General features: G+C 34.3%; 3 protein-coding genes across 7 annotated transcripts; 1 reads left to right on the top strand and 2 right to left on the bottom strand.

The window, feature by feature from the left end:
• Positions 1 to 54,314: 54,314 nt before the first annotated feature.
• Zcwpw2 (zinc finger CW-type and PWWP domain containing 2) lies at positions 54,315 to 179,596 on the bottom strand. Its single transcript, XM_026405334.2, has 9 exons — positions 179,366 to 179,596; positions 137,742 to 138,088; positions 122,903 to 123,062; positions 102,607 to 102,721; positions 83,096 to 83,142; positions 65,678 to 65,736; positions 64,576 to 64,643; positions 58,225 to 58,349; positions 54,315 to 54,917 (listed from the first exon to the last, which is right to left on the bottom strand). The coding sequence occupies exons 1-9, from the start codon at positions 179,594 to 179,596 to the stop codon at positions 54,756 to 54,758; spliced, it is 1,314 nt and encodes a 437-aa protein (XP_026261119.1). The 3' UTR covers positions 54,315 to 54,755.
• Azi2 (5-azacytidine induced 2) lies at positions 179,464 to 206,986 on the top strand. Of its 4 annotated transcripts, none has more exons than XM_026405302.2 (8): positions 179,464 to 179,545; positions 188,044 to 188,264; positions 189,831 to 189,956; positions 190,391 to 190,490; positions 191,520 to 191,668; positions 196,024 to 196,082; positions 201,630 to 201,748; positions 203,795 to 206,986. In XM_026405302.2, the coding sequence occupies exons 2-8, from the start codon at positions 188,049 to 188,051 to the stop codon at positions 204,205 to 204,207; spliced, it is 1,182 nt and encodes a 393-aa protein (XP_026261087.1). In that variant the 5' UTR covers positions 179,464 to 179,545; positions 188,044 to 188,048; the 3' UTR covers positions 204,208 to 206,986. The 4 variants fall into 4 exon arrangements, with proteins under 4 accessions (XP_026261087.1, XP_026261079.1, XP_026261106.1 ...); XM_026405294.2 differs by lacking the exon at positions 179,464 to 179,545 and adding an exon at positions 179,616 to 180,024; XM_026405321.2 differs by lacking the exons at positions 179,464 to 179,545; positions 201,630 to 201,748; positions 203,795 to 206,986 and adding exons at positions 179,616 to 180,024; positions 198,922 to 199,084.
• Positions 206,987 to 207,738: 752 nt separating this feature from the next.
• Cmc1 (C-X9-C motif containing 1) lies at positions 207,739 to 274,145 on the bottom strand. Of its 2 annotated transcripts, none has more exons than XM_026406021.2 (4): positions 273,994 to 274,145; positions 257,818 to 257,902; positions 211,760 to 211,850; positions 207,739 to 208,643 (listed from the first exon to the last, which is right to left on the bottom strand). In XM_026406021.2, exons 2-4 carry the CDS (start codon positions 257,858 to 257,860, stop codon positions 208,523 to 208,525), a joined length of 255 nt encoding a protein of 84 aa, XP_026261806.1. In that variant the 5' UTR covers positions 257,861 to 257,902; positions 273,994 to 274,145; the 3' UTR covers positions 207,739 to 208,522. The 2 variants fall into 2 exon arrangements, with proteins under 2 accessions (XP_026261806.1, XP_026261796.1); XM_026406011.2 differs by having other exon boundaries at positions 257,818 to 257,907; positions 273,994 to 274,143.
• Positions 274,146 to 288,358: the final 14,213 nt, after the last annotated feature.

The following is a 288,358-nucleotide window of genomic DNA, read 5'->3' as shown; positions in this document are numbered from 1 at the left end:
GACAAAGAATCAATTATATTACTCATCTGGGATCAGAGGAAAAATTTACACATTTGTGCAAATAACTTGGAACAGAGGGCATAAGACAGTGTACTGGTACTAAGAAATTTAACTCTTCCAAAAAAAAGTTTCAGGAACAACCATCAAAGAGTTATTTGGTACAAAGCATCTCAGCAGAGTTTTAAAAGTCATGAAAGAATATGTGGGACCTGCAGAAAACTAAGTAAACTTTGAGGGTGGTCAAATCCAAAATCAAGAACACTTCCAAGGATATGAAGGTCTCTTGTGACTATTTTTAACCTTCATGTCCAAGATTAGAAGATATTTGACCAGTTTTGAATCTCTTTTCAGATATGAACCTCTTTTCAGAAGGTCTTATAATAGGGGGATAAATCTCACTAGGTCACCAAAGGTGATTATCACTTTGTCTTTATAGAAGTTTAATGTAAAAGCACAGAGGAACATAGGATTTATTTAGGGTCCTTCCAACTCACAAAAATCAAAGCATATATGATATGTAACTGCTGTAACATTTCTTTGAAGAACCAAAGAGGCATCAAGCATCCCTATTACAGAACAGAAAGTACCAGTCACATCATGAAACTCTGGTGTAAAAAAACATCCCTCAACTGATCCAGTTTTCTAACCTTTTCCTATTTCAGAAACTTTGAGGACATATGACCATGAACCTGCAACTTAGAAGATAAGCTGATGTGGCATTAAGCTCCGATTTCTTTTCTAATAAGACAACTGTGGTCCCCTCAGGAGAATAAACCATGGCCCCCAGCCAAAAATCCAAGAAAAATACCATTGCTCCCACATCACTATTTCCCATTCTATTTATAGGACCCTTATGTGAGAGAAGATTTAAATTCAGTTTTCAAAATTCTTATTCTCATGAGAAAGAAGAAAACACAATTGTCTGATATATGTTTGCACATTACTGTTTTTAAACTCTGATAACCTTCCCAACCTCACCCCAGACAGCTTGAAAAAAACTACATTACATTTTATTCTAGTTTGTCTTCCATTTATATTTTGGTAGAATAATTTGATCAGACACCTAAAGATCTTCCCACTAATGAAACCAGGATTGCTAAGGAAAAAAAAATTACCATGTCTGAGTGTCCATCAAAAACAAAAACAGTTATTCAAAACTGAAACATAGCAACCATCCTTAAACTCTAGGAACCAGTAAGAGTACCAGAGACAGGCAAGGGTTAACACTGACAATTTCTAACTTAAGAGAAGGAGGCATCATAATTTTTTAAGGCAAACACCTGGAGAGAAAAAAAAGTAGTATTTTGTTTCCATCTGAAGAAATTGCAGACAAACATGAAGCAAATCACATCACAGGAATAGTCAATTATCTGAACATGCTAATTAACTAAATGTAATCAACCCGCTTTCAGTCCTCTCTTCACCTGCTGTAATATTTCTAGCGCATTGCCTTTCTTATTCCTTACAACCAGTACAACATTAGACAGTCTGCATGGTGCAGCAAAGAGAAACAAATAAGCACAGATTTTTGCTGATGGCAGGAATTTCTCTTGCTCAGGGCATATGAACGAACAATATGGAAATGGCAGCACCGCCTTTATATTTTAATTATTCTCCACACCTATTTTACAAAAGAGACTTAAAGTTCAATTAGGTAAGGTGAGGCTCTGTTATGGTTATTTCATAAAAACTGAGCAGTCATTTAAAGTAGTAAATATGCAGTCATGACAGAATTAAATATTCATGAAATCAAGAGTGACTGGGAAGCTGAGGATATCAGAATATTAAAATTCATCATAGTTCTCACAATGTAAATCTTGTATGCATTTGTAAGACACCCGGTCCAGTCTAGAGTGTGTTCAAATTCCAGTTTCTTGGTAGAGTGCCATTTAAATAACAATATTGATTTTGGTAGATAAACAACAATCTTGATTCTTAACTCACTTTCAAAATGCAAAACAATTTTGAACATCCGCAAATCCAAAACTTGTTAAGTGAGCTGTCTCCAAACATAGAACAGCAACATTCAATGTGATCCCGACAGGTTTCAGTTATTTGTTTAATCTACTAGTATCTTAGGAAAGGTCCCACAGAAACCAAGGGAAATCTCCAAGGAGGAGGACTTTACCAGATGCAATTTGCTTCCAGCCAGCAGAAGCACCTATTTTCCTGTACATTTCCTTACTGAGCAAAGGGGGACAAGTAGATTGACCGACTCTGCTTCGGTTCCAATATTCTCGTTTGTTGAACCAACTTTTCCCCAATATTAGCAGCCAGTTTCAAAATGTACTAACAAACACAAGTGCACTTTATACAGACAACTGAACAACACTAGCTTACACACAACTAAACTCCAAGTGTGTACAGAGACAGAAGACTGCCCAGAGACAAAGCTGTAATAAATATGCTCTACTAATATTACTGAGGCATTATTTCTATGCTATTTCCTCTACTTTACAATTTTCTCTCAGTAGAGGAAACATCAGCATCAGAGAATGGCATTTGAACATTTCTTACTGGAATTCAATTACCTGAAAAACTCCTCACTGCACAGTAAGTAGCAGCTATCCCCTAGTCTACAATGACACAGCAGGGCTGCAAAAGATTTGCAGGGTTCATCTGCTGCCAGGCACTTCATTCCTACCCTCCTAGGCAAGAGAATGTCAGGTGTGGAGAAACACATACAGCTTGGAGCTGGGTTAAGCAATGCTCTCCATTCTGCGAAGGAGCCAAACTTTGCTCCCATTGTTATCATCTTTAGGTTGATGTCACCTCCCTCCAAGGAGTCTCAGAAGATACTAAGCAGCTCCAGAAGGCATATTTCCCCTAGATCAATATCATCCGAATGAGCCTCTGTTAGACTGGGAGGGCAAGCAAAGGTCTCAACACCGCTCCCCCAGGTGCTGTGTTCTGCCCTAAGCATCACATCGCATGTACCAGAAGACTTTTCTCTGCACACATCACTGAACACCAAAATCAGGACAGACTTCAGCACACGCTTTCCAGTTCGGAAAGTCACTATCGCCAGTGGATTCCCTTGAATCCCACGCCTTCTCCACATCTGCCACCCCCACCCCCACACAAACGAGGTAAGGGGGTGGGGGAGCGGAGGGGTTAAAGTGACAGCCACTACTAGAGCTCCTCGGTTTTGTTCAAAAGATGTCACAGCGGCAACACTGTGGACCTACCTTGCTCTCTCCTTTCTCGCCGTTGGGTCTCGTCTCTGGATCGTCGCTGTCCTCAGCGCCTGCACTCTCGCCGGGCAGTTCATCCTGAGCCAGCTGCTGCTGCTGCTGCGGCTGGGGCTGGGGCGGCTGTGGCGGCGCCTGGCAGGCTCCGCCAGCCCCCTGGGAGCGGGGGATGGGCTCCGGGCGCGGAGAAACTCCCTCAACATCCATCTCCATCTTCCCATTCACTGGAGGGCAAGACAAAAGCGGAGCGGAGACTTGGCAGCGGCGCCCGGCGGCTCCTCAGCTGCCGGTGGCACGCATGGCTCGCCGAGGAGGGGCCGCCTCCCGCGCGCCCTCCCTCCTGCCACCCTTCGCCTGCGCTCCCCGCAGCTCCGTTCGCCCGCTCGGCTCCGGTACTGGCGGCGTCTGGACCCGAGAGCGCGAGAAGCGAGTGGCCGCGTGTCCTTGGAGCGGTGGCCTTCAGGCGCCCCCGGCAGTCCCGCTAAGCAGAGCGCATCCCGGCGGCGGCGGCGCCTCCCAACCCGCGCGCCCAGCCCCGTGGCCGCCCGGGGACTTGCTCTCCAGCCGGGTCTCCCGATCTTCGCTGCTCTCCAGCGTCTCCAGGGGCCCCGCGGCGTTTCCCCTCCCTTCCAACCTTCGGAACAAAGTTGCTGGAAGAACAAACCAGATCGCCGGGATTTGCCCGGGTAACTGGCAGGAATAGGGAATATCAGGTGTAAGTGAAATCTACCATGCCCACCCGCTGACCAAGAGCCAACCCTCACTCTTGCCCCCTCCCCAACGCCGAGGGGCCAAGAAAAGGAGGGTGTTCCGACCTGTGAGAGGTGGTAGCGGCGAGGACTAGGAGAGGAGCATGCGGAGGGCTCTTGGCTGGTGAGCCCACCCGGAACCCCAGCGACCCCCTCATCCACGCTGACCCTTGGTCCCCCTCTCCTCCGTGGCGAAGTGCGCCTCCGGGGTCAGTCCCTCCCGGGAGTGTGTGTTGCCCGAAGCTCCATTCCTAGATCTGCTCCGCCGCGGCGGCTTCGCGCGACACAGCCCTGCACTACAGAACTGGAGTGGAGAAGGGGAAGCCAGTGGCAAATTCCGGGCAGGAAATCGACCTAACCTTGCTTCAGCTGGGATCTGGGGTTAAAATTGGGAAGGGGTGGGGCCCCACGAGGATCGTGAGGACGCGAGTCTGGTGGCGCGCCGGAGTTTAGCATAAAGGTCGACAGCTGAGGATCGGTGGGAAAGAAGGAGGAAGAAATGAGATGGGTGCCTAGCTTTTACAGCAACGTGCCCCGAGGTGGGCTCCAGCTGGGCGCTGTCTCTCCTAACTAGCGAGTCCACCTGTGCTAGAAGGGCGACTCCAGGAGGCTTGGGTGATTACCCCAGGAGCTGGCAGTGAGTTCTGTCTGTAATATAGAGAGATGGCAAGCGAAGACTTGGAAATTTTGTTAATTCGGGGCTCACCATCAGGTGATAGGGATGACTTCTAAATTTCACAACTGCACTTGGTCCTAGGGAGTAGCTTACAACTTCTTAGAAACTGTGACAGAAACTCTACCCGTCTAGAAGGGACCCTGGAGCAACTATGGAGAGAAATAGCGGGTTATTAAGAACCTGCTTAATATTAAATAGAAGCCATTGTTCTGGGCTTTGAGTTCCATAATGCCCTCAAATGGATCAGCAGATAAATGAACTATTCATACACTTCTTCAGAGAGTAGCTTTTTCTCTTGACATATAATGTGAAACAGCACTGGTCTAATGAAACTGGAAAATTGCATTGTTTAGCTCACTGTTTGGCACTGACTTAGCACAACTTTCACATAACAAGACCCACTGTCCCAATAAATGCAATCACACATCATTGGATTCTATCCCCCACTACAATCTCTTAATCTCTGATTCTGTCAGAAATCTCCACTTTAATCAGTGTAGACAGTCCATTAGGATAATGGAACTATGAACATGCTTTTGAAAAGGAAAAAATTAGGGACAGAATTACCCCCACCCAATCTCTTTTTCTTCAATATTTCTAAAAATTAAATTTAAATTCATTTTCTGGGTTGGGAATGTGTTAAAAATGATTTTGCTTTAATTGAAGATTCACTATACTTGTAAATGACATTATGACCCTATATGTAGTAATGTACCCGCAAGAAAATAGATAAATGCCTTTTAAAGATGTTATTTACTCTCCATTTCCTATCCAGCGCATGGTAATAAACCAACAATTCTTACAGGATTTTTATTATGGTAAATTAGATTATCTGTATAATGTGCTTAGCAAATTACATAGAATATCCTGAGCACAGAACAAACATTGTCTGTTATATTGAAAAGAGTAAGATAGGACACATTCACCTTGAGCATTTATCTGAAGATCTTGATTTAGGAAGAAGCTACCATTGTAATTAATCTTTACTTAAATTTTCTAAAATAAGATATCTGCCATCTTCAGAGAACGAAGCCCCTTCTGAAGACAGAAAGTCAGTGTTGTTTTGTGCAATGAAGTTTTGAATTTGACAGATTTTCCTTCTACAATGTAGAAATAAAAATCACATGTCAGTTCAGACAGGAGTTGGAATAGCTGACTGGTAAGTTATTATTCTTCCATGCTTGTTACTTCCAAAATGTGTTTGTGAACTTCTTTCAAGGCTTAAATGAAGATTAAATTTAAAAAAAAGATAAAATACTTTCAACTAAGTTTGTTCTAAATTTAGGCATATGCTTTTAAAGATTCCTATTGTTAAATGCAAATATTGTTCTTTCTTCTGCCCCTCTATTTTCTTGGGGACACAGATTTTTTTTAGCATCTGTCATAAGTAAATATGGACTCAGAAAATATATTACATTTCAAAACTGTTGATTGCACCTAATTATGCATGTAAATTGCTACTTCAGGCATACAGACAGCTTGCAACATTTTGAAAATTTTGCCCTACTAGTCATCTGAGGTATTTGTGTTACTATTTTGTAGTTGCCTTAAATGACTTCATATCCCCATTAACTTTCCATTAATGATGGGTCTAGAATAATTTTGACTTTTTGCTTTCTCTTTTTCAAATGATTCAAATTAAAAAAAATAAGCAGATTTTAACAAATTCACCCTTCTTTTTATTTATACCAGGGTACTTGATTTTTTGAGTCACCAAGAAGACATTATACAATGAAGCAGCCTGGGAGTGTAGTCAGTCTAATTCCTTGCTACTCAAAGTATGGTCCCTGGACTCCAAGTGTCCCAACACCTAGGAATTTGTTGGAAATGCAGCTTTAATCCCCAGCACAGATCTACTGAATCAGATCCTGTGTTTCACCAAATCTCCCAGTGATTCCTACCTCCTTCAGTTTAAGAAATACACAGGATTGGTCTTTCTACATTGTAATTATCTTTGGCTCTCACTATTACCCTAAATACTACCCAGAAAACACAAAGTAGCAACTTCTTTCCCTCAAGACATTATATTCCCCACCCAACTCCTCCATCCTGCAGGGTCTTACTGATGCTTAATGAAAAGTTTCACAAGTAAACAAATATCTATGTTGTACATATCTGGCACTGAATGAGAAGTGTACAGTTGTCTACAATCAAAATGCATTAACCTAGGAAGCATTTTGTCTCAAATAATAAATTTAATGCAAACATGTGGGAAACTTACTCTTGGCCTTCTACTTGAAACTTGAAAGCCCACAGTTTCCTGTGCTGGGATAAGCAATGTCTTCTGTAAAAGTGTAAGCAGAAATCAACAAATTTGTGTCTGTGCAATGATATATATATATATATAAAACTTTAATAGTTTGGGGTAAGTTTGGACTAAGTTATTTGCTCCCCAAAGCTTTAGGAAATATCAGGATTCTTTCTTTAAAGAAATTCTCTTCACAACAAGCCATAAACTGTTACTGTAAAAGTCTATCTGGTACAGTAATTCTTATCTGGCATGTACCTGAAATCACCTGGAGAAAGTCATCAAAATGCAGATTAGGATTCAGCAGGTCTGGGGTTGGGTCTGAGACTTCATTTCTAACAAACATCCATGTGAATCTGGTGCTTTTGGTCTTTGGAACTAAAAGATTTGCTTTATTTCCATCAGTGGTTCTCAATTTTCAATCACGTGTTGAACTTTTAACAATCTGCAGTACCGTCTAAACACTAAATAAATTACATCTGAATCTCTGAAGGTGGGATGTAAGCATCAGAAGTTTTTAAACCTCTCTAGGTAATTACAAAGTGTAGCCAAGACTGAGAATCAGGCTGATTCTCCATTTGTGTTCAACAGCAGCACTTGGGAACTTGTTAGAAATGTAAACTCTAGGGCTGGGGATATAGCTCCGTTGGTAGAGTGCTTGACTTGTATGTACAAGGCCCTGGGTTTAATCCCCAGCATACACATACACCCCCAAGAAGAGAGAAACATAAACTCTAGTGTTCCACCCAAGACCTACTTGCCAATCAGAAACTCTAGGGATGGAGTCTAGCAATCTGTGCTATAATCCAGTGTTATGGTTATGGGTGCTTAGGTTTAACAACCTCTGCTGTGATCAAAGTTTTTCTATGACTGACTGTATGTTAAAAGTCGCAGGGGAGTGGTCAAAAAATACTGATGTCCCCCTCCCCCATAAATTAAATAAAAATCTTAGATGGTGAAAGCTAACTTGATTGGAAAGTTCCCCTACGTGGTTCCAGTTGTGCAGACAGGGTTTGAAAATTTTCTATAGACTGTAGTTTTATGTATGCAAATTTGTTTCCATGGAACAGGAGTTTCTTCTATACTAGTTAAAAAAAAATCCTTCCTTAATCTTTAAAAATGGAGTGCCTGGAAAGGTAAACTAGAGTACCAGCCCAATTATCACAGATTCAAATTAGTGTACTCAATATTTTCAGATGTGCCACCTTTATTTTTTTCTTCTTGGTAACATGATAGCAGCTTCTGTTCTCTGTAGCCTGAATCTGATGTGAAACTGAATCTCAGTTTGTGTTGGCTATGAAATGTGCCCTGGTACCAGCCTGCAATGACAAAAGTTTCCTTCATGAGTTAGGCAACTCAGGGGACATCCCTATAAAACAGGGAACAGCTACTAAGGGCTTTAGCATCTTATTGCCCAAAGTGTAGTTCACAGTCCAGTAGCATCTGCATCAGTTACGCACTGATTATGAACACTAACTCTCAGGCTCCACTCCAGCCCCATTTAACAGTATCAGCCTTTTAAATCCCAGGTGAGATGTGTGCATCTTTAAAGTTTGAGAAACACAGCTCAAGTGTATTTCTGGCAGAGATGACACTAGCAACCTGATCCTAACTCTGATACCTCTCCATTCTTTATGGACCTATTCCCATTCTGAGAACCTTGTAGAACCTTCATAGCTAAAGTTCCAGTTCATAAGAAAAACCTACAAACATTCCTCATTCTATTTTAACCTTTCTATCTTTAGCACCACTGTCCAATGGAACTTCCTGCAATGTGCTCTGCAGCAAGGAGTCACCAGCCACATGTGGCTTTGAATACATGAATTATGGCTAATATAACTGAGAAACTATATTTTACTTTTATTTCATTTTGATTGACTTAACTTTAAATAGCTTCATGTGGTTAGTGGCTCAAGTATTAAACACACAGGTCCAAAGGAATCATTCTTCCTCTTGCTTAGCACTTATTCATGTTCCCAGGTTGAACGCTGGCCCCTCCTACTCAGCTTTGTATGCATTAATCCCTACTGACTACACCAGGATGCAAAACATCTGCCTTGCCACCTCATTTACATAATAAGTAACATTATGCTTATTATTTTGAATGAGAGGAGTTTAACTTGAATTAAGTGCCACCAAAAGTTGTCAAAACCTCTTTCATAGTATTCATAATTACGTAGCTTTAATTTTACTGCCTTTTCAAACGTCAGCAGACATGAGTACATTTGGAAACTGCCTTAAGAAAAAGAGACAAAGAACTGCAAATGGATTCAGGGTAGAAGACACATAGAGACATTCCCACACCCAACATCTTGTTGGTGCAAAACGGAAAGTTGCATATATTAAGAATTTATCTATATTGAAAGTAAACATCAAAACTTGAAGATTACTCTCAAAATGGAAGATGAAACATAAAACAAAGAAGAGATCATGAAGTTAACAATGCCAGAAGATAGAAAATAAAATTTAATATAGAAATGTACTCAGCAGTTAGTCTGAATGCATCTAGTCTGGGGAGCCAATGAAATGGGAGAAGATAGCATGGGATGGGAGATAAGGGAAGGGGATGAAACAAAAACACTCATAATTTGAAGACAAATACCAGCCCCCTCAAGTCTTCTCTTCTACAGGCTAATAATAAGAGCAAACAATTCTAATAACACTGACTCCAATCTATTAAGTGTGCCCCTGGAGTCCCCTCAACATCCCTGTGAGGCAGATAATACAATCAGGAAAGAGATTACTCAGGCCATTCTGATTATTTTAACTGACACTCCTTAGAAAAGCTTAATATACATAAGCAAATTCCTACCTGAAAGAGAAGAGGCCAGTGGTAAAGTCAGACCTTCTCCTTTGATTACTTCTAAGCAGCAAAAGCCACAACTTATTATAAAAGGAGGTTAGCCCTGGGAAAATATGTAATCAGGGTCTGTGCCTTGCCCAGCTGCTGATTTGTGTGATTCACAATTATTCCCACAAAGAAACATGTAGCTAAGGGTAACAGCCTCACTTCTGCAGTATGGTCATTTCATAGCAACTGAAACCAATAAATAGACCATAGTGGTTGTCCTCGGGAAAGAGACTCCAAGGGATTTCAGATAGTATGACTTTAGGAGACTGGCTGGGAGTTCAGACACCATTCCAAACATCCTGACTTCAGTGCATCATCTTCAGATGAAGGACCTCTTTCTTCTCAGACACTGAGGGCATCTTTCTTCATATTCCACATCAGTCCACTTCAAAAGAGAAGCAGCAGAGTGAAGATGAGAGAAGATGTGACTAAGTTCCTTTCAGTGATGAGCTACAAAAGCCAAACTTAGTTCTAGGTTTCTACAGCTTTGCTGATACCACACACCTAAGAATACAAGTTATTCAAATTCAACCAGGAACCCTTATATTTGTTCTAGGCAATGTTTGGGGTAGATATCTACCACTCTTCACTTTTTCAAACATACATGTTTCTTGAAGAGATGACCGAAATTATAGGTGTTCTTTATAAACACAAAAGTTCCTAAGGATTCTGAACTTTAATTTCTGGTTCATGTAAAAAAACTTCCAGGATATTTCAGTTTTAAAGTGCAGTCACATTCTGCCCAGGCAATATTGGAGAAATTCTGCCTTAGTGAGATGATGACTCATTTGACTTCCTGAATTTTGTACAGATTGTGAGCTTTGCTGAGCTGGTTCTAAGACTTGATTAGTGCTTCTGAAAGTTCAGGTGGAGGGATGCACTTCCTGTACTCTATTTTGATCACCCCTGTGCCTTCTACTTTGATTTGGGTCTCCCAGTTTGGGTTCCTAGCTGCCTTCCTAGGCCTCTTTGCTTCATGTTTATTTACTAGGATCCTTGAGCTACAAAGATAAAACATACCATGGCCTCTGCCTTGCAAACCACAGCAATAAAAGTACATAAGCTTGTTACAAAATATGATGAGAGCCCTGGAAATAGCAAAGGCAATACAAAGTACTCACACTAGGGTTCCAGCAGCCAGAGGACTTTCCCTGTGTATCCTATAGGGCAACTAATAAATAACTCATCCAAGTTCTTAAAGTGAGAAATAAGGTCAAAGAATATGCAGGACCAAAATATCCCTTATATTAACAAAGTCTGGGTTACCTCTATAGTCTGTATCTGAAAGCCAATGGTCTTCCTATTTCTGAATACTGGCATCAAGCACACCAATCCATTCCATCAGAGCAGGGTGGGAATGTGCCCTGCAGACAGTCAGCTGCCCCTACCCCCACCGCCCGAGGGTAAAAGAAAGAAATATTTTAGTCTTAGCTTCCTCTAACTGCCTTCAGACCATCCAGAAACCCCCTGGTGAACATCTTTAAAAATAAAACACACACACTTGAATTTAAATCGAGAAGAAGGAGGAGAAGGAGGAAGGGGAGGAGGAGGAGGAGTTGTTTGTTTCCCCAGGTGAATTTTGCATCCATCTCAGCCCTTTACACCATATCCCAGGTCCCAGTCCCCATGACTCCCTGTGGAGGGGAGAATTCTGAGGGGCAACCATGGACAGCTCCTTCCCCTGCCTCTATGAGCTCACTAGGGTCACCATCCATTCACCAGCCATGCTCAGCTCAACTTCAGAACTCTCTCTCAGGTCCTAGATATGGCTGGTCAGAATTAACATTCGTGGTACGAAGCTGTCAAGGGGTAAACTCCTGACTCACTAGCAGCAGCCCTGTTTCTGCTGAGCAAACCAGAGATTTCAGGGAGGTGTGGAGCTTGCAGAGGAGGTGCGTTGGTGAGTACCTTTTATCTTACAAGTGCTGAATAAATATTACATTTTCATAATTTGGCTTTTTAAACCAGAAATTATTTTTCATTCCCTCATATAGCATATTTTAGAAGACCCACCTAATGCAGTGTCTTGTACATGATGGGAACTAAATAAATGTTTGAGAATGAATATTAAAAACCTTTTATGTGAAGGCTTAGAAATGACTTTGCATCTCATCTTGGAAAATTTAGTCTTCAAAAAGTAAAATAAGAATAGTTTATTTGGAAACTAGGTTTTCAAAAAGGACTTAGTATGATGAAATATGTGTGTAGATCTCACTGACCTATTATGGAAAGGTGAATAACTTTAACTTTGCACAACGACCTTTTCTGAGTCTCATTTTATAAATGAGAGACTTAGAATTACATTCAGCTCAAAGGTAACAGTGGACATCTTCTGACTACTTATATGTATGCTAAAAGTGTCAGATAAGCAAATGAAGGTGGGAAACTCTCTATATTTTTATAAGATATGCTTTCAACTTCATCTATTAAATGGTAGATCTCATGTTTCTAGATATGGCCACTAGTCTTCTAATCATTTTGTCCTTTATATTTTGCTTATCATTTTGGAACCAGGATATTAGAAATATTTGGAACTACAGTAAATAATTATATATGAGACTTTTTTGTGAAATTGGGAATTTAAATGTAAATATAAAACACAAAAGAACAAATATTCATAGAAACCTAATAAATGAACTTGTAGGGAAAACCAGTAGGGTGTGGGTGATGAGTCTACCTGGAGAGGGCGCTATTGCATGGGAAACTAAAATTGCAATCAGGGATAATATATCATTTTAACATAACAGTACTCTCTTATTCTTTAAGAATACCACATGTGCCCAGACTCATTGCTGCTTTTCACCTCTCCTTCAGCATCCAGGCTTCCAGCTTCCTGCCCTGTTGATACTATATCATTATGTGTCATTAGTCACTTCTCCACTGCAGAAATCAGTGTCTTTCTGTATCCTTGATCTTCATCAACCTCTGTCCCTTATCTCACTCAAATCTTCTCAATAGGCCTTTGATTCTTCCTCCTTTCCTGACTGTTCCCTCACCAACTTTTTTCCCAAGTCATCTTTTCCTATTCACATCTAAGTGGCTAATCGTCTGTTCTTCTCCATATTTATTCTTTCTTTAGAGAATTCACAAAGCTACAACTTCCTCATCTTTGGAAAATACCAATCAATATTAATCACCAGAGAAATTAAACACAACATTAGACATTGTATATACAATATCCCTTTTAATTATTGTAACAGCACTTTCAGTGAACATTGATAGCCCCATTTTACATACAAGAAAACTGAAGTTTCAACAATTAAGCTAGAATTCCCAAAGCCATAATCAAGATGATAGCAGAACCAGGAATTTGACTTCAGCTCTGTCTGATACAAATTTCATGATAGCTTCATCCATCAATTTGTATATTAATGGTCTATTGCAGTGCAACAAATTATCCCCTGAGTATAATTCCTCAAAACCATAATAATCATTTCTTTTTAGATTTTTTTGTTTAATTAGTTATACATGACAGTAGAATGAATTTATGCACTTTGATATGTCATACATAGATGGGATATAATTTCTCATTTTTCTGAGTATAATCATACTGGTCATGCAGTCACATATATATATACAGTAATAATGTCTGTTTCATTCTACTATCTTTCCTATCCCCACATCCCCTTCTTACCTCCCTTCACTTCCCTCTATCTAATTTAAGGTAACGCTATTCTTCCCTAGTGCCCCCCGCCACCTTATTGTGAATCAGCATCTGCATATTAGAGAAAATATTCTGCCTTTAGTTTTGTGGGATTGGCTTATTTCTCTTAGCATGATATTCTCCAACTCCAACCATTACTGGCAGATGCCATAATTTCACTCTTCTTTAAAGCTGAGTAATATTCCATTGAGTACATACATCACCTTTTCTTTATCCACTAATCTATTGAGGGACACCTAGGTTGGTTCCATAGTCTAGCTATTGTGAATTGAACTGCTGTAAATATTGATGTGGCTGCGTCACCATAGTATGATGATTTTAAGTCCTTTAGGTATAAACCAAGGAGTCAAATGGTGGTTCCATTTCTAGTTTTCTGAGAAATCTCCATACTGCTTTCCATAGTGGTTGCACCAATTTTCAGTCCCACCAGCAATGTATGAGTGTACCTTTTTCACCACATCCTTGCCAACATTTATTATTGCCTATATTCTTGATGATTGCCTTTCTGACAGGAATGAGATAAAATCTTAGAGTAGTTTTGACTTGCATTTCTCTAATTGCTAGAGATATTAAGCACTTTTTCATATATTTGTTCAATCAATTGTATTTCTTCTTCTGTGAAGTGTTTGTTTTGTTCAGTTCCTTAGCCCATTTATTGATTGGGTGATTTGTTTTTTTGGTGTTTAGTTTTTTGAGTTCCTTTTATTTCCTAGAGATTAATGGCTTTATCGGAGGTGCATGTGGTAAAGATTTTCTCCCAATCTGTAGGCTCTCATTTCATGTAATTAATTGTTTCGTTTGCTTGGAAGAGGCTTTTTAATTCAAATCCATCCCATTAATTGATTCTTGATTTTGCTTCTTGTGCTTTAGGAGTCTTGTTAAGGAAGTGAGATCCTATGCCAACATGGTCAAGATTTGGGCCTATTTTTTCTTCTATTAGGCACAGGGTCTCTGTTCTAGTGCCTAAATCTTTGATCACTTTGAGACAAACCCACATAAATATAGTTATCTCATACTAGACAAGGGTGACAATAACATTCACTGGAGAAAAGATAGCCTATTCAACAAATGGTGCTGGCAAAACTGGAAATCCATATGTAGCAAAATGAAATTAAACCTCTTATCTCTCACCCTGAATAAAAAAAGTGAATCAAAGTCTTAGACACCAGAACAGAGACCCTGCACATAATAATCATTTCTGTTGGTTACACATCTGCAGTTCAGTCAGAACTTGATGGATATGACAAATTTCCACTTCATGCAGCATCAGCTGGAACATTGTAAGTAGAGGTTGGAGGCTCCACATTAAAGATGGATCAGTCATGTGGCTGACAAGTATATACAGGCTATCAGCTGGGTGCTCAGGGGCTGGGAGCCCAGGGCCTCAGAGGTTCACCATGAGCTCCCATGAGCTCAGTGTGGTTTTGCTTGGGATTCCTCACAGCATGGTGGCTGGGTTCCAAAAGCAAAGCACTTAACAATGCAATATCTTTTTATGACTTAGTCCCACAGTGTCATCTTTGCTATGCGCTCTTGGCCAAGGCAAACACAAAGACCCACCCAGATTCAATGGTAGGACATAGACTCCACCTCTGGGAAGAAGACTAAAGTAGCAAAAGAGCATGAAGAATAGGAGGAAATACTTTTATAGCCTTCTGCAGAAAATGTAAGCTGCCACATCATAACTCCTCTATAAACCACATACATACAAATGACTTCTAATTTTTAACTACAAACTCTGATTCCAAAACCAGATTCACAAAGTTCTTTTCTAAAACCAAGTCTTACCCTATCATTTGTTATTAACATTATCAGCACCATTTTTTTCTGATTAACAAGTATAAATAACTTAAATACAGCCTTGACTCCTCTTGTTCCCATCTCCCCACATCCAAACAGTTGCTGAAACCTGTTAATTCCATTTCATTAAATAACATGTTCATTTATTAATTCTTTTAAAATCATTGAGTACCTATTATGTATATGACCCTGAATTGGTTATTGCCAGTTATCAGTGATAGAAATGCAATAGTGTACACACACATACACATACATACACATAAATATACCTGTGTGTATACATATATACTAGCTTTGCTCTCAAGTAGCTTAATATACCTGTGTGCATACATATATACTAGCTTTGCTCTCAAGTAGCTTAATGAAATAATTGATAAATAAAAAAATGTTAAAAACTTTTAAAAGTATTATACTTCAAATACACTAAAGATAATGATGTAAAGACAAGGAACATTAACCTAGATTTAGGGTGAATGGAAAGTAAGAAGAAAGGACCAGAAAAGAAGGAAGTGAACTCTAATAGGTGATTGAAGGGTAGGACGAAAGGACCAGAAAATAATGAACTCTCCTAGTTTAAGAATAGTAGGAATTTTTTGTTTTGTTTGTTTGTTGGTACTGGAGATTGAACCCAGGGGCACTTAACCACTGAGCTATATCCCCAGCACTATTTATTTATCTATTTATTTATTTTGAGACAGGGTCTCACTAACTTGCTCAGGGCCTAGCTAAGTTGCTGAGGTGAGCTTTGAAGTTGCAATCCTCCCACCACTAGATTATAGGTGAGTGTCACCTCGCCCAGCAAGGAATGTTAGGAGTTTTCTTTCATTTGAGCTTACCTTTTACAAATAGAAATCAAACCAAATTAAACAGTATACCATTTTGTTCAGGATGACCTTTGGTTGGTCTGCCAAGAGGGAGTTTCTGAAGTTTCTGTTCAAATATATTTCTCTATAGACTTTATTGACCAAAACCTATAGAAAATAAATTACTGTAATTGAGAATAATCAGTGTCATTGAGCACAGTAGTGATTGAAACTCAATAGAGAGGGATTCTTTTAAATTTGCCTTTCTAAATAAAATTTATTGTGAATATTTAAGATAGCAACTTCATGTTATAAAAGTGAATTTAGAAGATTTTTTTTTTTAAATGAGAGGGAAAGAAACCTTTCACAGCTTCATGTTCTGGCATGTTGCCGGCTTGCTCTCAGATCTATTCCTTGTCTGTTGTATCCCCTGCTCTGCTTGGTGTCACAGGAGAATATATTTCCAGACTCCCTTGATAACTTGTCTTTGTGGAATTTCAACCATGGGAAGCAGCAGTAGAACACTGCAAGATGCAAGGAGGCAAGAAGCTGGGTCATTTCTCCCCCTCACCCCCAAACTTTCCCTCTGCCTCACTGTATCTGTAGCAGCTGCATCTCTTCTGTGGCTTAAGCTCTTGCCAGACAGACCCTGACTCAGTGGCCCCAGGTCTTGCAGGACAGCAGCCCTCACTATGGCTGTAGATTCTGAGATCAAGTAACACATCTGCTCTCTGTGGACTCCAGCCCTCGGGGTTGGAAGAGCCTCCTGATCCTGTTAACCTCTGGGCAGCCTCGCCATCCCTGGAAGCCACCCCTTGTGTAAGTGTAACCAGTTCTATCACAATCTCTTCTGTTTGAAAGACCATAGTGGTTTATGTTCACTGCCTGGTCCCTGACCAATATACCTAGCTAGCTCATTTTTTAAGATAGTTTTTTAATTTCTAAAATTTATATAAAATATAATATCTCAATCATTTTAGGTGTACCATTCAATGACATTAAATGAATTCACATTGTTGTGCAAACATGACCATCATCCACCTCTAAATCTCTTCTCATTTGCAGAAGCTGACACTCTGTATCCATTAACAACAACCTTAACCCTGGCAACTACCATTCTATGTTCTTCTCAATACATTTGACTTTTCTAACTGCCTCAAATGAATGGAATCATATAGTATTTGTCCATTGGTAGCTGGTTTATTTCACTTAACACAATATATTCAAGGCTCATCTATGTTTTGGCACATATCAGAATTTTATTCCTTTTTAAGGATGAATAATATTCCATTTTGTATATACACTGTAGTTCATCCATTCATTCATCAATGAACACTTGGATTGTTTCCACAATTTTTGCTATTGGGATTAATGCTGCTATGAACATGAGTATACAAATGTCTTTTTGAGTCCTTACTTTCAAATTCTTTGGGTATACAAACATCCAGAAGAGAAATAGCTAAATGGCATGATAACTTCTATTTTTAATTTTTTTGAGGACCTATCATACTGTTTCCCAAGTGACTACACTGTTGGCTATTCCTACCAATGATGTATAGGGGTTCCAGTTTCTCCACATTTTGGTCAACATTATTTTTTGCCTGTTTAATGATAGTCACTGTAATGAGTGCAAGGTGGTTGTTTTTGTGTGGCAAAAACTGTTCCCTCAACCATGATTTCTAGTCATACTGCTGCCCTATATTTCCATGACAAGTTTAAATAATAGCCTTACCAGATCCAGCAAATAAGGCCCAGTGAGGCTTTCAGAGAAGAGAGACCTCCTTCAAATTCCACCCCAGCCCTCAACCTATGACCTTGGATTCTTTACCCATCCCTCTCTGTTCTTGTTTTTTTTTTTTTTTCATCTTCTACATTGTCAGTAATAACCCCTGCCTGGCACAGCTAGGAAAATAATATTTTCCCTACATATTTATTTATATTCCAGATTCTTGGTTTTAAATATTTGATGCTTCACATCTTGCTAGCTTGTTTATATAGTTAAAACTTCATATGCTTTTGTTGACACAGTATCAATAAAAAGAACTGAAAATGTGCACATGTTGCTTTCCCTGGTGGATGAGCTTCAGAGGTGGTTAATTAAGAGGGCAAGTCCCTGATGTCTGACAAATATAACTCCAAATTCTAACTCTACTACCAGTAAATGTGTGACTTTGAAAAGTTACTGACTTTATTTAATTCCTCTGAACCTCAATTTATCTCTCTATAAAATGGGGATTATAAAATTTCCAACACCCTTGGGCTGTCATGGGGATTAGAAGATAAAATTACATAATTTTTTTTTTACTTCTCATAGTTGTAAACATATGTTAGGGTATTATTAGACCCGATTTGAATTGCATATTTTAAAATGTTCAACTTTAAATGGTAAAACCTTTTATACCATGTTGGGGATTCTGATTTGGGTTTATTTAATAAAACATTGATAAAGAATGTTTCTAACCAATTTGCAGGCTTCACCAGCCTGTCCCAAACTCTAGGTATATGAATGATAACTGTGTATTTAGTTATGTAACCTGTGGATGTGGGATGGACAAGCCCTAAGGGCCAGGTCTTTTCTTGGTATGCTTGAATATTGGAACTTCATGGCATAGGGCTTTTTGTGTAGTAAAAATCATAAGTCTAGCTTTTGATTAACAGCAATAAATAGAGATAACGATAATTTTATTACAAAGGAAGAACTTTTGCTCAACCAAAGTCCAGACCCCTCATGAGGGAATGGGTCTAACTCATTCATTTTTCCTTCCCTAAAAGAGCAAATAACACATAACCGTTACCTCATTCATTCATTTTACAAACCTTCCTTGAGCACTTGTCACTAGGATATATGCCAGCAATGTAGATATGTAAGACATAGCTCCAACCCCCTAGGAGTTCAGGGAACTGACAGCACCAAGGGCTATGGGAACCCACAAGGGCTATGGGAACTCAGCCCTGAGGGGCCAGGGAGGGGGGATATGTGGGCTGAAGCTGAAAAGATGTCAACAAAGAGGAGTAAAAGGGAGGGAACATATTGTTCTAGGCAATAGAGGAGCAGTACAAAGGCACAATAAGTGAAAGTAGCATGATGCATTGCAAAACCCCAAGCATGTGAGAAAGGAGAGAGATGGGCAGAAAGGTGGCCTGGATCCAGATTGCAAAGGCACTACTACATGGTAAAGAGTTCAGACGTCAGACATGTATGATGTGGAAGAATCATGGTGGTGTTTTAAGCAAGGAATAAGAAGAGGTGGGAGATTTCATGACAACTCTGTGGAGAAGAGTGGGACTATAAGGTAAGGAGACCAACTAGGGTACCATAGCAGTAACAAAAACAAGAAATAAGGGTTCAAACAAGCCAATGGTCACAAAAAGGAAGAGAAGGTACTGGATTCTAGAGAGGAACCATAGGCAAAACCCAATGGGACCAAGCAAATCATTCAGTATGCCTGTTACTTCTAAATGAAAGCGTTCCAAGATCACTTAGCAGATTATAAATACTTTCTGACACATGTGAGCCCACCAAGGGAGACTTCAAAGATAGTCAAGGGGAGGGCAACATGTGTGTGCCATGTAGTCCGACTCTCACCAAGGCTGACCTACTTTGCTATCAACTATGCCTTGGAATGTCAGAGGCCAACAAATTCTATGGAATTATTATTAAGGAGGAAATAGAAGGAAGCCATGCCTTCATGGGGTAGAAATGTTTGCTTGTATGCTTATAGTGCAAGTCACTCTGAAATCTCTTGTATTTTATCAAGAATCTAAGTATATGCCTTCCTGTGTCCATTCTCAGGCTTCCAAAGACTCTCTTTTCCATTGCCCTTTAAGCAAATCTTCATCTAGACTATGTCTGACCCATGAGAATTCACCTTATTTTTAAAGATCTCCAAATAAATATATTTCCAAACTTCCCCGAGTCACCCACTTCAGTTCTTAATCACTGTCCACATTTTTTAAAAAAAGGCCTGTCACACCTACTCTAACTTTTCTCTTGGCCAGGTCAGTCTTTCTTCTCATGCTATTTGGAGGATGATAAAGAATAGCCATTATATGAAAGGCATAGATCTGCACTTGACTGAATCTTGTGAATGAAAATGACTGTTCCCTTAGAGATCAATGCAAGGTGAATGACACTAAATGTAATTTGCTGTAAGTTATACTTCCCAGGTTCCACAGCTAGTGATTTATAAATAAAAGAATTTGGGGTTGCAGTGGGATAACTATCCACCCTGAACACCAGTTCCAGAACTAAGCTTATTCTTGAACATTTTCTTGCCTTCTAGTTTTTTATGTAATTTAGAACGTGGCACCATTTTTGGAGTTTATATTTGAAAGATGCTATTTGGGGGCATGGTTATAAGATGTCTTATAGTAATAATTCCCTATGTCTAAGAAGGGTGTAGTAAGCTGGATGACTGGATCTTTCCATGGTCAATTATTGATGATATTTTGGGGAGATAATGGCAGGCTGAGCCATGGGTGTTAGATAATTGCACCAAGTGTTGGAAGCCAAGGAAATAATAGGGGAATTAAGAGTGAAATGTAGAATCAGTTCAAGGCTAGAGGAAGAAAAAGAGCAGAAGATTTTTTTTTTCATGAAAGATGTTTTGGGCTGCAAGTGATAAAGCAAATTCAAACTGTCTCAATAACAAAGGGAATTTATGGGTCCATAGAACTAAAATGTGTAAAAATAACATAGTTTCTGTAATAGTTTGAAGTGGGGTCTGACTTTACTTCCCTACCCTTCTCTTGGATCTATTTTTCTCTATTGGGTCATCTTTTCCCCAAAGCTGGCTCCACACTCATTGGATGACATTAATCACATATCCTCCCAGGAAATGATTACCAAGGACAGGAAAATGTCATTATCTGATTGACACAAGCCAATCTTGTTCTCTCCCTGGATAAAGGGTGGTATTTCATCCTACTAAGCCACATGCCTGCCAAAAGAGAAAACGTGTACAATAGATGGTAAAGAGACCCAATGCCCACTGCAGCACCCACTTAATCAGTGGTCACCAGAGAATAGAGTCAGAAAAGAGGAATTCAAAAAGTATGAAAGCGACCATGGCAACAGCAGAAGACCCAATCCACTAGGCACAAGAAAGCCTCCACCTGGAGAAAATCTAGGTTCAGATGCCAGAATGACTACTTATATTTTTTTTCTGCCACACAGGCACCTAAGAACATAACTCCGTAGGGAAGTTGAAGCCAACGCCTACATTCAGACAGCCACTTCCTGATTTTAATTATTAAAAGAACAATATGGTTATATTGTAAGATAGCTCATGGCAGTAAATCACCACTCTAGAATAAGAAAAAGAGACATCCATTTTTCAAGCAACTAATGGACTATTTAGTCAATGTGTGCTCTTAAGGACAAAGTAGAACTCTGAAACACGAAACATTTCATTAAATAAAACAGCTTGTTTCCTAAGGACTGCACTATGTGTAGAGACAGGATGTTCCAGTACTGATTCCTTTGATAGGAACAAGAAGTTACACACCAGTATTGAATAGGGAGGGTAAAAGGATCACAGCCATTGGGAAAGTGTATTTTTTAATTTATCAAGATCTGACTACAAAAACCACAGGCTTTGTTGTTATTTATATTAAGAAAGTCCCTCTGAGAATAAATCACTTAGTAAATATCTTGTATAGTACTTGGCAAGTAGTAGTTACTCAATAAATGTTCACTGAATTAAAGTATTCATTGAGCACCTTGTAAGTACTGTGACAGGCACTGATAGTGATTTAGCAGATACTACACTTATTACTCTGCATTCACCATGCCCAAGAACATGAATGGCTCTTATAGCAAGCATCTGAGCACACATGGGGCAGCCTACAGGTGCTAGGGAGTAATATCCCTGGAAAAGCTCTCAACCAATGATAGACGAAATGGGTGGTTAAATATCCCAGCTTCTGGAATGGGGATATAGCTCAGTGGTAAGTGCTTGACTGGCATGTGCAAGACCCTGGGTTCAATTTCAAGCACCAAAATAAATAAGTCAACAAATACTCCAGATTTTTTGCCCCATAGGCAACAAAGTTCTTCTAATCATGTCCTATGATGTCACAGAGGTCCTGAGTAGGACACAGCCCCAGTTGCCCACAGCACTAACCTGCTTGTTAACATATACTGCAATCGCTTCCTACCCTTCCTTTCCCTGCTTTATTACCCTCTTGCCAATGCTTCCTGAGATTGCCTCCTAAGGAGACTCCTTTTGCTTGTAAAATTGTCTCATGACCAGCTTCGGAAGGACAAGAGACCTCCTTAGTAGTATTCACCTTCTCTTCCTGGCTACCAGACCTCAAGTACTGTGGAGAGAAGCAGCAAGCCTAGTCCCAGGATGTGGATGATGACTGGGGGATGCCAAACATGACAATCTCATTTTTAGCTGCTCCAGTCAGTCTTTCAGCTACAAGGGAGTGATGGACGCTGAGTCAATGCAGGGTAAGCACAAAGCTGATACAAATATTCTGAGGAAGCTGTTCTTTTCCTGATAAAAGGTGATAGGTGTGACTGTTTTCTTTCTGCCTTGAAGATGATTATGATGCCTGGAGACTTATTGAAGATATCCATAGCAAAGATTTTACTGGGGCCAATATCACTGAGCCAACAAGAACAATGATCCAGCTCTGAGATTTCTCATTATGGGAGAAGATAAAACCCTGTTTGTTTAAGTCAACTTCATTCCAATTTCGGTTACGTGCAGTTCAAAATCAATTCTAACTAATAGAAATACCTCGCACTGTTAGGGATTAAAAGAAATTAAAATGGAACAACATATGAGTGTTTTACTGGAGAATAAAAACTAAGTTCTAAGATAATAGAACCATTTTTTAAAATTCTAAAGTAATGGGTATAATGTAATAGTTTGTTCAAGCACAGGTTGAACAACAGACTGGTCTGTATTGAAGTACTGCAAAGTGTTTGGGATTAGAGGACCCATTAGGTCCCCTTAAGCCTGAAGTTTCTATTACTGTCTTACTAGAGAAGGAAAAAGTCAAAGTAGTAGTTTCGGCAGTAGTTCCAACAGATTCGGTGAAGAATAGCAGAAAGAAATGGGCCTTGGAGGGTTATATAGGATATGAACAAAGTGAAATTTAAAAAAACATTGTCATCAGAACAGGGGTTGGAAATACACGCTGCGGAAATATTGCCTACAATGTGGAAGTCTCATAGGTGAACTCTCTCAACTTCAACCCTCCTTGCCCCCTCCCCAAATGAAGGGAGAATGCAGCTGTAGATGATAATTTCAATATAGATGTAGAAACAGACATAAAAGCCATTTCAAAAGAGCCTGTTTCCACTGGAATATCTGCTGTGACTGGATCCAGCTGATCTTGCTTTTAAACCCTTTTAGGAATCTCAAAATAAGCTCAATGGATAATGACAAAAGTGTTAACTTCTGTGACACCACTCTCTGCAGATGAGACTGGGATGTCACCAGGTGTGGTGTTAAATGCCAAGCTGAACTGAAAGTGGAAGAGACTGATGTGGTGGGTACTGGACCCCTGAGAGCAGCCTCTTGTCATTTGTAAATGTGTAATTCATTAGCTGTTCCTTAGCAAAACCCTGTGAACTAGATTCCCTTTTTTTTATGAAGAAATAGAGGATCATGGGATGAATTTGAGGTAACAAAAATATTTTTAGTAATGAGATAAATAAATATTGAAAATCTGAGTGCTAGAATCATACAGTAAGGAAAAATACAGGGATCTCTGCTAATTCTAACCCGGACTGTTGACTGTGTAGTTATAATGATTAGAACTACTGGTGTCTTTATTTTACAAAGTGCTATTGACTGTGCTACCCATTTGACCCTCACTAAAATCTCAGGAGGTAGATAAGTCAAGAATTGAATTCTCAACTTACAAAGGAGGAAACTGAGGCTCACAAAGGTTAAGCAATCAGCTGAATAACTGACCACATCACCCAGCTGGTACAGGACTAGAATCCAAGCAAACATCCATTCTCCACTGCTCTAATCTGCCCTGTAGCTTTCAGCAACAAGAAACCAACTTGATGAGGTGTGTGATAATCACCAAGGCTGGTTATGCCAAAGGGGCATGCAGTTTTTGCATTACTGAGGACAGGAACTGGGGACCAGATGTGACATGCAAGCAGAACTATTGCATTTCATTTGGGATGATGCCCTCTATTTCTCATTGCCCTCATTTCCTCCCCCCACACAAACCACATGCAAGATTGAGTGGAACGAGCTAATCTTGAGGTTCTGGAATATTAGGTAACTGCAGATCTCACCTTTCTGGGGAATCACATTTGAATGTAGTTTGTCATTGGATTTTCAGGGAACAAAGGATAAAGAAACACTCTGGCCAGGCTCTCATTCTCTCGTTCTCTCATGTGCTCTCTTCTGGCACCCTAAAACTCTATTTCAATAAAAAAGAATTCCCTATGATTTTTCAAAGTCTTGTGTCTTTGGCCATGGCCATGATAGTGTAGTTAGATGTGGAAACAGTCAGAGGTGCAGGAAGGACACCCCTAGTTTTATGAACTGTGCAGTTGTCAACAGGTGCCTGTCCCATGGGTTCATGGGAAACCCTGATAGGTGAGCGGTGCCCAGGAATGGGGAAAAGGAGAGCAAGATAATCATGCAGTCAAGTGGAGAAATTTATCAGCATGGCCAGAGTCCTGACTCCCTTGCCCACTGATGTATGCACGATAGTGAGTGAGGAATCTCTGGGGGGTGGGGGCGGGCGTTTATGGGCTTAGAACTGCTTCCTTCTGCAGTAGTGTGATTCCTATACATTTGATTGATGTGCAAATATAATTTCCTATATGTTTTAGTTTTCTAACAATGAGATCCTCATTTGATTTCAGAGACTGCACAATGCCAGCTCAGTTTTGCACTGGGTAACTTGGAAGAATACACATTTGGCACAATTGGCTGAATCATTTTCATCCTTGTACCAGCAGGTTCCAATCATGGCATCCTAATCAATCTTCTGACCATCTACATTAATCCCCAAAATGACCCAGATAATCCGATTGGCTGCAGTGCAGCCCAGTCACAATTCACATCAGACCATCTGGTGGCTCTATGTCTTCCAAGGGTAGCCCAGAAAGACCATCTGCTTTAATGCTCCGTATGTCCTGCCGAAAGAGGCAAAGGTGGAGGCCAACCACGCACCAGCAAGCCATTCTCCTCCGGCTTTTGCATGAACCAAAGAAATTCTGAAATGCACTGTAATTTAGCTGCTCAAACCTGCAGAGCCTGCTTTGCATTCTCAGTGAACACATCGGAATATTCAGAATGCAAATTAAACTTTATGGGTGCCATAACCTTGGCCATTTATTGCAGCAGATCCCGTAATTGCCTGATGCTGCTAATACAGCCAAGACTACTTTGGCTTTTTTTTTTTTTTTTCCTTTTTGCAGCTCGAGCTGCCATGTTGATTAAGCAATGCTGTGTTTCTTTGCACTATTTCTTTGGCTAATGTATTAGTTAGGGCTATTAGTTAGGGTCCTTTTATGTACAAGTACCTAGAGTAGGTCTCAGGTAGAGATGAACAAAAAAAATTGAAAATAAAATATATTAGTTTATGGAAGTTCAGATAGTACTTGAGAAATAAATAGAGTTAACATTCTGAGGGAAAATAGGCTTGCATTAAAATATAAGGAGAATTAGGAAAAATAGGTCAGTTTGAGAAAATTGGTGAACATAAGATATATTAGAAAGTAAAAGCTGTCCTTTGAATAACTGATCCTCAAAGGTATCCATGGTTATACTAATTTGAAAAAAATCACCAGCATTAGAATTATCACCAAGAAGAACTAGGAAAGCTGGGGCAGTAATTGACCTACATAACATCTGTATATAAGTTACAAAATGATGCCCATTCCTCTGCACAGATAAAGCTGGCTCTGACCAGGCATGTTCAACTGTCATCTTCAGCTTAAAGAAACAACCACCAAATAAAATATACCAGGGCAGCAACTCTCTTTTATTTTATTGTTGTAGTGATATAAGAGTTGGATGAACATTCCTAATTGGGGGGGGGGGCAGGCAAGGTAGGCAGACCCCTGGAACTTGGGTAATGTTAACGGAAGAGCTTTAGGATTTGAGTGAAAAATAAACTCCAAATATGATTTGAGGTATACAGTCTTACAGGAGAGCTACTGTTCTTCCTACTGCCCCAGCAACTCACACCATTGCTTTTAGGAGTTGTAGACGAGTGCCTTCAGCTCTCTGGGCTGACCATGCATGCCAGTGGCCCACCTGGCCTGGGATCATGGGGGCACCCTGCCCCCATTCTGCTAAACAGCATTTTCCTAGTTGGGGCTGTATGGGGCTTCTCTACCTCCAAGCTCAATTAGTCATGGTTCTACTGGGGATTCTCTGCAGTGGTACTACTTTTGTGACAGTTTTCTTTCTGGGCCTCGAGGCTCTCTGAGTTATTCTTTGCAATCTAGCAGGAGGTAGCCATGCCTCTGCAACTCTTGCACTTTGCACAGCTGCAGACTTAATGCCATGTGAATGCTAAATGGGGGTATGGCCTATACCTTCTGGAGTGGTAGACCAAACCATACCTGGGTTCACTTGAGTCATAACTGAGTTGGCCAAAGAGAGTGGGGGAAGTACAGGGCAGTAAATGCTAAGATCCTACAGCCACCCAAGGCTTCTCTTTTGACACATATTTGTCTCCCAGGCTTTGGTACTCTGGGGCTATAATGGAAGATAATGTAGCAATAATTTCTGAAATGCTTTTGGTGTCATTCCTACATTGTCTTGATGAAATGCATGATGGGCATCTTATTTCCACCTATCCAAACTAATGTCCTTATCAAGTGGCACTTTGACCACACCTTTAATATTCTCTTCCAAACATGCTTTTTATTTTTCATAATCTGACTGAGCTGAAAATGTGACAAGTCTTTAAGTTCTATTTCCCTTTTCATTATAAACTCTATAATTTCTTTCTTCTTACATTTTATACAAGCAGTTAAGAAAAATCATGCTGTACCCTGAACACTTTGGATAGAGATGTCTTCTGCCAAGTATCCTAGTTCATTGCCTTTAAATTCTGCCTTCCATAAAGTACTAGGACATGGACTTAATTCAGTCAAGTTCTTTACTCCTTTGCAAAAAGAATGGACTTTTTTCCAGTTTCCATAAGATATTCCTCACTACTTTCTAAGACCTCATTAGAATGGTCTTTGCTGTCCATATTTCTTTTTAGTCTCTTTTTTTTCTTTTAAAAAGAGAGAGAGAGAGAGAGAGAGAGAGAGAGAGAGAGAGAGAGAGAGAGAGTTTTTAATATTTATTTTTTAGTTTTCGGCGGACACAACATCTTTGTTTGTATGTGGTGCTGAGGATCAAACCCGGGCCACACGCATGCGAGGCAAGCGCGCTACCACTTGAGCCACATCCCCAGCCCTGTCCATATTTCTAAACTACACTTTGACTGTAACCACTTAGATAATCTCTAAGAAGGCTAAGGCTTTCTATAGGTCTTCTCTTCTAAGCTTCTACTAAAATCACCTATTATGCTGAATTCATGGCAATCTAGCCTTTTTCTAGAATGAGGAAATGCAAGAGAGAAGTGCAGACACATGATGCAAGATTTCTCGAAGCTTTGGCTTGGGGTGTGCATGTGATCATTTCTATTTGGCTAATACAAGTTATATTCCTGAGCATAATGTAACTATTCCAGCCTCTACCCATTATCCAGTCCCCAAACCACTTCCACATTATTAGATATTTGTTACAGCAAAAACCTACTTCTCTTATACCAGTTTCTCAGTTGGTTTGTGCTGTTATAACCAGTTACCAAAGACCAGGTAATTTTAGCACAGAAATTTATTTTTTCACAGTTCTGGACACTGGAAAGTCCAAAATCAAGACCCTGATGTATTTGGTGTCACTGTGAGACTTGGTCTCTCCTTCTAAAATGTGTCTTGTTGCTTCATTCTGCAAAGGGGACAAATGTTGTATCCTTACTTGGTGGAAGGGATCGAAAGACACAAAAGGGCCTAAGGTAGTTTCCTTCAGTCCTTTGGTAAGGCACTAGTCCAAGACCCCACTTCTTAAGCCCATCACAATGGGAAGTAGGTTAGAACATGAATTCTGGAGGGCACATAAACATTCCAATCCTTGCATGCACCTTTGCATTTGTATTCAGCAATGTAACTTATTTTTGTCAAACAGAATGAAAATGACAGTGTGCCAAATCCAAGCTGAGGCTTCAAGAAACCTTTCATGTTTCTGCTTGCTCTCTTGCACTTCTGGCACCACCATGAGAAACACTTGCCTGATAGGAGACCCATAGAAAAGGATAGACCCATAGAATCAAGCTGCCCCAGGCAAACTGAAACTGCATTAGAGGACCCAGACAACCCCAAAATGCAAGAGTGAATCCAATAAAGGTCAGACATCACACAAATGTGTGCATTATAGTAATAAATGATTGTTTTCTTTAGGCACTGAGTTTGGGGCTGATTCATTACAGAATGACAGCTAATAGATACAACAGGAAATAAGGCAAATCCTCAGCATTCAAGTTTATGGATATTTCCACAAACAGCTGTCTTTGACCTGTAAAAACTCCCAATTTCTGCTTCTCTGTACACAGTTCCAAATCCCTGAGGGAGACAAATAGCTGGGGAGGATACAATGGAATCTCAGAGAACATAAATCCTCTGTGTGCAGGGGCTAGAAAGCCTCCCCAAAGATGGCTGCCACAGCTGGACCATCTGCCCAGACAATACAGAGAGTGTGATTCCTCTTACAACCTGCATTTCCTTGTACTGCTGATTATTAAACATCCCACTCCAGTCCCAGTACGACACCAGCAATCAAGAGAAGTAAATGATAATAACAGCAACATGCTGTCATCATCTTTGCTTCCTCTTTACCCAGTCCTGAAACCTTTTCACGATGCATTTCCCCCTCAGCATAGATGTTTAACCTCAATGGCAAAATGTGACTACGGGGCACTTATGTACTTTTATAAAAGGTTGTTTCCTTAGACAAGCTCAGGTTTGATCCTTTCTACTCGGAAGACTGCTGCTCTGTGACCTCAGGATCCTACACCTGACTAGTGAGGATGTGAGCCTTGTCCTGTGGGCTCTGTGGCCTCCTCCACAAGGTTTATTTGGAAGCCCAGGCCTGACCTTTAAAAATCCAGGTAAATTACTTTCACCAAGTCCTATTTACTCTTTCTAAGAATCTAATAGCTAGAATGATTTCCCCTTCCAGAAAAGGATTTGTTTGTGCTTACCTCTATTCTTTCCTTACATTGTACTATGTGAGGTTTTGAAATGATCTGAAAACAGCTTTCCTGGAGCTTGAGTAAAACCCACTACTGTATCATTTTTGGGGAACACTTTCTTCTTTTTTGAAGATAGAACTAACTTGGCCTTTTTCCCATTTTAAGAAAAAGCACTATCTTTTTCTTTTTCTTTTTTTTTTAATAAGAGCAAATGAATATTTCCAACTCTGTCTTTAGAGTTTAACTCAATTTGTTTCTAACACTACATTTAACATCAAAAGAGGCTTTGACAATTAAGTTTTTAAAAATATAAAGACAGATTTTTTAGAAAAATCTCAAAAGTGCAAAAATTGTAAATGAAGTTTTCCTATGTCTGGTTTTTATTTATCTTAAATTTAAAAAAATACATAGACTAACTTAAGTAATTCAATTAATAACTTTTAAAACTTATGCTACTTTTCTTACAATGGCTTCTCCCTGACCAACTCCCTATTTTGGAATCATACTACAACTTTTCTTCTAAAAACACATAAATAAATATGTTAGAAGAAATGTATTTAAATCTTACCATTTTAGACTAGAACATGCTAACCAATTAACTAATCAAATAATTGTAGTACATAAAATACTACACAAAATAAATTTAAATTGTATACTATGTGTAGAAGAACCCAAAATGTTTTGCAATTCATTCATATACTTAAAGATAGAAAAAGGTATTCTCTTTTACAACTTTTCAAGCTATTGCAAATGTGTGCAATTTCTGCCCATTTCAAAGCATTTACATACTTAGCCTTTATTTGGCCCCAAAGTTGTTTTTCTGTTCCACAACTTTAAGTTAAGTTTGATTTAAGATAACTACAAGTCCCCACAGGGTTAAAAACTTGGTCACAGTATAGGTGAAAAGAATAAAGATGAATGTCCTAAAAAGTAACTTTTTAATATCAGTCTTCCACCAAGAGGGCTAAGAAAATATACATTAGAAGTCATGGTTCTTTACCTGGTGGAGACACCCAACCCTTGAAAGATCTTTCCCATTAGTAATACTGCCTGTATTGGACTGCTGTAGTTTTCCATTGAACTCAACCATCTGGCATGGTGATACTTGGAATCCGTTAAGGGATTCAGACGTACTCTTCCTTACCTTCATTGTGGATTAGTAGTCCAATTTCCCCATGGAGGTCAGAGTCCATCACCCCAACCATCGCAGTAACTCTCTTCTTCATCTACTAACTTAAAAGTGTAAGGGAGCCCAAAGTGGCCAGATGGCCATCTTAACTTCAGTTCAGTGGAATGCTGTTTTGTCTCTGTGTAGAAGCATCACTCCCTTTGGGATTAAGTGTTCCAGGCCAGCAGTGCAGAAATTTGAAGAAACAGACAGCAAAAAATGTTGCTAGTGGGTTACTAGGATTAATAATGAGTGGTATCATTCCTGTTCTCACTCCTTGATTCTTGGACCTTGAATCCAGGCCATAGAAGAACTATCATCACATATTGGAAAGTGATTTGCAACATAAACAGTCTTCTACAGAACCATGCCATCACCCTAAAAGATAATGCCAACCACTTGGTTCTGTAACTAAGTCTTCAAAGGCCATATCACCATTCTTTCAAACCAGTTGCTACAAGATGGTGGGGAACATGGCAAGACCAGTAAATTCCACGAGGAACCAACCCAGGTGAGTTCCTTGATTATAAAAAATACAATTGTTGTTGGACTATCATGACAGTGGATAGACATTCAAAAGCCCATGGATGAAAGAAGCATGATATTCATGGAAGTGAAATCTCTACTCAAAGTGTCTATGCCAATATGAACAAAATGCTTTCCATGATGGGAGCAGTCCAATGGTATCAACCAAGAAGCTGGCTGTTGCCTCAAGGGAATGGCACCATATTGAGGACTCAGTGTTATTCTCTGCTGCTGGCAAGATTGCACACCAAGCAGTGACTGTAGCCAGTTTGATCTTGGTGAGTAGAAGTCCATATTAATGAGCTGAATGAAGCATAGCTTCTATTCCTGCCTCCATAGGCAATTGGTTTAATAGCCCAACAGACAATGACATGGGTGGCTGGCAAAAGAGACTGACTGGTAGCTACAGAAAGGATCAGTATAACCACTGGAATATTAAAGCCCTCCTCTGTTGGTGTTACCTTTTGGAGAATATTCACATTAGACATATTTTCCTGTTTCTTGACCATTGAGAGAACTCTGTCCACATACTTCTTAAAATTTCCTTGTCACCAATTTTCTAATCATGTTCCCTCCAGGCCCTTGTCTATCCAGCTAACCACTTAGCCATACAGCACATAAACCGATGTAGAGTTACATATCCCATTTCTTTTTACAAACAAAGTGAGCCAACAGATAGACTTTTTGAAGTTATGTCCACTAAGAGGCTTGTGTTTTTCAAACCTCTGTCCTTCACAGATGTCCCAGGATGGGGCTGTAATGTTGCAGTTGTTCACATTCTGGTAGTTCCTGAATATGATGCAGAAATATCAGTAAACAAGCCCTGATTCTTTTCTTCTTTTGTCAATTAAGCATAGAAAACTCTCTGTGAGGCCATAGGTGAAGACTGGGAAAGAGAATAACCCCATTTTTGAATCACTTGGTGAATGAGCATGAGTAACAGACCTCAATCAGGAATTAATTGCTTCCAAAAATCCAAAGAAACCCAATGAGCATGGTGGTTGTGTTTTGCTTACAGATGCAAACATTTATCTTTCATCTTAGAAGGGATATCTTGACATGCTCCACACCACTCAATCCCTAGAAATTTCATTGAGATGGGATATCCTTGAATTTTCGTGGCACTTATTTTCCATCCTCTGGAAGTCAGATGTCCAATAGCTGCTACTTCTTCCTCATTTAATTAAATCTGCATAATGTTATCAAAGTAATGAACCGATGTGATGTTTTGTGGAAAGGAAAGGCAATAAAAAGCCTTGAAAACTAAAATTATGACATAGGAATTGAGAGTAAAAATACCCCTGTGGGATATGGAAAAAATGTTCAACATCACTAGCAATTAGAGAAATGCAAATTAAAACTACATTGAGATTTCATCTCACTCCAGTCAGAATGAGAATTATCAAGAACACAAATAACTATAGATGTTGGCAAGGATATAGGGAAAATGGTACACGCAAACGTTGCTAGTGGGACTGCAAATTGGTGCAAACTCTCTGGAAAGCAGTATGGAGATTCCTCAGAAAACCTGAAATAGAACCATTTGGAACAGTTATCCCACTCCTCAACATATACACAAAAGACTTAAAATCAGCATACTATAGTGACTCGGCCACAATAATGTTCATAGCAGCACAATGCAACAATTCACAATAGCTAAGCTATGAACAAATCTAGGTGCCCTTCCTTAGATGACTGGATAAAGAAAATGTAGTATATATACAAAGGAATATTACTCAGCCATGAAGAAGAATGAAATTGTGGCATTTGCCAGCAAATGGATGAAACTGGAGACTCATAGTAAGTGAAATAAGCCAATCCCAAAAAAACAAAGGCAAAATGTTCTCTCTGATATGCAGATGCTGACTCACAATAGGGGCAGGGAGGTTGTAGTTTCACTGGATTGACAGGCAGGAATGGGCGGAAGGGAGTGGGGTGATAGGAATAGGAAAAACAGTAGAATGAATCAGATATAACTTTCCTATGTTCATATATTGTTAGGGTGTGTAAACAAATCAAGATGGCGCCTGGCATTTTGCCAGAGGGAGTGGTTTGTGAAGTAACGCCAGCAAGCCATTAAGTGTGGAGATTCCTTATTGGTTTACTGATGTATCTAGTTTATGTTAATTAAGATAAGCTTTGTGGAATGTATATATACTCCTCCTGTGCTACAATAAATGGCTCCCACTCCTGCTGTATCAATGTACACAAGTTGCTGTCACCCCCCTGTTATTTTGCTGCAGCTGGACTGTGGCAATATATGAACACACAACCATTGTAACTCACATCATGTACAACCATAAGAATGGGAAATATGCATGTAAGATATGTCTAATGTACGTATGATATGTCAAAATGCATTCTACTGTTATGTATAACTAAAAAGAACACATAAAAAACACCCCTGTGGTAGAACACTGAAGGCATTTTAGTGGCCTTTCCAGATGAACAAAAACAGCTTTTGTGATGAGCCTTATTGATAATAATAATAAAATGGCACTTACCAGATTAATAACTATATACCGTGTGCCAAAAATAATGTTAATTTACACAAACAGTGAAGCCACATCTGTACAGCAGCTATGCAGTGGTTTGAGTGTATCTCCTCCAAAATTCGGGTATTGCAATGTGATAGTAGTAAGAAGTGGGGCCTGAAAGAGGTAATTAGGCCATGAGAGCTCCTCCCTCAGAATAAGGCCCTTACAGAAGAGGCATCATGCGATGTTCCCTTGGCCTTGTTGACTATGTGAGGACACAGCATTCCTCCCTTTATGAGAATGCAACTATGAGGCACCATCTTGGAAGAAAGAAAAGCCCTCACCAGATAACTAAAATTGCTGGTAACTTGATCTTGGACTTCCCAGCTTCCTCAACCATGAGAAATACACTTCTGTTCTTTATAAATTACCTAGTCTGTGGTATTATAACACAAAAAAAGACTAAGGAATGTGGCAATTGTAGCCACCACCTAGCTAATTTTAGGATAATCTACCACCATTCTTCAAAATCCATTTGTTTTCTGCACAGACCATATAAAAGAATTGGAAGGGAATGTTGTGGAATCACCCTCTCCATATTTTTCAAGTCCTGTTGGTAGCATTCATCCTTTAAATCATGCAATCATGGAGGCTGAGAAGCCCGAAGTTTTGACTCAGGAAAATCAGTGGTATAAACTAGTCCAAGTCAAAAGATCTGAGAACAAAGAGAACTCATAGTAACTTAGTCCAAGGACAGGAAAAGATGTCACAACTTGAACAGGCAGGCAGGAAGCAAAATGGAATGAATCCTTCCTTCTTCTACATTCATGTTCTATTCAGCCCCTCAAGGAATTCCTTGATGACCATGCACATTGGAAAAGGCAATTTATTTTATTGAGTCTATCATTTCGAATGCTAACACGTTTACAGCCACACCCAGACATAATGTTTAGTCTGGGTACCTTGTTGGCACAATTTGACACATAGAATAATATCCCACCACAAACACTAGATTATCCAGTTAAGCAATGTATGTAGTATTTAAGACCATGGTGCAAGAGGACAGTTCCTGGATGGCCTTGACCAACTCAAATCTTTCTTTTATGCAGAATGTACTGAGAATACAACATCCTGAGATGAGGAATTTTCCAGAAACACCTGTGTCATGTCTTAATTACTCCTAGAACAGAATGATTTGTAACATCTGCACTCACAGATGCTAAGAATATGAAACCCAGTGCAGAGTGCTTTCGGGGTCCTTCAGCTACAGTGTGAGGTGGGTCATGAACAAAGACTCCATCCACACTGGGCAGCTTCCCTGGGCCTTGGGGAAGGCCCTTACTGTGGATCCTAGGCCTCTGTCTATCCTTTCTGATTATCCATGAGAAATAAATTTTCCTTGCCTGATGGGCTATGTGTGTTTTCTGTCTGACAAGACTTATACTCTGGCAGTTTGATTTGTGCACAACTTCCTACCAGAGAGAGGAAACTTTGCACATGGTTCTGAAACGAGCCAAATTATTTTAATTCCTGCTTTGCTACCAGGTCCTGGGTAAGTTACAAAACCTTTTTGTGTGTTGATTTTCTCATCTGTGAAACACAGGTAATAGTAGTGCCTACCTCACTGGGTAGCTGTGAGGACTAAACGCTTTATTACCAGCAGAAACACTTAGCACTGTGCCAGGCATAAAACAGAGCTTAATAAGTGTTAACTATTATTCATGTAGAGGAAAATGGAGTGCCAAGGCAAATACACATTGGGTTTGGTTTTAAATTCTGAGTAACTAAGGTCCTCAAATTGTCATTTACATCAATCACAATTTTTTTTACTTGAAAACTTGCTTTATGAAACTCACTTGACTTAAAACTTTAATATGCACTAAAGAAAGACTTAAAAATACCTTTTCTTGTGTATTATTAGACTAATAAAAGAAATTCTGAAAGAGATTTAAACTCATTGTTTTCATAACCTATGCTATATAGCAGAAGCATTTACAGCAGAGGAGAATTATACATGACGCTACACTATAGATGGCCCTCATACATTTTAATTTGTTTTGATAAAAATGTACAGTGGTAGGTTTCCAGGTAAACTATTTGTTAAGTGCATTTCCTTTCAGTTATTCTAACCATTTTGCTTACTATAATTTGACCTCATTTTTACTCAAGAAAAGAAATCATTTATGGTAATTAGTTTTTCTAGTATTAAATTTATTTTTTAAATAATGCACTCTTCATCCTTCTGACAAATTCTAGTCTTTAAGTGTTGTCCTTTTTTCCTCCTTTTTGGTTGTATCTTGTGACAATTTCCTTACTCTCTGTAGTCCACACACACATATACTTGCACATATGCACACACATGCACACTCAAACAGGATGCAGGATTTTTTAATTTTTGTTTTTGCAGATATTTCTTGTGTCTCTCTTTCTTGCTTCCTCCTTTGATTATCTTTTATTCTGCTCTATCCTATCCCAGTCTTCTATTCTCCTCTGTGTCCTCCTCTATGAATTAAATCATGAATAAAATAAATTCATTAACTTGCCAAGATCATGTTTAAGAACAAAAATCATTTGTGGCTAAAGAGAGAATACCAGCTGCTGTCATAGCAGAACAATGCAAGAACTTTTGTTTACATGGTTAAATGTGAGTTTTAATTTCTGCATTATCCTTAGAAGGATGCTCATTTATTAAAGTAAGGATACATATGTGTATCTAAGATGAAATACAAAATTTAAAAATTCAGATAGATGTCTATGAAATACAAACACAATTTCATTTATTTATGATCATTAACATGCTGTAATCAAGGGAGAATTCATTATTCATTGATCATTCGATTCACTGTGACATGTGTTTCTTGCAGCAAGAGAGGAAAAACGGGTAAAGTCCACAGCATGGAATGACAGAACAGTTAGGAAACAGAATTTTATTTGCTCTTCTGCTGGGAAAGCTAATTACTTGTCCATTTGAGACCTTATGTCTTAATAAACAAATAAACATATATTGAGTGAGATGTCAGTAACATCTGTGTGCTATTATAAAAGTCCTATAAATTTATCATTGGGCACCAGCAGCTTTAATAAAGTCAGAAAACTTGAAGCAGCAGAAATAAAAGAAAGATTATAATCAGTAAAATTTTGAATTACTCATTCTATCTACAAATATTAGCCTATTTTGATGTATTAGCCATGTTTATATCTTTAAAAATGATGTATTTTCATGAATAGATCTTTTTAAAGGAGAACAGCATTTGGTGCCTTGTTCAAATTCAGGAAAGGGAAATGGAATAGATCTCTTGCAGCCACTAAGTGGGGTTCATGTGTGAAGCTACAGTGATGAGAAATTTGAAACTGTGAACTTAGTCTTAACCACATTGACCTTCTTGAATATGTCATGCTTTTCCAGGGTCATGGCTTTTGCACTTGTGATTCCTGCTGCCTAGATGCCCTTCCCCAGATACATGCATAGCTCTCTGCTCAAATGTATTAATGGAGAAGGCTTTCCTGACACTCGACATAAATATATGGATCCCTCATCTTCATTTTTCTTCTTACCTTCATATCCTCATTGAGCAGTTCCACACCTATTTTGTTTAAAGCTGTTTTTTTCCTCCACTAGAATTTACTTTGTCCCTTTTGGTTTACTACATTCACTAACCCCTAGAAGACTATCTGGTAGGCATTAAGTAAATATTTCTTGTCAAGAAAGTAATTATGAAGCATTAATATTATTTATTTACCAAGACTAATATTATCTCAATGCTGTGGAAGGTCAGTGTGAGAAATGAAAGATACAGTTCTTTTCTTCAAGATGCTTATAATCTATTTGGTGAGACAGGCCCATCACACATTGTGTTATCTATCTATTGATGTATAACAAATTATCCCAAAACATTAGTGGCTTAGGACAATAAACATTTATCATCTCACAGTTTCTGTGGGTCAAGAATCTAGGAGCAGCATAGCCTGGTGGTTCTGGCTCAGGCTATTTCATGAGATCGCAGTCAAAACACGGGCCTAGCTTATGGTCATCTGAAAGCTTGGCTGAGTCTGGTAGATGACTTCTAGAGAGCCCTCCCACATGGCTGTAAAATTAGTGCTGATTGTCAGCAGGATGCCTCAGTTTCATCCACAGAGACCTTTCAATAGTGTCGCTTGAGTTTCCTCATTATATGCCAGCTGAGACACCCAAAGGAGAACACAGTGTCTTTTATGACAGCCTTGGAGGTCAACAATGTTCATGTTTGCAATGGCTACACAGGACAGTTTTGTTCACTGTGTAAGGGGACTGAATATGTAAGAATACAAATACCAGCATGTGAGAACCATCTTGGATACTGGCTAGCCCACACATGAAATACAAAGCATATATAACCACGTGTAGGTGCTAAGATATGAAAACATTCAAAATTCAACTCGTTTTGAGAACTTGAACTTATAAAATTGGAAAGGTTAACTTGGATGGAAAAATTAATCCTTATTTGGGCAAGGATATTTGCTCCAGGAATTTTAATAACATAAACTCAATGTGTGCATTTATGCAACAATTATTTAATAAGAACTTGCTTGCTGTGCTAGGTCCAAGGATTATAAAATCCATCAAGTCCTGACCCCTCATGTGGTAGTATTCATAATCTATTGTGTGTAAGGTTAAAATCATGGAGCAACAATGGTTTTGAATAAATTTAAATAGTTTGTGAAGGTGGTGGGTGGGTATTGGGGCTCGGAAAACAGTACCCAAAGTGATGGCCTCAGAAATAGCCTTAGAAACAAAATTTTTCTCTGATATTCTTTGGATCTTCTGTCTCTTGTCTCTATTCTCCTGATGTAAGTCACAGAAATTAGAATTTCTCTTCCCAAAGGTGGATCATGAGAACCAGAACATTTTCCCCATAAATCCTAAAGATATTCCTTTAACATTCCTCCTCTCTGTGTAAGAGTTTGCCATAAAGAAATCCTCTGATTTACTGTGTTCTATAGTAGATTATGAGACCTGCTACTCTAGAAAGGTCCCACGTTTCCCCACCTAAGACTGCTCCAGATCACAAGCAGCTTCTGGGAGGGAGGAGTGCTACACAGAGATGGATAACAATCTGGACAGGCCTTGGTGGGTTCCCCTGCTCAGTCAGGGCAATACATTTTTCATCTAATCTAAGTATAAAAATAGACAGTTTTCCTAGGTTATTTTAGTTCTTCATTTAAAAGGCTCTGTGTCATGAAAAACTATGACTGAATAAGATTGGTGTGCTTTTCTCTTATTAACTTGCCTTTGTTATAGGATGTTGGCCAAGATTCTTAAAATGGATAAAAAGGTATCAAAACTTTCCTGATTAGTGGCAAGAACCATCATCCAAAGTCAAACATTATAAACAGAAACCATGAATACACAAACTAAGTACATCTGTGGATTAAAAAAATTAGTTTTTATACTCTCATTTTATAACATTTTAATCTTTCCAATAAAGGCAGATTTTAGAAATTATCAACAGAGTATCTAATATAAAAAATTCACTGATCATGATTACAAGCCATGACTATAATAAAAAGAAACTTTAGAAAATTTTTTCTGTTGCACCACCACTTCCCAATGCATGCACAAACTGAAATATAGCCTAGATTTTCAAATTCCAACAGTCCATCAGAATGTTTATCAGACTAATGACTCTCCACTTGTGTTTTCACAATGATTTACCAAAAGTCCATATAGCATCTGAATCAAGTGCCTATTATGTTTTTTAACACTACATTTTCTTCCTGTTAATGTCCTGATTTATTATTATAAGGGTCACTTTAAGATCCAAGTCTATGGCTTATACTAATGCCAATTTTCATCCCTCTTTACAGAATTAAGGAAAAAGCTACCCATCTTGTAGTCATTTATCCAGTGTCCTTTAAGGCCAAACTTAATCTAATATACTGTTATAAGAAAAGTAAAATTCAAAGCAGAGAAACCAAGAAAGGCAAATTTTAGAAATTATCTATTCTAGTTTTTAGAAACCAAAGACTAGCCTTGCAGAGAAAGACATACTCATATGCATCTGCTGGAAAATAAAAAGAATGGTAGACATAAAAAAGCCTTAAAATCGTGTACATACTCTGACCAATCAATTCCTCTTCTAGGAATGACTGGGAAAAAATTTATAAGTGCATGCAAAGGCTGAATAACAAGAATTTTTGTGGCAAAGTGGTTTATAATTGTGAAAACAAATTAAATGTCCATCAACAGGGTGTTTCATTGTGTGGATAGAAATACAATAAAATTTTAGGGAATCAGTACAATCATGCCGTAGAACAATATTTTATGTCACATAAATATGTTCACAATATGTAGTTGAGTGAAAAAACACAATGGGATCATAGTTTATTGGATATAAGTTTGTAGTCATTTTAAAATTATCAGCAATGGTGTATCTCTTGTTCATTAGACTGCAGGTGATTTGCATTTTCTTATTGGTACTTCCTTCTTTGTTAATGAATAGGTGTAGTAGTCAGATTGCCCTTGCCCATATCCATGTCCTTTGGCAGTAACTCCCTCCCCATCTGACTCTGGATTTGATTTGGCTAAAGGGATTTTAGCAACTGTGAAGCAAGCAGAGGCTTGGAAAGCACTTACATGGTGGGTCTTAATCTAACTCTTGTCCTTCAGTCATCTTCATGAGAACATGACTGGGCTAGCCTGCTAGAAGTGAAAGGTGGTATATGAAGCACTTTTAAATTGCCCATGTTTCCCCACCTGAGACTGCTCTAGATAACAAGCAGCTTCTGGTCCCCACACACCTGGGTGAGCCAGACCAGATCCACAGAGCCATGCCCGAGTAGATCTGACTATAGACACAGTGAAACCTGCTGAAAGTGGCCAAACTGGGGAGTCTGCAGCGTTTGACACTAGCATTTTGAAGTTGCTTGCATTAGTGTAGTGTGTATTTGCTATAGGATGTTGGAAGGACTTAGAATAAAAAATCACCACCACCTTAGATTCAAATCAAAGGTGTTTGGGTATATAACTTCTCAGAAAATATTTTTAGTACGCTAGACTGACAGGAATTTAAAGTAAGTATTAAAACAGAAGTGATGTTCTAACATATGCAAGACACTAGTCTAAGCAGGTTACGAAGTGGAAGAACACAAAGTCCCTGCCTTCAGGACCTCACATTGCGAGTCAGAGACTGAGAGTTTCTTTGGAAACTCAAAGCAGTCTCAGAGAGTGACCAACAATTGTATGAATCCACTTCAGCACCAGAGCTATAAACTGCTGAAGTTGGTTAAAAATACATTAACTCTTTGCTAACATGATTCTGAGAGCCTGTTAAAATAAAAATGGCTGCTCTAGCCACCCGATGAACTTGAAGTAATGAGGTCTATAAGTGGACTTGAACAGAAGAAAATGACAGTAAGCTTTCATGGAGGACAAATGAAAGTATATACCTGTAACCCTCTGACAGCCAGGGACTCTTTGCCATTTAAAAGTCTGCAGCTGTGGTGCATTATTACCAGGCGGCAGAGTTTAATAAGACTTTGCAGAGAACCTAACCTTCCAGTACCTGGCTGCCTACTGGCAACCCTAAGGCATTCACTGTGGAAGCTGACAATCTGAGCTCACATCACGGTGTGGATTTCTTCAGACACAAGGGCGCAGGTTGGCACAATAATGTCAGCCAGCTGCCCTCTGATGCATGCCAATTGTAGAATGGTCTGATTCCAAGTCAGTCCCAGCACCCAGCATTCTTGACTGTTCAATTATAGACATTCTGGTAGTCTCTGCTCATCTCTATTGCAAAATCTTTTGGTGTGATATACAAGATCCTCCCTGGTATTCTCTCCTGCCTAGTCCAATCATAACTCGTGACATTCCTCCTCTCACACCCTGTACCCCTGCTCTCTAGTTACTTAGGTTAGTTACTTGCTGTTCCTACTTTTCTCATCTCTCTGCGTTCATCTGTGATTTGATCTTCTTCAGCCAGCACACTATTCTGTCTTCAAAATCTGGTCTTGTTTCAAGGGTTTCTCTCCCTAAGTAGACTGTAAAAATACAATGATAGAAACATAGCATGCAACTTACAAGCCACCTTGCTGTGTGCTTTCCATGTCTTATCTCATTTTATTCTGTTCAGTTACTTTAAGAGATTGGTATTATTGTTAGTACCATTGTCATTATTATCACTTTCATGCTAATTTTCAGACACTTGAGGTACAAAGAGGCTAATGCAACTTGTCCAAAGTCAGAGTTAATTCCTTGAAATTGAAGGTCACATCTATTTTGTTCACAATTATATTATCAGTGTCAAGCACAAATATGGCTGACAGCATTGAATAAAATGAATGAATGAAATGTTTCAATGAAGCTATAACTTCAGGCAGGATTAATAAGATTCTCCTTTGCTTCTATATCTCTGCCCTACTACTTATACATTCTACCACATGAGTTTGGGTCCTATCTCCAAATAATCTTCACCTTCACACACTGCTGTGGATTGACACTCAATCCTCCTTTACTTGAAAAAAGTCAGGCTTTCAGAGATCAGGTGACTTAATGGTGCTTTCCAGTTCTGGCACTGCCTGACAGCAGCTGTTATAAAGACAGAGACAGGCATCCATGTGAGAGGTAAAATGGACTGACAGGAGCTGAAGCCTGATTGGCCAGCTCCTTACCCTGAAGAAGCACAGCCTTGCCCACGTCCTCACTGTCTTCCTCTTCTCCCTGTTGTGATGGGGGTTCTAAGAGCTCACTGGCTCGACAAAATCACTGTTTGAGTGTCCTTTGCCAATCCACCCTCTGTGCCTCCCACATCTTGGCTTTATCCACAGTAGTTGGGGAGAAAGGTTACTGGAGGAACAAGGGTCAGTGATTGTGAGCAGGTAAACACAGTGAAGTCATATGGGATACCTGCAGTCTGATTCAATGGTGTTTGTAAAAGCCGGAAGTTTTTTTAGGCCAAGACCTAGTGATATAAAAACCAGGCATCATTATCATTGGCCCTTTCTTTTCTTTTTTTTCTGTTTCTTTTTTCTTAAAGAGAGTGGAGAGAGAGAGAGAGAGAGAGAGAGAGAGAGAGAGAGAGAGAGAGAGAGAGAGAGAGAGAGAAGAGAGGGAATTTCTTAATATTATTTTTTAGTTTTCGGTGGACACAACATCTTTATTTTTTAAAATTTTTATGTGGTGCTGAGGATCAAATCCAGCGTCCCGCGCATGCCAGGGGAGCGTGCTACTGCTTGAGCCACATCCCCAGCCCGATCATTGGCCCTTTCTGAAATTCACGAGGAACCAAGGAAGGGGCTTGAAATGGGAGGCCTAGCCCTGGCTTAACTTCTTCTATGGGCAATTCCTGGCTGCCAGGGTCATCTGATGACCTTAGACTCTGTGAGGTGATTTCTCACCTCTAGGAGGAGATAACTGAGCCTGAAGGAATTTATTAATGGGTTTTGTAATGACAGCTATCTGGGAAGTGACCTCTTCCTCCTGTTAGACATTCTATTTTTAATTGTACTTTTTCTTTAGAGGGACACCTGTGTATGCTCACATTCTTCCATAGACTATATACTACAGAAGAGATGGTCACAGGCACATTTACATTTCTTTTCTGCCTCATTGGTCCCTTTGCAAATTGCAAGATGTTCGTTTTTTAAAATTTTAAATGTATGCAATTTATTTGAATGTCAAGATAAGGAAGTGTCAACAATAAAAGTCATGAATGCTGCTCAAATATTTTAGTGAGTTTCCTAATTTTCAAAGATACTATGAGCCTGGGCCTAAATTCCAACTTTTGGAGGAGAGCACCCTTCACATAGATTCCCTGCAAAGGACTTTACTGGAACTCATTCAAAATAACAGAGAACCTTGCAACTGTAAAAGCAGAAAGTTATTTTAGGCAAGATCTAGTGAAAGCAGTAAGACTTTCTCCCCACCCCTCACTTTTCCCTTTAAACTGAATGTTTGTGAAGAGAACAAGATTTAAAGCTACTTCTAAAACTCGACAATCAGATGCACCTTAAGGACAGGCATTGTTAACATACCCATCAAAGGGAAGATCATAATACTACTGCTGATGGCTTCCAAATATTAATTTTATAAGAGAAAAAAGAAACTCTGAAATTTATGATTAGTAGATCAAATTATATAAGAATAATAGTATAGTTATGTTTTTAATCTCAGTAATTTGTTAATTACAACATACTAAAACATACTTGGATTTCTTCAGAAGGAGTAAATAAAAGATCAAGTTGATTTACAAGCCACTTTCACATAAAATAATCTCACTTATTCCTCACAATACTTTGCTTTAGACAGTTCCATCACCATTTTACATATGAGAAAACTAGATGATCATTTTGTCACCCAGATAGTAAACAGCATATCAAGACAATATAGATAGTAGCCAAGGGCAAGAGATATCGAAACAGAAATGTACCCAAATTCTAGCCCTTCTATTTATTGGTTATATGACTTACACAGATTAGATAAAAACTGGACCCAAAAATAGGTTTTCTAATTCAACATACTGATACAATACCAAAATGCTAAAGAAGGCATGGGAAAAAGGTATGAAAATACATGTATAGATTTTTTTTAATCACACAAGGAGATATTCTACTACTATTGGCATATCTCTACTGCACATTCTATGTGATTATCATAGAGTCCAGATGTGACCCACTCAATAAACCCTTATTGATATGTTGGTTGGGCTGGTGTTCTATTTATATTAGATTATATATTCTATCTCCTTAATAAAGCAATATGATGCACTTTATAATGAAACTACCACTCAGGGCTAGGCAGAGAATGGGCTGAGGCCCAGTAGTTGAGAGGCCAGTATGGGATCCAGATAGTTGGGAAGGTCATTGTGCAAAGGCCTCAAGCTAGCACTTTAGGTGCAACTCAGAAGGCAAAACTATTTTGATTCTAGTACTACCCTAGGTAGAAAACATCCCATATGACCAGTACAAATGAAAAATGGCCATGAGAGTTGCTGGGATCCTGCTAAAGTTGTAAAATATTTGGGGTGCAGAGGTCTTTTTTTTCTTCTCATACATTTTCAGTACTTTTAACAATGTTGCTCTCTTTAACTTAGTGGATTTTCTATGTATTTCATTACAGACCATTCCATGTGTCAAAAATCACACTTTTTTTAAGGTTACATTTTTCTTTCCAAATGTAAGTATTGGTACTTGGGGCATATCAGGTGGCTGCGGTATTATGTCTCGAAGATTTATAGCCAGTTTTATCCAGGTGACTAAAAGTCACTTTGCAATATTTTGTAATGTATAGCTAATCCCATTCTGACTAGAGAACTCAATAAAATCTTAGTGTAGTTTTGACTTCATTTCCCTGATTGCTAGAGAAGCTGAACAGTTTTTCATATATTCGTTGGTCATTTGTGTTTCTTCATTTGAGAAATGTCTGTTTAGATTTTTTGCACATTTATTGATTGGATTGTTTATTTGTTAAGTTTTTTGAGTTCTGAATATATTCTGGATATAGAAAATCTGGCAAAGATTTTCTTCCATTCTGTAGGCTTTCTCTTTACGCTTTTATATCCTTTGCTGTGCAGAGAATTTTCAATTTAATGGCATCCCAATTATTAATTCTTGGTTTTCTTTCTTTTTTAAAGACTTTCTGCATAAATATTTTTTATTGACTTTTTAATATATGAAAGTGGAATGCATTACAATTCACATTACACATATAGAGCACAATTTTTCATATCTCTGGTTATATATAAAGTATGTTCCACCAATTTGTGTCTTCATACATGTACTTTGGATAATGATGTCCATTACATTCCACCATCCATTCTAACCCCTTGCCCTCTCCCTTCACCTCCCACCCCTCTGCCCTATCTAGAGTTTGTCTGTTCCTCCCATGCTCCCCCTCCCTACCCCACTGTAATTCAGTCTCCTTATATCAGAGAAAACATTCGTCATTTGTTTTTCTGGAATTGGCTAGCTTAGCATTATCTTCTCTAATGCCATCCACTTACCTGCAAATGCCATAATTTTATTCTCTTTTATTGCTAAGTAATATTCCATTGTGTACATATGCCATATTTTTTATCCATTCATCTAGGTTGGTTCTAGAGTTTAGCTATTGTGAATTATGCTGCTATAAATATTGATGCAGCTGTGTCCCTGTTTTTAAGTTCTTGGGGTAGAGATAGAGGAGAGGGACAGCTGGGTCAAATGGTAGTTCCATTCCAAATTTTCCAAGGAATCTCCATACTGCTTTCCATATTGGCTGCACCAATTTGCAGTTCCACCAGCAGTGTATGAGTGTACCTTTTCCCCATTTCCTCACCAGCTTTATTGTTATCTTTGTAATAACTGCCATTCTGATTGAAGTGAGATAAAAACTTAAAATAGCTTTGATTTGCATTTCTCTAATTGCTAGAGACGATGGACATTTTTTTCATATATTTATTGATTGATTGTATATCCCCTTCTGAGAAGTGTTTGTTTAGGTCCTTGGATCAATAAATGGGTTTTATTTCTTGAGCTTTAGGGGTCTTGTTAAGGAACTCAGTTTCAGCTGCAATAAGATAGAGAGTTGACCCTATGCTGCTTCTAGCAATTGCATGGTTTCTGATTTCCTAAATCTTTAATCCAGTTTGACTTGACTTTTGTGAAGGGTGAGATATGGGGACCTAGTTTCATTCTTCTACATATGGCATCCAGTTTTCCCAGCATCATTTGTTAAAAAGACTCTTTTCTCCAACATATATTTTTGGCACCTTTGTCAAGTAGCAGATGGTTGTATGTGGGTTTCTCTGTGCTTTCTATTCTGTTCCAATGGTCTTCCAGCCTATTTTGATGTCAATGCCACGTTGTTTTTGTTACTACAGCTCTGAAGTATTCTTTCAGATTAGGTATTGTGACAAGGAAAGCATTGCTTTTCTTGCTTAGTATTTCTTTGGCTTTTCTGAGTCTCTTATTCTTCCAGATGAAGGTATGGATTGTTTTTTCTAATTCTGTGTACATTGAAATCTGTATATTGCTTCTGGTAGTATAAAAGTTCCAATATTTAGATCTTTAGGTACCGAATGTCCCATTGGGAACTTGAGTCCTAATTTATATTTCCCAAACAACTTTTCTACAAATCTGAGAGGTAAGTAGAGTTGGCTTAGTCCTAAAGAAGTATTTAGCATTTTAAAACTGCACTATGCCTGGATTTCCTTTGGGGCCCCACATAAATAATAGAGCAAGATTTAGATATGTCTAGAATTTTCAAAATTTCACTCTTGGAGAAATGAGAGAATTCCAGTCTCTTGGAAGGACCATGGATATAAATCCTAATAGTCTATAAGTATCTTAAGCAGGACTCTACCATTTGCTAGTCTCAAAAATGGTGGGGTCATGGATTACTAGCCATTTGGAAGAAGTATTAGATGATGGAATGCTCTGGTTCCATCAAAAGCACTACACAATAACTGCAGGCTCATGAATGAAAGCTTCCTACAGAAATGGCTGACTACCAAATATTTTCAATAGATTTTAGACCAATTACAATATTTGCAATTGTGCCTAGGTCTATTAGTGGATAGATTTAACTGACTATGACCCAATACCCTCCATTATAGAATCAGCAAATTCAAGGCTGCAGACAATACAGACTTAAAAGTACATGGGTGTACTTTCTTACTTATGCCACTATTGTTGGTGATAATAAAAAGCTAAGCCATCAAAAGTATATACCCTGTCTTTAATAAAGATAGAGCTAAGTAAGCCTCTTACCACTTGAAATACCTGCATAAATTCAGTTCCCAGCATGGGGCAAATGGGCCAAGACTTTTTGGAATATGGGTTTAATAGAGCTGGCTTTGGTGATCAACCCTCAAAGTTTGCAAATCTAACTGGGGACTCAGTCCTTCAATAGACCCAGACCTCTCATAAGTTAACTCATAGCCTCAAGATCAGAAGAACTTGATCCAACTCATTCCAAAGAGGATCGATCAGCCATTCCTTAACCTAAGCAAACAGGAGCTCTCATTCCAACCAAAATACTTGTGCATATGTCCTGGCATATTGCCTTCTACCTTACATTATTGAACTTGGTATAATTAGTGCACTTAGAATTTAACCTCCCTTGGTGGGCAGATGTAATTTCCTTATGATAGTTTCCTTTGGGCCAAGCAGAAGATCTAGTTATAAAATAGGGAATTGCCCAACTCTAGAGTCAGCTAATCACACACAGTACTCAGCCCCAGTCCCCCAGAAGCAGGTGTGTAACCTGCTGAAATAAACATTTTATTCCATTAGGTATAGGAGAGTCATGGCAGGGGTGGTTAGTAGATAAATGATCTGGAGCCAACAATTATCAGAGTCATAACTGGAATAATTTTCCATGTGATAGGACCTTATATACATTTTATGTATGTTGATTATTTTCATGGAATTCTCCACTTTATAGATGAAAGAAAGCCTAGACTTTGAGAAGTTAAGTAATTTGCCTTGGGTCAGCCAGCTAGTAGGTGACAGAACCAACATCTGAAAGCAGGTATTCTGAATCAACAGCACCACCTGTATGCCCTGCCTATGTTATATAGCTTGCCTCTGACCAAGGGATATTTACAAATAGGGAGCTGCCAGTCAGGCATGATTATCAGCCCTGAAGACAGAGATGTTAGTCTACAGCTCCCTTATTCTTTTTCCTGGGCATATTCTACTTTGAAATTAATGAAGACAGAGATGTTAGTCTACAGCTCCCTTATTCTTTTTCCTGGGCATATTCTACTTTGAAATTTGAAAGCTTGTAATTTCACATGGATAGAGATTCCACAGCCATGGAAATAGACTGCAGTTTCCTTTACAGAGAAAATCAATCCAAATGTTTTTTCTCAGAATCATTTTGAACTGGAAAAGAGCACAAAGACATCATTGGAAATCTCAGACTTCTACAACTCAAATCATGGCAGAGATGAAATTAAGTGTGCAAATTTCAGTCTCTTGCCTATGAAAGCTGATGTTGATGAACACTGGTTGTTCCACCAGGAGGAATTTTTTTTTTAATCTGCATTTTAGCTAACTGGTCTACTAGCTGTGGCTTTAAATCAAACACTTGAATTATAGACAAAATCTTTTAAATATAATTGTAATAATTTTTATAGTTGAATCTAAGTAGTAACAAAAAATGCCATCAATAACTTCGTGAGACAGCTTGTAAGATATGATTATAAAGTCATACTGCCAAGAAAAAAGGGAAGGATTTTCAGAAATGCTGTATAATAAGTTCAGCTATAAGAAAAAGCATAGGCCTTGGCCTTTCCTGTTTTTTTTTTAACCACTTAGAATTTAAATATGGAATGTTGTGAAACTATTCTTAGTCACTGTGGGTCTCAGAGTAGTATGGAAATGCAAGCTTTGTAAAAGAATGAATGTCTTATAATCTCTTCTGAACTCACACAGTTAGCTCAAATTTGCTATTTGTTCCATGTTTCTAATCTGCATGTATTCCTACCTTGGCAAATAGCTTTATGAATATCAGAATCCTAGAGTTGTCCTGATTCCTGCCCTCTGTCTCATCCCTATATTCAATCTCCAAATCATAATAGCCCACTGATGTTAGTTTAGCTTGAATCTATCCACTTCTCACACAGATGGGTCTGTGCTGTGAATCTATCCACAGCAGAACCACCACAATTCAGGTTCTCAAAATTTAACAAGAAAATTTCAGAAGTAGTCTACTCAATGCTCATCTGTCCACTCCTATCCACACTGTTGCTGATGTAATCATTCCCAAAGGGTTTCTACTGTCTAAAACTCTTCAATTAGTCCCTGCAGTTTCCAGGAACATTGTAAGTTCCTTTTCCTTCCTGATCTGCTCAAGTGTTGGTTTCAGTTTTTACATGCTTAGTACGTGCTTTCTCCAATTCACTACCCCCAGAAATAGAGAAACCCACAGCAGGAATTAGAGTTAGCTGTTCATACATACACATTTTGAAATGCATAGACAAGATCCAAAATGACATCCACTAAAACTGTTTTTTGGGATTCCTTAAAAATTATGTTATTTTTCCCTTTGGATATTTACCCAAGCAATTATTTTACTGTCATACAAGTTTACAGTTGTCAATAAAGAATATTATAAAATATTATCCATAGTGTAATTAGAGTAAATAAATAATAAAAAAGCAAAACAAATATAAATAAAAAAAGGAGGACTGGGGATGTGGCTCAAGCGGTAGCGCGTTCGCCTGGCATGCGTGTGGCCCAGGTTCGATCCTCAGCACCATATACAAACAAAGATGTTGTGTCCGCTGAAGACTAAAAAAATAAATATTAAAATTCTCTGTCTCTCTCTCTTTAAAAAAAAAAGAAAAAAAAGGAAAGAAAATGGATGCCAGCCAAGAATACTAAAATAAGCTTCAGAATTGATGGTCAAATAAAACATTACATGATGAACAAAAGTTAAAAGAATTCACAAGTAGAAAGTCTGCACTACAAAACATAAAAAAGAAGAAATGAAAAATAAGAGTGAAAACCAGCAGAGGGAGCAAGAACACTAAAGAACAGTGAATCAATGGAGAAACTAATTCAAATTAAAAACCAGAAATAAATAAAAATGCCTGGGATTACAAATCATATCTCAATAACATTAATTGTAAAGGACATAAACTCATCAATCAAAAGACACAGACTGGTAGCCTGGATTAAAAAACAAGACCAAAAACAATATGCTATTTCCAAGAGACCCACTTCATAGGCAAAAATATCCACATGCCAAAGGATGGGAAAAATGTATCACTTACATGGACCATGTAAACAAGCAAGGATTTCCATCTTCATACCAAATAAAGTGAACCTCATGCCAAAGTTAATCAGAAAGGACAAAGAAGGATATTTCATACTGCTTAAGGGGATTATACATCAACAAGACATAGCAATTGCAAATATTTAGGCCCCAAACAAAAGAGCATCTATGTATATCAAACAAATTATTTTCCATTTCAAGAATCAAGTAGACTGCAACACAATAATACTGGGTGACTTTAACACACCAATCTCACTACTGGACAGATCTTCCAAACAAAAACTAAACAAAGAAGCTATAGAACTAAATAATACAATCAATAATTTAGACTTAATGACATATATAGAATATTTCATTCATCTTTGACCAAATATACTTTCTTCTCAGCAGTACATGGATCCTTCTCTAAAGTAGACAATATCTTATGCCATAAAGCAACTCTTAGCAAATATAAAAAAAAACAGAGATAATAACCCTGCATTCTATCAGATCATAATGGAATGAAATTAGAAATCAATGATATATAAAAAATAGAAACTACTCTAACACCTGGAGATTAAATAATAAATAATTGAACAATGAATGAATAGCAGAAGAAATCAGGGATGAAATACAAAATACTTAGCAGTAATTGAGAATAGTGATATAATATATCAAATCTCTGAGCCACTATGAAGATAGTGCTAAGAAGAAAGTTCATTGCATTGAGCTCACTCATTAAGAGAAAAGAAAGTCAATGAATAAGTGACCTAATATTACATCTCAAAGTTCTAGAAAAAGGACAAATCAACACCAAAAGTAGAAGATAGGAAATAATTAAAATTAATGAAATTGAAACAAAAGAATCTCCCCAAATCAAATAAACAAAAAGTTGGCTCTTTGGGGAAAAATCAATAAAATTGATAAACCCTTAGCCAAGCTAGCAAAGAGAAAGAGAGAAAAAACTCCAATTACTAAAATTCAGAAAGAAAAAAAGAAAATATCACAATGGACACTAGTGAAATACAGATGATAACCAGAAGCTATTTTGAAAATTCATATTCTAAAAAAATAGAAAATCTTGGACACTGGCAAATTTCTAGAGACATACAACCTACTCAAATTGAATTAAGAGGACACAGGAAACTTAAACAGATCAATTTCAAACAATGAAACTGAAGATGCCCTCAATCTTACCAACCAAGAAAAGCCCAGGACCAGACAAATTCTCAGGGGCATTCTACCAACCTTCAATCCATGATATAGAAAAGAAAGGAACACTTTAAAACACACTCTATGAAGCTAATATCACCCTGATACCAAAAGCAGACAAAGACACATCAAGGAAAAAAACTTCAGACCAATATCATACCCCTCATGAACATACATGCACAAATTTTAAATAAAATACAGACAAATCACATACAAAAACATATTAAAAAGATAGACTTAAAGAAAAGAATAACATGATTATTTTAATAGATCAGAAAAAGCATCTGACAAAATATAGCACAACTTCATTTTCAAAACACTAGAAAAACTAAGGATAGTAGGAACATAGATCTACATGTAACAGCTAACTATGACAATCCAAAGCCAACATCATTCTAAAGGAGAAAAATGTAAAGCATTCCCTCTACAAAATGGTACAAGACAGGGATGCCCTCTTTTACCATTTCTATTCAACACAGTTCTGGAAATTTTAGAAAGATCAATTAGACAAAAGAAAGAATTTAAAGGGATACAAATAAGAAAAGAAGAACAACTATTCCTATTTGCTGATGACATGATTCTACATTTAGAAAATCCAAAAACTCCACCAGAAAATTTCTTAAACTCATAAATGAATTAAGCAAAGTGGCAGGATATAAAATTAACACCCCAAAATAAACTTCATTCCTATACGTCAGTGATAAATCCACTGAAAGAAAAAGAAAATTACTGCATTCACAATAGCTCAAAAAAATTAAAATATTTGGGAACCAATCTAAAGAGGTGAATGACCTCTACAATGAAAACTATAGAATACCAAATAAAGAATTTAAAGAAGACCTTAGAAGGTAGACAGATCTCCCATATTCTTGGATAGGAAGAATTAATATTGTCAAAATGGCCATACTACCAAGTATTACACAGATTCAATGCAACTCCTATTAAGGTTCTGATGACATTCTTCATAGAAATAGAAAAAGCAGTCATGAAATTCATTTGGAAAAATAAGAGGCTCAGAATAGCCAACACAATTCTCAGCATAAAAGTGAAGCTAGGAGGGACCACAGTACCAGACCTTAATTTAAACCAAAGCTACAGTAATAAAAAATGGCATAGTATTGGCACCATAGCAGCCATGAAGGCCAATGGTACAGAATAGAAGACACTGAGATGAACCCACACAATTATAGTTATTTCATACTAGACAAAGGTGCCATAAACAGACATTGGATAAAAGATAGTCTCTTCAACAAATGGTGGTGGGGAAACAAGAAATCCATATGTAATAAAATAAAATTAGACCCCTGTCTCTCAACCTGTACAAAATCCAAATCAAAATGGATTAAGGACCTAGGCATTAGTTCAGAGATCCTGTACCTACTAGAAGAAAAACTAGGCCCAAATCTCCATCATGTTGGCTTAAGAACTGAATTCCTCAACAAGACTCTGAAAGCACAAGAATTAAAATCAAAAATCAATAAATGGGATTTTATCAAACTAAAAAGCTTCTTCACAGCAAAGGAAACAATCAAGAACATGAAAAGAGAGTCTACAGAATGGGAGAATATCTTTGCCACCTGCACCTCAGAGCATTAATCTCCAAGATATATAAAGAACTCAAAAAACTTAATACAAAAAACGAAAACAAAAATAAACAAGCAAAAAACAAATAACCACTTCACAGAAAAAGAAATGCGAATAGGCAACAAATATATGAAAAAATGTTCAAAATCAATAGCAATTAGAGAAATGCAAACTAAAAGTGAACAGAGATTTCATCTTATTCCAGTAAGAATGGCAATTATCAAGAATACAAGTATAAATGTTGGTGAGGATGTGGGGTAAAAAGGCACACTCTGACATTGCTGGTGGGACTGCAAATTAGTGCAACCAATATGGAAAGCAGTATGAAGTTTCCTCAGAAAACATGGAGTGGAACCACCATTTGACATAGTTATCCCACTCCTCAGCATATACCCAAAAAACTTAAAATCAGCATACCATAGTAATGTGGCCACAACAATGTTCACAGCAGTTCAATTCACAATAGCTAAGCTATGGAACCAACCTAGGTACCCTTCAATAAGTGAAAGGATAAAGAAAATGTGGTATATATACATAAAGGAATATTTTCATCCATAAAGAAGAATGAAATTATAATATTTGCCAGAAAATGAAGGAAACTGGAGACTCCCATGCTAAGGGAAATAAGCCAATCCCCCCAAACCAAAGGCTGAATATTTTCTCTAATATGCAGATGCTGACTCAAAATAGTCTGTAGAGCAGCAGAGGGAGGATTGAAGGTTCAGAAGATTGGACAGGGGGGGAATTTCAGGTATGGGAAAGACAGTAGAGTGAATCAGATATAACCTTCCTATGTTTGTATATGAATACACAACTTGTGTAACTTCACATAATATACAACCACAAGAATGGGAAGTTATACTCCATACATGGTATGATATGTCAAAATACATTTGTTTGGCTCTCAAAACCATGGATATTTTCTAATATCATATATAACTAAAAAGAACAAATTAAAAAATTAAAAATCTAATTAAGTGTTTAAAAACTGGGAAATATGTAAGATATTACATGGCAGATATTATTCATTTATGCTGTTATGGGCTATATTCCTAAGTCCCAGTGTATGAGAACGTGACAGTATTGGGATATAGGGCCTTAAAGAGGTAACTTTTTTTTTTTTTTAACAATGATGTACTTTTAACTTTTATATTTTTGGATTTTTTTTAATAGTGCATTTTTAATTTCTCTTGGTACATTTTCCCATGCTCACCTTCAGAGATACTGATTCAACAGGGAAAGTTCCAGGATTCTGTTGCTTCCAAGTTTTCTAAAGACTGTTAAATAAGCAGTCTGAGAAACCATGATGGAAATAATTGTTTCTAATATAATGAGGCTACTGACATTTTTGTCTTTTAAGAAGTCTCCAACTTTATTACACTACTATATTTTTATTATGTCCTTTTATTTTATACTAGTTTAATTATAATACAAATACAAATTTTATAAATATATTAATTAGCTTTGAATTATTTCTAAGAATTGTAATAGCATGGTCAGCCGTTTTAGTACTTTGCCATACTTGAATAAATGACCTAAATAAGCATTGTAAAGTGTGTATTTATGAAGTAAGTTCCATAAACCATTTTGTAAATAAGGCAAACAAAATATCTACAAATAAGAAAATAAGGCTTTTCTTTAATTTAAAAATTCTAACTCTTAACTTCAATACAATTTGTTTGGCTCTCAAAACTATGGATATTTTCAAAATTTAAAGTACAAAGTTGTTATAAATATTAACTTTCATATATAATGTATACCTATTTTACCAAACATTTTAAAATTTCTGGCTTCAGAAAAATACCAATGTTTTCCCAATTAACTTCTGAAAATATGCGTAACACCCTAAAATTCAGACATCAAGGCATCTATTTCTTTAAACTTATTAGTTATATTCTCAATACATTCTCCAGCTCTTAATTTCATTCCATCAATTACAAGATAGTCCTCTTCATGTTGATTTTGAAATGGGCTGCCTGCAGGAGCTTCAGGGATGCCTTTAGATAACTGTGAAAACAACCATATAAATCATCAGAACTATATCACATTTACTTGATTACTTGAACAAAATATAAAGTAGTGGTAATTCCTCAAGTCACAGCAGTGTATAAAGTTTTCTTTATTGGAGGTCAAATAATGATTCTTATATACAGTATAATGTATAATAAATGTGTTTCCGTAGAAGTAAATTATTATTTAGGTTCTGTCTCTGTTTCTCAACATTATCCATTTTTACTTTTAATTTTATTATTTGGAAAAAAATCATTTTATTTTGTCTAAGTTTTCTATATTAGCTTATTTTAAAATCATTATAGAGAATACAGATTAAAACTGTTTTAGACAAATTTTCTGCCACTATTTTCTCATAAGCTATGTGTACTCTAGTGTGGAAGGGGACTGACTTGTGAAAACAATTTATTTGTGCACATGCACATACACATATGAAGTCCATAACTTCAATGCTCATTGAGGATATAGCCAATTTCTCCTTCAATTCAAAGTTGAAAAAAGCACATGTAGTTCATAAGAGTATTTTAATATTTAAAAATGTACCATTTATTCCAAATTATTATGTAGTAAATGATCTTATTTGTATATGGATTATCCAATTTGTGAATTATTCTAATAGATATATAAAAACCTGCAGTTAATTTCTTCCCATTGCTTACCAAGTCAGGGCATGTCAACCAGTGTTAATATTAGCTAAAGAAAAACATAATTAGGAAGGTGACTCTACTGAGGAAAATAATCTCATAAAGCATTTCAATGACAAATAGAAAAGTGTTTTGATTATCCATGTGTGTATGCTTTTTTCCACATTGTGACTCTCATCTGTTGGTGTAAATGCTTGAGAGTAATCAAATTGAAATCTCAAAGGTGAAATGAATGATGAAAATATCATTAAAGTTACAACTTTGAAAATAGCTCATATAATATCTTCTAAGAGAATCAACAGGCTCAGGACTTTAAAATTATCAGGTGGCTCTTCTTGGCATTTTTAGCTTGAGAGTCTACTTTCTTCTTAAAACCAAAATAAAATCCTGTTTTAAGTGAAATTCCCTTTGGAAGGCATATTAATTCTTTGTAATAACCAAAAAGAAAAAAAATGAAATCCTAGAAGTGATCATTTCTTTAATTTTACACTGGAACCTGTTTCAGTTTTGATATTCAGATTCATTGCTATTCTCCTCATTTAAAAGTGAACAAGGCCCTAAATATTCTGAACCTGGCATGAATGTCAGACTTAGGAAGCTCAGTGTGCACAGTGACTTTAAACTAGTCAGCAGGAGGCACTCACCTGCCTGCCAGCAAATTAAAATAATTAATTTTTATAATTCCTAAATGCCTTTTGAAAGAGTAAAATAATACAAGAATCTAAAACAAAAAGTAAGCTCCTACCTAGTGGTGAATTAAAACTATGTATTTTACCTTAAGAAATAGAATCAGAAGTAATTTTCTGTTCTATCAAGTTACCAGTTATAATGCCAAAATAGAAGCCATTTCTATGACTGTAAAAGCTCCAGGACATCACTATAAAAATTGAACAAGCTGTATTTTTGAAAATACAAGTTGCCTAGAATGGACAAACACACACACACACACACACACAAACCTACACAAAACCATATGGTATTAAAACAAGGCATATAACTGCTAAAAAAGAATAATTTGTATATTAATTATATGTATATAAAATGAATGTCACCAATCTATAGATATTTTTCCACAAAGGGTAAGATCCATCTACAGAAAACAATATTTTTTTTTAATGAAAGGAACCCTTCATTGGAAAAATGGCATTTATAACCTATGCAGATTCAGGCAAAAGTTGCCATTGCTGGTGCTGATTAAGAAAACTTACCATGATTTACAACTCAGTAGGAGTTGATACTAATTTTCTTCTTTTAATACATTTATCTTATTAACAAATTCTATAAATTTTGTAAATTTCTAACTCAGTAAAGGAGGTGCTAAAGATTCATCCTTACACATATTGACAATCTAAATGAAATCATGCAACTGAATAGTCTGCAGAAGTATGTAAATCATTTAGAAATGGTCCTAAATCCAACTTTTTCTGCATCTGAAAACAATAAGATTTCAGAGTAGGTAGTTGCTCAAAGCAAGAATGTGGAAAAATAAAAGTGATGTAAGAAAATTTTAGGGGCTGAGGATGTGGCTCAAGTGGTAGCGTGCTTGCCTGGCATGCGTGCAGTCCGGGTTCGATCCTCAGCACCACATACAAACAAAGATGTTGTGTCTGCCAAAAACTAAAAAATAAATATTAAAAAAATTCTCTCTTTCAAAAAAAGAAAATTTTAGCATTTATTCTCTTTAGAAATTGCTATTACCAATTCTCATCTATAATAGTTAACCTGAGGTATCTGATGTTATGTCAATCACTTTTCCCAGTTTACCTTATTTAATCCCTAAAACAATCCTGAGGCAGATGGCAAACAACTTTGCTAAATTTCAAGTCATTAATGATAAAACCAGGACCAGGAAACAGGCATTATATACCAGAGTGAGGCTCAATATGTTCTCTTAACTGCAGATACACCATATATCTGAAAGAATGAATGAATTTTAAGATACAAAACTCTGTACTGTCATTTTTCTTTCTTACTATTTAGGGTACAACTGTATGCATGGTGGAAGTCTACCATATGGCTTTTTTTTTTTCTCATTGCTACTTTGTATTAATAGCCTGGGTCTTATATCACAAGTCCTCATTTTAGTTGTAGGCATTAAATAAAGTAAGCACATGTGGCCTAAGCCCAACATAAGTGTCCAAAATGTAAGGGGTTATGGAGCATAAACCAAGATATAAAAGGTGAAACTTATTCCAATGAAAGATTCTACCGCCACTGTTACTAATGAGGTTTTTCTGTTATAGAGGTCATCTTGATGCCTGATCTGGACAGGGCAGATTTCCCAGTAAGTTGCTACCCTTTTCTAGTGAGCTGCTGTTATCCTGGCCCCTTCCAATTGAAAAGATCAGAAGCAGGGGAGAGGTCTTTCTGAGTGAACTACAGCTATAGCAAACCTCTTCCATCTTTCTTCATTACAACCACAAAGATCTCAAATTAAAAGAACTTCTCTACTTAAACATAGATATCTTTCCCAAAACTGATAGATGTATTCTGATTTCTCAACAGGCAACTACTTTACAATTCACTTCATGATAACCAAGAGCTCAAATTTCAGATATGAAATAGGCATTTTGTATAATCAAAATGTACAATCAGAAACAATTCTGCCATTTAAAAAACTTGAAGTTGCTATTTAGGCCCGATAATAACTTCAATACTACCTTTGCTCTTGCATTAATTTCTTCTCCACATTCTTCTTCAGACTCATCAGGTATTGCTGTGGGCTCTAGGGCTTGCTGTAGCATTTGCTCCAGCTCTTTTAGTAAAACTTCTGTCTCAGAAACAACTAAAGGAATATCATTAACATATCAAATATGCTGCACCTCTTAATTAATTTGATATAATTGATAATCTTAGCCACCAGGAAAAAAGAAATCTTCTAAATGGTACAAGATTTAAAAAACTAAATATTTCATGTAATTTGTACATATGATTTTGCTTGATCCAAAATTATTATTATTATTATGGATTTGCAAACTTTTATAATTGTTCTTTGAAAAACACAGGCAATATTCTTGCTATGTATATACCACAAAATATCTCTGAAGTATAAAATGCTCACCCGAGTTGTGTTTTTTTTTTTTTTAAATTAGGAAATCAGGGCACCAAACTAAATTACTTTTATTATAGAGAATAAGTAGCAAAATTTTTCTGTAAGAGCCAGAGAACAAACATTTCAAACTTTTTGGTTAGACTGATCTCTATGACAACTACACAACTGTGTTGTAGGACAAACTGTAGACATGCACTAAGGAAATTAGAATGGCTATATTCCAATAAAATTTTATTAACAAAAACAGTTAGCAACTGGTTGCCAATCTATTTAAACTATTATTCAAAATGAGAACCCTGTGTTTAAATAGCTAGGCTGAACATAGATTTGTCTGTTTTTAACCCAAATAGCAACATATCTTAATTTCCTAAATGATTTAATAAATAAAATACTGCATTTACAAGAAGCACTTTTTTCATTATTGTGACATAAAAATTTAAGTAGGCAAAATTCAATTAGATTCTTCATTGACCTTGCTGAGATAAAACAACATCCTCACCAAAGATAAAGAAACCTAGTATAACTCTATATAATCAAGTTCTGATCAACAATATGCATTTGAATTCTTGATTTAAACAATATAATTATTTGTTTTTGATATAGGATCTTATTGAAGCAAAGATCAAAAAAAGTAAGCCATGTGTGGCCTGCTGTCCTACATCACAGACAGATGGAGAATCTGAGAAGCTCTTCCATAGACAATATAATTTGGAGGGAAAGGCCATGAGTATGTGCCCCTTCTTCACTCTGATTATTAAAAGCTGACATATAACATATAACCTCCTCTTATTTTGGTAGGTCACCAAAAATCACACCAGGTACAGCAGCTGAAAGTTCATGGAACATGAAAATGTACCCAGGCAGGACATAATAAACTTTCAAAAGTGCTAAAACAGTTATTAAAAATAGTGTTAAATGAAATTATGGAAAGTTATCAAATTGCAAGTTTCCAAAAAAAGAGAATGAACAGCAAATGTGAGAGGCAGAAGACAAAATAAATGCTCTCAGTTGTCATTATAGTACTGGAAAAACAATTTCAGTTTACACTTTTTGCACTATAGGTTCTGTCTACAAAAGTGATTTTTCGGAGGCCAGACACAGTGGCACATGCCTGTAATCCCAGCGGCTCAGGAGCCTGAGTCAGGAGGATCGTGAGTTCGAAGCCAGTCTCAGCAAAAGTAAGGTGCTAAGCAACTCAGTGAGACCCTGTCTCTAAATAAAATATAAAATAGGGCTGGGGATGTGGCTCAATGGTTTAGTGCCCCTGAGTTCAATCCCCAGTACCCCCCCCCCAAAAAAAAAAAGATTTTTTTTGGTCAATATTTAATTTACTGCTTATCCTAAGCACTTTATATTTATATTCAATCAACAAATATTTACTATGTACCTACTAGGGACCAGGAGCTCCACAGGTTTAGAATTCCTGACCATACTCTCTTCCCAGGTAATCTTTGGTTTTCTCAAGGGAAAGCTCACTTAGGGAAGCTTTCTTAATGTAGAATGATAAACTATTCCACACTATGGAATATATTCTCATATTTAAAAAACAAAACAAACAAAAATTGCAATTAAAATGTTAGTTGTATCCAAATAGATGTGTTACGCAGCTATTGCTAAAGACTAAGAACACAGATAATAGAATGCTCCATTCTAGAACAGTGGAATTAAAATTCAAAATGTATAAGAGTCAGTTGGAGAATATATTAAAGAAAAAGGATACAATTCTATGTCTATTGAATTAGAATTTTCTAGAGAAATATATGTTTTTGTTGAAGCACTTTTAATGAAATCAACCCTCATATTTTGATAGATTTCTTATTAGTAACCTCTTAACAGATAACTACTGTGGCTATCTTATCTTCACACCAATTTCCCAGTACTACTCACAAATGCTGTGTTTTCCTACTTTAGATTCTGAGTCTATGGAAACTGACACTGAAATTTAAAGAACTGTTGAGATGAATTTGAGCTATGCTGTAAAGGAAAAAATGGCAAACAAACATCTTTATATTTCTCACATTAGGCTAAAATACATCAATTTATGATAATTAATGTCATCGCCAAATGGCATTGTAATCTCTCTGTTTTCAAGTGATCTGGAAAAATACACTGCCTTTTGATCAGAGGGTAGACAAATAATAAAGGATTTCATAAATCAACCAGTGTTTATAACATTAACTCGACTGATGTCAAATTCTGTTTCCAGAGGAATGGGAGGCTTGCTTTACTAAACACTTATTCTTACATTGTAAGCTAAAGTTCAAAACTAATTCTCAAAAAATAGCAGTTGCTGTAATCTACAAACTAGGTTATCAAAACTGGTCAATGATACCCTCCAAAAGGTAGAGACAAAATAAATGCCTTTGCTGATTGCATGACCAATCATCTCCTATCAATACTGATTATACTGTAGTTTCACTGACTTGCTTTTATTTGTTGTTGAGAGTAAAGTGGTAACATTATAGCTACTCTATCACTCAAAGAAAGAAGGAGTGGGGGGTTGGGTAGAGAGACCAAAGGAGATATCTCTAATTCTAAAGCTGACATCTGGCTTTTAAAAATCAGTGTGTGTAAAATAAATCCACTCTTGATAAGAAATAAATCACTGTCTCAAAAATCAGTCAGTATTTAAAAAACTTTCAAGGGTATACTTAGGGAGTTTTTTAAAAAAAATCTCTATTTCTTTAATAAATGTTTACAGAAAATATCTTTCCTTATTTATAAACTATGGGTTGAGTTACCCCAAAGTTTGTATTTTAAAAAAATTAATTTGCAGAGTTATTTCATTGTTTAAATTATGTAAGCACCTAATAAAGGAAGCAGGTGAGGAGTAGTATTTTGAAGTAGCCACAAATATTCATACACACACACACACACACACACGAACGAATAAAATACAGACTGAGTTGGGTTTGATTCTCAGTACCACATAAAAATAAAATAAAGATATTGTGTCCACTGAAAACTAAAAAATAAATATAAAAAAATTCTCTCTCTCTCTCTCTCTCTCTCTCTCTCTCTCTCTCTCTCCACACACACACACACACACACACCCCTCTCTCTCTCTTAAAAAAAAAAAAGAAGAGATCACTATACAAACTGAAATAGGAGGCATGGTACAATTTGGGAAAGCAGGATGAGGGGAATAGGGCCAACACCACTTTTGGCTTAGAAGTTAAAAATGTTAAACCAAGAGTTGGTAGGCAAACTGTATCATGAGTAGCAAAATAACCTTTTTCCTTGTCACTCTGTCTAAATCCTGAACTTAGGCCACAAAGCTTTTCATGCTCTTTCTAGTTTATCCTATAAGCCAAACCTTTCCTATATTAGCCATCCTCTTCCAAGATTATTTATATCAAGTGACTAATTAAACAATTAATGTTAATAGGTTATTAGTTGGCTCTTAATAATATATTTACTCAAACGTTCAAAATGAAAATTTGCCAATAGAAAAAATGAAATAACAAACAACAATAAATAAAAAGCTAAAATAAATAAAATCAAATAAGGAAAACATGAAAGGCAATAATGAAAAAAACATGCTCAGACCAACTATAATTGCTGCACCAAAACCTCCATGAATTTAGTTTTAAAATTTCTCATAATCATCAGGTGAGGTGATATACACAATCTCAGCAGCTTAGGAGACTAAGGCAGTCAAATTCAAAGCCAGCCTCAGCATTTTGGCAAGGCCCTAAACAAATTAGCACAATAAAATATAAAATTGTCTCAAAATAAAATATAAAAAGGGCTGGGGATATTGCCCAGTGGTTAAGCACCCTGGGTTCAATCCCTGGTACTACTACTACTACTAATAATAACAACAACAACAATAATTCCTTATAATCTAAGCAACCAAGGAAATAGCTACACACTTTCATTTATTTATTTTACTAAGCTAGGTGTCTTTGGAAAAGTCATATGACCTATTAAGTGCCTTACTTTCCCAATCAATAAAATGGAAGGTAATGTAATATCCACTTTACCTAATATAAATCTTGCATTGATTAAATATACAAAAGTATATGAAATATTTAGAACTGTAAGGAGATACAGTAATTTTTATAGGTGCTGGTCATCATCATTATTATTGCTAGAACCATATCTTCATGATAGATGGTTTTTCTTATTCCTAAAAACTGAAAAAAAAATGAGTTATAGGGAACAATGAAAATGTAATAGGAAATTACATTGATGTTACCATAATTATTCCTGGCAGGAATTGTCCCCAAAATGCAGACATGCTTCACTAATAGTATTTCTTAGATAAATCTATATAGACATGGGCATATAGTTTAAATTATTTAATGATCTCTCAGCTTTTTCTATTAATTTCCAAAAAGCAGATCTTATCTTCATTGGATAAGAGAGCTCTTGCTGCATCTCTTTTTCACAGATGAGGAAACTGATACCTGGAGAGATAAAGTAGCTGTACTTAATTAGCCCTTGTCCTAATCCCTAACTCAGGGCGGTACAGAGAGAAAGAGAAAGAAGGAGAGAGGAAGAAAGACAGGGAGAATGGAGAGAGGGAAAGAGAAACCGCCTGTGGAGCAGAAAGCTCACCCAGGAAGAGCAAATCTGGTGTAGGAAATAAATGGGAAACTTTAACATCTGGTTATATAAGGAAATTGGTTTAAAGAAGTAGGGCAGTGATTCAAGAACAAAGCACATTTTTTTTTCTGTCATTTGATGCAGGACTGACACTATCTTAAACTTCAAAGAAATAAGAGATATCAGGTTTGAATTGAGGGAATCCACAGAAATTGGGTAGGATTTTTTTTTAAAAATGAGGAATTTTAAACTTGAAAAATATTTCACTTTTTTTTCTGGGAGTCAGCTCTTAGAAAGAATACAGTACACCAGATATTCCTGCTCTCTATAGTTCATGATGGGATGAAGAAATAAAACACGGATTAGGTTAGTTGATTTAACAAATAACCACATAGAATATGAGATTCCTGGAGGGGTTTCCCTCTACCTGGATAACTAGTCGGAAATATTCATCCATTATTTCTAGTCAATGGCCTCCTGGCTAGAAATGACTTCTTTAGTATCCTATAGTATCTGAGCTGGAGGGGAGAAGGATGCTGGTTTTGGAGCCCTCAGCCATAGTGCCTAGATCTCCAACTGGGAAATCAGCTCAGAGATAAGCAAACTTTTGCTTTTCTACAGGAATATATGAACTGATCATGTGAGGCAAAGGGAGGAAAGAGCTAAGAAAAGTCATCTCAATTCGTGTGATGACAGTAGCAGGTTAAGTTGGAAAAGAAAAAACAGAATTTTGTGTGATTTAGAAGAGGAACAAAAGGATTTTAAAAATCCTTCTGCCCATGTTATGCTCTTCTAATGAGAAATAAGTGGCTTATTTAGCCAACTGAAATGCAAGGCCATAGGATATTGGGGTAGCTTTAAGGAGAGAGGGCCTATAGCATCTGTAACTCCTCTGGGTTTAATGGGCTTTGAACATGCCTGCCAAAGTTCCATCTTGTAAATAAGCATTTGCCTGCTTCTCAAGACTAATGAAAATGTAGGGAGAATAAATGATACTTTCTCCCCGAATTTCACATTTACCCTACTGTGTTATAATACCAATGACAATTAATTCAGTTGGAAGCCCCAGACACTTACTTTATTTCTTCTCTCCCTTTGGACTATTCTAAGTTTGGAATGGAGAAGTCTGGATTGGAATACAGTTGCTGGTATTTCCTCCCACAATTGTGTTAGTGCTTTATTTTAAAAAATAAATACAGCACAAAGCCAGAAAAAAATTAATTAAAAAAACCCAGAAACCTAGAGACAACTGAGAAGCCCCTGTATATAAATCAATACTGAAAATGACCTATTAATGTTTCTCTCCTATAAATATACAACAGTTCTTTTTTCTTTCAAAGGAAACAACTACATCTTGTAGAATTAGACATATGCAAAAGAACTAAAAGTAGAACAGGACTTCACATACCCATGCTTTCCTTTGATAAGGCATCATCTGAACAAACATTTTCAAAAGAGCATTTTAGAATAGCTTTCCTAGAAAAAGAATTGGACAGATTTAATTTCAAATGTTCAATTGTATACATGTAAATGACCATTCATGAGTATTCATTGATAACTGTAGATTATTAGTATTTATTTAACTAAGGTACTTTTTCTTGGTTGTGTTATATAGTAAGATACAATTATAAAAAGAGAGGACTAATATTGATTTAAGCTGTCATTAGGCACAATACACTGGTGATCTACTTAACAGTATACCCAGTTTTATTCATGTAATTCTCCTTTAAAAATCTATTAAGTATTTGCTCCTCTCATTATATGAAGAAACTGAGCTATCTGACAATAAAGGTAAATGGCTGAACATTATAGAACTAAATTCTGTTAAGACTGCAAATTCATGCTTTTTTCCATTATACTATGTTGATGATTTAAAGCAGAATTTTGTTCAAATCCATTTTCTCTAAACATAAGTTATTATGAAAGTCACTTCACTTCTATATGCCTCAAATTGTTCATATTTTAAATGAAGATAATTATGATACACTTTATAATTTACTTGATGGGATTACTGTGAAGTATTACTGGTATAAGGCAATGAAAGTCCATTTTAAAAATTAGCTGTCTTCTGGAAAGGTAAAAAGAAGAAGAGAAAGACTATTAGTGCCAGTTTTTATTTTTGAGTAGAATTCCTTTTAACAAACACAACACTGATTATATTCTTTAACAAGTATGGCCGATTCAATGATAAATACTAAAATTTGTCATTAGTGGCTTATTAGTTTATTATGAAGCCCTGTTTCTGGTTTGTATTACCAATTTTAAGCTAGGATCCTTTCCATCTAGTTAGTAAAATAATATTAATCTTTAAAGTTCCAATTACAAAACTACATATTTATATGATTATGAAACTTTCTCCATATTTCTAAGATTACTACTAATAATTTTATAAATTCTTTTAGAAAACTTTAAACATAATGTTTCCCTAATAAAATGGAATCGAGAATTATGGGAAATGTCATATAATAATTAAAAAAACATATATACATATTTACATACTACTAGCATACCTTTTTCTTTTTCTAAGTTTGGGCTTTTTCTTTTCAATATTAGTTTTGGAAACTTGCATCTATAAAACAACAACAAAAAAAGAACTGAGTTAGTTCATATGGAACTGGATGTACTCACTATAATAATGGGATCTACATGGTTCAAGTATTTTAGCTGAAGAAAAACTCCAGTCCATATTACTAAACAATTAAAATACATACTATCACATCAAACAAGGTCAGGTCTCTAATTCACTTATGATTTATAGAAGAATTCTAAAATAACCAAAAAGCACTTCTAGAAGAGAAGAATCATTGATTTAATCAGGGAATGATTTTAAAAACTCTTTAAATACACTGAAGAGAGAATAAGTATATGGAAATATATTGAAGAGATTACCAAATCTATAAGAGAAAGAAAGAGAATTTTTGGAAGAGCAGTTAAGAGTATGGCGAAATATTAAAAATGTTAAATGGTGGGGCTGGGGATGTGGCTCAAGTGGTAGCGCGCTCGCCTGGCGTTTGTGCGGCCCGGGTTCGATCCTCAGCACCACATACCAACAAAGATGTTGTGTCCGCCGAGAACTAAAAAATAAATATTAAAAATTCTCTCTCTCTCTCTCTCTCTCTCTCTCTCTCTCTTTAAAAAAATGTTAAATGGAAAATTATAGAAATAAGGATTTTAAAATTTTAAATAAATTTTACTACCTTATTTTGTTATAACTTTTCTATATTACAATTAGATATTGTTCTTATTTTTTCTGTGCCTAATTTATAAATTAAACTTTATCATAAGTGTGCTTGTATAGGAAAAAGCATAGTTATACATAGGATCCTGTATTATATGAAGTTTGAGGTCTTGGGATGTATTCCCTATAGTTAAAGGGAGACTTTAACTTATACTTACTGTATATCCATACAACAGAACATTATTTAGCCATAAAAGTAATGAATTACTAACAATTGGGTATATCTCAAGACCATTACTCTAAATGCAAAGTGAAAAGCCAGACCATAACTTTCCTATGTGCCTACATGAATATACAGTGAATCTCACTATCATGTACATCCATAAGACTAGGATTCTAATTAGAATAAGATATACTCTGTTTGTAAAATATGTCAAAATAGGCTCCACTGTCATGTATATCTAAAAAAAAAATCTAAAGTGTTCAGAAAAGGGAAATCCATAGAGACAGAAAATAGATTAGTGGTTGCTAGGGACTGAGAAGAGGTGGAAAATGGACAGTGATTGCTCCATTCGGAGTGATGAAAAACCATTATAAAATTGGATACTGGTATTGGTTGTACAACTTTAAATATGCTAGAAATCACTATATGATATATTTTAAAGAGTGACATGTATGATATATAAAATATATAATACAATATATAATAATACACAATTTAAAACATTTAATGGCATAGAAACATTGAAAGTAAGGAGCTGAAATAATAAATCTATAATTATTAACAAAAGTATCTAATGTAGCAATAATAATGATAGAAAAAGTAGATATAAAGTAAAAAACAGAATAAAAAAGGTTTACTACTCAATGCTAAAAGAAATAATTCACCCCCAAAATATAATTGTCCTGAGCTGTATATTCCTAAAATCTTTGCTTTAAATATACAAAGCAAAATCAGAATTATAAGTAGAATTTGATGCAACTATACTTTATCTCCCTTAAAATTTTTGTAGAATTTATCTCTTTATAGAAGATATAAAAATCAACAGAGTTCAACAACACAAATAGAATCCTTGATCAAATAAATATATATTGGCTCTGACACTGAATATTAAAGAATACACATTCTTCAAGCCTGACATATTTACAAATTTGACCACTTACTAAGTCACAAAGGAAGTCTTAAAAATATTAAAATAATCTCTGTTTTTACCTCTTTCACTGAATAAAATTCAATAACATAGGAAATCAAATTCCAAAAGATAGCAGACTAAAATTTGTAACAGAGTGATAGGAATAGAAGTCATACTCTCCATAAACCTTTACAGAAGAACAGTATGACCTATGTCATTTGGAAAAAGAGAATTTGTCTCATATTTCCATGATGAATATATGAGATTTACCACCGGATAACAGCCTTTGTTTCTATGCCATGTCTTGTAAGCTGCAGGTACACATAAAGAATTTGTGGGATTAATTTTGGGAGAAAAATAACATGGTGGGGTAAAAATAGACATCAATACAAGGGGGAAAAAGGTGTGTTACTGTCCATTTTTCAGAAGTATTCTCTTGGATTTAGACATTTAATGACATTATGAAATTTATCCTGAACTTCTAAGCCAGAACTTCAAAGCAATTCTCTTTTCAAAATGTTAGCTTCTTTTATTTCTTGTCTATTCACTTCAACCTGTCAGGTGTGAGAAGTTTCATAGCCCATTTTGTCTAGGCCCTTCACTGTTTTACTGATCTTGATTTTGCTGTTTTTGAATCAACCACAAGTATAGAAGCAATTTTTTAAAACTTACTTAATGTTTGGGAGCCAGAAGTACCATTTATAATGTATATTTAAAAGCTTTAACTATAATAAGTGAGGCTTGAATTTAATAACTCTCAAAATATTATTAAACAGCTTAAAATACATTAAACATCATTCAAGGGAGGTTTGTATGAAATACTCTGGGAATTCATCCTATGATGCTAAAGACTAATGAGCTTCTTTTCGTGACCTTTTTACCTCAAAGTAATGTTTCTTCCAGGACTCAGTTCTCAGTTTCTCTCTGTGTCTGTCTGTGTGTCTGTCTCTCTCTCTCTCTCTCTTTCTGTCTCTCTCTCTCTCTCTCTCCATGCATAGTAAAAAAGGATATAGAAATATTGGCAAAATCATTGATCTACATCTCCAAACACAATGTAGAGCTATTATTACCTTGCTGTTATAAGTATCAGCCTAAATTATCTGTAAATTAAGTGTGAAGTAAAAGGGTTACTATAAAAGGAAATAATATTAATGTAACAAAATGAAAATAACTATAGAATTAATAGAAAATCCCATACTAACCAAATAAACTAGTCAAAATTTGCCTCCTACTCCAAGCCTTTGATAAAGTCTGATGTGATTGAGATAAGCACAGATTGTGACATGGAAGGATCCCAATTTGAATTCTAACTCTGGCACTTACTGGCTGTATCACTTTTGGTAATCACTTGGCTTTTTCAAAATCTAGCTAAAGTCTGGTATAAATACTTAAATATCTACTACCTAAAAGACCATTTTGCATTTTAAAGTACTCTGCTAAATTGTGGTAAAACATAACTACCTCAAAATATTTAGGGGAAGATAAAATCAAATAACATGTCAGAAAGTATTCAATTGTACTTATCAATTAATTGTCCCAATCATTATCTATTACTGGACAGGGGTCCAAATTTTATCTGTTTTCTTTATAGCATAAACCTAGGCAACTTGTCATCTTAGGATGATTAGTCTTTGAGTAATATACTAGTTTCTTTAGGCTGCTATAACCAATCATCACAAAGTTGGTAAGGCAACAGAAATTTATTATCTTACAGTTTTACACAATATAAGTTTATCGCTTACAAGTCCACTCTTCATTAAATTAGAGCCTATCTAATCTTGGGTCATTTATCTCAATATCCTCACAGTAATTAGATTCACAAAGACTCTTATTCCAAATGAGGTCACATACTGGGATTCTAGAAGTCTCTTTTGGGGGACACTATTCCACCCACTGTAAGAAGATACAATCTTCACCCATCTTTTCCACTTCTTTTCCCATTGTTGTATAATGATTTCCCTATTTATCTAGCTCAGTTCTATTCAGAGGAAGGACCACAATGTGACTTGATCAGAAACACTTAAGAACAAGTTAGAAGTGCAAATTCTCATGCCTACCAAACAAGAAACAGTAGGGATGGGGCCCAGGAATCTGTACTTAAATATGCTAATTAGTTGACTCTTATGGTCTCAGTCCACAGATGACCAGCTCCATTGCTGTAGAGACCATTGTGGTAGATAAGAGTGGTAAAGAAAAGCAGCTCAGAACATGAATCAGAGAGAGAGAGAGAGAGATAGCCACCAGGAAGCAGAGAAAGCTTCCCTCACCAAGAACAAAATATACACCCAGAATAGGCCCCCCAATGACCCACCTCCTCCAGCCATACCCTACCTGCCTACAGTTCCACTCAGCTAATCGCTATTGGGGGATTAATGCAGTGTTTAGGCCAAAACTCTCAAAACCCAATCATTTCACCTATAAACTTTCTTGCATTGACTCACTCATGAGCTTTTGGAGGACACCTCATATCTAAACCATAACACTAACGTTCATGAGGCAGTGGTCTAGTCTTTCCCAATATCTACACAAATATACTATATACATGTCAGTGATTTTAAAGAAACCAATATAATTATTAATTTTTTCTCTTTCTGGATGTAAAAAATAAGCCATTTACTGAAAAAGAAATATATATAATTAATGATAATTTGAATTGTGGACTGGAATGGCAAATGATAGAATTGCCTTTAATTACAAAAGACAGAAAAATCCTTAAAAATTGTATTTACATCAAATTTATATATTCTGACTTGACACTGCCCATTTCCTTAAGTCACTACTCATCTGAACAATTAAAAAAATTTTTTTAAGTAAAAGGTATAAGTTTGTTAGCTTTGTCAAATCTGAATGTGTAAAATATACCTCCAGCATTCTGTGCTCATAGAAGACATAAATATGTTTTGTAACTTTGACAACTGTCAGTCGATAATCACAAAAGAGCTATGTACTTTGAACTGCCAAAAGTGAATTTGTGTGCTTTGAAAAATGTAGACAAACTCCTTGTTAAAAGTGATCATAGTCAGGCACAGTAGCGCACGCCTGTAATCCCAGTGGTTCCGGAAGCTGAGACAGAAGGATGGGGAGTTCAAAGCCAGTCTGAGCAACAGCAAGGCGCTAAGCAACCCAGTGAGACCCTGTCTCTAAATAAAATACAAAAAAATAGGGCTGGGGATGTAGCTCAGTGGTTGAGTGCCTCTGAGTTCAATCTCTGGTACCAAAACAAAAAGTAATCATATAGAAGTTTTAAAAAGGCTTATTTTCCTTCAGAAAATCTGCTGGAGAAATCTGCTTGGAAAAAGGATAAAAACTAGTTTCATGTAGCATTATACATCATGATAATTACTTAATCTGAGTATCTGGAGAGTACAGATAATACAGTTAAGTCTTCAGGCCTAGACAAAGATTGCTTGCAGAACTTCATTTAAAATAGGGGGAGGATTGAAATGATTTTTTAATTTTACATACTATTTCAACAGAAAGAACACAAATCTAGTGTTTCTGACATAAATGTTAATCATCAATTGCCACATGCTCTTGTCTAGTTGATTCAGGTTCAGTAGTTCCTGTGAGCTCTGGACAGTATCACAGCCCAGTCCCTGGCAGCAGGACTTGTGTCTTGCTATCCCTCTGCATTCTCTCTACATCCATGTGTAAGTTCACAATAAAGCACTATGGATTTCTCTGCTTTGACTGTCTTACCAGAAAAAACACTACAGTGTGTATTTCAAGCAGTGAGCTGAGGCACAGGAGAGTATTTTCTCTAAAAATAGAAGTTGGCTACTAGGCCCATCTTAAACAAAAGGCGTGAAAGATTTTTTTTATTAACACCTCCAATTGTGGCTGAGGATAAGAGTAATAGGAAACTTCAAGGAGCTCCATGATTTGGTGCTTCACTGTTAATTTGGTTTTTTTTTTTTTCAGTCTGGGAATGGAACTCAGGGCCTCACATATGCTAGTCAATTGCTGTATCACTGAGCTACATCCCTAGCCACTCACTGTTAGCATTTAAAGATTTAAGGTCCTGGATTAAAAAAAAAAATATATATATATATATATATATATATGTGTGTGTGTGTGTGTGTGTGTGTGTGTGTGTGTGTTTATTTATTTATTTAATGGAGTTTGACTATATCAGGATTAGAATATAGAAATTCAGCATTTTCATTTTTTTTTAAAGTAGGACAGATTTTATTTATGTCTATAGAGTTTAGGAATACTAAGTATTAATCCAAAAAGGATATCTAAGGAGGGAAGAACCATATGAGAAGCAGAACTTAAGGGCATATTTGCTTAACTGATTAAATGTTGATCATAAATTAGCTGTAAATGTAGAGTCTCTAAAAATCTGAATAGGTGATAACAATTCCTATGTCTTTATAGTTCTTTTAAAAGGCATTAGCTATTTCAACCAGGGGAATATTAGGAGAAGATATTATTTCCAGGGGAGATTTTTTGGAATCTACATATTTCAATTATATTTTTAAAAGCTGATATATAGAAAACATTCAATGGTCATAGTACCAACATTTCAATATTTTTCTGGACAAAAGAATGAATGTTGTGAACTTTATTCTCTGTTTTATAATTTTCCCCCACCAACTTGATTCTTCAACCCATAGATCATTAACAAATATTTAAGTGTTTATAAACCTCAGCATAATACTTAAAAAATCTCTCCCCTCCATAGGAATAGACTTTCACAACAGCATACTAAGAAAAATATTATTCTTTAAAAAATGTTGTCCTCACCAAACATTTTACATCAACTTCTTGAAGACCCCAGAGGCTGTATAGGTTCATGGAAGAACATGGAGGATATAGCTCCCTTTGATCTGGGTAACTGTTCCCCAGTAAGCTGTGGAGTACAGATTTAAGATGTGTATCTAACATTAGCATTTCATGATACAGCAAATTATTTTTTTGAATACAATAAAGATATTAAATATAAAAACAAAAGGAAAAATAAACAGCACCTCTAAGTATAATTTTAAAGAATTTAAAAAGTAATGATTCATAGATTTTCAAAGAAAGAAAATAGGTTTAATTATGAAGTCACTAAAAAGTACTTTTTTAAAAATATCACTCTTTTGGAAGCCTTTTTTTAACATTGTTTCTGCAGATTTTCAGAGTAAGATAACTGAAATCAGAGTGAAAGGAACATCCTATGTTAAAGTTTCCACTGCTGATTTTAAGTGATTGATAGATAATTTTCAATACTGACATATTTATTTTATACATTTTAAAAATAAAATGTACATCAAAAGAGTGTACTTATAAGAGGGGAGTGCTAGGAAATGATACTGGCCAAATTGTATTATTATATTGTGTGCATATGTGAATATATAACAATATGTCCCATCATTATTTACAACTATAATGCACCACTAAAAAAAGTGCACTTATATTTAAAAACTTATATTAGGAAACTTTCTGAAATGAGGAAAATACTCTTTTGTTTAGGGGTGATAGTTACAAGAATGTGTGCATTTAAAAAAAGTTCATCAAACTATATGCTTAATAGTTGTGCATTTCACTGTATTTAAATTTTAACTCAATAAAAATTAAGAAAAAAGTCAATAGAATATGTTAAATAAAATTTGAAATAATAAAATTTGTTAAATAATTTTTTTGTGGACTGAGTTCATGCATAAGACCCCAACAGAACAGACCAAACTAGAACGGAGTCACATTACCAAACTGAACTTAGAGTAGGCCAATTGTCAAAAAAAAAAAAAAAAAAAAGATTGACAGCAACCAATCATAAGAGGCCCAGTTAACCTCAGTGAGCATAATGAAACCCTTTCTGCTTTACCACATAGTATGAAAAGTAACCTTAAGTAATCTGATGCTGTCCAGTTTGCTTTTTGTTCTATACTGTCCCCTTGTACCTGCTAGAGCTATCTTAAGAAAGTTGATCTGTGTTTCTATAAACATTGATGTGGCTGTGTCATTATAGTATGACAATTTTAGATCTTCTGGGGAAATACCCACCAACGGAATAGCAGGGTCATATGGTGGTTCCATCCCTAGTTTTTTGAGGAAACTGTATACTGCTTTCCAGAATGGTTATAGTCTGTAGTCCTACCAACACTATACAACACTATTCCTGTCTCCCCACAACCTTGCCAGCATTTATTGTTCATATTCTTGATCATTGCCCTTCTGACTGGAGTGAGATGAAATCTTAGTATATTTTTATTTGTATTTACCTGATTGCTAGAACATTTTTTCATATATTTATTGGTCTTTTGTTTACCAGCACAATTCACAATAGCTATATTACAGAATCAACCCAGATGCCTGTCAATAGATGAATGGATGAGGAAACTGTGGTATGAATAGATATATAGATATGAATAGATACAGAAGAAGGAGAATGGGAGAGGTGAGGAAGAAAGGGAGATGGGGGATCATGAAGCAAAACTGATTTTCAGTATTATAAGTTTGTTGGTATAAACCCAACTACTATATATAACCACAAAACTCTAATAATAATGATATAAAAAGAAAACCGATAGATCTATCTATCTATCTATCTATCTATCTATCTATCTACCTGCCTACCTATGTAGGTCTCTCTTACACACACAATAATAAAGGTTATACTCAGCCATTAAAAACAATGAAATTATGGCATTTGCTGGTAAATGAATAAAATATCATTTCTCGATATCATAAATGAAATTATCCAAACTCAGAAACTCAAAGGTTGAATGTTTTATTTCATATGAGGAAGCTAGATTAAAATAAAGAAAGAGGGAAGAAAAATATTACATAAAAACAAACGCAAATTAATAGACAAGTGAAAGGAAGTCTAGTAGAGAATGGATAATGGGAAATAAGAGGGAGAAAAGGAGAAAGGGAATCATGAAGCAAAACTGATTTCCATGCATGTATAAGTTTGTTGGGATGAACCCAACTACTATGTATATCCACAAAGATCTAATAATAATGATAAAAAAGAAAGCTGATCTGATCATTCTGTCATACCAAGATGATGGGATGCTGACTGATTCATGAATTACTAATAAAAGTCAATTACATTTTAAACTTGTTGAAATTTTGTTCTTTGAAAACAAAAAAAGTATGTCTGTGTGTGTGTGTGTGTGTGTGTGTGTGTATGAACCAGGGATTGAATCCAGGGGTGCTACAGTACAGAAAATTACAAAATGGTAACAGAAAACCTGAATGATTCAAGGTTGGAAAACACTGCCCTATGGAAAAGTGAATGATGCTCACAGAGTTGAATCCAAAAAGAAAACTAAATGAGTTTTGAAGCTTGAACATGACTCTTCCCAAGAGATTAACTGTTTCCTATTCTTTTCTTGAGATTTCTCTCTGCCTAGGGCTAGAAGTCAGGAGTGAGGATGTTACAATATTTATCTTTGGGGAAAGATGCATATAAAGCTAAGTAAATTAAGTAAGTTGTAGTACATTAATTCCATATTAATAATGAGTGTATTAGCAATTAACACAAATATCCAAATATTTAGTCACAAAATATAAGTAACTTATCCTAATAAATAGGCTAATGAAAATTTTCTGCTTGCTATGGAGAATTTTTGTAGTAACTTTGGGGACAGATTTTTTTCATGAGGAAACATAATAGTCTAAATTCTTTTCTTTCCTTCCTTCCTTCCTCCCTTCCTTCCTTCCTTCCTTTCTTCTTCTTTTTTTTTCAGTACTAAAGATTTAAGCCAGGGGTACTCTACCACACAGCTACACATCCAACTTTTTTCTATTTTTATACTATTATGCACCAGCACAATAGTAGAAATTCTCTATACATAAATTTATAAATTAAGAGAGTGGTCATTAATTTTTTTAATTTCAAAATGCATAAATTAAAGTCATGTTATTAAGTGTTAGGGAAAAAGATACATACACACACACGTGCACACGCACACACACACAACTTCTATGGGTAAACCAGAAAAAAGAAAAAAAGAAAGAAGATTTTTCCCCATTAGTTTACTGCTTGGTATAAAACTAATTAGAAATATGTAAAACTCTTCACTGAAAAAGACTGAAGAAAAATGAATACAGAGACAAGTTATACTTATACATGAATGTATTTGATTATTATAAAAATTGATTTTCTCCCTAAATTAGCACATAGATCTTTTATAATACCAATCAGTCCCTTAACAGAATTCTTCTTAGGACCTAACCAAATAAGTCTAAGATTCATGAGGAAAAAGTCAAAAGGTAAGAATGATCAAAATAATTTTTTAAAAATTGGAGTAATGAAGGATCACTAACCATGCAGTAAAGAAAATAGAGAGGCCAGATGCTGTGGCACATGCAAGTTATCCCAGCTACTCAGGAGACAAGGCAGAAGATTACAAGTTTAAGGCCGGAATGGGCAACTAAGACCCTCTCTCAAAGCAAAAAGGGTTGGGGAAGTATGGCAGTGGTAGAGCACCCCTGGGTTCAATCCCAGTATCTCTCTCTCTCTCTCTCACTCACACACACAAAGTTGAGAACATTCATCTTTTTACTTAAAAGAAACATTTTAAGCTTCTTTTTGGCATGTTCAAATTGCCAGCATCAGTGCTCTTGTGCTTTGAGACCATTATTAAATACAGTGAGGGTTATCAGAATATAGGCAATGCAATATCTCAAAAATCTGTTAATGCAAATAGCTATGAAGTAACTAATGGGGGTAGGAAACAGAGTGTCGATATGCTAAACAAAGAGATAATTCACATTCTCAGAAGGTTATAACAAGACTTCATGCTAGTATTGCACACAATTTAAAGCTTATAAACTGTATAAATTTTACTATCTACATATTAACGATGTTATATTTTGTTTACTAATAAGTATTTGTACATAAGACATGTTTAGACATGCATATACATGTGCATATATATTTTTAGCAGTTATTCTCTTTTAGGACTGAAATTACAGCTTGGAGAAAACATATCTGTATTTTTTTTTCACACAATGCTCCTTTTCTAATTGAGGGGAAAATGCTAATCTTAAAGTAATTCTTCTGGCTTTGATCTAGAACCCCCTCCCCCAAAGTTCATATATTAAAAGCTTGATACCTATTATAGCATTTCTGAGAAATGGGGCTTTTGAAAAATGATTAGATCATGAAGGCTCTAAGTATCTGTGAATTAATCCAGTTGATGAATTAATAATTTGAAAGGACAAATAATGGGAGGTGTTGGAATCTGTTAAGAGGTGGAGCCTAGATGAAGGGACTAAATTCTTGGGAGAGTGCCACTGGGGACTACATCTTGTCCAATGCCCCTTCCATCTCCCTTCACCTCTTTTCTCTCTGCTTCCTGGCAGCTCTACCATGCTCTTCCACCATGATATTCTGCTTCACCTTAGGTGCAAGGGACTGGAGTCAGTGACCATGAACTGAAACCTCTGAAACCATGAGCCCCAAATAAACTTTTCCTCCTCATAGTTGTTTCCTCAGTTATTTTGTTCCAGTGACAAAAAGCTTACTAACACAGTATTAAAATCCATAAAACAACATGAAAAGTTTTGTGATATAATAAATAAAAACATTAAAAATATTGTAATCAACAATTAAAATTATGAAAATAAACATAGAAATATACAGAAAAATATAGAAATGACTGTGCATAAATACATTAAGTTAAATTGGTTTAATTCAGACGGTGATTTTTGGAAAAATGAAATTATGTCACTTACAGGAAAATGGATGTAACTTGAGAATATTATATTAAGAGAAATAAGCCAAATTCAGAAGATCAATAGTCATATACTTTGTCTCCTATGTGGAAGCTAGAGAGGAAATGGGAAAGAAAGGTGGTGGTGGTGGTAGTAGCTCATTAAAATTGAGGGGAAATCAGTACAAGAGAGATACCAGTGGGAGGGCAGACGGAAGGGCAAGGGTAAATACTTGGAATGATATTGGTCAAATTGTATTGCTATAATCTGTGTGCATATACTAATATGTAACAATAAATCTTACCATTGTATAAGACTATAACTCACCAATAAAATATGGGAAGAAAAGATTGTGGCTTTTAAATGATTCTAAAATTCTGGACTTCAAATATTATGTTATCGTATTAGAAAAAATATTAAAATTGGGACCTACTTACAAAAAAGGCTTTTACCCAATCCTATTAGAACTATGATACTATTATATTTAGTTTTGGTTTTGTTTGTTTATTTTTTACAAGTCAAACAGACAGCTTTATTTGATTGTTATTATTTTTGTGGTGTTGGGGATTAAACTCAGGGCCTTAGGCATGCTAGGCAAAGCACTCTACCACTGAGCTATCTCCAGCCCCTATGATATTATCATAAATCTGAAAATGTTTAATTTTCTTAAAACCATACATTCTAATTTTTCCTCAGTGGAAATTAGATAGTACTAGCATTTATTAAATAAGCACCTATTATTATAATATAGAAACTACATGTTACTATAATTGCTTTGTATATTAGATTTTTATTTTTTTAATTTTTATATTTTTTATTATTAGTTATTAAAAACATTACAAAGCTCTTGACATATCATATTTCATACATTTGATTCAAGCAGATTATGAACTCCCATTTTTACCCCATATACAAATTGCAGATTCACATCGGTTCCACATCCACTTTTTTACATACTGCCATACTAGTGTCTGTTGTATTCTGCTGCCCTTCCTATCCTCTACTATCCCCCCTCGCCTCCCCTCCCCTCCCATCTTCTCTCTCTACCCCATCTACTGTAATTCATTTCTCTCTCTTGTTTTTTTCCCCTTTCCCCTCACTTCCTCTTATATGTAATTTTGTATAACAATGAGGGTCTCCTTCCTTTACCATGCAATTTCCCTTCTCTCTCTCTTTCCCTCCCCACTCTTGACCCTGTTTAATGGTGATCTTCTCACGCTCTTCCTCCCTATTCTATTCTTAGTTGCTCTCCTTATATCAAAGATGACATTTGGCATTTGTTTTTTAGGGATTGGCTAGCTTCACTTGGCATAATCTGCTCTAGTGCCATCCATTTCCCTGCAAATTATAAATACACATATATGTAATGTGTGTATGTACTCAACCATATTCCAAAATTTAAAACAGGTAGCACCATCACCTACCCTATCTTTGTTGTTGCAGCACTACTGGTTTATTCTTTAGTTCTAGGCCCAGTTATCTCATATATTTATTGTGAATATTAACCTTGGTGTGCACAGGTCCCTTGACACTCTTAAAGTACTTGCTGAGCTGTTATACTTTATAGTTTATGGGGTATTGGAGTAGGGAAGGACTTGGAGGTGATCTAGATCTACCCCTTGTACTTAATCAAGTGGAACTCGAGAAATTAGTCTGGCTCACTCAGACTCTTTTTCTTTCAGACTACTGCCATTGGGGCAGAATTGATCAGTGAGGTGCACTTACACTATTTAGCTCATCATATGTTCTAAGTGAGATGAACTAGAGGAATGGCAAGTGGCTTGTTGCCAGATGTAGAAGCACCCTTCCTAGTGGGCACTTAGTAATGATATCTTGATGGCAATATTCTTATGTCTTGGTTCCAATAAGTTGCTGCAAATACTACTAAAACTTAACATAGGCCAATACATAGCATAACATATCTCTCAAGGTCCTCTCAAGGGAGGCAGGATGACATGGAGATTGGCTTTGATCTAGCCATCCCTCTTTGGGAATTATCCTGCAGAAATAATAGCATGCACATGCACATATGTTTATTAAAGCATTACTTGTGGCAGAAACATTCCACAATACCAATTTGAAAATACCATGTTCATCAACATAGGACTTGTTGACTAAAAACCTGGGTATATCTGCTGTAGTATGTTATACAGAAGGCTAAAACCAGGTCTATATCTGTTAGTTTAAGTATAGTCATGTGCTACATAATCAAGGAAAACTAATAAAGTTAAATAATAGTATCTGAAGAATAATATATAGGACAAATTCCTTAATTTCTTTTACTGTAATTGACCCTTCATATGAAGATGATAATAATGTCTGCTCTTCCTTTCTCCAAGGGTCTAAATTGAAAGACATGTTTGGAATGCTTTGTTATCTGAAAATGCTATACAGATGAAGACATATTTTTAACTAGGACTGTGTCCATTTGTAAGTTCAAAGTTAGACTCCCAAAGAAGGGTACTACAGTGATTTAGAAAACAAAGAACAGTTAAAGCATGCTGTGTTATGGAATCTTCAAAACTAGATCCTATTCTGGCTCTGACACTTCTCTGTTAGCCACCTTAAATACCCTTATGGCAACTTAAATACCCTAAAAACAACTGATAAAATCTATTTCCCTTTAATATTATAAGGGTAAATTCAATAGTATGTTAGTATTTTTAACCCTATAATGTCCCTTTTAATAACAAATACTCTGAAATACTCCATTTCTTATCTTGAAATGAAACTCATAGCTCTCTAATGGCAACTCAGTATCTAGGCTTCTCTTCTTCCTGTTAGCAACAGAATCTCTCCCTCAAGCTGGCCCACTGGAAGCTCTATTCTCCTTCTTCCCCTTGCTATTGGATATGACCATATATTACTAAATGTAGGCCAACAGGAAGTGAGTAAAGTGACATGTGCAGCATCAAGTTCATGTTTTCTTCTTTAGCTAATTGTTCGTACTTCTCTTCCAGTTTATTTTTCTTCCATGAGTAAGAATGTAAATGTGATGTGACAGTATATTCAACCTTTGACCATATAAAACCACACCCTAGGAAACTTGCCAGTCTGAATGGTTTTATAGGGCAAGATCTCCTCTCAAAGTGGACCAGCAGCCTATCTTTGGTCAGATACATGATAAAGAAATAAACTTTTATTTTGCATGACTCACTGTGAATTGGAGTTTCCTTATTGCAGAATTATAGTCTGTACCCTACTTAATATAGTTGGTGACATAAATTATTTCAAAAAATTATAATTAATTTAAAAGTAACATACTTATGATGAACTATATTTCCATATGTATATGCTTTAGAACAACTATATTTGAAGACATAAGCAATAAAAAATACTAGTTATCCCTATCATTAATAAGTTTGGATATAATGAAATAATATTAACAAAGCCATTCTGTGTAAGATCTATAGAAAAATGTACTAACAGAAGTAATCATAGCTATAAGAATAGAAACCACTATTAAGTAATAGCAGATTAAGTATTTGTATATGACAGAGGAGAAAAGAAAGTAGTATTAATGGAATAGAAATAGCTTCCAAAATAAATTGCATATTATCCAACTATCAAAATAAGAAAATGTGATAATCTTCCAAATGAACTGAGCAACAGAATTCCTTATGGGGAAAATAATTTTCTGGACAATGACATGGGATGACCTACTAACAAAATATCACAGAAAATAAATCTTTTTTGAAAATTCTACAACATGTAAGGGCACACATTATCTCCAGTACTTGAAATAACTTGACCATAACTTTCAAAGGGGAGGGAAGAATATCTTAATGATAATTTGGAACAAGAAGATGTAACAAAGAATTGTAAGGTAGATCTTTGTGGATAATATCAAAGTAAGAGTGAAAAACAACAGGCTATCCAAAAGCAATCTTAGTGTATAATTTTTATACCATATATTTCTTATCATTATGCTAAAGCAGTTAGAAGAGTTATAAAGCCTAGCAATACTATATTTCCAAATATTTATCTTTTCAGATTCAATGAAATCAATGTATTTTATCAATTCTGTCAACTTACTAATAATATTTGTTTTTAGAATATTAAAAAGCATCTTGCATTTGTAAATGCTTTCCATGGTTTCTCAGTAACTGCATTCCTGTCTTTTAAAGCTAAATATATATTCAGAAATGATACAATATGCTGAGTAGAAATTAAGTAATTATTCAGTAAGTTCAAGAGCAACAAGTTTATTTCATATCAGCTTCCCTCTCCATAAAAAGTCTTCTGAAAAACTCCTTGAATTTTTGCTTAATATATCATGTTTCAGTATTATTTTGTATTAAATCATTATATTATTTTGTAGTTGGTTTAGTACAGCTGAACATTCAAAAGAAACTTCAAATGTTGTATAGTTGTTACAGTTCTCTTCTGTTGCATTTTAGTTTATCTAGTGTCCCTAGCCCTTGCCCAATAAAATTCTTTGCATTCCCTGTATTTCCTAAAATTAAAATAACCCAAAGCATTGCTACAAATTCCTGAAATGTCTCATAGGCAGTATCTCTTAAACTACCAGTGTAAAGAACCAGTTTTTAAACCTTGTCTGAGATCTATACTTTTATAAAATGAAAAAGTTTATTTTATAAAATGAAAGTGAGTTTCTGGGGAAAATGTAAAATAAAAACAATGATATATAAACATTACCTCCATTTTATTATTAGATTCGATAGACAAAAAGTAATCGGACAAGTTACAAAATAAATCCCTAAATGTCTCACTTTCTGTACTTAACTGCATACCACACTTTGAATGACACTTTCCTAGGAACAGTAGTGTACTGTTTGAGAAGAATTGGTAAAAATAAAGCAATATACAAAAATATTTTAAAAAGTTTGTTGTTACAATCACTATATTTTTTATGCTAAATATCCTTTAGCAGAGATTGAAATAAATAGTTCTATCCATGGTAACACTGCAACACTACCTCACTACCTCTGCCAAATCTCCAGATATACATAAAAGTTCTATTCTCTCTTTTATTCATAAAGGGTAATTGTGTCTTTTGTGAGAATGAATTCTTTCCTGTAAAGGAGTATCAACATTATTTAGCCAGTTAAATGTCCAGATTCCTTTTACAAACCAAAAAGCAAAATAATAATAAGATATGATTTCTAAAAGGACTACTAAAAAGTATTATCATACTATAAAAAGGATATTCATCCCATTGCCCAGGCATCTCTAAATTCATGCCTAATAATCTTCTCTGTTACTTCATGTTACATTTGACCGTCCCTGGGTCTGTCATGCCTGAACCTCACCACTCAACATAGTGTCCAGCACAATTCCTTTTCTTGTGATTCTAATATATGTTCAGAAGAATTAGTTTAAGGCATCAACTCCTTTTTTCCCCCCAGAAGTGTCTTGTAAGAGCATAGTCACTGGAGAAGAATGTCAAGGTTTTGCTATCCTAATCATATTTTTGAAAGTGGAATTAGACATTTTTCTAATGTTTAGAAAAATATGTTAAATTTTAAAAAACTCTTTAAAAATTCCATCAATTTTATAACTTTTCATTAAAAAGTTTTTGTGTCCTAAAGATTTGTTCAAATACCTAATGTTCTACTCCAGTTACATTTAAAGTAAAATCCATATTAAGATGAGAACTTTAATTTCCCCATGAGATTCCTTGCACACTTTATAGTAACATGATAAGCAAGAAAAATATTTTAGTTTATATGAGTATGTATATAAAATGCAATTTAAACAAAAGTAATTGTTTACTTGTTTACTTATAAGTCTAATTTCTAATTCTTTAATGCTAATTTAAGCAACCACAAATATTAATTTAATAGTGTCAGCCTAAGAAAAATATATACTCAACAAATATTTACAAGAAAAAATAGAATATATATATAATTATTTTTTAAATCATTTAATATTTTTAAAATAGTATTAGTCAAACAGAATTTAAAGCTTTTTTATTTTATACTAATAAAACATGATCTTACCCTTTTCTTGGCCACCACAGAAACTTTGGCATCTGCTTTGGATTTATCTGTAAGATAATAAAACGTGGCTGCTTCAAAAAAGTACCTATGCTCCTGTTCTGATAAACACAGTGTTACACAGAATTTTCTACTTTCTAATACTGTAACAACAATACTTTGTTTTCAGTCCTTTAAACTAAAATGCTAATAAATTCACTAAGTAACTCACATGTAATAATACTAGAGATTCATACACTTATTTGAAAAACCCTTTCCCTTTAATTTTATTGGTTAATTGGACTTTCTCATATTAGCATTAAGTATAGCTGATTTCTAAGTTCTGGTCTGCCTCTGTGCAGTATATAGGATATATAGGATCTAGAATTAAATCCCAGCTACCTCCACTTGTAGATCTACTATATGCTGGACATAGGGTAAGAACTTCATATAAATGGTACTTTATGTAATCCACATGAGAACGTTGTAAAGCATGCAGTCATCCTTACTTTACATCTAAAGGAACTGATCAGTTTGATGCGAAGCTACATTAAATAATCTGCCTAAGGTATTGCAGCTGGACCAGACCTATTCTGACTACAAACCCCTAATCATCCCGGGATGTCTTCTGCCTTCATTTGGGGCCAAAGAGGTGCCAATAGTGCCTCAGAAAAGAGTCAAAAACAATGGGGAGTACGGAGCCTGTGCGGGACAGACACCCACCAGAACCTAGCCTCTGTGGCAGGACTGCCCCTTCTACCAGCAGACTATAGCGGGGGGGTCAAGCCCAGTGGCCCAGATCTACCCACACTGGACTGTGTGGGACCCAGGCTCACAAAAGGCCTGGTCCACCCCTCAAAGTGAGGCAGACACCAGCCAGAGCCCAGGCTCTGGTACAGGACTGCCCCTCCAACCAGCAGACTACCAGAAGAGTTTTCAAGCCCAGAGGTCCAGATCCACTCAGGCCAACTTGTTCATGACCCAGGTCCAGGATACAGTAGCATACATTGAGGGACACCAGCAGGGTCTGGAAGCTCAACATCAAGGTGAGGTAAAGACAGTCTGCATGGGTACTGCAAAAATATAGGGAAGAAACTGTAATATCTAGATCCACACTGCAAGAAAGGAAGACACATGGACCAGACAACATGAAAAAACAAGAGAGGAAAATGCCCCAAACAAACAGGACACTATAATAACAGAATCCATGGACAGCAAAGTTGGTGAAATGTCAGAGAAGGAGTTCAGAAGGTTCATAATTAAAGATTTGTGAATTTAAAAATGACCTAAATGAGCAAATACAGGCAAAAATTGATCACTCCAACAATGAGATAAGACAGCAAATACAGGTAGCAAAAGATTACTTCAAAAGAGAGAGAGAGAGAGAGAGACTCTGAAAAAAATACTCAGAAATCTTTGAAATGGAGGATACAATAAATCAAATAAAAAACTCAATACAAAGCATAACCAACACACTAGACCAGGAAGAAAGAATGTCAGATAATGAAGACAAAGTATACAATCTGGAAAATAAAGTTGATCACACAGTGAAGATAGTAAAAAAACATGAACAGAACATTCGAGAATTATGGGACAACATCAAAAGACCAAATCTAGGAGTTATTGGGATGGAGGAAGGCACAGAGTGTTGGGAGTCGCCCTGGCTCCAAAGACTAACTTTTCCACCCCCCAAGAAGAGCCGTCCAATGGTAAGCCCTGCTGGCTCATATGATCCTTACCCACCAATCAGACCAGCCCTGCTGGCTCACATAATCCTTACCCACCAATCAGAAAGCACCCCATGCTAACTGTCAAACCATTCTGTCATAACTGTCAAACCGCCCCGGTTCTATAAATATGTAGAGCTGTTCCTCAATAAACGGGCATTTTCTCCGATGGCAAGCCTTGATAGTTCTTTCACAGAGTTTCAAACCAAAGGAATGCACAATCTCTTCAATGAGATAATATCAGAAAATTTCCCAAACATGCAGAACAGACTGGAAAACCAAATACAAAGGGCTTACAGAACACCAAATGTACAGAATTACAACAGATCTACACCAAGTCACATTATGATGAAAATTCTTAGCATACAGAATAAGGATAGAATCTTAAAAGCCACAAGAAAGGAATCAGACTACATATTGTATATCAGCAGATTTTTTCTCCTCAAAGCCAGGAGATCATGGAACAACATATACCTAAGCTCTTAAAGAAAATGGATGCCAATCAAGAATCTTATATCTGGCAAAATTGATGATGATGAAATAACAACCTTCCATGATAAATAAAAGTTAAAAGAATTTACAATTAAAAGGCTGCACACTACAGAACATCCTCAGAAAAATATTCCAAGAAAAGGAAATAAAAAACAATGTTGAAAATCAGCAGAGGCAGGTATTACACAAAAGAAAAATCTAACCAGAAGAGAAAACAAGTCAAATTAAATACCAAAAATAAACAAAAATGGCTGGGAATCCAAATCATGTCTCAATAATAACCCTGAATGCTAATGGACTAAATTCACCAATCAAAAGACATAGACTAGCCGATTGGATAAAAAAAAAAAAAAAGACCCAACAATCTGCTGCCTCCAAGAGACTCATCACATAAAAAAAATATATCCATAGACTTAAGGTGAATGGGTGGGAAAAATCATACCACTCACCACATGGACTGTGGAAGCAAGCAGGGGGTTCCATTCTCATATCAAATACAGTAGACTTCAAACTAAAGTCAATCAAAAAGGATAAAAAAGGACACTACATACTGTTCAAGGGAACCATACTCCAACAAGACTTAAAATTATAAATATATATGCCCCAAACAATGGAGCATCTATATTCATCAAACAAAATCTTCTCAAGTTCAAGAGTCAAATAGACCACAACACAGTAATTTTGGGCAACTTTAACACACCTCTTTCGTCACTAGATAGATCTTCCAAACAAAAGCTGAACAAAGAAATTCTAGAACGAAATAATACAATCAATAACTTAGACTTAACTGACATATATAGAATATTTCATCCTTCAATGAGAGAATACACTTTCTTTTCAGCATCACATCGATCCTTCTCTAAAATAGACCATATACAATGCCACAAAGCAACTCTTAGGAAATATACAAAGTAGAGAAACTACCCTGCATTCTATCAGATCATAATGACATAAAATTTGAAATCAATGATAAAGTAAGAAATAAAATCCACTCCAACACCTGGAGACTAAATAATATGCTACTGAATGAACAATGGGCTGCAGAAGACATCAAGGGCGAGATTAAAAAAATTTTAGAGGTGAATGAGAACATAGATACAACATATCAAAATCTCTGGGACACTATGAAAACAGTTCTAAGAGGAAAGTTCATTGTATAGAGTTCATGCCTTAAAAGAAAAAAAAGTCAACAAATAAATGACTTAATATCACATCTCAAAGCCCAAGAAAAAAGCAGCAGAACACAGGAACTAATTAAAATCAGAGCTGAAATCAACGAAATTGAAACAAAAGAAACAATTGAAAAATCTGACAGAACAAAAGTTGGTTCTTTGAAAAAATAAATAAAATTGGCGGGCCCTTAGCCATGCTCATGAAGAGAAGGAAACAGAAAATCACAAACATACGTAATAGAAAAGGAAATATTACAACAAACACTACAGAAATACAGAAGATAATTAGAAATTATTTTAAAAACTTGTACTCCAATAAAATAGAACATATCAAAGGCATTGACAAATTTCGAGAGTCATATAATTTGCCCAAATTGAATCAGGATGATATACACAATTTAAACAGATCAATTTCAAGTGATGAAATAGCAGATGCCATCAAAAGTGTACCAACCAAGAAAAACCCAGGTCCGGATGAATACACAGCCAAGTTCTACAAGATCTTTAAAGAAGACCTACTACCAATACTCTTCAATTTATTTCAGGAAATAGAAAAAGGGAGGCAGCACTTCCAAACTCATGCTATGAGGCCAATATTACCCTGATTCCAAAACCAGGAAACAACACATCAAAAAAAGAAAACATCAGACCAATATCTCTAATGAACATAGATGTAAAAATTCTCAATAAAATTCTAGCAAATCTAATACAAAAAATATATCAAAAAGATTGTGCACCAAGATCAAGTAGGATTCATCCCAGGGATGCAAGTTTGGTTCAACATAAAGAAATCAATAAATATAATTCATCACATCAATAGACTTAAAAATAAGAAACATATGATCATCTCAATAGATGCAGAAAAAGCATTTGACAAAATACAGCATCCCTTTATGTTCAAAACACCAGAAAAATAAGGCATAACAGGAACATATCTCAACATCATAAAGACTCTCTATGCTAAGCCCCAGGCCAACATCATTCTAAATGGAGAGAAATTGAAGACATTCCCTCTAAAAACTGTTAAAAAAAAAAAAACAGGGATACCCTCTTTCACCACTTCTATTTAACATAGTTCTTGAAACACTGGCTAGAGAAATTAGACAGATGAAAGAAATTAAGACATACGTATAGAAAAGAACTCAAATTGGCACTATTTGCTGATGATATGATTCTATACCTAGAAGACCCTAAAAGTTCGACCATAAAACTTCTAGAACTAGTAAATGAATTCAGCAAAGTAGCAGGATATAAAGTCAACAACCCCAAAATCAAAAGAATTTCTGTATATTAGGGACAAATCCTCAGAAAGGGAAACGAAGAAAATTACCCCATTTACAATAGCCTCAAAAAAGATAAAATTCTTGGGAATCAACTTAATGAAAATGAAAGATTTACATAATGAAAATTACAGAACGTTAAATAAAGAAGTCAAAGAAGACCTTAGAAGATAGAAAGAGCCAACTTGCCCTTGGATAGGCAGAATTAATATTATCAAAATGACCATACTTTCAAAAGCACTATACAGATTTAATGCAATTCTGATCAAAATCTCAATGGCATTCCTCATAGAAATAGAAAAAGCAACCATGAAATTCATCTGGAAAAATAAGAGATCCAAAATAGCTAAAGTAAACCTTAGCAGGAAGAATGAAGCAGGTGGCATCACTGTACCAGACTTTAAACTGTATTACAGAGCAGTAGTAACAAAAACAGCATGTTATTGGCACCAAAACAGACTAGTAGACCACTGGTACAGAATAGAGTACACAGAGACTAACCCAAAAAATTACAATTATCTTATATTAGACAAAGGTGCCAAAAACGTGCATTGCAGAAAAGATAGCCTCTTCAACAAATGGTGCTGGGAAAACTGGAAATCCATATGCAACAAATTGAAATTATACTCCTATCTCTCACCATGCACAAAGCTCAACTCAAAATGGATCAAGGATTAGGAATAAAACCAGAGACCTTGTGTCTAATAGAAAAAAAAAGTAGGCCCTAATCTCCATCATGTGGGATTAGGCCCCAACTTCCTTAATAAGACTCCTATAGTGCAAGAATTAAAATAACAAATCAATAAATGGGATGGATTCAAACTAAAAAGTTTCTTCTCAGAAAAACAATCTGTGAGGTGAATAGAGAGCCCACATCTTGGGAGCAAATCTTTACACCTTACACAACAGAGCACTAATCTCTAGGGTATATAAAGAATTCAAAAAGCTAAGCACCAAAAACGAATAACCCAATCAATAATTGGGTCAAGGACTTGAACAAACACTTCTCAGAAGCGGATATACAATCAATCAACAAATATATTAAAAAATGTTCATATCACTAGCAGTTAGAGAAATGCAAATCAAAACCACTCTAAAATTTTACCTCACTCCAGTCACAATGGCAGCCACCATTTGACCCAGCTATCCCTCTCCTCGGTCTATACACAAAGGACTTAAAAACAGCACACTACAGGGACACAGCTGCAATTATAGCAGCACAATTCACAATAGCTAAACTATGAAACCAACCTATATGCCCTTCAAAAGATGAGTGGATAAAAAAAAATGTGGCATACGTACACAATAGAATATTACTAAGCAATAAAAGAGAATAAAATTATGGCATTTGAAGGTAAATGGATGGCATTAGAGAAGATAATGCTAAGTGAAGTTAGCCAATTCCAGAAAAACAAATGACGAATGTTCTCTCTGATACAAAAAGATTGATTCATATGGGGTAGGGAGGGGGAGCAAGGGAGGAACAGATGAACTCTAGATAGGGCAGAGGGATGGGAGGGGAAGGGAGAGGGCAAGGGGTTAGAAAGGATGGTGAAATGTGATGGACATCATTATCCAAAGTACATGTATAAAAGACACGAATTGGTGTGAATATACTTTGCATACAATCAGAGACATGAAAAATTGTGCTCCATATGTGTAATAAGAATTGTAATGCATTACACTATCATATATAAATAAATCGATAAAAAAGAATGGGGACTACCAATCCTTTTTTTTTAATGCTACTATTACTAAAACCAGAATAATTAGTAATGAAATTGATTATAGAAAATTATTCCAGGATATTATTTTGGTATGTTCAATATATGTGTGCTCATATTTTGACAAAAACTATTTGGTATCAAACATGAAAATCCACCTAAGCTGTTAATCATATTCATAGTTACAACTGTTATACATAAACACTCCTTCTACATATATAAATATATGCTTGAGATGATCTTTCCTCCTGAAATACCTGTTCTCCCCACTGATGAAAGTACAAGACCATCCACCATTAGAGATGATTCCTCCAACTAAGAAACATCTCCACTTGTTTTGCAAATTCATAGTCCTCTTAAGCTATGGAAATTTCTTCCTCATATTATTGTTACTTTTGCATATGTCTAAGAATTCTGCAAGACTAGATTATTTCTCAAAAGTAGGGACAAAATTTTACATGCAGTGGGTACTTGATATAATTTATAACAAGTATACATGCATTTTATCCAAAATCTTACATCAATCTGAAATATACATTTTACACAACAAGTTAATGAAATTTATTAACATAAACTAAGCATTTACTTAGTATAAGCTACAAGATATAAGACAACATATATATATTCTTAGACCCTCAGTTTATTGATAAACTAGAGGTATAACTATTACCTCATTGATATATTGGGAGATTTAAATAATAAAATTCATGTTAAAAAAGTTCCCAAAATAATTTCTGAAAAATAATAGACAATCAACTGTTTACTTCCATTTTAAATAAGATACTATGGATACGTAGGTGTGTATGTATGAAGGTAGATTTTAATGTTTGGAATAGTAGGAAAAATAGTATAATATATTTCACTGTTGAATCATCTTTTTTAGGTTAATCCACTATCCTTTTATTTAATTATTTCAGTCTTTTAAACATAACTGGATAGATTAATGAGTAATAATAAAATAGAAAAATATTTTAAGATATAAGAAAAAATTAGGCAAAATCCCACAATATATTCTAGTTTTATAAAAGGGATCCGTGACGCCAGGTGAAGTAGTGCATGCCTATAATCCCAGTGACTTGCGAATCACAGTTTTAACACAGCCTAAGAAACTTACTGAGACCCTTTCTCAGAACAAAAAAATAAAAGACTGTGGTTGTAGCTCAGTACTAAAGCACACTTGGGTTCAATTCCCACTACCAATAAAGAAAAAAAAAACAGTGGATCTTATTATAATTAAAGATAGAAATATCAATCCTGACAAATAATTAAAACTGAGAAAAGCAACTCAAAAAATAAAATGGGATTCAATCAACTCTGTTAGCATACAGAGAGTTAATAAAAACATAATAGACATTTGCTATATTTCCTCTCAAAATATTTCCTCTCAAAATATTCTTAGGGAAATTTTCCAATACAGAGATAGAGAAGATTAAGAAGAGAAATATCCAGAATGTTGTTCAAGTAACTTTTTATGTTCAATAGCTGTAGAATCGTCTCCCAATAATAGGAGAACATCTTGGGAAGCATCAATCACAGTGATTTTCAAACACCAAAGGGAAATTCTTAAATAATACTTGAAACATTATGACCATTAGTGATTTCTCTACTAATAACAGGAGGTCAATGTTCAACTTCAGCAATATTAACCACTTTCTAAGTGCCAAATTTTCTCTAGTGTGAAAGCTTTTCTTCAGAAATCTCTGTATGTAAGGACTCTCACAATAAAGATAAAAAACAGTTGACATGCAATGTAGATTTGGATAATGAAGAGTATCTATTCCTCTTCTGATTTGTATCCAAGTCATATTTTTGAAGTACAAAAGAGGAGCAGCAGGTAGTAAATGAAAATGTTCTAAATGAGTAGAGGAAATTATGCTTTGGGTCCCAAAATTGATGGTAATTAAAAAAATTACAACCATATTAAAGAGGAATATAAATGGAAACATAATTCAATGGCTTCTCCCCCATCCCCATATATATATTTTTTAAAATATGTCCATTGATAGCCTCTGAAAAACTATTAGTTTGTGCTTTAAATGTGACAGCTTCGATTACTTTCTTAAGTAGGTAGAAGACAGTCCAGCTGCTGGTATGTCTTAACAACTTTAACATGCTGGGAAGAAGTAGAAGTTGCTACTTCATCCCAACATGTTAAAAGCTGAACATACTGAAAAATTAACAATTCTTAGATCCCTCTGAGAAGTAAAATGACTTTACTTCATATGGCACACCTGTCCTACAAAATTTGGAGAAATACACAAATACAGAGAATCATTACTTACTTGAGATCTCCATGGAAACTGTACATGGATAGGAAAACTTGAACTTGAACTGATATATTGCTGGAAGCTCAGTATGGACAAACCTGAATGATAAAAACTCCAGTCATGAAAAATAGGTGGAGAGTTTGGAACACTTTTGTGAGTTTTTCCTCCAGGAGGTCCACCACATTCTCACTGTGTAGCACAGAGAAAATTCTCCCAGGAGTTTAGCAGGATGAGGAGGAAATGTGCCAGAGCACATTTGGGTTAAAGCACACTTGGGTTCAATCCCCACTACCAATAAAGAAAATTTAAAAAAAAACAGTGGATCTTATTATAATTAAAAGATAGAAATATCAATCCTGACAAATAATTAAAACTGAACAAGGCCTATCCTCAAATGAAACTCTCTAACATACTGTTTTTTTTTTTTTTTTTCACAGCCTAACTAACCTGAGGGAAGCAAATGCCCAATCCCAGCCCCTTCGGGTTGTTCTTTATCACCTAAACAGGTGAAGAAAAAGAATGAAAAAAAAAAGAAAAAAGAAAAGAGAGAGACAGAAGAGAATTAAGAAAAAAAGAAACATAAAGTTCATAGCCTAGAAATGAGACCTAATCATGGGACTATAGAATGTTTCCCCTCCCCTCATGCCTTAGCATTGTACTAGTACAGGATTATGATTATAGTTCCTATTACTCAAAGACATCATGCTCATCTTTCAATAAAAATTATAAGGCATATTAAGAGGCAAAATGAACAAATTGAAGAGACAGAGAAGCATCAGAACTGGATCAGATTTGGTAGGAATAGTGTAATCATCAGATTGTGAATTTAAGCCAATTATAGTTAATATATAAAAAGCAGATGACATGCAAGAACTGGTGGGTAATACAAGCAAAGAGATGGCAATTCTAAGAAAGAATAAAAAAATGCTGGAGGATCAAAAGAAATGGAAGAACGCTTCTGATGAGCTAATGAACAAACTAGACACAGCTGAAGAAAGAAACTCTGAACTTGAGGATATATTAATAGAAACTACAAACACTGAAAATCAAAAATAAAAGAGGCAAAAAAAGAGAGAGGAAAGAATATTGAAGTATGAGACAACTAGAAACGTGCAAAAGTGTAATTTGTACATAACAGGAGTACTAGAAGAAAAATGAGAGGCAGGAAAGAAATGATTTGAAAAACAATTTCACAGAATTTCCCCTAAAATAATATCTGGCACCAAATACAGATCCAAAAACTCAGAGAAATTCTGAGCAAGATAAGTGCTAACAAATCTACACTTAGTGTTATTTATGTTAAAATACAGGAAATTAAAGAAGAAAAAATTCTTGAGTGATTCAGAAGAGAAAAAAACCCACCTTACCCATAAAGAAGCAAAGGTGAAAATTATAACTAACTTCTCCTCAGAAACCACATAAGCAATAAGAGAGTGAATAAAGTGTTGGTGGAAAAAATCAGCCTAAAATTCAATATCATATTGAAAAATCCTTTAAAAGCAAAGAAATAAAGACTTCTGTGAATGAACAAAAATTAAGGTATTTCTTTTTCTGGTAGACCTGCCATATGAGAAATATTAAAAGAACTCAGATCTATGTTTAAAAAAAACAGAGAATGAATGGTGGAGGTCAAATAAAAAAACTTTTATTTTTCTTAATTTATCTAATAACAACGTATTCAAAATATTAAAAATAATAATACATTTGGCTATTTATACTCACGTACATATCTTCTGTGTATGTTTATATACGAATATACATATGATTCCATATGCTTATATGTAAGCAAAATGAATGCCAGTAATGATTCATGGCCCGAGAGGGAAGAATTAGGAATATTTTGTTACTATAAGGTGTTTTCACTAGTCATATAGGAGTACAGTGACTTGTAAGTGAACTTGACCTAGTTATAAATGCATACTGCAAACTCTAAAGCAACTACTACAAGTTTTCAAAAAAGTATAATTGTTGAATGTAAAGGGAACAAAATCATACAAAATGCATAATTAAAACCACAAAAAGGCAAAAAGAATGGAAGACAAAAATAGCAACAAAGAATAAAGGCAACAAATAGAAAATAGCAACAAATATGGTAGATGGTAGTTCCACTATATATTAATATGTTTAATCATATTAAGCATCAATGGCCTACATGCACAGTTAAAAGAAAGATATATCATACTAACACAATGAAAAAAAAGTAGGAGTAGCAATATTAATTTCAGATAGAGTAAATTTCTAATCAAGGAAAGTTGTTAGTAATAAACAGAGCATTATAGAAGAGGTCAGCACTCCAAAAAGACATAACAACACTTCATGTGTATGCACTGAACAAAAGACAAATCTCATAAAGCTGAAAGGATAAAAAATTATCCCAGTATTATACCTTGAGACTTCAATTCCCCTCTATCAGAAACGGGCAAATCTAGAAGGCATAGCACCCTCAGTCAACTGTATATATTTTACATTGATAGATACTTCATACAACAACTGTATAAGATACATTCTTATGTTCATATGGAATGTTCACTAAAACAAATCACATTCTGGACCACAAACAAATCTTAAAAATTTTAAAGAAATAAAATGATGTCTGTTCCTAGACCACAATGGAATTAAACTAGAAGTCAATGGCAAAAAGACAGCTTACACATCCCAAAATACTTGAAGATTAAACAACATACTTCTAAATAGCACATGGATCAAAGAAAAAATCTCAAGAGAAAAACTAAAAAAAAAGAATTTTTTTTTGTACCAGTGATTTTGAACACAGGGGCATTATAGTTCTGAGACACATCCCTAGCCCTTTATAGTTTTTGAAACAGCGCTTTGCTAAGTTGCTTAGGACCTCACTAAGTTGCTGAAGCTGGCTTTTAATGTGAGATCCTCCTGCCTTAGCCTCCTGAGCCACTGGATTACAGGTGAGTGCCACTGCACCTGACTTAAAAGACATTTTGAACTAAATGAAAATTAAATGTAAGTTATCAAAATTTCTGGTATGCAAAATAGAGTTGTAGACCAATAGTACAAAATAGAGGACACTGAGATAAACCCACATAGATACACTTATCTCATACTAGTAAAGGGTACCAAAAACATACATTGGAGAAAAGATAGCCTCTCAACAAATGGTGCTAGGAAAACTGGAAATCCATATATACCAAAATGAAATTAAACCCCTATTTTTCACTGTGTACAAAACTCAACTCAAAGTGGATCAGTGACCTAGGAATTAGACCAGAGACACTACACCTAATAGAAGATAAAGTAGGCCCAAATCTTCATCATGTTGGATTAGGTCCCAAGTTCCTTAACTAGACTCCTAAATCACAATTAATAAATGAGATAGTTTTAAACTGAAAAGCTTTTTCTCTGCAAAAGAAACAATCAGTAAGGAAAATAGAGAGCCTACAGAATGGGAGCAATTTTTTTTTTTTTAGAGAGAGAGAGAATTTTTTAATATTTATTTTTTAGTTTTTGGTGGACACAACATCTTTTTTATTTTATTTTTATGTGATGCTGAGGATAGAACCCAGAGCCCCGTGCATGCCAGGTGAGCACGTTACTGCTTGAGCCACATCCCCAGCCCCGGGAGCAAATTTTTACCACATGCAAATCAGAGAACTAATTTCCAGGATATGTAAAAAACTCAAAAACCTTAACACTAAAAAAACAAATAACCCAATCAATAACCAGGTAAGGAATTGAACAGATACTTCTCTGAGGAAGATATACAATAGAGCAATGAATATATGAAAAAATGTTCAACATCTCTAGCAATTACAGAAATACAAATCAAAATTACTCTAAGAGTTCATCTAACTCCAGTCAGAATGGCAGTTATTAAGAATAGAAGTAACAATTAAGTGTTGGTGAGGATGTGGGGCAAAAGGCACACTCATACATTGCTGGTGGGACTGCAAATTGGTGCAACCAATCTGGAAAGCAGTATGGAGATTCCTTAGAAAACTGGGAATGGACCTACCATTTGACCAGCTATCCAACTCCTTGGTTTATACCCAAAGGACTTAAAAACAGCACACTAAAGTGACATGGCCACATCAATGTTTACAGCAGCACAATTCACAATAGCTAAATTGTGGAACCGACCTAGATGTCCTCCAATAGATAAATGGATAAAGAAACTATGTAAATATACACAATGGCATATTACTTAGCATTAAAAGAGAACAAAACCATGGCAATTGCAGGTAAATGGATGGAGCTGGAGAATATCATTCTAAGTAAAGTAAACTAATTCCCAAAAACCAAAGGCCAAATGTTTTCTCTGATAAGTGGATGCTGATCCATAATGGGGTGGTGGGGGAGCATGGGAGGAATGGAGGAATTTTGGATAGGGCAAAGGGGAGGGAGGGGAAGGAGGAGGCATGTGGGTAAGAAAGATAGTGGAATGAGATGGACATCATTACCCTAGGTACATGTATGAAGACACGAATGGTGTGATTCTACTTTGTGTACAACAAGAGAAATGAAAAAATTCGGTTCATTTTTGTATAATGAATTGAAATGCATTTGGTGTTATGAATAACAAATTAGGACAAATAGATTAATTAATCAATTTTAAAAAGTTCTGGGATGCAGCAAAACCAGTTCTCGGAAGGAAATTTACAGTAATGAATGCATACGTAGCAGAGAGGAAGAAAGTTCTAAAACCAATAACTAAGCATCTCATTTAGGAAACTGGAAAAAGAAAAGCAGATTAAATCTAAATTAAGCAAAAAATAATAAATGAAGAAATAGCATAAATCAAGTAGTTTAAAAACAGGAAGTAAATAGAAAAAGTCAACAGAGCCAAGAGATAGTTCTTTGAAAGATCAATATAATCAATAAGACTCCACTGAGGCTAACTACAAACAAACAACAAAAGGAAAAGAAAAAGACACAAATTATAACACTGGAAATGAAAGAAGGTGACATCTTTTCAGTTACCATTGACATTAAAAGGATAATAAAGAAATTTTATAAACACAGATTCTATGTCCATAAATTTGATAACATATTTAAATGAATCACTTTCATGAAAGATGCACTTGGCGAAAACTCTCACAAGAAAAATCAGCAAATTTTAATGGATCCACATATATTAAAGAAACTGAATAAATATAATAACACTCCAAAATAAAAAGCACAAAGCTCAAATGGTTTCATTGGTAATTTTACCAAATATTTGAGAAAGAAATTATGTATACGAACTCAGGAGACAGATGTAGAGGAAATATTTCTTACCTCATTCAATGAGGCCAGTTCTTTACTAATACCAAAAAACAGATAAATATCCTGGAAGGATAGAAAACTATAGACCAATATTGCTTATGAACATAGATACAAAAATACTTAATGAAACAAAATATTAGCAAATCAAATTCAATAATGTAAAAGAAATAATACATCATGATCAAGTGAGACTTATCCCAAGGATGCAATTTGAAATTAAATTAATATAATCCAACACAAAGAAAAACCATCACATGATCTTATCAGTAGATGGGAGGAAAGCAACTGACAAAAATCCAACACCATTCAGTATAAAAATCTTAGCAAACTAAGAGAGGATCTTACTCAACTTGATCAAGAACATATTTTAAAACATCTAAGGCTAATATCTCATTTAATAATTACAAACTAGAAGATTTCCTGTGAAGATCAAGGACAATCAAAAAATGTTCCCTCAAACCACTTTTTAAAAACATTGTGATGGAGTTTCTAGCTAATGAAATAAGACAAAGGCAATAAAACAAAGTTTTCAAATAAAAAATAAAATTGTGTTTGTACATACATGTTTGATTGTCTATAAAACATACAAAAGAATTAAAACAAAACCTCCTGGAACTAATAAATGATCATAGCCAAGTTATAGGATAATCTCATGTAAAAGTAAGTCCCTTTTGTATACACCTACAACAAATAAGTGGAATTTGAAATTAAAAGACATTATCATTTACATAAATATTCCCAAAATGAAATGCTTTGGCAAAAATCCAATGAACTATGTACAATATCTAAAGGAAAACTACAAAACTCTGAAGAAATAATAATAATTATAATAATGATAATGATGATGAAGAAATACGGACTGGGGATGCAGCTCAATTGGTAGAGAACTTGCTTGGCAGGCAAGAAACCCTGGTTTTGATCCCCAGCACCATAAAATCATCATCATCATCATCATCATCATGACATTATATGTTCATGATTAGAAAAACAACATTGTTATGATGTTAATTGTTCTTAACTTGATTTATGGATGATACAATTCCAAACAAAAGTGTCAGCAATTTATTTTGTGGATATCAGTTAACTGATTATAAGGTTAAATGGAGAGAAAAAAAGACCAAAATAACCAACATATTTTTGAAGATAAAAAAAGTTGGAGAACTGGTATTACCCAACTTCAAGACTTACTATAAAGCTAAAGGAATCAAAATAGTTTGATACTGATAAAAGATTACATAAATAAATGAAACAGAAGGGAGTCCAGTAGCAGACCTACATAAAGATAGCAGATACTTGACAAAAGAGCAAAGGCAATACAATATAGCAAAAACATAGTCTTTTCAAGAAATAGTATCAGAATAACTGGACATTTACATGCAAAAAAATATTAATATAGACATGGATCTTATACCCTTCACAAAAATTAATCTCAAATAGGTTCTAAAACTTAATATAAAATGCAAACTATAAAATTCCTAGTACACAGCCAATACATTTTGATCTGAATGTCCCCCAAAGGCCCATGTGTTGAAGGGTAATGCTTTAGGAGATGTGGCCTTGTGGAAAGTCTTTACATTACTGGAGATGCCCTCAAAGAAGTTTGTGGGACCTTGGCCATTTCCTTTTTCCATTTCTTTTGCTTCCAGGCCATAAGGCAAGTACTTTACTCTAGAACATGTTCCCTGTCATTGTTCCTTCGGGTGCTAATGATATGTCAATGTGGATTAATCAATTACAACAAATGAACTATGTGTTGTGAGAATTTGAGTGAGGAGGCTGTGTGTGGTAACTTCAGAAAATATATGGGAGCTGTATGTACCTTCTACTCACTTTTCTGTGGACCCAGACTGTCTATTTTTTTAAAGTGGATAATACTAGCAAAAAAAAAAAAAAAAAAAAAAACAACTAGAGATAAGCACATCCACTCAAAAAGGTATCTCATGAAAGACCTAAAGCGATTGGGTCCACTTGATATCTATTGGAACCTCTAAAACTGTAAGCCAAAATTAAAAAAAAAAAAAAAAAAAAAACTTTACTCCGTATAAGTTAACTATGTCAGGTATTTTGTTACAGTGACAGAAAGCTAACTAATACAATAAGAAGAAAATCTAGATGATCTTGGACATGGCAATGACATTTTAAATACAATATAAAAGGCATGGTCCATGAAAGAAATGATAAACTCAACTTCAAAATTAAAAACATCTGCTCTGGAAAATACTCGAAATAAAAGAGAATAAAATCATGGCATTTGCAGGTAAATGGATGGCACTGGAGAAGATAATGCTAAGTGAAGTTAGCCAATCCCCCCCAAAACAAATGTCAAATGTTTTCTCTGATATAAGGAGGCTGACTAATAGTAGGGTAGGGAGGGAGAGCATGGGAGGAATTAATGAATTCTAGATAGGGCAGAGGGGTGGGAGGCAAAGGGAGTGGGCAGGGGATTAGCAAGGATGGTGGAATGTGATAGACATCATCATCCAAAGTACATGTATGAAAACATGAATTGGTGTCAACATACTTTATATACAACCAGAGATATGAAAAATTGTGCTGTATACATGTAATAAGAATTGTAATGCATTCTGCTGTCATTTATGTTTTTTAAATTAATAAAAAAAGATAATGAAAAGACCTTCTGTAGAATGGAGAAAATGTTTACAAAATGCATACCTGATAAAGGGCTAGTATTCAAAATATGCTAAGAACTATTTATTTATTTATTTATTTATTTAGGTACCAGGTATTTGACTCACGGGCACTTATTTATTTATTTTTATTTTGAAAGAGGGTCTTATTAAGTTGCTGAAGGATTCCCTACATTGCTGAAGCTGACCTTAAACTCGAGCTATTCGTGTCCTAGCTTCTCAAACTGCTGAGATTATAGGTTTGCACCAGCATCCTCAGCTAAAAGTACTCTTAAAACTCTAAGAAAATGAACAATTTATTAAAAATTGTGCAAAAGATCTGAATAGATTCCTCACCAAAGAAAATATAAAGATGGCAAATAAACATATGAAGGGATATTCAACACTATATGTAATTGTAAATTAAACAGTAAGAAAATGCTACATACCTATAAGAATGGCTAAAACCCCCAAAAAACTGACAACACGAAATTATGGTGAAGATGTGAAACAATAAGATCTCTCATTTATTGCTGATGGAAATGCAATGTGGTACAGCCACTTTAGAAAGCAGTATAATGATTTCTTATAAAACTAAGCATATTCTCATCATTTGATCAGGAATCATGCTTCTTGGCATTTTCCAAAAGGGACTGAAAACTTATGCTGACACAAAAACTTGTGCTTTAATGTTTACAGTATATTTATTCATATCTGACAAAACTTGGACGCAATTAAGATGTTCTTAAGAGGTTGAATGATAAACTATAGTACATATAAGCAATGGAATATTAGTCAGTACTAAAATTAAGTGAGCTATAAAAACCATGTAAAGACATGGAGGAAACATAAATGCATGTTACTATGTGAAAGAAGCCATATGAAAAGGCTACATACTTAAGTCTAACTATATGACATTTTGGAAAAGGCAAAACTATGGAGATAGTAACAAAAGTATCAGTGATTGTTGAGAGTTAGTGGGATTAAAATACTATTATAAAAATACTATTATATTTTTAAAAATACTATTTTTTAAAAATACTATTATAATGAATGTTCCTATAAAAAGTTTTCAAGCCCCACTAAAAGAATTACCAAGTTGGAGCAATAGTTAATTCAAGAACAACAACAAAAAAGAGCAACTAAATCATGTAGACAGAACTTTGAAATTTGTTATAGTCTGATTGAATCTTATTTACATATTATTTAATGATCCTGCATATTTCAACAAGGAAAGACTTGTATCAGACATCAGAGTGTGCCAATTTCTGTAGAGTACAAAGAATACGAGCTAAATATTAGTAGAATTATTTCTGTGTTAGAACAAGCAATTGTTAGGTGAAGAAATCCTCAAATTTGCTGGAATGAAAAAAATGAGTTGTCTCTAAGGTACTCATCTTTTGTGAAATATCTTATTAATGGCTAATTATCTCTCAAAAGTAACTTTTGAACACATAAGAAGTCAAATACTGTACCAGAATCCACACTGTATGCTAAGTAGACCAAAGGATTAAATTGATTATTTTAGAGATAGTGACTCTGAGTGAGCTTGCTATAGTAAAGATGGAACTCCTAGATATCTGTTCATGTTCCCCAACTCTAGCCACCCAGAGGACAAAAATGAAAGTATTTCAGCTTATGGCTCCCAAGAATCATACTAAATTTTACAAATTCTGCATGCAGAAATCATCAAACTTTCATCAAGAAAATGAGCTACTACTAAAAAAATCAAACAAAAAATATGCCTCCTCAGGATCTTGGAATAGAAAAATGCCAAAGGACATAAGGCAGAAGTAGCCTGGCACACACCTTGGCCAAGATATATTTCCAAAACTTATTGTGAGAGCAAGTGTATTGTGAGTGGGAGATAGATGTAATATAACTTTAAAGTAAATGACTATATTACTTAAAGGTATTAATGGTTAAAAATATTTCAAGACCTATTGTAGTTAAACAAGATAACTGTATATAGTCTGTGCAAGACACAAAATTGTATTTGTGACAATAGAGTAAGTTCAACTTTTATTGCTAATAAACACAGACATTATATTTTCAGCACAAGGAATAAAATTGCATTTGTAGCAATAAATGTCTCTTCTCCTGGTTTCAGAATAAACCTGTGTGGTGTGCTTATCATTCTTTTTCCATTCTTTTCAAATCTACTTATTGTCTTTAAAACCTAAATTTAAGTGGATGGGTTATATTTAAACTTTTTCTCAAGTAAAATATTTTCATATAAATTAATTGAAAATATACATAAAACTTTTCCAAAGGAGAAAATAATCACTATTTCTTTGAAATTTAGTCATCACTGAAGGCCAGATCCTCCCACAGAGCAATCTTTTTTAGAAATAAAGGTAATAAAGAAAGAAGGGGCCTTGTGAAACATAAAAATTATGATCACTAAGTTAAAAAAAATTACAACATATTTAAGTTTATTGAAAATTATCATTTTTATGTGACAATCATAATCTTTTAGACTTAATATGTGTTATATCTATTATAATCTTTCTAATGAATTAGGTTAAGAAATAAACCATGACATTTATGATTCAAGAGAATTTTCTTTGAAATAGATTTTTGCTTAATTATAATAGTTCATCTTTTATTCCTGGCTTGAATTTACTTAAAAATAAAACATTTTCAAAATACTATGTTCTGAAAAAATATACACATCCAAGTAAAATTATCATATCAGAAGTAAGTTTTAAAGCTATGGTTTCTAATTTTGAATTATTTATATTGGTTTTGAAATATATAAGAGGACCTACATAGATAAAAAGATAACCAGAAGCATTAATTACAATCCCAGTATTTAATAGAATATATTTTTGTCATCAAAAGTAGCTTCCAAGGACAAAATACATGCTATTAATTAATGCAAAATTATTTTCCAATGGACACAGACATAGTATCTCCCTATAAAGATACAGAGACTTTAAAATGTGTAAATATTTTAAATAAATAAATAAATCCTTCTTTGGGGTGGTAAAAACAAAAAACTCATATACCCTGCTTTGATAGGCAGCACATTTCCAGTCTTTGCTCATGAGAATATCCATAGAATAGGTATGCTTCTTGAAGTGCACTTTTATACCACTTCTTTTTATTTGTACATTTTCCTGGCTAGAAAATACAAAAAAAAAATAAGATATATTTTTAAATATGTAATTTCATTTTAAAATCCAAACTTACCTATTGAGCTGGAAGTAAATCTACTTTGAGCATTGTATAATATATTACTCAGACTTTGGTCTGTGATTGTTGCTTTATGACTTAACAGTTTAGTGCAGTTGTAGGAATTTTGCAAGCTAATAGTCAAAAGGGTCAGATGCTTAGCTCACTGAGCTTATATTATGATTCATCTTATATTTAGAACGTTTCTTAAACTTTTTGTGCCTGGTTATCTGGAAAATGTGAATATTAATAATATGTGCACCATAAACTTCCATGAAACTTATGTAATAGGTAATAGTTTTTTAGGATATAAGAACCAAAAAAGGATTGCAATGAAGGTATAGCACATTTTCTACATGCTTACTTAGTTCTTTAGAAAATGAAGAATCCATGGGTTAAAGCTGACTATAAATATTATCTAATCAAATAATTTTTCCACACTTTAAAGGTTTCCATGTTTTTTGTTACAATTTATAAAATGCATGCCACCTTTTTTTTTTGGAAAATTTTACCATCATAAAAACATGGATATTCATTCATATTTGCCACCTATGTATAAAGATCATAACTTTATCTCAGACATAGAACATAATTCACCCTTTACATAGAAATATAAATTCCTATAGCATCCATATTCAATTTATAGAATGAAACTAAATATAAAGCTCTTCTCAAATGCCACCAATATTCTTGGAATCCCCAAATTAATATTAACTATCTACTCCTATTGCAGTTATTATTTCATTTAATAGTGTTTTACATTATGATTTGTATTATAGCTATTTGTGCTCATGACTGTCACCATCATACAATGAACAACCTACAAAGATAAAGGAAATAAATAATATTTCATCTTTGTAACTTCTACAGTACTCATTTGCTTAACACCTCATTGCATAATATAAAAGCATTCAGAAAGTGATTGCTACTTTTGTTTTGGATGTTGATTAATTTTATATAATTAATTAATTTTATATACAGTAAAACAATATTATCAAATAAAAGTACACCTTTGTACACAGGATCTACAAATTTCATTCATTAAGGTATTTCTTAGTAAAAAGATATAGGCAGATTCAATTTATTGAAACTGGAAATTTTAAATTACTTTTAAGAATATCTAGCCAGGTACAGTGGCACACACCTGTAATCCTAGTAGCTCAGGAGGCTGAGGCAGGAGGATTGAGAGTTCAAAGCTAGCCTCAGTAACTTATTGAGGCACTAAGCAACTCAATGAGACTCTGTCTCTAAAGGGCTGGGTGGGGATGTGGCTCAGTTGTTATGTGCCCCTAAGATCAATCTCTGGTACCCCCCCTCCCCTCCAAAAAAGAAAAAAAAAGATTATCTAAGCTAGCTTTTGCATATTTGAGGTACTTCTACAATTCCAATGTTTTCATGATTTTAAGTAAGAAATTATAGTGAAAAATCACCTAAAGCTTACATGGCACTAAACAGTTGCTACTAGGTGGGTATGGTTCACATCTGTAATCCTAGACTTAGGAGGCTGAGGTAAAAGGATTGCTGCCGCAGTCTGGCTGGGCACAAAATCACGAGCCACTCAAGCAGGAACAAACTTTGTTTCCAAAACTCCCGTGAATGCCATGCATGTGGCCTTCTCCTGGGACACACTACCAACAGGAAATCCCTCCTCTGGAATTCCCTCCTACCGCATTTCCCCAACCATTGGGAACTCTCCAGGAGTCCCAGAGCTCCAAAGTGGCAGTCCCAAAGTAGCAGTCCAAGGGGACAGCAGGGGTCTAATCTCCAATTGAATGCACATCTTAACATAATCATTATCATCTCAATGGCTTGCTAGAGTCACCTTTCAACCAAAAATGCCATATGTCATTCCTACTTGGCTATGGCTCTCAGCAGATTGCAAGTTTAAGGCCAGCCTAGGCAAAGTAGGGAGACCCTCAACAACTCAAGGAGACCCTGTCTGTAAATTAAAAAAATAAGGAAGGAAGGAAGGAAGGAAGGAAGGAAGGAAGGAAGGAAGGCGGGCTTGGGATGTAAGCTCAGTTGGGTAAAGTGCTCCTTGGTGAGAAGTGGTGGGAGAGATGCTATACCTATGGGTATAGTATTAAAAAGTGGTTTTTTCCCCCTAAGAAAAATCAATGTGATATAGCCCAAATAAATTTGAGTGAGTTAAGGGAACTGAAAGCTTTGTTTAAAACTTCCCTGGGAACCTTTAAGAACATATTGGTTGATATGTGCCACCTAGTGGTAATACAAATGAACACTTTCAGGGAACTCAAAAAGTTCTATTTTATAAAGAATTTCGAATACCAGATTAGGCTCAACTGTGCATTTTAAATTTTTGAAGTAGGTTTTTTTTTTTTTTTAAATTCAAGAAGTCACTGGTTCAAATTCTAATAGTATGTAATGTGCCTGCCTTCCCATCCTGGATACTGTTTATCACAAAGGCAAACATAATTAACAGTTTCCTTTGTATTCTTCCAGAGATACTGTATGTATTTACAATCATTTAAATAATTTGTATGAACATACATTTTAGAAGGACATGAATATTTATATTTTTTAAAAAATTTCTTACAGATTGCTTATTGATTCAATATATGTTGTATATTCAAGGTCTATCATTGAAAAAATGCATAAAACTTACATTCTAGCGTGTAAGGACAAACAACCTACTACAAGCATAACAAATGAGTAAAAGCTATAAGAGGTGTTAAGTACTATGTAATAAAGACAAGACAAAACAAGAGTGATCACAAATGCTGAGGGATAAGCAATAGAGTGGTCAGGATAAATCACTGAAAAGGTAATATTTTAGTGAAGACCTGAAGGGGACTGGGGAGTTAGCTATTTAGCTATGCAAGGAAAGAGCATTTCAGGCAAAAAAAAAAAAAATCCCCTATCGTTAATGCACATAAATCCAGTTTGAGTGGATGAATTACATAGAGGGAGAGTAATAGGGAATGATGTCAGAAAATTAGTAAGGGCCAGATCATGGAGGTCCTTGTAGGCTGCTATTACTACTATTACTTTGAGCAAAGGAGATGTTATTGTAGTGTTATAATCAGAATAATAACATTTGATTTTGTCTAATGTTTTAAAATAATTATTTTCGTTGCATTGATGAGGATAGAGTGTACAGGTAAAAGTGGAGAAGCAGGACAGGTAGTTAGAAGTCACTGCAATAATCCAGGCAAGAAATGATGATGATGTGGATTAATGAAGTAGCAACTCCTGTGGTGAAAAGTTTTAGGATTCTGGATGTAATTTGACCAAAAGTAATTACTGGACCAACCAAAATCTAGTATGAAAGAAAGTGAGGAAGATTCGAGGGCTTTTAGGCTGACTGAGTAAAAGGTTGAAAACTGCTATACATTCAGATGGGGTAGGCTCAAAAAAGTGAGAAAGACGAGGAGTTTCGGCATGCCAAGTACAAGATGTCTCATAGTCATGTCCATAAGAAGGATAACTATGACATCCAAATGGAGATATCAAATATCAATTGGATAAGGAAATTCATGAGAGAGAATTAATATAAAATTTGGTAATCTCTTTCTCTACACATACATGGAGAAAGGGAGAGGGGAGAAAGAGACAGAGGGAGAGAGAAATTGTCAGTACTTAAAGAATGACAACCAAAGGAATGAGGAAACAGATGTACACATACATGTACCCGCATACAAGATACATAGGTACACTATTTGACAAATATCCTAGTTTTTTGTTTGTTTGTTTTGATAACAGAGATTAAACCCAGGGATGCTTAACAACTGAGCCATGTCTCCAGCCCTTTTAATTTTTTTTTTTTTTTGAGACAGGGTCTTGCTAAGTTACTTAGGGTCTCACCAAGTTGCTGAGACTGGCTTTGAACTTGCAATCCTTCTGCCTCAGTCTCCCAAATCACTGGGATTACAGATATGTCTCCACTGTGCCTGGAAACAATGCCCTAGTGATGAACATTTAGGTTGTTTCTAACATTAGGCAATTTGAAACAATGCTTCAATGAAAATTTTATCCATATGATATTTTGCCCATTTGAGAGTCTATTAAAGGATACATTTTTAGACATTAAATAGCCAGATTTAATGTATGCATATTTTAAATTTTAGAAGCTACTGTGAAATTACTCTTGAATGAGGAGGTTGCAATCTATGATGCCACATACAATATATTTCCTTACATCCTGGAGAATACTTCTGTTTCAAGTTTTTAGATATGTGATACACTTTTTAAGGAAAAATAATAATTTCTTTCTATGATCATTTTCATTTCTTTAATTTGGACAATGTTTCATTATTTTTAAAAGCAACTTATATTTTCCTTTCTAAGGAATGACTGTTCAAGTACTCCGTTAAGATCTATAATGGTATTTTTCTTATTGATTTGTAAAAGATTTTTACACATTAAAGGGATTGGCCCTTTGCTTTAAATGTTACAATTATTTTCCTGTTTATAGTTTATCTTTTAGTACTTCTGATTTTTCTTTTTGTACATTGAAACCTTTCATTTTTCTAGAACTAAATATGGATATATGTATGATTTATAATTCCAAATTCATTTTTCTCAAGAAAGCTATTTGTACCCACACCATTTACAAACAAAACCATTTTACTTTTTTCTTATTTACTTATTTATTTAAGTATTTAAAGATGGGGTCTAGCTACATAGCCCAATCTGATGTCAAATTCCTGGGCTCAAGTAATCCTCCTACCTCAACCTCCTGAGTAGTTAGAACAATAGGCCCAAAATACTGGGCCCAGCTTTTACTAAATATGACCTCGCCCATAACTGTTCTTCCAAATACTTTTATTTGTAGACTCCATTGTTCTATCAATCTGTCAAATCACTGTTAGTAAAAAAAATTTTTTTTAACTATTGAAGCTTTAAATCCAAGTCCTTGTCCATGCTAGGCAAGCACTCTACCACTGAATTCCAACCCTGGCACTTTTTAAATTTTTTGTTGTGATAGGGTCTTCTAAGTTGCTGACATTGGCCTTGAACTTGTGAACTTCCTGCCTCAGCTTCCCACATAGCTGGGATTACAGATGTGGAACACACTGATAACTTCTTAACAGTTTTTCTATTATTTATAACAACTTTGTTTAAAACAGTTTTTCATTTGAGTTCCATGGGTTTCCCAGGTATATAATCATCTGCTAATAATGTAATCTTTTTCTTCCTTTCCTATCTATGCATGTTTGCTTCTTTCTTTGGATAATTATATTAGCAAGTAGGACAATTTTAAATAGTCATATTAATTCAACTTATTTTTAAAAATCCTATATTTCCCCCTAAACAGCAAATTTTCCTCTATATAAAATATTCAGTCAAATGAGTTCATGTAGTCCTTTAAGACATATTGAACTGATTCACATTTATTTGAGTCATTCCACAGAAGCTACCAAAAAAAGTTTGCAATCATCTTCATAAACGTAGCTCTTTATGGCATTTGCTGATAAATGGATGGAGTTGGAGAATATCTTGCTAAGTGAAATAAGTCAATCCCAAAAACAAAGTTTTCTCTAATATGCAGATGCTAATTCACAATAAGGCAGGGAGCCCTAAGGAAGAACAGAGTTACTTTAGATTAGTTAGAGAAGAGTGAAGGGAAGGGAGGGGAGAGGCTGTGGGGATAGGATAGCAGAATGAACGACATTATTACTTTATGTATATATATATATATATACATATATGACTGCATCACCAATGTGATTCTGCAACATGTAAATCAGAAAAATTAGAAATTATATCCCATCTATGTATGACATATCAAAGTGCATGAATGCATTCTACTGTCATGTATAACTAAATAAAGCAAATAAAAAAATTTTAAAAAGCATAGCTCTTTAAAACATTACAATAACCTTTCAATTGAAATATGCCAAGGAATTACCTCTGGGATGACGAGAAATAAGCAGAGTCAGTATCTCACTAAGCATAATAGATTCATTCCCTATACTAATTACTAGGATAAAGTTTTTCATGAATGAATATCATGCATAAATGATTTACAGTGTTAAATGATTAACACTGAAAAACAGTACAATTTTAAAATACTATAGTATTTAATGAAATAAATGTTCAACTTGAAAATTTATATTCTGAAAACAAAGTAAGCAAACAATGATATTTTATAAATAAATCCAAACTAAGGCAAAAACTACCTTTAAAAAATTCGAAAACATTTACATTTACCTTTCCAGCCAGAAGTTAATTAGATAATTCAGTTCAGATTTGAAAAAGAATTGTTTAAAGTCAAATACTATTCAAAATAGGAATGTAAAAAATATATTTCTACTCAATTTTTCAAATAGAATCTAGATGTTTTTTAATCTTTTGCTAATATTTTCAACAGGCTGTATGACTTTTCCGCTAATATCCAAGTAATGAAACACCCTCTGGTTATTTTTAGTCCCCCAAAATTAAAAAAAGAAAATGTCCACTGCATGTAAGAGACAGAATTCCAAATTTCCACTCAAGTTAAAGCTCCTGTGCTCCAAAAACTAGAGGTAAACTTTAGGCTGCAAAGTGGTTCTCCTTGTCCTTGTGCTTTTCCTTCTCCCATCACATTTTCTGTGTTCTCTGGGGTTGAAAGATATGTATAGAACAGAAAACAAATTTTTAAAAAACATTTGTTTGTCTGCTGTTAGGGCAAGGTGGAGTTAGTTGGTGCTTTCAGGGCTATAAAGTATTTTTTATTGTAGGGTGCTTTGTGGATTTTCTGAGAATTCTGTCTCCCAACCAGATACATTTGACTGAAGCTCCCTTGAGAGGGCAATGCCTTTCTTTCAGGTGGTTGATTTCAGTGCATATTGCATTACCAGTTTTCTGCATCTTTCTGCTTAGCCTGCATGGGGACAGGAAGCTCTCTTAAGTGTACACCCTTTTAAGATGACCTCTGACTATTCCCAGGTATGCATCATTGCCTCTGAAAACAGTGGAAATGTTTGCCATTCTCAGTGGCCCCCATGCTTCTTTAGTTGTAATGAACAGAAACTCTCACCTTGTAAATTTCTCAAGGGGTAAATGAATACAAGTATGCTGTATTGTTTAAGCTCCAGGATACATGATTCACTAAGCATTCAAAATTAAAAGCAAGAACTAAAACAAAAACAAAAATACAACAACTCTTGTATTACACATGAAATGAAGGAAAATTACCATCATTCCTTTCCCTAACGTGGGGAAGGAAGAGATGTAGAAAAATTCCACAGCACACTGACATTTTCCTTTAAGAAATTCCTGTACGTTCACATCTGACTTTTATATCTTTATGTAAATTGCCAGGCACGTTTTTGGCACCTCCTCTGTAAGTCCTGCGTACACAATTTTGTGCCTCACTTTGCAAATTATTTTTGTCATCAGCTTGGGGTTCTAAAAGACTTAGATCTTTTACTAAAACCAAGGTGTATATATATATATATATATATATATATATATATATATATATATATATATATATATTAATTTCAGAACTTTTAAGTGAGCTGATCTCCCACCCCAAAATAGGACACAAAAAGTTTGGAAATACACTATTAAGAAGGAAATTTTAAGGGCTGGGGTTGTGGCTCAGTGGTAGAGCGCTCGCCCGACATGTGTGAGGCATTGGGTTCAATCCTCAGCACCACATAAAAATGAACAAATAAAATAAAGTTTGTTTTTTTTTAAAGGAAATTTTGAAGGCAAAATTTAGGAAACTTTAGGAACTAAAAGCTTATAAAATTAAGGATTAAGACCAGTGACTTCATATGAGACCGCAGGAAGGAGTGGGCACCCTTAGCTTCAAATTCCAGTAAATCCTGTGTACGTGAGAGGACATCACATGCTTTATTATATTTATATTACTTTGACAACTTGAGTTGTCTCTATCAGTTTTATTAAACTTGGGGGGGATTAATAAAATAAATATAATTAGTCTAAAAATTGGTGTAAGCTTATGAGCATAAATAAGATTGTTCTTGACGGATGAATAAGCCTGGAAATGTTTGGAATAAGGATGAGGTTTGAGACTAAACAGATGGCTAGACAGGGAAAGATAACACCCTATGTCTGAGAAAATTCCTAGCTGTGTCCAAAATTGAAAAGTTTTAAAACCACTGTCGTGTGTGATCTTGTGTCAATCAGGTGTTATTGTACAACTGAGGGCTTTAATATCATTTTTCCATTTCCCAGGGTTTGAAGTTGACTGTCCCTTTTCAGTAACTTTTAACTCCCTGAATAAAGTTTGTACGTGGTAATAACCACGTACTAATATGAAGGTGTAAATTCAAGAAAAGGATTGCTTATTTGTCCACCCAGTAAGTCCAGTGGAGAGAATTCTTCAATAGGCCAGAAATTCAGGTCTCTGTTGCTTTGCATTTCAAGATTTTTTCTCCATATAAGAATTAATAATTAATTAATAAAGACATAATAAACTGGGGTTGTAGCAAGACAAATATTATTCTTCAAACCTGAATGTTTAAATATTACCTTATTTTTGCTAAATTAAACTGAAGTTGACAAATTTCATTCAACCAGGATGAGAAATTTGGTCTTGGTCATTTTGGGGCCACCAAAGAAAAGTTAATAAAAATTGGAAAGATATACATTGTTTGAAAAGTGAGATAAAATGATTACTCTTCAATACATAATGGTAACATGAATAGGGAGCCCAACAGCTTCTTTGCCACACCTTCACAAAGTAATTTTTTCAAATGCTAAGTACCTTAATAGCATGGGAACAACCTTCCAAAGTACATTACAGTAGTACTATTTTCCAGGCACTGCAACTTGCCTTTAGTACCAACAGAACATATTTTGTCCTCCTCTAAGTCTGAAAATATAATCTATGCTTGCTGTTCCTGCCTCTCCTTCTCAAAAACACAGGACTCTCTTCTCAGTTTACTCTGCCAACTTTCAAGGAACTCAGATCAGGAAAACAGACAAGCCCTACAAAAGGCCTGATTACTGTTTGGAATAAAAGAGAGGGGAAAATACAATCAAAAGAATTATTATTATCAAACACTGATGTTTTGTTAGTTCCAAGGAAGACTGTCCTACCTGTGGACTTTAAAAATGAGAAGAGATTGGGAGTAAGAGTATTCACTTTCCATCCACTGGATCCCTATACCTTTAATCCTATCTATTGCTCTCCCCTAATTTTTCTGTAAAGCATTCATAATCAACTAACAAACTATGTCTTTTTCTTATTTATGTGTTTACTACATGTCTTATTCTACGGTTTTAAGTCTAATGAAGGTACTAAATTTTGTCTGTTTTGTTCACTTCAGAGCCTAGAAGAGTCTCAAATGAGAGGAGCTCAGTAAATACCGAGTACTATAAAATATATATATATATATATATATATATATATATGTATATATATATATAATATATATTATAGATGGACATATACCTTTATTTTATTTATGTATGTGGTGCTGAGGATTGAACCCAGTGCCTCATGCATGAGAGGCAAGCACTCTATCACTGAGCTACAACCCCAGCCCAATAAACATATTTTGATCAAGGTGGCATGAGTAAAACTTAGTCAGGAAACTAAATACAGAAATAAAAGGCTGCTACATTTTATTCCCTTAAAAGGTCAAAAAAATTTTTACACAGATGTTGAACATCTGGTATAATGGTAATATTACTCGTAATATAGAACTTTTTTGTACAGAATTAAGATCTGCCAAGTATTTTATAGATCACTATTTTATCTTATGATCTATGATACTAGTAGCATTTTTTTTTTGAAAAAGCAGTGTGGCTAATTTTAAGTGCTAATGTAATATAAAATATAGTTCCTAATTTTAAAACTATACTAACTTAAATGCTTTTTAATATGATCTATGTGGGGGACAGTGGAACTTCACTAGAATTCATCAGATAAAATGATAACACCTTAAATCTCAAATTATCAATTCAAAGTTTGATTATGTCAATATCAAAGTTAAGTGCAAAGACAGGTACTTACAATTTAGAAATTTATTTTTTAGGCACACTGTTGAACATATATTAAAAATTCAGAAAACTGAATGATAACTACTTGGAAGCTGCTTTACTGAAATTCATAAATTCATTGAAATGACTTAAAATATTGACCATTACTTTGTTTTACATAATAAGTCTTTAAAAAGTCGTGTCTTTAAAATATAAGTCTTAGATTTCTTAATGTAAAGAAACACAAAATTATTATTTTGGAAGGCATCTCTAATAAATATTTGAGGACCAATATTATCACATATTATAAAGAACTTTATCTGGAAATTAATGTTAATTGCTGCTATTCATACATTGAAAGTTGCCATGTAGCTCACCAACTATAACTATGTATTGCACTGATGCATCATTCTATTTACTATTGTGTCAAAGCTATTGCTCTTTTCCTCTGTTGGGCAGATAGTTTTCACTTAAAGCAATTCAGCAGAAAGTTAATCACAAAGATATCTTGTCTTTCTTAAATTGGATTTCTGCAACAACAACCAGTAATCTGGACAGTAAGAACATTCTTGTTCCTTTGATACATACTGGAAGACAGTCACTTCATGCCCATGTGCACCACAGAAATTATAGCTTTTAGTCTTCTTACCTTCCTATTAATCACAGCCTTCATCAAACCATCATCTTTAATATAGATTTATATAATCAACTCTGGATTATTTATAAAGCTTTAAGTATTAAATACTTGAAGCAAATATTGCCTTTAAAATCTAATTTAATTGTTGCTTACTCTAGACATAAATAGGAATTTTGCTTACTCTAACCCAGCAGGATTTTAAGATCAAAACACCTCATGTCACCTACTATCCATAGCACTGGAAAATGGGAATCAGTAAAATTGATTAAAAAAAGAAGTCTAGCTCCATTTAGTACGATCTTTTACATCAGATTGAGAAATAATACCAAGAATGCAATGAACACCAGAGGAAAAATTAGGCAGAAAAAAAAAGAATAAGGAAATTTGAAAGTCAAATCTTCACAATGTGATTCCATGACTTAGCTTGAAATACTGGAAATTAAAGAAACTGGAGACCTAGTTCCTAACTGGATATTGCCTAAAATATTGGGGATTTGTGAGTAGGAAACATAGTAGTTTAAGATAAAATGATCCTATGGACAAATCAGGAAAGAAGTCACAGGATTCTAGATAAGCTTTTAAAAGCATCTATACGGATTTTGAATATTTTAAGTTTTTTCTATAAAGATAGAATAGACAATGCTATATGCTATGATTTTTTAAATAAATCCCATCTGATATCTTAGACTGTTTCATTACTGGAGTGACATCATCTAGAAATTAATTTTTTTATAATTTTATGTTATTTATTTATTTTTATGTGGTGCTGAAGTTCAAACCCAGAGCCTTAAACATGCTAGGCAAACAGTATATCACTGAACTACAATCCTAGACCCTAGAAAATAATTTTTATACCCATTAATACACCAGCCATTTAGTATAATGCATCTGAAATCATATTTTGAGAGGAGAGAAAAATTGAACTCCAGCTGTGCACTGGGAGAAAGTCAGGTAACACCAAAGAGAGAAACATGTTTCAAAGGACAGGGGAGTCTAATGTTACAATTCTGTCTAAGACTTACCTGGTTTCTTTAGTACCATATACTCAAAAACATATTCATATGTTCTACAAAATAAATACAATAAACTTAATACACATTTATAAATATGTTCTTTAGCTGGTTCCAGTAAACATAGAGAATACAGTATTTAAGGAGATATTACCTGCTATACAATGGTTCTTGAGATTCACCAAGAAAATTATAGTCAATCTTGTTGAAAATTTAAGACTCCCCAAATACTCGCCAGTACAAAGGTTCAGAAATATATGCTTTTGGGGGGGGTTTCAGCAGAGTGTGAGGAATAGCAAATTTGGCAACCAATAGCAGAGTAAGGCAAAAAAACAACAAACACTACCATCAGGATCCCAACATGTGTATTAATACAAGCCATTTACTCCCAGTGTTACAAAGGATGAATCCTAAGTTTTAATGACAGCATGGAGAACCCCCAAATCCATGGCAAGAAATCAATGTGCTCAATGTGAAGAAGAGAACTCTGACATCTTTGTCCAACTTTTAAAAACGTTGATTAAAGCTTAATTAATCAAGTTGGTTGAACTAAAAATAGTACATCAATGAGAAGGTCTTTGTGTAGTTTATAGATAATCTTATTACAAACTTGATATGTTTATCAAGAATACAAGCAGATGGTCTAGTGTAAATTTCAATTAGACATACAATATGAAAACGTGGACTGTGTAGTCATGATATTTAGTTTTGAGTCCCAGTTCTATAGCTGTGCGACCTCAGTCAGGTTACTAAACATGAGCCTCCCACTTTCCTAACAATGAATGAAGATCACATAAGATTATAATTTGGTCTCTACAGTTCAAGAAAATGAGGCAGGAGCTCTATTAACAATAGGAAGGAGTTGACTAAGTACATATTTCATTTCTATAGGAGTTCTATTATTTAAAAAGACTACTGCTGGTTCAACGGTAATCCTAGCCAACTGGGTGGCTGAGCCAGGGGGATTATAAATTCAGAGCCAGCCTCAGCAACTTAGCAAGTTCCTAAGCAACTTAATGAAACCCTATCTCAAAATAAAAAATACAAAAGGGCTGAGGATGTAGCTTAGTGGTTAAGCACCGAAGGTTCAATTCCTGGTACCAAATTTTTTTTAAAAAGAGACTATTTTTATTTTTTAACTTACTAATTTATGCAGTGCTTATACAGTACTGGCAAACACAAACCTAAACACTTATAATTCATTTTTTGAATGAATAAGTCATTTTAACTTCCTAAAAAGCTTATGAGGTAGGTACTGTTACATTTACTTTATAGATAAGACTGATGTTAGAAATTTCCCAACTCTGCATAGCTGGTAAGAGAGAACTGGAAATTTATACACAGACAACCTAGTTCCCGAGTTTGTATGCCACTACAAAATTATACCATTTCACTACAAGATAATTTTGTTGCACAAATCTCAAAGTATTATGAAGAGCTCCTAACCCATATCATAAAAAAATAAATTGAGTTGAAAATGTCAGGAAACTATCATATGGCATTTTCTATATCAGGCCACTTTTATATTGCTTAGAATATTTTTTAGGATTATTAATCAATAGTTAAAAATTTAAATCACCACTGAACTATACATTTAAATATGGCTACATTATTTTATTTTGTTTATATTTTCACATAATTTAAAAAAATCTACTATTATGTACATTTTAAAGTACTTTATGTATTCGGTTTTGAGATGTAGAATTTTTATTTTGTGAATTGAATACATCATATTAAGTCTGTAGCAAGAAAACAGTGTAAACACTGCCATGCAAAATGGTAGTGAAGTATTAGTAATATATTGATGAATAAAGCACAGGGAGCAAATAAGCATTGAGTCAATACATAATTTTTAAGGCCAGTGCTTATCTAAAGTGCCACTATCTCCCACTTCCATAGCTGGGCTGACTGTTAAGCAACACGGGAGAAATGTACAGGTTTAAATCTGTCATGAAAATAAGCATGTGCTTAATTTCTCTGAGTCTTAAAAACATCAAGATTGTTCTAAATTACTTTTAAAAAATATTTTTAGTTGTAGATGGACACTTATCTTTATTATGTTTTTTTACATGGTGCTGAGAATCGAGCCCAGTGTCCCTCACACACACATACCAGGCAAGCACTCTACCATGGATCCACAACCCCAACCCCAAGTATTTTAAGCAACAGTATTAATGGATATCAAAATATGCACCTAAAAAAATTACACACTTGGCTGCTATTTTCTAATTCATGTTTGTTTGCTGTGATAGTTTAGATGTGGTGGCCCCCAGAAGCTCATGTGTGACAATGCAGACGGTATGAAGGAGAAATGACTGAATTACAGCTATAACATAATCAGTGTATTAATCCCTGATGGTATTAACTAGGTGGGGGCTGAAAGCAGGTGGGGTGTGGCTGATTTCGTGGTCCATTGAGGGCATAGTTATAGGGTATATATTTTATATCCGGTGACTGTAGTGCCTCTCTGCCTTTCTGATCACCAACTTGAGCCGCCACCTCTTCGACCATGATGTTCTGCCTCACCTGGAGCCCCTGGGGAATGGAACCTGCTGTCTATGGATTGAGACCTCTGAAACCATGGGCCTCCAAATAAACTTTTCCTCTTCTATAATTATTCTAGTTGTCCTTCAGTCACAGCAGTGAGAAAGATGACTAAAACTCTTGCTTTTATCAACTATGTATTTATGGGAAAACATTGATTGTATTTACTACAGGCAGATGCTCAGATTCTAATGTTTAATGATAGAATCACAAGAGTAGGTAAGAATTTAGGTGAAGAGAATGGTTAAATATGTCACACAGAATCAGTATGGTAACTAAATACTACTTATGAAATTTGTTTTCAAAATTAGTTTAATCAGCATTGTTCAGAGTTTAAAATAATGGGTTTTACTTAATTCATGAAATGACTTTGTAAGCCAATAAAATCTTTTGCTATAAGATACCTCAATAGAAAAAAAAAAGTAGAAAGAGAATTAAAGAAAAGATAAGGAAAAAGATGTCAATATATTTCATTGCTGACTTTCTAACATAAAAGTTTTGGACTTCACCATTCCCTTTGAAAGAATGTATTAAGAAGTTAATTTACAACTATTTAGTAATCTAAAAACCCCAACACAGAAGACTCATTGTACGACAGTCTTAACTTTATTCATAAGGAGTATGACTGAGAGGAATTTAGTTAGCCTTGTAGACTGGCTTAAAAACAATATTTTTAACAGAAAATACATATCTCTAGAAAACCTAGAAAGTTATATATTGGAATGTCTTAGAAAAGAATATTACTATCCCACTGAAGAGTCAGTATGACAAACCTAGTTAATACTTAGCACATTTTTCTTTTGATGAGAAAGGTAGCTACCTATTCTGTCTTTTATAGACTGAGTGAATTTGGTCATATTATTTGGACTTGGACTTTAAACTTTCATACAAGTTCACAGTGATGACGAAGAGAGATGACAGAGGTGAATTTAAGAATTTATGTAGCAGCAAAGTCAGCATATATAAATGTAAGTCAGAAAAGCAGAATAGAGATAGGAAAAGAAACTGGTTTCATTCAATTCCAAAAATGTGACAGAATTTCTTGTTCTCCTTCCAAATTCCATCAAACAAGTCCAAAGTACTCTTGAGGCATTGCTGATACTGGGGCCTATTCATTCACAAAGCAATCAGATTAATAAAACTCTAACTTATCTCCTATTTTCAATAGTTCTTACACTTCTGTTTACACTAAACTAGAAAGGCATTGTAGTAATAGCCTCATTTCAGTTATGTACTGAAAATCAAAGAATAAGATGACCAACTAACTCTATTTTCCTCAATTTCTAATACAGGATCTACCCCACCTGATTCTCTTCTTGACTGCCCTTGGTATCCCTTTAAATATATTATAGACATAGAGGTTCTATAAAAACAAAATACATGATTTACCTTTCATTTAACCTTTTACTTTCAATGAATAACTAATATTTATTGGGGGTTTATTATAGGACCAAATGTTACACTAAGTGCTTTACAAGTATTATCTCAGTTAACTCTCACAATAATTTTATGAGGTAGATACTGTCATAGTGTCTATTTTATAGTTGAAACACCTGGGATTTGTAAATGTTAAGTGACTTGTCTGAGGTCATTCATTAATAAGCAAAAAGAGCCAGCATTTAAACTCAAAGAGCTTGCCTGACTCTAGAGTCTGCCTCTTTAGCTACTTTGTCAAACCACTTCATAACTTTACTCCTTTCCTGAGGTTTCTGGCAGATTATTCACAAATAAGTTACAATTAAAGGAACATGTTCTAATTCTATTAACCACTTTCCAGGCCAAAATCTAAACAATGCTTAGAAAACAAACAAAAAGTTGTAATCCAATAATTCTTTTTTTTTGCAGTGATGGAGAATATTTCATCAGTGCTTAATTTTTATTTGTAATACAATAATTCTAAAATTATGGCAAATTGAATACAAGTATGGAATTAGTATGATAACATTTTACTGAGAATTTGGCAACTATGTTAGACTATTTGCTAGTAGGAATGATACAACAGTTTCTTGGTTTTTGGTTTTTGTTTTCAAATATATTTTCCAATCAGTTGGCTCAACAGATATGTATCCAGTTTCACTCCATTACTCTGAGAGCAACACTGCCTAATGATCTAGTTATAAAATCATTTGCTAATCTTCATCATAGACTGCATGCTTATAACTTGGATCCTCATGAATCACCGAAAAAACACTTGCACAAATATATGTTAATCCAGATGCACTGGTCAAATGATTATTGCATATGCAATATCAAAATATCAAGAATTCTGCTTGTTCTTTGTGGTTTCTAGCCACCCAAAGGGAAAACCAAAAACAAAAATATGTAAAGAACACATCTACCAAAGATTGCCATCATTCAACATGTGCATTAGAATTAAAGGATGAAAATTTTCATTATTGAGAAAATACTCAACAATAAATTAAAGCACTTGGCATGCATATGTAAATTGGCAGACTGTACAAAGAGAAAAGCATTTGACTTGAGATTTAGATATCTTGAGTCTAATCGTTGCCTTATTATTTATCAATTGATTCAGCATGTAGATGTGTAGTCTGAATCTCACTTTCTTTCATGTGTCAAACAATGATAATACCTATGTTCATGGGGTTGCTTTAATATAATGGGTAAATACTCAAATGACATCTGGTACCCAAATAAATGGCTGCATATCTATACAGGAATGTCCTACATACAATGGTAAACACCCTGCTGAAATAAGTCAAAAGCATCTATTAACACTATGGACAAAAGAAAAAAAAGCTAAATATGACAACAGGTACATCCTACTACCAGGGAGTCTGTTGTGTTTGCTATATCAAAATATGTGACACTGGGAAATTTATAAAGAAAACAGTTGTGGTTTTTTTTTTGGGGGGGGGGGGCTCATGCTTCTTTCTGGTGACTAGAGGATTCAAAAAGTACGGAACCAGCATACTCAGAACGGTACCCTTGCTATACCACAATATGATGTATTTGTCAGTTTTTTCATCACTATAAACAAAATACTATTGTAGCTAACTTTGTAAAGAGAAAAAAATTATCTAGCTTTCAGTATTTAGAGGTTCACAGTACAAGATCTGGAGGCTCCAGGTGTTTTACCTCTGGTGAGGAGAGCAGATGGCAGCACCTCATGAAAGCACCTATGTAGAAGAGCTCACATTGCCAGAAAGTCAGATGGAGATTGGTGTTCCCCAATCAACTCGCAGGGCATGCCCTCAATAACCTAAGGATGTCCCCACAAGGTTCTACCTCCCAAATGTTCCACCACCTTCCATTAATGCCACCCTAAATACCAAGCCTTCAATAACAATGAATACATAGGGGACATTCAAACCACACCCATACCAAAGCAATGACAGAGAAGTGAAAAGAGAACTGGCTGAGTTCACAAGGGGCCAAGCTCAGTCTTTTATAACTATACACTCCCTCAAGAAGTAGTTCAGCTCTGTTGAGAACTAGTCATGTTTTCTAAAGGTGGTGCTCTTAAGATCTAATTATCTCCCTTACAGTCTCCACCACCTCAATACAATTACACTGGGGAATTAAACCTCAACATGGGTTTTGGTGGAGGCAAACCACATTCAAACCATAGCAGAGGGTAAATCGCCTACTTTTCCTTGGCAATATATGAAACTAGAAAGGCAGCAGTCAAGCAATCGTTGTAGTATACTGCTAGTAGTATTGTTATTTATGCCCAAGGCAAATTATAATGATTTTATACAATAGCTGATCAACTTAAACATGTTATAAATATTAAGTTCAAATCCTGAATCAGTTTTATTAATGCTATATACAAATTATGCATAATGTTGAATGACAAGAACAACCTAAAGCTGTGTTCAATTAAAGTGATTAGTATTCAGTTAGACATGTTAACCTATGAACCCATAATTTCCAGGCAAATGAAAGTGCAATACTAACAAATTAGTACACAGAAGACAGAAAGGCAGTAGAAAATAGTAAGCCATAGCCAAAGCTAGATTAATATATTAATGGTAGGGATAAAACCAACAAAACTGATGTCTCAAGGCTGAGAAAAACTAAATCAGTATTTCTTCCTCAACTTCCCATTGAAGTCACTTGTGGAACTTAAAAATGCTGATGAATTCTTCTTATCTTTTCCTCTTCTGCTATGTGGGGACATAGTGGAAAGAAGACCATCTGTGAACCAGGAAACAGGTCTGCACCAGACACTGAATCTGTCCTTGACTTGACTGGAATTCCCAGACTCCAGAATGATGAAAAATAAATGTTTATTACTTACAAGCTTTAAAAAAAAAAAGCTGATGAATTCTACCTAACTGTAATTTTGTACCTGTTGACCAATCTCTCTCTATTCTTCTCTGCCCTTCTTACTCTTCTAAGCCTTTGGGAACCAATATTCTATGCTCTTCATGTATGAGATCAACTTTTTTAACTTCTATATACGAGTGAGAACATATGGTCTTTGTCTTTCTGTGTTTTGGTTTATTTCACTTAATATATGTTGCTGCAAATGACAGGATTAGCCAGGCACAGTAGCATATATCTGTAATCCCAGCAGTTGGGGAGGCTGAGGTAGGTGGATTGCAAGTTCAAAGCCAGCCTCAGCAAAAGCAAGGCACTAAGCAACTCAGTGAGCCTCTGTCTCCTAAATAAAATACAAAATTGGCCTGGGGATGTGGCTCAGTGGTCCATTACTCCTGAGTTCAATCCTGGGTACCCCCAAGAAAAAAACAGATTTCACTCTTTTTGAAACCTGAATAATATTCAATTGTATACACACACACACACACACACACACACACACACACACTACATTTTCTTCATTCATCTGTTGATGCGCAATTAGGTTGAGACCTTACTTTGGCTTTTGTTAAGAGTGCTGCAATAAACTTGGGCCTATAGGCATCTCTTCAACATATTAGAATCAGACTATGTAAATTACTCCTGACAAATTTCAAATTCTGAGAATACTTGTTCAGATAATTTAAAAATACACTTTGATTTTTATACTTATATTTAAATATAATTTCTTAGAAATGTTCTGTTCTTTATTTACCACATTATTACAAATCTAAGATTCTGAAGTCAGTTTTATGAGCAGCTAGGTTTCTCATCCACTAGAAAGGTAGAGAGAGCACAGAATATATACTCTTTCCTGTCTCCCATGGTTGCCAGTGAATGTGTCTAGAACATACCCAAAACATGAGAGCAAAGAAGGGACTTCACATTAAGATGACTGGTTCACAAGTAATTTCTTTCTAGTTGTTTCAAACTGAATTATATAAAAGTGCTATTTATGCAAAAGATAAAGTAAGTCCCATTTTATAGTATCTCAAATTTTCACAGATTTTATTGAAGATAAAACTGCATGCTTATATGTATATTTCTCACTATCCAAATTGAGTCAAATGTATTCACATTTATGACATCTACCTTTTATCAGATTTTTAATGAAGAGTGATTTGCAGATGGAAAGTTTCAATATTAGAAAATAGATGAAGAGAATTGAATTTATATATGTATATATGACAACAATCCTCAGAAATAAATCTATTTCACTTATTTTCATCAATTTGAGAATCTAATCTATTAATTGTAGCAAAGAATTTTACATTTAAAAAGAGTCAAAAGGATGCTGAAGAAGTTAGCATGATGAAATATTCTTTTTGAAATTTGAAAAGCTGATTGTACTCCATAATTAATTTTCCCTGTGACTATGGCTACAACTGAGTCTTCCCATGAGAATTTTAAAACTGCCAAATGACAGTCTTAAACTGTTTTAAAAGGCAATGACATAAAATCTTCAGTTTATTTTTATTATATTGCCATTGGAAAAATAAAATCGAGAATTCCACTGCTATTTTATACCCATAATTTCTTTGGAAAAAAGCTTTAAAATACAAATGTTTGAATTTAAGCAAGCAGTATGCATTATTTTGTTTATATAAACAATTATTTACATAAATAAATAACTATATAATTGTATATATTCTGGGATCTGAAATGAAAACAAATGCAAAAAGAATACTGATTTTATGTTACTGCACCTACCTTTAATGTGATACTATAATGTCCAACAAATGTTGCATTTATCCATGATCTTGAATGTGGATCACCCAAGAATTCTATGTGATACTGTTCAACATTTCCATCCAGGTCGTAAGTCACATATTTACCTTTAAACGGATCAGGGCAAAGTATTCCTGGCCAACTTTCAAAAGAAAATATTTTAAATTATTTTGATGCTTTAAAAAAATACAGACATGAACACATCTCTCAAAATCATTTATTAGACTTCTTCCTTTGAATTTTAATGACTTTTGAACAAAACACAAATATATTTCTACTTACATCTTTTAAAGATAGGTTATTCATTTGAGACAAGTAGTAAGTTGTATCTACTCTGTAGCTACAGAAATCTTTGAAATAGTCACTAATTTAAGATATAGATAAGATATAAAAGAATTATAAAACAAAAGAATGATCTCCAGTGTCAATAAGTGACATTTAGGCCCTACTGACTGGAAAGATAGGATAAAAAATTCATCAAATTCATGGCAATACTGAATTAATTCTAACCGATCAGAATGATTAATTACCAAAATATTAATACCCTGGCATGGCTGCTGACAGAAGGGGACACAATTTTCTGAACAAGGATTGCCAAAAAAATACTACCAGCTCAGGCTGTAACAATACTATGCAGTAAAACTATTGTGGGAAAAGCAGAGACAGAGCACCACAGTTCTATACTGTCACTTTTAGGTATATCTGCTTTGTTGGCAGCAAACCACCTTGTTGAATGTCCTGGAAAAAAATTTACTCTTATTAAAAATAAACATTTAGAAAAAATACATTCTTTCGTGGAATAAATCTCTAGAAACTTCTCGATACGTTTCAGGTTTATCTCTGGCTATTCACTTCCACTTTTGTCCCTTTCAATTCTTCCATTTTTCTATTCTAGTTTAGGAACCTTAGGTCTTTCAACTAAATTAACATCTATTTTTAAAGCAACCAAACTGTAATTGTTACATCTTACTGTTTAAACTCTGTAAAATTTAAGGGGTTCATGTTTATTACTTGGAGCTTTACACCTCACAGCAATTTTAAAAAGGATTGATTATGCCAAGTAATTTCAAATTATAGGTAGTACTTATTCCATTTAGCATAAACCTCTCAAGATTTCTAACACTTAAGTCACAAAAGAGAGAAATATTTTGCAGACAAGTTGCTATTTTGATGATAAAAATTATGATATATCCAGTATCGATTGGGCCCAAGACTATTCACTTTAAATTATCACTCTAGGAAATATAAATAAAAGAATAAACTCTTAAAAAGAATTAGATGTTAATAAAAGTTTCCATTCATTAATTAAGGCACATTAAACCATAGACAATACCACATGCTGATTTAAAGATGAATTATGTAAACTATTGTCATGTGTCCAAATACTGGGACACTTTAGCATTTCTTCAAGCCACAGAGAGGAATTTTCTGACTCCTAGTCTGTATATCTCAGCTAATAAAGAGTGTACCAAACTAAAGGAAAAGCTAAGCAGAGGGAAGAGATGAAGAAAACATGATTACTTCTCCCCTACTGCTATATCCATCAGCTGACTTGCTATGATTGAAGAAAGCTGATGTCCATTTCTGCCCTCACACTGACCTCAGTTTCAGTTCAAACACTGTCAACTCTAAGATTGTACTGTGCACTTCTACTTTCCTATTTTTGTTTTCATACGGAAAAGAAATTCTTAAGTATCATTCTACTGACTTAAAAGTTGAAAGGAACAGTAAGAATAGACAACCCAAAGAAAAGGTATCAGAATTACAAGAAAAGTACATGTTTAATGTTAGAATCTATGGGCGATAGAAAGTAAAATGCATAAACATGGTTAAAGGGGGGGGGTGCAGGCTGTCTGGGCATGGTGGCACATGCCTGTAATCCTAGCAGCTTGGTAGGCTGAAGAAGAAGGATAGTGAGTTCAAAGCCAATTTCAGCAACTTAGGGAGGCACTAAGCAACCCAGTGAGACCCTGTCTCTAGATTTAAAAAAAAGTGGGAGAGCGGGAGAAACAGGGAGTTGGTTGGGGATGTGGCTCAGTGGTTCAATCCCTGGTTCCAAAAAAATAAAAGATGCTAGGTGTTACAATTAATCATGTGCAAAGATAAATTTTAGCAGGATAAACCACCTCAAGGAAAGTACCAATATATCATGAAGAAACTGATGTTGTACACATTTATTATACCGTGGAACTGATTTGTAATAAGATAATTCTTGTCCCCAACAAAAGCATGGTTGCATTTGCCTTTTATTTATACCATATTAGAAATGTGTCACTATCATTTTTAAATTATGGTTTGGATGTTTAAGAGGAGAACAAACTTAACTTGGGCCTTATTCCTAAAAAGTTGGAGTAAAATGGATGAGTTGGAATCATCACTATATGAATATTATATTTGCCAAGAAATCTCTGTGCTGTATCTAACTTACGGGAAGACATACAGACACATATACATTATATTAATTTGCATGTAAAATAATGCAAATAAAAAACAATCAATTAATGTTTATAATACTGAAAGAATTTAATAGAAATCTCAATTTATACATTTATATACTATCTAAAAAGTATCACTGGATTGCTTTGTTAACTTGAAGGCATATTTTAATACCAAGTGCTTTGGATGATAGCACATTAGGGTGAAAATATATTTTCTATAAATGAATTTTCATATTTATGAAAAAGCTTTGTAAAATGCTCTATAAATATATTCAAAATAGTTATCCTAAATAAAATCTAGTTTCTGCTTGGCAATATATCTTCCTAAACTAAGTGAGATGTGAACTGTTATTTTCTCCTTTTAACTTCTGGATTCTTTCTAGCTGAATACAATACTATTTCTTGAATATTAAAAAGCAAACCTGCTTAAACATTGTGGAAATAGTTTTGTCTTCATAGTATGTACAACTCTACCCCAAGTATATATAGGAATAATCCAAAGACACAGGCTGCCCAAGTATTTTTGTTTAGTTTTTTTTTAATGTGGTGCTAGTGATCGAACCCAGTGCTCATGCATGCTAGGCAAGCAGCGTTCTACAACTGAGCCACAACCCCAGGATGCATATGTATTTTTATAAATACATGAGTGTGTGTTGCATCAGCAAGTGGACATAGATGTAATTAATATAATTTGATTCCTCGTGGAGCTTGCCCATAGATAAAGAAAGTGCTATTATCTTGACAATGATTTGTTTTTATAAATAGGCATTTCTCGATTTTGTATCAGTTTCCCTTTAGCTTTATAAAAGCAGGTCAACACTTCTGAGAAAGAAGAACTTTGAGATGTTGACAACATTTGAGTTTCTGAGTCTTAAAATCTGGATGTAAGGCCATGGGTTACTGAGAATTGACCCAGATAATGCTATAATGCTAAGTATCTCTGCAGCCACTGGTCTTTCCACTTGAAACTTCAGCATCTATAACATTGTTTAATTAAGATCTGATGTTTGGCTGTTTCTTATAGGTTAATTCTATCTTTACATTTTACTACTGCAGTTTATCCTATCATCTTTTGCTACTGAATAAGCAACATAAGAACATTGACTTTCTTAATTTGAATTTTAAATTTGTGTTCAATTTAGTTCATAAAACGGAACATAAGTGGCCACTTAGTCAAATGCATTCTACTTCTGAGTAAGGAAGAAGTGAGATATAGTTGTATTTTTCAGGCATATTGATGGCCCTAATTATATATTAGATATAACTTAGGGTCAGGAGTAAAATATATTTCATGTGTAATTTTAAATTCTAAGCCTCAGTAGCACAAAACTGTAAAAGAATTGCTAATGAAATTATTAACAGTTTTTTCATTATGTAGTGACCAAAACAAATCCATTTCTTGAGTTAGAGTTGTTAAAAGTTCAGTACTACCCTTTGAGAATACAAACACTAAGCTTTCAAAATGTTAATTTTAGATGTGAAAAATCAGATGGGACTACAAATAACTTCATAAGTAACTTCATAAAATGAGTTTTTATAGTCATACCTCTTAAAATACTTGTTATTACCCAACTTTTTCTTCTTGATGTCCATTTAAATTATTACATGGAAGTCAGGAACATTTTTTACAACAGTATTACATTTGATACCTAGAAAAGCCCTCATCAACAAAGGGCACATAATTCCAAAAGATTTCACACATTTTCCAAGACAGTATATTAGTTCACTAGGGTGTCTTGACAAAATATCACAGACTGGGTGGGTAAAATAATAGAAATTTACTATCTTACAGTCCTAGAGGCTTGAAGTATTGATGTATTTTGTTTCTGGGTTCTCTTTCCTTGGCTTACAGATGACCACCTTCTTGCTGTATCGTTACATGGCCTTTCTTCTCTGTATATGCATTTCTAAAGTTTCTGTGTATCAGTCACATTAGCTTAGGATCCACCATAATGGTCCCATTTTTACTTAATTACCACTTTGAAGGCCCTATGTCCAAATATAGTCATAATATGAGGTACTAGGTGTTAGGGTTTCATTATATGAATTTTAAGGGAACAAAATTCAACACATACTAGTAAGTGAGAGAGCAAGAACATGAATCTAGGTATTGACTTCAAGGGCTGCTGTATTTGTGTGTATGCTGGAATAAGCCAATTATACCATCACACTCAACATCTTATATTTTCATGGAGAAGAACATGAATGAAAATAAGATAATGAGCCAAAATATCCCAGCTTTGAGAATTTTTGCTTAAGAATGTAATATGAAATAGTATGAGGTTCTGGAATGATAGTGGCAATAATGTTACCATGTTAGAATCTCCTGAAATTTTCTAATGTAGGTATGTAAAATATAAAAGCAATACCATACACGACACACAACATCTATGTTAAAATTTAATAGTTATTTAAGAACACAAAAATAGGACTAGTAGGTGCAAACTACTGACAATTACAAGACCTGCAAAATATTAGCTTCTGTGTGAGAAAAGAAGAGTGGGTAAGGAAGGCAACCAGAGGGCTAATGGCTTTGAGAAATGAGAACTTCAAGTTGCAACAGCATTCAGCAAAAAATGCAGCAGGGAAAACTGCAACAAATTCTGAAGGTGTTAAAGCAGTCTGGGCACTATGAACACTTATATCTAACAAAGAGCATTTGCAGGACAAAGATTCATACTGATGAGAAACTCCTAGTAGAAAAATCAGATTAGAAGAGGACAAGATCAATAATAACAGAGGGAAATAAAGATCCAAACAAAAGTGAGGATATAACACTAAAGGTACCTTCCATGAAAGAAAAAAAAAGATAAGTTGTATTTCATTAAAATTAAAAAAATTATAACATTTGCTATGTAAAAAACACTGTCAAGAGACTAAGAAAACAAGCCACAGACTGAGAGAAAACATCTGTAAAAGACATATTTGATAAAAGACTAGTATTCAGAATATATAAAGTACTCTTAATATTTTAGTACTCTTAATATTCTAAAATATTAAGAGTACTTTATATATTTAAAAGATTTAAATATAGGCAAAAAATCTGAACAGATGCCTCTCTTAAAAAGATACAAAGATGACAAATAAACATATGAAAAGATGTTCAATAGCATATATCTTTAGGGAAATGCAAATTAAAACAACAGTGAGATACAATCACATGCATATTAGAATAGCCAAAACCCAAACACTAACAACAATGCTGGTGAGAATGTGGTGCAACAGGAATTTTTACTCATTGCTGGTGAAAATACAAAATGGTACAGCCACTCTGGAAGACAGTTTAGCAGTCTCTTAAAAAATTACACATATCATACAGTTCAGCATACTGCATTCTTTGGTATTTACCCAAAGGAATTTAAAACTCATGTTTACACAGAAACCTGTATATAGATGCTTATAGAAGTTTTATTCATAATTGTCAAAACTTGGAAGCAACCAAGATGTACAGGTAATAGGTGAATGGATAAATAAATTGTAGTACATAAAAACACGGAATTTTACTCAATAATAAAAAGAAATGAACAATGGAGGCATTAAAGAACATGGAAGAAATGGAAATGCATTTTTCTAAGAGAAGAAAGTTAATCTGAAAAGGCTACATGTTGTATGATTCCAACATATGGCTATCTACAAAAGGCCTAAGTATGGAGGCAGTAAAATGATCAATAGTTGCTAAGAGTTTGCAGGGAGGGATGAATAGGTGGAGCACAGAGGATTTTTAGACTAGTAAAACCATTCAGTATAATGGTGAATACATGTCATTATAGTCAAAACTCATGAAATGCACAACACAAAGAATGAACCCTAATACATACTTGGTTGATGATGAGTGAATATTAGTTCATAACTTATAATAAATGTATGATATTGTGCAGGATGTTGATGGTGAATGAGCTGTGTGTGGTGGAGAAGTAATATGTGAAAATTCTCTTAATTTTCATTCAATTTTTCTGTGAACCTGAAGCTGTTCTAAAAAAGTTTATTAATTTAAATAAATAAAAATTTAAAATTAAAAATAAAGTAGGGGAGGTAAACCTAGGGAGTTTCAGTAACAATTCTATATTTTTGATTCTTGAAGAAAACAATAGAATAAAGGGCCCTGGGGCTGTGAATAAAAAATGTATAAAACAAATTTATTCTGTAACTTCTGGTTCTGGACAAGACAATCATTTCTCTATATTTTTTCCTCTAGATATACAGAAAAATCCTGGCTATTATATATAAATCAAACATAAGAAGAGTCTGATGAATGAAAAAAATATAACAGTTAGGACACTGAAACCTGTAATAGTGCATTCCCTGAGCTTTCTTTTGCCTCATATCTTCTTAGACTAAGTGTTAAAGAAGAGAACAGCCCAGAAATACCAATAGGTGCAAACAAATAAAAAAAGCCCCAGTGAAACCTGCTGTTTTTAGCCAAGAGACAAGAAGAGGGGCAGTATAGCAAGACAGAACAAACTATGCCACCCTGCCCTCCAACCTATCCCCACGGCAAAGACTAGTGGTAAGCCTGGACTTCAAACCACCAAGCAATAATGAAGCATTTTCTCCCTTAAGACGTGGCAAAGGAGTCCTATTAGGAAGGGAAGATTTATATCACCTTCCAGGGCTAGCAAGACCTCTCCCATAGTGTCACTGAAGGTAACCTGGGAGCAGGAATAAGACACCTCTACCCTTTACAGCCAGTGTTGTGAATGGGGAACCTAAACTCCTACCTTTCCCTAGTAAGAAAGAGGTAACTACTCTCCCTGGAAATCAGTTGCAATTCAATGAAGAAGCTGGACATTCACTCCCATCTGGCAGTAATAAAAGGTGCCCCCAAATCCCTGTAATATACTAGAAAAAGCAGCTTGCTAAACACATTTAAACACTATCCAAAATTAAGCCAGGCATGGTGGCACATGCCTGTAATTCCACCTACTCAGGAAGCTGAGGCAGGAGTATTGCCTGGGCAACTTAGACCTTGCCTCAAAATAAAAAATAAAATGGATGGGCTGGGGATGTAAGTCAGTGTTAGAGCACTTGCCTATGTTACTGTATAGGCCATAGGTTCAATCCCCAATAACATACACTGAATAATACTCCTATTAAAAATTGAAAGCTGTCCAGAGAGACAAGGCCTTAAAACAAATCAAAATTGTACCTGAAATTTCAAGTTAAGCTAATGGCAATAAAATAATGTAGGCATGAAAAATATATATAAATTAGAAAACTATTTTAAAGTGACTAAAGGTTTTTAAAAATTGTCATATCTAATGGACAGTTTTAAATTTTTTTGTTTTAATTAGTTATACATGAGAGTATAATACATTTATGCACTTTGATATATCATACGTACATAGGATATTATTTCTCATTTTCTGAATGAACATGTTGCAGAATCATATTTACCATGTAGACACACACACACACACACACACACACACACATACACACACACACAGAGTAATAATGTCTATTTCATCCTACTATCTTTCCTATCCCCACATCCCCTCTCCACCCCTCCCGTCACTTCCCTCTACCTAATCTAAGATAATGCTATTCTTCCCTAGTGCCCCACGCTTATTGTGAATTAGCATCCACATACTAGAGAAAACATTCGGCCTTTGGTTTTGTGGGATTGGCTTATTTTGCTTAGCATGATATTCTCCAACTCCATCCATTTACCTGCAATTGCCATAATTTCACTCTTCTTTAAAGCTGAGTAATATTACATTGAATATATGTACCACATTTTCTTTATCCATTCATCTATTGAGGGAAACCTAGGTTGGTTCCATAGTCTAGCTATTGTGAATTGAGCTGCTATAAATATTGATGTGGATGTGTCACTATAGTACCCTGATTTTCAGGCCTCTGTGTATAAACTAAGGAGTTGGATAGCTTTGTCAAATGGTGGTTCCATTCCCAGTTTTCTGAGGAATCTCCTACTGTTTTCCATAGTGGTTGCACCAATTTGCAGTCCCACCAGCAATATATGAGTGTTCCTTTTCACCACAATCTCACCACCATTTATTGTTGCCTGTATTCTTGATGATTGTCATTCTGAGAGGAGTGAGATGAAATCTTGAGTAAAGTGAGTAAATCTGTAAAGTGTTTCTTAAGTTCCTTAGCCCATATATTGATTGGGTTATTTGTTTTTTTGGTGTTAAGTTTTTTGAGTTCTTTAAATATCCTAAAGATTAATACTTATTGGAGATTTATGTGGTAAAGATTTTCTCCCAATCATAGGCTCTCTCCTCATATTATTAATTATTTCCTTTATTGAGAAAAAGCTTTTTAATTTGAATCCATCTCATTAATTGACTCTTAATTTTACTTCTTGTGCTTTAAGAGTCTTGTTAAGAAAGTCAGATCTTAGGCTGACATGGTAAAAATTTGGCCTATTTTTTCTTCTATTAGGCACAAAGTCTCTGTTCTAGTGCCTAAGTCTTTGATCCACTTTGAGTTGATTTTTGTGCAGGGTGAGAGATAGAGGTTTAATTTCACTTTGCTACATATGGACTTCCAATTTTGCCAGCACCATTTGTTGAAGAGGCTATCTTTTCTCCAGTGAATGATTTTCATACCCTTGTCTAGTATGACATAACCGTATTTATGTGGGTTAGTCTCTGTGGCCTTTACTCTGTACCATTGGTCTACAAGTCTATTTTGGTGCCAATACCATTCCAATTTTGTTACTATAGCTCTCTAGTATAGTTTAAGATCTGATTTGTGATGCTTCCTGCTTCAATTTTCTTACTAAGGATTGTTTTAGCTATTCTGATCTCTTATTTTTCCAAATAAGTTTCATAAATTGCTTTTTCTATTTCTATGAAGCATGTCATTGGGATTTTAGTAGGAATTGCATTAAGTCTGAATAAATGATTTTGGTAGTATGGCCACTTTGACAATATTAATTCTGTCTTCCAGAAGCATGAGGGATCTTTCCATCTGAGTGTTCTCTCTTTTTCTCTTCATTATTATATATTTTATTTATTTTTTCAAAAATCTGAGGTTTTTCTTTAATTTCTCTCTTTAGTATTCTGTTCTTTCTCCTCTTTTGTTGGATTGATTCCCAGTTATTTCATTTCTTTTGAGGCTATTGTGAATGGAGTAGTTTTCCTAATTTTTTTTTCAGTGGACTCATCACTGATGTACAGGAATGTGTTTGATTTATGGGTGTTGATTTTATATCTTGCTACTTTGCTGAATTCACTTATTAGTTCTAGAAGTTTTCTGGTGGAATTTTTTGGATCTTCTAGATATAGAATCATGTCACCAGCAAATTGTGATAGTTTGAATTCTTCTTTATTCATTTGTATTTCTTTAATTTCTTTCTTTTGTCCAATTGCTCTGACTAGAGTTTCAAGGATGATGTTGAATAGAAGTGGTGAAAGAGGGCATCCCTGTTGTTCCAGTTTTTAAAGGGAATGCTTTCAATTTTTCTCCTTTTAAAATGATGCTGGCCTTGGGTTCAGTTTTTATAATGTAGACCTATGTTCCTATTATCCCTAGATTTCTAGTGTTTTGAACATGAAGGTGTGCTGTATTTTGTCAAATGCTTTTTCTTCATCTATTAATGATGATCATATGATTCTAAATCTATTAGTATGATGAATTACGTTTACAGATTTTCATATGTTGATCCAACCCTGCATCCCTGGATGAATCCCACTTGATCGTGTTGCACTATCTATTTAATATGTTTTGAATGCAATTTACCAGCATTTTATTGAGAATTTTTGTATCTATGTTCATCAGGGATATTAGTCTGAAGTTTTTTTCCTTGTTGTGTCTTTGTTTGGTTTTGATATCAGGGTGATATTAGCCTCATAGAATGAGTTTGGAAGGGCTTCCTCCTTTTCATGGAATACTTTGAGGAGTATTGGTATTAATTCTTCTTTGAAAGTCTTGTAGAACTCAGCTGAGAATCCATCTGGTCCTGGGCTTTTCTTGGTTAGTAGGCTTTTGATAGCATTTTCTATTTCATTACTTGAAATTAACCTGTTTAAATCATGTATGTCCTCCTCATTCAGTTTTGGTAGGTCATGTGTCTCTAGAAATTTATTGACTTCTTTGATATTTTCTATTTTATTAGAGTATAAATTTTCAAATTAGTTTCTAATTATCTTCTATATTTCAGACATGACTGTTGTGATATTTCCTTCTTTATATTGTATTTTAGAAATTGAGTTTTCTCTCTTTTTTTCTTCATTACCATGGCCAGGGATTTATATATTTTATTTATTTTTTCAAAAATCAATTTTTTTCAATTGTTTCTTTTGTTTCTATTTCATTAATTTCAGCTCTGAATTTAATTATTTCCTTTCTTCCACTGCTTTTGGTGTTGATTTGTTCTTCTTTTTCTAGGGTTTTGAGACGCAGTATTAGGTCATTTATTTGTTGAATTTTTACTCTTTTAATGAATGCACTCAATGCAATAAACTTTCCTCTTAGCACTGCCTTCAAAGTGTCCCACAGATTTTGATATGTTGTATCAGTGTTCTCATTTACCTCTAAGACTTTTTAAATTTCATCCTTGATTTCTTCTACTGTTCATTCATCATTCAATTGTGTATTATTTAGTTTCTATTTGTTACAGTAGCTGCTATTTTTTATTTTATCATTGATTTCTAATTTCATTCCATTGTGGACTGATAGAATGCAGGGTATTATCTCTATTTTTTTTTAATTTACTAAGAGTTGCTTTGTGGCATAAAATATGGTCTATTTTAGAGAAGGAGCCATGTGCTGCTAAGAAGAAAGTATATTTGCTCATTGATGGATAAAATATTCTATATATGTCTTTTAAGTCTAAATTATTGATTGTATTATTTAGTTCTATAATTTCCTTACTTAGTTTTTGTTTGGAAGATCTGTCCAGTAGTGAGAGGTGTGTGTTGAAGTCACCCAGTATTATTGTATTGTGGTCTATTTGGCTCTTGAAATTGAGAAGGGTTGGATGCACATAAATACTCCATTGTTGGGGCACAAATATTTATAATTGTTATGTCCTGCTTATATATACTTACCTTAAGAAGTATGAAATGTCCTTCTTTGTCTCTTCTGATTAACTTTGGTTTGAAGTCTACTTTATCAGAAATGAGAGTGGAACCCCCTGCGTGTTTATGCAATCCATAAGAATGATAAGTTTTTTCCCATCCTTTCACCTTCTGTCTGTGGATGTCTTTGCCCATGAGGTGAGTCTCTTCAAAACTGAATATTGTTGGGTCTTGCTAAAATTTTAATCCAATCTGCCAGTATATGTCTTTCGACTGATGAGTTTAGGCCATTAACATTCAAGGTTATTATTGAGATATGATTTGTATTCCTGTATTCCCTGTCATTTTGATTTATTTCTGGTTTTTGGTTTGTCTTAGTTTCTCATTTGGTTGTATGTCCCTTCAGTGTACCCACTTCCTCTGCTAGTTTTCACTTCATCCTCACGGAAGATTTTGTTGAGAATGCTCTGTAGTGTAGGCTTTTCAGTTGTGAATTCTTTCAATTTTTGTGTATCATGGAGAGTTTTAGCTTCATCTTCAAATATGAAACTTAATTTTGCTTTATATAAAATTCTTGATTGACATCTGTTTTCTTTCAGAGCTTGAAATATATTATTCCAGGACCTCCTAGCTTTGAGGATCTGGGTTGAGAAATCAGTTGATATCTGAATTGGTTTCCCCCTATATGTAATTTGATTTTTTTCTCTCACATCCTTTAAGATTTTATCTTTATTCAGTGTGTTAGTCATTCTCATTAAAATGTGTCTTGCTGTGGGTCTGCTGTAATTTTGTACATTTGGGGTTCTGTAAGCCTCTTGTATTTGATTTTCCATTCCATTCTTTAGGTTTGGGAAGTTTTCTATTATATCATTGAAAGATTATGCATTCTTTTGGTTTGTATCTCTGCTCCTTCACCTATTCTGATAACTCTTAAATTTGGTCTTTTCATATTATCCCATAATTCTTTGATGTTCTGTTCATGGTTTTTTACCATCTTCTCCACATGTTCAACTCTACTTTCAAGATTACATATTTTGTCTTCATTGTCTAAGGTTCTGTCCTCCAAGTGGTCTAGTCTGTTGGTAATGTTTTCTATTGAATTTATAATTTGGTTTACAGATTCCTTCATTTTGAGGATTTCTGCTTGTTTTTGTTCCATAATCTCCAGATCTTTATTGAAGTGATCTTTTACTTCCCGTATTTTTTCTTTCATTTCACTCCTTATAGTATTCTTCACTTCACATATCAATTTAACTATATACAATCTGAACTCCTTGTTGGAAAGTTCTTCTACTGTGTTATCAGTGGCTTCTATTGTTGAAGCATCTTATTTGTCTGGGGCACTTTATTCCCTTGTTTTTTCATGTTGTTAATGTGTTTTCCCATCTAAAAGTATAGATCTAAGGCAGGACAAATTCTACCCTATAGACCTATAGTGTCCCTGAAGGTTTCCAGAGTTTCACCTTTACTGGTGAGACCAATAAAGAGTACCCAGTGTAGACAATATATACCTTTAAACCTAATAGCTCCCACTATGGCATCTCACATTAAACCAAAATGATGAATTCAATAACTATCTATAGTACAAACAGAATATTTGTTAAACGATTTACAATTTCAAGTGGTGGATGAGAGAACAGAGGTAGTGTAGTATGCAATAATTGAGAGGAAGAAAGAGAAGCTAGAAGTAAAAATTCACAGGAAGAGTGGAAGAGGAGCCAACAGAGATTGTTGGTTGGAGAAAATTTTGGGAAAAAAATCCAAGAAAATAGAAGAGAGAGGAAGTATGTGAATAAAGAGACAAAAATTAAAGACATAAGAATACAACAAAAATGCAAAACACCATTCATGTCAATGTCCTCCACATACTGATGCATAAAAAACATCCTGTTCCAAATATGGTAGAGATATTAGTGAATAAAAAACTAAAATAAAATAAATCTTGCTGGAAAGTCGTACTGTCTCTGCCAGTGTTCAACCATTTCTCAGCCCTGTCTCTGATGTCTCTCGGGATCACCAAACCCAAATCAGTCCTTGCAAACCCAGTGTCTATCCCATAGATCTGGGCTTCAGATACTTCAGGCTCAGCCATGCTGCAGTCCCAAGACCTCAGTGCTGTTCCTACTTACAGAGAGACCACCAGGGATACACTCATGCAAAGGAGCAAACCCATGATGCAGCTGCAAGACCAGGGCCACCAGCACTCTCAGCAGGAAGACACCAGGCTTCTCCAAACCCGCAGGCACCCCCACACTGGACCTCGAGGTCCACCTGGAGTCCCCAGACAGATGCTCTCATGGTGGTAAACCTGCTTGCACGCAGGCCCCAGCCCCAGGCTGGTGTCCCAAAATGGGTGTAGCCACATGCAACCAAATCTGGAGTCTCCCTGAAAGCAGTTCTGTAGCCTGTGGTAGCTGCTTTTTTTAAAAAATTTCAATAAAGAATAATAGATTGGAAAGAATAGAAAATCTATTGGTAATACCTTCAGAAAAATAAAACATGGAAAAGAAAAAAATATTTATATGTAAATACAATTGAAAAGACAAAAATAATTCATGAAAAAATGAATACATAAAATGAATAAAGAAAATAAAAGATAAATAAGATGGAGTTCTGAAATAAGAAAATCAAAGCCATGAGATAGAGCAAATATAGTATTGTATAATTTAATAAAATTAAAAATAAAACTTGGGGCTGGAATTGTGGCTCATTGGTAGAGTGCTCGCCTAGGACCGGCAGGACCCGGGTTTGATTCTCAGCATCACATAAAAACAAAAGCATTGTATTGTTTCCATCTACAAAAAAAGATTCATATTCTTTCTCTCTCTCTCTTTCTCTCTCAAGTAAATTAAAAAATAAAAATAAATAAATAAAACTTGAAATTATAAACTGAAAATGCACACTGAATATTTGGGGAAATCAATCACATATTGGGGGAAATGCAAAACACTGAGCTATATTGGTAAAAATCCATACAAATCTTAAGAAAAAAATTATTTGGGTGTCAGGACAATTATATATGTTCTTTTCAAATATGCACAAAGAATTTACAAGATGCACCACTGTGGGCGAAAAAATAACATTCAGTGGTAGTAACTATTACAGATTTGAATTAGAACTCATTTGTAAGTCAGTGGTACAGCACTTGATTTGAAACCCATTTCAAACTTAAATTGTCTGTACTGAGAAGAAAAAAGGATTTGTACTCAATGACCTAATTTTAAATTTTAAAAACTAGAAAAAGAATAAATTAACCTCAAAGAAATAAGGGAATGAATAATGATAAGACCAGAAGTCAATAAATAAATAAACAAAAGAGAAAAAAAAGTTGAACCTTTGAACCTTTGTAACAAGACTACACCTAAATAATTAGTAAAAAAACAACAAAAGCCTTACCTTGGCCAATTTTGTAATTTTACCAAAACCAGGCTTCCAAGAGGTAGCTGTGAATAAACAATCTTAAATCCACTTTGATGAAGCTGAGTCTCTTCAGGAAAGTCTTCTTCAGAAATAGAACACTCATTATATCTTGAGTCAGCATTCATGAAGCAATACCATGGTTTACTGTGATCAACTTTGGCTGCATCCTCACTTAACAATAATCTCCATTTCAAACAACTTTCATTTTCACATTGAACCCATACTCTGTTTATATACATACTGTTTTCCACTGAAGAATCCATTGCACTGTTACAAAACTTAGTTATTTTATCATTAATTTTTCCTTTTTCCATACATTTAATCTGAAAAATAAGAAAAAGGAAAATAAAAAATAAGCATTCAAAAGTATGAGAGAAAATTCCATCCAAAATCAAAGAAATAACTCTTCTTTGCCTAACATCTCTGTATCATGAAGATATATGTTGAACATGTTTAACTTCCACCCACACAAAAACAAAAGAACAAAATGGAAACATCACTGTGCAAAAACTGCTCCAAAAATAAAAATAAGAAAAATATGATGGACAACATGAGGAGTAGAGATTAGTTAATTTCTATTAACCTACTACACAGCACACATCTGGTAGGTATCCAATATTTTGTGTCAACAGCTAAGCCTTATTGAATGACAAGTATGTTCTAGGTATTATTCTAAGTGCTTTATTTACACATTTCACATAGTATTCCCAATCACCTTATAATGCCCATTTTTACAGGGTATATTTGAGATAAGAAAAGTAAAATTTTTTTAAAGATCCAGAGATATGATAAAGTAAAGGTAAGATTTAAATGCAGGTATTTTAGTTTTAAATTTTGTGATCTTAACTATTAGACTGTATTGTTCCTTGAGTATTCATAAAGCATGGCTTGACAATTCTTTTTCTAATTCTCCAGAAAATCAAATGTAGCAAATTATTTTACCATATAAGATTTAAAATTAATCAGAATTTAAAGGGATTTCTCATGTCATTTACCTTTAAATCTATTAAAAATCCAAATTGTTTTCAGTTTTTAATTATGAAAATGCTACACATATAAAGTTAGAATTGTATGACTAAGCTTCCAAAACATAATATCAATAATAATAGTTACATGTACACTAATAATATAACTAACTACAAGTAAAACTAATTATTGACAACTTATTTTGCAATACCAAACCTATTTTTTAAAAGAAAAAAAAGCCTTTGGTATACCATATCCACAAGCTAGTAAAACATGTAAGTTAACACCATTTAAAGAAGTCTTTAATTCATGAGTTAATCATATATTTAGAAACTTACTTATGCATGTCATATACCTTCCTTGGGCCACTATAAATTGCTTTAGAAATTTGCCAATATATATGTCTTATGTGAATGTGTCCAAAGAAAATAAACATAAAAGAGACCAAACCATAGTTATAAAAATCAAAAATATTCATTGAAGCACTGTTTATCATACTGAAAGAATAGAAAACCTAAAAACAGGAAGACTTAAATATATCAGAAAATATAAAACTTTGCCAATAACATTTAATTTTTACTTGCTTAATTCTTGAACTGGTAAGGAAATTTATAAGGAGCAATGTAAACTGCAATTGAAGTGAATGGATTTATTACATTTCTCTCTTTTACTCTGAAATTTGTTTATGCCTTCTCTCATTTATTCTTTATTTAATTTGTCAGAGATGTTTTAAAAATTAGTTTTGAAATTCAACTTAATACATTTCCCTTATCCCTTCTTTCTATTTTCTTTAGAATTCCTTTTTTCTTTTCATTGATGCTTAATTAATTCATTTCCAATCTTTTCTAATATGAGCATTGAAGGCTTTACTTTCCACTCTAAGTATTACTAAATATTACTCAATTTTAAATATTGAATTTCAATTCTGTTTATCTTTGGGCCGAGGAGTAATTTACACTTAAAAATTTTTGAGAGGGTCTCTGTATTTACAATTTTATTTTAGTCAAAGCTTGCTGATACAGAGACCTGGGGATCACAGCAAATATTGCCACAGTGACCTGGCCAGAATGCAATTGAAACAAGCACAGAAACCCAATGGGATTTAGTTCAGAGATATGCAGGAGAGTGCGACTCATTTTCCTTTTGAGTTTGGTGATTCATGTCAGCTAATAAGAACTAGAATACTGAACAAGCGAAAATAATTATACTTGGGGAAGGCCATATTCATGGGTGGTGAAGAACAGACCCATGGAAAGTTGGTAATCTTGCTGTCATTTTGTAGGCCCCTGAGACCCAAACACCCAGCAGAAATTAACATTTTTCTGGACCTAGAATGCATTGATTTAATCTCTACTAAGCAGATGCCACCTAATAAAATTCCAGCATTCTAGCCACCAGAAATTCCCATTTAGAACTATGTGCCACTCCTATCTTGGAAGTGCATCTATCTAGTCTGTATCAACAAAACTCCACTTGACCATACTTTCCATTTTGTCCTGCTTTACAGGATAGGAGAAATATCTTTGCCAGCTACTCTTCCAAGAGAAAATTAATATCTAAAATATATAAAGAACTAAAAAAACTATACCCCAAACACTAAATAACTCAATTAATTGATGGGCAAATCAACTAAACAGACACTTTTCAAATGAAGAAATACAAATAACCAAAAAATTTTCAACATCTTTAGCAATTAGAAAAATTCATTTCAAAACTACACTGAGATTTCACCTCACTAGTGTTAGAATGGCAGTCATCAAGGATACAAATAATAATAAGTGCTGGAGAGCACTTGGGGAAAAAGGAACACTTAAACACTGTTGATGAGATTATAAATTAATACAATCACTATGCAAATCAATATAAAGTTTCCTCAAAAGACAAGGAATGGATCCACCACATGCTTCAGCTATACTGCTCCTTGGTATTTATCCTAAAGACTTAAAGTTGGCCTAAAATAGTGATACATGCATACCCATGTTGATAGCATCACAATTCACAACAGCCAAATTATAGAGCCATCCTAGGTGTCCATCAGTGGATGAATATATAAGCAAATGTGATATATATACACAATGGAAGTTTACTCAGCTATAATTTAAGAATGAAATTATGTCATTTGAAGGAAAATAGATGGAACTTGACAGCACTATGTTAAGCAAAATGAAAATTAGCCAAACTCAGAAAATCAAGGATAATGGTTTCTCTCATATGTGAAAGCTAAGAGAGGAAAAAGAAAAAAAAAAGTGATGGAGGGTGTTTCTTATGAAAACAGAAGGGTAACCAGTAGAGTACAGGAAAGGAATCAGGAAGAGGAAGCAAAAGGGAAAATACTGGGGAATTAAATTAACCAAATCATATTAATTTATTGTGTGCCTATACAGATATGCACCAAATCCCACTAATTATAATGCACCAATAAAAGTAAATAAAATAAAAAGTAGCAAAAATCACTTCCATATATTGAAAAACTATTTCCCTGCACTACCTCCATGGTTATTTCCTTAGCTCCTCTCTCCTCAATTACGATTAATCTATTGTTGAGTTGTTAACTTCAAAGACCTTTCCATATACAGAACTCTATTTATTGGAATTCATTTTGTATTTATTTATAACATCCTGTTCTTTTCTTAGGTATAATTGCTGTTAGCTGAATTTGTTGAATGTCCTGTTAGCTTACTTCCTTGTAATTTCTGTAAATTTTTAAAGTAAATACATCTCTAACCAAGTTTTATCTGTGGAAATACTTTGTGACTTGAAATGAGTATGAGATTTTGTGTTTACTTCTGTAAGACCCAGAAGCATTACTGTCATGGGATCAATATTTTATTAATTTTTTAAATAAAACAAGTACCTATTACAGATATTAAATCCAAAATTCCCTAAGGGTAATTGATTCTTAAAGCCCATACCATATAAAGGCAAACAGGTATCTTTGTATTCCTTTGTTCTGATTTAAAAAAAGAAAAAAAGCTTAAAGGCCTCTCTAATTGTAGTAAGCCCTTCGACAGACTGTACTATAAGAAGGCAATTCAAGTTCCAATTTTATACTTCACTAGTACTCAAATCCTCATTTTCTGTCAAAACATAAACCCTTAGATTATGGGGTCTACCAACTACTCATCTCTCATTTCCCCTTTTCTTATACTCCCATTCCCTAAATGGGAAAAACAGCATCAACTTAGATGATAACTCCTCTAGTTTTCCATTCTCTCTTCTTTTCTGACCCTTGAGAATTTTTCCTTTTTTTATGGCTCAGCTATATATAAGCAACAATGTTTGTTATATTTCATTACCTCTGATTATACATAGCAGGAACGAAGGTAAGATTATTCATGTTATACGATCTATATTACCAGATCTGGCAAGCTATTTTGCTAGAACTGATAAGCTGTTACACTTTTTAATGTAGGAAGTGAATTACACATTCTGTACATCAGCTTGTATTTTTCATGACATCATAAGTTGTAAACATTTTTAATTACATGAAATATTCCACACAGTTCATTATATAGATATACCAACAATTATTTAAATGATAACTTTTAACCTAAATATTCATTTTATTTGCAATTATTACTACAAATAATATTGAATAACTTCAGTCAGTCACCCAGTCAATCAAGCAATCTGTTTTGAGTGTATACTGTATGCTAGAAACTTTGGCAGTGGTAATAGGATAAAGATGAAGACAGATGTTTCTTACTCTCAACTTTATTCACAAGTGGAAAGTTTGAGAATTCCCCCAGATACTGAATAAGAATCTCTGGGACTAGCACCTAGTAATCAGTTTGTAAAATAACAACTATTCTTCAACAGATGAATGGATAAAGAAAACGTGATTTTATACACACACACACACACACACACACACACACACACACACACACACAGACACACCAGAATATAATTCAGCCATAAAAAAAGAATGACTTGATGACTGTCATTCTAAGTAAAATAAACAGATCCTCAAAACATCAAAAGTCAAATGTTCTCTCTGATATGTGGATGCTAACACAAAACAAGGAGAGATAGGGGAAGAATAGAAGTTCAGCTGATTAGACAAAGGGGAAGGAAGGGAAAGAAGCAGGGATAGACACCAAAAAGACAATGGAAGGAATATAACATGGCTTTTCTATGTACACATATGAATCTCCATAGTGAATCTCCAAATCATGTACATCCACAAGTATGTACATGATCCTAATTAGAATAAAACATACTTCCTGTTTGTATAAATGTCAATATACCCTACTCTCATTTATAACTAAAAAGAAATAAAAATTAAAAATAAGTGACATAATTTTTCTGATGCATATGCTTTTGAAAATTGAATACATGTTTTCTAAAACTTTCCAGAAAAAATTAACAACAAATGATAGGTGTTGCTTGTCTGTAATCCCAGCTACTCAGGAGGCTGAGGCAGGAGGATCCCAAGTTTGAGGCCAGCATCAGCATTTTAGCAAGACTCTATCTTAAAATAAAGAATAAAAAAGGGTTGGGATAAAGCTCAGTGGCAAAGTATTCCTGGGTTCAATCTCCAGTACTGCAGAAAAAAATTAAGCCAAATAATCTTCTAAATATTCTTCCAGTTGCATTCCCAAAGTATCTTATATTCTATTAAGTTTTGTCCTAAAGCTATTTTTGGATGTGTTTCTTATTCTTTTGTTTGTGTCATTTATTCTGCCTTGATTTATTGAATGAACCCAGATATTGTATTTTTGATTCTCATATTCAGAATGTTGGGTCAGAACTACTCAAAATCCATTATGAAGTAGTACCTCCTTGGTTTTAATGACATGAACTTTGCTTTGTGACATAATAAAGAAATATATTAACTATATTTTCAAGAAGAAATAACTTGGTATCTTTCTTCTTTCATGGTTTTAATTGATTAAATACTTTCATTGATAGAAACTATATTTATCTACTTTTTTAAAAGAAGATTTTTATAGTTGTAGATGGACACCATGCCTTTATTTTATTTATTTTTATGCAATGCAAAGGACTGAACCCTGTGCCTCACACATGTCTAGGCAAGCATTCTGAGCTACAGCCTCAGCCCTATATTTATCTTCTTAAAATGACTGAAAATAATTTTCTTTTTCAAAATAAAATCACCCTTAACTTCAATCACATCCTTCCCTGAAAGTAACCACTCTAAATAGTGTGTATTCTCCAGATAATTTTTATGTTTACACCTATTCATGTTTTTATATATTTGATATTTTCATCTTTTGCAATTATGTTTCTGTATTTTAGACATTGTTCCCCTCACTATTGACTTTGCATAGCATTCACAGAATGAATGAAACGTAGTTTATTTGACTAATTCTCTCTCAAGAAGTCTGATATTTTTCCAGTTGTTTATTAATACGGTAACAAATATTATCATACACTAATGAATTCATGTATATGAGCATGTATTCTTCTTGGAAGGATAACTCGAAGTAGAAATGATGGATCAAAAGTTATAAGTATTTTTATTTTAATAGATGATTCCAAATGGCCCTATAAAAACGTCTGTTCCAATTTACACTTTACCAACAACATATAAGAGTGCTGATTTCAGCATTCATACACAACAGATATTAACAATGATTCATTTATTTTCAAATATATTCAAAGAGTTGTCTTACTATAGTTTTAATTAACAGTTCCCTGACTATTAGTGAGCTTTTACTATTTATATTTCCATTTATTGGAAATCCTATGAGATACTCATACGTGATTATTTTCTCTATTTATTAGGTGGAGATGTTGATATATTATGGATATTGTCTGTTTGTTATATATGTTGCAAACATTTTCATGCAGTTTCTTGTGTGTCTTTTAACTTTATATTTTTATCATACAGGAATTTAAAAATTTTTATATGACTTGCATTTTATGTCTAACCAAATAAAAAAGTTTGTTTGACCCAAATTATAAATAAATTCTCTGTATTTGCCAATATATTTGTTTCCTTCTTTCTTACATTTAGGAATTTAACCCATCTGGAATATTGTGTCAAGTTTGGAAATGATGAGATGAAAGACTCTAATTTTTATGTACATTGATTCAAGGTCCTTCTATTCATTTTTATTAAATAACAAAAATGGGCTTTACTAGTACTTAATATCAACTGACATTGGAATACTCATTCAGACCATATGTAAGCTAGCCTAAAAGGGATGTGAGGCCTCCTGCTAGAAAGGTTTGAGGTCCCATAACTAAAAGGGTTTCATGAAGATACCTTTCATTTATTCATTTACCTTCGCCATATTGCGATGTATTGGAGTTTTACTTCTAGATAAACAAGCTTGCAAATTAAATTGTTTAAACTATTCTTCACAAAATGCACTTTTAAAAAAATCTCTACAAAAACAACAATAATTGAGGAATTTGACAATATCAATAATGCAAATAATTAAATTATAAGAGATTTGGAAGTAAGCAAAAAGGAATTGTGGTCACTTAACTGTCTAGGATTTTGTCTATTTTACAACCAATGGACTGCTATAGAGGAGAAAGTACTTTTTAAGTTTGTGGCACCACATCAACGGAAAGCTTAGAAAAATCCATTATGATAGTCTATTATAAAATGTTAAGGGGATTAAAAGATTACTTTTAAATTGTAGATAAAGTTTTCATATTTTCTTAGGAACTTTAGTCTCACAGTGGATAATACTGAAAAGATAAATTAACATTAAGAAAACGTCATTATTACTTAAAAAGTGATACTCATTTTCAATCACATCTAACTTAAACCTCTTGGTATTTTAGATTTGGTATATTTTATCCAGGCTAATAGAATTTGTACTACAGATTATGAAATGCTTATTCATCTTAAGAATCTCACTGTTTCTATTACCTTTTCTCCAACATTTTTCTGGTGTTTAAAATTATTGCCACATTCAAAAGATGCAAATGACAAGGAGAAAGAAAATGTCATAAGAATGCTAGTCTTTGAAGGGCTTCCTACGAATTCATTCCTAAGTAGCCAAAACTTAGGCTTCATAGGGACTTTATGCAGACTTTGACAAATGCAAAGCTGTGCTAAGAACAACACTTGATTTACTCAACTTCTGTTTTTCTACTATGGAACTCAGCTAAAACATTGAACTAGATACTCCATAAAAAATAAAATGCAGAAAACATTGAATGGCTCTTTAAAATTATACAGCCTTAAGTTCACAATTTATACATTAGTTTTTCTTTTCATTAAAAGTCATTCATACATATGTATGGTTATGGACACTCAAGTTTCAGTCAGACAGTTCTACCACTTTTTACTAGGCAAATTAAACAATCACTCTAAATCTCTGGTCCCTTCTTTGGAAATCATAGATTACTTCCTATGACTCAATATTGAGTTCCTAGCACAGAATACTGTGCACTTTATATTTCTTAAATACATGAATTTACCTTTATTTGAACATTAATTCAAACATATACTAAATTTAAGCACTGTGCAGGAAACATGAACATGAAACACTCATTAGACTTAAGTTTACAGAAATACAGATAAAACCAAGTTGCATAAAATCCTTGATAAATTTAACACAATGTGATTAATGTAATAATAAATATACAAGTACTAAGGAGAACATAAATGATAAAACAACTTTTAGGAAAGGTGGAATCTATGAAAGATGCATGGAGCAGCTAGCATTTGAGCTAAGCCTGTGAGGATAAGTAAGTATTCACTATGGCAAGATGAAGGAGGAAATGAACATGTATGAAAAGGAAACCCCATGAACAAAAGCATGAAAGTGTAAAAGAACAAAGCATGCACAAGAATATTGAGTGGTTGAGCATAGCCAGAGCTTTTTCAGGGAAGTAAAAATGGCAGCTGGTGAGGCTAAAAAGAATCCATCCAGGGGCAAGATTGTTAAGAGCCTTAGTTACAGGCATGTGCTGCCATGCCCACTGTTCTTATTTTTTTTAAATCAAATACTTTTATAAAGCTTGAAATGATAAAACTTTTTTTCCTGCCATACCTACTTCCCCAGCAGCAACTATTTCGACTCTTTTAGTTATTTCTTTAATTATTCATCTCTGTATTTCTAAACAATACAGTATTATTTGTTAATTATTCCATAGTTCTTGTACCCTTATCCTCTAACTCCCCAATATTGTTATAATTTTTAGTTAATATTTGTTGTTTATGTTGTAAATATTTAAATATGATCGTATTTAATTTATCTACTTATTTATTTTTATGGTGCTTAGGTTTGAATCATGCTTCCTAGCCAAGGGTTCTACCATAGATTCCTATTCCCAGCCCTTTTATTCCTAACTCTCTATTTTCCTTGGGCTTCCTGTCTTAAATTAAAAAAAAAAAAAGGCTGGGGATGTTGCTCAGTGGCAGAGCACTCTTGGGTTCAATCCCTGGTTACCCCCCAACACACACACAGAAAAAGTACATAGATAATCTTGATCAGAATAAAAATAAAAAACTTTTTAAAAGAAAACAAGAGTTATTACCATGTCAAATAATAGACATTACTCTAGAAGTAAATAGGAGCCATTGCAAAGAGCATCACAAAAATCAGATATCTTACTTCATAGCTTCTATGGCACCAATTTTTATAGTTGAACATTGGGCAAAAAAGTGTGCCTTCAAATTTATGGCATATTAAAATTATAACAGCTATCATTGTCTGTATATAAACAAACTTGGTGAGGTAAGATATAAACTCATTAAAGTGTTGAGAGATGACTGGTTCTTCATGGTATGATTAGACAACCACCACCAGTAAGCATTTCGAACATTTATAAACCACAGAAATTTATTTCTTACAATTCTGGGACTGCAATGTCCAAGGTCAAAGTCTTGAAAGATTCACTGTCTTGTGAAGAAAGAGCCTGTTTGCTGGTTCATTAACTATTGTCTTTGCTGTGTTCTCCACATGGTGGAGGGAGTGAGGGTCTCTTTGGGGCCTGTAAGATGGACACTAATCTCATTCATGAGCATCATGCCCTCATGACCGAATCATCTCTCAAGGGCCCTACTTCCTAATACCATCATTTTTGTGGCTTAATATTATAATGTATAACTTTTGGAGGACATAATATTCAGACAATAGCAATATTACCTGGAAAAGTGGACATCTAAGACTCTGAGTTGAAAGTGATTTAGGAAGAATTCCTAAATATCAAAGACATTTTTAAATGTATTTTTTAATTTATTCTTTTTAGTTATACATGACAGTAGAATGTATTTTGACATATCATACATACATAGAGTATCACTTCCCATTCTTGTGGTCAACATGATGTGGAGTTACATTGGTCGTGTATTCATACATGAACACAGGAAAGTTATGTCAATTCATTCTCCTGTCTCTCTCATTCCCATTCCCTTTCTTTTCCCTTCCCCCTATTCATCCCCATCTAATCAAGTGAACCTCCACTCCTCCATGATCTGCCCCCTACCTATTGTGAGTCAGCATCCAAGTATCAGAGAGAACCTTCAACCTTTGGTTTTGGGGGGATGGCCTTATTTCACTTAGCATGATATTCTTCAAATCCAACCATTTACCAGCAAATGCCATAATTTCATTCTTCTTCATAGCTGAGTAATATTCCATTGTGTATATGTACCATATTTTCTTTATTATTCATCTACTAAAGGGTACCTAGGTTGGTTCCATAACTGAGAACTATTGTGAATTGAGCTACTGTAAACAGTGATATGTCCATATCACTAAAGTATGCTGATTTTAAGTCCTTGGAGTATATGCTGAGGAGTGGGATAACTGTGTCAAATGGTGGTTCCATTTGAAGTATTCTGAGAAATCTTCTTACTCCTTTCCAGAATGGTTGCACCAATTTGCAGTTCCACCAGCAATGTGTAAGTGTACATCCCCACATCCTTGCCAACATTTATTGTCACTCATCAAAGATTATTTAAAGAATTCTTTTCTCAATTTATTTTGCTTATATTTTCTATATAATGTATACAAAAGTGAGCTGTAATAAGTATACCAAAATAAGTTAGAAAGAACTTTTAAGGTAACTATACAAATTATAGGAATTAAGAGTGTTGTGTCATAGTTTAGCATTTCTTTTCCAGTGGTAGATGAAATATGGTGCAATTTATTATTATTTTAATGATACCTGCTATGGACTGAAGGTTTTTATCCACCAGCACCCAGGCACAGGTTTAAACCCTAATCCCCAATTTGATTATTTTGGGATATAGGAGACTTGAGTAGCTAATAAATTCATCAGCATACAGCTCTTCTGATGGGATTAATGACATGACAAAAAGAGGCAGAAGACAGCAAGCTCTTCTCCCTCTGCTCCATCATCTGAGAATACAGCTATGACAGCAATCTAAAAAGAAGGGTTTCCTCACCAGACATGGGATCTGCTGTCATCTTGATCTTTCTAGTTTCCAGAACTGTAAAAAATGAATATCCCTTCTTTAAGCTACTCAGTATATGATAACTTGCTATTGCAGCCTAAACTGACTAAGAAAGTATCTCACATTTAACTTGTGATTTAGAAATATAGCTCTATGGCTGAAGAAAGCATGCATGAGACTCTGGGTTAAATTCCTAGTAGTTAACAAAATATTAGAAATATAACTCTCAATAATGTTATAGGATTGAAAAAATGTAGAGAAATTAGAAGCAGGACAGTCAGCTAGTTAGAAAGTTCCTAGGAGTATACATACAAACATTGTGGACCTCATTAGAAGAGTACAAATAATGTTATAGAATATGGTGGATATGAGAAGTTTTCTGAAAGGATAATAGCAAAGAATTGATAATCCATCATATGTATGTGGGTTTTGCAAAGGGAGGATTTTGCAAGGGGAGGAATGATATACCCAAACAGGTGAAATTTTCTTCCAGTTTATTCTTCCTGTCTTCCCTTTCCACCCTCTATTTCTGGTACTTATTATCATTTTGTTTCACATTATAATGACACGTATTGCCTCCTTCACTCTATTAGACTAAAGCTCTCTGAGAGCAGAGAAATTTTTCTTTTAATCTGAAGCAATGAATGAGTTGATGATAGAAAAAATAATGTCCTCTGGGCATTGATCCTCAAATGCCTAATTGTGTTTTTATACACAGGACTTTTTCATTGTTATTGTTCAACTTCTATATATCTGTGGAACATCTCAGTAAAGGAATAGGGAACACTTTTTTTTATTTGTAACAATGCACGACAAAGCATTACTACTTAATCTAAATTTATTAGAGACCACCAAGATCTGGAAAATGTCAATGAACAATTGTAAAATACTTAATACTGTGTAATTATTATATGTATTTTTAGCTTTCAAGTGAAATTCATGAGCTAAATAAAATAAGAAGCCCATGTGGATTTTAAACACATTCTTTAAAGATTTCTGTATTCAATGAATGTTATTTTGAAATGTCAAAGCAGAAATTTGAAAAAATTAGAGAATAAGATTAATTCTTCTTAAGTTAAAGTATTACATAGTCTCATTGTTCAATAAAACAAAGGGTTTTAAAAAATTTATTTGTTCATTCCAGTTTGTTATGTATGTCAGCAGAATGCATTTCAATTCATATTACAAATACAGAACACAACTTTTGATGTCTCTGGTTGTACACAAAGTGGATTCACACCATTTGTTTCTTCATACATGTACTTAGGGTAATGATGTCCATCTCATTCCACCATCTTTCCTAACCCCATGCCCCTTCCATTCCCCTCCCTCTCTTTTGACCTATCTATAGTTCCTCTATTCTTCTCATGTACCCTCCCCTCCCCATTATGGATCAGCACCCTCATATCAAAGAAAACATTCTGCATTTGGTTTTGGGGGATTGGTTTACTTTACTTAGCATAATATTCTCCAACCCCATCCATTTACCTGCAAATACCATGATTTTATTCTCTTTTAATGCTGAGTAATATTCCATTGTGTGTACATATGCCACATTTTTTTAATCCATTCATCTACTAAAGGACACCTAGGTTGGTTCCACAGTTTAGCTATTGTGAATTGTGCTGCTATAAACATTGATGTGGTTGTGTCCCTGCAGTATGCTGTTTTTAAGCCCTTAAAAGCAGAGGGATAGCTGGGTCAAATGTTGGTTTCATTCCCAGTTTTCCAAGGAATCTCCAAGGAATCTCCATACTGCTTTCCAAATTGGCTGCACCAATTTGCAGTCCCACCAGCAATGTATGAGTGTACTTTTTTCCCCACATCCTTGCCAACACTTATTGTTGTCTTCTTAATAGCTGCCATTCTGAGTAGAGTGAGATGAAATCTTAGAGTAATTTTGATTTGCATTTCTCTAACTGCTAATGATGATGAACATTTTTTTCATATATTTGTTGATTGACTGTATATCCTCTTCTGAGAAGTGTCTATTCAGGTCCTTGGCTCATTTATTGATTGGGTTATTTGTTTTACTGGTGTTAAGACTTTTGTGTTCTTTATATATCCTAGAAATTATTGCTCTATTTGATGTGTATGTGTAAAATTTGATCCCATTCTGTAGGCTCTCCACCTCACTGATTGTTTCTTTTGCTGAGAAGAAGCTTTTTAATTTGAATACATCCCATTTATTGATTCTTGATTTTATTTTTTGTGCTATAGGAGTCATTAAGGAAACCAGGGCCTAATATGACATGATGGACATTTGGGCCTACTTTTTCTTCTATTAGGTGCAGGGTCTCAGGCTTAATTTCTATGTCCTGATCCACCTTGAGTTTAGTTTTGTTCATGTTGAGAGATAGGGATCAAATTTCATTTTGTTGAATATCAATTTCCAGTTTTCCCAGCACCATTTGTTGACGAGGCTATCTTTTCTCCAATATATTTTTGGTGCCTTTGTCTTAATATGAGATAACTGTAATTAATATGGGTTTGTCTCTGTGTCTTCTATTCTATTCCATTGGTCAAAAGGTCTATTTTGGTGCCAATACTATGCTGTTTTGTTACTATTTCTCTGTAGTATAGTTTAAGGTCTGGTATAGTGATGCCTCCAGCTTCACTCTTCTTCCTAAGGATTGCTTTGGCTATTCCAGATGAATTTCATGATTGCTTTTTATATTTCTATGAGGAATGCCAGTGGGATTTTTATTGGGATTGCATTAAATCCGTGTGGTGCTTTTGGTAGTATGGTCATTTTGACAAAATTAATTCTGCCTATCCAAGAACAAGGGATATCCTTTCATTTTCTAAGGTCTTCTTTAATTTATTTCTTTGGTGTACTGTAGTTTTCATTGTAGAGATCTTTCACCTCTTTTGTTGTTTCCCAAGTATTTTATTTATTTATTTATTTATTGAGGCTATTGCAAATGGGGTGGTTTTCCTAGTTTCTCTTTCAATTGATTTGTCACTGATATACAGAAATACTTTTGATTTATTTTGCTGATTTTATATCCTGCTACTTTGCTGAATTCATTTATTAGTTCTAGAAATTTCTTGGTGGATCCTCTAGGTATGTCATCAGCAAAGAGTGATAGTTTGAATTCTTCTTTTCCTATCCATATGTCTTTAATTTCCTTCATCTAATTGCTCTGGCTAGAGTTTCAGTAACTATATTAAAAAGGAGTGGTGAAAGAGGGTATCTCTGTCTTGTTCCAGTTTTTAGAGGGAATGCTTTCAATTTTTCTCCATTTAGAGTGATGCTGACCTGGGGCTTAGTATAGATAGCTTTTACAATGTTGAGGTATGTTCCTGATATCCCTAGCTTTTCTAGTGTTTTCAATATGAAGGGGTGCCATATTTTGTCAAATGCTTTTTCTCATCTATTGATATGATTATATGATTTTTATCTTTAAGTCTATTGATATGATGAATTATATTTATTGATTTTTGTAGGTTGAACCATCCCTGGAATGAACCCTACTTGATAATGGTGCACTATCTTGTTGATATGTTTTTTATTCGATTTGCCAGTATTTTATTGAGAATTTTTGCATCTATGTTCATTAGAGACATTGGTCTGAAGTAAAACAAAGGTTTTGAAGATGAAATTTAGTCAATATGAAGTTTTGTGAAGCATCACTTTTTATTACAATGTGTATGTGTTTGGTGACTGATATATCTCAGATGGTAAAATTACAACACACTCAAGCACTTCTGAAAAAATCAGAATTTAATGAGACAACATGAACTCATACATACAGAATAGGAATGAAGATATGTGACTACTTGTAATAGAAATTGTTTTTATTGTGTGAATGTGATTGGAAAAAATGACTGTTCTTCTAAACAAAAAAAAGATGTCATTATTCTTTTGCTCTTCAACATTGTAGATATAGGAAGTGTATCCATTTTTGGCTACAGAATATGATGAACTCTTCTGGATTTGAAAAAAAATCAACGGCATCTGTTTCACTGTCTTCAGACTCGGGATACTTCAGCATGATGATTTCAATTTTAATCACTTTTATTTTCTAGATAATGTCTCACTCAAAATCAATGATTATAGGACTGTAATTCTGACCATTTAAAGTGTCTTCAAACCATTTTAAAATGGTTTGAATGGTGCCCACAGTGCCATTTTGAAAGTATTAAGAAGATTACAAGATTGCTTACTTGTGCCCTGCCTACCTCCAAGTTCTTTTAAAGTGACTGATGAATTTTAATACAAATGCAACATTTGTATTTTTGTGTCTTAGCTCATGGTGAACTTAATGTTCACCATGTTTATCCACGTTATTGCAAATGGCAGGATTTTGTTCTTTTTAAGGCTGAATAATATTCTACTGTGTGTATATGCCAAATTTTCTTTATACATTTATCTGTTGATGGACATTTAGGTTTTTCCCACCTCTTGACTCATGAATGCTGCTGCAGGGAACAGTGTTAACATTTGTTCCGGATACTGTTTTCAATTCTTCTGGAAACATACCCTGAAGTAGGATTGCTGGATCATATAATAATTCTACTTTCAATTTTTGTGGGTTTTTTTTTTTTTTTAGGAAACTGCATACTTTTTTTCCATAGAAACTGTGACATCTTCCCATTCCCATCAAAAGTGCATAAGAATGTCAATTTCTCCACATTCTTGCCAAGATGTGTTACTTTATGCTTTTTCTGATAATGGCCATCCCAATAAGGTGTCAAATATTTTATTGTGGTTCTAAATTCTATTTCCCTGATAATTTGTGATGCTAAGCACAGTTTCATAAAACTCATTTGTGTGCCTTCTTCATAAAGGTACTATTCAAGCCATTTGCCCATTTTTAAAATCAGGTTACTTGTTTTTTTGATATTGCATTGTATGAATTCCTTGTGTATTTTAGAATAGTTAAACCTTTGTCAGATGTATGGTTTGCAAATATTCTATCCTAGTCCAGATAATGTCTTTTCACTGTGTTGCTTCCTTTTCCATGCAAATAATTTTCAGTTAGAGGTCATCTCACTTGCTTATTTTTTCTTACTTTGCCTATATTCTTGGTGTCTACACTCAAGATCTCATTGCTGAGACGAACATAAAGCTTTCCCATTATGTTTTTTTAAGAGTTTTTTTAGTGTCACATCCTAAATTTAAGTCCTTAATCTATTTTAACTTGATTTTTGTGTATGGTACAAGGTAATGGTCCAGTTTCCTTCTTTTGCTTCTGGATATCTGGTTTTCCAAACAACATTTGTTCAAGAGACTATACCTTCCTCATTGTGTATTCTCAGTGCCTGTGTTGATGTTTTGTTGACTGTATATGCACAGGTTAACTTCTTAACTTTCTGTTTTGTGCTAATATATAACTAATATATGTTTTTGTGCTAATTTGTGTAGTTTATATAACAGTTTTTGATAACTACAGCTTTATGATATAGTTTAAAATCAGAAAATGTGATGCTTTCAGGATTTTTAAAAATTAAGACTGCCTTAGTTATTTGGGGTCTTCTATGCTTCTATATATAAGTAATTTTATTATTTTTCTGTGAAGAATGCCATTGGGATCTTGACAAAGACTATAGTAAATGTGGATATTGCTTTGGGTAGTTTAAATATTTTTTACAAAAATGTGGGATATCTTTTCACTTATTTATGTGTTGTTCTATTTCTTTCATCAATGTTTTATGGTTTTCATTGTTATAGATCTATCATCTCCTTGGTTTATTTCTAAATATTTTATTCTTTTTGATGCCATTATAAATGGAATTGTTTTCTTAATTTATTTTTTAATATTGCTGCAGTGAAATAACTGATTTTTTATATTTGATTTTTGTATCCTGAAACTTTGGCAATTTTTTTTATTCTACCAGTTTTATTATAGAGTCTTTAGTGTCTCTATATTTAGCATCATGTCATCTAAGGACAGAGACAGTTTTACATCTTTCTGATTTTGCTGCCTTTTTCTTCTTATTAATTGCTCTGGCGAGAACTTCTAGTACTACATTGTATAGAAGCAGAAAGTAAATATCCTTGACTTATTTCTGATCTCATAGAAAGTTACTTTTTCACCACTGAGTATGATTGTGGGCTGAGGCCATATGATGCACAAAATTTATTGTGTTGAGGAACATTCTTTCTATACCTATTCTGCTGGGTTTTTAATCATGAGAAAATGCTGAATTTCTCAAAAGCCTTCTGTACCTAGTGAGATAATCATATATTTTCCCTTCATTCTACTGATGCAGGGTATGACATTCACAAATTGGCATATGCAAAGATTGAACCATCTTTGCATCTCAAGCATAAATCCTACATGGTCATGATATATTCTCCATTTAGTGTGCTAGTGAATTGGGTTCATTAGTATTTGGTGAGGATTTTTGCTGCTCAGGAATATTTGGTTTATAATTTTCTTTCTTATAGCATCCTGATCTGGCACCAATATCATACTAATGCTGGTCTCATGAGTTTGGAAGTGTTTCTTTCTCTTAAATATTCTGAAAGAGTTTAATAAGCATTGGCATAAATTCTTTCAATATTTGGTACAATTTACAGTGAACTCAACAGGATTTTCTTTGATGAGAGGTTTTTGATTACTGATTCAATCTCCTTACTTTTAATTGGTCTGGTTCAGATTTTCTGTTTCTTCCAAATTGGTATTGGTAGATTGCATGTTCCTACGAATTATCCATTTCTTCTGCTTTATCTGATTTTCTAGTCATGTAATTATTTGTAATAGTCTTATAACTCTTTATATCTTCATAGTATATGGCTTTCTATACCTAAGCAACTGAATGTTGCATGAGATGACTGGCTTGTTTTCTTAAAAAAAAAACAAAAAAACAAAAAAACATTGACAGCTCTTTTGCCATACAATTCACATCCCATATAACTAATCTAAATGTACAATTCGATAGTTTTTAACATATTCATAGAATTGGTCAATCATTATCACATTCAATTTCAGTATACTTTCTTCATCACTGAGGAAGAGAGACATCTTTAGGAGATATTCCTCTTTTGCTCTCAAACTCCAGCTCAGACAAGTATTCTACTGTCTCTGTACATTTGTCTATTCTAAACATTTAATATAAATGAATTCATGCAATATATGGTCTTTGTAATTGGTTCATTTTGTCACTGGTTTATTTCACTTAGCATAATATTTTTTTAGGTTTATCCACATTGTGGCATGTAATACTTCTTTTCTGAGTGAATGATATTCCATGTATGTATAGGTGTATCTATATCCATACCATCCATACATATATTATATACGATTAATATAATGTAATATATATTATTGTTATATAATATGTAATATACAATATACATGATTAGATATGTACATATACATGTATATATATATATATATCCTCATATACACACACACAAACACATATGCATGTTTATGTAAAATACTCTTATTTTATTTAGTGAATTTCAAGTAAATTTCACTTGAAAGCTACAAATATATATAATAATTATACAGTATTAGATTTTTTATAATTGTTCATTAGGATTCTGCAGATGTTGGTGATCTCTAATAAATTTAGTTTAAGTATTTAAGTAGTAATGCTTTGTGTTACATTGTTACAAATAAAAAAATTGCTCCCTACATTCTTACTAAAATGTTCCACAGAAATATAGGAGAAATTGAACAATAACAACAACAAAAAAAATCCTGCGAGTAAAACACTATTAGGCATTTGAGGATCAATGACCAGAAAATATTTTTTTCTACCATCAACCTATTTATTCATTGTTGAAGATCTAGAAAATAATGTCTCTGTTCTCAGAAAGTCTCAGTCCAATAGTATGAGGCAAGCAATACATTATAATGTGAAGCAAAATGATAATAACTACCAGAAACAATGCCGTTTTTGTTACCATGGCTGTGTAGTATAGTTTAATTTCTGGTATTGTACTGCCTCAGGCTACGCTCTTCTTGCTAAGAATTGTTTTGGCCATTCTGGATCTCTTGTTTTCTAAATGAATTTCATGATTGCTTTTTCTAGTTCTATGAAGAATGTTATTGGGATTTTAATAGGAATTGCATTAAATCTGCATAACACTTTTAGTAGTATGGACATTTTGACAATATTAATTCTGTCTATCTAGGAGCATGGGAGATCTTTTAATCTTCCAAGGTCTTCTTCAATTTCTTCTTTGGTGTTCTGTAGTTTTCATTATAGAGGATTTTCACCTCTTTTTGTTAGATTGATTCCCAGGTTTTTATTTTTTCTTTTAAGGCTATTTTGGATGGGTTAGTTTTCCTAATTTCTCTTTTGGTGGATTCATAACTGGTATAGGAATGTGCTTAATTTATGGATATTGACTTTATATCCTGCTACTTTGCTGAAATCATGTATTCTAGAAGTTTCCTGGTAGAATTTTTTGCTATTTTAAATACAGAATGATGTCATCGGCAAAGAGTGATAGTTTCAGTTCTTCTTTTCTGATTTGTACCCCTTTAATTTCTTTCTTCTGTCTAATTGCTCTGGCTAGAGTTTCAAGGATGAAGGAATAGAAGTGGTGAAAATAAAGTTGACCACATGGATAAGATGGTAAGAAACCATGAACAGAACTTCCAACAATCATGGGATAACATAAAAAGACCAAATTTAAGATTTATTGGGATAGATGAAATCATGGAGACACAAACCAAAGGAATGCACAGTCTTTTCAATGAAATAATATTAGAAAGTTTCCCATACCTAAAGAATGAAATGGAATATCATGTACAAGAGGCTTACAGGAACTCAAATATACAAAATTACAACAGACCCACACCAAAGCACATTATAATGAAAATGACTAACATACAGAATAAGGATAGAACTTTGAAGACCATGAGAGAAAAAATTCAAAACATGTATGGGGAAAACCAATTTGTATCTTGGCTGATTTCTCAACACAGATACTCAAATCTAGGAGGTCCTGGAGCCTGCTCCTTGAGTTCCCGTTGAGTTCTCGAGGGATTCAGAGAGTATTTGGGATGCAGAGTGCGTGTGGAGTTTCCCAGAATGTGCTTGTAGAGTGCCGGTGACAGTTCGGGGAATAAAGAATTGCAGTTTGAATCTACAAGGCTGTGAGTGGCTCGTGATTTTGTGCCCAGCCAGACTGTGACAGCTAGGAGAAAAGTTCACGCATTGAGCTCATTCATGAAAAGAATAGAAAGACAACAAATAAATGACCTAGCATTACATCTCAAAGCCTAAGAAAAAGAACAAATCAACACAAAAAGCAGTGGAAGACAGGAAATAATTAAGATAAGAGCTAAAATCAATGAAACTGAAACAAAAGAATACAAAAAATTGACAAAAAGTTTGTTCTTTGAAAAAATAAATAACTTGATAAACCCTTAGCCATACTAAAAGAAAGAGAGAGAAAACTCACATTACTAAAATTCATGATGAAAAAGGAACTAGCACAAGGGACACTACTGAAATGCAGAAGATATTTAGAAACTATTTTGAAAATTTATACACCAACAAAATCGAAAATCTTGACGACATGAACAAATTTCTAGAGCCCTTTGACCTACACAAACTGAATCAGGAGGACATACACAATTTAAACAGATCAATTTCAAGCAATGAAATTGAAGATTCCATCAACAGCCTAACAACCAAGAAAAGTCTAAGACCAGATAGATTCTCAGCTGAGTTCTAGAAGACCTTCAAAGAAGAATTAATATCGATACTCCTCAAGTTATTCCATGGAACAGAAAAGGAGGGAACCCATCCAAACTCATTGCTAGTGCCACTCTGATACCAAAACCAGACAGACACATCAGGAAAACAAAACTTCAAACCAATATCCCTCATGAACACAATTGTAATAATTCTCAATAAAATTCTGGTAAATTGCATACAAAAACATATTAAAAGGATAATGCACCATGATTAAGTGGGATTCATCCCAGGAATGCAAGGTTGGTTCAACATATGTAAATCAATAAATGTAATTCATCACACCGATAGACATAAAGAGAAGAATCACATGATCATCTCAATAGCTGCAAAAAAAAGAATTTGACAAAATACAGCACTCCTTCATGTCCAAAACACTAGAAAACCTAGGGATAATAGGAACATACCAGAATATGCTAAACCTAAAGCCAACATCATTCTAACTGGAGAAAAATTGAAAGCATTCCTTCCAAAAACTGCAACAAGATAAGGGCAAGTTTATTCAAGAAGACTTTTCAAAGGGGGATGAAAAGAAGGGAGTAGGGTTGAGAACAAAAAACAGTAGAATGAATCACAACTTTCCTATGTTCATATATGAATATAACATCAGTGAAATTCCACATTATGTACAACCACAAGAATGGGAAGTTACACTCCATGTAGGTATGTCAAAATACACTCTACTGTCATGTCTATCTAAAAAGAACAAATAAAATTTTTTTTAAACTTGCCAGAAAAAGAATACTTTTGTTATTGTCCATGAATTTTTCTTAATTTCAGTTATGACCTATTTATTGTTAGTATACAGAAGTACAACTGTATATTGACGGTGTCTCTTGCAACTTTTTTTTTCAAGTAGATAAAATTTTATCTTTTTCTTTTCAACCCACTGATGCCTTTTATTCTTGCCTAATTGCCCAGGCTACACTTACAAGTATAATACTGGAAAGTGGACATTCTTGCTCTCAATTTTAGGAAAAGCACTCTCATTCTTTCACCACCAAATATGATGTTAACTGTAGCACTTTTGTAGTAGATACTCTTGTAGGTTGAAAAAATTTCCCTTCTATTCCTGTTTTTTTCATGTATGTATGATATTATGATTTTGTCAAGGGCTTTTTGGACATCTATCAAAGATTATCATGTGGTGTTAATCTTTTTGTGTATGTGTGCATGTGGATGTGGTACTGTGCTAAGCATGAGTTCCACCATAGAACTACACTCCAACCCTATATAAGTTTTGTTGTTAATGGAAATGGTATACCACATTAATTGATTTTTAAATGTTAATCTAACCTTGAATTTCTGGGATAAATTTCCTTGCTCATAAAGAAACAATCTGTGAGGTGAATAGAAAGCCTACATCTTGGGAGCAAATCTTTACCCCTCACACATTAGATAGAGCACTAATCTCTAGAGTATATAAAGAACTCAAAAAGCTAAGCACCAAGAAAACAAATAACCCAATCAATAAATGGGCCAAGGACCTGAACAAACACTTCTCAGAAGATGATATACAATCAATCAACCAACAAATATATGAAAAAATTGTCAACATCATTAGCAATTAGAGAAATGCAAATCAAAACTACTCTAAGATTTCATCTCACTCCAGTCAGAATGGCAGTTACTATGAAGACAAATAACAATGTTGGTGAGGATGTGAGGAAAAAGGTACACTCATATACTGCTGGTGGGACTGCAAATTGGTGTAGCCAATATGGAAAGCACTGTGGATATTTCTTGGAAAATTGGTAATAAAACCACCATTTGACCCAGCTATCCCTCTCCTCAGTCTATACCCAAAGGACTTAAAAATAGTATACTACAGGGACACAGCCACATCAATGTTTATAGCAGCACAATTCACAATGGCTAAACTGAGGAACCAACCTAGATGCTCTTCAATAGATGAATGGATTAAAAAATGTGGCATATATACACAATAGAATATTACTCAGCAATAAAAGAGAATAAAATCATGGCATTTGCAGGTAAATGGATGGAGTTAGAGAAGATAATGCTAAGTTAGCCAATCCCCAAAAAACAAATACCAAATGTTTTCTTTGAATAAGGAGGCTGATTCTAGTGGGATGGGGAGAGGGAGCATGGGAGGAATACATGAACTCTAGAGAGGGCAGAGGGATTGGAGGCGAAGGGAGGGGGCACAGGGTTATTAATGATGGTAGAATGTGATGATCATTGTTATCCAAAGTACAGGTATGAAGACACGAATTGGTGTGAATATACTTTGTATACAACCAGAGATATGAAAAAATGTGCTTTATATGTGTAATAAGAATTGTAATGCATTCCGCTGTCATATATAAAAAAAACTAATGGGTTAGTCAAAATATATTGATTTTGTATATTCAAATAAGCATATATGAACAAAAGCAATGTTCTAAATGTTTATGAATGCAACTAAATGGTATCAGCTCAGATTCACTTTGTTGAAAGTATCAGATAATCCAAACAAACAGTCTTAAGCCCCCCAAAAGGATTTTAAATTAAAATTTGAAAAAATAGCCTTTGGGAACATGTATTAAAAGTAGGTGGTTATGCTGACTTAAGGCATAGCTAAATTTAAGAACAAATGATTTCAAATGAATTTGTTTTCACTTAGTTTCTCTATGCTGCCTTGGATTCAGTCTTGGTTTTATATAAAGATGGTGGTAACAAGTAAAAGCCTACTATGTAAAAGCTAGTATCTCTTCTCCATATCTAATGTTATCTTCTGGCTCCAAGTTGGCTTTGTATAATCCAATAACAATGTAGTCAATGAATAGTGAGAATTTTGGGGCACAGGTCACAAACCCATACTTGGAGCAAGAGGTAATGACAGCTCAATAGTGGAAGTGGTTTTCCAGAGGAAAAATAGGATGATAACCAAAGAGTATATGTATGCACAATATTTGAAAATATATTTGAAAAGGGGAACATGTTGGCCTATTTAAAGGACAAATACGATATCAGGGTAATAGGACTAAGGAAACATTTCCTACCTTAATGATTTCCTATTTACAGACAATCAGAAAAAAAAATCAGAAACTTCAATTGGGGGTGGGGGGAAGCCAAGACTTGAACAGGTACTTAGCAAAAGAGGAGATATGAATGACAAATAAATATGAAAAGGTTCTCAAATTTAAGGAAATGTAAAGTAATGCTACAAAGATAGCAATATACACTCACCAGCTAAACAAATATTAAAGGTTGACAAAGCCTAGTGCTGACAAGAATTTAAAAAACTTGAATTTCACATACAGCATGTTGAACAGCCAATTACTAAAATATTTGATAAAATTGCTTTTCATGGGCTGGGGTCACAGCATAGTGATAGAGCTCTTGCCTATCATGGTGAGACACTGGGTATGATTCTTAGCATTGCATATAAATAAACAAAGGTACAACTAAAAAATATTTTTTAAAAGTGAAATAGCAATGAAAATGATATAACTTGGATGATTCTCAGAAACAATACATTGAGGGAAAGCAGCCAGATATAAAATACAAAGTGATGAGTTATATAAAGCTTTAAATAACTTTCATATATGATATATGTAAAGATTTTCCATTTATATAGTTTTAAAACATGAGAGACATGTTTTGGATGCAAAAACTCATAACAGCAGTGAGTTATGGGTAAAAAGAATGTAGAAATTGAGAGGGGGCATGAGGTAGTTTCTGTGGGGCTGGCAATGTTCTGGGGTGCTGGAAACTGTGACAGGTAATGAGTAAAGAAAAGAGCTTTCTTTGCCTCACTTTTGTACTTTTTTATATATACAAAACGGTGTAGTTCAACAAAACACATATTTAAAAATAGTTCACCTTATTGTATAGAGGATAAATTTAAGGCAAGATATTATGTTTTAAATGGAAATAGGGTTCTGAAAAAAAGTGGACTGATTCTGTATATATTTTTGAGGTAGAATAGGCAGAATTCTCTGATGTATTATTGCATATAGAGAAAAAAGGAAAGAGAGGCATCAAGGTAAGTTTAACTACTAAATCTCAAGTCCAAATATTCATGTCAAAGATGAGGGCATATATGTTTACAGAAAGATGGAGTGGATAATTGTGTTAGATGATACTTAGGATTTCAGTAATAAGGACAGAAAAGGTTGGAAATGACATTAGAATTCAACAAGGAAAAAACGAATGATCTGACAAGAGCAATGCCAGGTTTATTCTGGGGATGGAATCCTGAATGGAACATGCTATAAAGAGTAATTATAAAGCAAGAAATGGGAAAAAAATTAAATCTGTGAGTAATTGTTTTTCTTTACTTCTGTGAATGGGGATAAAAATGCAAATAAAAGAGCAAGTTGAAAAAGTGTGCAGTCGGAACAACTTATTTATTTATGTTGGGTGGTAGAGAAGAGCCCAGTAATAATAATAAAAAAACCTGACTGAATAATTACAGCCCACAATTGTTGCGTTGCATTTTCCTTCCCTTTGTCTTCCAAAACAGAAAGTTACTTTCTAAAAAACCTTTTGACTTATTACTTGAAGAACAAATGGTCAAATTTTTCTATTTTTTAAGTTTTGCTTCAGGAAAAATCCACTTATGACAAAGTTCATAGCTTGATAACCACTGTATCCCAGGTATCTAGAAAAGTCCTTGCCAGAAAAAGCACTGAATCAATATTTATAACGCATGAAGTAATAGAAAAAAATATAAAATTTAGTGTTATACTGGTCTAGGCAGTGTTGATGTTCAAAATATTTAAAATCAGTGAGGCTGTGCATGTCAAGTGAATATCTTCCCCAGGTCTGGGTTTAAGTCAGGGCTAAAAAGGGGGAAAAAAAACAAGAGAGAGAAATGAATTACAGTAGATGGGGTAGAGAGAGAAGATGGGAGTGGAGGGGAGGGGAGGGGGGATAGTAGAGGATAGGAAAGGCAGCAGAATACATAGCAGTATGTAAAAAAGTAGATGTGTAACCCATGTGATTTTGCAGTATATAGACGGGGTAAAAATGGGAGTTCATAATCCGCTTAAATCAAATGTATGAAATATGATATGTCAAGATCTTTGTAATGTTTTGAACAACTAATAATAAAATAATGTTTTGAACAATGAATAATAAAAAAAAATTTTTTAAAAATTTTTTAAAATAAAATAAAATAAATTCTTGCTTCATTCCCTATGAGACTTTTAAAATGAAGGTAAGTCAGTTAAATTATCTAAAAATCATCTTATCATCTAAACATGCTGATGGTAATAATTCATAGGATTGTATTAATGATGACACAGTATATGAAAAACCCCCATTTCAGTGCTGGCACATTGAAGATATTAAATAATATTTGTTTTTTTTTTCTAGAATGGTTTTAAATGAGTTATATTTGTAGTTAGATAAAAAAAAAAAATTAAACATGTAAAAACCAGTACAGAATGAGAATGCTTTAATTATCTTCTTTTATGATTTTTCTCAAGTGCTCAGCTTAACAAATTATTTATTTTGCTTCTAATCTTTAAAATTAATTTACCCTTAATCTTCTCTATGATGTAAATTTAACAGTCACTGTTCAATCATTTACTTAATTAACAAATTTGTGCATATATGCTAACCTTAGATTATACTTAATGATTCAACAAAAATGTATTAAGAGTCTATGAATATCTGTGCAAAACTGTAATTTATCTTTATAATTCTGGGAATAGATTATGCAGATACTGGGGACACTTCTAGCATAGTTTCAAGATGCATAATAAAAATACTTTTTCTTTTCTTGTTTAATAATAAATATAACTGATGGATTTAATCCAAGTCAGAAATCAAAGTAGACTGAAAGAGAAAACTTAATGGCATACTAAAGGCTAGTATCTTTGCAACAACTATATTACGCTACTTTAAATTATTTTAAGGGTAAAATAAGTAATAAAGTAAAATAATAATAATTTTCTATATTGTGTTCAATATCAACTTCAAATCTCATTAATGAATTTATATGCTTTTGGACTATATTGGATGACTAAAAATACCCCAGTTTATTGAGTATATTCAGACTTAAAGAATAAAATAGATTCAACAATGATAATTAAAATTAAGTTCTTAAGACAGTCTATCAAATAAAATGTGCTCTAAATGAAAAAGAATTGTGTGAGGAGATTGAACAAGAAGAGTATGGGGGCTGTGGCTGTGGCTCAGTGGTAGAGAGCTCACCTGGCAGGCATGAGGCACTGGGTTCAATCCTCAGCACCATGTAAAAATAAAAAATAAAGGTATTGTGTCCATCTACAACTAAAAAATACATATATATATATATATATATATATTTTTTTTTAAATGAGTATGAATTTCAAACCACTTACTTTCCCTTTCATGTACCCATTCTCAATTGACTTTTATCTAAGCCGCATTGTCATAAAATCATACAGTTGATATGGTTAAAGGTAAAATTTAATTCCATTAATACTATGGAAGAATAGTCTTTTAAGTCAACCACTTTCTTCAAGCTGCAAGACACAAAAACAAAGTTTCAATCTAATTAGAAAATTTCAACTTGCCATTCAAAATGATTTATATTGTCATTTATTTTTTCTTATTTTAGAAATGAATATCATAACCCTAATAAGTAATTCGAGTGATGACTCTTTTATGCTTGATTCTAATAAGTATAAAAATGATTGTTTCAAGGATCACTACACAAATAAAGAAATGACTGAAGAGTTTTAAAATGAGAATGTGAAGATGAAAGTACTTTAAAATTGCATAATGCAAAACTGAATGCACACTTCCTCAGTGTATCACATTTCAATTTGTAAACATGACAAGCTGAAAATAATAATAATTCAAAATTCTTCCCTGGAAAGAGACAAACTAAAGTCTCTAAGCCAATCACAAATAAAGCATACACACATACACATACACACACACACACACACACACACACACACCCCAAAGCAAAAAAGATAGATCATCTAGTGATGCCAAGCTGGAAAAATGGCATTATTTTCACTTTGAACTTCATTAACTATTTACATAATTGATAGGTACATAAAAAAATATAATTTCAGCCTGAAAACTGAACCATACCTATGCTTAGAATAGACATTTAATGATAATATAAAAATATCATATTATAAAAGAAAGCGAATAGTCTAGTTCTGTTCATTCCTTTCCATTTAAATTACAATTAAAACATAAAAGAAAAATATACAGACTATAGAGGACAAAAAGTAGCTTAAGAAGTCATCATTGAACAAAGAATTTCAACTACATTCTGAAAGAAACTGGGGGTAGATGTCTGGCCAAATGAAATGGTGCCCAGGAAGCTTCAATACAGAATATACTATAGAGAACTCCACAACAAAAATGGAAAACAATCTTCCTTGAAAAGCATGTGAGGCTCTATAAGGTTTTGAAAAGAAGGTTCTTAAAAAAAAGAGAAAAAAATTAAAGAAGTAGGATGCATTTCATTATATCAATAAAAATCAGGAAGAAAGTGAAACATCATACAATATGATAAAGAAGATATGTTTCTTTTTCAGCAAGAAAAAAATTGAAGACAAAACTTCAGGCAAGACAAAAAGCATAAACATCAAATTTATCATCTGAATATGGACTAAAATGTGACATGATTTCGAGGAGTTATTGGTGTATATGATCTTGATACAAGAATTGTTTTTGAGTCATTGTTTACAAGAATAGATTTTTAAGAAAAATAGTTATCTAAGCAGACCAGCTGGCTTTGTAAGGAACAATACATTTGTGCATCAATGTAAGCTTAAAAAAAGCCCTCAGGTACACAGAAAAAACGTAAATATAAAGATTAAGCTAGGATCCAACATGGCGGCGGGCGCAAAGAGATCAAGTCTCTGACCTCTTCAGCTGCTCGGGCATAGGGAGTCTTAAACCGTCTAAATGCTGTTTGCTCAGGATCACTAGGCAATACTGAGTTGATGTGGATCTGGGGCGAACAGTTTGCACCACTCAGAACACACACTGAGCCCGGAGTGGCTGAATTCAGGCCCCAGTTCGCTGTGACTCAGGGCTAAATCAACTTGTCGGTTACTCCTGAACCTGCGGAGGTTAATACCAACCAAGCCTTCATAGGCAGTGGCCACAGGATTGAGACTGGGCTTGGGAGAGCTGGTCAGGACCCATCCGTTGCATCAGTCACCCGGCAAAGGGAAAGAACTGTGGCCATTCGCATAGGATATCACCATGGCAGAGAACTGACATCACCAGAATGCGGCAGAGGAGATAACTTCATTGAAACCCGCAGCAGCAGGTGTGTAACCCCCTAGCCCTCCCTCTCCACACAGTGGGGAAACCTCAAGGGCCCCTCCCAGCTCTCCCGTGAGCACAATAGTCAGACCATGGGAACCAGGAGCGGCGAGGGACCCACGGCTCGGGATCCCAGCTACCGATCCCACCAGCGCTGACAACTGAGGTCTCTTGCACCAGCTGCCGGGGGCGTGGCTACTGGAGGGCAGGCAAAATACGCAGAGGTTTCTTAGCCCCAAGCTACACAACCTTAGGGTCTGAGGGAATGGCAAGCAGGGAGAGTGTGTCCAGTCCTTCAAGAAAATAGGGCTTCCGGGAGCAGCAGACATGGTGTGTAGCCAGTATTGTGGTGAGTGTCTCCGGTGAGCAGGGCCTGGTTGGAGGAAAAGTGGGGAAGTGACTAGACACAAGAAAAGGCCCTAGGCACTAAGGATTGGAGACAACGTAGTCGGGGAGGAGGAGCGGCTTCACAGTGATTGGTTCCTGTGTATACAGAGGAGAAGCTTGGCCCCGTGGGCACAGCTCCACCTACTGGAAGAGAAATTAATCGAACTCTAAGACTTCAGTTTTTAAATTTTTTTAATGTTTTTTCTTTTTATTTTTTTAATTATTTTATTTTTATAGCTTTTAATTTTTTAATTTTTATTTTTTTAATTATTTTTATAAATTTTTTCATTTTTTATTTTCTATTTTTTTCTTTTGTCTTTTCATTTCTTTTCAATTTCCTTATTCCCCTTTCCTTGAATTCTACCTGTTTACTCTCATTTACTTTAGTGACTTCTTCCCTCCCATTCTAATACCTTTCCTCCCAAGCATCACGATGCTGTTTATGTGTAATTTACTAAATATTTATAGGTAAATGTTCCGAGGCGTTATATAGTGCTGACAAGTCCCTAGCTACCCCCAAATACTGAAGACCATTATCCTGTTAATATCCCTCATCAGTAGAGAAACCTTCCAAGGTTGCCAAGAGATACCAACCTCAATACCATCACATCATTCGACCTTAATATAAGTCCCAAGACTAAACCGCAGACCGCTATATGCCATCAGAATCCGTACACAGTTTAAGAAACAAAGAATCTCTAGTCATAGTCTCCCATCACAAAAGAGAGACCCCAGAGATACACAAAACCAAATAAATTTATAGGAGTAAACAGTAACTCAGCAGTCAAACAGAACAAGAAATAACATGAGCAGCATGAAAAAGCAAGGAAGAAAAGGAGTACAAACAATGCAGGACAGCCTAAATACACAGGAGGACCTAGAGGCATCAGAAAAATGGTCAAATAAAGAACTCAAGGAATACCTTAGACAGATGGAATGGAATCTTAAAGAGGACATGAGACAGCAAATTCAAACAATGAAAGAACACATTGAAAATCAATTACATAAACAGATAAAAGAAGCAAATAAACATCTTTATCAGGAGATAGTGATTATAAAAAAAATCAAACAATAATCCTAGAAATGAAGGAAACTATAAACCAAATTAAAACCTCAAATGAGAGTATCACTAACAGAGTGAAGCAAGTAGAAGCCAGAACATCAGATAATGAAGACAAAATATATCATCTTGAAAAGAGTCTAGTCAACTCAGAAAGGCTGGTAAAAAATCATGAGAAAAACATCCAAGAGATATGGGATAACGCAAAACAAAAACAAATTAAGAGTCATCAGGATAGAGGAAGGTATAAAGGTTCAAACCAAGGGAATGAGAAATCTGTTGAATGAAATAATTATGGAAAACTTTCCAGAGATTAAAAAAGGAAACGGATGTACAAATTGTAGATATATACAGGACACCGAGCATACAAAATCACAGTAGACCAATGCCAAGACACATTGTTATGAAGATATCCAATATACAGAACAAAGAGGAAATATTAAAAGCTACAAGAGAAAGGAAGCAGATTACATTCAGGGGTAAACCAATAAGGTTAACAATGGATTTTTTATCACAGATGCTGAAAGCGAGAAGATCCTGAAACAACGTATTTAAAACACTGAAAGACAATGGATGACAACCAAGAATTTTGTATCCAGCAAAATGAAGCTTCAGGTATGACAACGAAATAAAAATCTTTCATGATAAACAAAAGTTAAAAGAATTTGCAGCCAGAAAACCAGCATTGCAAAGCATCTTGAGCAAAACACTACACGAGGAAGAAATGAAAAACAATAGTGGGAAGTACCTCAGTAATGCAAGAGGGTGGGGGAAAAGCTAATCATGGAGAAACAAACCAAATTAAAAAAAAAAAAAAGATAAATAATCAAACATGGCTGGAAGTACAAACCATATATCAATAGTAACTCTAAACGTTAATGGCTTAAACTCACCAATAAAGTGACATAGGCTGGTAACATGGATTAAAAAAACAAATCCAACAATATGCTGCCTCCAGGAGACACATTTGATTGGAAAAGACATACACAGGCTGAAGGTGAAAGGTTGGGAAAAAACATACCACGCACATGGTCCTCGTAAGCAAGCAGGGGTGGCCATCCTCATATCGAATAAAATCGACTCCAAGACTAAGTTAATCAAAAGGGATAAGAAAGGACATTATATACTGTTAAAAGGAACCATTCACCAACAAGACATAACAATTATCAATATTTATACACCAAATAATGGTGCTGCGACATTCATAAAACAAATTCTCCTCAAGTTCAAGAATCAAATAGACCACAACACAATAATTATGGGTGACTTCAATACACCTCTCTCACCATTGGACAGATCCTCCAAACAAAAGTTGAATAAAGAAACTATAGAACTCAATAACACAATCAATAATCTAGACTTAACTGACATATATAGAATATATCAAATATCATCAAGTGGATATACTTTTTTCTCAGCAGCACATGGATCCTTCTCAAAAATAGACCATATATTATGCGATAGGGCAACCCTCAGTAAATATAAAGGGTTGGAGATAATACCATGCATTTTATCTGATCATAATGGAATGAAACTGGAAATCAATGATAAAAGAAGGAAGGAAAAATCCGACATCACATGGAAAATGAACAATATGTTACTGAATGATCAATGGGTTACAGAAGACATAAAGGAGGAAATCAAAAAATTCTTAGAGATAAATGAAAATACAGACACAACATATCAGAATCTATGGGACACAATGAAAGCAGTTTTAAGAGGGAAATTCATCGCCTGGAGGTCATTCCTCAAAAAAAGAAAAAAACCAACAAATAAATGAGCTCACACTTCATCTCAAAGCCCTAGAAAAGGAAGAGCAAAACAACAGCAAATAAAGGCATGAAATAATTAAAATCAGAGCGGAAATCAACATGCATACACATCAAAGGCATTCTTGTATATCAGTGACAAAACTTCTGAAATGGAAATGAGGAAAAACACCCCATTCACAATATCCTCAAAAAAAAAATAAAATACTTGGGAATCAACCTAACAAAAGAGGTGAAAGATTTATACAATGAAAACTACAGAACCCTAAACAGAGAAATGGAAAATCTTAGAAGATGGAAAAATATACCCTGTTCATGGATAGGCAGAACTAACATCATCAAAATGGCGATATTACCAAAAGTTCTCTACAGGTTTAATGCAATGCCAATCAAACTTCCAATGGCATTTCTTGTAGAAATAGATAAAGGAATCATGAAATTCATATGGAAAAATAAAAGACCCAGAACAGCAAAAGCAACTCTAAGCAGGAAGTGTGAATCAGGCGGTATAGCAAAACCAGATTTCAAACTATACTACAGAGCAATAGTAACAAAAACAGCATGGTACTGGTACCAAAACAGGCAGGTGGACCAATGGTACAGAATAGAGGACACAGAGACCAATCCACAAAGTTACAACTATCTTATATTTGATAAAGGGGCTAAAAGCATGCAATGGAGGAAGGATAGCATCTTCAACAAATGGTGCTGGGAAAACTGGAAATCCATATGTAACAAAATGAAACTGAATCCCCTTCTCTCGCCATGCAAAAAAGTTAACTCAAAATGGATCAAGGAGCTTGATATCAAATCAGAGACTCTGCATCTGATAGAAGAAAAAGTTGGCTCCGATCTACATATTGTGGGGTCGGGCTCCAAATTCCTTAATAGGACACCCATAGCACAAGAGTTAAAAACAAGAATCAACAAATGGGACTTACTTAAACTAAAAAGTTTTTTCTCAGCAAGAGAAACAATAAGAGAGGTAAATAGGGAGCCTACATCCTGGGAACAAATTTTTACTCCTCACACTTCAGATAGAGCCCTAATATCCAGAGTATACAAAGAACTAAAAAAATTAAACAATAAGATAACAAATAACCCAATCAACAAATGGGCCAAGGACCTAAACAGACACTTCTCAGAGGAGGACACACAATCAATCAACAAGTACATGAAAAAATGCTCACCATCTCTAGTAGTCAGAGAAATGCAAATCAAAACCACTCTAAGATACTATCTCACTCCAGTAAGATTGGCAGCCATTATGAAGTTAAACAACAAGTGCTGGCGAGGATGTGGGGAAAACGGTACACTTGTACATTGCTGGTGGGACTGCAAATTGGTGCAGCCAATTTGGAAAGCAGTATGGAGATTCCTTGGAAACCTGGGAATGGAACCACCATTTGACCCAGCTATTCCCCTTCTTGGACTATTCCCTAAAGACCTTAAAAGAGCGTACTATAGGGATACTGCTACATCCATGTTCATAGCAGCTCAATTCACAATAGCTAGACTGTGGAACCAACCTAGATGCCCTTCAATAGATGAATGGATAAAAAAAAAAATGTGGCATTTATACACAATGGAGTACTACTCAGCACTAAAAAATGACAAAATCATGGCATTTGCAGGGAAATGGATGGCACTAGAACAGATTTTGCTAAGGGAAGCTAGCCAATCCCTAAAAATCAAATGCCAAGTGTCATCTTTGATATAAGGAGAGCAACTAAGAACAGAGCAGGGAGGAAGAGCATGAGAAGAAGATCACCATTAAACAGGGATGAGAGGGGGGAGAGAAAGGGAGAGAGAAGCGAAATTGCATGGTAAAGGAAGGAGACCCTCATTGTTATACAAAATTACATATAAGAGGAAGTGAGGGGAAAAGGGAAAAAAACAAGAGAGAGAAATGAATTACAGTAGATGGGGTAGAGAGAGAAGATGGGAGGGGAGGAGAGGGAAGGGGAAGGGAGGGGAGGGGGGATAGTAGAGGATAGGAAAGGCAGCAGAATACAACATACACTATGGCAATATGTAAAAAAGTGGATGTGTAACCGATGTGAATCTGCAATTTGTATACGGGGTAAAAAATGGGAGTTCATAATCCGTGTGAATCAAATGTATGAAATATGATATGTCAAGAGCTTTGTAATGTTTTGAACAACTAATAATAAAAAATAAATAAATGCATATTTCTCTGATGAATAAAAAAAAGATTAAGCTATAATTTCACCATTTATAGTATAGAGTGAATATTGCCCAAAGTTGATAAATTAAAAAGCAGAGTGGGCAGGGTGGTATATGTCTGTAATCCCAGAGGCTTCAGGAGGCTGAGGCAGGAGGATCAAGAGTTCAAAGCCACAGCCTCAGCAAAAGCGAGGCACTAAACAACTCAGTGAGACCCTGTCTCTAAACAAAATACAAAACAGGGCTAGGTTTGTGGCTCAGTGGCCACAAACAAGTAGAGAATAAGGTCATGCATTTAGGTAGCTATATGCAAAACTACAATGCCAGTTTTTTTTTTTAAAATGGTTGCTTTTAAGGCCTAATGTATGCCACAGGGTAAGGAATTGTTGTCTTTAATTAGACTTCCTTTTTTAAAAAAGGGCAATTGAATCATAGCATGTGCAAATTATTACAATACAAAGAAAGTCAAAATTTTTAAATATTTTTAAAAGAAGTTACAGAAAAGATTGTAAAGAATGTATAGACATTAGAAGAATACACTTCAAAATGTAATAGTGTTGTATATATTGTGGTTTTGTCAATAATTTGTTTTATTTTTTTGATGTTAAAGAATTTTGAGTACTAAGCAAGCACTGTATGACTGAGCTACACCCCCAGTCCAAAAATTTATTATTAAGACCTTCATCATATCTTGAGATAACTGGACTATGAAAGTTTCATGATTTGCTTATTTTCCTTTTCTAACAAAACTGGATGTGAAAATTGGTGATCAAAACTTCTAAAAACTCCTGTGTTATAAAGAAATTATTTTGTTTTAGTGTCCAAGAAGCTACTGTAGACTAATTCACTAATACTTGGTTCCATGTTTAAAAAGTTAGTTTAAAACAGGTTTAAAACTGGATAGTTTGAATAATTTTAAGAAGGTCTGAGACTTAGAGGCTATCTTGAGTTTTTTGTTACTTGGCCCTAGGTTCATTACCATAAGTGAATAGCAGCATGGTAAGAGCATGCAAAAGGTAGTTAGAAATGTGGCCTCCTGATTGGTTGATTTCCATTTGAAAAGTACACTCCTAGGCCAGTTATTTTCTATCTCTAAATATTGGGCTATTATTTGCGAGGGGCGATGATTCTAGGCTTAGCAAAGCATCAGAATGTAAAAGCATCAGAACATAGGAAATTAGAAGAACTAATGTGTTCACTCAAGGTATAGAACAAGGACTAAGAATAAGACTAAGCCTGGTACTATTATAAGAAAAAAAAAAAAAGCTAGAGGAATTTATCTTGGTCTCTAGAAAATTCTTCGATAAAATACTTGCCCCAGTCTCTTGCTCACTTTTCTATCTGGTTGTCTTTATGCTTTTAATATTCTAAACTTTATATATCTTGGTTATCAGGTATTTGTTTTTGCTGTTTCTACTTGTTCCCAGTAACTTTTCCCATTTTTTGGATTCCATTTCACTATTTTTATTACTATTTGATGCCTTTTTTTAAAAAAATAACATGAAATCTACCCTCTTAAATTTTTTTAATATAATAGTTATATGTACATCATTAAACAGTAAATCTCTAGAACTTTTTCATCTTCACTTTTATCATCTTTTATGGCTACTGAAATTATATCTTATGAACAGCAACTCTATTTTCAGCAACCCCAATTCAGGCAGCCACCATTCTGCTTTCTACTACTATGAGATTGACTACTTACATATGGTACGTAAGTGAAATAATGCTGTATTCATCTTTCAGTATCTGGCTTATATTATGTAGCCTGGTATTCTCTAGTTTCATCTATGGTGTTGCATGATATGGTTTCATCATTTTTAAGACTGATAATATTCTATTGTACATGTACACCACATTTTATTCATCCATTCATCTGATGATGCCAATTTGTTCACTTTCTTGCCAACATAAATTACTTTTAAGATTTTTTTTGAAAATGTCCATCCTGATAAGGTGTGTGGTGATCTTTGAGCTTCTGAATTCCATTTCCTGGATAATTACTGATGCTATGCTTATTTTCATAGAATTATTGACCATTTCAATGCCTTCTTTAGAGAAATGTAAACTCAAGTCCCTCAGGTTACTTGGTGTTTTGATATTGAGTTGTATGAATTCCTTATATATTTTGTATGTTAACTTCTTATCAGATGCATGTTTTGCATATATTTCCTTCTATTCTATAGGTTGTCTTTTCACTGGGATTGTTTCCTTTGCTAGATGGATACATTTTAGTTTGAAAACAGTCATACTTGTTCACTTTTGCTTTTTTTGGTGTTTTTTTTTTGGGGGGGGTGGGAGGGTTGGCCTGTACATTGGGAGTTATATCCAAGAAATCTTTGCCAAGAACAATGTTACAAAGCCTTTTTTCTGTTTCTGAGTTTTAGTTTTTCATCTTACATTTAACATAGGTTAAGGTGTTAAGCTACTTTGATTTGATTTCTGTTTATAATGCTCCAATTTCCTTCTTTTGCGTGTGAATATTGAATTTTCTGTTGCTGTTTTCCTGTTGTTTATTCCCATATTTCATCTCCCTATTCTTCATATCAAACTTTTGAAGGACCATTACTTTTTCTTCACCAACATATTTCTGCCTGGAAATAACTGCATTTAGATATTGTGCATACAATTATGATATTCATATTTTATTTTAGGAAAAATATTTCAGAAACTAATTCCTGTTAACTAAAAAAGTATTTCAAGTCAAAAAGTTATCAATGAAGCACAGATTATAAGTCCTGTACAAGACTAGGTGCTAGAGGTAAGTATACAGATAACTTTTGTAAATGGAAAAAAATACCATAATAATTCTGCCAACATCCATCTTTTTGAAAAGTACATAAAATCTCTTTTAACATTTAAGAACTTCTCATCCCTTTTCTACTTGAATTTATTTCATCTCAGTTCCCACATAAGCTTATACCAATGTAATACATTTTAGTATTTAAAAATACTTTGATCACCCTATCACATTTCCCTACCAAAAAAGGCCAATTTTCAAATTTCCAAGAACATAGGTTCTAAAAATTCTCTGTAGTATTGTCATTCGATTACTGAACACTATAGATCAAATAGCAAACATATCACAAATTATAATCTTTATAAATATCAAAAGTAAACTTTTACTATAAATACATGTCATAGCAAACTAGATTATGACCCTTCTGCCCCTCATCCCCTCCATTAAGTCACATACCCCAAAGTGAATATTACATATTACTAGAAAGACACATGGTTCAGGCTAATCCATTTTATATTATTCCATTTCAAATATTTGGGAGTGTAAAGGTTTCTGGTTATAGCATTTGTCATTTTTTAAACTCCTATATTATATAGCCAAAATCTCATTGGGGTTTGCCATTAAAAATTAGTTTTAATAATGAGCTGATAGCTCAATTTGGTCCCTCTCACATATTTCTGAAAGAAACTAGTTTTGCAAAAAATAAACTACCCAGTCATTAAGACTTATTCCCTCTGGCTGGCAGCAGCAGAACCAAAGGCAGCAGCAATGGTGATAGCCATTCAGGCAGCATTTTCCAGTAAATGGTTGGAGTTGGAGAATATCATACTAAGTGATAAGCAAATCCCACAAAATCAAAGGCCAAATGTTTTCTCTAATATGCAGATGCTAATTCACAATAAAATGGGGGTGGGGAGGGAGACTAGGGAATAATAGAATTACCTTAGATTAGGTAGAGGGAAGTGATGGGGGGGTATGGGTTTAGGAAAGATAGTAGAATGAAACAGACCTTATAACTGTATGTAAAAATGTGACTACCTAACCAATATGATTCTGTAACATGTACACTCAGAAAAATGAGAAATTATAGCCCATCTATGGACAAAGTGCACAAAAGCATTATACTGTCATGTATAACAATTAAAACAAATAAAAAATGTTACAAAGTTATTCCCTCTCTATACAACACTATCAAGATTTAGATCAGATGAAAGGCATTGCTTTATTGGTATAATGAGAGGAAGCAGAAAGGTGTCTAGCACACTCTGGGGCAGATGAATCTCAGAGACAAAAAAATGGAAGTTAACAACTTACAATCAATGCTGTTAAACCCTCCCCATTAACCTCCTGGAAAGTCTTCTTGTAAGCTAAGGTTACATGAAGGTTAAGGGTAAGATATGTGTGTTGCCCAATTTGAAGGTTGCTGCTTTAAGATACACACACATTTGTATAAACACAATATGATAGTAACTTTAAGTTTACAACCTTTTCTTTCTCTCTCCCTCTCTTTGTGTACATGTGTCCACACACACCGTGTGAGGGGGTGGGCCGGGGGAGCTGGAAGGAAAGACAGAAGATACCAAGTATGCCCAGACACCACATTTTTCATTTTTGGTAGTATTCTTTAATATTCTCTTTACCTTGGCCACTAAAATTCTATCTTAACCTGAATAAATGACACATGGGGAAGAGAGAAGAATGCTTTTAAAATAACATCAATAAAATTATGTTGAAGCTGGTATTAATATGAAGATAGACACTGCTATCACAAGTTATCAGTTCTGGTAGTTTAAATCTGTTCCACCGACATTGAAGAACAATATCTACCATAGAGCATAGTACTCAGAAAAATAATGACCCCCAGAGTGGTATAATTTTAATTTAATTGAATTAATATGCAATTTAAACCACTAGCAGAAATTCACTTCAGATTTTTTTTCTCAAAAATGGCATTCTTACTGTTTCCTATTATAGTATTCTTCATAGCTTATAGACACAACATTCATAATTTTTTTAAAAAAGCTTTTTATATTATTTTTACATATTGCCAAATGAACAATACAATCTGAAGTAACTCTAAAAAATTATTACATTGCCTAAAAATAAGAAAAGCAGGCTGAGCCATAGTCAGAAATTGTGACAGGGCCCATATTCTTTATTGATATTACTGTGAAATCCAAACCTACTCCAGTGAAAAAAGGTACCAAGATAGTCAATATCATACTCCGAACATCTGAACTTTGGTGAGGAGTTGGGGGAAGGTGGGAAAAGGTACAAGAGGCGACCTTCTACAACAAATATATTTTTTTAAAGCAATCAATTGTTTTGAAATTTTTAGATTACACTTGTATCTAGAGGAAATGTAATGATGATGTAAAAATACAAAAAACTGTCCAAATCTAGTCAGAGAGAGAATTTGTTGGAGGATGCAGTTAACAACTCCCTTTTGGGAAAAAATGAGCATTCCTTAGAAACAATGCCTAAGCAATTTCAAAAAAAAAAAAAAAAATCAATGGAATTAAGCCTTAGGAAAACCAGCCACTCACCTAACCAGTTGGCTATCAGTTAAGAAACTATTGACATGCAAATTCTTTTCTATCTGGTATCTAATTTAACAATGATGATTTAACCACTCTGTTTTCCTATGAAATGCTCCTATGAAAACTGTCTTTTAATCAACTTATTGGAGGATTTTTTCTTTGTAGTAAGATTGTAACACAAATACATGATTATAAGTGAACTGTGAGACAAGTTTTTTTCTAATGATTTATTTTATTCACCAAAGTTAATTAAAGCAGAAGATTAGGAGTTGGGGGAAGGTGACCATTTCTGGCTAAATGCAATAAAGATTTGGATTATATTTTGTCATAACCTAGCAGCAACACAATGCCCTCACAGGAAAAACTAACAAGTTTTAACTTGACAAATAGTAAACACAAACATGCACTGCAATCAAGAAAATAATTTCATTAACAAAGTCCAGCTTTTAAATAGTTACATTCAGGAGGTGTATATTAAAAAAAAAAAAAAAATAGACCCTCTCACCAGAATTTAAAATATTGAGCTGTGTCACTTCTCTTTACTTACCGTGAGAGGGGGAAAAAATAATTTCCTTGCTTTTTCAACAACTAATTTTTCTAAATCATGTTTAAAAATAGAAAACATTTCTACATCTTCAAATTAAAAGTTAGATTATCGCTTTATTTGATGACTTCGGGTGTCTCAACTGCTTTTGTTAACATTTATCAAAACCCAACTGGCCAAAACAAAAGTGTTTGATAGTTTGCTTTTTAGTTAAAAAAAAAAAAAAAAATCAGAAAGCGCATCACAGAAACAATCAAAATACGCCGAGGACCGATTCTTGCTTAAAAACACTGCTCTCTTCCACCTTCCATTCCAAGATACTGAGGCGAATGGATCTCCTTCCACATTACATTAATATAAATTCTAAAGTATTTTCTCGACTACCATGTAACAAAGTTGTGGCCTTTATTGGCAACAGCTGAGACTTTTCAATTTAAATTTTAAGACAGGCTTAACAACTATGAAAACGTATCTTCAAATAAATTCTCTTGTATTGAACCCATTCTCTTGAGCTTACAGTTGGGCTAATTTATTACGTGATGCAGAAAGACCTTCTACCAGAACAGTGACCACAGATGAGAGACTCCAGTTGACAAAACTCTACTTGAGAAGGTGGCCAGGGGCGTCTGTGATACTAATTGGCGGTTACCGAGGATAAATTTCCTATAATTACTGTTCATTCGTTTGCCTGCTTAGCCTGAAATGATCTAGAGCTTCGGGGGTTCGTTATGAGAACCCCATAGACTGTGACATCTCAGCTCAAGACTGTCTTCTCTGCTGAAAGAACCCAGGGCGCTGACAGTTCTAGGGGAGCGGCCGAGATCTTGGCGCTCTCTATCCCACCTGCCGAGCAGTGTGCTGGAACCCGAGTTCTTTAGTGAATAACTGTGCGACCCTGAGGTATTCGCCCACTAAGTGCTTCCAACAGGCCGAGGGGATTAAAACAGCGCCCTCCCAGATAACCCAGGGAGCGTCCCGGTCCCGGCCACACAGAGGCGACAGCGACAACCCCTAAGGCGTTATTAGGCTGAGCCGACTCGCACCCCACGCTCGGATACCGGGTGGACGCGGAGAAAAAAAGACGCGCTAGAGGGCGCCCCCGAAGACGGCTTTCGGCCCAACGGCCGCGGCCGCGAGCAACGCTCTTACCCAGTTCCACTCCGCCTCCTCGCGTCGCCGCGGCCCAGCCCTGTCCCGTCGCGGAGGCTCACGGGACACGTAGTACGCTGCTCTCCCCGGCCCCTCCTCCAGCCCGGCTCCGCGAACACCCTCCCAGCTCCCGCGGGTCTGACTTCCGGTTTCCTTGCGCGGCCCTAACGTGGAGCTCCGGTAAGGCGACAGCCGCTTTTCCGGCTCTGAGGCGCTCTTCCACCTCTTCATCCCGCCCTCGACAAGGCTTGCCCCTGCGGCGCGTGACGCGGCTACTAGCGCGCGCGAGTCCCGACGACGCCAGCCGGCGCCGACGGGCCTGGGTCTCTCTCGCGCGCGCGCGCGCGTTGCTGGGTAACGGGCCTGCTCCTGTGGCCGCCGGGCCCCTCCTGCCTCGGCTCGCCCCTCCTTCCAGAACCCCCAGGGCTCCTGCCCAAGGGCAGGGCTGCGTCGCGAGCTCCGCTGAGGCAGAAGAAATGGGAATCCCTTTGCGGCGCACCTGGAGCCGCCACCTTCTCTGGGGAAGCAGCGGTGTCTTCGAGGAAACCGGAAGCCCTTGGTGACCCCTGGCGACCTGGGTTGTTTTCAGGCGGTTTCCGTACACTGGGGAATCGAAACTCGGCGGCCCCAGGGGCGGCCCCACGTAGCCAGGGTTCAGGGTGAGTGAATCGTTTGGGCTGGGTGGGAGCTAGCGTGCCGGCAGTGCTGGGATCAACCTCCATGCTGTAGTGGGTCTAAGCCACACGTCATTTTTCCCTCACCCTCTCCCACGCCCCCTCCCTTGGGGAGCTGCCCACCCCAGGCTTCCCTGGCCCGTGACATCCCCGCGCCTTAGCTGTTCCAGGCCCCTTCTTGTCCTTCACTTTACTTTTCACCTATTGCTCATTTGCTTCTATGCTCTGATTGACTGGGGCTTTTTCCAGTTTTATTTCATTCACTGAGATGGCATTTATATCGGAAAGGAAAGAGGGACGTGTAACTAGGGCGGTACTACCTGGGCGTCCGAGCAGTAAACATCTGCCCTCTGCACCTTGTCGAGGGCTGGCAAGCTGTAGGTATTCGCCATTTCTCCGGTGTCTAACCTGTCGATTCCAGTAACGTTTTGGATTATTTCGGTTGCAAGGTAGGCTAACACCCAATCTCCCACACACAAGGAGCTCGAATAATTGAAAGTGAAATAAAATAACCACGAAAATTGTAATACTGGTAGATCAAAACAAATGGCCTCCTCCGACGTATTGGAAATAAGGTGATTGAAGACACTGATGTATCAGGGTTGAAATTGACCTTGCTCCTTAAACATAGAAGACACTTTCTTTTTTATTATTAGAATTTTAAAATGGATTGAACCATATCTTAGGGCATAACTTAAATTCCACTTCTTTTTAAACGCTCTAATTTGCCCAATCTGATAATCAATATTTTTTTCTGTAAATTGGGAGTGGTAGATTATTCACAAGATGATTATGAAATTTTAATGCATTATTGTTTGTAAATGTAAATTTTATGCCGATATAAAGTTTTAATATTAAAGAGACAATGTAGTGTAATGGAAAATGGTAGTGGATTAGATCAGAACTCCAGAATCTAAGCACTGAATTTTCCATTGATGCATTTGACACTTGGAAAGAGGTCTTCCTTCTCCTTTTCCCTATCTTTAAAATTAGGGTAATGCTTACTTTCTAGGACAACAAAACATAGTTTATAAGAGTTATGTTGGCCTTGGAGTCAGCTATCCCTCTTCATGTCTCATTTACTCCTTCTGTGAAATGGGGATATTATAGCCAACCTCAGAGGTTTTATGTAAGTTTGATGAATTCTTATGAAGAATAAATGAGATAGTTGCCCTAAAAGGTAAAGCATACTACTTAGTGTACCATAACTATCTGATTAATATTAGTTAACAAGCGCACACCTGTAATCCCTGCGGCTCAGAGGCTGAGACAGGAGAATCTGCGGGTTTAGAGCAAGCCTCACCAATTTAGCACCATCCTGAGCAATTCTGCAAGACCCTGTCTCTAAAGAAAATTTAATAAGTATATAATAATTTCTTATTTAATACTTCCTGTTCTTCTAGGTGCCCATTGTTCTATTAAATTGTTCATGTTTTTCCCCCTTTAAAAAAAGAAAAGAAAATATAAAAAAGGGCTGGGGATGTGGCTCAGTGGTTAAGCCCCTCTGGGTTCAATCCCCTGTACAAAACAAACAAACAAACAAAAAGTTAACAACACAGAACATTATTATAATTATTAAGTAAAATAATGTGATACCTTTTTTATAATCCATGACGAAGTGGAATCAATGCAACTGTTTTATGGCACTAATATTCTTATCATTGTTAGGAAATATTTATTAGTAACACCAGTGTCATTTATTAATGCATTATAAATTACTTAAAGGAATGAAAAGAAGTAGACTGCTGTTTTACATTAAGCTATCCCTGAAACAGTCTTAGGATTCCCTGGCCACACAAACTAAATTTCTGAATTAAGGCAGTTAGTGAGTCAGTGAGGACCATAAAAATGAAACTGGAGTTTTCATATTGTGTATTTGATGCTGATTTTATTTTTTGGGCACTTATTGAATAGTAGATTAAATTTGATTACTAAGGTACCTAGATTAAGAGATCAGATCGTATCTTGAAAAAAGGCACTTAATAATCCCTTTTTTATAAACTGGGAATCCCTGCCCCTAATTGTTTCATTACTATGGACAAAGAGCAGTAAATGTTGGTCTCTCTGCCTCCTTAAAACTTAATCCTTGTGCCATTGTATGAAATGGGCTCAAGAATATCCTAGTCTCAAGAGATAGAAAGGTGATGGAAATTCTAAACAAGATTCACTACAGGGAACAATACAGAATAGAGGAAAAAGCCTACTATGTAATTTTGATTCAAACCCCAGTTACTTACTGCTGATGTGATTATGGGCACATTTACCTCACATCTGAGCCTCAGTTTCCTCACTGAGATAATAATACCTTTCTGACCAAGTTTAGTGTACACTTGAGGTAATGTGTATATTTGACCTGTTACTCAGTTTCTGGTACAAATGTGAAATTCCTTCTATCTGTTCAGGTTGCTATTCTGTATTTGGATTAAAATTTTGCCTTCATAGTTTAGTAAAGTCACATCTTAGTGAGATAGTCCAACTGTCATTTATAGATGGGAAAATTTAGATCCAGAGAGGTAAAGTGAACTAATCTATAGTCCAGGTGGCAGATCTTAGAATAGAACCTGGCTTTCTGAGTCCTAGACCAGTGTTCTTTCTACCAGAGTTCTGATTTATCCAGAATCTTATTAGGAAAATCAGAATTAATTTTTTGTTCTATTCAGAATGTTGCATCAAGGGCATAAATTTAGGACACAGTTTATGTGAATTCACATCCCAGCTTTGCCACTGATCTGTTGGGTAACTACAGATAAAACTTTATATAAATAGGATAATAGTACCTACCTAAGAAGTAGGAAAATGCATATAAAAGCATTAGTACTTGACATATAGCAAGTGATCAGTAAATTAGTAAACATAACAATATTGAAAAATGGCAGGATAATCTTATTTATTTTCAGATAAAAGACCAGTGTAGTGTCAGAAGATATTTCAATGTTTTGTAGTCTACCAAACCCCAGTATATGTAATTTGAAGAAGAGAGACTCCTCTCCGTGTCAATTATAGTGAACACTGAAATTTAACATCTTTTAAAACAATACTGATTAATAATGTTTGAACCTTTTCCCCAGGTGTCTTTCCATTAGCCTCAGATAGTATCCTTTTCCGCCCACCTTATCTGATAAATAGCGCCCTCTTTTCTCCATTATCATTCCTGAAATTTTATTGTTCTCATCAATAATTGTCATCTTTCACCTCAATCCTTAAATCTTCATGAAAGATTTAGGTGGTGTTTACCAGTTGGTACCATAGATCTACCCTTGACTACAGATGTTCAAGAATAATAGTTATAATTGGAATTCTATGAATCATATAGTGATTTGTTAACTCTTACTGAATCTAGATGAGTAGTTTTTACATTAGTATGGAACTTAAAATTGTCTGGGGTGCTTATTGAAATGCAGTTTGATATTTCTACTCATATATTCTAATTTACATAGATCTTTATTGGAGCCAAGTAATCAATATTGTTGCACAGAACTCCAAGTAATTCTAAGGCAGTGGTCCCTTCCATACCTCACTTTCTCTAATCCTGCCCTACATCATGTCCAGCTTCTTGGAATGTCCTTGAAAAAGCCAAAGTTCTTTGTGGGATGTCTCTGGAATAATTTATTATTGATTTTCATGATTGAGAGAAATCTATTTGTATTGGGGCAATGTTTTGACATTTATTAAGTTTTAAAAGTTAATTTATTAATTCCTGCTGGACTACTGAAAATATTGTCTTTTTTGATAGTGTGTTCTCACTCTCTTTTTTTGGTGGGAGGACGGGGCTGGTGCTAGCTGTCTAAACACTGGGCATTCTACCCCTAGCCCAGTAATTCTAATTTTCACTGGCAATATTCTACTCCTGGCATTTATTTTTAAAATATGAGTAATTGAAACAAACGTTTGCTATTTTAAGAAAACTTAAGTTATGATAAATAAAATCAGATTTAGGTAAATTTTTCAAAATGTTAAAGCTAGCTTGATCTATTTAAGTGTAGTGATAAGAAATTAGGTTTTTACCACTTATCTAAAAAGTCAAATTTATGGGCCTGCTTATTTGTATATCTATTAAGAAACATTGTAACACAGCAAAAAATATATAAAACTGAGCCTTTGCATTGAGGCAAACTACTGTGGTTCCCCTTACCTCTCTGTAGAAATAAGGTTAAGGAAGGATAAAGGAGGCTTGTATAAATAATAAAACTGAAGGCTACAAATATTCTACTTTTACTTTGCCCTCAGATTTCTTTTCATTGTAATAATAAATATAATGGGATATTTGCTTCATATTAATTGGTTTCTTTTTAAGATCTTATTTTCCTGGACACTATGGCTTTTAATCTCCAGAGGTCCAGTTTGTTCAGAATAATAGAGTATATATTTACATTCTGATGCATTTGATTTTATATTTATTTTGGAATAGAAATTAAAATTCTGATTCTCATTTTACAGTGAGTTTAAATACCAGCTGCTTAAAACAATAAAACTTGATGTATGTAGTGCTAGTGGATTTTCTCTTGTTAATGTGACTAGTTCTCATATAATTTTTAGTATAGATAAACAATTTTTATACTATTTTCCAAATCATATTTATAGAATCAATACATAGAATGATATAAAACTTGAAAAATCTTTTATATGCAAACAGTTTTCTTTATTTAGACCACACAGTGTGCAATTTTTTGATAATTTATTAATTAAAAAGATAACAGAATGAACAAGTCTGACTACTCATTTTACCTAAAAGTGACAAGCTATCATTGTATAAAATGTGGTATTGTTGTCTTAGTACACACCCCCTACCTTCCATCTAAAGTGCTTATGAACTTTCTAGCAAGTTCCTTGTTTTATAGTTCTCGATGAAGGTTTGCAATAGATTCATTGGAGAGGGGAAAATATTGGTAGCTCACATTCTGAAATCCAAGTACCTCTGCTGCATACTAATTGTCTTATTCTGGCTAACCTTCATAACCTTTCTTGTTCCCAGTTTTCTCATCTGTAGTCCTAATTAGGATGGTCCTGAAAATTAAATGGGGCAAATATTTGTAAACAGCTAATACTAAGTAGTTCATTTAGTGAGTTGTATGAATCAGCTTTGTATTACTAAGTGAAGTGCCTGATAATGTGCTACTTATTAAGAAAAGGTTTATTTTGCTCAGTTTAGGAGGTTCAATTGCACTTCCAGGCTTTGGGCATCTGGCAAGGATGGCACATCTTGGCAAGGACACATATAAGCACAAACTACCCATATCACAAGCCAAGAAGTGGGAGCAGAGAAGACTGGATCAGTGTCTTGAAGTCACCTCTGAAAGCATGCCCCCAAAAACTTACAGATCTCCCATAAGGTCTTCTCTCTTAAAGGTCCATAGTACTTAACTACCAGTACCAGCAGCCTTGTGGAGTGGACCTTTGAGGGATACTCATCCAAACCAAAGCAGTCATGAATGTTTTTAATGAATATGTGTAAATATTTTTATACTTTAACCATGTCCACTTCTATCTTTTTAAAAATTCTGCAGAATAAAGACCAAAATATATGTCTGTCTATCATAAAGGATCATCTCCATTTATCTTCATCGAATGTTTCTAATCTCATCTATCATTATGTTTTTCAACCTCCCCCATACTTTTCCAGATTTTTTAGCTTGTTCCTCCTGCTAGAAGAAAGCAGAATGTAAAGGTTTAAGAACAATAAGTACAATAAAGATAACTACACAGTCATTTGATCTGTTATGGTATCTTCTTTGAAAGTCACTCTTCCCTATCTGCAGTTTGCATCATTCTGAATTGTTTCAAATATATTACCTACCTTTAGGTATAATAATTATTTTTCTGGGCAGCTGTCTCCCACACTGAGTTTTCTTGCTTTTTTTCCTTTCATCATGATCATTTCATGATAAAAATGAATACAGATTACACAAGTGAACAAGTTAAGTAACTTGAAATAGTTGAAATTAGGGGAAGTAAACCAGTTTAGAGGAGGAAATCTCTAAGAATGTAGCTTGCAGTAGTTATTTATAATAAGAATCTTGACATTTTTTGGATACTGCTAACATAGTCCATACTTGTTTTTGAACTTTATTGATTACCTGGGAAAAAATTCTAACAATAGAAATTGCTCATATGTTTAGAAAATTTTAAATTGGAATTGGTGTGGATTGACTGGATTGTAGGTTTTACCTATTCAAAATACATAGTGTACACATTTATTTTTGCCTACATTTTCTGTGATCCTACAAAGACACAGATTGTTTAGATACTCCAAAATTTGATTTCAGTTGAGAGCAACCAGAAAGTTTCAGTTATAAAATTAGAAAAGCAGAAATATAATGATAGTAGACCAGACTCAGAAAAACACAAAGCCTTTTGTTAATTATTCACATTGTCTGAGATAAAGCAAAACAAACTATAGGCATTAGTTGACATGGGGAAGGGAGTTCCAGAGGAAAAGCAGGCATAGTGAAAGATGAATTTTGTGGTTGACTTTGTTTATATCTAAACTCTCTACTATTTTACTTTGGAAAAAAAATACTTAATACCCTTCTACTTTAATTTTTTGATCTATAATGATCTTAAAGTCTAATATTAGTAATCAAATTTTATTCCAAGCAAGGAATAGTAAAAAAAAACAACTTTTTTTTTTTTTTTTAGCAATCATTAGTTACTAATCTATGTGAAATTCCATTGGTATTCTTATATAGAATGCTGTATTTAGTGTTTTATTTTAAAGTAAAAAATATTTGGAAGAATTCTTTTAGATTTTCTAACATGACCTACAATCCTTTTTACTCTTTTTTTCCCAGAGGTCTTAAAAGGTTTCATCTACAAGTTCTTCCATAGCATTTTTCCAGGTACATAACTCTTGGATGAGAAGGTAATATCAAACTTAATAGCAAAAGCAGATACACAAAGCAAGTATATATATTCAGTAAGTAAAGAAAGTAGCTGGCTGCTGCTACTTTCTGTAGGTTTTGGAGTCAGAGTTTGATTTGAATCCTATTTTATCCACTCATGTAATGATCGGTATTGAATACTTCATGCACACTGATGAGTTGGGGACATAGTGATGAACAACATAGACATAACGTCTGCCCTCATAGAGCTAAAGTTTCACTAGCTTTAGGCAATAAGCCCTACCTATTTAGATAATCCCTACCTGACAGAATGTTTATATGATTAAATGAGATAATATTGAAAGAATGTAGTGTGTGGTACTAGGACAGTAGACACTCAAATGTTAATTTGTCTTCTATTGTGAACATATGACAAACATTACTAGTGTGGAAAGAAAATAGTAGAGAAGGTATTAAAATTTCTATAATATTATGTCATGAATTTGAAGAATTTTTGAAAATTGACAGTTTTATAAACTATAAAATCTTGCTACTGTAGATCTGAAAGTGTAAATGTTAATGAGGAAAAAATATATGGGCATGAAGTGTTTAAAAATTCTGATTCTTTGGTGAAATTGGTATTTCGTAGATTTTTATAGAGTTTCCTGATAATAGATTATGGTTTTAATTGCTTTATGGTTATGCTTCTACCCCAACCCCTTGACAATCCATGTTTTCTTGGGACTGCATCCAGAATGCTCTACCACTGAGATACATTCCCAGCCCCACTGATTATTTTTTTAATATAACTTTTTTAGTTGTAAATGGACACAATACCTTATTTTGTTTATTTGTTTTTATTTGGTGCTGAGAATTGAACCCAGAGCCTCACACATGCAAGGCAAGCACTCTACTGCCAAGCCACAACCCTAGCCCCAAATTTTTATTTTGAGATTTTACCCTGGCTAACCTTGAACTTGTGATCCTCCTGCCTCAACTCCTGAGTTACTGGGATTGCAGGTGTGTGCACCCCTACACATAAACTCTTATGCTTCACTGCCTCTAAAAGAAAATAGGATTTTTTAAACATTGACCCAGTATTCACATTATTTTGAATATATCTTTTTTCTTCTCATTTATTCAGTGAGATATTTGTATTTCATGTTTCTTTTTTTCTTTAAAATAGCTGTCATGGATGCACTAGTAGAAGATGATATCTGCATCCTCAATCATGAAAAAGCCCATAGAAGAGATACATTGACTCCTGTATCAATATATTCAGGAGATGAGTCTGTTGCTTCACATTTTGCTCTTGTCACTGCATATGAAGACATCAAAAAACGACTTAAAGATTCAGAGAAAGAGAACTCTTTCTTAAAGAAAAGAATAAGGTTTTTGGAAGAAAAGGTAATTTCTTCTATCTTCATTATGATTTATTATGTGAAAAATAATTCAAAATATATTTTAAATTTCAGATATTTTCTGTCTTATATTCCATGATTGTGCTAAATTTCTAAGGATATCTCTACAAATCTCAAACCCTGGCATTAAGTGTATACTGTTTTTCATATAATATGTGCTTGCCAAATGTTTGTAGATTAGGTTTTAACAAATTGGAGGAGTTATATTTCTAGTATTTTTCTTTCTTTTTTTTCAGATTGCCTTACCTTCATAACTGTATGTATCTTACTCAGAAATTTGAAATCTGTGCAAAAATAAATAACATACCAAAGAAGAAAATTAGGTTTCAAAGGAGAAAGCTCTGGAACTTTGTTTTAATGTTTAGTAAGGTCTTCCCCAGAACTGAAATCTTACCTCCACATTCTCATTTATTCTTTCACATACATAATAGAAATAATTATTTTAACTGATAAATTAATGTCATTTACTTTTTCATTTAGAAAGCTGACACTTCCATATGTTATGAAGTAAGATAACTGATTTACTATGTCACCAGACTTACTATTATTTTCAGTGTTGGAAAATCTTCCTCAATCATCCATTTATTTTTGAGTTTTAAAGTTTTGACTTCTTAGTTGTGTTTCTTCGTCTCAGATTTGTATTTTGTCTTGTAAATAGCAGCTTCCATAAAGGGTAAAGAAAATGAGTTCTCAAAAGCCAAAGCAATGAATTATCCTATATTTTAAAAACTTGAGGATGAAGCGTGGTAGAGTTCACTACATGTAGGGGAAAGTAAAGTGAGGGGAGTCAGTTATAAAAATGATGATAATTTCATTATATTCACATGAATTTTACAGTAATTAAGTAAATTAGTAATACACTGGGATAAACTGAGAAAAGGAAACTTTTTGGAGCTCATAGCTGTATTCATTTTAAAATTAAGTACAAAAGTGGGATTTTATGTATAGTTACCTTTGGAAATTATTCTGTACTTTGTGACCAGTAAGCGTATTAATTCTAATTCTGGAATAATAAGGGATTTAATGAACTAACACATTTATTTATTAAAATGTCAAGTATGACTTAATTCACTATTTTTTTCTGATAGTGGAAATTAGATGCTATAGACTAAGTACTTCAAAAGAATAGTATACTCCATTGTAGTATGATGGTTTAATCAGATACTATAAAGGATAAAATTCTAGTTATGTAAAAGCATAGAAGGCTTTTTAAAAATATTCTATATTGTTTTGCTTTCTTTTTTTAACATGTTTTATTTTTTTAATTGTACACAATACCTTTATTTTGTTTATTTATTTTTATGTGGTGCTGAGGATCGAACCCAGGGCCTTGCACTTGCTAGGTGAGCACTCTACCGCTGAGCCACAACCCCAGCCCTGTTTTGCTTTCTTAACCAGTAAAGATTAATTATATGGAAGAACAATATTCACTTATAGACTAGGCTCTATCCCTGCACCGAAGTAGTATGGTGCCATCAGAAGACTGACTGACTTTTTTTTTTTCCTGTAAAATATCCTCTTATAACTTCCTTTTTTGATTTTATACCATTAGCTTGTAGGAGCTCGATTAGATGAAGAAACAAGTTCTGTGGGACGAGAACAAGTAAATAAGGCCTACCATGCATATAGAGAAGTTTGCATTGATAGAGATAATTTGAAGAGCAAATTGGACAAGATGGTAAGTTGTTTTGAAATAATTTATCTGTATGTTGCAAATGAGTTTTCTCCTTCATAAGGTTTAAAATTTTAAATGAGCTTATATATTTACATTTATTAATTAAAAATATACATGCTTAAGGCAAAGTGGAAATGATTAATAATTATATTTGTAATTTACAAACAAAAATAAGTACTTAATACATAATGATATGTAGGACTTAAATACATATAATGCCACTAACTTATTTTGAAAAATCATGACATGGAAGGGAGTCATTATATTTAAAATGTCATATGTTAGATACAGCAAATTAGTAAGAAACTGAGTTCATTTTCCCATCTTGCCTTTAAAGGCCTAGAATGAGTTTTTTCAACATCTACCTGAAAATTAGCATATACTACCAACTTATAGATTTTATTGAATGTAATTTGGCATTTTCCCTACTTAACTAGAATAAAGACAACTCTGAATCTTTGAAAGTATTGAATGAGCAGCTACAATCTAAAGAAGTAGAACTCCTCCAGCTAAGAACAGAGGTGGAAACTCAGCAGGGTATGCCAATTACTTATTATAAATATTCTAACAGAATCATTTTTCTATATGTGTGTTAATACTATTATTTTTAGGCTTATGTTTTTCTGTTTTGCTTTCACTCAATATTGACTCCTTTTAACTTCAGTTAGAAATTATACCTTTTTAGAGAAAAATTTGTTAATTTTTATCTAGTATTAGTTTGTGATGGAGTAGGAAAGGAGTTTAAAACTCCATCCTCATCAAAACTTCCAGGTCCGGTCTTATCCATCTTACAGAACATTTTGCCTAGACATGTAGTCATGGAAGAGTTTCAGTTTTTTTGTTTGTTTGTTTTTCCTGAAGGTTTTTAAAAGCCACAAATGAGATGTTGGTGTTGGAAGTTAGATCTGGGGTTGCGGATTGTAGTCTGTTCCTATGAACATTCTCATGAGATAAACTGAAGAATAAGAATAGGCTTCTGAGAGATCTTTGAATACAAAATGTATATGAGATCTCTTATGGTAATTGGTTGGGCTTTTTTGTAGATGGAAAGACTAAAAGTACTAAGTCAAAGATAAAGCAGTGTACAGCTTTAAGTTTCTGTAGTATAATGTTTATGAATAAAATTGTTTTGACACTATGTCCTGGATTTGTTGGTCAAACTTTATTCTTTCTGAAAGGACTAGATGAAGTGATTAGCTGAACCTTAGTTTATTATTTTTGTCACTGTCTTAACATTGGCTTATGCAAAACAGATTACTGATATGCTACATTTTAGCATTTGTTTATGGGTATGGTATCTTAAAATTCTGTACTGACAAATTTATACTTTGACTTAAGTAACAGAATCAGAGATGGAGTGGTTATTACATTCTAAAACAAGAACATTAGCTGTCTTACTCTTTAGCATAGATATTTGCAAGTAATTGCTATTTCTTTTAAAACAAAACTATAGTTGTACATGTTTGTATTTTTGTTATCTATATTTAATCAGCACAACATTTTTAGAATTGAAGTCAATGTAAAAGGCAAAGATAACAGTTTTTATATTATTCATCCTTTTTGTAGTGATGAGGAATTTAAATCCACCTTCATCAAACTGGGAGGTGGAAAAGTTGAGCTGTGACCTGAAGATCCATGGTTTGGAACAAGAGTTGGAACTGATGAGGAAAGAATGTAATGATCTTAAAATTGAGCTGCAAAAAGCCAAACAAATGGTACTACAAAATTATTAATTGGGAAATTAAGTATTCTTTGTGCATTCTATGTAGGATTTATCACAAAGTATTAAACTATGGATTTACTATTAATTGTAATTACTAATATTCATTCTTTGAAAAGTTCATGTTATCTTCTCCTTTAATCATTTCTGCTAATATTGGATACATTGTGTACTTTTTAGCCTGACCTTAAAATTTTGTAATTCAGTTTTTGAAGACTTATTTTTAAAAGGCTTGTAAAGTTATTTATTGTAACTATTTTTTCAAACTCCCTTTCCTTCAGTTTTCTTGTTTTTTTTTCCTATAAAGTTTAAAGAAAACTAACATTTTAAGTTTCCTATTTTATTTAACTTAATAATTTGATTTAAACATTGCAAAGACAACTTGATTTTTAGAATTCTTTCAAAAATCTACCACCAACAAAGGAAACTGTAGTTTGCTTCTTTCTAGAAGAATAATACTTTTAAGGGCAACATTTAACTATTAGCAAATACTTGAGAATTCAAGTGCTGGAAAAGAACCAAACCTGCCAAGCTGCTATAGTGTGGTTAGCCTAACGTCATCCACTAAAACATAAGCTGATTTTCAGGTCCTTCCCAGGAGTGTGTTTACTATTAATATACATTAAGCTCTAATAAGTATGGCCATACGTTTTCAAGTGGATATAACACTCAGAATGAAAGAAAGTGATAAAGAAATAGGGGAGCATGAGAGTACTGTATCACATGCAAAATATGAAATAGTTATTGAAAGAAATTGAAAAGCTTAGTTAAAGCCTGAAACAAATAATAATTTCACATATCCATGTATTTCACACTAGATGTAATCAGTTAAATAATTTTTAACTCAACCATTTTGACCACCAGAGCATTCCAATACTATTGAGGAAGTATGTCTGCTATTCCATGTTCTTCTGGGATCTTGCTATCTAAAAGAGGAACTACCTCCTGTACTTCTGACTGCCAACCAGGATTCTGCCCTTGAATCCCAAGTGTTCATAGATGGAGCAAACACTTCTCTCTTCTATAATGTAGTCTTTATCAGGGGCAGCCCACTAGATAAGAATGAGCCAGGATAAGAATAACACAGTATTCTGCCTTGGCTATAACCTGAAGAATTCCTCTGAACCAAGCAATAAGAACTTACTTTGGCGTCCCCAGCTCTGGTATAGGGGAAACATAAAAATTACTGTCACCTCCTGTTAGAGCCAATAAAAAGCCAATGGTTTTGTGTTTCCTACTTGACATTGGAAGTTGATTTTCCCGGCCACACACTATTGTTTCTTCAAAAGCTTCCAGCATCTTTTCCTTACAAAATTTACACTTTGAAGCTCTGAGTTCTAATTGTTAGTGTATATATTCTGCTTGATATTGTTTGATGTGTTTTGGTCAGCTTTTTGTTACTGTGACCAAAAAGACCTAACAACAACAATTAGAGGAGGAAAAGTTTATCTTGGGCCTTATGGTTTGAGAGGTCTTAGTCCATAGGTGGCCAGGAGAGCCCAAGCTTAGGCAGAACATCATGACAGAAGGGTGTGATGGAGGAAAGCAGGTCAGGACATGGCCATCAAGAAGCAGAGAGAGAGTTCCCCTCACCAGGACAAAATATAAACCCAGAGGCACAGCCCCAATGATCCACCTCCTTCAGCCACACCCTACCTGCTTTCAGTTACCATTAAATTAATTCCCTATCCAGGAATTAATTCACTGATAGAATTAAGGCTGTAATAACCCAATCATTTCACCTCTACATCTTCCTGCATTGTCTCACATTATTTGCTTTGGGGGGATACCACATCTAAATCACAACAATAACTATTATACATGGTGAATATTTTATTGTAGAGTAGGAAGCTATGCTACAGAATCTTAGAAGTCTGGCTCATAATTGTGCTGCTTATTAACTGTAAAATTAGTAATTTCATTTAACTTATTAGGGAATTTATTTTCTCTAGATGTTAAGTACCTATTTTTTTCATGAAAGTTAAATTATTATGTATAAAGCAGTTAGCATAGTGCCCAGAACTTAGTGTATTGAGTAGCAAATCTTATCCATAAGACTTAATGAGGGTAATCCAGAGGGGCAGTGCTCTTAGGTCACTGTTTGAGGGGCTAGGGCATAGTTTGGTTACTAGTAGTTATTCTTTTCCACTAGATGGTGCTGGGGAGTGAATTTACTTTTAGTTTAGATCTATTATAAGCAAACTGGTCACAGAAAAACAGATATTTATAGTGGAAGAAACTTTTTTTTAATGATGAAATTAGAGACAACAAACTTTTAAGGGTTGAAGGTGAGATAAAGGAGGGGGAAAAGATTTAAAGCATTGTACCCACTCTAGCATTTATCTAAGATAGAGGCTATGAAGTGAAAATGTTCATAATTACCATAAAGAAATGAACTGAGGATTTAAAAAATGGAAATAACAATATCAAAGGTTCCAAATTGAAATCTTGATGTTGTGAAATCTTGATGCCCTTTTAAATTTATTTCAGAGGTGTTGCTGATTAAAATCCTCTTGGATGTGGGACTCTTAGAACAATCCAAGAAAGAAATTTATGTTCACACTAATAAACTTGTTTATACTTATTACAGCCAAATATACAAACATTAAGATGATACTTTCTTTTCTATTAAATGAATTTTATAATACCTTCTGGAATGTGTAGAAGCATCCTACTTGGACATATTAGGGTTTTCTTTTCTTTAGTACCAGGTATTAAACCCAAGGTGCTTAACTACTAAGCCACATCCTCACCTGTTTTTTTTTTTTTTTAAGTTTTATTGATTTTATTTTTTTTAAATACATGACAGCGGAATGCATTACAGTTCTTATTTACACATATAGAGTACAATTTTTCATATCTTTGTATATAGAGTATGTTCATGCCAATTTATGCCTTTATACATGTACTTTTTTGCATTACAATTCTTACTACACATATATACTACAATTTATCTGTTTATATATAAAGTATGTTGACACCCAATTCGAATCTTCATACATGTACTTTGGATAATGATGTCCATCATATTCCACTGCCCTTGTTAATTCCCTGCCTTCTCCCTTCCCCTCCCACCCCCTTCCCTATCTAGAATTCATGTAATCCTCCCATTCTCCTCCTCCCTACCCCACTATGAGTCAGCCTCCTTATATCGGGGAAACACATTTGTTTTCTTTGGGATTGGCTAACTTGCTTAGCATTATCTTCTCCAAAGCCATCCATTTGCCTGCAAATGCCATGATTTTATTCTCTTTTAATGCTGAGTAAAATTCCATTGTGTATATATGCCATCCCTTTTTTTAGAGGCAAGGTCTCACTGAGTTGTTTAGGGCCTCATTAAGTTTCTGAGGCTGACTTTGAACTCACAATCCTCCTGCCTCAGCCTCAGTGAGTCGCTAGGATTACAGGTGTGTGCCACTGTGCCCAGCTAAGGTTTTCATTTTTGTTGTATAGTATACTCTCTTGATTAGTGTTTGGTGCTATTGAGGTCGAGGTTGCAGAGGTAATTCCACTTTTAGATTTTCTTTATCTCCCAGTATTCCAGCATTTACATTCAGAACAGTTGATCCTATTAAGAAATGCAAACTCTGTAGCTGAAGAAGTATAAGAAACTTTGGGCCAATAAAATTGGGGTTTTTATAGTAGACATCTGAGGTTCCTAAAAATAGCCCATATAGGAAGGTTCAGACTGTGCTTTTGTGAATTAAAGGTTCTGAGAAGTCCTATAATATGCAAATTCTGTATAATTTCAATATTATTTCCCAAGAATTTGTAGCCATGGGTTCCCTGAAACTCCCATACTGCATGAGTTAGAAAACAAATCCATTATTACCTTCAGAACATTGCAAACTGATAACTGGCTGTAAATAATTTTTGAATGTTAGATCACTCTTTTTGTTAGACAGTAGCTGGAAAAATATTTTGAGGACTTTTTTATAATAATACAAAAATATGAAATACTCAAAACTTTAAATTTCTCATGAAGTTCATTCACATTTTCCTTGAATAAACAGAGTGTGATAATGTGTTGTACTATTTTGAATATAGACTTCAGATTGGTATGTTCAAAGATACATTTGTAGGACTCCCAAGTACTTTTACATGGGAGAAATTTTATTAATTTATTAATTTTCTAAAGAAAATTAAAATATTCTCTAAATAATTTAAAGTAATTTAGAAATATTTGTGATAGCTTGGTGATATTTTATTAAAATTGGATATGAAATTAGTTTTATGCTATTCAATTATAAGTATATTCTGTAAAATTTGAATCTTCTTTGGTAATACCAAACTGAGAATAAACAGAATAATAATTATAACTTTTTTAAAATTTTTTAAAATAAATGACAGGATCCACCTCAGGAAGACAGTATGAAGAGCAGAGATCTCCAAAAACTAAGCATTTCAAGGTATGAAAATTCTTCAACATTAAAATAATACATGTTTTCTTCTGTAGGTCACTTTGGGTAGGTACCTGGATTTCTGTTTTAATTCAACCTTAAAAACACAGCAAATAGATATTATTTTGATGCTGAATTTAACCTCTGATCACAATATACTTATAAAAACGTTTTAACTTTCACTTAACTAAAGCCATGAACTTAAGTGGTAAAAAGGTGCATATTATGATATCTTAGACAAAGCTTCTGAACATTAAATAATATTTTGGATCTGATTTTAAGGAACTAGCTTTGTGAAAGTATTCTGTAATAAATCCTGTTTTTTGAACATTAGAAATTACACATTTCTATTTATAGTAATATCCCTTTGTCTTAAGGGCAGTTTTGGACAATGTTCGTCTTTGGAATAGCATAAAGTTTAAGAGAGTTATTCCTCCTTAGGTTTAGAACAGAAGTAACTATCAGAGTTGATGCACTTCAGCCTTTTTTTCCCTCAAATACTTACCATTTTTACGTAAGTAACTTCTTTGTTTTAAATTAATAATTTTTGTTCCTATTATGTTAGGAAGGCCTCTCTACATGGGTATCTTCCATCTAATGAAAAATACTGATTTGACTTCAGTGTTCAGTTATTTGGATTTCAGAGTTTAGTGATTAAAATAAAATATGAATTGTCTCAGACCTATTACTGTTAAAAATTTGCTTGAGAGAAATGATCAACTAAGGAAAACAGGAAATCAGGAGAAGGCACTTCTGTAAAGTGACAGCAATAAATATTTCGTTTTTGTGGACTGGCCATGTAGTCATTTTGCTGGAACTATTCACTTCTGCTATCTGAACAGCATTTCGATTCTGTCTTCAAATTTTATGTATTTTTTCAGTAAGGAAGTTTTCCCTTTTTTTTTTTTCCCCTTTTAAATAATGTATCTAGTACAGTGTCCATGTAAAAACTTTTCCTTAGAAATTATCTTCTCTGTCAGAGTTACCTTTTCTCTGATCAACTTGTGTTTCCCCTTATAATTGTGTTGTATTTATCATTTTTATAAAGCCACTTCAAATCATTTCTGAAAAGAAGCAGGGAACCAATAAATACATTGGTTATAGTAGCGTAAATAAATGGGGCTATATAAAAACAATATATTAGGTATACATAGTATAGAAGAAGATTTCTGCTTCCATTTGGGGATTACATAATTTGGATCATATCCACTGAGAATAACTTAAAAAGCTGACTACCTCCAAAAAATATTTCTTTGAAGACTTCAGATAACTATCAAGATAGTGAAGAATCTCTATGACAGGATTTGCAGGAGTTTGAAGGTCCAAGAAAGTGAGTAGTTTTTGAGGCTATGGAGATAGCTATAATTATGGCATCAAAGAATAGCCTTCAGCTCTCTAAAGCCCAGTATCATTTCAGAGGATCAGCTGAGAGAAACAGTTTTTAGAAAGAATTGCCTTACATTTATTCTAAAAGTTGCTTTGTGTTAAAACAATACCAAGAGTATGATATGTTAAATAAATGTGCAATTAGAATAAATGCTCATGGCTCTCCCCTTAGTACTCAAATACACTTTTATGTGTGTGTTTTTTCTTCAAATTAGTTTGCATTTAACTTAGTAGGCACTATGAAATACAAAACTGGTTAGGTTTCTCCCTTCTGATTAGCAACTAAAGAACCTAACCAAAGTTTTGGCCTAACTTTGGTAAACATAAGTTATATCATATATTCTCATGTTAGCCTCATTCCCACATATATTTTGTCTTTTGTTTATTCATTTCATCATTTATATCTATTTCCAGTATGTATTCCTGTGTTTTTATTAATCTTCATAAGTTACTTTATCTTCTTTTAAGTGAAACAATTCAGATGCTAAATTTACTAATTAGAGAAAAAGTATATAGGAATATATCAATAAAACTGTTAACTAAAAGCTTAGATTTTTTTTTTTTTTCAGTTTTAGGTGGACACAATATCTTTATTTTATTTTTATGTGGTGCCGAGAATCGAACCCAGTCCCCACACATGCCAGGCGAGCATGCCTCCACTTGAGCCACATCCCCAGCTCCAAAAAGCTTAGATTTTTTTAGTATTTTTTTTTCAGTAGTTATTAAGAAAATTCTTTATTTTTTTTTATTCCTCTGTATATTGCCAGGCAAAGGAAGGCACTATAATATTTTCTTAAGACATATTGACCCTTTTGATTTCTGGTGGCCTTTTATATGGTACTCATTATATTAAAAACAATTTTTTTTTTTTACAGTAACAGCCCTGTCAGAAATTTAGCTGGTGCCCTGTTTCAGTGTCAGCTTTAGGTTGATAATTTAGGTTTTAAAACCATATCTCTGTATGGAGTTACTGTCTTTCTTTTGCTCATCATCTGTAAACTTATATTATAGAGCTAGCTATATTATAGATGATATTAAAATATAAATTACTGGTTCAGAATATATGGATTAGTGTTTTTCATCCTCTTCTGTGTTTCTTTAGTGAACATGAAATTTTGTGTTAAGCATTTTAAAATTATGGAATAAAACACAATAGAACATATAAGAGTGTAAAATGATTTCTATTCCTTGCAGTCAAAAAATGTTTAAAAGACACTATGGGGGAATCAAAGTTGGTAAAATACACACTTTTTAATTCTCTAGCTTTCAGTTAAAAATATGATTTTTGGAAATTAAATTAAGGAAATTTTCAAAAGCTAAAGAAAAAATTTGTATGATATAAGTACAAAATTAGTTAAGTAGGTTTTTCTTATATAGGAATATCTATTTCTATATTAAATAAATGCATATATAGTATCAGTTAAGAAGACTGGATTTTTACTCAATTTTATTTTACAATCAGGACTGTAACCAGTTCTTGAGATGCAGACAAGCAAGTTTCATAACATTTAAAAGTCAGAGGTGTGAAGTATCATTCTGGGCTGAGAAGACTGTATTGGCAGTTAACTTATTATAGGTGCTTGGCGAGTGGATGATGAGGATATGAGAAATGCTACCCCCAAAATGCAGTGATCAGTCATTAGACTGGACAGGTAAAAAGAGTTTTGAAAAACAACATAGTTTTACTTAAATATACTATTGAATCTGTTTCCTCATGTACACAATTAAGTTTACCCAGTTTGCCAAGTTGGTATGTATATATAATATAATATAATTATACATATTATATAATTATATAAGGTATATATAATAAATGCTCTTATCTTATTTTTGTTTGGTGATGGCACCCAGGGCCTTGCACATGCTGGGCAAGCACTGTAGTAATTTAGCTACATTCTCAGCCTTTTTTAGAAGTTTTTATTTTGAAACAGGGTCTTACAGTTGCCTGGCCTAATGACTTTGAATTTAGAATCCTCCTGCTACAATCTCCCATGTAGCTGGGATTATAGGTGTGTGTGTCCACACCCAGCTCAATCTACTATTTTTTAGAGTCTCATTTGGGTTGCTTTTTTGTCGCATACAAGTATTCAAGCAGTTACCTAAGATCTTCATAGACAACTGTAAATATTAATAGGATTTTGCTTGTATGTCATACAAAGCAAAACTAGAATGATGTGACATGCAATCTACTATGAATAGTCTCACGATTACCTAGATAAAATACCTAATAATTCACCAGGGTTAGTTGGAACCCTGCTAAAAATTTGAGAGATAACAACTTGGCTTTTCTAATCAATTAATCGTTTAAACACTTTGTTCAAGTTAATAGAATTAAAAATAAAATTTTGAACAGTTTGAAGACTATAGCACTTTAATATTAACAGTAGGTAGCACTAACTGCGATTACTTTGTTATCCACAAGAGGGAGAGCTTATATTTAGTAATGGTCTTAAATTTTTTGTAACTATAGGTTTCAGTTCAGGTGACTTGAAGGGCAAAAGACAAAATGATGACATGTGTTAATCATGGTGACCCAGTATTCAACTTAATCTAATTTTTAAGCAGTCTTAATTAAATTGAGTTTAAAAATATGTACTAGATGCTATTTTGTTATCACCCTTATATTTGTTTCTATGCCTAGCTGTTTTGAATTATTAGATGTGCTTGGTATTTCAATACCCTAACACTATCATAGGTGTTTTCTCCATGTCATATCAATAGTAAACTGTTCTTAAACTGTTTTATTGATGTCCTGACTGTGTGCATGAATTAGCACATGTGCAGTGATTATACCAAGTGCTTTATAATGTGAAAACATACCAAATGCCCAGAATTGAACCAAGGAATCAACAGTTCTCTTCACACTGTCTCCTGTGTAAAACATTAATTGTAGCAAACATCTCAGACATTTACTGGTTAAGAAGTGGTTAACTAATTTTTGTAAAGTAAATATTTCATGCCTTTCAAAAATCTGCAAAAAGTCATGTCTTTTTTCAGTGCACGAAAGGTTATCCAGTGACGTTCATAACATTTTTCTGCAAAGCAGTACAAAGTTTATAGTCTAAGTAGAATGAGAATATTTTAATAGAAAAGGTATTTAACCTTACACAATTCAAAATAATTGATATATTTGTTGATTCTCTAACTAGGATATTAAATTTAGATTGTAAGAGGGTTATTGCCTTGAAGTTTAAGTTTTGTATATGGCCAGGCAAAAATTGAAGCAAGAGGTGACATGTTTGCTTAGCTTGATTTCCTTATTACTAAAATTGTACTGTATCTCTCAGATGCAATATGGTTGTTGGGATGCTATGAGATCAGCTATTTTTATACTTAATATTTGTGTGTTCTTGTACAATGAAGTGAGAATATGTGCTGAAGATTTCAGTCTATTTAGTTTACAATTAAAAATCTAAAGAAAGTTATGACTATCAAGTTAGAATATTTAATGGAAAATAAAACCTTTAAAAATTAGATTTATATAATTTATATTTCCTCAGATAATTGAGATAAAATACTTTTAATAATAAAAATTTTGAAATGTTTATTTGTTTCATATAATCCTCCTTTTGTAGATTCTTCTTCCTTATGAGGGAATCATCTGGCTCTTCATGTCTTATGCTGTCATGTCACATTGGTTTAGAACCAACAGTATGAGACAACTCAGTCAAACATAAAGAATGTAATGTGTGAAACCTAAATTTTATTTTAATGTGGACTTGGGTATATATTTAGCAATTGATACATCATTTCAATTTACAATGTCAAAATAATTAAAAGATAAATACATGTATATATGATTATAACTTTATTCTTGATCAGATTTACAAATAAGCATATTCCTTATTACTTATAAATTATATTAACACCAGTGCACATTATAGACTGTAATAAAATATCAGTTCTGAAACCGGTAAGAAAACGTGGCGGTTAGAATACTTTTTTTAAACTTTCTGTTTAAGCATACAATTAATTGCTAGAAATTAAGAGGATGATGTTTTTCTTACATCTTTTCATATACAATGTCGTAATTATCTTTCAGTTGTTTAATTTACATCATCACAGAACTGACAGGAGCAGAAATATAGATCTGCTTGCTTCTGTTTTAAAGTTATTCCTTCTTGTTCATGAAAAGAATGAATACTAACTTCTTTAAAAAAATTATTTCAGTGATAATATGCAACATGCATACTGGGAACTAAAGAGAGAAATGTCCAATTTACATCTGGTGACTCAAGTACAAGCTGAACTACTACGAAAACTGAAAACCCCAACTGCAATCAAGAAAGGCAAGTTACTATTTACCGGAAACTACTCATTCCAGCTAAACTGCTTGAAGAACAGCTAGCCATCGTATCTTATCAAAATCTCATCAAATGAGTTTGATAAGTCATAGTATATTTAGTGTGTTCACAGCTACCCATTCTCTGCTTTGGCTTCAGTCTCATACTGGTCAACTTCACACATAAAGGTGTTGCTGATGTGTTTTTTCTTCAGTACTGTATTCTTTTCCCCTTGTGGCTTTTCTCAGCCAAGTGTTGCTTATGTGTATAAGGCTGAGGTGTTAAGTTTGCTCTAGTTGACCTTTTACCGCAACTACTTCATATATATTTTTTTAAAAAGCCCAAAAGCAATTTTTCATTCCAGTGCTACAGAATGTACCAGAGTCCTGGCTTTTCATGTTGTATGTTTTCAAAACAATAACTGATTCATTATTTATTTGCATTTTTTATAAACTTATTTTTTCTTTCTTATAAGAATAGCTTATTAGATGGGAGGCTAAGTGCTTCACCGCATCCCCTTCAACCAAAAATTTTCATTGCTTTGCTTTCATATTTAACTGTTTGACCAATTAAACTTTTTTGAGTTTTATGTTAGGTAGTTTGCCAAAACTATTCTTAATTCGATGGAGAAAAATCAGTGCATTTGTGCCTAGTATTACATAATAGTATTATTTCAAAAAAAGTAGTGTTCTATAAATTTGAATATTACTTTTTAAAGGAATGAGATAAGACTTTAAAAAAAATCAACACCTAATTTAAAATTGCTATTTGAATTTTCATTGTCTTGAGAGAACTGTATTTTATAAATAAGTTTTCCTCAGGAGTGTTTCTTAGTGAAGGAAAATGTTACATATAGGGAAGAAAAAATGAATTCAGAATTCCTTTTAGTTCAGGAGAGCTGGTTACTTAAGAATGAAGAGAAAATAATATGGTGTTCTGTGGTCTATGAAAAACTACAAGTAGAGGGTAGAAATAATACCTTTCTTTAAAGGGACACAATAATTTTGCAATGAGTTTTTAGTGTGGTTCTTTATTCACATAGTAAATATTAACTCCGAAGAATAATAAAGGAGCAGAGCTTAGAAGTGGTTTATCTGTTGTTCCTTCTTAGCTGGTTGATGATATATCTTCTTGATGCTTGGGACTATAAATTCACCAGCATATTTCCTTATACAGTGGCAGGCATAAAGTCACCACTCCTTACCACAGAGCTCATTGTTTTTGAGGAGTAGGCAGAAATAAGACTATAGATCACTGAGGTTTGTCCCCCCCCCCTTTTTCTGACCTATATAGTACCTCTGTCCAGAAGCTGAACACTGTTAATTCTGTTTATCCTCCACACCCCCATTCATCTTCCTAAGAAAAAAGACAATGAGCTTATTTTATACTGTGGTTCTGTTTGTCCTAAACTACATAGAGTAAATCCTTAGTTACAATTGGCCATCTTTGGGCTAAGTATACATTTATCTTTTAACCCTGATGAGTTAGAAATAGAGGGGAAGCCCATATTACCAATTGCTGGCTGTGGCCAAATAGGGTCTTTTTCTTAAGTCATTATTGCATGTATATGAAACATTTTTTTCCCTTTTTTTAAAAAAGATTTGACCTGTATTGTGACCACAGCAGAATTCACAGTTGCTCTTATAGGTTTATTAATAAGAAATTAATTTGCAACTTTTATTTTAACTGCTTTATCTATAAAAAGCCTTTAAATGTATATTAAAACTTCATTTGGCTCCTGACACTTAAAAATAGAATTATTTCTGAAAAAAAATCCCTATTGGAATATCCATGGAGAAAAACCTTGAATAAGCAAAGGAATATTATATTTAACTAAAACTTAAGAACAGCTTTCTCAGTCCCCACTTGCACACAATGATATACAAGCCTTCAACTAGTCACATTAATGGCCTAGAACAGGATCTTTATTTGTATCTTGAAAATATGAATTTCATTATCATTTCTAGGATTTATCGACTAATGAAATATTATATTTTATGATCACAAATGCCATGAAAACGGACATTTATTTAGCCTGTGCTTTCTTTTTAGCCTGCACACCAATAGGATGCATGGAAGACCTTGGGAAAGAAGGAACGAAACTGCACTTGACAAATTTCACTGCAACATACAAAAGACATCCCCCTCTGTCACCAAACGGCAAAGCTCTCTGTCATACTACATCTTCTCCTTTACCAGGAGATATAAAGGTTTTATCAGAGAAAGCACTTCTCCAATCATGGACAGATAATGAGAGATCCATTCCCACTGATGGTACAGACTTTCAGGAACACAACTCTTATGGCAGAAATTCTCTGGAAGATAATTCTTGGGTATTCCCAAGCCCTCCTAAATCAAGTGAGACAGCATTTGGGGAAACTAAAAGTAAAACTTTGCCTTTACCCAACCTACCACCATTGCATTACTTGGATCATCATAATCAAAACTGCCTTTATAAGAATTAATTCTGAAGAGATTCATGATTTGATCATGAGGACACTCTCTCTCTCAATGGTTCTCCAAGGAAGTTATTTAACAAACTGAAAGTGGGCTTTGATTAAAATTTTGCAGAGTTCTTCAGTATATACATTCAAACACACTGTACGATATTATGTAGTTGATTTTCTAGTATGAAAGAAGAGTACCTCCAGCTCCATATTCTAAGAATCACATATGTGTTACTGTACTAATTTATAAACTTAAGGTGTTTCAAAAAGACAATTCTACCTTTGATAAAAATTGTAAAATTTTGCCTCGAAGATAAGGGAATTGGATATTTTTAGACATGGTTTTATGAAGTGTGTGAAAGGCCTAGACATCTATCCATAAAAATAAAAGGAAGCCTTGAAAACAGGGAAAAAACCATGTTCACTGGTTCAGATATGCATAAAGGAGCAAATGGCAATGCAAATAAGTTAATATTCTATTGACTTTATGATGCATAGAGATAAGAAATATCATAATGGAATAAAAATGACTAGGTCATTATATCTCTATGGTATTGTGTTTTAGACATTAAGATTTAAATAATAATACTTTAGAATTGCAATTTGAATTCTAAGACTTGAAATGACCATTGAAGCCAGCTTTGTCCCAGTACATTCAAGTCCTAAATGGATAAAAAGATGAAATAGTTAACAAACTATGTGGTATGTGAATAAACTATTATAACCTTATACACCATTCAATTAGAAGTAGAAAGAGCATCTTAAAAGTTTTGAGTCTAATCTGTCCCTCTGGTGGTCCATAATGAAAATTTAAATGTGTATAACTGTATAGTCATTTTCTTCAAAGGGAATATTGCTGCTTGTTGTATAAAGCAGTTTATAAATTGTTAGACTTTGTTTTGAAATGTAGTACTTGAGAAAGTTATTTTTGAATTACAAAATTTCACTCTAGAACTAAATTTTGTGCTGCATTGATATAGTACAATCATGAAATATCCCCAAACTCATTCTAACAGGTCATTTGTAAATAAGTAAGGAAATAACAAAGGTGGCTTCACAGGAAAATTGACCTGAATTCTTTCAGGATAGAAATATTAATAATAGTAATAATATTTTACTTGGTTCATACTACCTTTTGCCTAGGATACAGTGTTTCATGTAGGAAGGACTTTATCCTTTTTGATAGACAGTTCATATATCTTAAATTCAAAAGAGTATCACAGATCTTTTCCATATTATTGAATAGCATACACAGACAATGTTCACCATTCTTTTTCTCTATTATCTTACTCACTTATTCAAGCTTGTCTGTGATTAATGGAATTGAAGTCAGATGCTGGAATTTATTCTGACCAGCGAACACAGCTGACTCAAGGGAGTACAGTCTTCTGCCAAGTAATAGAACAAAACCCAATATGCATAAAACAAATATAAGATTCCAGGCTTTAGCTGAAGGAAGCAACTACCTGTGTAATAACAAAGCAGCATAAACTATTTCTCATGTGGCTGCATAGGCTGTATATTATCTCTAATCTCTAATGTGGCTTACTGGTTTGCCTTTTTTAAAACCATGATTGGAAATTTCCCTTCGTAAAGTCAGTCAGTCTTACGAGATAATGGCTTGATTAATGTTTTGAACAATGCCAAGAAATTGTTTAATTAAAATTATTTTTGTTTGAAATGGAAGTGGATGTGAAATAATATCCTTGCTTATATACTACAAGGTCTGGTACTGATTGTTAGTTGTTAATTTGATTCGTATAACAGACATTTGTCTTGTTTAATTGACTTTGAGTGGAGAAAATTCCCTCCAAAAGACAGTGATGATAGCAATCAAACAGGTATGCTATTCTTACTAAAGTCTAATGCACATTTAGCACTTAAACTATTAAGAATAGTCATTGAATTACTTCTTACTAAAGTCATATGCACATATAATACTTAAACTATTAAGAATATCAGTGATGTTCTTAATAGTTTAAGTGTTAACTGTGCATAAGAATTAATCAAAAATATTTTACCCACAGAAAATTTTATCATCTGTTCTCATTAAGATTCAAAAAGAAATGATAAAATTGGCCCATCTGTGGCTTACAATCTTTTTAAAATGGAAACTTTTATGTCGATCTCTTATACTAACTAAACACTCCAAAAATTTTAGATTTCTTTTTGTAAGAACCGAGTTCAACACATCTATAACCCAACAATATAGAGAGAACACAAATAATTTTTAAAAAGCTACATTTCCTTCCTCTTATTAGCTTGAGGTAGAATTTATTTCTCTGAAAGGAAGATTCTTTTATTGACTATCTGCCAAAATGGAACTGAATTCACATGTAGAATAGTGACATACCTATGTGAAACATTAGAAAATAAATAGTAAATTCATTGAATCGTGGAGGAAAGTTATGACCTTTATCCAGAAAAGCTACTTGGAAAAGGTAAATTTTAAAGGGTAACATCCTATGAATTGTCACATACAGACGGAATATAAACAAAGGTACCAGTAAGCAAGCAAAGTACAACTGCCTCAGTCCAATAAGTAGACTTGAGTGTGGTGAGGCATGAATAAAGTCTCCAATGAATGGTTCGTTTTTGCTATGAGAAAGAAGGATGAGTACACTGTATAATTTGTCTAGTACCTATGGAGGATGTGACATCTATATAAGCTAATTTTCCACATAAAATTGAAGTTGTCTTGTGCAACGCCCTGGATTTGATCCCCAACACCAACAAAAACAAAAATTTGAAGTTGGCTACTTTAATTTTCATTAAAATAGTCACAGACTGTATATTTGTACCAGCCTCTGTAACTGTTTTGCCTTTTCTCCATTTGAGTCACTTAAAAAAAAGAAAAATGACAGTCCTGTGCTTTAGGAAATGTATCAGTATCAGAAGGTGAACAGGGGAATATAGGCTTATTAGCCCCTATTCTGTGTGGACTCCAGATTTTGATATTTGCTTTATTTTTGTCTGTTCTACTAATCTCCCTCCTTTTGATCTGTGGCCTGGGAAAAGTGTAGTTCCTTTGTATTTCAAATAAGAGTAAAATCATTCTTTGAGTGGTTAACTCAAGAGTATGAGTAAAGTGGGAACTTGAACATCCATTGATTGTATTGCATTTAAATTATTAAGTCCTTTTTTTCCCCTAAATCAGCTATTTCATGGGATTGGGACCAAAGTTAAATCTTGTTTTGTAATTAAGTTTCTGGTTTTGATTTTAATGAGGACTATGTGGAAACAGAAAATTTACTTATCTGTAAACTGGTTATAGTGGCTGTGGTGCACAGCTAATAGCTCCTGGGGTTGTGGGTGGGGGGGATGACTTTTTAATATAATATCAGCCTGGGCCCAAATTATGGCATTGGGACAGAAATTTATTACATTACTTTCTGTGTCCACTATTTTACAAGGTATGTTTATTCATCCTAAGGATGAGTTTTTAAAAAGAAAAAGTATTTTCAATAATCAAGTTAACATAATTAACTTGATCAAAAAACAATTTCTTTTTTTTTTTTTTTTGAGAGTGAGTGAGAGAGGAAGAGAGAGAGAATTTTTAATATTTATTTTTTAGTTCTCGGCGGACAAAACATCTTTGTTGGTATGTGGTGCTGAGGATCGAACCCGGGCCGCACGCATGCCAGGCGAGCGCGCTACCGCTGAGCCACATCTCCAGCCCATCAAAAAACAATTTCAGGAAAAAAAATCCATCAAAGAATGTAAGTAAAATACATATATATACTTATCTATGCTTTCAGATAAGCCTTATTACGTAGTACTAACACTACCAATTAGAAAGTGTTTACCACATCTGGAGCACTGTCCCATACGAGATATACACTTGCTATATTCAACAAATTCTCACAATAGCTTTTGAGATTCACTTTCACAGTTACAAATAGTCAATAGGTTGTGAAACTTCAATATTCTGGTTCCTAGCCATTGTGCTACACTGCTTAGTTATTATCAACACCTTTAAAGGTTGTTTCTGCTATCATTTAATACTTTGATCCCTATGATTAGCTTTTTCCCTGTACAATGGAAGAAGGTAAAGTCCATGTGGAACTCTGGAAATCATTAGCACTGTTCATAGAACTATAATTGTGGAAAAGCTTGTGAAAAATTCAGAATGATCAGGAAAACCATATTTCATCCCAGTATTTACTCCTATCCCATATTTAATAAATCAACTTTGAAATAATGATCTTTATTTCTTATAAATTATTATTTTCATAATTAGAATAAAGCAAACACATTCGAGTCCATTATTTCAGATGATTTATATTATAAAATACTTTTGTGAATATGAGATTCCTGTCATTTTAATATCTGTCTACATGCTTGTAGGTAGCTTCTGTAGCCTTTTCTTAGTAGGAATTCCAGTTTTTCTGAATTCTTCCCTTTCCTTCAGGTATTCCATTTTGCATTCTTCATAAAAAGCTGGATCATTGTAGCTACAAGAAGGAAATGAAAATCTCAATTTTAATTATAAGCAGTAAACAATGATATTCAGATATCTAGTACATCAGGTTCAATCTTCAGAAGCAGACTTTTATTTAGAAGTAGACTTTTATATATTGGTCACAAATTCAGTGTGAACATTAAGTTATCAAATTAATGAAAACATATAGACCTAAAGATTCTATTTTTTTTTTAAAGAGAGAGTGAGAGAGGGGGGAGAGAGAGAGAGAGAGAATTTTTAATATGTTTTTTTTTTTTTTAGTTCTCGGCGGACACAACATCTTTGTTGGTATGTGGTGCTGAGGATCGAACCCGGGTAGCACGCATGCCGCTTGAGCCACATCCCCAGCCCTAAAGATTCTATTTTTAACTGTACATATTAATATAAAGATTCTTTTATACAGGGAACTATCACAGATTTGAGCAATGATAAGCACAGCTCCTATCCTCAAAGAACCTATGGTATTACAGGGCAGACAAGTGAAGACTGAACTACAAATAAGTGTAAAAACTGTTGTGACAGATACAACCCAGGATACCACAGAAACATGAGTTAGAAGTCATGAAGAAATGCTTAAGATGAATTATGTAGGACCAACAGAAATCCATATAAATGGCACACAGATGAGGAAAAGCTGGGATGCATGAAGAATGCAAGGTGATTGCTACCACTACAGTGGCTTACACATAGCAGAAAGGGCCTGATACAAGCATGGAATGTTAAAGGCCAAATAATTATGGGCCACTTATACCACACAAAGAAATTAAAATCTATCCTGAAGGCAACAGAACATGATGAACAGAAAATTTTGTGTCTTTGGATGAATCTGACAGCATATTGCAGATAGGCTAAAAGGCGGCAGTAAGGTTAGAATCAGGAGTAATCCAGGCAAGAATGAATGAGGGCCTAGGCCAAATAAGCAGCTGTAAAAATGAAAAGGAAAAATTAGATTTGGTGAGACACAGGAACTCACCAATTAGAGTTAGCAGATAACTCTCTAATTTACAAAGACCCATGATGTGGGTAGAGCAAAAGGGAGTCAGGTTCAGTTTGTTATCTGAAGAAAGCAGAAAAATTTCATTATCTATAAGTGATTTAATCCATGGGTACAAACTGAACTTTCTTAGAATTAAGAATGAGAGTAGAACCCAGGGAAATATGAACTTTAAGCAGTAGGTTAAGGGGAAAAAAGATTGGGAAGTACAAAGAAATATTTGAGAATCAAAAGATCCAAACAATAGAAGTGATTTTTAAGAGAAAGGTCAAGTCCAAGAGCACTATGTGTTTGATTTAACTAGAGTCGTTAGGAATAAGATTTCAGTAGAGTCAGGGCAGAAATCAGATCACAGTATGTCAAGGAATAAATGAAGATGAGGTAGAAATAAAGGAGCACAAACCATTAACATTTCAAGATGTCATTAAGAATAGTGGTTACATTCATGGAATGTCAAATAGTAATTAATAAAGCAGAGAATTTCTTACTCAAAGATGACACAATATTTCTTGAGTATTCTGGATCTAAAGTAAAATTTCTCTTAATAACTTTCCATTCACATCCTGTGTTTCTTTCACTGCTTCTCTCTCTTCTAAACCAACAGAAGCAGTTGCCTCTCTCTACACCCCTTCCCCAGATCCACTAAAACCTATTATTTCCTGTTTTTAGCAGATGTGAAATAAAATTCCCATGATTAATATTGAGGTAACAAAATAAATACCAATCTAATAACAAGTACAGATCAATAAGAGCTAACATTTACTGAGTACCTAGTACACTAGGCACCGGGGTAAATGTGTTCACATAGAGTACTTCACAATCATTCCAGGAGAGGCATCCCTTCTCACAGTGAGGGATCTTGTCCAAGTTTACAAGGCTAGCTAAACTCACTCACTGATTCAGAAGCTGAGCTCAGGCTGCCCTCAGGCTGCCCTCTCTACAGTCTGTGTTCCTGTCTACTCTGCTCTAGAACCAGCCCATTTGGAGGGTGGGATAATATGTCAAGGTAATTATTATGATGACTGAACTAGAGGTAAAAAATTCTTCATCAATATATAAAACAAGTTCAGACACATGAAGTTTAAGTGATTATTTATTAAACATCTCTTAGATGCACCAGCAACAAAACTGGAAGAACAATATATCAGAGAATTAATTCTTTTACAGTAAAGTGCTTAGTACTGTTTTGGGCCCAGATGTAAAGAGCTGCTATTGATATTAACTTGAGAAAAAATGAATATTGAGTATTTCCTCATCTATAAATGTACAGATGAGTTTAGATCATCTCCACAGTCTCATCTATAGCATTCTAAACCTGTAAGTTTGTGTACATGTAATTTGTTATTTTAAAAATATGGGATTCAGATCATTATTATTTTATTTAGTCCCCTAAGAAAGATCAAGCCATACTGATACATACATATAGTTCAGAGGCTTGAAAAACAGAGTATAAAAGTAAATAAGAGCTTGCCAAAATTAAGATCTCACAACTATCAACAGTACTTTCTAATATATTCTGCAATATTATCTGTCAGTAATGTGGATAATAAAACAGAGATAAAACAGAAAGCACATGCATGCATATTTTCACTTCAGGTCTAAAGGAACTACAATGAGATATTGGTGAATATAACATTAAAATGCTATTTAAAAATTGATTAACTTCAAAAAAATCTAAATTTTGTGTTTTTCATGTGATTTATTGTAATTCTAAAAGTTAAAATTATATAAATCACAATATAAAGATATTCTAAATTCAGTTTCTTTCTGTTAGATGAAATAAACAAAAAAATCAGTCTATACCGTATTCTATAAATCAACCTGTTGACAAAAAGAGATTTGTTAGGTGTTACGCTAAGTCATATATTTTTGTTTGCTGACATATTTTTAATCAGACACAATGTTGACAGACAACTTGAAAAAATCATTTAACAAATATGCAAGTTTTTTTTTCTTTTAGAATAAATTTTCAACATGCTGCAATTTTAGATTCAGCCAAAAAGGTGAAGAATTTGGTTAGGGGAGGTACAGAATGTATTACCTGTAATGAGTTAAGTAACACACTCTTACACACACACACACACACACACACACACACTGAAGTAACTACTTACTAAGCAGTTAGACATTCTTTCAATGCAGAATTTTCTTTCTGGCATTTTACTACCATGAGGATGCCAGAGTCCTTGCAACATTTTGTAAAATCTGAAATTTAAAAATTGGAAACAGAAATATAATTTGTAATTATATCAATAAAATTTTAATAGTTCTAAATTATTAACAACATAAACTGTGCCTTGCACATAGTACGTGTTCAACAAATGACATGCACACTAATAAAAGGCAGAATAAGTTGAGTATTGTTCACTTTGTAGAAATAAATGATATTTGAGATAAGGGAGACAAGGACATCTGAGGTAAAGGTGAGAAAGAATGTAGATTCTCAGAAGCATTTCTAGTAGGGAAAGGGCATATTCTAAGGGAATTAAATGCTTAAGGAGTCAAAGGGAATTGTTTCTAGACACTGATGTCCAGGCTTAGTATATCTCCTCAGTACATGACAGAGGTGGTGGATCCCAACCTGTTGGCATCAAAGGATCCCCTTTCTTTTAAATAAGCTAGTGATGGTATCGTAACTTCTAATATTTCATTCTCAAGTCAACTCTTGATTCCCCAGAAATTTCAAATGGTTTTCTGTTAGATTCCCATTCCAGTATCTTACCTTTTAAATTGCACTAACACCTTTGGTATCTGTCTTTTCAGGACTATCAACTTAAGTTTGGCACCATATTCTACCCACAGCTGAGCCACTTGCTACTCTTGTCTTGTAGTTAGGTCAGAATCAATCCCACTATCCTTTCCACATTACAGTGTGCTTTTGCTTGCAGCCACCTTCCTGGACTATTCTGGCCCTTTCTTCTGACACTGGCTGATCTAATTCTAGGCTGTGCTACCTCTAATCTGCTTGCTATCAAGTAATCAGCCATTTCTATTTCAGATTGTAAAACACGACATTAGTCTCACAAAGAAGCTGTAGACCAAAAAGAAAAAAAATTCCTTAATATCTTTTATAACTTTATATGATCAAGATTTCCTTAATTCTTGAGTTATGCATTATCCTCCAGTTACTGAGAAACATAAATTACTTAAGATTTTCAAAACACAGACAGGAAACTTTAGAAATCTCCATGAGCTACATACCTATAATAAGTAACAAAAATACTTTTAAATCATAAACAACCAAAAATGATTGAGATTTGTGAAGTGTGTAAAAAACTCATTAGAAGGACTTTACCAGAACAAAAGCATTATAGCATAGATGTGTACCCACAGCAACCTAACTACACTCTGCAAAAAAAAAAATATGAAATAGGAACAAGGTCAAAGGATGCAAGAAATGATTTGAATTCAAATAATTTAATGTGCATGATAACATGTGTGATATGTACTATTCCCCTTCACAGTCACACAGAATTAGCTCCCATTGCTTTTCTTGTTCATATAATGTTAGCAATCCCACCATTTAATTTCATTCCCAAGCCAGCCTGTTAGACTTAACTTCATTGAATATCTTCTTTCCCAACTATAAATGCTCCTGTGCAGATAAGCCAGGCATACAGGCCACAACAATCCAAGGGAAATTCCTTCATGTCCTTCAACTACAAACTTACTACAACTCCAAAGGCAAAGCAGACCTGCAGCCAATTTACTTTGGTGGAAACACTAAGGAGCAGTCACATGACTATCAAAAAGTCCATTAACTTTCACTCTGGAATCCCTCTCTTTTCCTACATGTTAATTTTTCTACTTCCAATGCCACATCAAAATGTTAAGATTATCTCCCAAATAAAAGCATGTGCAATACTCAAAGGAAATGTATACACAAAGTTAATCCAGAATTGACTAAGTTGGCTAAACCCTTCTTTAAGAGAACTGCCATGTTTAGTAGTGGTGATAAACAAGGAGGATTCCTTTGTACCACCTTACCCTTACTGTCATCTTGTTATACCTACTTAGGAGACAGATAATAGCATCGTGAATGCTGCCTAAAGAAAATATTCTAAAGACAGCAGAATGAATCAGACATAACTTTCCTTTGCTCATATATGAATACAAGACCAATATAACTCCACATTATGTATAACGACAAGAAAGGGATCCTAATTGGACCCGGTTGTACTCTGTGCATGTACAGTATAAATAAATTCTACTGTCATCTAAAAACAACAAAGAAAAAGAAATATCTTAGCTGACCAAACTTCAGTCCTTTTCTGGAAAGCAAACAAAATGACTGTATCAAAAGTCTACCTTTTTAGTCATAAATAAGAATGCTGAAACTTGAGACCAGTATGTTAAGTGAAATAAGCCAAATTCAGAAGGTCAAAAGTCACATGTTTTCTTTCACATGTGGAAGCTAGAAAGGAAAAAGGAAAAGGAAGTTTTGGGCGGGGGTCAGTCTCATGAAAACTGAAGGGAGATTAGTAGAGGAAAGAGACAAGGAAGAGGGAGAGGAGAAGGGAAAGGGGAAGTAATGGAGAATGATATTGGCTAAATTATATTGTTATATTGTGTGTATACATGAAAATGTAACAATTCCCACCATTACATACAATTATAATGCACCAATAAAACTGTGGGGAAAAAGATGTTTTCCCTAATATTAATAAAAATGCCATTGTTAGGGAACTGATGGAAGATAGTATTTATGTGTTCTGATCACACTAAAGGCATAGCCTATATATTTTCACACTTGTCCAAATCTCTTCTGGAGTAATCGTGACTGACCCGAAGCCTCAAGCTGTTTATAAGGTTTTTGTCATTTGTTTAGCAACCAGATTTTTAATGAGGATTCTTCTTTCATCCTACATTAGCATATATTCGTATAATAATGATGTTGCTAATACTGCAAACTGATTTCTAAAATGGTATTCTGAAACAATTCTTACAATTAAATTGCTTACATCTTTCAATTTTATGTTAACTGTTAAAGAAAATGTACAATTGACTCTACCAAAAATTTATTTAGTTGCCATTAAACACTATGAAAATAAAATTTCATTCAATTAAATATAAGGCAGTGAAAATAAGTATCAGTAAAGAGTAACAGTAGCAATGTGGAGAAAGTGTTAAGTTATTCTAAGGCTTAAAGGAATGTGTACTCAAGATCTTTTCTCTATAAAATATCAAGAACGTGAAATTCTGTGTTTTTCTTTTGTACAACCTTCATTTCTCTCAAAGAAACTATTTAATACTATATAATAAAGCATTTTTAAAACCATTCTTTGGATATAATAAAATTTGGATTAAAAACATCTAGGAAAACAGTGAAAGTTTAGTCTATTATAACAGGTAAAAATAATCGTTCATATTGCAATTAGATACTAGTAAAATAAAATTTCCAGTTTACTATTTGAAAAAAATTTATAATGATGTAAAAATTATGTTAAAAACTATGTAAAAGCAATACCAAAATAATGAATTAAAATTGTTTTAAGTACATCTGAATATTTTTAATATTTTTAAAAAATATTTATTCTTAAGTTTTAGGTGGGCACAATACCTTTATTTTACATTTATGTGGTGCTAAGGATCGAACCCAGTGCCTTGTGCATACTAGGTGATCACTCTACCACTGAGCCACAACTCCAGTCCCTAGTTTTTAATATTTAAACATATTATAATATTTAATTATAAGCTTCATTAATTAAGCCAAGGATAAGTACTTACTAAGCAACAACTCTGCGTGAAACAAGAAATATTAGACAGCCACTTCATCTTTTACATTTTTCTCTGCACTTAGTGAGTTTCACACAACATATTATTTTGCAAATATAGTTATCCAGTTAGATATAAAGCATTCACTGAGAAATGAGTTTCAAAAGATCCCAAGTTTTTAAAAAATCCCCATTATTTCATGTCTCTGACTAGAACCACTGTTTATAGATATCTCCCTTGTGATTTTTTAAAATGAACTTTTTTCACAACTATCTTTAGATATAGCACTTATCTGTAACTTATCAGTAGCTTTCTTTCCTTAACCAGTATTTCTTAAATGCTTATTTTTTCCCATATTACAAAAGGCAAAGATTTATCTGGATTTAATGCAGAAATTTTGCACACAAGTCATACACAGTATTTCCAAGACTACACCAACATCACAGTGGCTTTTGTCTTTAAATTAGGAATGTCAAATTAAGTGAAACATATTTAGAAGGTTCTGCTTATTAAAGCTCATGGCAAGGTAAATTTCCAAATCATCTAAATTCATAACATATCCTCTACAAATGAAAATCTTGAAAACTTGGACTGGAACCACCATTTGACCCAGTTATCCCACTCCTTGGCTTATACCTAAAGGACTTAAAAATCAACATTCTCCAGTGACACAACTACAATAATGTTTATAGCAACTCAATTCACAACAGCCAAGCTATTGAACCAATCCAGGTGCCCTTAAGCAGATGAATGGATAAAGAAAATGTGACACATATATACACACACAGTGGAATATTACCCAGACATAAAGGAGAATGAAATTATGGCATTTGCTGGTAAATGGATGGAACTGGAGAATATCATGCCAGTCCCAAAAATCCAAAGGCCGAATATTCTCTCTGATATATGGATACTAACCCATAACAAAAGAATTGAGAGAGGAAAAGTATAGAAATTCATTGGATTAGACAAGGGGGAATGACAGGAAGAGAGTGGTGAAAGGAATAGGAAAGACAGTTGAATGAATCGGACATAACTTTCCAACGCTCATATATGGAATACATGACCAGTATGATTCTACATCATGTTCAACCACAAGAATTGGATCAAAATTGTAACGGGATGCACCCCATGTATGTATAATATGTCAAGATACACCATAATGTCATTTATATCTAAAAATAACAAATAAAAAAAAAGAAAATCTTAAGTACAAAACTCTCCCTATATGAAACTGGATAAGAATAAAGTATTTTACTTTATTATGTATTTATAAATGTTTAAATTATTTTAAATATTTAAATAATTTTATTTATTATATACTTATTTATTTATTGGTGCTAGGGATTGAAAACCCAGGAGCAATCTATTATTGAACACAGGGGCACTCTTAACACAGAAGTTCTAAATTTATATATGGTAGTTTATAAAACTATAAAACAATAAAAAGTTTCAGTCTTTTATTTTTTTATTCTGATATAGGGTCTCCCTAAATTGCCAAGGCTAGTCTCAAACTTGTGAACCTCCTGCCTCAGCCTCCCCAAACACTGGGATTTTAGGCATGCACCACCACACTTAGCTAGAAAACTACTTTAAACATAATGTATGAAAGATCTTTTGATCAGTATTGAATCAGAAATAGCTTTAAAAATATAAGACTAAAAATGATACAATTTGGGCAGAATCTGGGTGCCAACATTTAGTAAAATTTCCTTTCAAAGGTATATGTAATCTTAAATTTGTAATATAAATTTAAATCCAAAATTGAATTTTCTCAAGAAAGGTTATCTTTTTATGTGAAGATTTCTGTAGTGAGAAGTCTAATGTCAGTCCCTGGAGACAATGCCTAAGTGCTGTCTCAGTACTGGAGGTTGTAAAGCACAAAGTGCCTGAAGACAACAGACTTCTTCATTGCATTGATAGCTTTAAAAACATTTCGGTTTTTGAATATAAATATGATACTGCAGATGAGAAAGTGTCAAATCATGATATTACCTTAATGTTTAAGAATAGATCCATTTGGAAGTATTATATCAGCATTTTCTTTACTTTCCAAAGTAGAGCACAAAAGAAAAAAAATCACCTACATTCCTGTCTTCCCAATGCAACAAAAGCTAACACAGTGTTATAGTAGCAATATGAAACAAATACATTTCCATAATGGAAAAAATGACCAGAATATGTTTCACAATTATTAAATGAGCTAGAAGAATATGAAGACACTAAAACAGTACTCTGGACTTAAATGATACTAAAATTGCACGTAAGCACATAATCACAGACTTTGAATCTTCAACTAACAATATCCTTAATGAGTTTTCTCAAAATCAGGAACTGAAAAGTGAGTCATATAATTTTAAGGACAAAAGGAAGTATAGTATGCTCATCCCATTAATCATTCAACAGAAGTGACTTTTTATACAGCATTATATAACTAAAAACAGTACTATCCCATTACGTTTGATGGATATATGCAGTATTCATCCATCTTTTATGTTTTCTGTGTGCTAAAATGCACTTGATCAAAATGTTGAAGGCAGGTGTATAAACAAAGGTGATTAGAAGTATATAGGATTTATAGCACTTATAAGTCTAAAAATGAAAATGTGTTAAAATTATGGGGTAAAAAAGATAGACACCACTTCAGCAAAATTGAGCCATAAATGTTTTTCGAAAATATCACATTTCAAAGATGCAAGTACCAGAAAAACAGGCTTAAGGATAAACTAGAATCCATTAAAGATACATTTTAAATCTGAAATTACAAAATAGATATAGTCCAAGTTCATGAGAAGCAGCCAGTTGGATTCAAAGGACACTGACCAATTTAAGTATAATTCGTTCTAAACAAGAAAAATAGGGAATAAAATTTGGGGCTTATTATGATTAAATCCTTATTAAAATTTCTAAAGACAGTATAGCTTTATTATTTTATGAGTTATCTGTGAGTAATTTTGAAATATAAAACTAAATAAATGGTGTCCACCAGATGGCTATTTTTTCTGGGATAGTTAAGGAAAGCTTCGTCACCAATGCCAAATGCTAAGATGTTTTTCTAAAATGAGAAGAGAAAGGCATCCATCAGCTTTTATGATAAAACTTGTAAACATCATATTGGTATCCAGAAATATCTCTGAGGGCTTGGGATGTAGCTCAGTAATACAGCATTTGCCTAGCATGCACGAGTACTGCAACAGAACAAAATAAAATACAAATCAGAAATATCTGTGATTCACATAATACCAAGGAAGAGATTGGCATTAACAAAAGTCCTTACTTCTTATGTCTGACACATTAAACACAGCTTGCATTTTCATTTCTAGTATGGTTATTCTCTTTAATCAAGTGGTCATTAAATACAAAATGTAGTTCCTAACTTCAGTGTATTTGTTTATAATATGTTGGCAGACACACATGAAGGAATTCAATACTATCAAGTAGTTGTGTCTGTGACATGTCAATTGGGTTAGCAATCCTCTAGAACTATACTGTGCAACATCACACCAGTCACACATGGCTAGTGAACACCTGAAATATGGATAATTTGAATTGTACTATATTGCTTATAATGCTAAGTATAAAATATATAGTGGGTTTTGAAAACTTATGATAAAAAGAGGAAAGTAAAATGTTTAATTAATAATTTTATAACAATTACTGTTGAAAAGATATTACTTTGGATATGTTACCAGATTAAATAATATGCTGACATTAATTTTACCTTTTAAAATTAATTTCTTAAAGTGTGATTACTATATATTTAAAATTATATATTTGGCTTGCATTATATTGTCCCAGAAAAATTTCTGTGATAATGGAAATGTTCTTTGCACTTTCCAATAATGTAGCCACTAGACACATGTGGCTTCTAAGTACCTGAAATATGACTAATGCAATTGAAAAAATTGAACTTTTCATTTTAATAATTGATTTTAATTAAATTTAAATAATTATATGAGTCTAGTGGCTACCATATTAGACAACACAGCTGTAGACTTTTCTTTTTTAATATTTTTTAGTTGTCAATGGACCTTTATTTATTTATTTATATGCAGTGCTGAGATTGAATCCAGTGCCTTGGACATGCTAGGCAGGCACACTACCAGAGCTATAGACATTTTTAGTACCCTACACTTAAGGTGAGATATAAACAAGCAGCTGGTGACGATATGGCTCTTACTTGACTCCATCATCGTTTTAGGCTTTCGCTTTCCTTTATTTTCTTTAGTTTTCCTTAAAGCATATTTTTTTATCCATTGATCATTTTTTAAGTCTATTAAAATACCTAATCAAAATAAAATGCTTAAAGAAATAAAACCTAAAGTGCTACAAATAATCATTCAGGAAAACTTTTCCTGTGTGGTATTCAACAAACAGCTGAATAAATAGATAAGTGAACTAAATGAATGACTGTTCAATTTATAATTCTGATTTCCTACCAGACTTGAGTTAACTTACCCTTATATTTTAAAATATGATTTTATTTAATAATCTCTCCCATTACTCTTATCTAATTTCTTTGACATAGATCTAAATTTTTGACAATGCTGTTTATCATCATCATTTCTTCAGTTCAGCTCAGGTTGTTTTCAGAATTTATCCAAAAACAAAATTCAGAACAAACAAGCAAAAATCTGTAACACAAAGCTTCAGGGTTTCATGGAAATTAAATGTGAGGGGGATAGCTGGACTCATTATTTCAATTTATTAGAATATAAATTTAATAAGATTAAAATGTTATTCCTACAAGGAGTACTTAGTATGTAGTACTTGGAACATAGACAATTTCTGTTCAGGAAAGTCAAAGATCAAAGAAGCATTAGTAATTCTCAATAGGGTCTTAAGTAATTTTTAATTTATTTCTCCACTAGAAACAATCATCTTAATTCAGGTGGCCTTTTTCTTGTTTTTCCCATTTTTCCATGTAACTTCATTACTATTTTTTTCAAGCATTTTGAAGTGCCAATAATAAAGCATTAACAGCAACATGATTTATTTATACTGAATGTTACTATGTGCCTGGCACAATACTAAGTACTTTATTAGCTCACACAAATTTTACAGCACCATTAAATAGGCACATTATTACCGTCATTTGCCAAATGAAGAAACTGAGTTTTAAACAGGATGTATTTCCAAGATCATATAATGTGGCATACAGACTAGCTTAAAACCAGGCCTAAAATTAACTCAAATGAACTACATATAAGTACAATGACCCCACTTAATCCTTTCTACGATCAGAATCCAGGAAAAAAAAAAAACTCTATATTTACTAGAAAATTCTATGCTTAAATAGAGACTAACTCAAGCCTGTTTTTTCATATGTCATCACAAGACAGACCTGGCAAGCAAGGGGCAATGCTCAGCACATTCTAATACTATCACAGGGAAAAATAAGGGAGAGTTTATTGCTGATTTTTTGCTAACTGGCAACTTAGCAAACATCTAAAATAAAATAGCATTAGATACCTTAGCTCTCTGAATCTTATAAGCTGTTCTTCAGAATTCCTATAAATATAAGTATTTTAAATGGGAATTTTACACATTAGAAAGTAGCTTCTCCAAACTAAATACAATGGACTAAATTCTGTTTTCAGATTTTAAGTATTACCAGAATTTTTAAAGTACACAATCAGCACAGCACAACCTAGTGTGGCTAAGCTAACCATCAAATTGTCCTACCTTTTTAAAAGGACTACAAGAGATGCCTTAGTGTCCCAAATAGCAGGATCCTTAAGCGTTATTAATGACTACAGAGGTGAAGGATTTAGAAGGTGTCGAGGCAAGACAATTATTAAGTGAATGAGTTTGGCTTATACCACATTTTTCTTGCATAGAAAAATCTCTGCTCCCCATAGTCTTCAAAGTTTAAGGAAAAAAAAAAACTACCTATTAATAGGTGAACACACTTGTGAATGCAGAGACTTCTGGGTTTCCTTGCCACCTCCCAGTGGGTGCTAGGCTTTTCCCCATTCCCTTCACCAAAAGGGGAAACAAAAGAAGGATGTTGTCAGTAACCAAGTAACACACTAATCTACTGTAGAGTTTTCATTTAAAAAAAAAAATGTTTCTTATTTATTTATTTATTTATTTATTTATTTTGCATTTGCAAGTGGTTTTACAGCCCATCCTGGGGATAAACAGAGGCATTCAGTATGGGCACTAATGCCCAGTGACAATTAAACAACACTTATCAAGTGTCCTGGAAAGGACCAGCTGCCTTGTTCTCATTTCTGCAATCTAAATGGTTGGAATGAGAAGGACATCAGAGGTCACTTTAAATTCTTAATTCAGAAAGTCCTTCCTGAATTTATTTAAACACTTGTGGTGTTAGAAAATTCATAAAAAAGTGTCCAGTTCCAACTGGATGTGTGTTGGGGATGAGAAGAGACTACAGTTTGAAAAAAAGCTAGAGCAAGTTTAATGCTGCCTCTTCATCTAATATTAGTAAAAACAACATCTGTATTTTTCTCTTGGCTCAGAGCCAGTCTGAACATTATTGACTTTTCTCTTCATTGGATGTGGGTGGTTTCTGTACCACCAACAAATCCTTGTCATTTTCCATATAAAATGCTGTTTTATAGAGGCTGGGGTTGTGGCTCAGTGGCAGAGTGCTTGCCTAGCATATGGGAGGCACTGGGTTCAATCCTCAATGCAATATTAAAAAAAGTAAATAAATAAAATAAAGTTACTATGTCCAATTACTACCAAAAATGCTTTCTAAAAAATATGCTGGTTTATCCAATCTATCTATTTAACAACTTACTTTGAAACAGCTCAGTATCTGCCTTTATTTAAAAAAAAGTAGAATCCATAATGTTTTTCTAATTCAATCACAATAGAAATTGTAATCAATTCAAATATAAAAATAATGTAGTTGTATGTATATGTGTATGCATATATCTTAACAAAAATAAGTAAGTACATCCCCATTTATAGAGAACATCACTAGCCATTCCTCATCTGGTCTTCTCTCAGCTGAAATAAGAAATATTTTAACAAAAGTGTGACTTTTGGTCATACCACCAAATCTAACATGGTTATACAACTACCCAAGTGGAAATACTGTACTATGAAATACTATACAGCCATTAAAAATGCTGACTGGGAATGATTTCCAAGACTTTTTTCTTTTGCCAAGATTAGGTCTCTGTAATTGTTCAGGCTGGCCTGGAACTCCTGGGCTCCAGTGATCCTCCTGCCTCAGCCTCCCAAGTACCTGGGACTATATATGCATGCCACTGCACCCAGTAATGTCCAGGATTTAAACTGAAAACAGTAAAGTGTATTATAAAATATTTTTGTTGCTGTTTAGAACACACACACACACACACACACACACACATACACACACACACATGCATACAATGTCTGTGGAAAGAATATTTAAGAAACAGGTAATTGGTTATCTCATAGGAGGAAAGCTGGTAATCTGGGGGCCAAAAATTGAAAAACACACTTGTTCTGGTTCTCTCTACCCCTTATGAAATGTTAAGAAAAAAAGAAAGAAATAGTTCTAGGTGAAGGGGAGGGGAAAGTGGAGTCCAGATAAGAGGAGTAGTGGCTTTCATGAGTACAGCGAAAAAGCCAACAATCTATTTTTTCCCCACCCAGGGCCTTTTCCCTGAATTGCTACTTAGCAACTAGGTGGGAAACCCCCAGCACATCTAAGCACTCCCCATTCATCACACTCTAGGGATGTTTCTGAGTGTGTAGGTTAATTTCATTAAATGCTAATTGTTCCCAAATATAAATCTGAACATTGCTTTTTGCAAAATACATGGCTGCATGGGTCAGCAGACTATTCCCCTTATACCATTATCAAGTGAAAAGCACTATTCCAAGATAGAATGACACTATAAAATGTCACGCTGTTGACTTTCTTTTAATTTAACACGGTCACACCAACTGCCAAAATGGAAGAAATCTAACAGTGACAATACGTGCTACCTTCTTAGTAAACAGGTCCAAATTTTCAGTTTTAAGAAATGAAAAGGGGGGTTACTAACAGACAAGGTATACTAAATTTAATTAGATATTTAATAAGTATAGTATCCCTAGTTAACAAGGCAAAATGATCCTTTCAGTTCTGGCTACAGTTTTATTTAAAGACTTTACAATTTTACTACTTAAGAGCAAGTCCTATGGAGGTGTTATCTCACCATTTATATTTTCACAACACTTATGATATTGCTATCACACTCTTAAAATAAATGAAAAGCCCATGCCACATTTCAGGCCAATATAATGCTACAGACTCTATTTTTATTTCTGGAAATAAACATTAAAATAATTCTGTATTGCTCACTTTTTACATAAAAAAATAGTAAAGCAGGTTTTGTTAAGTCCCAAGTATACTGGAAAAACAGATGTTTAATCACTTAGTTTTAAAATCAGGCATTAGAAAATACATCATTATAAAAATTCTTGACAACAATAGTATTTTATGACAAAAGTATTATGCTATTAATTTTCTATTAAATTGTGATTTATTAGTCTTATACTTTAAAGATTAGTCTGTATATAGAATGAATTTAGTGGTGCATTTAATGAGACAAAAAGGTAGAAGGATGAACATGAAAAGATTATTTTATATTGTAGTGCATGAGCTATTTGATAATTCTAACATAGTCCAAAAGAAAGCGTCTCTCTAGATTGATCATGGTTCACTTAACATCACTGAATATCTAATACCTCCAACTCAATTAATTCTCACCTGATTAAGATCAGACTGATATTCAAACTAAATCATCTCTCCAGTCAAGTAGAAATCAATATTTCTGATTTTACTTTTAAATTACAATAGAAAATAAAATGCATGCATCTTCAATATGCCGAGTAGCTTTTCTATTCTAGTCTACCATGGCATGGATAACACAGTTGATTAAAGAATTATTCTAATTTGAGCACCAATATGTAGCAGAATCTGATTAATTTGAACACAGAGATGGAGTAAAGTAATTAAATATACCTTATACAGGGCAAATAGAAAATTGACATAAAATAAACTTGACTTCTTTAAAACAAACCTGTTTATCAGCTCAAGTAGTTAGGAATACAGTTTTATTAAAGACTGATTACTCTCAAAGAAAAGGCTTGTGTCAAGCACAGATATTTATAAAGTGGGCAAGAAACAGCTCTTTTTATATCCTGTTCTTTCCACCACTACCCCTTCAAACAAGCAAGCACATCCTTAAAACAACCAAACTACTTCTATATGACTTTTCCAGAAAAAGCAGAACACACCAACCCATCCTTACTCATCAGGAAAATTAGTAAATCCAAAAATAACAAAATGCTTATGTAGTTGTAATTATTACCACTAAAGATAACATGTAATGAATTTCACTCCTATTCCTTATTGTCCCTTCACATTTAAGACAAAGAGTAAAGAAAGTCCAATCATTTGCTGGATTAATTGAATAGAAGTAGATGTTTTCCTTATTAACAGACTCAAATATTCAGAAAATTTTCAACAGCATATTTAAGAATTCAAATAATAAACTATACCATTTACTAGCTGAAAATAATACAATTTAAGGTATTGTATGCCAAAATTGTACAGTTGTTATACACAACTTTATATATTCATGTATGTATTACATATTTTATATATAAAATGTTTTAAATGAAGTGGAATATATAAAATATACTCATTATTTCTAAGCCTCACAAACCAGGTTATTAATCATACATTAAGTAGTCACAGGTGTTTCTTAACTTAAATGTGCTCTTTCTAGCTTTATGAAAGAAATACCTTCATAGAAAAGAATATGAGGAACTAAGAATCAATATGCAAGCATAGATTTCCAAAATTCATATCCTATGAGAAACAGCCATATAAGTTACTGGTAGACTATAATTAAGACCATTAAAATGAAAATTTAACAAGGTATGATAATCTCTTAAGATTTGTATATGCCAAGGCTGGGCTGCCTAAGGAACTTGGAAGTTGGGCCATTTGCATGTTAAATATAAATGGCTATTCCTTACTTTCACAAAAGACTAAGTTTTTTAACCACACAGATCTCTCAGTTTTTTTTATTTTTATTTATGAATGAAATATAGTTTCAGTTTCAAAGAAATATTTCTTCTGTAGATATTATAACTTTTGTGTATCACACAATGTATACATATGTATGCACACACATTATAAGTATATGTATTTACATACATATACATACATAAGTTAACAGTGCAAGCACAAAAATGTAATGATCAAGTACAGCACATGTCCTATGTTTAAATGTACAGCTGTACCAGATCCTTATTTATGGTGCAGGAATAAAAACACAGTTTCCAGATCTGAGAATTCATATTTTAAAAAACTGGAATTTTTGTTTTATATAAAATCAAATAATTTGAAATAGTTCATTTTATTTTCTAAAACACTGCACAGAGGAAAAACAAATATGTCTGCATAATGGCTCCCAGCTGAAGACTGACATCCATGTCTCCTGCTTGAAGAATTTCCTGGACATTTCAGTTTCTAGAATAATTACGTGTATGTGGCTGTCCTTTCAAAAACTATTATGCACTCAACAACTGCTAAAGCAGAGGTCTCCATCATCACCTTAAAAGGCATCATAAAACCTAGAGGCAGAAGAGTCACATGAAGTCTTTTTCCATACCTAATTCTCACAGGCCTCAAACTTCTCCTTGGCTTATAAGGTCACCTGTAGATGTGGTGGTTATGATGCATTTATTCCCTTGCAGAAACCAACATCAGGGATTCAGAATTGGCCCTTAACTAATCTGTTAAACTTACAAGGATTACATTTTGTATCAGTTGTTGTGCTTGTCTAAATGTATGTTCTGAGAAAATCTTAAGATAAAAATGTTTCTTTTGAATGAATGCTAGTTTATAAAGTCTCCTCCTCTATAATCAGCAGATATTAACAGACTCATATCAAGAATTCTCCATAGAGCAGCAAAACAATGACACACTTAAACAAATGAAAAACAAAAAAGCTATCAATTGTAGAAATGATAAAAAAATATAACAGAGCAGTAAAAGACTTATTGCCCAAGAAAACCACAAGCAATAACTAATAATGAGAGTCTGAAGGTGTAAGAACTCACCATGGTGGAAGAGTTACAAGAAATGTTAAACAATAATCTTTTTACCTTTTTTTCCCTAAATAGTCTATTAAACAAGCTGTGTATATAAATGATTAAATGAATAATTGTTCAAAATATTTCTAATAAGTTTACATTCTTAGAATTCAAGATAACAGCTGTTAAATATACTTAAGCATAAAGGATTATGGTCAAATCTAATAAGTCAAAATCACAGCACCTGGTTTTAAGAAGCTAGTGATAAAAGATTTCTAAATAAGTATTTTATACTTTTGTTGCATATTTTATTAGTAACTTTTATTAAAACAATAAAACAGTTCTTCTCAGGATCTGGAAATCTTTTGTTGCAAGAACAGAACAAAATAGAGAAAGTAGTTTTCACAGAGTCTTATTTGCTAGATTCCACAAAGAATATTTTTAATTTTAAAACAGAATGTAAAGAGGGTTGATTGAAATAAAGAGAAATAAATTAATGCTAAATAATTACTAAGGAAGTTTTGTTTATGGAAATGAATAATTCAGTGTTTTACAAAGTAAATTCAAGCAACAGCTGCTTTGCTGACATTAGGCTAAAAAGAGCTTCCTCAAAATGTACAAACTTGAAAACTGGAGAATCATCATATTTTTTAATGTCAAACAGGAATAAGTTATTTTGTATATCTTCTGGTTTTAATAAAATATCCCATGGTTACATGTTAATCAAACAACCATTGAAGGAAGTCTCAGCATTACATTTTAATGGGAGGTATTTGTCATGTTCTAGTTAACTGAATATATGTATAATTCCTGGCCTGCTAAGTCTTATAACAGCTGGGAGAAGAAACTAGTTCAATCTGTTCCCAATCCACTTTTTCCTGGATTTTATTCCATCTCAAAATGAATCCTAGGCTGCCTTTTAACTCAATGTAGTCTCAGTCTGTCTCCTCTTTGCTCCCATGTATCAGGAAGAGGCTCTTCCTTCTTTAAAAAGAAATGAACTCAAAGTTAACAAATACACTTGGGAGAAACTGCACACATTTCAGACTCAGTTTATCTGTACTAAATAATATATCCACAGTTCCTGTAATAGTTTCACATACCAACAACTAATATAGAAATTTGAAAATAAAATGATATAAATAGCCCCAAATATCAATCTGAAATAAAGATAAAATAATTCTAAATAGTCACATAAGACAAACAGAAACTAGGTTCTATATTTACCTAATTTTTGTTTTAGGTTATCAGTTGCCTACCACAAAATAAAGCTTGCAACTCTTTCATGGATCATGAAAATACAGTAGACAAAAGACAGCATTCTTTTTTTTAATTGATAGTTAAACTTATACATAAAAACACTACATATTAATGGGATGACTTGATGTTCTGATACACATGTACATTGGGTGCTGTTTAAATCAGGTTAAACATCTGTCTCCTCAAACATTTATCATTTCTTTGTAGTGAAAACTCAAAATCCTTTTTTCTAGCTTTCTGAAATATTGAGTACATTGTTGTCTGTACTCACCCTACCATGCAATTGCATTCATTTTTTAAAAAAGAAATAGGATATGATATATTAGGCACACTGAACACTTCATCTATATAAATGCATACATATGCACAGAATGCATAAGTATGTGTAACCTACATTATATTTTAAAATGTGTTTTTACATTTTACCAGGGGCCAGGAAAAAAAGGGGGGGGGGAGCTTGAAAGCCACAGGGCTAGAGCATGCTAATCCTTATCCTTTACAATAGTAGAAAAATAATTCAAATAATAAATTCTTAATTTATTCTTTTGTTAAATATTTAAAGCACTTCTGAATATCAAGTCCTGTTCAAGATACTTGAAACACTAGAGTAAAACAACCCAAGAACTCTGCCTTTGTGAAGATTATGTTAAAAGATACAGAAAAGAAGCCAGAATACCTTGGAGTATGCTAGAATACAGTTAAGGATTACTGGGGAGCTGAGCACAGTGGCACACAATGTAATCCCAGCAGCTTGGGAGGCTGAGGCAGGAGGATCTCGAGTTCAAAGCTAGCCTCAGCAATTTAGTGCTGCCTAAGCAACTCAGGGAGACCCTGACTCAAATAAAATATAAAAAAGGGCTGAGAATGTGGCTCAGTGGTTAAATGCCCCTGGGTTAAATTCCTAGTCCCCAACAACAACAACAACAACAAAGTTATGGGGGAGGGGAGGAAAGAGATGAAGGGATTATGGGAAGGGGACACAGTGTGCTGCATTTTAAGCAGGGCTGTAAAGGCAAGGTGTTTCCTCTAAGGAAAATTTTGGGAGAAAAAAAGGGAAGAAATCAATTTTTATATCTAATGATAGCATAAAAGAAATACTAAAATGTCTAAGTCTATACATGAACTATCAAAATTTACAAAAAAATAAGAATGAAGAAAAACTGTTGGATCCTCAACCTAATACAGATGGCCATTCCACCAACCATTAAAGAGAAGATGTATTTACTAATGTCAATACAAAAGCACCTATGTTACTCTTGTGGAAATCAGAGAGGGCTTCATTTTAAGATGTCACTAAAATGAAAGTAAAGGCTGAAGTAAAAAGACACACATAAAAAATTGATTTAAATCTTAGAAGAAAAATTAGCTCCTACTAAAGTGAATCCATTAGAAAAATACTTAGGGTATTTCTGGGGTATGAAACTGCATTCTTTACTTCTTCCAGAGTTTAAACATTCTTTTCTTATTTTTAAGTTTTCTAAACAATCAACTACATAAGCTAAGCATCTCAGCAACTTCTAATATCAAAATAATTTAAGAACCCAAGCTTGATTTCTAATATAGTAAACTAGTAATAGGGATTTGGGTACTGGTTGGTAACCTGAAATGACAAATACTAGAAATAATCACAGCAGCATAAGCTTAGAACCTATGTCCTCTACTTTACCTAAATCAATGAACACACATATTTTTTCTAAATAAAAATAGGAAAATTGAATTTTAAAACCCTAGGTTAAAATGATTTTTTAAATTCATAAAATGATTGAAGTACACTGAGCGAATTTGGAACTTCTGTATTATTATTTTTTTTCAACTTTAAAAATAAAGTATCAACTTCCATAGCTTTTAACTGGTAACTGAAGCATTTTATTTTTTTTTTACTTGCTAAATACAAGCAGATTACTTCTTAATTTCCAGTATTCAATAATGTCTGTGGAGCTAGACAAATTCTGCCTCTTACTTTGTGAGTCCTATGACAAATTCTCTAGATTCATCTATTTATTTGTCCTATATCGTAGAAGAGAGGAATTTATTTCATATGAAAAATATATATATATACTACCCCAAATTTTGCTACTTAACCATACAATTTACAACTGGATGAAAATAAGGCTAATATATAGAAACATTTGTACATTGAGGAAGGAAGTATTTCTCTATTGTGTGCACATAACCACACATAACCACTGAGTTCTCATGATTGCAGTGCCATTTTTATAACTCTGACACAGTTCATTTATGTATGTGCTCCATAGCTAGCACTGACATATATCATTTTAATGGGTATACATCAAATTATAATGCATGAAACTTCCTACATAACCATTCGATTCAAATTCAATCCTACATCCAAACCAGAAAAGGCATTAGGAAGAAAATTAACACAGATTTAATTTTAAACAGGATTAAGCAGGTTTTCAAGTTACAGGAAAGATACTTTTAAAAGACATGTTTGTTTCAAAACAAATACCTATGACTCAGAGCCAATTTTCACGAACAGCTATTTTTTTGGCTATTTCACAACCATCTACCTCAAACTTAACATGGCTAGGTTCATTGTTTCTTGCAAATCATTTTTAATGAAACTTTTGGCATCATTTTGCTTCTCCTCAGTGATCTGTTTAATCACCAGGTCCTGCTCATGGTTTCTTTGATACTTTCCATTCCCACCATCACCTCCCCATACACAGGTCCTCTATTTGTAGCTTAATCGAAGGATAGATGTCCCTTTTCTCTAATATCAACTGTTCATCCAGTCTTGATCCCCTATACAAGACCACCATGATCTTTATCTCTAAAGTTACTAAGACAAAGGAAGAAAACAAAACTGTATTAAATTTAAAGGATGCAAAAATAATGTAACTACTTCATTTACCTTCCCTCTAATTGCCATTTATTGTGCAGACTTGTAGGAAATCACTAAAGGCATGATTAGCATATAGATATGTGACTACTATATTCAAATAACCCTAACAGTATGGACAATCTGGCAATTTTTTTTCATTTTCAATTTCTTAGGATAAATGCAAATTCCTACATTAAAGTTTCAAAAAGTCTTAATTTTTAGAAATAGAATGACATTTGATAAACCCCACATATTCAAAGATATGATGAAACATATAGAACATCCAAACCAATCTTAGTATCAGTGCCCCGATCTTTATTGCAAGGAGCTCACAGCATACCTGTGGTCATTTCTGGAGACCACATTTTCAGATGGATCTTGATAAAGAGCATATTTCTATAGAAAGGTTATCAGGAGACTGAGAAGTCTAAAAGCCATGATGTATATAAATACCATAAGAGGTACTAACCACTTCTGGGAATCTACACAATTTATCTATGGGAAAGCAAAAAAAAAAAAAAAAAAAATCAGAATTTGTCAGAAAAGACGGACCAGGAAAAAGAATGAAATTGTGATTAGTGACTTTAAACGCATATTTAGACTTGACCATATAAGCAGTGGGGAATAACATACATGTATAATTCTAAGCTTTATCTAGCAACTATGTTTAGGGCAAAATTAGGAAGAGGAAAGAAAGGAAATTTTCAAAATAGGGAAAGCTAGTGCATATGTTAATACACCAGTTCAGGCAAAAGATGTTGGGGACAAATCTGGGTCAAAACTGTAGTATACTGTAATATCACAAACCTTTCCTCAGTTTTAAGAAGGCAAAAATTGGCTAACACTATACCATTAAAGAAAATCTCATACCATAAGTTTCAAAAAGTAGTACCAAGGAAATAAAAGATTCCAATAAGGTTCAGTATAGCATGTTTTTTACCCTATTGGAGAAACTAAAGGAGTTAAAATATCCTGAGAATCCCCAGTAATAGCACTTGTATTTCTCACCAGAGACAGACGGGGGTCATAAATAAGAAACATACAGAAAGTAGAAAAATGAAACAAAAGAAAAACTTAATTCAAAAACCACCATTCTTAGGGATCCACACTTAATAAGAAGATACCCCCAAGGTAAGCCCACAGGAAAAGAAGAAACATTCCTAAAGGCTATTTAAAAAAAAAAAAAAAAAAAAAAAACAGGCACTGGCTGGTATGTTCCCTTTCCCTCTCCCTCCAGGCTTCAGGGAAGCACAGAGAAGAATATCCCAGCCCTCACAATCCAGCCCACAGGGGAAGACAAACATCAGAAAAAAAAAGTGGCAAAAGTGTTAAAGAGCATTCACCCACAATTTTTCAGAGAGGCAGCAGAGCAACTCTGCAAACATGCCTAAGGAAAAGAAGATGCATCTCAAATGTCACACTGTATAAGAACTTAATAAAAACATAAATCCAAGAAAACTAGACTTCAAGGAATAGTTGATAAAATCGAGTGAAATGAAAGAGAACGAAAATAAGCTGAAGACCAAAAAAAAAATTCATAACAATGCTAGTAAATATATTAGAAATATATCTGGCAGACACAGCTAAAGTTCAAATGAGAGATTTTATAAAAATGAGGCTAGATAATCTCATTAAATAGAGGGAAAGAAAATTAAAAGCTAAAGGAAACAAAGATAACCAAGTTGCAGAAGGCAACTACTATGGTAGAAAGCTCTAATGATCCCAGGTTGTGAGTATCCATGCTTTTGTACAAACTCCTTCTGCTGAGGATAGGATAAACCTAGTGACTTGCTTCTAACCAAAGAATATGATAATGCAGATGGGATGTCACTTCCGTATTTAGTTTACAGAAGACTGTGACTTGTCCTGCTAGCAGAAGCTAACTCTGGTCTCCTCAGCTTACAGGTTTTGATGAAGTAAACTGCTATATGGAGAAAACTCAGGTGGCAAGGGAAGGAGGCTGTCAACTCAACATCCCAGGAGGAATAACTATTGCCAAAAAACACCGAATGAGCTTGGAAGCAGATCCTTCCTCAGTTGAGGCTTCAGATGAAACCTGGATCTCGGGCCAACATGTTAACTGCAATCTTGCTAAATGGCTGATGCAGAGGACCCAGCTGAGGCACTCTTCCTAGAATCTTGACCAAGAGAAACTGTGAAAGTAATGAATACATGCCGCTCAAGCCACTACATTCTGGGGTAATTAGTTATGCAGCAAATACCACCCCACGTGTTAATCCTTGATTCAAAATTCCAAGGATGATTGCTATCTTTAAGGGAGATAATTCCTAAAAAGGAAAAAAAAAAAAAAAAAGAACTTCAAATTACAATTAAGAAAAATTTTCTGATTCAAAGAATCATACTTATAAACCAAAAGGACAGGTTAGTTGCAGAGAGAACTAATACAATATATCCTAATTACGTTACCAAACTGAAGGATAAAGAAAGGATTCTCCTAAAGTATCCATACAGAAAATCAAGCAGCCTATTAGAAAATTTTTGCAAGGTGGGTGGAGATGAAAATCAGGGTAGCCTCAGACATTTCAGAGCAATATTTAGTGTCATAAAACATAGATGCAATGTGTACCAAGTTCTGAGGTACAGAAAATATGAACTGACAATATAATATCCACCCTTTCTGACATAAACATATAAGGCAATGCAGTCATTACCAAGCATGAAAGATGGCAAGGAATCCAAAGATCTTAAATAAATGATAGTAAAATCAAGCAAAATGGATTCAGTAATAATAAAAACAGTAAAGAATGTGATGAGGACTGAATTTATCATTTCAGAAAAGAATATAAGTATTGCAAATTCTGACAATGTAAAAATACAACTAGGACCTAAAAGAGAGGAGGTAAGGAAGTATACCTATACTTTCATGCAAGAATCAGTATTTTTTAAAATAAGGATATGGAGTTAAAAATAAAAAACCATGGCATGCAGGAGGCATCACAATACGAGATCTTAAATTATTCTACAGAGCTACAGTGATAAACATGGCATGGTATTGGCACCAAAACAGACATGAAGACCAATAGTACAGAATAGAAGACACAGAGACAAACCCAGGTAAATATAGTTATCTCATACTAGACAAAGGCGCCATAAATATACATTGGAGAAAAGATAGCCTCTTCAACAAATGGTGCTGGGAAAACTGAAAATCCATATGTAATAAAATGAAATTAAACTCCTATCTCTAACCCTGCACAAAACCCAACTCAAAGTGGATCAAAGACCTCGGTATTAGACAAAAGACCCTGCACCTGCTAGAAGAAAAAGTAGGCCCAAATCTCCATCATGTTGGCTTATGAACCAAATTCCTCAACAAGTCTCCTAAAGTGCAAGAACTAAAATCAAGAATCAATAAATGGTCGTTATCAAACTAAAAAGCTTCTTCAAGCAAAGAAAACAATCAAGAACATGAAGAAAGAACCTACAGAATGGGAGAAAATTTTTACCACATGCACCTCAGTTACAGCATTAATCTCTAGGATATATAAAGAGCTCAAAAAACATAACATAAAAAAACCCAATAAATAAATGGGCTAAGGAACTGAACAGACACTTCACAATCTATGGAAAAAATGTTCAACATCACTAGCAATTAGAGAAATGCAAACTAAAAGTGTACTGAGATATCATCTCACTCTAGGTCAGAATGGCAATTATCAAAAATACAAGTAACAATAAATGTTGGTGAGGATGTGGGGGAAAAAGTAGATTCATACATTGCTGGTGGGACTGCAAATTGTTGCAACCACTCTGGAAAGCAGTGTGGAGATTCCTCAGAAAACTTGAAAGGGAACCACCATTTGACATATATCCCACTCTTTGGCATATACCCAAAGGACTTGAAATCAGCATACTATCAGGACATGGCCACGTTAGTATTCATAGCAGTTCAATTCACAATAGCTAAGCTATGGAACCAACCTAGGTGCCCTTCAACCGATGAATGGATAAAGAAAATGTAGCACATACACACAACAGATATTACTCAGCCATGAAGAAGAATGAAATTATGGCATTTGCCAGCAAATGTTTGGAACATGGAGACAATCATGCTCAGTGAAATAAACCAATCCCCAAAAACCAAAGTCCAAATGTTCTCTCTCAAATGAGTCTCAGATGCTGACTCACAATAGGCAGAGGTAGGGGGTAGTGGAGATGCACTGGATTGAGGCAGCTGTGGGGTGTGGGGAGGTGTGGGGGGGGGGAGCAATGATGTGGGGCGGATACAGCAGAAAGGGAGGGGGCATGGGAGATAGTAGAATAAATCAGACATAACTTTCTTTTGTTCATATATAAATACATGACCAGCATAACTCCACATCATGTACAACCACAAGAATGGAAAGTTATACTCTTTTGTATGTATGATATATCAAAATACATTCTACTGTCAGGTATAACTAAAAAGAACAAATTAAAAGAAATCCACAGCTTGAATCTATTAATGGTTTTCATAATTTTCTTATGATTGAAGCCAGAACCATGCTTTTTATTAAGAAACACATAAATTCTTTAAAATATTCTTTCAAACTTACTGGAGTACTCACAAACTTTCATATATAAAAAGTTAACTGTAGGGGTTGGGGTTGTGGTTCAAGTGGTAGAGAACTTGCCTAGCATGCATGAGGCACTGGGTTCACTCCTCAGTACCACATAAAAATAAAAACAAAGATACTGTGTCCATCTACAACTAAAAAAAATAAATAAATATTTTTTAAATAGTTAACTATAAATTAGTAATGCTTTACAGGTTATATTAACTAAAAAAAATTTCTCAAAATAACCACAAAGAACATAAAAATCTAAAAATACAGCAGGTTGTCCTGAACACTTTGGGCAACTGGGAAAACATGATAGAGCAGAGACCTGTATGTGGGACTACTTCATTAATTTATTTATCCAAAATGTGTTGAGTGCTTACCATTTATCACATACTCTGCTAATCCTGAGTTCATTGTGATGGATAAAATAAGCTAGCTCTCTGTCCCCAGGGAGCTCGTAGCCACCACAGTGACTTCACCGTGACCATGAGCACTTGGTTTCTACTTTTGCTTCTTTTTGCCTCAGTTCTACTCAGTAATGCAGCTAAAATTTCTAAAAAGTATTATATAGAGCTTAGAATAGAAATAGAAACTACCCTCAATACTGAAAGCAAAATTGGATTTTGTCAACATTTAAGTTTGGCCAAGAGGGCCACACATTCATTCATTCATTTATTTATTTATTTATTTATTTATTTATTTATTTATTTTTAGAAAAATCTCTTTAGAAAGACATTGGAATATGGACTAGGGTTGTGGTTCAGTGGCAGAGCACTTGCCTAGCACGTGTGAGGCACTAGATTCAATTCTCAGCACCAAAAATAAATAAAGGGATTTTGTCTATGTACAACTTAAAAAAAAAAAAAAGAAGAAGAAGAAAAAGAGAGAAAAGGGGAGAAAAAGAAACTAAAAAAATAAGAAAAGGAATGAAATCAAGTAAACCTGATTTGAATATGTTCTTAAACCTTTGAGATAGTCTTCTCAACCAAGTTTTTCATATTGTTGTTTTAAAAACAACAAGATTATGTTTGTGTGAACTACTCCAGTTTACAAATCTGTAATACTAATTTTTTCATTTATTTCTAAAACAGCCTTGTATAATAATTTTACACAAAAGGACTTGTAATTTAAAAACTAAAAACTACAAATGTGAAAATTATTAAGCAACTATCATATTATAGTAAAAATAATTTATCAAATATTATAGGTTTATCATATAAACATATTTCATCTTAATCCTACTTAACAACACAATGTACATTTTTAAGTATACAGCTAAAGCTTTGTTCTTCCTTTAAACTATGATCAAAATGTGTGTATTCCCAGTTTTAATATTCTTACATATTCAGAATGTGGCAACTGCAGCCCAAGATTTTCCTTTAATAGTCAGTATAAAACCTAAAATTATTTTTAATTGTCTAAGACCTGAAAATTTCTAAATAACAAAAGTTACACTAACTTAAGTCATGGCAAAGAGGAGGGGCATGTCAATTAAAGAGGAATAAGTTTTACCTATATTGTTGGGAATAAGATTTCCATATATTACTACCACAAGATGGAGATAAAGTAAATGTATCGATATTTCCAAAATGTATTAAATTTTATAATAATATTTTATATCACTTAGCTTTTAATCAGAAGTATATTCTGATCTTCAAGGTAAACAAAAGAAAAGTAACTTCAGGTGATCAGCTTTATAATTATTTCCAAAATATTCCTTTGATAAGAGAAAATATAAGAAAGACACAAAGAAGTTTCATATCCCAACTTATTTTACTCAGGTAATTACCAGTATTAGAATATATTTTTTAAAAAACACACTAAGGAAGATGATTCTCATATCTATTGTAGACCTGTCTAACAGAATTTTCTGCAAGGATGGAATTGACCGATTCTGCATTGTCCAATGTGGGGTAGCTACCAGCCACATGCAACCTGGTAAGAAAGTCAACCTGGTAAGAAAGTTGAGCATTTGGAATGTGGCTAGTAATTCTAAGAGACTAAATTTTAATTTTTTAATGTTGTTTATTCTAAATTTAAAGTGAAATAGCCAATATGGCTACTGACTACCATACTGCGTGGTACAGACATATTTTCATAGTCAGTTTAATATTTTAATATATAAAAAAAATCCAATGAAAGTTTTCAAAAAACAACAGGCTTTAAAAGAAATATTATTATAAATTGATGATTAAAAAATAAAGATTCTAATCATTAATAGTGGTGTTCTTTTCAATATTATAAGGGAAAAAACAGAGGAGGATAATATAACTATAAACATTTTTAAAAATGCTATACGTTAAAGTTTTACAGCATTTTTTAATGGAATAAAGGAGCATGCATTAATGCACAAAAAATCTTTTTCAAATATATCAACTGTGAATTTTAATATCTGATGTAGAAATGTGCTTAAATATTCAAAACACTTAAATATATGTACACCAAAAAACTCAAAATTTACTCTTTATGCAAGTCAAAGTTCAGTTAATGTTTTCAATAATGGAAAAAGAAACTGCTTCCTCTTACCAAAACAGCAAGTGTAATTGTATAATTACAAAGCAGAGCACTCTACACCAAGACAGATTCCGATGGGTTAACTGGACCTCAAGCAATGCAAAGCTAGGTACCATTTAGGCTAAAGACCTAATAGCCAATCTGAAACTGGGAGAAATAGTCTCAACAAATCCAAAGTTGTCAACCAAAAGTTACTAAAACCATAAGGAAAAACATTTCATAATGATCATATGTTAATTATATGAAAAGATTCAGGAAGAAGCCACTTCACTCTGGGGTGTGTTTTTCAGTTTGAACAGAGTAGGGGAAAAAGCTTAATTAAAAGTGCCACAGTGGTGACACTGAAATTAAGTGTTACAAAAGAATCACGGATTGGTTACCAAATAATTCTTGGAAACATGCTGTTGGTTGGATTGTTCTGGTACAGGCACCTGATTTTTAAAAAGAACCCCCCAAAATTGGGGATGAGTTCTCATTTTTAATAATTAGTCAAAACTAGCTTTGTGTTGGCCAGTTATTCTCTAAGGAAACAAAAAATAGAGCTCCTTCGTTGAGCAGATATACCCGACCTCAAAAGATCTCACTAACTTATTTCCACATGTGCTGTATTAAAATTGAACCCCTAGAGGGCAACTGAGCTTCAATTTTTACTTCCTAATAGACCTCAGTTCCTCATCAGATTATAGATATCATGACTTATTTCCTTATAGCTTAGAACTTTTCATTTAGAACAACAACAAAAAAGGAATGGAAAGAAGAAAACTGATATATTCCATCCTCTAATGAAAATATTATTATGGAATGAATTTTAAAGATGGAAGACTATGTGGTACAACAGGGATATTCCTGAATAATACACATCATGAATAAATACTTGAATATTAACTCTTAGTGGAGTCAGGTAGCAGATAGGAAAGATATACTTAGCAAGTCTATTTAATATAAATGCTATGCATACATTCATTAAGTGACATGTTAAATTTTATAAGAAAAAAGGTGAAGAATCCAAGTTCAATAACAATTAATCACAATTAATTATAAACTACCAAAATAACCCACTACAGGAAAATCAATGTTCTTTCAAAGTATCAAAAAGTTTCCTGACTATCCATTCAAACTAACTCTGTTTTAAGAAGTAGCAGTCCACATAAAATACTGATGGGCAGGGGGGTGGGGTGGAGGTTATTTCTTCAATGTGAAACAGTATTAGCTAGCAAGGCCAGTAACCTATACAACTTCACAATGTTACCTTAGGTGAAACTCAGAAATAGAGTATATACAAATATAAAATGTTTATACCAACAGAACATCATACCAAATGAATTGGGAATTTATTGGTCCAATATATGGGACTGTAATAACTTAACAACCTGGTAAGAAAGTCATATTAAGACCCAAGTGAGATTTTTAAATGGCTAACTCTGTGTGTGTGTGTGTGTGTGTGTGTGTGTGTGTATTCATTTATATACATTGTGTGGGTGAGTGTATATGTTTATCTATGTGTATACACATGTGTGTTCATATGTGTATGTATATACATACACACATATAGATACCTAGAAAAAAGCACATCTGAATCCATAAATACCTTTTGAATGTAAATGTGTATACAAGTGTCACAGCACAAGTCTCCTTCTCAGCAGGAGAGGTTAAGTACCTCCTAAGCTAAAGGGCTACTATCTATACCTGGAAAAAGTCAGTCAGAATGGAAATGAAATTGCAATGTAAAGAGTTCAAAGATCCAATAAGCTTAGAAAGACAACTAATAAAAGAGTGAGACAATGCTACTGCAGGGAACTGGGATCATGTGTTTGCTATTAATCCATGATTCTACCAAAGATTAGTCAATTACCTGTCTTACATAAAGGACACTGCCCACTGTGTAATATCATGCAAGGCTTGGCTTTTTGGCAGTGTCACACTACAGAGGCAAGTACAGGGTTGAACTAGGGTAATACTTTCTAACAAACACATAGCAAAGTTCAGAAAATCAAGAGGAAGTTGAATTTGTGTATACTGACCTGGAAATCATTTTGTAGAAATATGTGTCCTAATAAATCTATTTTAGTCAAGTCATATCACATTTCTAAAGTTTGTTAGAAGAGATTGTTGAAATAAAGAAAGATATCTAATAATGTAGATTCAAGTTTGAATTTATTCTTTGTTTTTGAATTTAGTTGTCATTAAAACTAAAGACTTAAGGTTATGGTGAAGCATTATAAGGATGAAAGTTCAATGTAAACAAGTCATTCATTTATGCATTTAAAGGCAAATGCACAGCATCAGAATGCAGATTAAGATTTCTGCCATCACTAGGGAGAAGAAAAAGCAGCAAGGCAATGTGAACTTTCCAATTAAATAAGAAGTCTATTTCCATTTACATTAAGAGAACACACTATCTATCCCCCCCACTTACCCACAGGGGCTAAGTTCCAAGACCCCCAGTGGATGCCAGAAACTGTACAAACCCATGAATACTTATTTTTTTTCTGAATGTCCTATGGTGTTTCTAATCAGTACCAGAGTTAAACTATTCCTTCATGTTTCATGCCCTGCTGCCTCCTTTGCATCACCACTTTTGTGCTTCGGGGTCACTATTACATAATAGAAGGGTTACCTGAACACATGCATAAGAGTGTACAAGATGATGGTACAAGAGTCCATTTAATAACCAAGAGGGTTACTCAGCAACTAACAGGTGGCAATCTTCAGCAGGGATACACTGGGCAAAGAGATGAATCACATCCCAGGTGGGACAAAATAATACAGTGTGGGATTTCATTTGCTACTCAGAACACTATGCAATTAAAACAAATTATTTCTGGAATTTTACATTAAGTATTTTTGAATTGTGGTTGTTGACTGCTGATAATTGAAACCCCAGAAAGCAAAACTGAATAAAGGAGCACTACTATACGCTACAGTTTAGATTTTAATCATTTTTAGACCAAAGTGGGGTTTTCCTTAACTTTGGAGACTTAAAATAAAAAGTTGATTCAAAAATCTGACAAATCTAATGAATCAATTTCTCTGTGGAAATAGGAATAACACATACCTAATGACATCTGTAAAAGAGACTATGCCACAGTTAACTCTGTAAGTACTACCTGGCAGTTAGTGTTCATTTTCATACAACAACCTGACCTTTTATTTTCTTTTATTAGTACATTACAATTGTACATAATAGTTGGGCTCATTTTTACATAATCACTCATGTATGAAATTTGATTTACTCCATTTCAGTCTCTGGTGCTTCCCTTTCCCTCCCACCCTTCCACCCCCTATTCTCCTTCCTCTACTCTATTAGTCTGCCTTCCACATATTTATTTTTAACTAGTGCTTTATACATTTAAAGGTGGAATTACTGTGGTATGTTTATATATGCACATAGTGTAATTTTGTCAAAATCATCCCACATATCCTCCCCTTTCCTATGCCTTCTCCTTCCCCCTCAATCTCTTTCTTCTACTTTACTAAACTTACCTCTGTCTTTATGATATCCAACCCATTCCCCCTTTATCCCTTTCTTACTTTGCTCTAGCTTCCACATGTGATGAGAAAACATTCAACCTTTGATTTTCTGAGTCTGGCTTATTTCACTTGGCATGGATGTTGTACAGTTCCATTTACCAGCAAATGTTGTAATTTCTTCTTTATGGCCGAGTCAAATTCCAGTGTGTGTATATACCACATTTTCTTAATCCATTCATCTATTGATGGACACCTGGACAGGTTCCATATCTTGATTTGAGTTAAGCTGCTATAAAGGTCAATGTGGCTATATTGCTATAGAATGCTGATATTAATTCTTTTGGATAAATACCAAGGAGTGAGATATCTGGGTCATATGCTGGTTCCACTTCTAGTTTTCTGAGGTATCTCCATACTGCTTTTCAGAGTTATCACACCAGTCTGCAATCCCACCAACAACATATGTGTACCTTTCTTCCTACATCCTTGCCAGTATTTATGATTGCATTCTTCATAATTGCTATTCTTACTGGAGTGAAATGAAATCTCAGTGTAGTTTTGATTTGCAGTTCCCTGATTGCTAGGAATGTTGGACATTTTTTTCATGTACTGGTGGGCCATTTGTGTTTCAACTTTTGAGAAAGGCTTGTTTCGTTTTACCATTTTTTGATTGGGGTATTTTTTGGCTTTTTTTTTTTTTTTGGTTTTAAACTTTTTCAGTTCTTATACATTAATCCTGCCAAAGGAGTAGCTAGCAAAGATTTTCTCCCATTCTTCAAGCTCTTGTTTCCTTTGCTGTGCAAAAGATTTTTAATCTGATGCCATTTCATTTATTAATTCTTGGTTTTATTTAGAGGTTGTGTTAAGGAAGCCAGTTCCTATGCCAATGTGTTGGAATGTTGACCTCAGGTTTTTTCCTAGCAGTTGCAAAGTTTCTGGACATATTCCTCAGTTTTTTGTCTACTTTGCTTTGACTTCTGAGCTGAGTGAGAGAAAGGGATCTAGTTTTATTTTTCTACACATAGATATCCACTTTTTCCAGCACCATTTGTTGAAATGGCTCTCTTCTCCAAAATATATTTTTGGCACCTTTGTCAAGTTATCAGAAGACTGTAATTTTGTGGGTTTGTCTCTGGGTCTTCTATTTTGTTCCAGTGATCTTCATGTCAATTTTGATGCCAATACAATAATGTTTTTATTACTACAGTACTGGAATATAATTTGATATCAAGTATTGCAATGCCTCCAATATCACTCTTCCTGCTTGAGATTGCTTTAACTGTTCTGGGTAATATTTTCTTCCAATTGAATTTAAAAACTTTTTTCTAGTTCTGTGAAGAACACCATTGGCATTTTGGCAGGGATTGTATAACACTGAATCTGTATAACACTTCTGGTAGTATGGTCATTTTGAGAATATTAATTCAACCTATCCAAGAACATGTGGGGGCAGGAAGGTGTCTTTCCATCTTCTAAGGTCTTCTTCAGTTTTCCATAGTTTTCACTGTAGAGGTCTTTCACCTGCTTGGTTAATTCCCAACTTTTTTGATGTTATTGTAAATGAGATAGTTTTCCCGATACATTTCTTAGCAGAATTACTTGTGAAGTATAGGAAAACTATTTATTTATGAATGTTTATCTTGTATCCTACTTTGATGAATTTATTTATTAGTTCCAGAAGTCTTCTGGTGCAGTTTTTTTTAGGGTGTTCTAGATATAGGATTGTGTTATCAACAAACAAAAATAATCTGACTTCTTCTTTTCCTATTTGTATCCCCTTAATTTTCTTCTCTTACCTTGAGGTGAAACATAAGATTTATGTATTTGGGATCTACTTTTTTTAATGTAGGCATTCATTGCTATCGATTTTCCTCTCAGAACTGTTTCACACTGTGTCAAAGATTTTACTTTGATATTTTCTATCTCGGTTCTCATTGTTTCTAAGAATTTTTTATTCTATCATTTCTTCTAAGATACACTCCTCATTTAAAAGAGTACTGTTCAATCTTCATGTGTTTTTATGGTTTCTATAATTTTTCTTGCTATTGATTTCTAGTTTCATTTCATTATGATGTGATAGATCATATTATATCAATTTTTGGCATTTGCTCATTTTTTTGGTATTTGGTATGGACTATTTAGGAAAAGAATCCATGAGCTGCTGAAAAGAAAGTGAATTTAGTTGTTTTTGAGTAAAATATTCTATAGATATTCTTTAGATATAGTCCATTTAATTTATACTATTACTTAGGTTGTAAATATCTTTATTGATTGTATGTTTGGATGACCTGTCTATAGGGATGTGTTGAAATTACACTGTATTCATATAAAAGAAATATAAGAACAATCCAACAAGAAGACAATAATGACAATATTTATATCCTAAATATCAGTACAACTAATTACATAAAATAAATATATACATATATGTGTATATATGTATATATGAATTTATAAATTTATATATATATGTGTATATATATGTATATATTTATATTTCTTGGCATTAAATCCCACATAGACTTCAATACCATAATACAGAGCAATTAAAATAAAAAGATTACATGAAAAACATGTAATTTTCAAACCTTTCCATATATAGCAAACATACACACACGTGTGTGTACCCATGCAGAATGGAAAAAAATAAATTTAAAACATTTTAAAATAATTTTTAAAATATATGAATAATAAAAAGTAAAAATTAAATTTAAAAAAATAGGGGAAAGGGGGGATAGAATAGAGAAAAAAATTCTTAATGAAAAATAAAGGGCTTGTTTCCACTGTAGTCATCGAAACTACTGGCAAGGATGCATGTTCATTGCTCATGCTGTTGTGCCACTCTTCATGTTTACTTTTGGGTTCTGTAACCCTTGAGTCAAGGGCTGGGAGCTGTTAAGTCCCACTTCTTTGTGTTTCTCACCAAGCTGACAGCCATTGTGGTTAGGAGCCAAAGCTGGTTGTAGAAGCTCTCAACATAAGAGTTTTGAAATTTATCTCTGCTGTTGTAGAAAACAGTAATCTAAATCCATTTTACTGCTAACCAGTAATCTATTGCGTGAATATACTGAAATTGGTCTGGTCCTTCTCCCTTTGAGATAAACCTGGGCTAATTTTAATTTGTGGCTATTACAAATAAGTTACTATAAGTATTATTGTATAGGCACATTCTTTTTTGTGCACATAATTTTCATTTCTCCTAAGCAGAGCTGCTAGGTCATTGGATAGATATCCTTAGTGAATGTTGTTAGTATTCTTAATTACAGCGTTCTGATAGGTATGCCATTACATGAGTATTTCCTTTATGTTATTGTTCTCCAAGTCCCCAAGGTTCTGTTCATTTTTTAAAATCTCTTTTTTTCCCTCTGTTCTTTAAATATTTCTATTGCTCTCTTTTGGTTCATGATTCCTGTTGTTTCCATTCTAAAGTTGTTTTTATGTTAGATATATTTCTCAGTTCTAGAATTTTCATTCCAGCTTTATTGTTTCCAATTGTTGATACTTCCTACCTTTTTATTCTTTGCAAGAGCATTTTCCTTTACATTCTTAAGCAATGACAATGGCTACATTAAAATCCTTACCCACTAATTCCAATTAGTGATTTTAATCTGAGATATCATAAAATTAGCCTTTTGCTGATTTGAGAATGTGTCGTGTTTTCTTGTTTCTCTGTACACTAAATAATTTTGCATTGTATTATGAATACTGTGAATGATATAAAGAAAGTTTGGTTTCAGTTTTTTTCTGAGGAATTTTTCATTTAAGCAGGCAATTTAGTTTACTTCATACATATACTTTTCAGGGCCTAAAAGGACACTTTCCCTGTCCTTTCAAACAAGCAAGACCGAAGGGTTCTTTTGTTAGCTGATGTTTTATGTGAGTTTCTGCCACCCTACCTGGGAGAGATCCACCCAATGCTATTCCTTTCCTTCAGTTTTTGACTACCCTCGTTTGTTTTGTTGTGGTTCTTTTTACCCTATGAAGCCTTCAGATTGTTTTTCATATTTTGTTTATAAGTTATATTTGTTTTCTACAAAAGGACTTGTTAAAGCTAACAGGTCATGCCAGAAGCAGAATTTCTCCATTATGAATTTATATATCGTGCTAAGTTAATACGTAAAAATATAGTAATATAGACTGTGGTTTGCCATTGCCTAGATGAAAAAACAATTTTTCATGTTTCAGAATATAAAACTTTTCAGATTGTTCACCTTTGCTCATTTAAAAAATTGGTATTCATTACTTCCTGATAGTCTTTTGTAACTAGGGATATCAAATCTTTGTTATATGTTATACATATATTTTCCTACTTTGTGGTCTTTTTCTTCAATTGTTTACAGTATATGATACAAAACAATTATCTTCCTATATTGATGATTTTTTCTATTATAAATTAAAATATTTGATTCTTGACAGTTCTTGTAGGAAACTCTAGGTTTCTTCTTCTTCTTCTTATAATGATTTATAACTTTTTAATCACTGCATATACTTTCAAGTCATATGGAAAACAACATTATCTGCTGAAGTTGAAATGATATATATCCCATGACTCAGAAATCCCACTTCTAGGTATTTAACTAACAAAAATGCACACATAGGCATATAGAAGACTAAACAAGAATGTTTATATAAGTGCTATTTGTATAAAAGCTGGAGAGAACCTAAATGCCCATCACAGTAAAAAGAAAGAATACATTATAGCCAACTTATACAATGGTACTATATGGTAACAAAAATGAAGAAACAATTACTACATGTCACATAAGTACTCTAACAAACATAATGATGAGTAAAACTAAAGAGCACACATTATATGATTATACTTGAATTTAAAAAATAGAAAACTAATCTATGAAATTTGTAGTCAAAATGATGGTGACTTTGGGTTGAGGGAAAGTGCAGTGACTTGGAAAGAGTACAAAGAAAGCTAGCTTCATATAATACCTTTCTCTTAACCTTAATAGTGGTTACATAGAGAGATGTTCACTGTCATAATTCATCAAGATACATACACTTGTAATTTGCATATATAGGGTATAAAAGTTTGTCTAAAGACAGTAACATGTTTTCATTTTTCAAGAAAATGAAAAAGCATACTGTAAGAAAATAAATAGTCTTCCCATACTTCCAGGCAATTATATTAAATCTGTGAAACATTTCTTTTTTCTTATGTATATATATATATATATATATATATATATGTATGATTTACTTAAAAATGGGTTTATACCATGTATATTACTTTCTATTATGCTTTTTTTTTCTTTAATGATGCTGAGGGATCAAACCCAGGGCCTTGTACATGCTAGGCAAGTGCTCTACCACTGCTGTATTTTTTTTAGGGGGAAAGGGGATGACTGGGGATTGAACTCAGGGACACAGGACCATTAAGCCATATCTTCAGCCCTTTTTCATAATTTATTTAGAGATAAGGTCTCAATGAATTGCTTAGCACCTCACTTTTGCTAAGGCTGGCTTTGAACTTGTGATCCTCCTACCTCAGACTCCCAAACAGCTGGGATTACAGGCGTGCACCACCACACCCCAGCTACTGGCCTGTATGTTAATCTCAGTCATGTTTACACAGCATATGAGCACATTCATATTTGTTGCTAATTATTCATAAAATTAAATTGCAATGTTTTATTTAATGATATAATTAATATGTGGTAATAAAAATCAAGGAAAGGATTTCAATTTCAGTGAAAACTAACATCAAAGATATTAATTATGAATTATAAAATAAAAACTAAGCTTAACATATAACTCAGATTATTATGCTATGCAGGTATGAATCCTTTGTAATTGAATGTATTTTTAACTAGTTATATAAAAATTGTACATGTTAATGGAGTAACTTGATGTATTGATAAAGACATTATGTAATGTTTAAATCAGGTTTAACATCTCTCTATTCAAACACAATTTCATTGCAGTAAAAACTTCCAAATTCTTTTCTTCTGGCTTTCTGAAGTCTACAGTACACTATTGTTTTCTACAGACATTCTGTTGTGCACACCAGAACTTCTTGCTCCTAAGTGTAACTATGTACCCATTAATCAACCTTTCCCTCTCTCTCAGTCCTATACTCCCCAGCCTCTGGTAACCACCATTCTACTCTCAATTTCTATGAGATTGACTTTTTTAGATTCTACATATAAGTGAAATCATGTATTACTTGTCTTTTAGCACCTATCTGATTTCACTTAACATAATGCTCTCCAGTTCCATGCTTCTTGTTGCAAATGACAGGATTTGGGTTTGTTTTTTTTTAATCTATTTTGTTTTGACCAGGTCTTGCTAAATTGGCAAGGCTGGCTTCAAATTCTCCTGCCTCAGTCTCTTGGGTAGCTGGGATTACAGGTGTGTGCCACGATTGGGATTTCATTCTTTTTTTTTTTTTAATTCTGAATAGTATTTCATTATTTTTGTGGCTGAATAGTATTTCACCGTGTATATGTACCACATTTTCTTTATTCATTCATCAGTTGATGATGCTTAGTTGTTTCTGTTTCTTGGCTATTGCAAGTAGCACTGCAATGAACATGGGAATGCAGATGTTTCTTTGACATGCTGACTTCATTTCTTTGGATGAATGCATTTTTGATTAGTAGATGGCTCATAGTTTCTGCATGTTGCATTACAGTCCAAAAGAGCGCCACAGGAAGAAATAAAATAAAAATCTGAAATGGCTTAAGGTACAGAAGAAAATTACTTTTACATCTGGTTGAAATATGGTATAAATATCACTTAGCACACATGATCTAGAAACTAATAGGTACCTCAAAGTTAACATGCAAAGCAGCATGCATGCCAGAAATAAAATAAAAAAAAATTACCCATGCATATCATTTGCCAAATCCACCTCTCATGATAGAGTCATTTAATCTAACAATACACTTTCTGATTCATCCCATTTGTAGAGTATTTGCTATTTTTTAACATTTTTTAAAATATTTATTTTTTAGTTATAGTTGGACACAATATCTTTATTTTATTTATTTATTTTTATGTGGGCCTCACACGTGCTAGGTGAGTGCTCTACCGATGAACCACAACCCCAGTCCCTGTATTTGCTATTTTGACACAGTCAAATAGTAAATTAAAATAAAAAGAGCATTGATCCAGGAATTAAGATACCTGAATTCTAATTACAGCACTGCTAATATTAACATACTGGAGATTGAATAGGTAATTTACTGTCTTTATTGAGGTTTGAGACTCTAGCTTTCCAATTCTCCATTGTACCTAGCACCATACATTGCCATAGCAGTAATGAAAGGTAGTTCCAACTTCACTAGAATTAACAAATCAGTGATGACTGAATTAACAAATCAGTGTAGTTATGTTTCATTCTGGAAAGAAAGTTGTCTGTGTAGAACTTAAAAGGAAAATCAAAAAATAAAAATGTCAGTTATTAACATATAAATGTCCAAGTGAACACATGTACTGATTATACCCTAAATCAACTTACCACTAATTACACAAAAATATTAGAAAAATATTAGAACCACTACTATCACACTTCTTTCTTTCCCTTTAAGAGATTTATTAGTTTATTATTACACTAAAAAAATGGTTTCATTCTTGGTTGTCTAATAAGCACATCAAAGTTACCATGTCCAAAACTAAACTCCTGATCCACTGATCACCAAAAAATAAAATTTCCTACACAGTCTTCCTTATCCCTGCTATTAACTCCTTCCTTTTACTAGTTCATGAAAAATTTTATAAGGAGTCATTTCTGTGTCGCCTGTACATTCAAAGTAGACCCTAGATGTGCACATTCTCATCACTTTCATTGCCACCCACCTTTCCAATCTGTCATTTGGATTGTCTCAAGCACATCCATAGCGGCATCCCTGATTCTGCAACTGCTGCTATTTTCTATTCTTAATATAGCATGTTAAATTATAAATCAGACTCTTACTTCACTGTTCAAAGTCATTTTTGCTTTTCTGTTTCTCTCCTCAGGACCTATGAATGCTTAGTAACTCCATGATCTTAAACAAATTTTTGTCTCCAATTCTTTTATTGCATTGCTCTCCTTCCACTCTGGCCCCAATTCATCCCACCGTAACCACAGGGACCTTTTTGGTATCCCCTGGACACACTAGCTTCACCGAGTTCCTTAGGGTCTCTGCATGTGCTATTCCTTCTACTCACATCATTCTTCTCTGAGATATCTGCATATATCACTCAATCTCCTTCAAGAATTTTTTTATCAATATTGTCATATTAAAATATGATGTCAGATGCTTACGGGGCCTAAGAATAAAACTCTATGATCTCTATTTAATTGAATAATAGTACAGAAATTTGAGTGAATCTCAAGAAATCATTACAATTAAAAACTACTTTTTGTTGTTGTTATACATGACAGCAGAATGCATTTCAGTTCATTGTACACAAATGGGGCACAATTTTTCATTTCTCTGGTTGTACACAAAGTAGAGTCACACCACTCATGTCTTCATACATGTACCTAGAGTCATTATGTCCATCTCATTCCACCATCCTTCCTAACCCCATACCCACCTCCTTTCCACTCCCTCCCCTTTTCCCTATACAAAGTTCCTCCATTCATTCCATGCTCCCTGCCACCCCCAAAATGGATCAGTATCCACTTATCAGAAACATTTGGCCCCTGGTCTTTTGAGATTGACTGACTTCACTTAGCATGAAACTCCATCCATTTACCTGCAAATGCCATGACTGTATTCCCTTTTAATGATGAATAATATTCCATTGTATGTATATATACACATATGTATGTATGTATGTATATATACACATATGTATGTATATATATTATATATATATATATATATATATATTTATATCAGTTTCTTTATCCATTCATCTATTGAAGGACATCTAGGTTGATTCCACGATTTAGCTATTGTGAATTGTGCTGTTATAAACATTAGATGTGGCTGTGTCACCAGAGTATGTTGTTTTTAAGTTCTTTAGGTATAAACCAAGGAGTGGGATAACTGAGTCAAATGGTGGTTTCATTTGAAGTTTTTTAAGGAATCTCCAAGCTGCTTTCCAGATTGGTTGCACCAATCTGCAGTTCCACCAACAATCTAAGAGTATACCTTTTCCCCCACATCCTCGCCAACACTATTGTTGTTTGTGTCCTTAATAACTGCCATTCTGACTGAAGTAAGGTGACATTTGATTTGCATTTCTCTAATTACTAGAGATGTTGAACATTTTTTCATATATTTGTTGACCAATCATATATCTTCTTCTGAGAAGGATCTATTCAGTTCCTTAGCCAATTTATTGATTGGGCGTTTTTTTTGTTTGTTGGTTGGTTGGGTTTTTTTAGTGTTAAATTTTTTGAGTTCTTTATACATCCTGGAAATTATACTATTTGATGTGCACGTGGTAATAATTTGCTCCCATTCTGTAGGCTCTCTATTCACCTGATTATTTCTTTTGCTGAGAAGAAGATTTTCAGTTTGAAACCATCCCTTTTATTGATTCTTAATTTTATTTCTTGTGCTTTATGAAGTAGGGGACTAATTTGACATGATGAAGATTTGGGCCTACTTTTTCTTCTATTATGTGCAGGGCTCTGGTTTAATTCCTAGGTCCTTTATCTACTTTGAGTTGAGGTTTGGGCATGGTGAGAGAAGGGTTTAATTTCATTTTGCTACATATGAATTTCCAGTTTTCCCAGCACCATTTGTTGAAGAGGCTATCATTTCTCCAATATATGTTTGTGGCACCTTTGTCTAGTATGAGATGATAACTGTATTTATATGGGTTTGTTTCTGTGTCCTCTATTCCGTACCATTGGTCTACAAGTCTATTTTGGTGCCAATACCATGATGTTTTTGTTACAATTGCTCTGTAGTATAGTTTAAGGTCTGGTACAGTGATGCCATCTACTTCATTCTTCTTACTAAGGATTACTTTGAATATTCCGGGTCTCTTATTTTTCCAGATGAATTTCATGACTGCTTTTTCTATTTCTATAAGGAATGACATGTGACTTCAGATTTACCCTAGACTTCACATCCCCTCAAAAAGAAAACCACAAAAATAAACTGAAAGGAGAAATATTAGGCTGCAACTAAAATCTATAATTGCTAATTCAAAATATTCTTCATAAAAAATAACACTACTTATTGACTCTATGAACTATAAAGGCAACAAAATCAAATGATATAATAAATATTATCTGTTTATAATGTAATAAATAGTATATGTTTAGACAATACAGTTCAAAGCAAGTTCCAGTTCCACCCACCAAAAAAGACTGAATATTTTTTTTTTAGTACTAGGGATTTTTTAACCACCAAGCCAAATCCCCAGCCCTTTTATGTTTTATTTTGAGACAAGGTCTTGCTACATTGCTGAGGCTGGCTTTGAACCTGAGATCCTCCTGCTCAGCCTCCCAAGTCACTGAGATTACAAGTGTGCACCACTTCAACCAGCAAGACTGGTTATTTTTTACATGGTTCTAAATGTTCCACTCTAACACATTCCAACGTTTTGTACAAGCCAAGCTGCCTCCTTTATAATTTTCCAAACATATGTATAAGATACATATTAGAATACATTTCACTAAAAATGTAATTATTTGTGGGAATTTACAAAAAGTTTACCAGTATCAGACTCTGATTATCAATTACAACTAGAGGATCATCAGATAGCTTAAGCAAAGCAAGATTTTGTACTTAGATTTTAAAAACAAGGGTATTATTTAAAGACCACAACTAATTTTTAATTAACTTCTCATTAGATACAAGAATTTAAGTCTATTACACAAAAAATAACTGAAAGTTATTGTCAAGGAATACTATGATAATAAAAACTTTTTAATGAACTATTGGCAGAAAAGCTATGTCATGATTTATAATAATGTTTATTTATTTTAACAATTTTTTTTAAGTCTCAAGCCATGCAATTCTTTGTTTTGTGTTCAAATGTTGACTTTTCTCAATTATTTATGACTTGTATAATTGGTTATTTAAAGTATCATATTCATATGTCCTGACAAAATTTCATGCTAACTTAGTCATTTAAATTAAGTACTTAAATTAAGTACTTGCCATTTAAAAGATTTCACTGACTTCTCAAATTACAATATTCTGCACTTTCTCTGAGACAACAGCTTATCATTTTATTTAAGAGTATTTATATCTACTTACATATAATTTTGTTGCAAAATTATCCTGTTAATCAAAATAAGGAAATCACAGAAAGCCACCAGTTCTGATAACTGAAGTATGAATACATTAAGAAACCTGAGAACCACTAAATTAATAAGAAATAACCATCAGATATTTTGTTCACTTGTTTTAAGACTAATTCAGTACTATTTGTGATTCATATGAGTTTATTTGTCCTAATTCCACTGGCATAACATTAGGCCTTAGTCATACACAAATATTGCTAGTTTTCAATGTCTATATGCAAAAAAGAGTTGACATAGTAGACATGATGCTGCTATCCTTAGAAAGGACTGCATGCAAGGTTGGCTCTTAGCTGGCAACTGAGAACTTGAATTTTGGGAATGTTCCCACCATTACCTAATTGATGGAGCAGCTTGCTGAGCCCAGACTGTTTGTGTAAACAATATGGCTCATGTTGTATACCTGCTTTCCTTCTGAGAGTATGAAATTTGGGTACATGTTAAGCAAAGGGTGCCCATCTGACCAATTCCCAATAAAAACTCAGGAGACTGAGTCTTTAATAGGCTTCCTGGGTAAGTAACATTTCATGTGTGTTGTCAAAATTTAATGTTTGAGGAATTGAGCACATTCTAAAAGATTTTACTGGGACAGGACTCTTAGAAGCTAGTTGTCTGTGAACTTTGTCCTATGTGCCTTTTCCCTTTACTGATTTTGCTTTGTATCTTTTAGGTGTAATAAATCTTAGCCATGATTAAGACTAAATGCTGAGTCTTATAAGTCCTCCTAGAATACAAATGAACCCACGGATAGTCCTGGGGACCTCTGACAAAGGCCAGACAAGTCCAAGAAGGAGCAACTGTGTCTTTTATTTACGTATATTTTTTAGAGTATATACCATGGTCTTATATGTAACAGATACTCATCAATTTGATGTTTTTATATATTATTCTCTTATATGTTATTCAGACCAGTCCAAAGATATATTGATCTCCACCTCGGTGTTAGTTGATATTGGTAAACTTATTAAATGACAAAAAAATGTGTAATAAAAATGGTACAGTTCAAACAATAAATGAGAAGTTTGGGGCAGGTTCAAGTAACACAGCTGCACAAAGACTGATCACTTGGAGAATGTAGTCTGTAACCCTCTCACTTGTGTTAATGCTATTTTAACAGTTCTCTTCCTGTAAATTTCCTAAAGAATATCCTAAGTGTCCTTAATTTGATTTTCTTTTTTGTCTATTCATATATCTTTGAAATTTAGCAAAAAGTAACATACTGCAGTTGTATGTGAATGATAGTAGAGGGCAGGCACTTTACCAAGTTTCTGTGTTTTTTAAACACAGTTCTGTAATATTTCAAAAACACAAACAATCCATGCTTCCTTGTACTTTATATAATTCCTTCAGAACTATATCCCACTTATTGGAAAAAAGATCAAGAAGTCTATAAGAAAGTCACAAAACAAATACGAAGTATTGTAAAAGAAGGCCCATGAGATAGGAGAGTCAATGAGGAAGAGAATGCAGCTAAGTAAAATAAACTTCCAAGCTCTCTCATGACAAAATAATTTTTGATCTTGATCTTTCATAGTAAAAATAAAGAAAAGCTCTTATTATTTTTAAACACAAACAACATTCAAGATAGAGACTTTAGACCAAATGTCAACTATGTCTGTCAAAAGAACAACGGAATATAATGAGGAATTTCTTTTACAAAACACTGCAATTCAGCAACTGTTCCTCTTATGGAAGCCCTATTTCCAGAAGAAAATTTTAAATACTAACACACAAAATACATACTTTACCAGTAAATGTAACAAAAATATGTATTTTAAAAATATGATTAATACAGAAAATTTAAATCATTAATATGGTGAAGTGAAACAGCTGGGAAAAGGCACAACACTGAAAGCAATCTCCAGAGTTTGTCAAACCATCTCCCTAAAACATGAGTTGGTAATTCCCAGATCCAAGAAAAACCATGATTCCATCATCACAGCTGGCAGAAGGAGATTTGTGTTTTGCTTTTGAGAAATAGGGAAAGTGGAAAAAGTTAGAGATTTGGCCATTCTAGAATTTTCTGTCAGTTCCATTTCCAGTGTGCTGATTGTGTTGAAGTCTACACATACACTTTAGTCATTTATTCCAATGGCTCTATTCACTACTAATAATATCACTGGCGAAATAATAAGTTGAATTTAAATCAATAACCTTTATTTTGCTATCAACAGTTTATAATCTTGTCAAAAAGTTTCACAATAATAAGATCACAGTTCTCTATGCTATATCTATCTTTATATCAAGACACCTCTACTAATCAAATCAATGAAGTTCCCAAAGAAAAGGTAGTATGCACTAGTTTTCTCTTCAAAAAGAAACATATATTTTGATGTTTCTTATTTTACATTCTTAAAAATATATTTTTTAAAGACAAACTCTCTAGTTGATACCAGCTTAATAACACAAACACTACCGGTTATCCAAAAGCTGAAATTTTCATTTTATAAAGTTATAGTTTTCATCATATTGAAATGAGTCAGTTACTATGACTATGTACAAATGTACTGTAGAATTAGAATAATGTAATTGTAGATCGAAGATAAATTTTACAAGCATTAACAATGAAATATTCTAAATGCTATCTGCTAAGACAAATTTTAATTGTTTAAATATTAGGTGAAATGTGCAACTCAGACTAAATAAGTGTATAGTAAAAACCAATAGTGTATAGATAATGAAGGTATCATGGAAGCTGGTTAAAAAATTATAATGAATAGAGAACTAGTAAAAAAAAAAAATATAGCAACCTGGCTGAAATTGATATTCATTAGGGTACTCTTCACATCAATAGGGAGCATTTGGACTCTGTGGTCTTTATCAGTGTCCCAGCTGGTAATGGTTGAAGGTTAATGCCTTACCCCATTCTGTTCAATTTTCTATCCTAATTAGCCCTCCAAATCTATAGCTGTGAGCACCAAGTGTCTGTGCTCAAAAGAAACTAATTAATGCTAGCAAATTAGATCAAGTCCAAAGATCCAACAGCCAAACTCTTAGTTAAATGCTCCTTGTTAATAGGAAGTGTAGCTGTCAATAACTGCTGTTGGTGACTATAATGAGGCATCTTTCTTTCATTGAAAGTGATTTCATTTCTCTTTGTCCCTGGAAAAGCTGTTCCATTCCCTTCACAAACCTAAGTTGCTGGCAGTATGACCCAATTCTTATGATCAGCTGGGTTGAAATGACATAAAAAAAAAAATTAAACAGAAAAGCTTTCCTACATAATCATGTTTCAGGCAGTTAGCAGAAAGTCAGATTACTTATTAAAATTCCTATATCTTTATCCAAGAACCATAAAATTAGCTTTTATGTAAATGCTTTTATGTAAAACCCTAATTATTTAATGAAACAAAAACTATAAATAGTAAATAAACTACAATGAAAGTGTCCCTATTCTAAATTACATCTTATTGTTAGCTTCAATGTAGCTTTCTTCTGCTGTTCAGGCAATACTAACATATATTCTTTTCTAATTCATATGGTTAAACAGAGGAAATATTAAGGATTATTGTTCTTTTATAAAATAATCAATTTTATATTCTAAAACACAATTTTGGACATGTGATCTAAAAAAATCAACATATGATTACCTTTAAGAAATTCAAATATTAAAATGTCAATTATGATATAGCATGCTTTCTAATAAGGGCAAAGGCATTAACATACTAATATAACCCAAATGAATCTCAGTTCCAGATGCTTAGTCTCCAGAAAGAAACAAAATTCCATTTAAGAAAACAAAACCCTAACAATGTCAACATCCTAAACAATCTAATTTTTGATAAAAAAAAAATTTAAATAAGCATTTTCTTTTTTATACCACTGGGCAACACATGCAAGTATTAACAGTTTAGATATTCTCTCTTCTTTCACTTAAATAGCCAAAAATAAAGGTTCTAAGAATAAGCACAGTTCTGAAACCTATCTGAATCATAACTAGTAAAAAAAAAAAAAAAAAGAAAGAAAGAAAGAAAGAAATCTATAATTGAGTAGCCTAGCTTTCTTTCATTCTAGCTACCAGAATTATGAGTTATAAAACAGAATAAATACAACCTATAAATTTAGACTGATGTATCAGTAACAAGTAAATTTTCCTAGTAGTGAAAAGTTAACCTTAAAACTTTAATATTCCATTTTGAAGTTTTTTCCTCCCTCACCTGAACCAGGATACATATTTTTGGAAGTTCTATGAGACAAGTGAAAGGCTACCTCTTGAAAATGTCAGCATGATACCTGCTACTGCCAGATGTGCACTGAACCCTATCTGCAGGAGCCAATAGGTTAATTTCTCCTGATACCTGGAATGGGGCTGAAAGATGCTTTTATTAAATAACTGATTGAAAGTAAAAGCAAGAATAATACCACAGAATGATTGTTATTTTAAATTACTAATTTGTAGATGGATTAACAGAATGCCACACAGAATAAGACATTTAATTTAAGAAACAGAAGTGATCATCACATATTGTTGAAGTGTAAGAAACTACTATTATTTTATTGTCTCCATCCACAATCTGCAAAGAACATCTCCAAGGGCTGGAGGTGGAGAGGCAAAGAAATGTTCTTAGCATCCAAAAATTATTAGCACAGTCTTGAAACTAGAGTTGACACGACCTTGTTTGTCTGTTAAGAAGGTGCAGTGGAACTGCATTCCATTTCCTAGAAAGTATGGTGATCCCCAACAAAGATACTACAGGGGAAAGGGAAGAAGGGGAATGAAGAAAACAGACTATGTCAGTAAAGTATTACCACTTATTTTGAAGGTTATTCCAAATGGTAGTTTTTTTTTTTTCCTAAAGGAAAGTTCTACAGAAATATTGCCATCAGCTTTTTAATTACCCATCATTTACAGATGTATTATGACCTCATTTTTTACCTATCACCACTGTTTGTACTTTCACTAGAATGTTACATATTAATCAACAATATCTAAAGTTTATAGTATATAGGAAAATTTAAATGTTAACAATATTTTTCAAAGAAAATATACATATGTGGGAACCCGTAACATACATTTACATAAATATCCTTTACTTAGAAACAAAAAATAAAACAAAACAAAATGAAACAACACATTAAAACTCCCTAGACTCACTGTAGATCCTATTGGGATTCTATTAACAATTCAGTAATAGACAATAGTTCTAAGAAAATCATCTTAGTACATACACATGAATATGCTGATAGATGAAAAACAGGTACATGTTAGATTAGATGTTTGTTCTTTCCCTATCAAACTCACCAAAATAACTTGTTTCTCCAGAATACTCACACCAAGTTTTTCTCTATACATTACCATTCTTGGTGGGGGAGAGTGTCTTTTTTACTAGTAATTTGGGAGAATATTTTTAAATTGTAAATGAATTGAACACTGCCTGGAAGTTCTGAAAGCTGAAATACTGGTATCTCAGTGAAAGGGTGAGAAGCAATTCATACATATTAATTCATTGACTACTTGACTCTGAGGCTAAGGATTAAATTCAGATCATATTATTAAAATTGAATTTGATCTTTATAGGAATATTGGATTCTTACCTTGAACTTGTTCAGAACACCTCTCTCTGGCCTTTTCTCTCATTATTTTTGGGATCAAAACATCTTTTTCAACATGTCTGAGATGCTGCTCTGGAGGAGAAAAAAAAGATCCTTATTAAAGGCTCAAGTAAATCATCAGAGGAGGAGAAAAAGAAGTACTCTAGTTTGTTAAAATAAAAGCTTCTATAAATATATTTTTAAATGGCTTTTACCAACTGATAAAACTGTGATTATTTTACTCACTAAAAAGCATTGGAAATGTATTTTTGATATACAATACAATGTGAGGAACAAAGGCAACCATCTTACCAAATATTTCTGCAAACTATATTACAACACTTACTTGATAATGTAGATTGGTCAAAACTAAAGTAATTCATCATCATTTTATTAATAAAACAATCCTCAAAAACAAGATTTTTATCGATACTGAGATTTATAGCTAAATGGAAGAGATACAAGATTAAGTGATATAAGAATAGTTTGTCTACCTAGTAAAAAGAGTAGCCTAAGAAAGAACTGGCAGAAGAAAAAGTAGAACTGCAGATCCATTTACAAAACAAAGTATTTAAGACTTCTGTTCATATTAAACAGAACTTCCACCATAAGACTAAAATTGCAAAAGGAGCAACTGCTACAGCATCCTGCCTGCTTCTTAAATTCTCAAAGTGCCCTGAAAAACAAAGAAGAGCTAAGCATCCTTGGTGAAAATAAATAACAAGGAATCTCTGAAAGACAAAAAGGCAGGTGAAATTGGATTAAAGGAGACAATCACATTTCCACAGAGCACCCAGGAAAAAACTGATGCTGAAAGTGGGTGTTGCTCCTTGCTCTGAAGTAGTAAACACACAGAGCAAGAAACTTCCCTTGAGGAAACTGGTTATTTGATGAAGTACCTCAGTGGAGCCAAATAGCTACCTTCTTTGCTGCTGTCAGACCATGGGTGAAAGAAGGAAATAAAGATATTTATTCCCAAAAGACCAGGAAGTTTCCCAGTATCCAGTGACACTCAGAAGACTAGGAATCCCTAAACTCTTATGAACTGATATATATTTTAAGAAAAGAGAACAAAAAAGCTCTCAAAAAGCAAACAAGATCAACAACAACAACAAAAATCCAAGAATCACCTAAATTTGGTGAAGGACAACACAGTGAAACAGGAGATCCAATCACAATTAATCAAAAAGTAAACGATCCCTGAAAGGGTTAAAAGAGTAAAGAAAATAAGATTTTAGAAAAAGTAAAATAAATATATTTAGGCAAATAAAAAGACAGGAGTCTTTGGATGGAAAAAGACCATGGATATTCAAATGCACTTTGATGGAATATCTGAAACCCAAAAGTCAAAATTTTGTGTTAGAATTTTTTCCATTTTGACAAAAATGGAAAATCAGATGTGCATCATGTCTCCCTGGCAAATGTACGCAACTAGACAATGAAACAACTGCAAGGTTGTGAGAGAATTACTTTATATGTAAGAAAACTACAGTAAGGTAAGCCACCAGTTAAAAGTTAGGTTAAAGACACTTTCAGACATGTAGAAACAAAAATGTTTACCTCCTTCAAACCCAAAAGAAAAAGAAGTAATTTACTTAACATTTTCGTTGTGCAACAACTACTAATCAAACTAAGTGATGTAGAACAATAAACATTTTATTATGCTTAAGGTTCCTATAGTCAGAGGGGCCTCATCCAGGAATGCTCAAATGACAGATGTTAATTTTAACAGAGGCAAAAGCTGTGATTGGAGGATCTGCTTGCAAAATTACTTCTTTCACCACTTGCATATCTGATATCTGGGCTGGAATAAGGAAGGGCTCAGATAGAACTGTAAACCAGATCACCTACACATGGCCTGTGTTAGACCAAAATGCCTGAGAAAAATATGTAGGAGGAAAAGTTTATTTTGAATCACAAGTTCAGAGGTTCAGTACCCAGATTGCCAATTCCACTGCTCTGAGCCGAAGGTGAGGAAGCACATCAGGTGCAAGAGCCCCTAAGGGGAAAGCTGCTCATCTTGTGGTGGGGTCAGGAAGCACAGGGAGGAAGAGAAAGTCCCACAGGAAAGATGAAACCTTGTAAAGGTACCATTAGTGTCCTACCTCCTCTAGCCACACCCCATCTGCCTAAAGTTACCACCTAGTCGGTCCATTCAAACTACAATGGACTGATTAGGTTACAACACATGATCCATTCACTGGACATTATTGCACTAACATAGGAGCTTTTGGGGGACACCTTATATCCAAACCATAACATGCCCTCTCCATTTGGTTTGGCTTCTTGCAGTAAGACAAATGGGTCCTGAGAAAGAACAATCTCATAAGCAATGTCTGCAGATCAAGCATTTCAACACAATCAAGTGAACACTCCATCTGGCCTTTTCGGACTTTGTCATGGAAGCCATGCAACACTATTCCTGATACATTATACAATTTCAAGTAATTAAGGACAGCCTACGTTCAAGTGGGGGTAGGGGTAGGCACTATTCTTTGTGTCAAAGCCACCTTATCAAAGAGCCTGAGGAATGGGATGCAATCTCTGTAAAATAAAATCTATGACTAAAAGTGATAGAGAAAATACTTTATTAAAATAAAGATGAATCCATGATGCATATATGTGAAATATATAAAGCATATTAGAAAAATACACATGTAAATTTTTGTCATATTTTTTATTGGTGAATTACAATTGTACATAATAGTGGGGTTTGTTGTTACATATTTGTACATACACGCCATATAACTATATAATTTGTCTATTTCCCAATGCTTCCTCTTTCCCTCTCCACCTCCCTCTCCAGGGTCCCTTGTGTCTAAGGATCTCCTTTCAATTTTCATGACCCCCAACTCACTCTTTCCTTTTACTATCTACTTTCCATATATCAGAGAAAACATATGACCCTTGATTTTGAGTTATTTTGATTAACATAATGTTTTCAAGTTTATTTTCCTGCAAATGACATGTATAGGATCTAACTACATGAGGCTTTTGTGAATGAAATTGTTTCCCTGGTTCCTTTCTCAGCAGATTCATTACTGGTGTAAAGGAAAGCTACTGATTTCTATATGCTGATTTTGTAACCCGCTACTTTGATGAAGCTCTAGTAATCTTTTGGTGGAGCTTTTTGGATCTTCTAAGTATAGGATCATATCATCTACAAACAGGGATAATTTGACTTCTTTCTTCTCTATTTTTATCCCTTTTATTTCCTTTTCTTGCCAAAATTGTCTTGCTTTAAATTTATGTTTTAAAATTATAAAACACTTGAATAACATTATCAACTAACTTAACCTAATATTACTGACTATTCCACTAGAGAACAGCAGAACATTTATCAAAATAACATATTTTGGCTATAAAACAAATCTCAATAAATTTGAAAAAAATCAAACTATTTAAGTATGTTCCTAGATACCAATGTAATTAGAAATCAATAACAGAAAGATCTTTGGATAATTTCCAAATATTTGCAAGCTAACTAATACTCTTATAAATAAACAACTCATAGACCCTAAGATATCCAAAAAAAATTGGAAAATATTCTAAAATAAATGAAAATGAAAGTGGCATATCAAAATTTGTGTGATGCAGATAATGGAAATTTGTAGAACTAAAAGCCAGCATACAAAAAGAAAGATCTTAAATCAGCTTAAATTTCTACCTTGAGAAGCCAAGATAAAAGGGGCTGGGACTGTGGCTCAGTGATAAAGCACTAGCCTAGCATGTGCGAGACACTGGGTTTGATCCTCAGCACCACATAAATATAAATAAAATAAAGGTATTGTGTCCAACTAAAACTAAAAAAAAAAAAAAATTTAAAGAAAATATAAATTAACATGAAGCAAGCAAAAAAATATAATAAAAATCAAAGCAGAAATCAATTAAGTAAAAGCAAAAATAAAAAATACACAATAGAAACAAAATCAATGAAACCAAAACTGGTTACTTGAAAAGATCATTAAAATTGATAAACCATCAGCCAAAGTAAAACCACAAGTCACAATTAAATATTCCTCAGCAATAAAACAAAATGAACTTTTAATACACAATAACAACTCAGATGGGCTTTAAGGACATTATGCTAAATAGAAAAAAAAGATAATCCTAAAGTATATAATTCCATTAATATAAAATTATGGTAGTAACAAAATTATAGCAATGGAAAACATTAGTGAGGGTTACACTATGAGGAGGTAATAAGGGATTTTCTTAGTGGTAATGGAACAGCTCTGTACGCTGTGGTCATGGTTTCTTAAATCTTACTCAAATCTTCACATAGGATAAAATGTCATAACTATAACTAAGATATGTATGTATCTGAGTCAACAGTATCATGCCAATGTCAATTTGTGTTTTTCTTCTTTACCATAGCATTATGCCCCCAACATTTGTTTTCACTTTTTCCCTAAAAGGAGTCTTTTGCTGATATTTATTCCTAATGTCCCCCATAAAATATTAACATCAAAAATATATTTAAAAGTTACATACTGAATATGTAACAGGGCTTTTATATATTAAAGAAGCAGAATTTTTGCCTCCACCCAATAAGAAGTTTTGTCCCCGTTGGAATCAGCATCACACCCACTGGGAAAGTGTGTACTACGATTATGTCATATAGTTTCAGAAAAAGATGGTAAAGGTACATGAAAACTATACTAGTTTGCAATTTCTTGTGAATATTAAATTATTACTATACAAAGTTATAATAATAAAAAGTCAAAAATGTATACAAAAACACAGGATCTAGAACAACCAAATCAACACCAAAATTGGGGAACAAATTTGAATGACCTGCAACAATTACAAAGTTTTACCATAAAGCTACACAAAAAGTTGGGGTAGTACTGGCATAATTAGATTAACCAAATAAAGTAACATAAAATACAGTCCAGAGTACTTTCATGGACTATAAATTTATTTGGACAAATACAACAAGGCTAGTCATTGAGAAAATAAAAGCATTTTCAATAAATGGTGGCAGAACAAATATGTGAACATGTAAAATATCAGCCTGATCCCATTGATCCCCTATTTCATTTTATTCACAAAAATAATCCCAGTGACACTAGAGGCTGAGACAGGAGGATCACCAGTTCAAAGCTAGAGTCAGCAACTTAGGCCCTAGCAACTTAGCAAGAACCTGTTTCAAAATAAAAAATACAAAGGGTTAGAGATGCAGTTCAGTAGTTAAGTGCCTCTAGATTAAATCCCCAATACCACAAAAATAAAAATAATTTGTCATGGATTACAAACCTACATGTAAAATTAAAACTATTTAAAAAATTAATTCCTTGGAGAAAAAAATTTTTAAAGAGAATACAAAGAACTGTACAGGAAAAAAAGTGATAAATTTGACTTCATCCAATATAGTATTTTCTGTTCATCAAAAGATAATGTTAAGGAAATTAAAAGGCAAAACCAGAGACCAAGAGAAACAGTTCAAGCATATGTATATGAGAAAGAACTTGAATACAAAGTATATAAAGAATGCCTACATATAATAATTACATATAGTAATAAAAACAACAACCCAATAAAAAGTGGACAAAAATATCACTAAAGCTAAACAAATTATAAATCTACACACGAAAAGATGCCCCAAATCATTAATCATCAAAAATGCAAATGAAATCTATGATATTATTTCATAACCACAAAAATGACTAAAATTAAAACAGACAACACTGAACAATGGAAACAAGAACTTTTCATGCATTACTGATAAAAGTAAATGGTAAATTTCTTTGGAAAACTTCACTATGCCCAGAAAACAATTTATACAAGTCTGCTTATGGAAGCATTATTCCAAAAATTACTTAGTAACAAAAAAGAAAGATATTATGGATACCCTACAAACAATACTATCATGAATACTGACACACTCAACATGGGTGAATCTCAAAAATACTTGCTACTTAGCTATGTGGTTGAAGAACATGCAAAATTAATCTGCAGTGACAAAAATGGAACAGTGGTTGTCTACGGGTGTGGAGAGGGGTATTCTGATGGATGTCTTGATTAGAGTATACACTTATGAAAACTCACTTTAAGTCTGTAAATGTCACTAGCTGGTCATCTCAACTTAAAATAATTTAGCTTTTAAAAAGACACATTGTTTAACAGATATTTTAACACATAAATTATTACAAATTAGATAATTAAGTAGACAAAAACTCTTACGCTTTTCTCCTTAAAGATTACTGCTCATTTTTTAATTTAATTTTTATTGGTCAAGGTGTTGTTCCATAGATAACAGGCTATAATTATTCATTCCTGGTGTACAGGTTCAATTTTTCTTTTACTATTGTCCTTAAAACCCACACAACTTTACTCTATCATTACTCTGGTAATCTGACAATAGATTCTCTTCCAGTATCTAAGCAGACAATTTTAGGGACTGTTTTGTGTCTTCTAACTCTACGGCTACATTCTTTAGAAAAAAATAGTGAATATTAATTAACAGGATGCTTATCTTGAATGGTTAAATTCTTTTTAGAATTTCTGATTTACTTATGACTTTCTTGTCTTTATTGTTTTGGTATCGAAGTTACATTATTTAAACAAGAAATTAGGGATTTTTCCCTGCCTCCAATATTCTTTGAATCACTCTGTACAAGTTGAATATCCCTTATCTAAAATGACTGGGACTAGAAGTGTTTCAGATTTAGAATTTTGGAATATTCACATAGATTTTACCAGTTGAGCATCCTAAATTGTGCAGTTTCACATTTTGGAACATTTCAAATTCTAGATTTCCAGATTAGGAATGCTCAACCTATATAAAGACTATTACCTGTTCCTTCAAAATTTGGCAGAAACCACCTGTGATGGTCAATTTTATGGATCAGCTTTAACAGGTTATAGGCACCCAGTTTTTTAAATAAACACTAATTCAGGTGTTGCTCTGAAGATATCGTGCAGATTTATGTAAAGGAAATTACCCAAAATAATTTGGGTGCACTTGATTCAATTAGTTAAAAGGATAAAAAGCAGAACCAGGCTTTCCTGAACAATTCCACTAGATGACTACAGCTTCAGCTCTCGACCAAGAGTACTAAACCTGCACTTTCTGATAGTCTGCCCTGCTCCATATTCTAGACTTGCCCAATTGCTGCCCACAATCAGCTGAGCTAGTTTTTTGCAATAAATCTCTTAAAATACAGATAGTCACATATAGACGTGTAGATGTGCATACAGATCTCCTACTGATTTTTTCTTTCTTTCTTTTCCTTTTTATGAGATGCAGATCCATCACTTATCAGGGCCTTGGTTTGGAAGTATGTGTGTGGGGCATGAAGATGCAAAGAGAATTTTAACAACTAATTCAATTTTCTAAGGGATTTTTATTCTTGGATCACTTAGAGTTTTTTAAGTTTAAATTTCTTAAGGACACTTATCTCACCTAAAATTTCAAAATAATTATATGAAGGTGTTCACATGATGTTTTTTCTCGTTATCACACCTCTAGTTGTATCCCAATTTTGCTGCCTATGATAGGACACTTTTTCCCTTAAGAACCAGAGTATAAATATTTTAAGTTTGCAGGCTACATACCATCTGTGTGTGTTTGGGGAGGGGGGGGGTGTATATTTTCAAACAACCCTTTAAAAAGGTTACTAACCATTCCCAGCTTCTGCAAGCCTTACCAGATTTGGCCCACAAGGGAGTTTGCTGAAATCTGTGCTATACTATTTATCTGTGCTTTCTCCTTTCCCTTTGTTTTGAAAGACACTGCCATAAAATTAGAAAAAGAAAACTAAGCTTATAGAACAAGCTGAAAATATGAATGGAGAGAAAAGGACAGATAGATTCAAGAGAGATTCCACAAGAGTGGCAGGGCCTGAAGGGACAAAGGAAAATAAATGATTCAAGGAGGGCACCCTGTTTTCTGGCTCCAAGCGAAATGATGTGACCACTCACTGAGACAAAGAGTGCAAAAGACCAGGGGCTGTTGTGGACATGTTGAAATTTGAAATGCTCTTGAGTCATCTTGTTGACTAGAAAGCTAATGTGTACTTAAAGAGGAAATAAAACTAGGACTATCTCCACACACTCCATTTCACATTGTTATAGCATAAATCATAATCAGATCTCAATAATTAACAGCGTAACTACTGAGCAGATTCAAATAAATATTGTGATATACTGATCAAATTTAGAAAGTCAATTTCAAAGTTTTACCTCTTTCACCTCTATGTTTTAATTGATATCACTTATTTATAATGTACCAAATGAATCTCTTTGTTTTATAAATCTTGCAATGGTCACACATAACTAAAGCAATTTTTTAAATCAGTTTTCTGGATACAGATTTAGTAATATTGAACCATTTTTGTAATATTGAGCCATTTTTCCATAAATAAATTATAATAGGAATTTATCTTCATTATGAATTCTAAGTTAAAATGCCCTATCAAACAAGTTCTTTAAACTGCTTACAAAAATTCCTTCTGATCATTCTTCTAAAACCTCCTAAGGCAAATAAATAATTACAGAATTGCATGAATACTAATTTCAGTTTCCCAAACTCTTGGCATTGCATCAAAAATATCCCTTCTAAAAATTTATAAATTTAAAGATTTTGCACTTGGTAGCACACCAGTCATTAAACATTAATTATTGATTAATTAGAATTTTATAATTAATTAATTTCAAAGCTATCTTCAACACTGAAAATATTATAGATATGGAACTTTTCATAAAATTCAAAAACTTCTGATTCCCTTCATGTCAATGTTGTATACATGTTATACGTTTGTACAAGAGCCTGGAGAAAAAAAAAAATTTTTTTTGAAAGTTTCCTTCTATATAGTCACATGAATTCATAAAGAAGTAGGGTAACACAACCATGGAAAATTTCCAAAGCTCTAACTTCTCAACATTCTATCATCACCTAAAAGTCAATTTTCACCTTTTTCACTGGCTGAATTTGTTAGCTCAGATTTTGCTTTGGGGCTCATGTATTCTTGCAATATGGCAGCACCAGATTATAAGGCTACTGATAACAGCACTTGCAATGAATCGACAAAGATAACAGTGAAACAAATCAGAGTATTACAGAATCTTCATAGCATGTTCTGATTTAACTAACTCAGTTCTTATTTAAATTAATTCTACTTTTTGGGGGCGGGGGTGGGGTGGGGTGGGGAGGTATACAGGGGATTGAGCCCAGGGGACTTAACCACTGAGCCACATCCCTAGCCCTTTTTTATATTTTATTTAGAGAGAGGGTCTTGCTGAGTTGTTTAGGGCTTTGATAACATGCTCAAGCTGGCTTTGAACTCATGATCCTCCTGCCTCAGCTTCCCAAGCCACTGAGATTAACCAGCTCTTAATGCCAATTCAAAGAAACTTCCTAGGTACTCCTATTTGTTCCTGAAGACATTTTCATGCTACTATTTACTCTAGAGGGAAACACACACACACACACACACACACACACACACACACACACACAAGAAAAATGCCTGTTATTAATCTGCAAAAGTATTTTCATTAGCACAGGTTCAATCTTTATGTTCCTCTCCTTTATCAAAGAGAAAGCATCAAAGAGAAAGCATCAAGTATAGAACAATAAGATCATAGTTCTCAATTGTTACTTCCTAAATATCTTACTTCCTAATATTCATCACTGTGACTAAAATACCTGATAAGAAGAACTTAAGAAAAGGTTTATTTTGGCTCAAGGTTTCAGAGGCTGAATCCATGGCAGGCCAACTCCATAGCTCTGGGCCTGAGAAGAGGCAGAACATCATGGCAAAAGGGCATGGTAGAGAAAAGTTACTCTGTTCCTGACAGCCAGCAAGCAAAGAGAGCTTCAGTACAAGAAGTCAAGGATAATAAAATCCCCCCAGTGACCGACTTCCTCTAGCTATGCCCTACATGTGTATAGTTACCACCCATTAATCCATTCAAATTATTAATCCATCAAACGAATTAATTTGTTGTTACAGCTATCATGATCTAATCATTTCTCCTCTGAATATTCCTGCATCGTATCACACAAGAGCTTTTGAGGAACACCTTATATCCAAACCATAACACTAAATGCTTCCCACCAGAAGCTAGGCAGACTCTAGCTCCCTCCATATGGATGCTCATAACAAGATTTTCATGTTCTTGCCAGCTTGCTCATACCCTCTTGCAATAATAAAAGTGCAACATGAGAAAAGGAAAGAAGAAAAGGTCTTAAATTGGGAAAATCAAGACAGTTAGGATCCATGTGCCTCATACAGTCTTACCTTCATGCTATTTTAAACTGACAAAACAAAAAGGAGACAAGGACAATGAAGGCCATACAGTCTTCATAACAACCCTCCCAGGTTAAGTATTTTGATCAAATTGTACAGATAAAGAAATGGAGACTCACAGAGGTAAAATGACCCAAGTCTCTGATGAAAGGTAACATTAAGTCATATAACCAAGGTCTCAAATTTTCCATAACATCATCATACATATGGGGCCCATCTAAGAGAACTTTGGCAAATAAGGTTAATTGATTTTCTGCAGTTATGCCAAAGCATGGAAATAACCCTTAGACAATACAACTGTATATTTCAGAAGTATCATTTGGAACAAGCAAAATTCAAAATTTCACAGTTCTCATTTTTTGATCAGAAAGTAAAGACAAATGAATTCTGACCCCTCCCAATGGGAGAAAAACTATTAAAAAAAGAAAAAAGAAGAAGAAGAAAAGAGGAGCAAGTCGTCAGGTAGCTGACAAACACCTTTTTCTTTGAAGAGAAGGAATATAAAATATTAGGTTAATTAGCAACATCTAATCTTTTAGTCTCAAACTCTTACAAAATATGGAAACTATATCAGCAAGGTATATGCACTTATTTCTGCTTAGTTTCTGAGTCATTTATTACCTATATCCCACAATGACATACTTCATCTGAACTTCTTTATCTTATCAGCTTTCACTATTAATAACCAACTCCTTCACAGTAGATGTTCATTTCTCAATACCACCAATTTCTTGAACTTCAGATTGTAAGAATTGCTAGGTGTGAAAACTTCCCCTTTCACTCAACAAATCGAAAAGTAGATCAAAGCAGGAAATTAACTTATGCAATATGACATGTCAAATTTAGAAATCTGCTATAAACTACAATGTAACCATAATTTCTTAAACGAATTAACGAGTTTCATTTACTTTATTTGGTAAAACTTTGAAACTATGTTTTCCAAAAAGTACAATTTCCCACTGATATCTAATAAAGAAAAAAAAAACATCAATATTATAGGGAACAGAAGAAGACATTTGATAGAAGAATACAAGACAGTTTGCCTGTGGCCTACTTTGCATTGTATTACCTGACTTGTTTTTTTCCTCTCATATACATCTAGAAGATAGCAGAACATTTTAAACTCTATAAATGTTCTCCAATGCTTATCTCCTCCCTATCTCCTCTGGTTTTTCTTATCTTACAATATTTCATAAAATTTCTACAAAAAACATATACTACTTTGATAATGAGGTGCAGGAACTTTTTATATTGAGAGCTATTCACATAATTTAAAAAATGTAGCGTTTGCTCAAATCAGACCATGTTTCTTAATATGGCCTTCAGAATCAATTCACTCAGAATCAATTCACTCAAACACGCAAACCAGATCAGATCCATAATTTTTTTTTTTTTTGGTGGAGAGAGCAGAGATAACATTTCCCAGGATGATCACTGACCACCTCCATCGGCTTATCTCTGGCTAAACTTTGACTGAAATTTAAATTCACTTTCAGAACAAGATTTGCAAAAATGAAGATATTAACATTAACATAGAGGTGGAAGGCACATTTTAAAAACAGTCTTACAAATACTGAACAATGGCAATACTAGAAAAAATATAGAGGCTGCCAAGGTAATTAACTGCACTTACTCTTGAGGTGATCCCACAGATTCCAGCTTCAAAGATGGTGTTCCTGTAGAGTTCTCAGTACTCACCTCCATCTTTATAACTGTACTACTGTCACAGTGTTAGTAATTTCCAAATCCTACCAGCATCTCAATTTTTTTTTCATGTAGTCAATTTTTTTAATTTTTAAATTAATTTTTTATTTGTTTTAATGAGTTATACATTAAAATGTACAATGCATTTATGCAATTTGATATATCATACACAGATGGGATATAATTTCTAATTTTTCTGAGTGTACATGTTGCAGACTAATATTGGTCAGGTAGTCACATATATACACACAATAATAATGTCTGTTTCTTTCTACTCTTTCCCCACATCCCTTCTCCTCCTCTCCCTTCCCTCTACCTAATCTAAGGTAATGCTATTCTTCTCTAGTGTCCTTGTCTTATTGTGAATTACCATCCACATATTAGAGAAAACATTAGGCCTTTGGTTTTATGGGATTTACTTATTTCACTTAGCATGATATTCTCCAACTCCATCCATTTACTAGCTATCCCACTCCTCGGTTTATACCCAAAGGACTTAAAATAAACATACTACAATAATGCAGCCACATTAATGTTTATAGCAGCTCAATTCACTATAGCTAAACCATGGAATAAATCTAGGTGTCCTTCAATAGATGAATGGATAAAGAAAATGTGGTATATATACTCAACGGAATATTACTCAGTATCCCGATTTTAACTTAAATTTTCTATAATTGAAACCTGAATTTTGCCATCCCATTAGTTATCCTACTTAGCTGACCAATCAGCTTACATTTATGTATGCAGAAGGAGCACAATAAACATTTCCAGAAAGAAGAAAGGAGTGGAGCTGGGTACAGTGGCACATGCCTGTACCCAGCAGCTTGGGAAGCTGAGGCAGGAGGATCATTGTGAGTTCAAAGCAAGCCTCAGCAAAAGTGAGAAGCTAAACAACTCAGTGAGACCCTGTTTCTAAATAAAATACAAAATAGGGCTGGGGATGTGGCTCAGTGGGTGAGTGCCCCTGAGTTTAATCTCTGGTACCAAAAAATAAAAAAAAGAAAGGAGTGAAAGAAATTATTTACAAATAGCATTTCATTCAGAAGCAGATATGAAGAAATGAGCTCAAAACAATCTCATTAACATTACCCAGCAAATAACTCGTAAAACCAAACTCCAGTTCAATCTTCTGTCTTTATTTTCCATCTTCTTTTTTTCATTAACAAAGTTTACTTATTCAAAAATTCAACTCAATATTCTCCATCTCAAAGATCTTCTTGACTACATCATCCTTTTCTAACCACATGATTTCACCTGTACCAATTCTATTGCTCTAATCACAGAATCTATGCAATCTTTTTTCTCCTGCTAGATAACTGGTATTGACTGAATTGTTTGCTCCTCAAAGTTCAAATGTTGAAGTCATAGCCCACAAGTGAGTGACTATATTTTAAGATAGTGTTTTAAGGAGGTAATTAGCCCATTGTCCCAGCATCCCTATATATAGGGCACCTATAAAATTGTATAGTTGTCCTATAGAATTGACACTTAAGAAATTGCTCAACTTAAGTTTTTATGTGTCTTATATAAAGGATAATATATATTATGGGTTATGATTAAATGAGGTCATGAGGGTGGGGCCCTAATCCAAGAGGATTGGTAACTTTATAAAAGGCAGAGAACCCCCATAGCCCAACTGCAAGAGGATACAGAAAAAAGGCGGCCATCTTCAAGCTAAGAAAGAGTCCTCGCCAGTAACCAACTCAAGTGTCACCTTGTGAATCAACTTCCTAGCCTCCAGAAGAGTAAGAACACCCGTCTAGCTCCTAGGACATGGTAAATGTGCAATAAAACCATTTAACTGTTTAACAAATAGCATGAATATTTAAGAGAATTTCAATATTTGATTGTCACAGATATTTATTCTACCAACAAACACTAGGAACCTATTATATAACAAATACTAAGTCAGAGATTACATATACAATAGTGAGTAATATAGGTAAGCGTCCTTATTTAGCAGAAAAAAACATCTGAAATTCTCTACTCTCAATTACTCATTCTTAGATAATTAACATTATCATAATCTTTAAAAATCTCCCAGTAATAGTCCTTTAGCAAAAGCACAATGCCAGGAGGTCTTAAAAATCTTGCCCATCAATCTCTTTATTTAAAATGTGAAAATATAATAGGGGGTTCCCACAGAGGAGAAGGTTAACTTGGACAACAGTGTTCTCATTGGGCACAATATTGTTACCTGTATCAAGTTCTAGTTGATATTTCGCATCTTTTTGAAATCTGTAAACATAATAGATTTCTACAAATAACAACCTTATACAAAAATTAGGATACTGGCTCACCCAATAACAAATAAATATTCTTTTCTGTGGTGAATTGACTACAAAGAGTTAAGAACCCATGGACACCAACAAGTATTCAGAATCATAAAAGTTTAAGGCTTGAAGAAACATTAACAAATATCTAATGTATCTTACTCTCCCTAATGCTCATCCTCAAACCTTTTACCATACAGTTTAGAATTGGTTAATGAAAAAATCTGAAATAAAAGACAAATTTAGGGCTGAGTCCACAATAGTGCATTGACTCCTTAATGGGCAATCTCCTGCAGTCTAGGTCTACACTTTCTAGTCATCTACTCCCTAATAAGTTTAAAGAGGTGACATCACATGAGCTATATTTACTGTTTACTACACATGATTCTCCAAATCATGTTTGTCTTTCTCAAATTATTTTTGTTACATATACACCCATTGTATCTCTCATTTTCCTTTTATTTCTCAAGGGAAAACTTCAGATCTAGAATGAAACAAAGAATGTACCCTGTTTATGTAAATTTTTGGTGGGTTTTAGATAATTCTAAATACTAGAAAATATATACATTTTTGAAAGACTGGGGAGCGGTGACAATTTGCAAAAGCCTCCTACAAAATTGACTCTAAAGTGACAAGCATAAACTGAACCAGAATTAGATTTGGAGAAGAAGAAGAGAGGGAAAATTCTAGAGAAAATTCTAGAAAAAGAAAAACATGTGCAATAGTTTTTAGGCCCATGAAATCATGTTGGCCTGTTTTAGATACATCTTAGACCAATGTCATCCAGCCCAAACCCTGTATGATCATTATGTGTTCAAGAACTCCTTTCTGCCTCAATTAAGAGTCTTTATTTTCCATCTTCTTTTTTTCATTATCAAAGTTTACTTATTTAAAAATTCAACTCAATATTCTCCATCTCAAAGATCTTCTTTACTACATCATCCTTTTTCTAACCACATGATTTCACCTGCACCAATTCTATTGCTCTAATCACAGAATCTATGCAATCTTTTTTCTCTTACCAGATCTTACCACTACCTGCTTGGACTAGTAATTTAACCTCTCTGAACTTCACTTTCCTATTCTATAAAATGGAGATACTACTTTTGGATAAATGAGACTACTTTTCTTGATAATAAAATATTCAACAAACTTTTATCATTTGTGTCCTGCACATATTTTTCATTCTCCTTGAGAGACCATGAAAGGGACTTTTTTTTTCAACTTCAGAATCTCCGAAAGTTTGAAAGCATCCCACCTCTCAATACTTTGTGTTTTCCTCTAAAACAAGGAGTGACAAGTCCCTCAGCTACACCCTTACATAAATAACCTAAAAAAAAAAAGTACACTGGGTGAGGTTTACTGTAAGGAAAAAAAAATTTGAGAGAAACTGAGAAGTTGGAGGAAAGATGAAAGTAAAGGAGCACTCAAGACTCTGAAGATCCTTTCCAAAGAAAATGACTGTGGCCACAAGGATGAAGCCTTTGAACTGTTAAGTTGGGCTTTAAGGATGAACTTGGGGTCCATGAACTACCAAAAAGAAATGTAAAAGTGTGCGCTGGGGCAACAATGAATTTTTCTCTGTGGCAAGAACGTCTGCAAGACACACTGTTGCAAGGAACCGGTGCCCCCAAAGCGGCGAAAGTGAGGATGGCGATGAGGAAACCAGTCCCCCTCGGCAAGATTTTCCTAGGCCACAACAGGACGAAAGTTCAGACAACAAACGGAACGCGCCTCACCTAACACTTGAGAATGACCTACAACCAGGGGAAGACGCCAGGGCCGGCAGGAAACCCTATAGCAGCCGGCCAGGCGTGAGGGCAAGTGTGCGGAAGCGGTGCAACCTCAGCTCTGCACCTTTCCCAGGACGCGCCCAGCCCGCAGGCCCGCGGCGCGAGACCCGAGCCCAGGCCCTCGGCAAACCACGCTGGTCGTCCCCGTACCTGCGGGGTCGAGCGCCATCACGGCGGTCGCAGAAGGCAGCCTCCCGGAGGCTCAGGGCAGGGGCGGGGGTGGGGTGGGGGAGGGGCTTGGGCTCGTTTGCACGTGCGCCGCCGCAGCTTCCCGCGACAAGAGGAGGAGCGCGGCGCCCTTCGCAAAGCCCGGCAAAGCTCCTATCCTTTACCCTGCCCAAGTTCCTACTTCCGCCGCGCCTTGCGCCTGCGCCCCGCGGGCCCCGCCCCGAAACCTGTCCCGGGAGCTCACAGTGCTTGACTAGGGAAGGGGGCGTGGCTGCGCGCGCTTCCACGGGGACTGTCTCCCACCGCGCAGCCTGGCTTTGGGAGGCGTAGCGAAGGCTTCTGGTTCCGCATCTGGCACGTTGGAATTATACTTCCCTCCGCTGCTGTATCAATGTCCGAGCCCCCCTCCCCATACTCTCCTTCAGAGAGCCAAATGAAACATCCGCCCTTTATTTTTCTTTGTCATTCATTCATAAAGCTCCATTTTATATTCGCCAGCTTCCAGGCCTGGTTCTGAGCACTAAGGAAAAACAACTGAATAAAAATAAGGCCTTTATTCTCAAGAGCACAGGATTAGCAAGCAAACCAAATACAAGCAGTATGCTGTTGAAGACCATCGGTGAGACGCAGCTCACACACAGTGTGCACAGCTCATCCTACCATTAAAGTGGTATATGATGTGCAAGTATCATTACTCTTTCAAATCGGGGCCGGTAAGTACAATCTGAGCTCTAGAAGTAACTTTTGTGAAATAATAACCCCAGGGCATACAGTCCATTTTGGGTGATGTTCCAAATAACGACCCTGTCCTTTAAAGCTGTATGTTTTGTGAAAAGAAAATAAACAGCCATCCTCCTTAAGCGCCCCAACTGCCCCTCTTTTCAATAAAAGAAACTTTCTGGGTAGCACTTGGGCCTTTTTGACTCACCAACCAGCATTCAGAAGTGATCCCTCGTCAAATACACGTTTAACTAGTTCAAGCCACCAAACGGTGAGGTAAGGCCAAGCACAGATGGGACAGATGTTTAGAAAAACAAGGAGCAGCTGCTTCTTCCCTGCAAGGGATTTAGGGCTTTCAAAATGATCCCCTCCCCACCTACCTGCAGTCCCTCCTCCCCTGCTGCTGCTTCCGCCTGGTCAGTTGGCAGAAAAGACAACGCAGTTGAGTGGGGCTGGGAAAGTGGGTCTCTGCTCAGCAGGTCTTCCGTTTAAGGGCCTATTTGGGCATAACAGCCCTGATTACAGCTGCAGGTTGAGGTGCCAACGTGAAGAATTAACGTTTCACTCAGCCAGGCAGGAAATCGGGTCTTTTTCCTTCTATGTTTTATAAATGTGCTTGGAGACACACAAAATTCACTCTAGTGCCCCATTCATTTTTCTGGTAGTGAAGGATTTAAAAAACAAAAGCAAATCTTACAGAGGAGATGAGAAGCCATATAAAAACACAGGTCAGACACATTGAAGTAATTAAACTTAATCTTTATGCAAAAGAGTATCATGGTACATGGTAAAGGGGGCAAATTTAAAGAGTTTCAGTTAAAGAAACCTGGTACCTTCACTTGAATCCTGTATGCTGACTTATAAGTTTTGTAACTTGAGTAAGAGCCAGTGTATTTCTGGGCTTTATTTTCTACTTTGCAAGTTCATTCTTATATAGCACACTCGAAGAACCACTTTTTAGATATTTCCAAAACTATAACTTGAAACAGTATTACTTAATTTTTTAAATTTAAATTAATTCACTTTTCAAAAACCTAAGTAGCTAATGTCTACTTCAACCTTATCCTAAGCAATAATACCTGTAAAATTATGGGGTTTGTGTGCTCCATAAAATTGACATATTACACCAGTAGGAACACTAGCAAAAATAGGACCTCATGCCTAGTACATAAATGCCTCTCCATTCTTGTATAAATACTAGATACTTTGCTTGGGGGACAGAATCTTTATAATCTAACTAGGGGAGACAAGTCATTTTTTAAAGGAAAATTCTAGAAATATAATTGACAGTTCAAAAGAGAAAAAAAATTTCCAACACATCCCATTATTGGAAGACAATTCTTTGGGCAGTGACTGCAATAGGAGTTTAGAGAGAAAAATACACCATCCTGGACATTAGAAATTGTACATTATCTAGCTATGATCCCTAGGATTCAGACAATGTCTGGCACCTAATGGCCCCATGATAGCCTTTCAGGAAGGATTGAAGGCCAGGGTGGTTAGGAAAGATCTGGAAATTAAGTTAAAATTATTCTTAGCCATAAAAGATGGATAGCATGGAAAGGCAGAGGAGAAGGCACATCATAGTGGGAGAAAAACTAGAACAAATGCATCTGGGTTTTGAGTTGGTCTTGAAAAGACAGATGGAACATGGAAGAGGTGGAAGCTAGGGAATGACACCATACCAGCAAAAGCATAAGGGTGGGAGGCTTGTGGAAGGTAATACAGGACACCACTTCAATTCATTGTAAGATTTGGAATGCTAGAGCAGTTGTAAATAAGATTATTCTAGCACAGGCCAGATTCTCATAGCCTTAAACATTAGGCTCAGGAGTGTTGGAAATTGTTGTTGCAGACAGTCTAGAGCTACTGAAGTTTAATAAATAGGAAAATAGCACCGTGGTCAAAATTTTATAGAGATGTTTTATAAAAATTTTTTTATGTAGGATGAATTTAGGAATTGAGGAGAAAGAGAAGAGCGAAGAAGAAAAGTAAGGCTATTTCTGAGTTCAGGAGGATCTGAAAAGTACTAGGAAATGTAGAAATGAAAAGGAAAAGATGAAAGTGAGAGTAATTGCAAAGAAAGAATTGGACTTAAGAGACTAGGACAAGGACTCAAGATAATTTCTAGGTGATTTCTTTGGCAAATATATACATGCAAATGGGAAAATCATGACAATGTGCCTATTCATACCTAAAATCATCTGCCCTTATTCCTCACTTCTGGAGGCCAGGGAGCAAGAAAGACCAGTAAGATAGAAGGAGGAAGTTGCAGTAACCCATAGAAGCAATGACAGTGGTCAAATCATAGTACAGCATGTGAAGGAAAAGAACTGAAGTATTCATTGTGTACATTGGATATTAAATACACACACACACACACACACACACACACTCTCACTCACACATATGTCCTCCTTGATCTAATACCCAAGGAATGTGCAAACAGAAACAAATATCTTGTCTATCAATTCTGACTGGCTCAGCATTCCTCATTCTTTTTTAAAATTTTTTTAATTTGTTTTAATTAGTTATACATGACAGTAGAATGCATTTATGCACTTTGATATATCATACATAAATGGGATATAATTTCTCATTTTTCTGAGTGTACATGTTGCAGAATCATATTGGTCATGTAGTCACATATATACATACAGTAATAATGTCTGTTTCATTCTACTATCTTTTCTATCCCCACATCCCCTCCCTTCCCCTTCCATCACTTCCCTCTACCTAATCTAAGGTAATGCTATTCTTCCCTAGTGCCCCCCAGCCTTATTGTGAATTAGCATCTGCATTATTAGAGAAAACATTTGGCCTTTGGTTTTTTGGGATTGGCTTATTTCACTTAGCATGATATTCTACAACTCCAACCATTTACTGGCAAATTTTTAATATGCAGCTAGTTAGCTTGTTGAGATGGTCAGTCAACCTCTGCTTGTATCTGACTCTGCTCAGCATCAGAATTAAAGATTTTCTACCTGTAGCTCTGTTATGCCCCATAGTTGAGTCAGTGAGAATCACATTTCAAAGAATATTAGAAGCCCCATCCCTACAGTAGATAGAGTTTGGAAATTATTTTTGGCTAAGATCATTAACCAAATATCCCTGGCAGCTCTGGCAACTTTCTGAGCTGTATGACTTAATACTTGGTCTTCATGGCCTGGGCCCTGTCTGATTTGAATTGACTGAGACCCAGGTTGACTCTTGTTTTAGAGACACATGTATGATTTGCTAGGTCTTTCATAACAAAGAGGTACAATGTGGATAGCTTAAACAACAGAAATTTGTATTCTCACGATTAAAGGCTAGAAGTCTAAAGCTGAGGTGTCAGCAGGGTTGTTTTTTTTCTGTGGTCTTTTTTATTGGCTTATACAAGACCATATTTTCCCTCTGTCTTCACACTCTCTTCTTTGTGTGTGTGTGTGAGTACCCTAATCTCTTCTTGTAAGGACACCAACCAAAAGGGCCCACCTTTATGACCACCCCCAATGACTTCTTTTTATTTAAAATGACCCCTTTAAAGATCCTACCTTCAAATGCAGTCACATACTTAGGTACTAGGAGTTCAGACTCCACATATGAATTTAGGAGAACAAAATTCAGCCCATAAAACTCTTTAGTTCTTTATAAAAACTAAAACTCTTCCCTGAATCCCAAATCACTTGGGAAGAGGACTGCTAACCTACCTAACTTTGGCATTGTAATATGGCTTGGATATGAGATGTCCCCACAAAGTAAAAGGTGTCCCCACAGGTGGGGTTGTGGCTGGAGGAGGTGGGCCACTGGGGGCATGCCCTGCCAGGGTGTATTTTCCCTGTGGCCCCATCCCTCCACCTTTCTCCCCTACCTCCCTCTCTCTCATTCCAAGAAGTATTCTTCTAGCACACCCTTCCACCATGATGTTTTGTCTCTACTTAGGTCCAAAGCAATGGAGTCAGCCAAACATAGACTGAACCTCTGAAACTGTGAGTCAAAATAAACTTTATCTCCTCCAAGTTGTCCTTGTTGGGTATTTTGGTCACAGCAATGGAAAACTAACATAGACATCTCCCCAGTGCAATATACTTTGACCCTGTTTTCCTAATGGAAAAAAAAAGATATATAAATGATCATAAAGTATATGGGGGAAAAAAGCTTACTAATTATCAGGGAAATATAAATAAAAACCACAAATGAAATATCACCTCACATCTGTTAGAATGACCATTATCCAAACGATGAAAGATAAGTATTGGTGAGGATATGGAGAAAAGGGAATTTATGTACATTGTTAGAGGGATAGCAAATTAGTATAGCCAGTATTCATACTGGCTATGAAAACAATAAGGAGATTCCTCAAAGAACAAAAATAGAACTATCATGTGACCTAGCAATCTTGCTGCTTGGTATATAGCCAAAAGATGTGAAATGAAAATGTAGAAGAGGTATCTGCATGTTCATATTCATGCAATATTATTCACAAGAGCCAAGATCAGAATCAACCTAAGTGTCCATGGATAGGTGAATGGATATTTAAAATGTAGCATATATGGAAATACAACACTGTTCAACCATAAAAAAGAAGGACAACCTGTTATTCATGATACCATGAATAAACCTGGAGGACATGCTAAGTGAAATAATCCAGGCACAGAAAGACAAATACAGAATGATCTATTTACATTCACAATACAAAAAAAAAAAAAAAAGAAATAATAGAAACAGGGTAAAATGATGGTTACCTGAAGTTAGAATTTGGAGAGAGGGATTGAAGAGATATTAGTCAAAGGACACAAAATTTCAGTTAGACAAAAGGAATAAGTTCAAAAGACGTATTATACATCATGGTATCTTTGGTTAGTAACCATATATTGTATATTTGAAATTTTCTAGGATTAGATTTTAAGTGTTCTTGCCATGAAAAAGATGAATACATGGCATAATGTATATGCTAATTGATTTATACATCCCACAATGTATGTGCATATATATCAAAATATCCTCCAATATACCAGAATTAGAAATACCTGTAGGCAGGCTTAAAAAGTAGACCATGGGGGGCCTTGCCCCTGGGGATTATATCATGTCCCTAGCTGCCCTTTCTCTCTGGCTGTCTCTCTTTCTCTCTGTCTTTGTCTCTGTCTCCCCCCCCCTTCTCTCCCTCCCTCTGCATCCCAGCTGCCATGAGCTGAGCAGCTTTCCTCCACAGCATATTTCTGCCATGATGTTCTACATCATCTCAGGCCTAGAACAATGGAGTCTAGTTACCATGGACTGAACCTCTGGAACTATGAGCCAAAAAAACAAAGAAATTCCCCCTCTAAATTGTTCTTGTGAGGCATTTTTGGCTACAGCGACGCAAAGCTTACTAACACAACCCTTTTGTGTGGAGAGGGGAGGAGAATCCAGAGGTATTTTTACCCCTGAGGTATCTCCAGCCCTTTCTATTTTTGAGACAGGATCTCACTAAATTACTGACAAGTCTCAAATTTGCAATCCTCCTGCTTCAGCCTCCTAAATCACAGGGATTTTGGATGTCCTCCACCTCACCTGAGGTCTGTGTGTGTGTGTGTGTGTGTGTGTGTGTGTGTGTGTGCGCGAGAGAGAGAGAGAGAGAGAGAGAGAGAGAGAGAGAGAGAGAGAGAGAGAGAGAGACGTGGGAATTGAACCCAGGGTTGCTCTATTACTAATCTACATCTACAGATCTTTTTATTTCTTATTTTGAGACAAAATCTCACTAAGTTATCCAGGCTAGCCTTGAAATACCTCCTCCTACCTCAACCTCCAAGTAGCTGGATTATAAGCACAGGCCCTACCAGGTGTATATGCTTTTGCACTATTACCCATGTCAAGATAAAAAACATTTCTAGTAGTCCAGAAGATTCTTGTTTCAACCTCCCAGTAAAATCCCACCCTACAAAAGTAATACTCTCCTTTTATAAGCTTTCTTTAGGTGTGCCTCTTTTGGAAACTTATCCCAATGTAATCATATAGTGTATATCCTTTATTTCTGCCTTCTTTGGCTCAGCCCATAGCTATGAAATTCATTTGTGTTGTGGTGTATCTGTATATAACTTCTGCTACTTCTCATATGACATTTGATATAAATCACTTATCCTTCTGATCTAGTTTCCTCATTTGTAAAAACAGAACCCACGCAAGGATAATTGAACTTATGTTTAACAATTGACCTATTATAAATGCTGATAATGGTTTCTGGTACTTAGTAGGCCATTCATTAAATTGTAGCTATTGTTACTATGACAATTATCCTTTAATCTTCTATTTTCAGTTTTGGGAAATTGTTCATTTGAGCTATTTTTATATTGTAAGTAACTTTTAAAATATTTAATAGTTCAGACTTACCCTGCCTTCAGGACTGAAATCTAAGTAATAATATGTTTAAATCAGTTTTATGTGAAACATCTTTCAAATGAACAGAGGAGATTTAGCAGTGTGCCCTATCACTTATCAGGTGAGAAAAAAAGGTGTGAAAAAAATCACCTCTCACCTCTGTGGAAAGCTTTCTATATTTTATGTTTTGTTTTTACTGTGTATTGTTTTCTGGGTGGCCTCCTTTGAGACAGACCACAATTTTTCTCTGTGGTCAGAGAATTTTTATTCCTAAAAAAGGACAGAATAATGATAAAAGTAATGATAATATATATTGTAACATGGCTTATTTGGGATTTCTCTTATTGTGGTCTTGAGCAGATGCTATGACCCTTTTTAGAATTTCTCACAGGAGCTGACAAATGTGACAAACAAAAGCAGTCGTGCTTTTGTTGTACTGAGTTGGAAATATCAGTGACATTCTATTTAGATGGCCAACTGCACTGAAAGCTTGTCAGGGAACTTTTTTTTTTTTTAATGTGAAGGAGATAAAGTCAATGAAAATCTTAGTGACCTACACTCCAGTATCTTTTCACTCTTAATCTGAAAGAGTACAAACAGCCTGCATTCAACATCCTATCCTCCCCTGAATCAGAGAACTTCGTATACACCATACATGATACTGAATCCAGGGAGTAAAAAGATAAAGCCCCTTTTCTCTGGGCAGAGAGAGACAAATGCATGAACCAAAAATTGCAACCCAACTTGATACAAGATGATGTAGGAGACCTGAGGAAGAAGAAATTAACTCAACTTCCAGAAGACTTTCATATAAATATTTCTTTGGAGTAGATCTTAAGAATAATTAGGTATCCAATGAGAGAAAGACAAATGAATTCCTAGTTTACAAAGTTTTACTCTATAAAACACGTCCATTAGTTCAACCTGATAGCCCCTTGCTTCAACCCTGAACTTCTCACTTGTTTCTCTGCCACTATTGTTTTATACACCTGCAGGGACTGGCTCAGCAGAAATGTATATATAACGCATACGTGAACGGAAAGTTAAGACTCTGTGAGGCCACCCTGATGAAGTGATGAGGACACAATGGCTGTATGCTTCCACTTTCATGTCCTGGACAAATTGTTTTGAAATACATTGTATAAAATGCCTCAGAAGATCTCATAGTAACCAGCACCTGTCATCTGTATAGTGTGAAATTCAATAATACTTCCATGCATTTTGTTTCCTTTCTTTCCTATTTCACTCTTCCCTCTTCCTCACTCCTGTTCCCTAGGATTATATTCTAAATAGAATATACCTGAACACAACTTAAGCTAAAAGATAATTGTTCATGGTTCCCCTCTTCAACCCTTTTAAAAACTGGTTCTTGTTAGTTCCTACTCCTTGCTACTCAAAGACATTGTCCCAATTAGTAAAAATACTTGTAATAGTTCCTTCACCACCCAGCAGATAAAGTTCATGCAAGTAATTGAACTGCATGATAAAAAAATAAAAATTCAGGCACAAGAGTCTCCAGAATTACCTCAGACTACTATTTACCTGTTTCTTTGGTTTTGTTCTACCTTGGCTGGAAATCGCTTAGCTTAAAACTCCAGCTTCCAATACTCATCCCAGGCATTGGTTCTGTGAAGACCCATTGATCATGCTGCCCCAAGTGTGACTGTCAGATTCTCTGGACATCATTCTACATCAAAATTTAGTCCCATATTATATGGTTGCACGTGTATACACCCAAATGACTCACAAGGGCCAAACCAGCTCACCCAGATCTCCTCAAATATCTGAGATGTACAGGGAACTCAGAAAAACTGTCAAATAAATATATAAAGACATTGATGCCTATGCCCTTGAAAGCAAAAATTAGAAGGGAAATAATCATTCACTTGATTTTGCTTGAAACACTATCAATCATATATAATACAAATACTGAATATATCTACAAATATTTCCCTTTATTCATGATTATTATTTGTTAGAACCTTAGAAAACATCAAAGTCTTCATCAAAGCTGTTTATTGATACCACAATTTATTTCACTGTGTTTAGGTGGTTTCCACTGTTTCAATTAAAATTAATACTGACATAAATAAAAATAAAGCTTCCTCCTTTTTGCAGACTTCCCTTACTCTTTCAGGGAATTTTAATAATGACCACACACCATCTTCATATCTTTGTTTTACATTCATGCTTTACTTCAACTGTTGCCAAGTCTTTATCCTTCACTAGATAGTGAGTGCGGTTCCATATCTCATATTTCTGATGATCCACACAATATCTGGCAAGAATAGTTGCTTGGTGTACATTACATTTGTGTTTAAAGCTAATTTAGTAATGTATGAAAAGGTTTAAATCATTTATGGGGCATATAATCACCTTGAAATCTTAAAAAGTTTCTTCCACTCTATGAGGATATGACCAAAGACTCTATCAAGGAGCATTCTTGAACTCTGTTCAGCTACTGCTGCCTTACCAGTAGCCCATACATTCAAAATGTCTATGTAGCTGACTTCTATTCAGGCTATGCTGACCATTCTTTTGTCTGGCACCCTGTAGCCTTCTTTGGTTGGCATTGGCTTCTTGAGGTTAAGACTAGGTTCTCTAGATCTCTGTATGCTTGCATTCCTACCAAAATAACACAACCACATAGCTTGATCTGATTTGGCTCACTGATTCCTGGATCTTAAAACTGACTATACCTACTAAAATAAAGGCCTGTTCAACCAGTTATTGTAATCTGGAGGAAGGCCCTGGTTAAGCCTCCCTCCATCTCTTCCCTTTTTCCTAGTGCCCACCAGTCAATTCTTTTCAACTGGCCTTGATTTATTCTTCAGCTATTCTCCATTTTATTCTTCCATCCCTTCTTTCACTTGGGGCTTGCAGGAGACAAAGGGTATGACACCATTTATTATATTTCTACTTCAAACTATTTATTATTTTACTCTGAAATCACAAAGGGGAAAAATGTCTGGATAAGAAAAGAAATAAATTAAAAAATTTCAATCACAACCCATCTGTGAAATATTGTTAATGACAGCCTCTTCCACTTAACCATTAAGAGGGCAACATAAGCTGGATTTCAGAAAAGATGAATAACCTAACTCCATTAATTATACTGGATGTATTCCAATTATAGAAATTATTTGCCATGAAAGATTTCATACCCTGTTTACTTTCAGGGTGAAATACACCTTCTTGAATATGTAGATTATTTTTACCTTGCAAGTTGGCTTGAAGAATAAATGATAGTCTATATCCCCTAAGAGATACATAGGTTAAAAACAACAAAGAAAAACTGTCAACTTCTGATGAACTAGATGGAAGTGATGATAGCTAAGATATATATGTCAAGTTTCAAATTAAAAGTTTTAGCTGTATTTAGGCCAAATAAGTTGAATCAGAGAAAAATTTCTTACTCTTGGAATTTATGGTATTTCTCATTTACATAAAGAACATTGTTATCATAACTAGGTGAAATTTCTTATACTTTTCTGATTTCAAATATTGACTGGTAACAAACCAGAAGTACAGATGATATAGGGCCTAATAGATATATTCTGTAGTGCCAAAATGTTTTCTAATTTTGACTTTTTGATTTCTCATTCTAAGAGTGAGCCATTGTCTCAGTTTTAAAAAGTAAAGAGGTCTTGTCTTGTATCACAGGGGGAAAACAATTCTGAGATATGAAATTTTTGGCTTATCAAAACCTTCCATAAATTAATGTTGTGACTATGACTCAGAAGTTATCAAATATATTGATATTTGTGTAGTATCTATGTTAAATTTTGTCTATGCCTTAAAGAGTAACATAGTCCATTTTCTGTTGCTGTTTCTAGTACCACAGATTGGATAGTTTATAAAGAGGAAAGATTTATTTCAGATCATGGTTCTGGAGGTTGGAAAGACCAGAGCCTGGTGCTAGCATGGAGGAAGGGTATGATACCATCTATTATATTTCTACGTCAAACTGTTTATTATTTTACTTTGAAATAAAGGACATTACATGGCAAGACTCTGCAAAGTTGCTAACTCAGGTCTCTCTTATCCTTAATAAAGTCACTGATGCAATTATACAGAGCCATCCTCATAAACTTATATAATCCTAATTACCTCTCAGGCCTCACCTCCAAATTCCATTAATATATAACTTCAAGAGATTCAATCTCAATATGAGTTTTGGAGAGGAAAAACACTGAGACCATAGCAGTGGAATCTGTCAAGGAGAGAAAAAGTCTGCAGATACACAGAATGCGTTTACTCAATGAACTTCCCATTATTTATTAGCTACCAGAAAACTCACAGTATTTTAATTGCTGAAAGTCATGAATTCACTCATTCCAAGTCCTTGGTACAACTGTTGTTAATTACCTTTTTAATCAGTTTTGGCATTTTTAATTCTTCACTGTCTATATTTTTGGTGCCAGAGATTGAACTCAGAGGTACTTAACCACTGAACCACAACACAATACTTTTTATTTTTTGTTTTGAGACAGGATCTTGCTAAGTTGCTTAGGGCACTGCTAAATTGCTGAGACTGGCCTCAGCCTCCCAAACCACTCAGATTACAGGTGTGCACCACCATGCTGGACTATCTTACACATTGTAAAAAATAATAATAATTTATTAATTTATTGAACATGTGAGTTAAAAAAAAAAACCAGAAACACATTAATGTGTTATATCAATGAAAATCATCAGAAAATTCCAAGATAGAGTTTCCATAGGAAATATGGTCAAGCTTTTTACACACATGATATCAATAGTTACTTGTTTTGAATGGGAATAATGAAACCTAATTTTCATAAAATTCAGAGTAATTTTAAAGCTCTGACCTCCTTTTTCCAACACAAAACTTTTAATCAGAAAACTAAATAATAAGCAGAATAGATGAAGATTTATTTAATTTTTTCATTGCTTTGATGAGATAATTAAGACTTCAAATTCAAATGATGAAGAAGGAAAGAAAGAAAGAAAAAGATTGATTTGAATGAATAAATTCTTTCATAACTGTTAAAAACCAGACTCATGGGCTGGTGCTGTAGCTCAGTATTAGAGTGCTTGCCTTGCACATGTGAGGCACTGGGTTCAAACCTCAGCACCACATAAAAATAAATAAACAAAGATATTGTGTTCATCTACAACAGAAAATATGTATATATATTTTTTTAAAAAAACCATGCTCACTATTGAAATCTGATATTCTAGGTATTGACCTGTATGTTGATGATGCAATGGTGAATAAAGTAGTGTTGGTGACCCCCAAAAAGCTTATGTCTATAAGTAAGATTTTATTTAATAAAGATGATAAGGGAGTGGAACCTTATGGAAACAGGTAGCAAAAATAGCACAAAGTACCTAACAGGGGTACTTCATCCAACCTTGCATGGGGCAGTAAGTGGTCTCAAAAGGATTTTAAGAGGAACTGACATTGGAAAAATGGGATAGATAGGAGAAATTCAGGCTAAAAAGAACAGGAAAGGTAAATATTCCAGATTGAGGAAAATATGCAAAATAAGAAAAGAAGCCTATAGATTTGAAAACCCTGAGGAAGTTCAATATGGCTGGTGCTTCAGTACAAGCCTAAGAGGTGAGGTTGTAGACACAGGCAGGGTCGCTGGGACTTCTTGACCTTATAGGTAACATGCATGGGATTAGCCTTGATTCTAAGAGCACACAAAGGACACTCACAGGTTAATCCATGAAGTAACATGAAATTATGTGTAGAATAAGACTTCAAACTGGGGTAAGCTCGTGTACTGGGGCTCAAGAGTTGTTATGGTTTGGATGTGTGGTATTCCCCAAAAGCTCATGTGTGAGACAATGCAAGAATTTTCAGAGGTGAAATGATAAGATTATGAGAGATGTGACCTAATCAGAGAAATAATCTGTGGATAACTGTAGGCATGTAGAGGATGGTAGGGGGATTTAGGTCACTGGGGCAAGTCTTTGGAGTATATATTTGATCCCTGGTGAGCAGCCTCTGCTTCCTGGTTGCCATGTCCTCAGCTGCTGTCTTCCACTCTGCCCTTTTGTCTTGAAGTTCTGCCTCACCTCAGGCCAAGAGCTGTGGAGACCTTTGACCATGGACTGAACCTCTGAAACTGTGAGCTTCTACATTGTTCTCAGATCTTTTGGTCACAGGGATGAAAAAGGTGACTAAAACAAGGGTCACAAGGACAAACAGTTTGAAATAGTTTTAAGGTCATCAACTTTTAAGGTCCCTTCTATATTCTTTCTACTTGAGAAAGCCAATACTTATGGGAAAAGCCATCAGATGTTTTCCCCTTCCCTCTTTTCCTATCAAAACTGTATTGTTTCCTCCTTATTTAAAAAAAAATCATATCATTCCCCCATTCAGAGTCTTGCTTTGGTGGGGTTATCAGGGGCACAAAACACATGAACATTTCAAAATATCAGTATTGGTGAAGACTCCTTTTATCAAGGCACAATAAACTTTGTAGGATTTGAGACTCTCCCTTGCTTGAAAAGTGTTTACTCAAGACCCAAAAATAGTGCTAGAATGTTTTGGGATAAGATAAATTGCAGAGTGGAGATGATGGAGTAACGACAATTTATACTTAAGAATTTTGTCCCTTTGATTCCTGATCCTTTATGAAATAATGCAGTCCTTCTAAAAAGAAACAGCATTTTAGTCAAAAACATTGATGAGTTTGGCACCTTACTTTGTCTAGGCAACAACTCAAGGCAGAGTTCCCTGCTCTATCTGTTTTAAAAATGGACTATCCCAAATTGTAAAAAGTGTGTTAGAAAATAAGAATTTCCAATAAACTGCTGACTGCACATTTTTTTATCTTCCATGGTAAGAAGAAAGAACTTCTCCAACACCAGTGAGTGAATTCTCATGTATGTTTTAGCTGCATAATTTATCTGCTATCAAGGAGAAAAAAAAGTAGAAAATAATTAACTTATTTTCAAGAGCTTTTTATAGCTTTAGTGAAAGGAACATACAACAAAGATAAGCTTATGTTTTGTGTTTCTATTCAGATTGTGAAGAAACAATTTCATTACCTTACCTAGAAAGCATTCAGTACTCTAAACACATAGAAACTAAGTATTTTTCTCTTGCTCTTTGTCACTCATCAGCATTTTTAGTCAAATATTCTTCAATTCCAAGTATTTACTACAGTGATAATAACTTTAAGAAAATATGTTATAGGTTCTATTCTAAATAATGCAATGAATAGCAATCTCTAATATGTAGGAATGCCTTCTCTTCTTGCTATTAATTTTTGCAAATGCTTTGAACCTAAATTTATTGTCAGTTTAT

Source organism: Urocitellus parryii, chromosome 3 (genome assembly GCF_045843805.1).
Source record: "Urocitellus parryii isolate mUroPar1 chromosome 3, mUroPar1.hap1, whole genome shotgun sequence".
Taxonomy (NCBI): domain Eukaryota; kingdom Metazoa; phylum Chordata; class Mammalia; order Rodentia; family Sciuridae; genus Urocitellus; species Urocitellus parryii.
The sequence above is the reverse complement of the archived record's forward strand: the minus strand, read 5'-3'. Positions and strand labels throughout refer to the sequence as shown.

Bases quoted from the DNA above. Each gene is read 5' to 3' on its own strand.
- Cmc1 (XM_026406011.2), bottom strand. The intron at 211,851-257,817 runs GTAAGAATCCAA...TTTAAATTTCAG, and splicing joins GTGTTCTGAACAAGTTCAAG to ATTTTACAAAATGTTGCAAG. The intron at 208,644-211,759 runs GTAAGTAGTTAC...TCCTTCTTGTAG, and splicing joins AAAGAATGTCTAACTGCTTA to CTACAATGATCCAGCTTTTT.
- Zcwpw2 (XM_026405334.2), bottom strand. From the start codon at position 179,596: ATGAAGAGGTGGAAGAGCGCCTCAGAGCCGGAAAAGCGGCTGTCGCCT. The intron at 138,089-179,365 runs GTAAGAGCGTTG...CTTATTTTTCAG, and splicing joins AGGAGGCGGAGTGGAACTGG to ATTAAATGTATGGAAAAAGG. The intron at 65,737-83,095 runs GTAAGATCATGT...GTTGTTTTATAG, and splicing joins CTGTGGTGGCCAAGAAAAGG to ATGCAAGTTTCCAAAACTAA.
- Azi2 (XM_026405302.2), top strand. From the start codon at position 188,049: ATGGATGCACTAGTAGAAGATGATATCTGCATCCTCAATCATGAAAAA. The intron at 189,957-190,390 runs GTAAGTTGTTTT...CTACTTAACTAG, and splicing joins AGAGCAAATTGGACAAGATG to AATAAAGACAACTCTGAATC. The intron at 201,749-203,794 runs GCAAGTTACTAT...CTTTCTTTTTAG, and splicing joins CCCAACTGCAATCAAGAAAG to CCTGCACACCAATAGGATGC.